This window comes from Neofelis nebulosa, chromosome 6, assembly GCF_028018385.1.
Source record: "Neofelis nebulosa isolate mNeoNeb1 chromosome 6, mNeoNeb1.pri, whole genome shotgun sequence".
In the NCBI taxonomy this organism is placed as follows: domain Eukaryota; kingdom Metazoa; phylum Chordata; class Mammalia; order Carnivora; family Felidae; genus Neofelis; species Neofelis nebulosa.
Genome location: NC_080787.1, coordinates 7,407,242 through 7,628,349, shown reverse-complemented (window position 1 = coordinate 7,628,349; position 221,108 = coordinate 7,407,242). Strand labels below are relative to the sequence as shown.

The window sequence follows — 221,108 nt, the reverse complement described above, 5'->3', positions numbered from 1 at the left end:
CTTCTTCCTTCCTCCTCCTCCTCCTCCTCCCCCCCTCCTCTTCTTTCTCCTTCTTCGTCTCTCTCTCTCTCTCTCTCTCTCTCTCTCTCTCTCTGGCTCCACCACATGAGAACACAAAGACAAGCTGACAGCTGCAACCCTGAAGAGGGCCCTCACCAGAGTGTGATCATTCTGGAAACCCGATCTTCCAATCTCCAGAACTGTGAGAAATAAATTTCTGTTGTTTATAAGCCACCAAGCCTATGGTATTTTTTGTTAAAGCAGCCCAGGGGCGTCTGAGTGGCTCAGTGGGTTAAGCATCCGACTTTGGCTCAGGTCATGAGCCCCCTGGTTTGTGGGTTCAAACCCCACGTTGGGCTCTGTGCTGAAAGCTCAGAGCCTGGAGCCTGCTTCAGATTCTGTGTCTCCCTATCTCTCTGCCCTCCACTGCTCATGCTCTGACTCTCTCTGTCTCTGAAAAATAAATGAACATTGAAAAAAAATTGTTTTTAAATAGCCCAAATGGACTACGATAAAAATCAACACTTAGGGAATAAAATAATAAAATAAAAATAATAGGGCCACCTGAAAATAGCTCTAAAATAAGTATGTTTGTATCTGCTTAAAGATGTGTGGCTTATTTCTGGAAGGAAATTTGTAATTCATTTGCCTCAAGGAAAAGCAACCAGGTGGCTACGGATGGGGTGGGAAGGAGGCCTCACTGAATATACTTTGTTTCTTTTGAATTTTGAACCATATGAACACATCAGCTATTCAAACAAATTTATATAGTAAAGAAATAAGAACACCCTTTTAAAAAGAACTATCAATTATTAAAAAAAGAAAAACAGAAACAAAATGGAAACTTGTGGATATAAGTAAGAACCCACTAGAAACCTGAAAATAAAATTTATGATCATTGAACAGTATCTGTGCAAGAAATAACGTTTGGCCGGTCACAGTTGGAAATAGGCAGATAACTCACAGAAAGCCACATGGAGACATACTGAGGTACAACGAATGTGAAAAAGAAGTTTGGAAAGATGGGGCTGTAATCAGAGTCCCCAGCATATGTCTATAACAATTCCAACCCCCACCCCCATACACTGAAGGCTAAATGTAATAACGTCCTACCAGACAACTGCCATCAGAACTGTCAAAAATAAAAGGAGAAAAATCTCAAAAAAAAAAAAAAAATCTCAAAAGCCATGAAGAAAAATGAGGGAAATATCTATTAAACACTGATTAGATTGTCAGTGGATGTTTGTCGGCAACACTACATGCCAAAAGACAATGGAGCATTTCGAAGGAATGAGGGGAAATAAACCATCAAGCTAAAATACATTACCTAGCTAAACTATCATTCCAAATTGCGGTCAAATAACATTTCTGATATGCAACCATTAAGAAGTCTTTACCACTGTCCCCCACCAATTCTTACCGAAGCCAGGGAAGGATGTATCTGAGAGCCAAAGAAAAGGTAAATCCAAAAGGAAATTGTGGAATAGACAAATACTAGCACAGAAACTGATTTTTCAAAATCTAAACCTTAGAAGTGGTCAGAGATTTGGTCAAAAATTAATATTAAAGGATAGTCCCTGTAGTGTTAATTATAACAGATAACATCTAGTAACAAAAATATTAATGGTAAGGATGTGATTAAGTCAATGTTGCATCTGTAATGTGGAATATTTTCATATTACACAGTGATGAGTATGTCCTAAGAAAAAACGAGATGCTTTCTTTGATGACCTTTAAGTCTGTTCTAGTCCTAATGCTATCGATCTAGTATGTTAACTGATTGATTGGAAACGTAAGACTTGATAATTAAGAATGTTTTTTAAACTTCTGACATCTGTTCCAAGCTTTGTAGCACTTCGCTTTTATTTAAATCTTTTTTAAAAATGAAATTTTTATGTAAAGATTTTATTTGGAAACCTAGACTCTTCAAAGAACTGTCTCAGTCTTTCATATATTTCATAATCATCTCAGAAAATGCCTTTATGGTTAAAAGTTTGTTCAGTGTTCATTCTGTTTTTTCCTGCCAGAAGAAGAGAGAAGGAAGAGAACACGTTTCCTCCAGAAAATGAGGGAACAATTAGGATTCCACAACTTTAAAAAATGTACAAAGATCATGGAGAATGTAAACAGGGGATTGCTAGAAATGGACTGGAATGAATTGGGAAATGTACCCAAAGCAGAAATCAGATTATTCAACCTTTTAGAGGCAGCATTTCAGTAACTTACAGACATTCTTTAGACAAAAGAGACAAATCTGTCCTGACTCTATTCCGGGATGTCGACTTTACCAGGAAACCCCCCCACCTCCACCTCTCTGTGGGGGCCTGAGACAGTGGGGCGGGCTGGCCTTCAAGAAAACAAAAGCATTTATGGCATTTCCTCTGCTGTGATTTCCCCCACCCCCTACTTTGTCATAAAAATCTGTCCATTATCTTCCTCTTACAATAGAATTAGAGCTTGCCTAATCGGCTTTCCTGGAATCTAATTATCTTTAAACACTTTCTCAACTTTTTTCCTGTGTGTGAAAATGAAGACGATATTGCAACAGTGGAAGTCATTTCCAGAAACGTCTAGCTGTACCCTGCATGCTTCCTTCCATAGCTGTATTCATTCACTTGTTAGAGCATGAAATACCCAACACCCCAGATTACAGTCAAAGGCCCGTGTTCTTCTCACACCCACCGTAAAAAGAGCGACAATGAATGGCCCACCTGCCCTCTTGTGCCCACCTAGTTCCAGGAAAACCTCACGGAGGTGAAAATACGCTCCTTCACTCCTCAGGTTGCTTCATCACTTGGAATCAACAGGATTGACGTCTGCTCTTTGACACGTTTTGCTAGATTGTAAGATTCCCTCCTCGACACTAGCCGCTTGGCTACGACGGTCTCCACGTGACTCTGTGACTCTTCTTTTGTGCCTCCTGTGCGCTTCCTTACACGTGGGGCACTTCTGTATTCAGCAAATCCCACACGCCAGCACTCTCTGGGTGATGAGCAGGCAGCAGCATCAGGGACACAAAGTTCTGCCCACCTCTACAGCTTCTACACTAGACTCTATGGCTTATTCCCTAGACTCCGGTGTGCATAATAAGGGTATTAGGGAGAGACAGAACCAAGACCATTTGGTTCACCTTGGAAAGGACCAGAGTCCCTGGGAAAGGAACATATCCGAAGGAGGAAGGAGAGGTGGAAGGCATGGACAGGAAGGAGGGGAGAGTCTGAAAAGAGGGAGGTGAGAACGGGGCAGCCACATGTGGGAGCTATACAGGGTGAGAGGCAGGGAAATAGGCCTTTGAGACTGCTGATTTTATTCATGGAATCCTCCTTTGCTGTTTAGTGAAATCATTTTTTTTTTTAATGTTTATTTTTGAGGGAGAGGGGAGAGAGAGAGAGAGAGAGAGAGAGAGACAGAATCAGAAGCAGGATCCAGGCTCTGAGTTGTCAGCACAGAGCCCTACGCGGAGGCTCGAACTCATGGACATGAGATCAGGACCTGATCTGAAGTCAGACGCTTAACCGATGGAGCCACCCAGACGACCCTCGGGATTATGTTTCTAACCGCAGACTTGATTCCAACCCATGTGGCAGGATTGATGACCCAATGAGCTGCCTTTCGGTGAGCACTCTAGCGCTGTAATCCTTTTTTGTTCTTGTTGAGAACTGTGCTTTCCCTTAAAGGAGTGGACGGGCTTTCTGAGACACAAGCCAGCGGGAAAGATCTGGGGACACGGATACATGTTGGTCCTCACATGAAGCAACACAAATGCCCGCCTCCCCTGGGGCTCCTGAGTTTGTTTCTTCGTTTCGGCAAATTAGAAAGGGAAGAAGAGTCTTGGGGATGAGGAGAAAGAATCTTTCTCAGTCACCTGATAGAAACAGAAATTGAGGGGCACCTGGGTGGCTCAGTCTGTTGAGCGTCTGACTTCCGCTCAAGTAGTGATCCGTGGTCTGGCTTACGCTCTTTACCCAGGATTTGGCCCAGGGGCTCTCCTTTCATATCACCAGGCCCCCTTAACCTGCACGGTGTCCCTGTCACTCCCCTTTGGCCTGGCCTGCTGCCAACCACAGCAGACATTAAGGGTTCTGCTGAATGTTGACCAGAGCTTGGGTTAAACAGAACTAGAAAATCCAACCTACTATTTTGTAAGGTAAAAAAAAAAAAAGTCAAGTACATTGAAAAATCTAATGTAATTCACACTGTTACTTCCCCCATTTGCCTTTATTAAGAGCGCATATTAAGCTCCCCCACTGGATGAAAAGGAGGGATTGGTTTCTCCTTTTCCTTCCCAATATCCTTGTGAGTATGTAGGTTACGTTGTTATACGCTCAGTATACTAACACAGTCCCAACATCCAGAGAGACTGTGTCGGGGCACCTGGGTGGCTCAGTCGGTTAAGCATCTGACTTCGACGCAGGTCATGATGTTGCAGTTTGTGAGTTCGAGCCCCGCATCAGGCTCCATGCTGACAAAAGAGCCTACTTGAGAATCTCTTTCTCTCTCTCTGCCCCTCTCCCATTTGTATACTCTCTCTCTCTAAAAATAAATAAACTTAAAAAAATAGACAGTAGCTCTTCCTCTAAAAGAGAAAGAGAGAGAGAGAAAGAGAAAGACTATGTCTTGGTCAGGAGGCCATAGCAAGTTATTGGTTGGGAAGGGGGGTGGTAGGTATGTAGTTAGTGACTCTCAATCAGACCCCAGCCCCCTCCTCTCTTCTTCCCAGGTCCCTCTGGTCTAGCTTCCCTCTTACTGTATTTCATGGCCTGACCCATCTCACACCTGGGTAACAGGATGTATGAGTTGAACGATCACTCCAATTAATCAGATGGGTATATTTTTAAGGGAGACAATTTTATGACATGCTTTTAATGTCCCAGTATTCGAAAGGAAAAGAGCTGGGTAAATATTTTCATTTAGTCCAATGGTCCTAAAGCACATGGAGAAATTAGAGTATGTCTGGAGAAATCCCTACCAGTTTTGACTCTTGCTAAGATAGAATTAGAAAGCGATTTTCTAGTTTCCGTCGCTTGCCAAAAAAAAAAAAAAAAAAAAAAAAAATTCTTTTTATGGAAGAAGAAAAAGCACTTGAGAATATGAAAACAGATCATTTAGATCTCTCTCTTTCTCCCTTTCTCTCTCGTATGGTTGCTTGCAGAATGATAAAATGTCGTTAGTAATGAAAACAATAGCTTGCAAGTTAGAAGGACTGCCAGAATCAACATCGTAGGAATGTTTCTTGGGATGCAAGAGTAAGCAGTATTTTCATTTTGTTCTTGAATTATAGGTATTATCGTTCACGACTCCTTGCTAGCCACTGTTGCCCCAAAGAAGATTCAAAAAGCTGAGAGTTGATTTTATGAACGAGAGTGCTTCGTGGGGCCTGTCATATGTCAACTCCAGTAAGAGGGCAAGTGCAGGACAAATGCCTCCAAAGTTTAAGATATGCTGGGGCATTCCGGGTCAGGAAGAACATGTGACAGGAAAAACAAAACAAAACAAAACAAAACACACACACACACACAGACCTATGCAAACAAGAAAGACGGACTGACCTCGGAATCAGGAAACGTGGTTAAATTCTTGAGCCCCCCACTCATGAGCTACGTGTACTCCTGTACATCTCATCTGAGCCCATGTCCTCGCTGATTAAATGGAAATTAAAACAGCAATAATCATACTTCACATGATCGGTGAGGAGATGGTGTGACAGACAGAGCAAATGCCACTGAATTATAAACTGTAGTGCTCGGTGTACATGTCAAGAAGGCAAGACAGCAGTATGGGAGGCGCAAGGTGGTGCTGGTTCACCACCCTCTTATGTAAGAAAGCTCAGAACAGTCCCCCATTCCCTTGTCCCGTCTCTGGATATGCTCCCATGCGGTTCCCCAGTGGCCCCTCCGGGTCTGTGTCACACATTCATGTTGACCATGAGTCTTGACCTCGTACCCTTGTAAGACCCTTGAGATTCCCTCTGCCTCACTTCTCTTTTGAGCCCTTTTCCTACGTGTGAACTTGAAAGAATAGTATTTCCACACGATGTGTGCACTCAGTCCAAGGACTCTAGGGGTGGCTCGGCCCTACAGTTGGCTAGAAGAGGCAGAAAACATCTAACCGTCCTGCCAAAGTAGAAACTGATTTTTAAACAACGGAGGTGACTATGATGAAGGTACAGTTATAATTGCTATTTTGCAAATTAGAAAATTGGGGCTCGGAGAATTCATCAAGTTGTCTGAGATCTCCCAGCTGGCAGGCGACAGAGCAGAATGCAAATTCGTTTGTGAAACGGGGATCATCTTGACCTTTTAAAGTATATTAGCCAGAATATTCTGCTTGTAAGACCAAAACCAGACTCCAACCAGCTTCCACAAAATCTATCTTGCACACAGAACTAGAAGTCAGAAAGGGAGATCTGGAGCCTGGGTGGGGTCAGGAGTTCAGCATCTCTATCTCTGTCTTCCATTCCTCCGTCAGAACCTTCCTACCTTGCAAAGAAGATGGCTCTTAGCATTTCCAGATTATTCACATCCTCACAACCAATTAACTGCAGGGCTAACTTTGTTGGTAGCTCCAACAGAAAAGCTCTAGGGAATATTTCGATGGGCCCAGTTTGGATTACATACCAATGCCCGAATCCAGCAAAGGGCATTTCAACTAGCAAGTTCCGGATCAGGGGTGGGCAAACTAGAACCGGGGGCCCAATCCAGCCCAGTGTGGGTCACATCTGGTCATGTTCATTTATTTATATTGACTGTGGTGGTTTCCACGCCACTAACGGTAGAGTTGAGTAGGCACTACAGAGGCGGTATGTCTTTGCAGAGCCAAGAATATGTTCCGTCTGGTTCTTTGCAGAAAAAGTTTGGCAAGCCCTGGTCTACATGATCCAATCGCCCGTGTTCTCAAGTTTGACCTTCCTAAATGACCCTGAATGTTTCACAACGGAGAATTTAATTATCAGAAAAAGGAAGAGGAATACCAGGCAGTGAAACACAGCAGGCGTCTTCTATGTGAGTTTTGTGATGGGTAGAGTCGCACGTGGTAAAAGTTCTAGAACATAACACTTGATTCAGGTAATGCTTTCCTCACACCTCTCTCACACACGCCTAATCTTTTATAAGGGAGGACCAGGCAGGCATTATAAATAGGACCTGAAATGTATCTGCAAGAAATGGAAAGCAAGAGAGCAAATTTTTGACAAATATGGAATCCCTATAAATAGTTCACCACACACCTTCTCTTCCGTACTGGCAACTGTTTCCAGTCAATTAAGGACGAAAGAAAGGTATCTGAGGAAAAAAGGAAGGGGAAAAATGTAAAGAAAATACTGCAAGAAAAGAAATCCCCAGGCCTCCCCTTTCCCCAGCCTGGGGGGCCCCAAAATTCTGGCTGGGCTATTCATTCATAGCAGAGTTAGCGTCTCAACACTACCTGCCCGGCTGAAGCATAGCTCCATGACTTCTGCTACTGGACTGAAGTCCCTATTGCTTTTGCAATTCTCAAAGCTGAGGAGAGAAACACCATTCAGGATCAATGCTCGGCGCAGGTGGGAAGTGAGTCAGCCCATCTTCAGGGCCCCAAGCCACCTTCTCTTTCCTTCTCCATGGAAATCCCTCTGAGGGGCCATCAGCTCCAGAAGCCCATTCTTCCCTCACATTCTCTACTCCTTGTTCTAAGACCTCATGGAAGGATCTGGTGCCTCTCATTTATGATGCTAGTATAAAACAGGGGGGCGGAACAGTCAGATGGGGTCAGAATGTACTGGGTTTCTCCTGGTTACAACCAAATTTGCCATGTACTTAAACCTTTTTCTTTTAAAGTTTATCTATTTATTTTGAGAGAGAGAGAGAGAGAAAGAGAGCATGTGTGCCCACGTGCACAAACAAGAACAGGAGAGGAGCAGAGAGAGAGGGAGAGAGAGAATCCCAAGTAGGTTCGATATAGCAGAGCCCGACTTGGGGTTCGATCTCATGACCATGAGATCGTGGCCTCATGACCCGAGCTGAAATCAAGAGTTGGCTGCTTAACTGACTGAGTCACCGAGGCGTCCCTGCTTTAATTTTTCTAAACTTCTTCTTGCAGACTAGAAACAATGAAAAGAACCAGTTTACAGGTTGTTGGGAAGTTTTAGTGAGATCGTGTTTAGAGGCCACCTCATTTCTTATTGCTGATAAGAGAGGCTTGGCTCTGGTTAAAGGTACTTCTTTTTTTTTTTTTTTTTTTTTTTTAAATTTTTTTTTTCAACGTTTTTTATTTATTTTTGGGACAGAGAGAGACAGAGCATGAACGGGGGAGGGGCAGAGAGAGAGGGAGACACAGAATCGGAAACAGGCTCCAGGCTCCGAGCCATCAGCCCAGAGCCCGACGCGGGGCTCGAACTCACGGACTGCGAGATCGTGACCTGGCTGAAGTCGGACGCTTAACCGACTGCGCCACCCAGGCGCCCCATAGGTACTTCTGACTTCCATGATCAATTGAAAGAATAATTTTGGAGAATTCTGGCCTTCCCGAGCCCTCCAGGGTGGGCAGTGGTATTCTCCACTTCATGACATGGCCAGTCTGGTCTGGGAGACTTGAGACGCTCAAACCCTCGATCATCCTGCTCTGTTGCACTGTCTTGAGATCAACCCTTTTAGCTTAAATAATGAGGCAGCCCTCCTTCTTCTATCCAGATGTAACAACTATTTTCTCCTACACATTGAGACCAAATGTCACCCCCCTAATTATCTGAGTGCAGACTGGAGAAGAATCGCGTGAGAACACTGTACATGTGAGAAGGGCGGGGGGTGGCGGGAGGAGGATGGTCTGTGTGGAAATCCTTGCTCGGCACACACTCTTTGCATCTTTTTTTATAGGCCTGTGCTGTTCTGAGTCAGCACCGATTACCACAGGCATGATTATAGGACTCTGCGGGCAAGCGTTAGCACGGCTGCCGATCTCGCTTTGCAGACTGATTATCTGAGAAGCGTCCTCAGCTGGTGCACCAGGATTACAGCATTTGAGCAACTACAAATGAAGGCAGTGCTGGAAAAGGCAGCACTTGTTCAGTCAAGAAGAGCTGTCAAAGAGGGCAGCCTGCAATTAGATCAAGCATGCTGTCACCAGGGGGCTGGCAGCCCGGTTCACACACGCTAGGGTTGCTGATGACCTTTAACAGATGTAGATTCTCAATAGAGAAACCCCTGGGTGCAGAGCAGACAAATGCACGAAGCTTTGCAGCCGGTTGCTTCATCTTTCCTCCTCTGCTCAGCTTGGCATCTCCTGGGCTTACAAAGGTCATTGTGAAGATCTCTCCGGGACTAGACCAGCCAGTCCCGCCTGTGATCTTGTGCTTGGGTATCCCTGGGGGCAACCCAACCCAAACCACTCACTTTTTCCAGCCCCTTGACCATTGTGTTGATATGTACCTTTTCACTTTCTTTGCAGAGAAGAAAAGAAAAAAATCCCAGCATCTCCCACCACCACCACCACCACCACCAAAATGAGATTATATCCATCAACCGTTCCCAACAAAGAAACGTCATCTCCAAATGTTTTGCCTTAAAGGGTACACAGGGTAGTCTTCCAAATGCAGAGGACTGCTTCTCATCTCTGAAGATCAGGGAACCCACCCGGGAGAGAGGTGTCTGCCTACATGACTGGACTATTTGATATATTCCAATGGTCCTCTCTGTCCCCATTTCCCAACCTGCCTGCTGGCCGCCAAAGAGCTTGTTCCTGTGCAAGCCTGACCTTCTATTAGAGGCATGCTCAGGCTCGCAGAAATGTCAAGTGACTCCCTACTGGCCTGGACTTTGATCTCCAGCAGATTTACAAACCCCTACAAGATCAGATCTGTAACGCTCAGGAAATGGAAAAGTTATAAGCAAGTGCTTCCTAATAGGGGTCCTCTGTTCCAGCCACACCCCACACTTTTTATGCCGCCTTCATTCCCCACACCCCTTTCCATGCATCAGAACACTCTTTACCTTCAAGCACAGCACAGCACCTCTTCCGGGGGGCAGTCCTAGACTATCCAGGTGAAAGGGGTCGCTTCCCCTCAGGAAGGGAGAAAAGCAGCCTATCAGAAAGAGCACTGGCTGAGAGTCACAACAGCTGGAACCAAACCCCAGCTTGGCTAGGAACTCACTCCGTTTTTCCAGAATCACCATAACCAAGTACCACAACCTGGGGGGGGGGTGCACAAATAGCAGAAATGTGTCGTGAGACAGTCCTGGAGGCTACAAGTCTGAAATCAAGGTATCAGAAGGGTTGGTTCCTTCTGAGCGCTGTGAGGGAGACTCTGTTCCAGGCCTCTCCCCCAGGTTCTGGGGGTCGGCTATCAATATCTGGTGTCTCTTGGCTAGAAGCATCACCCCAATTCCTGCCTTTGCCGTCACACAGCGTTTCCCGTGCGCATGTCTATGTCCATGTCCAAATTTTTCCTTTTCATAAGCACACCCGCCATGTTGGATTAGGGGCCCACCCTACTCCAGTCTGACCTCACCTTAACTAATTCCAGCTACAATGACCCTACTTCCAAATACAGTCACGTTCTGAGGTACTGAGGGACAGGACTTTGACATACGGATTTGGGGAAGACACAATTCGACTTGTAACAGGAGCCTTGGGTAAATCTCAGTATCTTCACCTGTGAAATGGAGATAGGACAGAAATAACTGCTCACAGGAGGTTTTGGAAGGACGAGTGCATACGACTACCCAGCCCTGTGGACGCACATGTTTGATTTCATCTGTTAACATGTCTATTTCCTGCTGTATTATTATGCTTCTTACAAGTGTATGTGAGTGGAAGCAGAGAGAAGAGGAAGGAGAAGGGAAGAAAAGACACAAACATAACTGATGGCTCCTCCCTGGGGACGGGGGGGGGGGGGGGGACACCAAAATGGCTCCCTTCAATCAGCCACCTACCCAGGCGAGGAGACAAGCTAAGCAAAGAACGCAGAGTCTAGTAGAGGAACCCAGTGCCCGAGGACCCAGAACAGAGAGAAAGTATTTGCTTGGCAAGTAGGAAGGGCAGACATCGCTCCCGATGAGGAGAGATCAGCTTTGGTAAATTCTTGCCCAGAATTTTGCAATAAAAAAAAAAAAAAATTGAAAGAAGCTATTTTAATTTCAGCACACATGTATAATTTTATCGCACTTATTTTTGTTCCGAATTACATATGGTTTAGGGAAGGAAGGCTCTTTCACAACCTTCTGAGGCTTAGTGCCTCCAAAGACCCTACAAGAGCTCTTGGAGAGCTTGGCACAAAAATATGAAATTGCATTAAAAGAACAAATGATCCTGAAGAGGGAGAAAGGGAAGAGTGGCTTCTAAATAAATAAATAAATAAGTGAATAAGTAAGTAAGTAAATAAATAAATAAATAAATAAATAAATAAATAAATGTGGAGGCACCGGGAGCTCTGATGAATTCATGCCAAAAAAGGATCTTCTAAAAGGCAGTAGGAGATAGATTTTGTGAGGACACAAAAGCATGTGAAAACAAACTAAAGCCCCACATAAGATGAGGCTGGAAAAATCCCATTTTAGGTCTTTTTTTGAGTTCTTATGAAGAGAAGAGGCGGAGTTCAGGTCAAAGGAGAGGGAGTTAAGGGGCCACAAGGGGATGGAGTTGCCAGCAGTGGGCCGAGGGTGGAAACCTCCCATCACCTCCCATCACTTAGCACACCTTTCTCCTTTTGGCCAAGGAGAATGGTTTGCAGAGCCAAAGAATCAGGATCACTATAATGAGGAGGAAAACGAAGGCAGCGAAGGGGGAGATGACGAGAACCCCAGATGCTCCTGTGGGGTTGTGCTTTCTCTCCCTCACCACACTCTATCTCTTCCTTCCCTTCCCATTCTACGTATCGCAAGAATATTCTGGACTCCTTTCTGCCCTTCCTCACCTCTCATGGACTCCTCAGCCCACTGTAAGTGGTCTTCTTACTCTTCTGTAAGAGACGACCTACGGTCAACAATGCTACCTATCTGATACACCCAACAGGTACATCTTGGCCTTCATCCCACGGAGACCTCTGTGGCATCTGATGTGTTGATCACTACCTGCTCCTGAAATTCTATTCCTTTGACTTTTAAGATACCAAGCTCTCTTGGTTCTCCTCTTATCTCTCTATATTCTTCACTTGCCCCTTAAGTCTTGGGGTCTGTAGGGTCCATTCTTTGCCCAGTGGCTTTCCCGGTGATCTCACCCACGGTCATGGACATGTGGTTGGTCTGACGCATCCATCCCATTTTAGAGTATTTGTCTACGTCAATCATGGCACGTCCGTCCCCTTTCAGGGATCAAACTGCCCCAAACTTAGTTCCATGAGAACGGGTATTTCATGAAAAGAAAGAAAATGAACTTCTTGGCCAAAAATTAAAAAATCTCACTTTTAGGGATCTATCCTAAGGGGGAGAAACGACATCAAAAGATATTTACTAGTAGGACTACCTATAACAGGGCAAATCTCCCCCAAACCTAGATTTTAGCCAGGTGAGACCCAGGTCAGACTTCTGAATGTACACAACCGTGAGACAGTAAATTCATGTTGCTTAAACCACTTCGTTTGTGGTAATTTACGAAGAAAGACGTAGAAAACAAAAACAACTTCTTTTTTCTTAAGGCTTCCAGGTGATGGAAATTTTATCTCGGCTGTCAGTTAAGGCTTTTCCCTTTGTGGGAAGATTCGTGTGATACACATGCTCTTGGCAGAGAGAAGTCTCGGGCCTGAAGGAAGCCAGCCTCTCGAAGAGCAAAAAGATGTCATTCAAGGAAGAGGGCATCCAGTTGGATGATGCCAGGGCCTGGCGCGTGATTTCTGTCCTCCAACCTTCCCTCGGGCTCTGCGCCCTCCCCACCCCCTTGCTCTCTGGCCGAGACAGATCCCGGGCAGCAGGCCCCGAGAGTGAGTCTGAACACCCTCTACACAGCACCCAATCCCCGGCAGTTTGGGCCGCCCTGGTTTAGAGCACAACCGGATACCAATTCACCAACTGTGTGCTTGGGGGCTGGGAGGAGGGGAGGGGGGCCAGGTCTGCCCCTCGAACCTTCCTCATCTCACTGGGGATTCTGAGTCACTTAAAAGAGACCTTCGCTAAACCCGAACCCTTTCAGCCTCCCATGGCTGATCCCCCCTGAGCTGGCTCCCCCTTTCTGCCACCATCTCACACCTCTGAACCCCAGGACTCCGCTGAGTGCATGGCCAGGACATCTGCAGGGCCATCACCTGCTTGTACACCCACCACACCACCGACACCACGGTGAACACGGTCCCCTCCAGTGAACCCCACGGGCGATGCTCGCTTATGCTCGGCAGAAACCATAGCGTCTTTCCTGGTGAGGATGAGAACAGATTCCCACCCACCCCCCACCCCCACCGGTGATGTGACAGGCCGGATTTCCTGCTCAAACGACTGCCTTTGGTCACAGCTTCTAGACAGAAAGCTCTGGGTTTGAAGCAACGCATGCCCACAGACGGAGGACTCTGGTCTCTTCTCTGATCCTGGGGCATTTTCTGTGCGGATACAGGGAAGCCCACGTCAGGGACCACGCAGGTACTGGGGCATCTCCCATGGCCCTCCCCTTCTGGATGCTTCTGTACCAAAGATGAAAAGCAGACTTTGTTTTGTCTTGTTTCACTCAGCCGGGTGAGGCTGGGCCCCACGCACACGCGGGAGGCGGGCTCTTCCCTCGGTCCTTTGCAGCGGGGGTGGGGGGGGCACAGAGCTTACTGTGGCGAGTCACTTGGGAGAACGAGCAAACAGAGGGTGCTCTCCAGGCCCACAACCATTTTCCACTGAATCTCATTTAAAGACACTCGCTTACCTGAGATGCTCTACATTTCCCCTTGGAGAAACGACCTTTGCTGTAGGGCTAATAGGCCAAATTCAAGGGCGCCCTTTCCCTGAGGACGTGGGAGGGGACAGACTCCATCTGTCCTCCCCACTGGCACACAGGGCACCCACACTCGTTGCTGCTGCCCCTCCCTGACAGCCACCAACTGGCTTCCTTGCCGTGGGCCCAAATGTCACACATGATTTTCAATGGTGCACGATTTATTTCGCAAGCTGCACAGAAGGACACCCATAATGTCAGCTACAATGGGGTTCCTCATTGTTTCATTACAAGTTTCCAGGGGTGCCTGGGTGACTCAGTTGGTTAAGTGTTCGACTTCAGCTCAGGTCAGGATCTTGCGGTTCATGAGATCGAGCCCCGCATCGGGCTCTGTGCTGACAGCTCGGAGCCTGGAGCCTGCTTTGGATTCTGTGTCTCCCTCTCTCTCTCTCTGCCCCCTCCTGCTTGCTCTCTCTCTCTCTCTCTCTCTCAAAAATAAACAAACATTTTAAAACATTAAAAAAAAAAAGTTTCCAGTAACCTTCTGATCTGATGGGAGAGGTCTAACTACAAATTTTATGCATACATTTCAGATAACATGGGGTGGATGTTCTCTGTTTAGACAAATGTGGGCCCCAAAGTAGCCGTTGGAACACTGAAAAGAAAAGCTTGCCAAGAGCTGAGCTCCTTCCCTGGCTGAAGAGGGAGCAGAGAGCAGAGAAGGCCAGCTCTGGGGCGTGAAACTCCTGCGTGGTTGGCCTTCCTTTACGATGCTTTTCCACATTCGCGTCTTAAGCAATGGGCATGAAGTGTTGACTACAGAATGCTCACAGGCTGGGTGATCAATAGCGTGAATCCACCTGCCTCCAGCTGGTACCCTGGAGCCTTAGTAAATCCTGTGGTCACTTCTGAGCATGGCCACAGGACTTCTGTCAGACACAGCCGCACAAGCGAAGGAGAGCGGATTACAAGGTACACTGGTAAGGTCCACGTGACCCTCACGAGAGAGTCTTCCTTCCATGCTCTAGATGAGGAAACAGAGGCTTCAGATATCAGGACCCTTTCCCCATGACCGAGCTGGAAAGAGATGGAGCCAGGACTCAAACCCAGAACTTCTGACTCAAGGGTTTTGCTCCCAGGCTCCATTGGCCAAAAACATCCCCAGACATCACTAAAGGTTCCGTGGGGGGACAGAATCGTCCCCGGTTGACAACCACCACGCTAGATGAAGAAAAGCATGAACACATCTGAAGCATGTGCTACGTGCCAGATGCTTTACTGATGTGGTCTAGGATTTGGCCTCCTTGCTCCCCTGTGAGGTAGGTATTATCGCTCGGGGCAAGGGAGGAGACGGCAGAACAGAGAGGCTGGATAGTAACTGGTTCGATTTAGAAGCAGCACAGCTGGGTTTGGAGGCAGGTCTGTCTGCTTTCCATGCTCATAGAAGCCAGAAATAGCAATTGAAAAAAGAGCCTGTACAGGCATCTTTGGGTGTTCTAGAATTGTTCCTTTTTATTTTATTTTTTTAAAGTAGGCTTCCTGCCCAGTGCAACACAGGGCTTGAACTCACGACCCTGAGATCAAGACCTGAGCTGAGATCAAGAGTCGGATGGGTAACCGATTGAGCCACCCACGCGCCCCCTACGATTGTTCATTTATTTATTTATTTTTTCTTTTTTTTCCAATATATGAAATTTATTGTCAAATTGGTTTCCATACAACACCCAGTGCTCATCCCAAAAGGTGCCCTCCTCACTACCCATCACCCACCCTCCACTCCCTCCCACCCCCCATCAACCCTTCATTTAATCACCATTCTTATTTTATATTTTTCCTAGTTCACAGAAAGGCTGAAGTCTGAATGGATATATGAGGCACGGATTTCCATTTTTCTCCCCAGGACTATTAAGTGTAGGATTCATAATTTCACTGTACATTTTCTTCAGTGCCATTTCAGAAACACATTCAAAGTTGGATATATTTTCACATGGAATGCCTGCTGGGCTCCCTCTGGTGTTGGCTAAGAGTACACTTGACTTTAAAAGGAGCTCACGTGTGACTACATTTCAAGTTAATGAGGAATACATTCCTCCTCCAGAGGCAGTTTCAAACATCCAGCTGGCTCTTCTTGACGACATTGTAAAATTGTTTTATTCGGATCTCACAAATATTCTATGAAGGGTCTAACATAACTTAAGTTTTATAGGGTTGGGAAACAACAAATCTGAATTTGCTGTTTCAATTAGTTTTTTTGAAGGACCCAAAGTGACATTTCACAAGATAGGACTCCGGCAAAACAGACATAGATCTACCTGTGTCTATCTGTATATATGGACGAATGAAAACATCCAGTCTCACCCTGATCAAAAGAAATGCAAATTAAAATAATGCGGTAGTGTTTTGCCTCACCAACTAAGTAAATCTTCACGTGAATAACACCAAATTCTGTGAGTGCCAAATAAAACGCATATTCTCACGCGTTGCTGATGCCTTTTTCAGGCAACCATCTGGAAGAATAATTGAATAACATGCAGAGAAAGCCATAAAGATCTTGCATGCATGCTCTCTGACCCACTCATCCTATATCTAGGAATGTTTAAGCAAATACTTCAGAAGGAGGAAAAAGCTCTTCGCCTGTGAATGTTCATTTCAGCACCGATTGTAATAATAAAATGTTGGGAGCAGCCTCGGTACTCAACAATGGAAGACGGTATATTTAAGTAAACTGTGGTAAATTATCCATTCCTGTACGGGAATGCTTAAGGTGGGCTTTAGAGCCAGAATGTCTGGGTTGAAATGCTGGCTCTGACACTAGCTCTGTGATCTTAAACAGGTTTATTCTTTTTTTAAAAAAATTTTTTAAATGTTTATTTATTTTAGAGAGAGAGAGAGACCGAAAGACTGAGCAGGGAAGGGGCAGAGAGAGGGGGAGACATAGAATCCAAGGCAGGCTCCAGGCTCTGAGTTGTCAGCACAGAGGCAGACGCGGGGATCGAACCCACGAACTGTGAGATCGTGACCTGAGCCGAAGTCAGACGCTCAACTGACTGAGCCACCCAGGCGCCCCCACGTTTATTCTTTTCCTCTGTGCCATGGGCATAATAATAGTACCTACCTATAGGATTACTGTGCAAATTAAACAATATCAAGTACGTAAATCACTTAGAACACTGTGTGCATGGTATGTGCTCAATAAAAGTCTTTCGATGAACTATTACGTACCTAGTGAAAACAATTAGAAAAGAAATCTAATGATACAATATTTTAAAAAATCATACTGAAATAGAAAATATTCTATATTCATAAAGGCCAGTGGAAAACATACAGAAATAAAAATAAATTTGTCAAAATGTTGAAGTCATGGGTGTCCTTCCCCCCTGAATGTTCTATATTGCTATTATCTTGTCACTAAAATACTAAATAATAAGCAGCTGGAATCCAGAACAAAAATCTATTTATAAATGCACTCAACCAGCCATTAATTGGTATCTTTTATGTTTCAGGCACTGTGACATGCTGAACAATTAAGACATGAAAAAAATTATAGCTGAGTAGAAGAGACAGGCATAAAAATTAAGCACTTCTACTGGAACATACTAAATGCTATCACTGGGATTCATTCAGGGTTCAACAAGGTCACCAAGGAGGAACATCCAAGTGGCCCCAGGATGGGGGACAAAGAAAGCTTCACAAATGATACAATGTGTGAGAATAATCTTGAGAGACTTATAGTAGCTAACTAAATGAAGAAGGGAAGGAAGATCCTTTCAGGGAGGGAACATAACTTAGAAAGACAAAAAGTGAATAAAAGCAAAATGCGTTCAAGGAGCCAAAGTAGACTGTTAAATAAGTGCGACGTGGGGGAGCGTGGTAGCAAAAGAGTCCGGTGAAGTCCAGGCAGGGCTACCTCTTCCAGCTAAGCTGTGGGATCTGAGCTCTGTCCTGAACACCTGGGGCGGGGGTGGGGGGGGTGGGGTGTGGGGAGGAGACAGTTGACAGATGTTGTTGGAGGAGGTCACAGAGAGGATGTGACTGCTGGTTGACCCTCAAACTGGACCCAGCAACTGGATGCTCCTTATCCACTCCCCTGTCCTTGGAATGCATGTCCCACCCACTGGGCCTGTACTGGGGGTCCCTTCAAGGACGCAGCCTTGAGGGAGCACCGTGTTGAGAAAATCTGGATGAGACACGTGACTGAACCCAGGTGTAGCCTCTAGTGAAACTCTTAAGATTCTGGTGGGAGGGTGTGCAGATCTACTTGTACTGCTGTTGCTCAAGACAAGCCTTGAGTACAAGTTCCTGTGCTTACTAAAGCTGCCCCCTACCAACCTAGAGGGGCCTGCCCCTGTCTTCAGTCTCTCCCTGCCCTCTGTGGACAGGGGCTAGTTTTTCATTTCACTCAGGGAACTCCCAAGGTTGTGAGCCGACAGCTGGTAGCCAACCGGGAGACCAAAGAAATGGGTCTTGGGGAAGAGGCATCTGAGGGGGAAACCCCAGGTTGGCCGCGAGGGGAGGGGTGGCCCCATGGGTCAGATGCCTGTGAACCGCCTCATGAATACGGGTGCCCCCTGAACATGCCAACCGGTCCAGCGCATTTGTGGGAGTAACAGCACACAGAGTATGGTGGCAAAGGAGGGAAACCAGTGGCTGCCACAGTGGGCGGGCCCCTCCTGGGAGAGTTTGATGGCCACCAATACCCAACGATAGGCCATAGCTCGACTCAGAAAGTTGGAAGAAGAGCCGAGGTTAGAGAAAGATGTGCAGTTGTCCAATGCTCTGCTGCCTGAGGGGCTGGCAGGCAAGGGGGAGAGCGGGATGGGAAGCTGGAGACCTTAGTGTACTCCAAGGAGGGCGTGAGCCACTGCAGATTGGGGTCGGGGCACTTACAAGCCTGGCTGGGATGCCAAGAGGTGGGATCCCTGGGGAAGTGAGGAGAGTGCAGAGGAGGATGTGTGGTGACTGACTGTGAAACCCAAGACGCACTGCCCTGTCTGACCCCAACACAAAGTGAAACAAAAGCACAGCAATAGCAACCCAGCCAGCGGGACAGCCCCCAGTTCAGGAAACAGTCATAACAGCAGAATATATTCCCACGGAGCTTTGTTTCTTTAAGGGGGGCTCCACGCCCAACATGGGGCTTGAACTCATGACCCTGACTGAGATCAAGAGTTACTTGTTCTGCCCCCTGAGCCAGCCAGGTGCCCTCTTCCCTCTTTTTTTTCCCACTGAGCTTATTGACATGGCCACTGAGTTCCAGCAGGAGGCCAGGGCAAGTGTCCCAGCATGGCTGGTGTGGCTAAGAGTCTTCGGGGGTGATGACATTCCCCTGACCGGGCAGAGGGCACAGAAGATGAGCCACACACCCTGCCCTCTGGCAGCGCCTGTGTGGAACTCAGGGGGTCAAAGTACTCAGTCCCGTGCACACTAGATTATTCCAGCCTGCAGGGAGGTTTGGCTCAATGAAGGGCATCTCCCTGGGCCCATGGGACCCTGGGACTCCGTAGAGGAGGGGCAGCAAATTCTCCAGGAGCTGGGAATGAGACAGGCCATTTATGCCCCTGTCTTTGAAGGGTCTGATCTGGCCACACTCACTCCAAGAACGACAGCCAAGATTCTCCACTCTGTCCTTGGCACCTGGTACAGGATGTGGACATCTGTGCTGAGCTCAGTCAGGGGACAAGACATTCATTATGCTGGGCAGTGCATTGCTGATCTGGGAGAAATGGACAGAGCCTGGGAAAGGGGTATTGGCTGTGGGAAAGCCCTGAGATGGAGGCGGAGCTTGAGAAGCCAAAAGGCCATTCCACTTAGCCATGAAGAATCTGGTGAAAGTAACCAGGAAGCAAATGTGGCTTGACTCCATTACTGCCAGAGCTCACCCCAAAAAGACAAACGGGGAACCCAATATTGTGTTGGTCAGCCTTCCAGAAGCCTTAAAACCTGAACGGCAACTCAGACCTGCCCCGTCTGCCCCTACCACCCCTAGCGCCTGGCCTGCTCCAACCCACAGAGGCCTTAGGCATACAGTCCTATTCAGGGTGAGTGCCTCCCGTGCCCTGGGTTTAGGATGCAGACCAAGTCGTCTCCAGGTCGGGCCCACTGGGGGCAATCAGAGTTCCCATGTTGAGATCACCATTCACTGGCCCCCAGAAATAAACCAAGAGTGACGCCTCTGGTGGGTTCTCCGATATTCTGAAGGCCTTAGAAGTTTCCTGGCTCCTCAGTGCCGCTGACGGTTATAGAGGGCAGACAGTTATGCTCAGGAGGGTCCTTTTGCCACTGAGAAGTGGGCATCCTCCCTCACAAGAATACCAGGTTTTCATCTCTCCAATACTAGAGGACAGATTGGGGATTGATAATCTACGAGGTCAACCTGAAAACCTCCATCTTTGAATTCTCCCTCTGGGTTAATCAAACCGGTGCTGAATGGAGATGACACCAGGAACCTTCGAGCCGCCACCCTCATGAAGAGGGTCCAGCTGTCAAACGATATAAATTGCCTGGGATGAGGGCTAAGGGAATCGGAGACACTGAGAACTGCATCGAATGGCTATTGTATGCCCTGCCCATAGCACTTTCAACAGCCCAGGAGAGCCAGTAAAAAAGCCAAATGGCTCATGGTGGATGATGGGGGCTACCGAGAATTGAACAAGGTGGTGCCCCCTGATCCGTGCGGCTGTGCCCAACATGGCCGCCATCTTAGGTACCTTGGCCATGGTCCTAGCAGTGTACCATGCTGAGCTGGACTGAGCAAATGTCTTTTTCAGGATATCCGTGGGCACTGAGTCACCAGCTGAAGTCCCCCTTCATGTGGGAGGGGCAACATGGACCTTTCAAGTGCTTCCCCAAGGCTACCTGCACAGCCCCACCATAAGTCATGGGACAGTAGCCCAAACCTACTCTCTGTTCTCTTTCCCCACATCCATAAGACAGGCCCATTGCATTGAAGACACACATGAAGACTTATTCTACTGCAGGACACCCCGCAGGCTTTGTTGGAGCATCTGTAAGGGAAAGGATGGGCGGTGAACTCACAGAAAATTCAAGGCCCAGGCATCGCTGTGCAGTTTCTGGGAGTCACATGGTAAGGTAAGCACATCGGGAAGCACAGTGTCCCAGGAGCTGTGACTGATAAGGTGCAAACCTATCTGACACCTAAGAAGGTAAAAGTGGGGCAAGCTTTTGTAGGGATTTGGGGGTTTGGGAGGACTTGTTGTCCCCACCTGGCACAGTGCCTCTGTCCCCAGTGAAGCTAGTGAATGCTACTGAAGCTTACTAAAGCCGTGGCAGCTCCCAAGCAGGGTTACCACTGGCATTAGCTGTGTCTGTGACTCCAGAAGGTACCGGTCAGTCACTCTGGCAGAAACAACAGGAGAACCCTTAGAATTTTGTTCTCAACTCTGGAAGGAGACAGAAAAAAGCCACCCGACAAGAAATGATGCCTCGCCTCACTATCTAAAAACAGAAATTTGTCCAGGCTAATAATTCTAACAGCAAAGTATTACCTTCACTTGCTCAGGTGACGGAGACTGCAACTATACTTCTGACCACACGGCCATCAGAGCAGTTACGACACCATGTCAGAAAAAACTGGAAAGTACAGACAGACCTCCTGAGGTGTCCACTCAGGATGCACTGTTTTTCCAAGATCATTCTCCCTCTCTAACGTTGATGAACAGTGAGTGGACCTGTGACTCAAAGTGGGCCCGACCCATTCCTCTGGGAATGTGGACCTCGGGGAGGAAGCTGGTCTCTCTCCAGGAAGCTGAGGCTGAAATCTGCAAAACCCAACAGATGTATCGGGGCCCTCTTCAGAGTGCTCTTGATCCAGGCCCCACGTGACAGTCTTCTGCATTCTGAGCGGTTGATGCGACTGAATACCATCCAATCAGAGTTGACCTGAAGTATCTCATTTACATGCATTTGCCTCTTGCTTTTACTCCAGTCAGAAATTGGGTTTACCAGACACCTCATTGGAATACGTGGCATTTTAATAAGCCCCAGGGCTTCACAACCTGCTACTCTCTATTCCTCAAGTAGTGGGAGGCTGCATCTTCTAGCTCTGAATCTTTCTCTTCTATCATATCCAAGAAAGGGCCCAAGAAACCACCATCAACACCAAAAGAAAAGGCAGGAAATACCAGAAGCTGTTCCAGACAGCCCTATTACACTTAAGGTCTACAAGGTAGATGGTCAAGCAGCTTCACCCAACACTGGCACCTCTATGGAAGCCCTGTGAATGAAGAACTTGTTTGTTAGTGACTTTAGAGCACAGCACTGGTGAGCCCACTCACCTGGCTGTTACCATGGGCTCTTGACAATCGTCTACAGGCACCCCCAGAGGCTACTGCCTGCTGATGCCTGGGGAGCTGGCCGAGCACACTGTGCGTCCTGTCACCAAGTACACCAGCTACAAGTGAGACAAGCGAGTTTTTTAGGAGGACATTAGCATCCCAAACCAGAGACTCTGTTCAGAGCCAGGTATAATATCATGTGAAGGGCTATATTTCATCTGTTGGTTTTTGGATTTAGAGCTCTTCCCTGGTGTTTTAGTAACTTTGAGTTTATTTTGTTTTGTTCTTTTCAATAAGCTTTCTAACTTGGGAATCATTTTAGATTTACAGAAAAGTTGTAAAGACAAGAGTTCCCGTACACACCTCTCCCAGTTTCTCCTAGCGTCCATATTTATGCCCTTGTCACAAGTAAGGAACTAACACTGGTACATCGCAGCGAATTGAACTCTAAACCTTGTTTGGATTTCAACAGGTTTTACCTATTGTTTTTTTTTCTCCTGTTCCAAAATCCGACCCCAAACATATGACATTAGTGGTAATGTCTCCTTAGCCACCTCTGGGCTGTGACAGTTTGTTGGAATTCTCTTGGTTTTGATGACTTTAATAATTTTGAGGATTCATAGTCAGATATTTTGGAGAATGTTCTTGAACTTGGATCTGTCTGATATTTTCCTCACGGTTAGATTGGGATTGTGGGATTGTCGGGAGGAAGACCAAAGAAGTGAAATTCACTTCTTTTAACATATTAAAGGCGCATGCTATTGACATGGCTAATCACTGATGATGTGGACATTGATCATCTGGCTCAGGAAGCGTCTGCTAGATTTCTCCACTGTGAAGTCACTTCCTTTCTTTCCTGCCTTTCCATACTCTGCACTTCCAGAAGGCTGGGGAATTAAGCTCCGTTTGATATCTATAGAAGTTATTAAGTATTTTTCTGTTTAGGAGATTTTTTCACATACCCTCATTTAGACAATCATTTATTTATACCATTATTCTTCCCCGATTTTATAATCTCACATTAAAAAAAAGTAATTGCTATGGTTTGGTTTTATTTTTTTGTTATTTTTTAAAATTTGAATTCAAGTTAGTTAACGTATAGTGCAGCATTGGTTTCAGGAACAGAATTTAGTGATTCATCACTTTCATATAACACCCAGTGCTCATCCTAACAGGTGACTTCAATGCCCATCGCCCACATAGCCCAGCCCCCACCCAACACCTCTCCCAACAGGCCTCTCCCTCAGACCGTGCTGCCTGCTCCCGGGGATTCCTCGCCACACTGTCACTGGGCACTGAGCCCCGAGACTTCAGATGCTGTGCTCCACTGATCATAAAAAGCTGGCGGTGTTGAAACCCTATCCTTTTCCCACCGGTGGTTTGGGGGAACAGATCTCTTGTGCAGTCCCTGCGAGTATTTTCACTCTTTTTTCTCTCCAGCTACTTTGGGGGGAGTGGTTTTCTTTCAAGATCCTGATGCACTGCCCTCTCCTCTGCCCTCTCCCTTGCCCTCCTTTTTCGCTCTGTCCAGTCTCTGCAAAAAAGGCTCCCTGCCCTCCACGGCACCTTGGCTTTTCTTTCCCCCAGTTCACCTCTCTGCACTGCGTACCTGCCTCTCTCGCTCTCAGATTCTGCAGATTGTAGTGTTAATGCCCAGATCAATCCTCTAGGTGTTCAAAATGGTTTGATGTTGATCTAGCTGTGCTCCAGGGACAGAACAAGCTCAGGGTCCCCTTACTACTATGCTATCTTAACTCCCCCTAACTGCTATGTTCTAAACATCATCTCATTTTGTTCAATGTACCTGTGCGATTTTTCAGTCTTTAAAATCTTTGTACCCTCCCCAATTGCACGTATTGATATTTTTGTACACAAATTCGACAGGATTCTTTCATAATCTGATTTTCCCTAATCAATATATTATGTACTTTATTCTCATTTTTCAACTTCTTAGAGTTTATACCTTCCTTCATAACTGCTTCTATACATATCTTATGTGTTGATCTCAAGTGTCTAGAAATGGCTTTTTATTTTTAAGAAAACCAATGAAAACTTTTTTCTTTTAGATAAGGTAGACTACTCAATATTTTGTAATTTGTATTTTGTAACTCTGCATTTGAGTCTAACTAAACGTTCATTTGCTTTCCAATTTCTGTTAGTGTTCACAAATCAACCAAAATTTTGTTTTTGTAGTTAAAATTTTGAAGAGCTTGATGAAAAATTTTTAGTAATTTCAAAGTTGATAGACCTTGTCACATTTTCTTCTTATGAGACTGACAGTCATCTCTCCATCACCCAGGGTACACCAAAGCTTTGTTTCAAGATCTACGCTGTTCTACATTTTAAGGAATGATTTTAGGTTGTTTTTTTGTTTGTTTGTTTTTTAATGTTTACTTTTGAGAGAGTGAAAGCAGGGGAGGGGCAGAGAGAGGCGGACAGAGGATCCCAAGCGGGCTCTGCACTGACAGGCTGACAGCAGGAAGTCTGATGTGAAACTTGAACTAATGAACCTCGAAATCATGACCTGAGCCGAAGTCAGATGGTCAACTGCCTGAGCCACACAGGTGCCCCTAAAATGTTTTTTTTTTTTTTTAATATTTGAGAGAGAACAGGAACGTGTGCATGCAAGCAGGGGAGGGGCAGAGGAAAAGAGAATCCCAAGCAGGCACCAAGCTGTCCCCACAGAGCCCAAGGCGGGGCTTGATCATGGGAGGTCATGATCTAAGCCCAAAGGAAGAGCCAGACTCATAGTGGACTGAGCCGCCCAGGTGCCCCTCTAGGGCTTTTTAGTAGGCATGTGTGAAGCCGCGGATATCAAATGCTCGAATGCCCCTTCACCAAACTTGAAGGTTAACATAACTTTTGCTCCAATATAAAGATTTCAAGATACTGAATATTAAAGACGTGCTGCCGGATTGCCACGTGGGAGCTGCAAGCTTACACCTCCTGCTTGTTCTTCCCCAACCACTTAAGAGTCCTTAACTCACTGTATTAGCATGAAACCCGCTTGTTTACATGAACACAGAAACCTAGTGGTGGTTATAATGCTTAACTAATTGGGAGTCAGCCCCTCCTCCCACGGACTCCAAGATGTGGGGACTCTCAACTCAGGTCAGCTTCCTGGGAAAGCTTCCGCTAAAACTCTCAAAGAACCGGTTCACAGAACCGAAAGACAGGTCTCAAAAGCCATAACCTTACTAAGACTCACCGTATAGGGATATAGGTACACGGCCGCCTATTCCTGGAGAAGCGCAGTTCTAACCTTTTCCATTTCATGCACAGCCTTCATCGACCATCTGAGTGGCTCTGAAAAGAGCCTTTGGTTTTTTTCTGCAAACGGTTCAGGTCACACTCGCCAGGGCTCACGGCTTGGAAATTATTTGTTCTGGACTTTGTGGCGGTGGCTCTCGGTCTTCTTGGGCAGCAGCACGGCCTGGATGTTGGGCAGGACGCCGCCCTGCGCGATGGTGACGCGGCCCAGCAGCTTGTTGAGCTCCTCGTCGTTGCGGATGGCCAGCTGCAGGTGGCGCGGGATGATGCGCGTCTTCTTGTTGTCGCGGGCCGCGTTGCCCGCCAGCTCCAGGATCTCGGCCGTCAGGTACTCCAGCACGGCCGCCAGGTACACCGGCGCGCCGGCCCCGACCCGCTCCGAGTAGTTGCCCTTGCGGAGCAGGCGGTGCACGCGCCCCACCGGGAACTGCAGCCCGGCCTTAAAAGACCTGGACTTGGCCTTGGCGCGAGCCTTGCCGCCCTGCTTCCCGCGCCCAGACATAGCTAGTCGGAGGAATGGCAGAAAAGCTGTTGTTGAAGAGACCGCTACTGAGCCTATTTATACCCTGCCGGGAGGTTGTGATTTGCTATCTGATTGGCTGATGGTCATCTATCCAATCGGAAGCCTCGCCAGAATCACCTCATTTACATTCACGCCACCACCCGATATCCAATCAGATGGTGTCTGCTCCGTACGTCATGTCAGCACTGTGCCTATAAATACCAGTCGGCCCAGCCCGGAACCTGTTGGTTTACTTGACGTGGGTTTGGAGCCGTTAGAGCTGTAACTGTAGAGCTGTAGCGCTAGAAAGCTGTACACCCGCCATGCCGGAGCTGACTTCCAAGGGCACAACCATTTCCAAGAAAGGCTTCAAGAAAGCTGTAACCAAAGTCCAAAAGAAGGAAGGCAAGAAGCGCAAGCGATGCCGCAAGGAGAGCTATTCCATTTACATCTACAAGGTGCTGAAGCAGGTGCACCCCGACACCGGCATCTCGTCCAAGGCCATGAGCATCATGAACTCCTTCGTCACTGATATCTTCGAGCGCATCGCGGGCGAGGCGTCGCGCCTGGCGCATTACAACAAGCGCTCGACCATCACGTCCCGGGAGATCCAGACGGCCGTGCGCCTGCTGCTGCCCGGGGAGCTGGCCAAGCACGCCGTGTCCGAGGGCACCAAGGCCGTCACCAAGTACACCAGCTCCAAGTAGACTCGCCAAGTAAGCGCCCTCTTACTCAACCCCAAAGGCTCTTTTCAGAGCCGCTAATCTCCTCTGAATTAGGGGTGTGCACTCCGCCTCGATTGAGCAGTTAGATACTAAACAACCCACTCGAAAACTAACTTAACTGAATCGCTTCCCTTTTTACCTTGTTTTTCTATACGTTATCACTTGTTCTGTTGTAGAGTTGATCATTAAATGGTGTTTGTGTCCTGGCTCCTCTGGCCTCTCTCAGAGGAGGCCAAGTATTAAAGTTGAATTTAACAACCTTAAAAAGAAAGGGCCAAATGACTTCCAGTAAACCTGTGGTCTGGCTCAAATCCTCAACTTATATCATTTTTATGATTTAAATTCATGTTTTTAAATATATAAATAGCATATAGGTATATATTTCTTTGCATGACATAAACTTTAGTACCACTTGACAAAAAAATCAACACGCAGGAAAATCCTATAAAATAAAGCGTCCCACACCTATGTGCACAGTGAAACTGCCTCGGTAGAGACCCTTGCATGCCTTAGTGGGGGGTCCTCAAGGAACAGACATGGAACATCTGTGCCCACGAAGTGAGGAGCAACAGTGTGTCTCATCAGGGATCCCAGTCGCCCCAGTAAGACTGGGAAACCGCAGACAGCACATAGCTCCCACATCCCCTGTCAACTGTGTGACCACTCTACAGGCTACCCTGCTTTACCCAAAGTCCCTCAGGATTATGTGGGCAAAAGGAAAGTAAGAATGTTAATAAACGCAGCTCTTTTCAGACCAAACCTGACTCAGCTTTCACCTCAGATTATGTTTTGGCAGCAAATAACAGGAAGCACCCAATGAACAAGTTGACGTAATGATGTCGCTGATCACAATGCCCAAAGGCACAGAAATTTCAGGAGTGGGATGATCAGAGCGCTGGCTCTGTCGCCCTGATCACCTCAGCTGTTTACACCCTGACTCAATCCTCATGCTGGTTCCGGGTCCAAGTGTTCATGCAGATGGGACGAAGTAAAGGCTAGAAGAGACACTCTATTTTACTGGGTCTCTGAGAGTAAGAAACACCTTCCCTGAGAACTTCATTGTCCCTTTTGTTTTTTTTAAGTTCATTTATTTTGAGAGAGAGAGGGAGGGAGACTGTGAGTGGGGGAGGGGCAGAGAAAGAGGGAAAGAGAGGGAATCCCAAGCAGGCTCCGTCCGCACTGTCAGCGCAGAGCCCAGAGTGGACCTTGAATCCATGAACTGTGAGATCGTGACCCGAGCCACAATCGAGAGTCAGATGCTTAGCCAACTGAGTGACCCAGGTATCCATATTTGTGATTTCTTTACCTTTTGCATTTATTATAATTTTACTGTAATGAAAAATTTAAAACCAGTTCCATTTTTCTTTTTCCCAATTATTTTCTTCTAGGCTTTCCATCATTTACCACTTCGCCTTCCACAGATTCATTTTATTGTGATTTCTCCTAGCTTCTTTAGGGGAGTGCTTCCTTCACAAAGACACTTCTCACAGTGCGTGGTTTTGATAGAAATGAATTTCAGTTTCCACAGTTCGCAACTTGATCTTAGCCAAAAGGCCGAGAAGCGATCAGTTTCCACAGTTCAGTTAAACACCACCAACTGCCCGACAACACAGTTCACATTTCAATAGTGAGTCACTGTCTAAATGACAAACTTCATTGCTGGATCTTCAGTTCACAAGTCACTGTACAAATAACAGATGTGCATTGTGATCTATCATGTGACTTATCCTGTCACTTATTGTAAAATGTGTTGTCCCTGGACAGTGCACATGTTACCCTGTCTGTGTACAAATAGAAAGCATGTATTTTTAGTTGCCGCTTTGTCTCCCAGTGATCATTGTGCCCGACAAAAAGTGATAATCAAAAGAGAGTTAGCCACCAAGATGAAAGTATAACAAAAAAATGGAAAGTAATAACCCTACCAGTGGAATTTGAGTGGAATATAAATGGCATTCTAGAAGAAAGAGCCGGCAGTAGGGCGGCTGGCGCCCTCACAATGGAGACTAGCAGAGGAACTCGGGGACGGCGAACTTGAGGACCTAAATTAGAAAGTGTTTGTGTCGAAAAGGATGAAGCCGTTCCAGAGAAAGTGACTGGCAAAACACTTCGTACGACAGGGATTCTCAAAGGGATTTCACAACATTGAAAATACAAAGAATAACATGTTGGAAGTTGATCCGGATTTAGAAAGAGACATGACGATTCAGCAAGGCACAGAAAAGACGCTCACTCTGTATCCTAAGTTACAGGACCAGAAAGCGGCGACCACTGTTCAACTTCTTTCAGTAAGTTTTTAGAAAAGAAATGACACTTTCTCATTGTTTTCATATTGTATTTTATTTTTTAAAATATTCTTTTTTTTTAATGTTTATCTTTGAGACAGAGAGAGAGTATGAATGGGGGAAGGGCAGTGACAGAGGGAGACAGAGCATCCCAAGCAAGCTCTGTGCTGTCGCAGAGCCCGATGCGGGCCTCGATCTCCCGAGTTGAGAGATCATGACCTGAACCGAAACCAAGAATTTCCAAGGAAACCAGGTGTTCCTTAATATTTTAAATTACAACTTCCTAAATATTTTTTTCACTTCCTTCCATAATTATAATAGAGAGTTAAGGGAGTTTTTAAATGTCTAGATAAAAATGTTCAAATATTATGGAAAAATCATGATTTTCCCCATTTCTTAAGATCGCCTTGTGTTGTCATTTTTAAGATTTCATACCACCTGAAGAACTGCCTGTATTTATGCTTTTTATTAATACAAGCATTGAAACTATCTTTTTTTCCTCTGAGCTATGGTTTACCTTATTCCCACAGGTGCTGGAAATATTCTGAATTTTCATTAACATGTGAGAGTGGCTGAGACATACACGTCATTTCTTCATTCTCCACCAGGAACTTGCAAACTGTTGTTATTAGCAAAGCAAAGCAGCTGGCCAAATGGTCTCTCCTTAGATCAGACTTGCAGACCAAAAGCAGGCCAAGAACCCAGCTTTAGGGAACTCAGTGGCACAGAGGAGGCTGGAATGGGTTTGTGACCTCTGAAGAGCAGCCATTTCAGACAGATAAGAGGAAAGCTTTAGTCTAAGACAATCCATGTGAAAGCAGAAAAAAAAATGGGTTTTTGTTGTTGTTTCAAAATGGATTTTAAAACGTGTGTTCTAAGAAAGGTGCTGTCTGCCTGTCGACGTCATCTCAATCCCTGAGTAACAGATTGGCAAGACAGAATTTTCTGAGGATGGGGCCGCCACTGAGCCGGGCTCTGCCTTCGATACAGGAGGGTTTGGTGTGGGACCTGGGGCAAGAGGATCCCTGACGTGTCCCCCCACTACCCCTACCCACCTCCCCCTGCACCTCTAGCTGTGGCCTGAAAGGATTCCCTGTCGGGATCTGCCCTGGAAGGGGGGGAGAACTCCCTGTCTCTAATTCTAGGCTGTAGTGCTGGTTGGTTACAGAGCAGAGAGCACAATGAGTGCCCGTAAGGGGAGGCCTGGGAAAAGGGCAGAGCACCTCGGTCCCCGGAGAAGCCCGGATGCTGTCCTTACCCTAAAGCCATCATAATGCCTCCCAGCCTGAACAGGAGAAAAACCTCCGTTGGTGCCACTCTCAAAGGAGAAACTTCCAGGGCACCGGGGCGGCTCCGTCAGTGAAGCATCTGACTCTTGAATTCAGATCAGGTCGTGATCTCACACTTCATGAGTTCGAGCCCCACATTGGGCTCTGTGCTAAAAGCACGGGGCCTGCTTGCGATTCTCTCTTTCCCTCTCTATTCCTCCCCCACTTGTGCTCCCTCTCTCTCTTGCAAAATAAATAATAAAAAAAAAAAAGGAGAAACTTGCCAGCCTTTTCCCAGACGGGACCTTGAGGGTATGCAGGGCCAGGGAAAGCCTCCCAGGGAGCGGGGCCAGTGTGAGCCAGACCAGCTGATGTCCTCACCCCAGCAGGCACCACCGCTCTCCCTCTAGTGGAGGGCCAGTCAGACCAAGTGGCTGCATTTTATTATTATTCTTTAGTTTTCCGAAAGGGTTTTAAAATTGTTTCCCTTTTCTCTATTCTGCAAACATTTGCTCAGTGAATGAAGGTGTGTGTGTCAGAGAACCAGACAGAACCTTACTCTGTGTTTCCCTTCTAGTACAGCGAGGTAGACAGAACATGCACGTTCTCAGTCAGTCGTGAATGAGGGAGATATAAATGCCCATAGAAGGCTTTGCGTGGTCTATAATTTAGTCTAAACTACTTTAGTCCAGCTTTTTAAAAAAAAGTTTATTTATTTTGAGAGAGAGAGAGAGCGCGCAGAGGAGGGGCAGAGAGAGCGAGGGAGAGAGAATCCCAAGCAGGCTCCATGCTGTCAGTACAGAGCCCGACCGATGCAGGGCTGGATCTCATGAATTGTGAGATCACGACCTGAGCCCAAATTAAGCCAGATGCTTAAATCAACCGACAGCCACGCGGGCACCCCTAAAAATACTTCAGTCCAGCTTTTTCTCAGGTGACCCAGAAGACAGTACACATCCAGGCTGAGCATGCCTACTCAAAGCTGCTGGCCATCTTTCAAAATAACAAGGTCCCGCTTGGAGAAACTGGCCAGGAGAAGCTCCATAAGGACATCAGGCTGGGCTTCCAGATGTCCCGGAGAGCCACTGAGCCCGCCTACATCGACAAGAACGTGTCCCTGCACCTGTCCCCCTGCCCAGGGATGGCCGGATCAGCGACATTGTCACGTAGGCAGACGGGCCAGTCCGGGTCCACGCTGAAGGTCAACACGCTCAAGGTCACCAGGCCCGCTGGCACCAAGAGCCAGTTCCAGAGGTTCTGAGACCCGATGCCTGCCCACTCCCCTAGACAAAAGAGAGTCATTTGCCCAGCCATCAGTCAGTCACGTCAGCCCAGGTAGCGTGATGCAAATTTTGAGCGAACCCACGTTAAGCCAAACCTTTGGGGCGGCTTGTTAATTTGTGATGTGTGATGGGTTCAGCCGCGTCCCGTAAAAGGACGTGTCCCGGTCCCGATTCCCGGTACCTTGTTTGTAAATGGGCTATAATTAAGATGTAATTAAAAGAATCACAAGAGGAGATCATCCTGGATTTAAGGTATCCTAACAAGAGACAGGCGAGGGACCTCACAGACACAGAGATGCAGGACGGGGGGCCACGGGAAACCTGAGGCGGCCAGAGACCGGAGCGAGGCGGCTGCAAGCCAAGGACACCCAAGATTGCCGGCCGCCACCAGCAGCCCGGGGAGAGACATGGGACACATCCTCCCTCAGAGCCTCCACAGAGAGCCAGCCCTGCCGGCCGTCTGATTTTGGACTTCTGGCTTTCAAAACAGTGAAAGAACAGATTTGTTGTTTTAAGCCACCCAGTTTGTGGTAACTTGTTGCAGCTGCCCTGGGGAAACCCGACAAACGGAGTTTCCTGATTTGGACTCGCCCTCCAGGAAAAGTTAGCTCTCATCTGACCCCCGATGTTCTTCAGCTCTTCGTCTCCAATCACGTTCCGGGGCGGACGGCACAAGTAATGGGAGAAATTCTGTTTCATTGATAAAAACGACGATGACGATGATGACGTGTGCTTCTGGAGTGCCTGGGTGGCTCAGTCAGTTAAGCGTCCGATTCTTGGTTTCGGCTCAGGTCGCGATCTCATGGTTTGGGGTTCAAGCCCTGCACTGGGTTCTGTGCTGGCAGCACAGAGCCTGCTTGGGATTCTGTCTCCCTCTCTCTCTGCCCCTCCCCCGCTTGCTCTCTACCCCTCTCTCTCTCAAAAATAAATAAGACAGGAGCTCCTGGGTGGCTCAGTCGGTTAAGCGTCTGACTTCGGCTCAGGTCATGACCTCACAGTTCATGAGTTTGAGCCCCGCATCGGGCTCTGTGCTGATGGCTCAGAGCCTGGAGCCTGCTTCCCGTTCTGTGTCTCCCTCTCTCTCTGCCCCTCCCCTGCTTGTGCTCTCTCTCTCTCAAAAAGAAACATTAACAAAGATTAAAAATAAATAAAATAAACATTAAAAAAAAGATGTATGTTTCTGGCAGACACATGTGCACGAACAGAATGGGGTACCTTAGTAACCCCAGTATCCTGTCACCAGAGAATCGGCATCCTTGAGGAAGGAATCTGTCTAACACTAAGGAAGATTCAGTCATCTGATCCCAAGTGGAATATGAGGGGAATTCTGCCATCTGATTTTTATGTCATCTGTCTCCTTTATGTGTAAGATGTTTGCTGGAACCCTTAAACAGGGGTTCTTAGTTTATTGCACTATGGATTTCCTTTGAAGTCTAATTGATCCTATATACATCTTCTTAGAAGAAATACCTAAGTACATATTTAACAACAAAAAAAAATAGTGCCAGATTGAAATAGTTTTCAAAATATTTTTAAAATGTTTGATACAGTGGTATTTGTGCTTCTTCATTCGCACTTCAAATAGCAAAATAACAATTACAGCATTTTGAGGTTCTCATGAGCATAAACAATGTCCTGAGAAATCTGTAACCGCGATTAAGTGCTGTGACTCCAGCTGTGAATTCCTTGTCAACGAAGCCACCAGTACGGCTAATCTGACTGCTCCGACTGCTCTTCGGTATTCATAATTGAAAGGAATGCTACATTTCAGGTAATGGTTAGTGAAAACGAAAAGTTTTCTCCTCTAAGACTACTTTGTCACTTGAGCAGAGAGTGGGTTTTAGGGAGACAAGATTAAGAGCACTGAGACTAGGGAGGGACAGTAATCCATGTGTGCCCTAGATGACGGGGTCTGGACAAACACGGTGGCGGTGGAGAGGGTGGAAAGTAATCACACGACAGAAACATACAAGAAGTAAAATCCACGAGGCTTGCAGATAGATTGAAGCAGAGGCTGAACAAAGGAACTAACCAGGAAAAATACCACATTTCTGGCTTGAACAACCGTGTGAATGGGGCGGCCCCATGGGTGCAACGAACCACGGAGATTGAAAACGCTCTGTCAGGGGACATTGCGAATCCTCGCGGGGAGAATTCAGAGGTGGCTGTGTGATAGCAGAGAAGTGATGCTGAGGAGTAAGCAGCTGAAGTTACTGGTTAGAATTCATGGAGAGCGTGGGACCGCAGAGATTGATTTGTGCGTCTGCCATAGGTGTTTAGAGCGAGGGGTACGGTTTAGGCTGCCTGGAGAGAGAGTTTAGTCTAGTGTCTACTAGCCACATGTAATTGAGCGCTTGAAATGTTGCAGGCCTGAACTAAGACATGTCGTAAGAGCAAAATGCACATGGGATTTCAAAACCCTAATTTTTTAATATGCAAATTATAATTTTTTTCTCTTTATTACATGTTGAAATTATACCCTTATTTTGAGATGGGGGGCAAGTGAGTGAGAAGCAGAGAGAGAGAAAGAGAGAGAGAGAGAGAGAGAGAGAGAAGCAGGGCTCACCCAAAGCGGGGCTTGATGTCACCCGATGTGGGACTCAAACTCGCGAACCGTAAGATCATGACCTGAGCCAAAGTCAGATGCTTAACCGACTGAGTCACTGAAATTATAATATTTTTGGTATATTAAACAAAATGTTTGACTAAAATTACTTTCACCTGTTTCTTTTTTGTACCTTGAATGCGGCTACTGGAAAGTTTAAAGCGACATATGTGGCCAGTATTTGTGGCTTGCATTATATTTCTACTGGACATTTTTGAAATTAACAACATAGGCTCTGCTAAAGACACTGGTAAGAGAATGAGAAGACAGACCACAGATGGAGAAAATATTTGAAAATCATGTATCTTCTAAAGGGCTTGTATCCAGAACATATTTTTCAAAACGCCTGAAACTCAAGAGTAAAGTAAACCCAATTAAAGAACAGGCAAAAGATTTGGACAGACAGTGCCCCAAAAAGATATACAGATGTCAGACAAGCATATCACAAGATCCTCAACATAACTGTCATTAGGGAAATACAAATTAAACAACGAGATATTATACACCTACTAGAGAGGCTAAAATCCAACACATGACATTACCAAATGCTGACAAGCGTATGGAACAAGAATTCTCGTTCACCCCTTGTGAGACTGCTCAAAGGCACAGTCACTATGGAAGACAATCGAAGAGTTCCTCACACAGCTAAACATCCAAGCCAGCAACTGTGCTCCTGGTGACATTTTCCCAACGGTCTGAAACTATGTCCACACAAACCTGCACACAAGTATTTACTTTTATTTATTTAACATTTATTTACTTTCGAGGGAGACAGACAGACAGACAGACAGATGGGGGGTGGGTAGAGAGAGGGAGACAGAGGATCTGAAGCAGGCTCTGAGCTGTCAGCACAGAGCCCGATGCGGGGCTCGAACTCACGGACTCTGAGATCATGACCTGCGTCAAAGTCAGACGCTTAACGGACTGAGCCACCCAGGGTGCCCCAAACCTGCACACAAGTATTTATAACAACTTTACTTACAAGGGCTAAAACGTGGAAGGAACCAATCCCTTGCCATAGGTAAATGGATAGACCAACTGTGGTATATCCATACAGCAGAGTTATTCACTGATAAAAAGTAACAAGATATTAACCCACAGAACAAAAATGGATGAATCTTAAATACATGCTGATAAAGGAAAACACCAGACGGAAAAATGATACCTTTCAACTCCAGAGTTGATAAGAATGTGGGAGCTGTGTGGATACCTGCTGTTTCATAAGGTATAATCAGTGCAGCTTGACCCCGACTGGAGATGATGTCCCTTTCCTATACAGTGTGGCACAGATGTCCCATCTGCTACCTCCCTGAAGGACCCCCAGCTAAGGCGTTCAGCGGCTGTCTCGCTATGTACAGAAGCATGTTGATACTTTTCTCCTATGAATTTTTACTACACATATTTAATCAAATGGTGCTAAAGTTTGGGTTTTTCTCTGCAAAAATGTATATGCATTAAATCTATTAAAAAAAATTTTTTTTTAACGTTTACTTATTTTTGAGACAGAGAGAGACAGAGCATGAACGGGAGAGGGTCAGAGAGAGGGAGACACAGAATCTGAAACAGGCTCCAGGCTCTGAGCTGTCAGCACAGAGCCCGACGCGGGGCTCGAACCCACGGACCGTGAGATCATGACCTGAGCCGAAGTCGGCCGCTTAACCGACTGAGCCACCCAGGCGCCCCAACATTACATCTATTTTTTAAAAGGGAGGAATAAAAATAGAAATTAACAGTCAAACTGGGGACTCCAGATAGACCACAGGTCTCTGGGAAGCAGTTATAATAATTTGATCCCTTCTTTTTAATGTCCATTTCTATGGCCTTTATCACTGATCCTTTTTTAAGTTTATTGATTTATTGATTTTTTAGTGATTGAGAAAGAGTGAGAGTTGGGGAGGGGTAAAGAGAGAGAATCCCAAGCAGGCTCTGCACTGTCAGCGAAATGCGAGATCATGACGTGAGCTAAAACCAACAGTCAGATGCTTAACCGACTGAACCACCCAGGTGGCCCATCACTGATTTTCTTTAAATGCTTGTGGGCTCTCTAAGAAGCATCCAGATGATTATGATCTTGTACCCAAAGTCACATGACTTGAATACTGGGCATCCTATTTTGATAAATACCATAGGACCCGAGTGGGGACGTCTCGGTATTTGAGTCCAGTAACAGCACAAATGCGAGTTTAATGATCCAATCACAAAACAAAGATGATCCTATTATAACTTGTAAGAAGTTATGCAAAAGAGAGTCAACTCAACTCACGTTATCTGTTTGCCAGGCTGATTGTGGTTAGCCTGACTATTGGGTAACAAATGTGAATTAGGTGTCGCAGCAAGATCTCCACACTCTTGTCAATCTGTTCAACAAATAGCCCAGTTTAGGGATGGCAATAAATGTTCAAGTGAAGTCAGATCAACAAACTGAGCTTTGGTCCTCAAGTATCAGCAGTCAATGGACAGGTAGCCTGATCCACAGGACATTTTTCACACACCAGCCAATGTGAAGTGGAAGCAAAACAGGTAATAACCTAATGCTCGGGTACTAGACTGTCCTGAGTTTTTCCACAGCTCCAGGCTCCTTGCCTGGTAATCTGAGAGGGTACTTAAAACTAAGACTCCTAGAGAAAGGCAAGCCATATTCCCATGGCCCTCCCGGCCCACGGAAGGACCTCTCCTCCAAGGACACAGGATTATTGCAACTTCTGCTCAAATGACTCCCCTTTCCAAATTGCTTCACCTAGATCTCAAGCCTCACTGAAAAGTGCAGATGTAGGATTATATAGATTATATATTTTAATACATAACATACATTATAAATATGTATAACATATACATTTAAAACTAAAAGACAGTCCATGCAACCACTCTAGTGAGAAGTTATTTCTCAAGCATTTTCTTCAAGCATGTTCTACGGTGAGCAAAGTAAACTTGGCAAGCAGTGAAATCAATTTGCTGGCAAAACCCGAAGTTTCTCTAGATGGAAGACCAACTCACATTAACTAAGCTTATACAGTCCCTTCAGAATTGTGGGTGGCTCTTAAAAGAGCCTTTGGATTATAAACCTTGCCTAGTGGCAGGAGTTCTACTTGGCGCTGGTGTACTTGGTGACGGCCTTGGTGCCCCCGGACACGGCGTGCTTGGCCAGCTCCCCGGGCAGCAGCAGGCGCACGGCCGTCTGGATCTCCCGGGACGTGATGGTCGAGTGCTTGTTGTAATGCGCCAGGCGCGACGCCTCGCCCGCGATGCGCTCGAAAATGTCACCGACGAAGGAGTTCATGGTGCTCATGGCCTTGGACGAGATGCCGGTGGCGGGGTGCACCTGCTTCAGCACCTTGTAGACATAAAAGGAATAGCTCTCCCTGCGGCATCGCCTGCGCTTTCCTTCCTTCTTCTGGGTTTGGGTTACAGCTTTCTTGAAGCCTTTCTTGGAAATGGCCGTGCCCTTGGAAATCAGCTCCGCCATGACTACTGAATAGCTCCAATCAGACTAATAGACTGGAGGGCGGCAAGGGTCGTATTTATAGGCACGGCGCTCAATGACGCATCGGGCAGCCAACATCTGATTGGATGATGGTCTATGAGGTGATTCCAGGAAGGTCCTCAGATTGGATCCCAGACGATCAGCCAATCAGATAGCAAATCACAACCCAAGTCAGAATATAAATAGGCCCTGTACCCGCCCTAACGGAAATTTTTTCCGTTAGAACCCGTTTACGCTTTGGTCGTGTCTGGGCGCGGGAAGCAGCGCGGCAAGGCTCGCGCCAAGGCCAAGACGCACTCGTCGCGGGCCGGGCTGCAGTTCCCGGTGGGCCGCGTGCACCGCCTGCTCCGCAAGGGCAACTACGCCGAGCGGGTCGGGGCCGGCGCGCCGGTGTACCTGGCGGCCGTGCTGGAGTACCTGACGGCCGAGATCCTGGAGCTGGCGGGCAACGCGGCCCGCGACAACAAGAAGACGCGCATCATCCCGCGCCACCTGCAGCTGGCCATCCGCAACGACGAGGAGCTCAACAAGCTGCTGGGCCGCGTCCTGCCCAACATCCAGGCCGTGCTGCTGCCCAAGAAGACCGAGAGCCACCGCCACAAAATCCAGAGCAAGCAATGTCTCACAAGCAGTAAAGCTAGCAAGGGACCTGCGCTTCCGGAGAATGGAGAAAAACAAACCCACAACTGAATCAAAAGGCTCTTTTCAGAGCTGTTCAGTTTCTGAGAAACCGCTTGGGCTTGGAGACCGCTGATTCAGCAACGAATAAGGATTTAATTGACCACAACTCTTTTTATACAGGACTCCGAAAACGATCTAGTCGATGGTGATCGTGGCCTCTGAAGCAGTTCACCTTAATGAGCAGTACACTTGGCAATGGAGCTGATGGACCTTGCCCTTCAGAGTCTTCAGAGCTGCTACTTAGCGGGCTGCTGGGGGCAGAAGTGCCATTTTCCAGGGGTGGGGGAACGGAGCCAACTTAGATGCAGGCTGTGGTGGCCACCCGACTCCCATGAAAAAGACTGACGGTGTGGAATCTTCCTGTAGGGTTTGTGTTTTAATGAGGGTAGAGTTAGACTACACGAAGATTAGGAGCAAATAGCGTGCCTGCAGGAGGTCAGCCAAGGAGCTAGCGAATCAATAGGCATCTATAGGCCTATTTTCTCAAGTGCCCACAGCAAGGGCTTTCCTTCCATTCCAAGAGCTCTAGGATTCTTCCATATCCTGAAGTCTGTAACCATGACCTGCTAATTAGCCAAAAGAGAAAAGGCACAAATATTTCACGCCTATCTGAAAAACAGTAAAAAGGGATAGGAGGTATATTTCTCAGGGTGTTCCATCTCAAAATGCCTGATACCATTTTGATGGTAAAAATCCTAGCAGCGATATTCGAGTCTGTAAGGTGACAAGGCAACTTTCTATCAATTATTTGAGAATACTAGGAACTGATTTCAAGAGGTTTACCCACTTGAAGCAAATATCTTTTTTCAAGTTTATTTTGAGAAAGTGTGTGCAGGTGTGGAGGAGGGGCAGAGTGTGAGGGGGGGTGGGGAGAGAATCCCAAGCAGGATAGGATCCACACTGTCCGCACAGAGCCCGATGCGGGGCTGGATCTCACAAACCATGAGATGGTGACCTGAGCTGAGATCAACAGTTGGACGCTTAAGCCACGGGCTGCCCAGGGGCCCGCAAATGTTTTCCTGATCCGTTAGTATTGCATACGAGCAAAAAAACCCACAAAACGTGAAAAAGGAAAGCAGCCAAATGCACAAGTCTTGTACAAAAATGAAATCATTAAAACTCTCCAAACACAACGCCAAACAAACAAAAGTCTGCACAGTACATGAGCTACAAAAATTCCTTGAACGTTCACAAAATTAAAAATTACATCTTTGTCTAAACCTATAGAATTGGAAGTGTCTCACAATTATAAAGACACATGAAATAAAACCTATGTTAACTTATTTAAAAATACTGATGAGATATAAGGATTTCTGGAAACATAAATTGCTTAAATTAATGTTGGAAATGAGTGAGAGCTAAGATACGTGGGGGGAAAAAACAGCTCACCAATGAGCTACCAGCCTCAAAGACAGGCTTCCGAGCATGTACCCTCTTAGACGTTTAAGGAAAAGACAAATCTACAGCGAATGAAATGGTTCCACGTTCTGAAAAAAGTCTGTGTTGAAGAGATATGATAACATCCAATGAAGGAAGCATGCTCCTTATACACCTCCGGTTCATGCAAACTGTGTTAGATGAGAAACTTTTGATGAATAAAATAAATAGGACATTTTTGGTGAATGTTGGCTGTCTCTCACTTATGAAGTCAGGAAGCCCAAGCAAGCACTTAGTCAAAGAAATGTAATATTCCACTGGAATCGGGCTGTGGAAAAATGGGGCATGGGGGGGATTAAAGACAAATGATACTGGGAAGGAACTAGGACAAAGAAGGCTTGATGCTGAAGCCCAGGAGTGGAAATAAGTATACCTGATCATCATCGAAGGGGGCGAACGAAGAGCACAGGGGTTAAATGAGCAATCGTGCTCAAAGGTTAGGAGACAGTCCAAAGAAGGGGAAGTGCCTCACCGCTACGAGTTAATGGGTTACACAAGCATGCAATCCAGGAATGACAGCATTGATAAAATTCAAATATGCACATTTCAATTCTTTTTACTACAACACACGTTAAGAAATACATTTCAGGGTTGCCTGGGTGGCTCAGTCGGTTAAGTGTCTGACTTCAGCTCAGGTCACGATCTCACAGTGCGTGGGTTCGAGGCCCACATCGGGCTCTGTGCTGACAGCTCCGAGCCTGGAGCCTGCTTTGGATTCTGTGTCTCCCTCTCTCTCTGCCCCTCCCTGGCTCATACTCTGTGTGTCTTTCTCTCTTTCAAAAATAAACATTAAAAATATTGTTTTAGTGAAAAAAAGAAATACATTTTATATTATGACCGAGGTCACACTGGGAAATACACATGCATACCAGTAACTACAAGGAAAGATTTCAGAAACAGCACGCCATTGTGGAAGGATTCTGAGATTGCTCTTCTCCATCATTCTGTTTTGTTCTACTGTTTCCTGGCATCTCCTACTTCATGAAGGGTTCACAACCTGCTGTGCAGAACACTGGGATGATGAAGAATGGCCAAAGCAGCCACGGCCTGCAGATTTTGCCAGTAAAGGAAGTGTACTCTCTGAGCCGCAATGAGTGGCAATGCTGCCTGAGCTGAGCCACTAAGAACGTTCCCTGAGACTTCCAGCCTGGAGTGTGAAGGGACGCATCCGGAGGGCTGCAGGGCAGTCTGAAGACTTTAGAAACTTGATCCAGAGATGCCAGTGGCCGAGTCTCTCTTGCTCTTAGAGAAATTTAACAAAATGAAGGTGACACCAGAAAAAAAAAATGTGTGGCTGCTGAAAGAGAATAGAGGATGTCTATGTTTCTGTGTCAGTCCCAGCAGCCTTGATTTCCATTCTGAGGGTAACCAGAGCAGAAGACCCTTAACGCCTCCCTCTCTGTAGTTAATCTATTTCAGTGATGGGTTTCTTTCACTTGCAAGCACATTCTTGTCTGGCAAATTCATGTGGTACAGCACAAATCCTATCTCCAGCACCATGGTCAATTAAATGCGTTTGGTCTTTAATCCTGGCCCCTCATCACAGTACTCTTTTGGGTGAAATGAAACGGCCTTTTTTACTTTAATGTGCATTTATTTATGTTTTTATTTTAATTTTTTTAATGTTTGTTCATTTTTGAGAGAAAGAGAGAGAGAGAGCAGGAGAGGGGCAGAGAGAGAGGGACACACAGAATCTGAAGCAGGCTCCAGGCTCTGAGCTGTCAGCACAGAGCCCGACGTGGGGCTTGAACTCACGGACTGCAACATCATGACCTGACCTGAAGTCGGACACTTAACCGACTGAGCCACCCAGGGGCGTATTTATTTTGAAGGGGGTGGGGGCAGAGAGAGAGGGAGAGTGAATCCCAAGCAGGCTCTGTGCTATGAGCACAAACCTCGAGATCATGACCTAAGCCAAAATCAAAAGTCAGAGACACTTAACCAACTGAGCCACCCAAGAGCCCCTGAAATGGCCTTGTTTTTCATCAAGGGTATCACTGAGAGATAACTGGCAAATAAGGGAGAAGAGGCAGAAAAAACAACATGAATGTTAGCTAAGGGAGGGAATTTTCCTCTTTCTTCCAATAGTATAAGGCAATTAAGAAAACTTAACGCCAACATGGGGTATGGCTGGCCGTCTGAGGCTATTTTTGGATCAACAGAACGTTGTGACTCTATTCTATGGGGTCATCAACCCAATCCTATCCTGTGCTGCTAGAATCCATATGAGGGCAGTGACATAAGCCGGTCTGTCACTTATAGTTTCTTCCCTTGCCCCACGAGTCCTCTGAAATCCTGATATTTACCAGAACCGGACCACGTTTAACTTTCTACTTAGTAGAAATAAAAGTGGCATATAATTTTCTTCCCATCTTAAACTACTGGATGTTCTTACACAGTGTGTTAATCAAGCAATAATATATGACCATCATGTAACAATGACCCCCCAAATAACACGATGCTGAAAATAAGAACAAACTTGTTGCATTCCCTGGAAAATAACAATATTGTTGGATCACTGACAGTTTCCCTTTAAAATCTGGCAGCAAAATTTGGGAATCCCCAAATGAATCTCCTCTCCCTTTATCACAGAGAAATTAAATATATAAATTAAATATATATATACATATATATTTATATATACATATGAACATATATATAAATTAAATAAGAGTCAAGTCATTTCATTCCTAACATCTTTCTTCTGATTCTCCTGAATCCCAGCCATTCACGTTCTGCTTGGATTCTAGGTTGGTACGTGTGTTCTTTCTGGGCAATCTAGGATCTCCTATCATCTTAAGGGCCCCAGAAGGGTCTCTAAGTTCAATAACAAGTGTCCTTATAAGAGACCAAAAAGAAGACACAGAAGAAGAGAAGATTATGTGAAAGATGAAGGCAGAGATGAAAACAATATGGTTTCAAACCAAGAAACGCCGAAGATTCCTGGAAGCCACCAGAAACCAGGAGGGAAGCACGGGACAAATTCTTTCTCTGAGCATAAAGGAACCAATTCTGCCAACACTTGATTTTGACTTCTTCCTGCCAGAACTAAAGAAGAATAATTTAGAACTAAAGAAGTCATAATTTGCTATGGCAGCCACAAGAAACTAATACCCTCTCTTAAGGGGATGATAAGACAAGCTATCGAGGCAAAGAAAATAGCTGTAAAACACACACATGGCAAGGCGCTAGCATCTAGGATATATAAAGAACTTCCGAAACTCTACCCTAAAAATTACCGAACAATCCAAATAGAACGTGGATGAAAAACATGACGGGACTTTTCACCAAAAAGGGTATACAGATGGCAAATAAACACATGAACTATCACTTGTCAGTATCCTATGTCATTAGGGAATTTCAAATTAAAACCGTAATGAGATATCACTATATACCTACTGGAATGACCAAAATCCAAAACACCGACACCATCAATTGTGGCCAGGGGTTGGAATGACAGAAATTCCCATTAATCGCCGGCTGTAGAGAAAAACTGCACAGCCACTTTGAAAGACACCGTTGCTTACAAAAGTAAATGTTAGCTTTCTGTTGGATCCAGCAAGATATACATCTATCTCCCAAATGTTGATAGCAGTTTTATTCACAATTCAATTCAATAGGTGGCTGGAGCAATAAAGTACGGTACATCCGTACAAGGAAGTATGATTCAATGATAAAACAAGAAATGAGCTATCAAGCCATGAAAAGGCAGTAGGGGGGCGCCTGGGTGGCGCAGTCGGTTAAGCGTCCGACTTCAGCCAGGTCACGATCTCGCGGTCCGTGAGTTCGAGCCCCGCGTCAGGCTCTGGGCGGATGGCTCGGAGCCTGGAGCCTGTTTCCGATTCTGTGTCTCCCTCTCTCTCTGCCCCTCCCCCGTTCATGCTCTGTCTCTCTCTGTCCAAAAATAAATAAAAAACGTTGAAAAAAAAAAAAAAAGGCAGTAGGAATCCTAAAAGCATATTGCTGAGTGAAAGGAGCCAGTCTGAACAGGCAACAGACTGCAGGAGTCTAAGAACATCCTGGAAAAGGCAAAACTATAAAAACAGTAAAAAGAGCTGTGGTTATCAGGCTTTGGCGGTGGGAGGGGGCAGGGACGAACAGACCGAACACGGGCAAGTTTTGGGACAAGGAAACCATCCTGCGTAATACTCTACAGCGGACATGTGACCTCACGCGTTTGTCAAAATCCATAGACACACAAACCTGCACGACAGAGAGTGAACCCCAATGTGAATTATGGACGTTAGTTAATGATAATATATCAATAGCGGTTCATTAATTGTAACAAATGCACCACACTAATGTAGAGGCAGAGGGGGTATACGAGATATATGCACTTTCTGCCCAATCTTTCTGTCAACCCGAAACTGTGTTTAAAAATAAAGCCTGTTTTTAAAAAATCAATTGCAAAAGATTACCCTCCTGTATAATTCAATTTATAGAAACATTCTTGCAATGACATAGTTAAAGAAACTGAGACTATATTAGTGGCCCAAGAGTTGAGAGGGAGTGTGGGTGGCAGAGAAGTGTCTGTGCTATAAAAAGGAAACATGAGAGATCCTTGCTGTGATGGAAGTGTTTTATATTTGACTATATCAATGTCAACATCGTGGTTGTGACATTGTACACTTTTGCAAGACGTACCTTTTGGGAAAACTGAGTAAACTGTACGTGGTATCTGTAATATTTTTTACAACTGCATGTGAACCTACAGTTATCTCAAAGTTTAATTTAAAAAAATTTGTAGGATGCCGTTAAAAGAAAGGGAAATCCAGCACGAAATGTTTATATCAGAAAAGGAGAAAGTTCAGGGTGCCTGGGCCAGACTCTCGATTTCGGCTCAGGTCGTGATCCCAGGGTCGTTGGATGGAGCCCCGTGTTGGCTCTGAGGTGAGTGTGGAGCCTGCTCGAGATTCTTTCTCTCCCTCTGCCCCTCCCCCATTTGCTCACGCATGTGTGTGCACGCTCTCTAAATTTTTTTTTTAATTTTTAAAAAAAGAAAAGGAGAAAGTTCTCAAACCATTACTACAAACTTCTACATTAAGATACGGAAAAAGCAAAATAAGTTCAGTGCAAAAAGAAAGATAAGAAGATAACTCGATGAGATTAAAAACAGAAAAACAACAGCAAAACTACTGAAACAAAATGTCTTTAAAAAGGGACAATATAGGGACACCTGGGTGGCTCCGACCTCGTGGTTCGTGCGTTTGAGCCCCGAGTCGGGCTCCGAGTTGACAGCTCAGAGCCTGGAGCCTGCTTCAGATTCTGTGTCTCCCTCTGTCTCTCTGCTCCTCCCCACTCATGCTCGGTCTCTGTTTCTCAAGAAAAATAAACGTTAAAAAAATACTTTTTTAAAAAATCAATACAGTTGAGAAGCTCTATCAAGACTGATGATAAAAGAGAGAAGGCACAATTTGAAAACACAAATTAGTGAATCTCAGAATTAAAACAGGGGATGTAACAGACCATTAAAATGATAAGGTAATATTACAAGCAATCACAAAGCCAGAAGAATTCATCCAAGATAAATTAGAAAAATTGAATATTTTTATATCTTTTAAAGAAACTGAAATAGTAACGAAAAACCTTCACCAAATAAAATCTGTAGACCCAGATGGTTTCACTAAAGAATTGTACCAAATGTTTAAAGAAGAAATAGCACTGATTTTACACAATCTCTTCCAGAAAATGAAAGAAAAAATACTTTCCAACTCCATTTATGATTCCAAAACTAGCCCAATACTAAAACAATACAAAAACAGTACAAAATAAAACTACAGACCAATATCCCTTATGAACACAGAAACAATAATAGCAAATCAAGTCCAACAATGTATATAGATCAGGAATGCAAGACAGGTTCAATATTCAAAATTCAGGTCATCTACCATATTAAGAGTATAAAGAAGAAAACTATGATCATAGTAATGAATGCAGAGAAAACATCTGACAAGTCACTATCCTTTCCTGATTAAAAACTCTCAACAGACTAGGAATAGCAGAGAACTTCCTGAGTCTGAAAAAGGACATCTACAAATATTCTACAGGTAATGTCATCCTAATGAAGAGAGACTCAGTGCTTCCCAGTAAGATCAGGAACAAGGCAAAGATGTTCACGATCACCATTAAATTCAACCCCTGGGGCACCTGGGTGGCTCAGTTGGTTAAGCATGCGGCTTCTACTCAGTTATGATCTCACAGTTCATGGGTTCAAGCCCCGCGTCGGGCCCTGTGCTGACAGCTCGGAGCCTGGAGCCTGCTTCGGATTCTGTGTCTCCCTCTTTCTCTGTCCCTCCCCTGCTCATGCTCTCTCTCTCTCTCTCTCTCAAAAATAAATAAACATTTAAAAAAAATTATAAATTCAACCCCTGAAGTCCTTCATAGTACAATGAAGCAAGAAAAAGAGATTAAAGGCTTATGGATTTGAAAGGAACAAATAAAACTCCCTCTATTTAAAGACGATGTGATTGTCTATGTGGAAAATCACAAAGAATTTACAAAAACAAAAAACAAACAAAAAAAACCCCCAAAATTCCTAAAACCAATAACTGAACCAGAATATCAAACAATTTTGAAAAGAAAGAATAAAGCGGGAGGAATCGCTTTCCCCAATTTCAAGACTTATTATATAATACAGTGATCAAGACTGTATAGTAATAGGAAGGGATAGATAAAACAGAACCCGCAAATAGTCCTACACGGGTAGGGCCAACTACCCTAACACGGGTAGTTTTTGACAATGATGAAAAAGAAATTTAAGGGAGGAAGTATACTCTTTTCAACAAAGACCAACAGGCAAACATATGAAACTCAGCCTAAGCCTCACGCCTTCTGCAAAAATTCACTTGAAACCGATGATGGTAGATTTAAAGGTAAAATGTAAAACTGTAAACCTTTTAGAAAAAAGAGAAAAATCTTTGGGATCTGGAACTATGCAAAAAGTTCTCACACACGAAACCAAAATCATCCAGAAGAGAAAACAATTGGTAGATGTCAGCAAAAGTAACGACATTTGTTTTGTGGAAAGTCCTGCAGAGAAGTTTAAAGAGAGAAGCTATGCGCATAAAGAAAATACCTGCAAACTATATACGTGACAAAAAGTTTGTATTTAGAATATATTAAGACTTTGTGGAGCTCTAGCTGGCTCAGTCCATAGAGCATGTGACTCTTGATCTCAGGGTAGTGAACTCAAGCTCCTCATTAGGTGTGGAGTCTATTTAAAAAAGAAAAAAAATTAGAGGATATGAACTTTTCCAAGCTCAATAGTAAAAAAATCCAAATTATCCCATTAAAAATGGGCAGAAGTCATGGAAATTAATAACCTTTAGCATTAATGACCATTAGGAAACTGCAAATTCAGATTATGATAAGATACCAATATATACCTATTAGGCAACTAAAATAAAAAATATTGACAACACTGAATGCTGGCATAAATGTGGAGAAATTCCGTGTCTCATATGCTGCCAGTGAGAAAATAAAATGCTATAGTCACTGGAAAATATCTTGGCAGTTTCTTAAAAAGCGAAGTGTATGTTTACCATACGATCCCACACTACACTACCAAGCATTCACCCCAGAGAAATGAAAACTTACATTTACACAAAGACCTAAAAGGTCCTTTAATAGGTGAATATTCAACGGGCTGTCGTTTATCCCTACCACGGAACGCTACTGAGCAACAAAAAGGAAAAGGCGACCTATACCTGCAAAAATCTGGGTACACCTCTGTGGAATTATACACAGTCAAAATAAAGCCAATCCTAAAAGATTACAGATGATATGATTTCATGTATATATCTCAAAATAAAATTATGGCGTATAAATCGGTGCTTATTGCCAGCTGGTGTCTTCGGTGGTCATCACACAGGAAACATCCATCTGATGAAAGAACTTCCAGGTCTGCAGAAAGCCTTCGCTTCTAGCGAAACTGCCTAACACGACCCTGGGGGAGCAGAGAGGCTCCCGCCTCCTGCCACTGCCCCATTCTCCAGGAGACTCGGCGCCCACTACCCTCGCTGACCTTTAGGGCAAAGCTGCTTTGGGGTCGGGCCCAACAAACAAAACTCCTGTTATGATGTCGACGGTGGCGGCCCTCGCATTCCTCATCGTCTTCCCTAGAGACTCACAAAAACCTCGCAGAGAATCACCCACAGGAACGCAAGTTGCTAAGAGCGCCGCATCACTTTTGGGGACTCAGTGGAAGGCGGGTATTTACAGTCCGCGTATTCAAATGAGGACTGAGACAACCAGGTCTGATTGGACAAACGATAACAACAGCATACACACGTAAACGCAGGGCTGCCCGTTCGACTCTCTGGTTGGATACACGCCTACCCGACCTTAGCCAATCAGAGCACCAAGCGCGCTCCATTTCCACACCCAAAGTTGCCTGAGGATCCTTCCCTCCGTTGAGCCTTAAGTGCCCTTATTTTTGTTTTCTCTGTTTTTGAAGGTGGGAAGCAGGTAGGCGAGGCTGACCGGAAGGAGGATGGAGCTGGCCCACGGGGTGACAGCTGAGAGGCCAACACCGACCTGCCTGACCTGGCAGCCACCGTGCAGCCCTGTCCACCGTCCAAGAACACCAAGGACCACCACTGCAGAGGCAGGTGTAGCTAAGTCTCCAGCCAGTAAAGCCCGGCGAGGAATATGCATTTCTGGGAAAAGGAGACAACAACAAACCAAACACCAAAGGCTCTTTCTCAGAGCCGTGCACCCAATTTCAGAGAAAGAGCTTGATTCCCGAGAATACACATTTCAATAAATCAGTCCACTTAATATGTTCGCTTGTAAATTAATTATTATATAATTATATAAATAATTATTAATAATAAATAATATATTTCCTGTAAATTAATCTAGGAGAATGGGTTTTACTCGAAACTTAAGACTGTTTGAATAGATTTTAATCCTGTTCTAACCCTTCTCATTACAAATATGCTCTAGGTACCCACTAAATTGATTTCAAGGCACAGCAGAACACCGCAATTTGAAAAATGCTGAGACAGGAGTGCCTGGGTGGCTCAGTTGGTTAAGCTTCCGATTCTGGATTTCCACTCAGGTCACGATCTCATGGTTTGGGAGTTGGAACCCTGCGTCTGGTTCTGTGCTGACTCGGGATTTCTCTCTCTCTCTCTCTCTCTCTCTCTCTCTCTCTCTCCCTGCCCCTCCCCTGCTCGTGTTCACACACTCTCTCTCAAAATAAATAAATAAACTTAAAAAAAAAAGATAAAAGAAAAATGCTGGGACAATCGGTGGCAAAAGAGTAGTGTCATTCTCCTACTCGCCCCAGACTTACCCCTGCATTCAAAAGCTTTAAGGTAAAGACAGTTGAAGCAGAAAGTGTTCATGCAGAGTCTGAAGCCGTGTGTGACATTCCTTAAGAGAGCGCTGGTATTAAGAAAAAAATAAAAGAAAATCTGCTTTTGCTTCGACTCCAAGCTAAGATTAGAATGCTGAGGTGGTTGAACCAAGAGGAAGGAAAATACAGAAAATTTAAGGGAAACTTTTATCTTCTAAAAGATGGAGGGTATGAGGAGAACCCAACAGCCACGCTCAAGGCTGGAACCCTGACACCAACTCCTTATAAGTAGGTTGCTTAATCTCTCTGCGAAGCAAGGATAATGGCAGGTCTATTGCAAGAATTAACAGCATAAAGTGTACGTAAAGTGCTTGGAACACTGACTGACATACGGAAGTGCTATATAAACGCTCTCCAGAAGAGCACCAGAAACGGATAAAACAGAAGTCCAGGAATCAGAAAGAATAAGGGCACAGTTTTACTTTCTGTAGACAACAGAGTAACAGAACTTTCTTGGAGAAAACTCAAGAGAGCCAGTGAAAAGCAAGATAATTTAGTGCAGCGGCAGGATACGAAATGAACACAAAAATCAATAGCAATATTTATAACTATTACCATTTAGAAGATAACAAAAAAGAAAAAGACCAAATTTTAAAAAAATGTTTATTTGGGGCGCCTGGGTGGCGCAGTCGGTTAAGCGTCCGACTTCAGCCAGGTCACGATCTCGCGGTCCGTGAGTTCGAGCCCCGCGTCAGGCTCTGGGCTGATGGCTCGGAGCCTGGAGCCTGTTTCCGGTTCTGTGTCTCCCTCTCTCTCTGCCCCTCCCCCGTTCATGCTATGTCTCTCTCTGTCCCAAAAATAAATAAAAAACGTTGAAAAACAAAATGTTTATTTACTTTTGAGAGAGAGAGAGGGCAGGGCAGGGGCAGAGAGAGAGGGGGACAGAGGATCCAAAGCAGGCTCTGTGCTGACAGCAGAAAGCCATGAACTGTGAGATCATGATCTGAGCCGAAGTTGGACGCCCAAGCGGCTGAGCCACCCAGGCACCCCAAGACCAAATTTTTAAAAGCCACAAAATAGTGCATATAAAATACTTAGGAGCAAATTTCATAAGAAATATATAGGCATACCTCGGAGACGTTTTGTGTGTCTGGTTCCACACCAGTGGGATAAAGCCAGTATCACAATAAAGCGAGTCAAATGAATGTTTTCGTTCCCCAGTGCATATAAACACTATGCTCACACCATACTGTGGTCTATTAAGCATGCAATGGCATTATGTCTAAAAAACAATGGATGTACCTTAATTTGAAAGCTTATTTCTTTTAACAAAGGCTAACCATCATCTGAGCTTCCAGGGAATTATAATCAATGATTGCAATCACCATAATAAATATAATAATACAGAAAATGTTTGAAGTATTGCAAAATTACCGAAACGTGACACAGAGGCACAAAGTGAGCAAATGCTGCTTTAGGAAAATGGCGCTGACAGATTTGCTCCGCGCAGGGTCGCCACAAACCTTCAGTTTGTAAAGATGTGTGCCTGTGAAGTGCAGTAAAGCAAAACACAATAAAATGATCTGTCTGCATGCAAAACCCACACGGGGAAAAAAACGGAAACACTCCTAAAAGACTCAAAAGTAGCTCTGAATAAATAAGAAGGCATCCCAGACTTGTGGATGGAGTGACGTTAACATCCTGACAAATTCAGCTTTTCCTGTTTAACTAGATGAAAGTTCACAGGGGGGAAACAGGGCAAATGGCCCTTAAATAGGAACACAGTTTCATTTACAATCAAAATAGAGGGCAAATTAAAACTATAGAGGTAAAAAAAAAATTATACAGGAAAAGCCATTCCTTGCCTCTCACGTGGTCAACAATCGTACAACACACGTAGGTGACGATGTTGGGGAGACACAGAAACACGGGCACATGTACACCTTGCTGGTGTCAGGGTAAAGCAATAGAACACCTATGGTGGGGACATTGAGTAAAATCTCACAAAGTAACATCTGCCTTAACCTTGGGCCCAGGAATTCTCACTTCTAAGAATGTACCCTGAAAATACAATTCCATGTATATGAGATAGCAAAAATGTACAAAGTTGTTCATATAGTTATTATAATTATATATGCTATAATGTGAAATATTATCACATAAAACATTGGAAATTATAATTATTAGGATTTTATATTATTATAATTATATGATATCAAATATTGGAAATAATGTGAATGTCCATCATAGGGGAAACGGTGAATAATCTCCAAGACAGACTCACACTAGAGCACCTGGAAAGCCACAAAAATGAATGAGAATCATCTTGAAACTGGGATACAAGCCCCCACCGACTCCACAATTTATACACATATGGCTCTTAGCTGCCTCTGACCAGAGTCTCATAGCCCTTAGTAACTGTTAAAAAATCCTGTAAAAGTGCCTCAGGGAAAACATAAAAGCTGCCTCCCCAAAAAGTCTAGGGGGATGCTGTTCTGCCGGAGATAACAAATCTAACGTGCCACGTTTGTAAGGAAAAAACAATAATAGTTTGCAGCCTGGTAACAGTCACAGGATGTAGAACGTCTGCCCTTGGACTCTAGGTATGGCGTCACTCCTGCAATCTGCTGGAAATGTTTCTCTCCAGGCCCCTAGATTGCAAGGACCCCCGAAGCAGAATGACTATCTCACTGCAGTCACACCAACATCAGAAAGGGAGACACCAGAATGGATAAGACGATGGAGAAAGGAAATATCTCAGCTGACCGTAATCCCTAATCAATCCGCATGATCCAAACCCCCTTACCCCTTACCCCGAATTTTCACCCTTTAAACCCAGCTGCTTGTATAAGCCATCGGGCAGTTCAGGACTTTTGAGTATTAGCTCCAGTTCTCCTGGATGGCACCATGTCAATAAACAGCCCATCTTTCTTCACTGCCATAGCTCAGTGTCTGCTTTTATTGGCTTGCTGTGCACCAGATGGATGAACTCTCATCTGGTTTGGATCCAGCCTTCACGTAATGATAGAGGAAAAACTCCTTGATACATTGTGAAGTGAAGAAGAAGAAAGAAAGAAGTTACAAAGGAAGGAAGAGAAAGAAAGAAAGAAAGAAAGAAAGAAAGAAAGAAAGAAAGAAAGAAAGAAAGAAAGAAAGAAAGAAAGAAAGAGAAACTGGGTACTGAGTGCTGCCCATGTGTAAAAAGGGGGGAAATGTGAGCCATGTTAATGGTTCAAGAAATCTGAGGGCAATTATAAGCAAATTCTGAAATTAAACTGAAATGAATAAAGCTAATTGTGTACCGTATTAGTAATATGGTCACACAGAGAATAGTAGGCTGCGTTCGGGTGCCTGGGTGGCTCAGTTAAGTGGCCAGCTCTTGATTTTGGCTCAGGTCACGATCTCAAGGTTCGTGAGATCGAGCCCCACGTCGGGTTCCGTGTGGACAGCCCAGAGCCTGCTTGGGATTCTGTCTCTCCCTCTCTCTGCCCCACCCCCCCCGCCCCGACTTACTCTCTCTCTGAAAATAAGTAAATAAACTTAAAAAGTAAATAAATACAGTAGGCTCCATGTCCAGTGCAGAGTCCAACGTGAGGCCTGAACTCACGACCCTGGGATCAAGACCTGAGCTATGATCAAGACTCCGAGACTCAACTGACTGAGCCCCCCAGGTGCCCCAAGAATACATTATTTCTAATGACTTCTGAATATAATTCTCTGATGATACATTCTTAGTCAGATGCCTTCTATTTCCGCCAGAAACTTAAACCAACAAACCCAGATTTTATAAACCATAGAAAAATACAGTAACTTCTATGGCATGCTATGAGCTAGCATTACCCTGATCAAAACGAGACAAACGTAGCACAGGAAAACTCGAAACCACGCTCAAATACTAGAGTACATGCAGAAGTCCCAAAACAGAATCATATAAAAATGAACCAAGTGCATTATTAAGGAAACATACACCAGGAAGTACACGGTGTAGCCTCGGAACGTCAGTATAGTTAAGGACTTAAAATGTCATCCACCCACTCATCAAACAAGGGTTACTGAGCATGCCCATGTGACAGACACTGCGCCTGGCCCTGGGAAATCAGTGGCAAACCAGACCACCTTTTAAGGAGCTTATGGATAGGGGAGTGAACAGATAAACGAAGCAGATAATTTCACGTAATTGTTAGGTCTTAAAAAAGCTTTTGCTGCAGCAGACATATGTACAGAAGTCTATGAGAGCTACTGGGTTGACTTCTCCAAGGAGCAGACTATGAGAGCTGGGGCTGGATGAGGGAGTCACTAAATGCCATGCAGAGAAAAGGCCAAGGTCCAGTGAGGGAGACAGAGGAGCCCCACCCAAGGCACGGAGGGGTCACCTTTGCGGCCTAATCCCTACAACTTGTCACCGCAGAGCCTGTGTTGTGCTACCCGGGAGGCCCAATCGTTACATTTCTGGAGATTCTCCAAGCTTGTTGTCCAGCAGCACCATTATTAAAAAATTAAATTACATAAAGTTGCAATTAAGTAAATTAAATTTACAACAGATGGAGATCCTCACCACTTCCCGATTATTTGCCAACATTGACTATCGTCTGTGCCCCTGAGGCTATTTTCACCAACCGCATGTGAATGACAGAGGGCCATTTAACGGCATGATGCTGCGCACAACTTCCCAACTCTGATTTCAGAGATGGGCCGGTAGCTAGAAATCAGCCCGGTAGGATTTTTACACTGTGGAAATCAACGAGTGCTGTAAATCAGGACTTTACTTATTGTTTTGTTGACTCTTCAAATTTAAGGTTTTGTTGATCATCTAGAACATCGTGTAGAAAATGTGGATTAAATGTAAAAGTGGGATACATCTGTAGCCACTGCATCAGCCACGTATCCGTAGACACGGGTAAATAACCCAAAGTATTTGACAAATATTCTTCCAGTATCTGATTGCGCAAGGTAGTCGCTCACGTCATTGCCATCTGAGCAATATTCCGACACCCATTTGTCTGATTCGGTGAAATTTTAAAAAAAGAAATAAAAGAAAATAACCAACATTTAGGCCAGCTCTAAACTCATTGGTCAGTGGTGTGTGTGACTTCTTGTCATGGAAATGGATAGCAACCAAGCAGTTAAGCAGTTACTTGTAGTTTGATTTTGTGACACTGCTGTTGGCAATAAAATTATAACAATGGCTATAATTTTATAAAAATTATAAAAATTGCTATTTTGCAAGAAATAGCAATTCATTTGAAGTTTTAGGTCTAACCTGAATTTCCAAGCAGCGTTTTAACTTAAAATTTATTTCTACAACTATATAAAGAAATATTTAACACAAATTTTTACATCAACCTTCAAGCAGTATCATGTTTTATTCACCATTTGTACATATATACGTACGTACATATATGTGTGCTTATTTTTCTCTCAGAGTCAGTCATTAAACATTTACCAGGACATCTCTGTCTCTAAACTAGGAAACTGAGTAAAGGAAACCTCATTTAAAAATGGAGTCAAGAGACCAGAAAGGAGCGGAAGAAACCTACTTTACTATTCCCGCGGGAGGAAGGCAGACTTTCTTCTCGCCCAGCAACAAGCTCAGCCAGTAAGAAAATGCCACAACTCAGCCAATGAGAAACTGTCACCACCCTGAACCCTCACTTTCCTCCATTGGGCTTTCCTTTAAAGCAGCCCCTCCCGACTTCCTCCTTTTCTCTACACAGTAATACTCCTCTCCTTTGATCTCTGGACTTGCCTATGGTTTGCCACAGCTTGTGTGTCCCAAATTGCAAATCCTCTGCTATTCCCAAATAAACCCATTTTTCTGGTAAAATTACTGGCTGTTTTTACTTTTCATGTTGACAAAACCATACATCTGAGAGAGGCCCCTGAGTATACATGCACAGAGGACAGGCAGAAGCAAAAAAAAAACAAAAACAAAACACCTTTTAACACTCACTTGTTCTTTGTCTTCAAATCCTAACATGTTTCCTGAGGGGAAGAGGGATTATGGGAAGAACTTCTTTTCCCTGTACTAGAGAAGACAGAGAGGAAACAAAACCTACCCGTTATTCCCATTATAGACTTCCCTAACTTGAAGGCTTTCTCCCAGGCTCCAGATCCTTGTATCTCAGACTGATGGAGTATCAATCATCTAAGTAGCCAAAACAGATGATATGGCCTCTTTTCAGAGAGGACTGACTTGGTGCTCACAATACTCTGATCGTGCAGCTGAAACCTCTTAAAGACCAAAATGCACGGGCCCCAAGGGGGCATTTATTAGTTTTTCTCCTTAGAGATCTTCCTTTACTTGAAAAACCTTCTCCCACACTCCTTCCAGTTAACGAGTCCTCAGAGGCTTCCTAGAAACAGTGCTATTGCACAAGATGGCTTCGGAAGTGCTAAAATACTTGCCTGGAAATAAAAATCGCGTGTTTGAGTTTAAGACAGAGGTGGGGGCTCACAAGCTTATTTTGCAACCCTAATAATAAGTGGAATTAATCGTAATCAACTTGGAGAACTCAGACGTTTATGACATCACTTGTAATGGTTTGCCACAGCTTGTGTGTCCCAAATTGTAAATGATAAATTCAGCAAAAAGATGCATCGTGTCTTACCAAGGAACTGTGTGATTCAGAGCCACTATAAACAAGGAAGACATTAATTAATCACAGCCCTTATTTTGGAAACTTAGTTGTTTTGAAAACACTTTGGTTTCTGATGATCTTTAAGCGGCGTATCTTCCGCTGGAGACCTTGAGGACTGCCTCCTAGGGTTCCTTCCCAGAACACAAGGATGATTCCGTACTGGTACGTCCATAAAGGTGATTCGCCAAATTAGACAGTCAACCCTGCTACAGTACCACATTCGTAACAATGGTTACTAAAAAATAAGTTTGAAGATGCTCGCTGTAGGTACTGTAAAGTTAAAAATCCTTAGTAAACTGAGGACAATGGGATACATTCCAAAAACTGTTGTGTGAACAATAACGACAACAACAACAAAGCCCAGCATCATATGTTCAATAGTGCACTGATAGTTTTATCGTCATTAGTGTCAAAAGCCTGCAAGAAACAGTCCTTGTCACCACCATATGTCTTGTTGTGGACTATTAGACAAAACCACCAGGCATAGCATTTAACCATGGTCAACTCTAAGACAGTATCATCCTTTCCCATGACTTCATTGCTTACCTGGTATGGTGGCCAGCTTCCAAGATGGTGGCACTCCTTTGGCAATCAGGTCGTAATAGACAATGATGCCTGTTTCAGTCACAAAGCGTCAGAACATAGCAGCTGACTGATTCCCAGCAAGAGACTGCCCATAAAAGGAGATATTTTCATTTATCACCATTTTTATTGATAAATTCACAGTCCTCTAAAAACAATCTTTGATGTGAAGGACAAGGGTCTCCCCAAGCAGTTCACTGAGAACATCACCAAAGAGGGAGTCCTGATGCCCATGGCTACAGAGGATGCGCGTAGGAGGTGAGCCACTTACCATCTCCTATAGGCGGGCAGAGCAGCTGACCCAGCAGGGTCTTGGGCAGCACTGTCAGGGCATCTGTGGAGCTATCCTAGGGTAACGGAGTGAAGTCCAGGTGTTCCGCCACCATGACAACAATGTAGTGCTTGAGAAAGAAAAATAAATATGTAGCTAGTAATGGCTGGGCGGGCAGACCTTATTTTAGGGCATTTCTTTCAACGATGTAAGGAGCTGGGCTTACATGGTGATGGGATTAGCGGCAATGGAAGGAGGCACGTAAACTTTCAGCCTGAGGTTTTCAGGCATGAGTTTCAGCTCAAGTGCCCGATGGCGGACGACCCCAAGGACACGGCAATATCCCCTCACCTCCAAGCCGTGTAATTTCTCCAAGTATCTTCTAGTCAGGAGTGTCCTTCCAAGAAACAGTATATGCTAACCTGGGGAAATGTATAATAGGGGACTTATAACACCAAACCAAAAGATTTCCTTTCAATTCATCACCAAAACTATTGAGAACCTAGACCTGGTCCTTATTCCCGTTTTATTCATCATTCTTCTCCATAAAAATGAATTTCGTTCTGGCCCATGGCTCTTGAGACAGCGGTCAAACGAGTTATATGACTGATTTGCTCTGGGTAAATATTAGAATGTAACAACTTTGTCTTGTAATTTCGATATATTGGTCATCAATTTTCACATCTTGGAGACACGCTTGTATTTAAATGGCCTTAGATTTGTGTAGGTAAAATGTACTTTCTTCCCATCGAGAAAATGAACATAAAAGATTAGTGATTTGAAGAGAAGCCAAAGCACAGACAAAGCAAGACCCCACAAGTGGTTAACAGGTGTAATGGAATCAGAGGTACTGTGTAGTGTGGTCACGCTTGGTCCTACGGCTCACGTGGATGTAAAATCACATTCATGTAATATACGCCACATGACTGATACTTTTCCTTAATGAGGTTTCATCTTTTGTGCTTTCAAAGAGAATCCATTGTATTAAAAATTTGAAATTGCCCTTACTTAAAATAAACTCACATGACAGCAGTTTCTCTGACATAATCTCACTTGAGAGGGGAGTGACTAGGGAGCAGAGTAGTAGGGGCAGGACTGATATGTAAGATGGGCAGGTGCAAGGACTTCCCAATTCTTCTCTTAGAGCTAACATTTGAGGAACCTCCATACCGTTTTTGCACCAGTCTGCATTCCCACTGAGAGTACAAGAGTTAAAAGTAGAACTACCCTACGATCCAGCAATGGCACTACTAGGTATTTACCCAAAAAATACAAAATACTAATTCGAAGGGATACATGTACCCTGATGTTTACAGCACCATTACCTACAACAGCCAAATTATGGAAATGGCCCATGTGTCCATCAACTCATGAATGGATCAAGAAGATGTAACATAGGGGTGCCCGGGTGGCACAATCAATGAAGTGCCTGACTTCGGCTCAGGTCACGATCTCACGGTGTGTGAGTTTGAGCCCCGAGTCAGGTTCTGCACTGACAGTGGGGAGCCTGCTTGGGATGCTCTCTTTCTCCCTCTCTTTCCCCCCTCCCCAACTCATGCTTTCTCTCTCTCTCAAAATAAACAAACTTAAAGAAGATGTGGCATATATATACAATGGAATACTACTCAACCATAAAAAAGAATGAAATCTTGCCGTTTGCAACAATGCGGATGGGGCTAGAGAGAAATATATCAGAGAAAGACAAATACTGTATGATCTCACTCATATGTGGAATTTCAGCAACAAAACAAACAAGCATAGGGACACAAAGAGAAAGGAGAACCAAGAACTACACTCCAGAGAACAAACTGATGGGCACCAGAGGGGCGGTGGGAGGGGCACAGGGGAGACAGGTGATGGGGATTAAGGACAGCATTTGTGGGGACTGGGTGCTGTATGTATGTAAGTGTTGAATCACTAAATTGGACACCCGAAACCAATCTTCCAGGTACATTAACTAGAATTTAAATGAAAACTTAAACAACAAAGAACTAACATTTGGTGGAAAGATATTCATACATTTGGGGGTGGTTTTACTTTAACAAATTATTTCTGAAAATATGTGTTCATCTTTTTCACATCAGTGCTACAGTTCCTCAGAATAGCCTTCTTCTCTTCACAAGTCATTTTACATCTTAAGTCACACACAAATACATTATTTATTCCACTGCCTTCCAATCCAATGTCCTAAAGCCCACTGCTCAAGGAAGGGGAGCTGTAGTTTTCAATACAAAGCACTTTAATACTGACTTGATGGTAATTAGTCTGTTTTTTCCAGAAAACAAACTGGATATATATGTATAATGCACATAATTTACATGGAAATTTCAAATAGGAGTAGACCGCAAAAATTATAGTCCAATAGCACCATGATCAAATATTCCCTTCCCAACCCTCTCATTCACTTTTCATGTTACTTTATTAACTAGTTACTATTAAATTTTAAAAACATAAATTTAAGAAAACATAAATTTTAACATAGATTTTGCTTTCATATTAAATAACATTTGTGCTAAAAAAAAAAAAAAAATCCCAAGACCCAAAACAGTGTTAAAATCAAAATTTGCTCAAAGGGCATATGTACCTACTTATTACTTATTTTACCTGAAGAAAACAGTGCTTAGTAAAACAAGACTAACAGTATTCTTAACATGAGCCAAATATATCTCAACCTAAAGTCCAATATCATGTTTGATGATGAAATATCGTACTGTTTCCAGGAGTGTATGTGTGTGTGTATGTGTGTGTGTATGTGTGTGTGTGCGTGTGTGTGTGTGTGTGTGTGTGTGTGTGTGTGTACTAGCTATGGGTGTTTTTTTTTCCCCTCCTCAAAAAGGCAGAAAAGTTCTGGAAAATATGGAGAGAAAGTTGAATCACAGATAAATTACACAAAAAAATATGTTTCATTTTTATTTAAGTAGAAAATATACGAGTATGGTCAAACCTAATAAAGAACAAGCTCAAAAGTGATCAGTATTGATCAATGTATTTCCTACATTAAAGGTTAGATGTCACCTCTGGGAGAACATTAAATAATGAGCATGTCAGGCCAAACTATGATCCAAATGGCTCCATATTCAGTAATAGGCACAAAGCCAAGTCTATGGTTCTATCAGTCATCAATCAGGAGAGACAAACCACACAGCGAACTGAGTGAGGAAAGCTTAGTAGGAAGAATCATGAAGTCAAAGAACTGCAGACAGGAGGAGGTGGCTGGACGGAAGTAAGAAAACTCTAAGTGACAGGAAGAGCAGAGGTTAGGGGCAGCTGCTGCTCCCCCCCACCACCCCCCCGCCCTCCCGCTGAACAGGCACCAAGGACAGAGACCCAGACCTTACTAGCAGGGTGGGCTGGGAGTTGCAGACGGCTGTGCCCTGGAGGGAGCCAAGTTCAGGTGTCGTGGCGCTGCAGAGGTGGCCCTGGAGCCTGTGGTGGGCACCCACATCCAGCAAGCAAATGCTTTTCTTCCAACAACGTCCCTCTAGGGCCATCTGAGGACACTTCAGTGCCAGCTGACAAAGGCCTAATATTCAGTAAAGGCCAAGTCCATTTCCCGGGAGCAGGCCAAAGGGGATATTTTTGCTAAAACACAGGGCACAGCTGGCCCCTCTGAGGAAGTGTGGAGAAGCCCCAGGACATTCCTGACATCACCTCCAGGCTCTCTCTCTCCAAGCCTTGCCCGGAAGGACCCGAGGAGGTGCCCCCGGGCCGTTGTTACCTTCCTGCCCTTTCCCTCAAGTTGCTCAGAACCGAACATTAACTCAAGTAGGTTTACTTCCCAGGCCATTCTACAAAGAAGAAATAGAAGCAAGCTCTAACACCCGTCCCGCCAGAAACTAAGCTCCTTTCCTCCGTCCATCCAAATCCCCACCATTACTCCGTTGGCCAGGTGAGCAGCCAGATGGAAAAGGAAGGACGCCAGCAATAAGAGGGCTGCAACGTAGTTTCTTTCTGATTATATTCATCAGCTCAATTGAGTATGCCCGTACCCCTCAATTATTGTTTACCGACATAAAACTTCAGGTCCCACTAAAGAGTGTCTTCTCCTAATTGGTGTCGCACAGAGCCAGGACCTGCACAGTAGGCCACAGCTGCTCTGGGGGCCAAACTCGAAAACATAAATCTGTTCATCTGCTCAGACAAAAAGCTTTTCTCTCTTGGCCCATATTCTAGATGGTCACAACAAAACAAACAAACAAAAAACCCCAAAATACTTCCCAATAAAATTAATAACCACAGGCTCTATATCCTTTAGTTTTCGATTCACATATATGCTATTTACATAGTACAAGAAGACCAAGGTCATAAAATGTACATACAAGTGGCCTTGCTATTTAGCAGAAGCAAACAGGAAGTCTGCCTGTGGTCAAAAAGAAATAAACATTAAAAAGCTTTTTTAAGGAAAAAGAAAGTACCCATATTAAGAAAACAGAAATGTGGGCAAAAGGCAGCGGGGGCAAATAAAACTCCATAAAGGTGAATTTAGTACCAGATTAGACACTGCTCAATTCTTGAACTGTAAGGAACGGCTTAAACAAACAGAATTTTGTTTTTTCCAGCTTCTAGGCGGCCCCAAACCGGTAGACTAGTTCCATGAAGCCAGAAGGAAACGGGCTTTTTCGATTTTTCCGTTCTACTTATGTGTGCACAGATATCTGCTGCCTTTCTTGGAGGAAGGATTGTACCTCTCTGCCACACGCTGTCCATCCGGTTCACGGGACTTGCCTTGATCAATGCAGTCGAGGCAGAAATAACATTTAATTTCTAGCTGTCAACTTTTCCCGCATACTCTCTCCTTCCTCTGCCGTGAGACTGGCAGTATTTCCCATGGGGAGCTGCCCATCAGCCTGGCATGAAGATAATGGGGCCAGGGGCTGCTGGCAGTCTACACGTGCTACACGTGCAACGTGAAAAGGAAATAAAACACCCCAGATGGAGGTTCCACTTGGCCCACCGCGGCTTAACCACGCTCCCTATCAATGCAGAAATTAGTGCACAGCAGAGGGTGTTACCACACAGTGAAAGCAAAACAAAGCCAAGCCTACACAATTTTTGCCATTGGCTCCAGGGATGGGACGGGGACAAAAAGAGACTGTTATTACGGTTTGAAAGGACAGGTGTCCCTAATATGCACAATGCTTTCCCTACGATAACTTACAGCTAATTCCCCTATCGACCTTACTAGTTTTGGTGAAGTTTTTGGCAAAATCAATGTACATCGTGTGATGTGCTACTGACTACGTTTGAAAAAGTGCTACCAAAAGTGGGGGGCGGGGAGACAGAATCAAAAGTAATTGGCTGGTTTACAAACAGGAATGAAAGGAATTGAGAGAAACTAAAAATTCTAGGCTTCCTGAATGGAAAGAAGCGACTTCTTCCCAACACCAACAGTTAAAGGGAAAATCGAGAAATGATTTCAACAAGAAAGCTCTTTTTAGGCTCAGTCGTGGGCAAATACCAGATCAAGGTGCGACCACCTCACTGTTACAACCGTCTCTCAATGGTCTGCGATAATGTCCTGTGAAACACTTTAGTTAACGAAATGGCTCAAGAAAATGAAATTAAAGTGATGCGCTTTCCTACTGAAGCCTGATAGGCTCACCGTATCCAAAATCAAGAGGTAAGAAGGGTAGGGAAGGAGGAGAGACTGAGAATGAAATCTCAAGAGGAGAGGTGGGTGTGGCTACTGATACCTGTAAGCAAACAGATAAGAAGGTGATGAACATCCTGAGTCGTGTAATACCGGAGAGCTACCAATCTGAATAAAAGAGGCTACAGGAGGCTGTGACTCATCAAAGGTTCAAAGGTCACTTGGGGTCCTCCCACTTTTTGTACCATCAGAGGTCGGCCAAGAAATCTGCTTAGTTTGCAAGGACTCTTCAAATGTGGCCAAAGCGGATGGCAGAGAGGGAAGATGCCCCCAGAGGGTGGAGCCCTGAGCCTTGAAGAAAGTTCTGAGGGCACTGCCGTACTCACCATGGGGTGCAGGACCCCCTTTGGAGACTCCTGTCCGTCTCCTGTGTGATTTCAGATTTCAGTAGCACCTACTGTGTGTTTCCCTATTAGCAGTTGCCTTGTCTGTGTTCTAGCTTCACACACTGGGTGTGTGTAGGGAAGACATCTTGTTAATACATGGGTTTCTGGAACAAGAGAGGTCACGTTCCGACTGATGAGATAATGCCATGAAAACACTGACCGTCACGCCTGGTGCTCTGGTTCACTGGGACTTGAGAGCTGGCTATCAAGCTGGCTATGTTTTGTGTGCAGAAAGGAGCATTAACGGAAGACAGTTTAACAGAAGCCTAGACCGTGTTAAACTGTATTAGTGTTCAAACATTCCCTGGAGGGACGCCTGGGTGGCTCAGGTGGTTGAATGTCTGACTCTTCAATTCAGCTCAGGTCATGATCCTGCAGTCCTGAGATCGAGTCCCATATGGAGCCCATGTTCAGTGTGGAGCCTGCTTGGGATTCTCCCTCTCTTTCTCTCAATCTCGAAAGAAAGAAAGAAAGAAACAAGAAAGAAAGAAAGAAAGAAAGAAAGAAAGAAAGAAAGAAAGAAAGAAAGGAAGGAAGGAAGGAAGGAAGGAAGGAAGGAAGGAAGGAAGGAAGGAAGGAAGGAAGGAAGGAAGAAAGAAAGAAAGAAAGAAAGAAAGAAAGAAAGAAAGAAAGAAAGAAAGAAAGACAAATTTCCCTGGCCCTCCTTTGGGACAAGTTATACTTCTCTATCTCCGTTCTGTCGGTTTTGGCCATAGGACTTGTTTTGCCCCAAGAAATTTGAGTGGAATTGACATCTAGGCAAAACTTTTAATCCAGCACCCTGGTCACCATGATTTCTCTTTTGGTTCTGCCGTGAGACCATCCATGTTCCAGACAACGCCTCATTCATCAGATGGGTCCTAGAGTTATGGTAACATGATGCACAGCTACAGCCAACACACAATGGACATGAATTGCAAACATCACATCAGCCTTTGTTGTTAAAAGCAGCTGAGATTTGGGGGTCATTTCATACCTCATTCTAATCCAGCTTGTGGTCTTCCCATAGGGCTACACCTCCAGAGCTCACATCTACAGCCAAGACAGGAAAAGAAGGGGAAAAAAAAGATGAGGCACAGGCCTACTTTTTTTAACCCATCAATGACCAGAAATGTGTATTTCCAAGGAAAGCACAAAGAGGAGGATTTTGTTTTTATAGCCATTAACAGTAGAGAGGAAAGCTAGGACACAGAAATTAGAAACTTACTTGTAAGTAGTAATCTTTCTTTCTTTTTCCTTCTTTCTTTTCTTTTCTTTCTTTCTTTCTTTCTTTCTTTCTTTCTTTCTTTCTTTCAAAATTTATTTATTTTGAGAAAGAGAAGGGGGAGGGGCAGAGAGGGAGAGAGAGAGAATCCCATACTGACAGTGCGGAGCCAGACATGGGGCTTGAACTCAGGACCTGTGAGATCATGACCTGAGCTGAAATCAAGAGGTGGAGGCATAACCAGCTGAGCCACCCAGGCGCCCCTAAGTAGTAATTTTTGTAATTTATTAGAAGTAAAAGTAATTTAAGTAAAATTCTATGCTCAAATCTAGTCTTCTCCAACCCTCGTGCTATCATTCACTTTCCAGAGTTCTCAACCAACTTTTCCATGCATCCTGCCCATATCACAGAAATACATTCATGGGTTTTGAACCTACTTCTTTAGATTTGTGTTTGGAGTTGTTTTCTCCAAACTTTTTTTTTTCTTTTAATAATCTTTTGGGATTACTATCCAAACATCACATTAGAGGTTTCTTAGAAGAAATATTTTCAAGTGTTTTATGTTTTCAATAACATCATAAAACATGTGAAATCAACTTGGGGATTTGGGCATTTTGGAAGGAGGAACTGTAACGCAAAGGCCCTGAGGCAGGAAAGAGCTCCATGGGGAGGGCAAAGGGAGAGTGGATGGAGCGGAGGTCAGCAAGTGACCCGATAAGTGACACCTGCAAGAGACTGAATTTGGCCCAATTTGTCTTAATTGCACGGAGAAAACTCTGGAAAACTTTAAACCAGTAAGCAGTGTTATCGTATTTACATTTCCAACATCATGCCTGCTGCGTGGAGATGCACTAAAAGAGAGGAGAAGCTGTGGGCCAGGCAAGAGTCTGTTCTACTTACTCGGAAGACAGGTGATTGCATGAGAGATGGAGGAAACGACTAGTGATGGTATTTGGAAAGGTCTGAAGGTACAGCCGATGGAACATGCTGGTGGAGTGAATGCTCACTACCGAGGGGAAGAGCAGACTAATTAAGAAAGACTCTGAGGTTTGGGGCAAGATTAGGTGGGAAAATGGTAATGCCCCCCCCCCCAGGGTAGGGGGAGATGGAGAGGGTTCCGGAGTCGTTCTTGTGGTCATGTTAAGACCGAGGCACCTCCTGGATACTCAAGTAGAGATGAAGGCAGCTGAAGAGGTCAAGTTCTGAGCGGAGGGAAGAGGTCAGAGGAAGGGCATGTAAGAAAGGAGACCGGGCTCATCTCGGGAGTGAGCCTGAACACAGAAGAAATTCAAGGACGCCAGCCTGGGCACACCAACAGGGGAGGTTAGAGAAAACATGAGAACCTGCTAAAAAGATTCAGGAGCAGCAACCAATGAGGCACAAGGAAAATCAGGTCCGGCTCACAGGTGACAATCAAGTGAAACAATCCAGGCGAGAAGCAGGTGAGGAAAGCTGTCGGGCTTCTCAGACAAAACCTAGGAACTGGCCACTGGATCTGCCAGCATGGAAGTCACTGATGGCTTCGCCAAGGGCTTTCTCCTCTCAAGTGGGCTCGAGAATGAACTGGACACAAGGGAACAGAACACAGGTCTGGGCGCAGCTTCTGAGATGTTCTGCTACCAAAGGGAGCAGAATCACAGGCGGTTAATTTTCACAGAAAGCCCAGTGGTCTCTGCGCCAACAGCTATAATCATAAAGCCACAAGGCATTTGAGTCAACCGCGGCGGATACTACTGTCGAAAGCATCGTTCTGACAAACGGTCCTGGTGGAGACAGGGCTCAAAGGGGACGGGGACACACCCCATCCTGCTGAAGAACAGAATGAACACCCCTGGAAACAGGGGGCATGGGGTGTCAGGACCCCACAGAGAAGGAACGCGGATTCTGATGGGAAGATTGGGGAAGACAGAAGGGACCTTGCTGGCTGTGAAGCATGAGGACGATTTAAGGAGTCTGGTCTACTTGTCAATTGACCAATTAAAGTTAAAGATTAAACCACTGACCCAGTAAAATCTTCCCACCGGGGAGCTTACAGCCTAACGGTTTTGAGGTAATCATTTACCACATCGGGATTTAAGGCACTGGAGAAAATGCTGAAAAACTTGGAGGCATTTTTTGGAAAGAAATGAGGACCTTGCACTCTCTCAGGTTAGTCTTCAGTCTTTCCCCTCAACATTCTGCTTTTGAGGGGACGGGGGTGGGTCTTTTTCTCATTTGCTATTTTGGGGTAGAGGCTGTGGGGTAGTGAAGAGAACTCCTCTTTCCTAAGATAATCCTGCAAAGTGACAGAGAACATCACCTTTTCCTAGTAGAAGCAAGAGCTCCAGAACCCCAGGGAATAAAGCTTTAGGGAACAAAATCATCCAAAACAATAGCTGCAGAAAGAGGAGCGCCTGGGGGCTCAGTCGGTTAAGCGTCTGACTCGAGCTCAGGTCATGATCTCGCGGTTTGTGGGTTCAAGCCCCGCGTCGGGCTCTGTGCTGACAGCTGGGAGCCTGGAGCCTGCTTGGGGTTCTGTGTCTCCCTTTCTCTCTGCCCCTCTCCCGCTCAGTCTCTTTCTCGCCTTCAAAAATAAATAAACATTAAAAAAAATTAAGTAGCTGCAGAAAGAGAGAGAGAGAGAGTCTGAACTATCTGAAGCACATGGAGGTGAACCAGCAACTTTAAACTATGCTTTAAGGGTGACTATTACCCAAATACTGGGACTAGACTGGATACCCGCAGCTTAAGAGTCATCTACTGGGCTGATTTTTGTGCAATGCATTAATAATAATAATAATAATAAAGCACTGATCACATCTATGGTGAGGTAAAAATGCGAAAGCTGAATTCTGAAAAGGAAGATTTTATCAGGGCCAGAAGATCAAATTAATCAAAACAGACAAGACGCCTCCAATGAATTTATGCAGGGGGAGAAGTAAAACAAAATGGAATCCATGACGTTGGGAAGTAGTTACTGGGTGAAGATTTGGGGGCAGGGGACTCTGATTTGGGAGCTGTGAATAGGAGTCCCAAGCTGCTTCGTGTACGGAGAAACTGTTCAGTGCTGAGGCCAGGTATAAAAACATGTGAGTTTCTAGCAGCTGAGCTGGGGACCTGAAGGAGGAGTCTCACTCCCCAGGGAGCTCACGAAGAAGACAGGGGTTCGTGCAAAGGGAAGAGACACAGAATCAGAGCTGGCCGGGGAAATGGCCAACGGAGAGAAGAATGACATGTTCAGCATTCTTTGGGGTTGTTCCTCATCTACTTAGTCTGATTAAATAGGGAAGAGGGATGACCTTCAAGTTTATATCTTACCCGGGTCCCCGGGCCCAAGCTACAGATTCACAGACGCGGTGCCTGCCAGGCCATCTTCTCTTCTCGGTCTAAAGGCATCTGGAACCCAACAGTCCAAAATGAAACTCTTATTTTCCTTCTGGAAACCGGCTTCCTTCCCGCTCGCTGCTCCCTTTCCCATCTCTACGGAGCACAACGCCACTCCCTCATTTGTTCAAGCCATACATCTAGAAATTTCCAACGATCGGCCCCATTCTCTCCTCCCCTCCCCACCTCGTCAGCAATTCTTGTTGGCTTTAACTCCAAAACAGGCCCACAAGCAGCCTCACCCAGACATCAATGCTCACACAGGCTACCACCACCTCTGCCCAAGCTCCCGGTCTTGTCCCTTAGAGACCATGCATCACTCAGCAGCCAAGTGAATCCCGTCCCCTTCCTCAACTTGCAGGACCCCATGTGGCATGGTCCCCACCCACCAGTTAGGTCTCCCTTGCCACATGAACCTGCTCGCTCCCTCTGCACCAGACCTGGACGAACCTGCCGCTTCCTTGCCTGGAACGCTCTTGCTCAGGGCTACTTTCTTCTCACCCCTCCCACTGCAGCGCACATGGAACTTTCCATACAACCTGGTAAAGCACTTGCCCTCTTCTTGCTAGTTACCCAGTGGCTGTCACTGAGACCCTCAGCTTCTTCATAGCAAATGCCATTCTCGGGTTTTTCTTTTTTTTTTTTTTTTGAAAGTTTGTTTCTTTTGAGAGAGAAAGAGGGCATAAGCAGGGGAGGGACACAGAGGGAGAGAGAGGGAATCCCAAGCAGGCTCTGCACTGTCATCCCGGAGCCCGACTCGGGGCTCGAACCCACGAACTGCGAGATCATGACCTGCGCTGAAGACAAGTGTCGGACACTCGACCGACTGGGCCCCCCAGGTGCCCCAAGGTTTTTCTTCTCCGGGGCACCTCTCCTGGCGGCCCAGCTGGAGTTGACAAGGCAGTCCAAGCTGGCAGGACGAGGGCAGGACACATCTGATGGAGGGCAAGGGATGCCGCCGGGGACGACGCGGGAGGCACCACTGTCGGTTATCAGAAAACCTGGCAAGTGCCTCCGTCCTAGCAAGTACAGACAGGGGGCATCTCATGAGAACGAAGCCCTTTGGCCACAAATGCAAGAGAAAGGTCTAAGGACGCATAACATTCCATTCGCCGGTTCAACAAACATTTGCCAAATCAATGAAGGAACTAGCAGTCAGTGACCTCTCAGGAGAGTCCTCACAGGGGCTGACCGTTGGGAAAAAGCGTTAGTCTGAAAGCCTTGGATCCCTGTGACAGATGCTATCCTTGCAGCTCAACCCACTGCCCTACAGGTGGGCCGACACGATACAGAAATTACGTCTACAGCAACGCATCCCTTCGTTTGACGGGACTGCTCCCAGGGCCACCAGAGCCACGCACAGTACAAAGTCCGCTGGCTGTCTTCAGCTTTCATATAATCACATGTTATAACTAAGAGGTCCGGTCTGATGGGAAGCAGAGGCCTCCAAACTTTATCTCACAGTACAGCATCTTCCTACGCAGATAAAGGGGGCTAAGCGTCCACTTGTCGTGCTGAGCACCGAGTCAGGTAGAGAACTTTCGGGTGGTTCTATTGGACGCCCCGAACGAACATGACGCTGTGTTAACTACGCTTTTAAACACCAGATCTTCTCCCTGTCTCTAGCTTGGACCTTGGCGGGGGGGGGGGGGGGGGGGCGGTCATATGGTTTGGCTTCTCGTTCCCTTTCTCGGGCAGCTCCTTGCCTCACCCCGCTGAGGCTTCTGATCTTTCCAGGGCTGGTGGTTAGGGAGCCAGGGAGGCGGCTGGTAAGAGGCAGGAAGCGATTTGGGACGGGGACTCTCATGGCCTGGCACTGGTGTTCTCGGGGCTTGGGAGGGCGGTCGATGCGGAGTCCTTCAGAGAGCTCCCCACTGGGGACACCCTTACCACGCCTCTGTCAGCTGCTGGGCCTCCTGCAGCCCATCCGCCTCTTCTGGGGTCACGTGGCTCCTCTAGACAGTTCTCTTGCGCAGGATTTACTGTCGACCGGAGCCCTCCCGAGTCGTCCACATCTGGCTCAGAAGGAGCCTGCCGCTCTCTGCCTGGGGCTCTTTACACCTGCTGCCGGGACAGCTTCGGGTACCCGACAGCTCGGCTGGCAGGGGCCCTTGCTCTGCTCTGCGCAGCCTCCTGCCCTTGGATTGAGGCAGATGTCGCTCACCAGCCCCTTCTCTCTCTCACTCGCAGGCGCACAGCCAAACCTCCAGCGGACACAGGTCAAGGTCTCTGGACAGCCCCCTGGCAGGCAGCTTCTATCATCTGACACAAAGGGCAGGGCAGCGCCCGCCTCCCGCAACCCCCTCTCTCACGGAGGCAGGGTGAATGAGTGACAGACCAAACCAGCAGCTTTCTCTCAAGAAACTCTATCTCAGCTTCTACATCTCAGCAGTTTGGGCCCTTGAAGTGCCCTCCAAGTGGGCTCAACAGCCTCCTTCTCGGTCCCAGATGCTGGTCTCCTACCACTTGGGAATGGAGGCCACACTCATTGTGGTGTTCTCAAAATAGTCTGGGTTCAGTCGAATTGAGTACAAGTCCCATTTTTTAATTAATTAATTAATGAAAGTTTATTCTGAGAGAGAGAGAGAGAGAGAGAGAGAGAACGAGTGAGGGAGGGGCAGGGAGGGGGACAGAGGACCCTAAGTGGGCTCTGTGCTGACAAGCCTGATGCGGGGCTCGAACCCACGAGCCATGAGATCGTGACCTGACCCGAAGTCGGACACTTAACTGACTGAGCCACCCGGGTGCCCCGAGTAAGAGTCCCACCTTAACATCCAGGCATGCACACACACAACACACACACATACACACTCGTGTGGGCAAATCCGTGCACAATCTGTGAAGGGATCCGTCAGGATGAAAGATTCCCAAGCTCCAGACACTGTGACCAGCTCTTATGACAGTTGTGCTGTTGCTGCCGTTTTAGATATATTTTTGAATCACAGTAGTCATTCATAAATATAGCATTGTTGTAGTTCATTCAAACACCACAGATCCAGTTGAGTTCCCTGGTTCCCTTTCCAAGGGAAGGACCACGCTTACCGTATTATTGTAGCTTAATTTTAAAACCAGAGCTCAGGACAACGTAGATGACAGCTGTCACTGTCTCCGTGTTTTCTGTTCACAGTTTTCTGCTCCCTTACAAACACACAAACTACACAATGTAATGTTACATTTATGTGCGCTTTCCTTGTTTTATTTCCATGGTACTTCTTGCTCTGTAAGTTGCTTTCTCCTTGTTTTTTTCAAGTTTCTATTTTAATTCCAGTTAGTTAACATGCAGTGTCACACTAGTTGCAAATGTACAATGTAGTGATTCGACAATTCTGCATCCAGTGCTCATCTCGACGGGTGCCCTCTTTAATCCCCATCACCTGTTTCCCCCATCCCCCCCCCCCCACCTCCCCTCTGGTGACCATCAGTGTGTTCTCTACAGTTAAGTCTGTTCCTTGATCGGTCTCTCTCTCATTCCCTATCATTTTTGCCCCTCTGCCTGGTTATTTTGTTTCTTCGGTTCCACCTATGAGTGAGATCGTATGGGATTTGTCGTTCTCTGACTCATTTCGCTTAGCATTATACTCTCTAGCTCCATCCACATCATTGCAAATGGCAAGACTGCATTCGTTTTATGGCCCAGTGATAGTCCACCGTATGCGTATATCACTTCTTCTTTATCCATTCATCCATCGATGGACACCTGGGCTGCTTCCATATCTTGGCTACTGTATATAAGGCTGCAATAAACATCGGGGTGCATGTATCCCTTGGAATTTACAACTTGCTTTTTTCACTTAATGTGTCTTTTCTTTTTCTTTTTCTTTTTTTAAGTTTATTTATTCTGAGAGAGAGAGAGAGAGAGAGACAGAGAGAGAGAGAATCCCACGGAGACTCCACACTGTCAGAGCACAGCTCGATGCAGGGCTCGAACTCACGAACTCATGAGATCGTGACCTGAGCTGAAATCAAGAGTCGGATGCTTAACCAGTCGGATGCTTAAGCCACCCAGGCGCTCCTTAATATGCCTTTTCAATCTTTATATACTTACGTGGAGAGATTTTATTAATTCTTTTCGATGACTGTATGGTATTCCAAAAAATATGTGCTTTACTTAATTACTTAAATATTAATGACCTTTAATTAGCTGCTAATTTTTCACTTCTCCAAATATTGCTACAAAGACGGTCTTGGGACATACTTTCGTGTGGCTGTGCGTAGTACTCTCTGGTAGACGCCAGGAAGCACCAATATCAAGTGGAAAGATGCACTGATTCCCACAAACAATAGCTTATCTCCCCACACTGTTGCCTAAACTCAGCGATAAGTCTTTTAAATATTTATGGAAGCAAATGGGTAAGAAATAACAAGATCTGGTTCTTCTAATGTCCATATCTTTGACAGTAAGGCAGGGTGTATTTTCCCATATCGTTCGTCATCTGTTTATGTATTGTCCTGGTAGTTAACACGCTCTTCACCCACTTTCTGATACTCTGTCTTTTTTTTTTTATGATCTTGAAGTTTAAAAAACCCCACTCTCTTATCTGATATCATACCGTAATTAATTTCTACCCTCTCATCCCCGCTAATGACCTCTTACGGCATCTATCGCTATGGATAGTTTCATGCTTTTTTGCATCCCACGGGATCCTTATGATTAGATGCAGGTGTAGCTGGGTGTAGCTTTAACTTCATTTCTCGGGCTTCAGACTCATTGTGATTCCTGAATCTGAGGAATATTGTTTCATCCGTTCTGGAAAAGCCTTGATCATTATTTGTTAAAGTGCTGCCTCTCCTCAAGTCTCTTCCTTTTCTTCTCCTAGAAGTCTCATTCGACATATTCTGGACCTTTTCATTCTCTTCTCCAGGCCCCCTAATGTTGCTATCATACCTCATGATCTCCCTGAGCTTTATTCTGTATCATTCACGAAGCTCTACCTTTTATTTCACTCATTCAGTCTTTTAGATACGTCTAGTCACTTAGTTTCCTATTTTAATGCCTAAGTTTGCCGTTCAGATTTCAAGCAGTGTCTTTCTTAAATCTGCCTGTTCTGTTGGGTGTCTTCTATGTTTTAGAGACTATCCTGTATTTCTTCACTTGTTTTAAGCACGCTTATATAATGCGTTTATCAGTGTATTTTGCCCTTGGAAGATCTCGGCAATTTGATCTGGTCATGTGTTGAGTCCGAGGGTTTGCTTTGGATGGTTGCTTCTGTGACTGTTTATAATTTTGAATCTCCATATTAAGTGGAGCTTCACCTTCAGTAATTCCATGTGATCTGTGTTGAGGACATCAGCCTGGGCCCAGTTCTTAGAGGAGTTGTTCAGCTGAGAAAGAGTTCTCAGGCAATGAAAACTGCGTAAATTCCAACCCCCAACTCTCCATGATACAGTTGTGAATTTTCAGAATTTCCAGGAGAGGCTCTTTATTTTCAAACCAGAGCTCAGGACAGCATAAAGTTGTCATTGGCTTGCTGTTGCAAGGGACAGAGCCTCTTTAACTCAGTTTTGAACTCCTTCAAGGGCTGTAATAGGATCTCCACTACAATCGCCTTCCTGGCAAGAAGATAGAGGTCTAAGGCTCTATCCCTCATCCCCAGGGACCTCAAGATCCCGCGTCACGGAAGCTGATGCTGGCTCCTCACCCCAGTCCCAGGGTCACTGAAGAGTTAGCTCATACTGCAAACTTTTCATTACATCCATGGGGATATCTCTTGCTATCTTTGGAGCTATGTCTTTAAAAAGATGTTTGCCATATTTCGTCTGGTATCTCTAGATGTTTGTAATAGACAGTTTTTTGGGTAATTTAATCCACTGGAATCTTCTAGATGAAATTTCAAAGACTGTCAAGTTTTAACATCCGGTTGATTCCTATATCCATTGAGAGACACGGGAACACAGAACTGGAAAGAATGTTATGACCCATTAAGGCAACCCATACCGGACCCTTCATTTTTGAGACGCAGAGACTAACACCAGGGTAACTGTGACCTTTCCAAGGCCACACATTTGCCTACTGATAGAGTCTGGACAACACATCAGGTCTCCTGAACCCTGGTCTAGCACCTTTCCCACCAAATATTTCCTCCTCCTTCTTAGAATTGGGGCACTGTCACGTGTGATGTTGGACATGTGTCACCCTGTATTTGCTTTCGTGTTCTTTTATTTCAGGAGGTGAACACCAGTCCTGGGAGAAGACAACCAAAATGTCTACCAGAGCAGAAGCTGAGGCAATGGGACATATTTCCAGTGATGGCAATTTCAATATGGCTCAAATGCAAACCTCCAGGAAAGGTAAGTTCACGTACTTGGATCTGTGTCACCTTGACTTCCCTGTTGGTGATACACAGCGTCTTCTTGCTACCACCAATTGCCAAGGACTCCAGATAGCTATAAAGCATTTTTTACTGAGAATTATTTCACTTCTTACAAGAAACCTTGAAGGTACATAGGACAGGTAGGTATCAAGACATGATTTACAGATAAATAAAAATTCAGAACAGATGCTAAGTAGAAAACATGGAGACGAGTCTTGGTTTTTCCGATTCTAAACTGAGGAGCATCCCACTAGATCTCTCTGCCCATAGAGATCCACACCTGCCTCAAAGAGAGAAGGCTTTTCCTTTCCACCGTATCCGAGAAGTCGCTTTCCGTCTTCCATGTTGTCTAAAGCACGACCAAGAGCTTCTCACTCAGAAGAACTGTTGAACACCTTATTTTACTCTAAATTTCTAATGACTCAAGACCTGTGTGATTCATTAATTTTCTTACGGATATAAGCTTTTCATAAGATAATGTCTTTGAGGGAGTGCCTGGGTGGCTCAGTGGGTTAAGCTCTATGCTTGATCTCGGCTCAGGTCACGATCTCATGGTCTGTGAGTTCGAGCCCCACCTCGGGCTCTGCACTGATGGCAAAGAGCCTGCTTGGGACTCTGTCTCTTCCTCTTTCTGCCCCTCCCCACGTGTGTACACACACTCTCTCTCTCTTGCTCTCAAAATACATAAATAAACTTAAAAAGAAGACAATGTTTTTGAAAAGTAAAGCACTAACCAAGATGGGATGCTTCACAATACTCAACATTTCGGCCAGGGTATCTGCTGGGAAGTGGGCATATCTGAAGGACAAGAGGATTCTCTGCATCTTACCCATCGAAGAAGAAATCAGGCCAGGTGCCTTCTCATACCCCATCTACAGTTAACTATGAGCCACTTGACCTGGAACGAATACTATTCCATTGCCTTAGCTTCCTCATCTGCAAAATGGGAGAGCTCGACTCTTGCATCCCTAAGACCTCATCCACTTCTAAACACTTAAGAGTCTAGAGGACAATACCCTCAGCCAAATTCTCCTATCCTAACTCTCTCTCGCCAACATCAGAAACATAAAGAACTTGTGTATAAACATTTCCCACGTTTGCAATCCTGATTTTGCCATTTATGAGCTGTGTGACCTTAGGGAAGTCACTTGAACTTTGTGTGTTTCCGTTTCCTTATCTGTAAAGACAAAATAATAGTGTGTACCTCACATCACAATTTAACGAGGATTAAATTAGTTATAATGTGTAACCCATTTAGAACAATGCCTGGCACACAGTCAACACTATATAAACTTTATACAGAGTTGATGATCATCAGCTCTCACACAGTGTTCCTGGCTCAGCCCACTTTTTGGCAGTGGTGACACTCATAGCCGACCTTCCTGGTTTCTTCTCCAGTCTCCTAGGACATCCGCCCTACCATTTTGCTTAGTTCCTCTGCTGAGGACTAATAATAACGCATCACTCTGATGACCATGTGCAGCCCTGAGTGGGTGATTTTCAAGGGGACACCCAAACGCCACAGGCAGAAATCCCACGTCTACCGTCAACGACCCTCATACGCGGGCCTGTAGCTGCCTCATGGCATCATGGCTTCTCACCGTCCACCCTTCCAAACCCTGCCAGAACGCCCTCCTTGTTGGAATCCTGTTTGCTTGGTAGATTGAGGGCTGCCATTTTCAGGTATCTGTCTCTCTGTTACTGTGGAGAACTTGGCAAGGCAATGATGGCAGTGAGAATCTTCACAAACGGCGTCAGGCGTAGCTTCCTTCCTCCCCATCGAGAGCCCACGTGGAAAGAGCCCCAGCCCATGGAAAGAATGTCACTCAAAGGCCAGTCTACAATCACATCCCTTTCTGCAAGTCACAGAAATAAACAAGCACACGACTTGAGAAAGTATCTCCATCTAGGTTAAAACTAGGGAACTGTTCCGGGGTGCCCGGGTGGCTCAGCCAGGGTGCCTGGGTGCCTGGGTGGCTCAGACGTCTAACGTCAGCTCACGTCATGATCTCACAGTGCTGACGGCTCAGAGCCTGGAGCCTGCTTCAGATTCTGTGTCTCCCTCTCTCTCTGCCCTTCTCTCTCTCTCTCTCTCTCTCTGAAAAATAAGTAAGCATTAAAAACAAATTTAAAAAAAACCCCACAAAACTAGGGAACTGTTCCTACCACACGCTACAAAGGCTAAGACTTGTAGATTGCTTTAATACATTCTAGATGATATTGAGAGAGGATGTCAAGAGCTGACCAAACTCTCGTCCTTGGAGCATGGTACAGTGACACAGAAAGACAGGGGGACACTGAAGCCTTGGCTCATGCTTCCTAGCTCTGAACGGCAGTGTCTAGAGGCCAGAAGACCACCAGCAGCAGGGCGAGTCTGCAGCGCTGGGATATGGGGTGAAGCTCCCATGGGCCCCATCCTGATGTCTACCCCTCCGCAGCTCACCCATCTTTCTAAACACTGGCATCTTAGCATCTAGAGCCAGTACAACAGACCGAGGGAAAACATGCGTGATGGCAGAAATTAACTGGGACATTTGGGAGACTTGTCCTCAAAATCTACCAGGTCTTCGCAAAATTAAAATGGAAGAGTCGTGGGGCACCTGGGGGGCTCAGTCGGTTAGGTGTTTGACTTCGGCTCAGGTCATGATCTCACGGTTCATGGGTTCGAGCCCCGTGTTGGGCTCTGTGCTGACAGCTGGGCGCCTGGAGCCTGCTTCGGATTCTGCCTCCCTCTTGCTCTGCTCCTCCCCGTCTCTGCTTTCTCCCTCTCTCTCAAATATAAATAAACATTAAAAAAAAATGTTTTTAATGGAAGAGGAGTTACTTCCCTTGAACTGGTGAAAGAATTGCAAGATGCCATCCTCCCACTCACACACGCACTGTTACCATCACGTGACAACGGGGCCTCAGACCACAAAGGTGGCCCATTGCAAAGGTTTCAACACACGGGCACGAAATCACAAATGATTGACCCTTATGGCCCAAGACTGCAGAGACGAAGCACAAGGGACCCATGTGAATACTTTAGCACAGAAAGGAATAAAAAGAAATGTACCAGATAAAAGAGCGATCGTCACATAATGAGTGCATGCTGTGAGCCAGACACTGTTCCGAGCACTTTATACGGATTAATTCACTGAATCCTTGCAACAACGCTTCAAGGAAGGTGTTACCAGCATCGTCACCATTGTACAGGAGCCAGAATTCAAGCACAGAGGAAGTAAGATTTAATTCATCAAGGCACAAAGAGGCGTCATCTGGATTTCAACCCCAGCGGTCTGATTGCTAACCATTATATCACACTGCTGTGCTGATTTTATCTGGGGACACTGAGGACTGTTTTCATTCCTAATTTCAGTTCTCAAGAATAAGAAGAAGCTTAGACAGTAGGAAGCAAATCAACAGAAGAATGTGAAGGAAGAACCCCACGTAGATGTGAAAGGAAACTGGAGAGGAAAATACATTACTTCAGAGTTAAAAAGGAATTAGCTGCAGCAAGGAAAGAAATCATCAGTACAGAAAATCGAATCAGTGACACAGAGCCAAGGCTTAAAAAAGTCACGGAGGACGCAGAGGGGTAGCAAGTCAAGTGGATCAAAAAATGATCGGCAGGAAGAAGGGAAGACAATGAAGATTGTCTAAGAAGAGATGAAAGCAACTTCATTACGCATCCAGTTCACGGAGTCTACAACTTCAAGGACAGTACATGGAAAAACAGAACAGACAACTCAAATGTAGAAAAAGTGAACGCAAATCATGAAGGAAATCGCGATGAAATCTACGTACAAGAGCTGATCCTTTGAGAGCAGATGCCATTTGATGCAGTGAAACAATTCATAACTCAGATCGATCAGGCAGAGAGATTCAACATAACTGATGGTGGGGACAAAGGAGATGAGGCATTTAAAATACATAAGGTGTTAGTTACAGGGAAAGCAGATAATATCCATGCTTTCTATGAAAATAGAATTTATCAATTTGCATTAAGAAAACTCGTTCATGTCAAAAAACCACGTAAGAAGTGAAGCAAGTTGTTGAAAAGTTAACCCTTTTAAAACAAAGTAGATCTTGGTGGTTTCGCTAGAAAAATTCGGTGAGATTTTATGGAACAGGAAATGTCTATGTATCCAGGGCTGAAGAAATAACAAATATTTACGTAGATGCTACACCTTCAGTGTAGTTCCTCACTGCTTTAGTGTGGACTGTGCGTGTGACTTCTTCCAGAGGACAGTCTGGAAAGGGAGAACACAGGGGTAACTTCCCAGTGGAGAAACCTGACACTACCTCAAACCAGGTGATTCAAGGCTAATATCAGCAGTGATAAGCCATGTTGATAGTACGGACCCTCCATGCGTGACGAGAGTGGCAGCCTTCCTCTCAAACACGCATCGCCTTAGTCCAGTCATGAAAACATACCAGACAAATCCCAGTCGAGGGACGTTCTATACACTATCTGACCACTGCTCTTCAAGATCCTGAAGGTCATCAGAAAAGAAAGTCTGAGAAACTGTCATAGCCATACGTATGCCGAGGACATGTGATGATTAAATGTACTATGCTATCCTGAATGCAATTCTGGAACAGAACACAGACATCAGGTAAAAACCAAGAAGTCTGAATAAAGTGTAGACTTCAGCTAATAACAACACATCACAGTAGGTCCATCAAGTGTGACAAATGCACCAGAGCAATAGAAGATGTTTGTAACAGGAGCCCCGGGGTGACTCAGTTGAGCACTGACTCTTGATTTCGGCTCAGGTCATGATCTCAGGGTCATGGGATTGAGCCCCACGTCAGGCTTTGCGCTCAGCATGGAGCCTGCTTAAGATTTTTTTCTCTCTCTCTCTCAAAAAAAGAAAAAAGTTCGCAAAAGAGGAAAATGGGTGTGAGGTGTACAGAAATTCAGTAATTTTGTTAAGTCTAAAACTGTTCTAAAATAAAAAGTATATTAAGACAAAACAAAATGGCTATGTACCTAAAATACTTCAGGTCACAGGTTGAGATGGAAAGCCTAAAACTAACTTTCTTTACAAAACTAGCATGTCAAAAATTACACCCCCGCAATTATTCACAATAACATTCACCCAAATTCAATTATATACGCTAGCGTAAAATTCTAGCCAAAATATTTGCAAAATAAGTCACGTGCTTTCATTAAGACATCCTATTAGGAAGAGATCAATTCAAGAAAGTAAGGAGAGCCAAATGCTATTAATAAATAATTATAATGAACTTACATAAACTCAATTCTCACTCAGGACCTTGAGGTAGGTTCTATCATTAACCCCATTTTACAGGTGGAATACTGAGGCTACAGATAGTTCAGGAACTTGCCCGGGAGCACACAGCTGTTACTAGAGCAGATCTGGGTATCCTGACTGTATGATTCAAATACATTTCATAAAACTCATGCAGTCACATAGAAGTAATAAGAAACGGGACCAGGATAGCTTCATGCAATGAAAGGACAAGTCCCACCAGCCTACTTAACAGTGTGACGTGTGAAACGTTCCCCAGAAATCCAGATAGGACAGGAGTGGCCGCTCTGCTTCTATTTAACAGTTTAGAAACTGCCAGTGAATAGATTACCCAAGAGAATGAAATAAATGGTAAACATGACAACCATAATCACCTATTTCTTTTCTATTATTGTACTTAACACGTACATAGGATTGGTTTTCTGCTCTCAACTCAAAGGAAGAAAATGTGAGAATGATAGGGAAAAGAAAGGACTGCTCTGGAAACAATAAAAAGTACGTTAAGAAACCTGGGTGGGACGTAAACTGAAGAGAGCTGTAAAATCTCACCCTGGGCCAGAGAAAAAGACTTGAATCCCCAGGGAGCCATCGCTACGTTGACTAGGAGCAGACATGTTATACGAGTGGCCATCCCTCTCAACCTGATCTGCCCTATCTGTATGATGTTCTCAAAATGCCAACGTCAATTCCTGTGGATGGGGGAGGGGAGAGTCTCAACTAAATGCCCCCTGAGTTACACCTGGTGATCTGTCTGTCCACCCCTGGAACCCGCCAGGAGGATCCCCACACAGCAGGAGATGGGGCTGGCCATCTGGAGCGTGTTTGCCAGGAGCCAGGAAAGGGGGCACCCACGTGCCTTGAGGACAGGGTCACATATTGTATCTCTGGGATTTCTCTACAGGGCCAGCCGATGGATCCTTCTAGCTGCTGCCAAACTAATGCATCTGGACTCAACCCCAGGGACAGCCCCAGGGCCCCCATGGATCACTGGCACGCTGTACTCGAGCCTCGATTATAGTTTCGAGATGAAGTTACATGCTTTTGACATCCGACCTAGGCTACCTTTCAAATTTCGTCTCCTCCCTTCCCCTAACCTGTTAATCAGCCAAGTTCCCTGGTAACAGGGTGGGGCACTTGGGAGTCATTTCCAAAAACTCCTGCTCTTACTATCTGTATCCCATCAACCACGGCTTCTAGCCAGTTCTTTGTCCAATCTCACTTCTTCTTCTTAAGTGTTTATTTTTGAGAGAGAGAGAGAGAGAGAGAGAGAGAGAGAGAGAGGCAGGAGTGGGGGACAGAGGATCTGAAGTAGGCTCCGTGCTGATAGCACAGAGCCCTATGAGGGGCTCGAACTCATGAACCGTGAGATCATCATCTGAGCCAAAGTCGGATGCTCAACTGACTGAGCTCCCCAGGCGCCCCCCAATCCCACTTCTTTCCAGCCTCTCTCATGAGCTCATCCCAGAGCCGTCTGGAAAACTTTCCTAACACTTGCTCTGGCCAGTTCCACACCTTCTTCAAGTCTCCGCTCAAGTAATGGTTCTGTGGAGGTTCATGACCCCCTCGCCCCCCGGGAGGCGGGGAGGGACAGGTGTCCACCAGACACCTACAGAGAAACCGCTGCTCTCGCTCTGTTTCTGCCTCACAGACAGACTGCAATCTTCTCCCCTTTCCCGACTTAGGAAAGGGGGGAGAAAAGCACCCCAATGATAAGACTTTCTGTGCCCCCCACCTCAGGCTTTTGTTCAGTCCGACATGGGCTGGCCCTCATCGTGCATCTCTGCAATTTTTCGATTTTCACCCAACAAATGAACCTGAGCATAGCCATCCCAGCTATGGTGAACAACACGGCCCTGGCTGGCCCATCCAACACCTCCACAGAGAGGCCTCCCACCGCCCCCCAGGACAGCTGGAGTGAAACTCTAAAAGAATTTAAGCCAGTGGTAAGTTTAATGAGACTCTGCACCGTTCGACCTAAAGGGTTATTTATTTATTAAGCACCTACTATGTTCGACGAAGTGTATTGCACACAAACAGACTGTACTGCTACGCAGATTATATCTCTACTTGTGTCTAACACTGCAACCAGGGACTAAGCATGCAGGATATCATTCTACTCGTTAGCGGACACACGTTTTTCCCCTACAAGGACGAAAACCACCACACACACAATTAAGTTCCACAGATTTATGTTACTTTTGCTTTCTTCCTTCGCAGATTTTAAAAATCACCTTGCCTAGCATGCTTTTTCTTTGTAGCCTTTCTCTCTTTAAGGGATCGCTTACGTCTTGGTTGGTCATTAACTGTGTAACCAGGGAAACTGTGTAAAGGCCAAGAGTACCTTGGGCATATGCTTGGGTTTTCCTAATGAATTTGGCAGACTGGAGGCACTGGAGAGAGGTGGCCAAAGATAAACAGTGAGATTCTCTTTGTCACCCAGGCCCCTACGTATGACTGGAGTCCTGACATGCAGGGGATCATTCTCAGCTCTCTCAACTATGGCTCCTTCTTGGCTCCAATCCCTATTGGCTACATGTCTGGAATATATGGAGCGAAGTACTTGGTTGGTGTTGGTCTGTTTCTTTCCTCGGTCTTGACCTTCTTCATCCCACTGGCAGCTGATGCTGGAGTGGCCTTCCTCGTTGTCATTCGGATAGTTCAAGGCATAGCCCAGGTACCAAGATGCTTTCTAAGTAAGTATAAGTGGAATACGGATAGGTTCCCAAATGACCTCAGATAGCCAAGAATGGGACTTTTTTTTTTTTCCAGGGTATGGTATTAACAAGTCAGTATACAATTTGGGTCAAGTGGGCTCCCCCACTGGAAAAGAGTCAGCTCATCAACATTGCCATATCAGGTAATGGATGCCTTAAATTCTCAGCTCATATGCACTAAGAGTACTCTGCAATGACCTATGAACAGAAGCCAAGACTTTATACTCCAACTACCCTGTCTCCTTGCTCTCAAGCACTACTACCCTGCAGTATCTTTTTTCAAATCATAACTGGTTGCCAACTGTGTACCAACCTCGGTTGTAAGTGCTTTGCACGTGTAAATGTCATTTTAGCCTTGGAACAATCTTACAATTCAGCTGTACGTCATTATTTCCATTTCACACAGAAGGGAATCTGAGACACAAATAGACTAGTCCAACATCCAACTTGTCCAACATCACACAGCTCCTGAGTGAAGGAGCGGGATTGGAACCAAGGTAGTCTGGATCGCCGCTCATAACTTTAATCGCTGTGCAACTCAGCTCTGGGAAGGGGTCAGTCTGGAGGAAGCACACAGAGTCCCAAGCCTGACTCACACTCAGAACATCCTCACATCTTCTGTTCAGGGCAACTGCTGGGATCCTTCATCATTTTCCTCATCGGTGGTTTCCTCTGCCAGACCATAGGGTGGCCTTATATCTTCTATATCTTTGGTGAGTGGGGGCTTTTCATATCTTGGGATTTTGTATCACGACAGAGAATGCTGGGCATGATTTTCGTGATGTGAGTCATCTATGGTTAACCAAATCCTGATAGATAGTTATTTGTATAACTAAAGTGGATAATGCTCACAGATAATCACGTTATGAATCTCGCAAAATGACATTTAAATCTCAGTAGGCTGAATGTGGAGCTAGAAAAACCAATGACTTTACAGGCATCATAACAGTCCATCCTGCTTCTAGACCGAACCCACAAAGAACCCCAGAGAGGTTTCTATTATAAGATGTTGAAAATGTTATCTTGGTGGGATTATGTTTTTAGTTACGTTTATTTAATTCATCTTTTAAAATTCTTCTACTATCACAACCAGAAAATTATGAGACTGTGACCTAACCACAAAATGCCAATTGGCGTAGAGAATCAACCAGTAGAATCTGCAGGACAGGGCAGACCATGTGAGGCTCAAGAGTGGCTGTACTGCCCTCAGAGAAGCTGCAGAAGCTTCCAAAGACACACACGGACGATTCCAGAAGCAATATTCTACTACTTCAAAATACTGCCTTCCCTCTCGCCCTGGTTGGGATCTGCTGGGCTGCTCTGAGCTAATGCTTGTGTTTGGCTTTTTAAAGCGTTCTCTGAAACCCCACCTGTGAACCGTGTGATTCTTGTAAGACCACTGAGCCCCAAGGGTACTTCCGTTCGAGGAGAAGACTCTTAGATCAAGGGTGCCTGTACCATCAGGTCCATATATTCGCTAGAAAAAAAAACAGTGTGTGAAGATTGGTTACGATAGCTTGTCAACCTCCAAAGGCTTTGTCACGGACACTTCAAAGGGCAGGTTACAAAAATGACTCAAGCAATGAGAGGCTAACTCTGCTAAAGGTTTTCAGAAATAGTAAGCAGTACCTACAAAGCAGGAACTCAGTACAGTATTTGTGGACTTCCTCCGTCCTCGATGTATGACAGCGGTCGTTTTTGTATCTGCTTCTCCCTACTTGGTTTCAAGTTCCTTGATGGCAAAATTGTACCTTTGTACTTACTCTTCTATTCTCAAAACCAAGCAGAATGCCCGTATGGTATTTCTACACTCTATGGTAACTCCTCACAGTGCCTTTGTGGAAAAATGTGTAAAAGACAAGCTAGCAAGTAAAAAGAGCCATCGAGACTTTAAGACCCTAAAAGAGAAAATGTTAAGATCAATTTTATTTCCACTCAACACTCATCAGACCGGGTTGTCCAATGGCGTCATCATGTATGTGTAAGTGGTGGGGACGCACCCTCCACCAACGACAGGGCCACACAGGAGGGTGTGGATGCAGGGAGGAGTGGAATCTTGGGGACAGTCATTCTGTCAACCGCAGCAATCCTCTCAGTGTGGTGTCAAACTGAAACAACTCGCAACAAGGGCTAACCGGACCCTCTTTCTAGGTGGAATTGGCTGTGCCTGTTCTTTTCTCTGGTTTCCTCTTTATTATGACGACCCCATAAATCATCCATTTATCAGCACTGGTGAGAAGGAATACATCGTGCGTTCACTGGCTCAGCAGGTGCACTGATGAACTTCTCTGCCATTTTCCTGGGTCCGTCTGGGTGGCTCACGGGTGGGGAGGGCATCAGCACAAAGCTCTTGTCTTCTGCTGGCAGGGTATTGAGAGATGCTTTCTTCCAGGACTCTTCACCAGCCTGGTCTCTGCCCATTAAGGCTATGGTCAGATCCCTACCACTTTGGGCCATTTTAATCTTTCATTTCACTGAATTCTGGAGCTTTTATATTTTTATGGACTACACACCAACATACTTCAGCACCATACTTCAAGCTAACCTCAGAGATGTAAGTACAGAGAAAGCCCATTCTGTTCTTCTGTTTAAATGCTTCGTTACGTAAATCTCTGTCCCGCTCACGGCCACAACATCCGAGGAAGTGGGCCCGGGACTTTTGTGTAGGAAACGCAACCTTGTTCACTTGAATTCTGATTCATCTCACTGTGACCTACGGCTTTTTGGGGAAGGCTGGTATGGTTCTAAGTAAGCTTGACGTTCACAGGATGTCGTAATTCCTAAGGGACCTATGTCCCTTATGTTATGTTCAAAACGATCAACATTTGCAAGCAAGGCACCCTGCTGGCAGCACAAACAATAAAGGGGTAACAAAACAAGTTCTGCCTCGGAGAAGAAGGCTCGACAGGGAGGCTTAACAACAAATGCTGAAGACGAGGGATTATTAACAGGACATAAAGTTCCAAATAAGCCTTCTGCCAGAAACTTGCAGGTAACGTTCTTTAACAAATGTTTTTTATTCAAGTGTGACACATAAACAGAAAAGTGCACACATGTGTCCAGCTCTCTGTTCACAAAATGAACAGATGGTGAGATAGTCTTGCAGGAGCCTTTCAATTCCTATAACATGGAGGCCTTTTTTTAAAAAATGTTTTTATTTTTGAGAGACAGAGAGAGACAGAGCGCGAGCAGGGGAGAGGCAGAGAGAGAGGGAGACACAGAATCTGAATCAGGCTCCAGGCTCTGAGCTGTCAGCACAGAGTCCTATGCAGGGCTCGAACTCACAAACTGCAACATGGTGACCTGAGCCGACGTTGGACGCTTAACTGACTGAGCCACCCAGGCGCCCCTGAAATACATTTTTTTTAAGTTTACTTATTTATTTGGAGAGAGAGAGTGTGCATGTGCACAAGTGGGGGAGGAGCAGAAAGGGGGGGGGAACAGAGAGAGAGAGAGAGAGAGAGAGAGAGAGAGAGAGACTCCCAAGCAGGTTCCACACTGTCAGCACAGAGCCCGATACGGGGCTCGAACTCATGAACTGGGAGATCATGGCCTGATCCGAAGTCGGACCCTTAACCGACTGAGCCACCCAGGTGCCCTGCATAAACATTTATAGCTATTGTCAAATTGCCCCCACAGGACACTGGTAATATTTGCAAGTACCTGATCACCTACAGCATCACCATTGATCACGTCAAAAAAAACTGTTGGATTTTTGCTAGTTTGATCCATGAAAAATGGCATGCTGACAGCTTTTTGTTTTTGTTTTACTCTGAGGTCAGATACCTTTTAATAGGTTCAGGAGTCACTTATTTTTCCATCCCTGTAAACTGTTCCTATCCTTTGCCTATTTTTCTATTGGGTTTTGTTCTTTTTAAAACCTATTTCCAGGTGACCTTTACACATAAAGAGAACATTAATTTTTTTTTTTTTTCAAATTGAACTACATGCATGTTTTTCCTCAGGCACTGGAATTGGGTTGGCTCAGTCCAGTAACATGAAATTTGTATTAAAGACGATAATGTATATAAAGAAAAGCTAAGACATTAAAAAAATTAAAAAAAAAAGGGAAGCGCCTGGGTGGCTCAGTTGGTTAAGCATCCAACTTCGGCTTGGGTCATGATTTCGCAGTTCGTGGGTTCGAGCCCCATGTCGGGCTCTGTGCCGACAGCTCGGAGCCCAGAGCCTGCTTCAGATTCTGTGTCTCCCTCTCTCTCTGCCCCTCTCCTGTTCCCACTCTGTCTCCTCCTCTCTCTCAAAAATAAACAGACATTTAAAAAAAGAAAAAAGAAAAAAGAAAAAGAAAAGCTACAGAGGTGGACAAGCCACCTCGTCAATCTGTGTCGCGGTGTGGGAAGTGAGGCACGCTGCTCACTTCTCTCTGGTCCTCAGAGTGGGATCCTCACATCCCTGTTGTTGGTGGCTGCCTTTGTCTGCACTATCTTCGGAGGTCTATTGGCAGATTTCCTTCTCTCCAGAAGACTCCTCCAACTCCTGAGCATCAGGAAACTGTTCACCGCCACAGGTAAGGACGAAGGGGACGGGGATGGATGCGGGAGGCTTGGGACAGTTGCTTACTTCTCTCCGTGCCTGTCCCGCTGCAGGGGTTCTCGTCCCATCTGCAGCCCTCGTGTCCCTGCACTGGACCAGATCCAGCCTGAGCGCCACCATGGCCTTGCTGGCACTGTCTTTCACCACCACCACTTTCTGCCAAGTAGGCGCTTTTGTTAACTTCTTGGACATCGCTCCTCGGTAGGAACCCCTCGGCCTCATCCTCCCAGAAGCTCAGTTCAGGCCCAACGGCCCTAAACTCGCTCTGACGCACCAGTGACATGCCAGCAATACATGTGACAGCTCACAGGAGATGTTAGTGACAGCCCTACATGCAAATAATTCCTGGAAGGGACCCAAGGCTAGTCAGCCCCTGGGAACTTAGTTTTCCAAGGGGAGAACAGGGGGAGGCAGTGGCCACACTCACCGCTCAACCAGGGGTGGAGGTGGGGGGGGGGACTCACACCAAGCTCTCTGTCAGGAAATGCTACAGTCACACAGGGGTGGATCCCCGGAGGGCCCGTAAGGCTCACATAAAGCTTTAATAGAGATCAAGCTTGAATAAAGGGATAGCAAGCGAAACACGGGCCTCTCCTAGAGGTGGTTTGGAAGATGGCTGGGACTTCCACCTGTAGCTCCCGGGACCCTTTCCCGGTCACAACACACGCCAGTTTTAGACACCTAACCACCATGACACAAGGGAGAGGCTTTGGTCTCGCCCAGTGAGGCATCTTTTTTACCCCAAGACAGGGCCGCAGGATCAGGTTCCTGAGAGACTGAGAGAACACACAAACGTGGTGCAAACCATCTATCCGGACGTTTTGCATCCACCATGTTGACCGGTTCGTACAGCTTGCCCTGGGGAGTCTCAGACCCTCACACGGGCTTCTACTGATCACCAGTCAGCACGTTTCACTCAGCTTGGACCAAGGGTCAGCCCCAGGCATCCCCAGAGATGAGCACAGGGTTGCAGCAAGTAAGCAGAGATTAACGGTTTGCTTACGCTGGAACATTCTTTTCCGTCTCAGGTACACTGGCTTTCTCAAAGGACTATCACAAATCTTTGCTCACGCATCGGGAGCCATTTCTTCCACTCTTGCTGGATTTATAATGAGTCAGGTGAGGTCAAACGCTCTGGTGAAAATATGCGGAAGAGAAACCCGTAGAGGTCACTCAGCAGAAGTCAGGCTGAAGACATTTTTGTCCCCTCCTCAACGTGGCTCGACTTAAAGCTCTAGAGTCCTGAGCCCCCTCGTGATCTAACCCCCTCGTGATCTAACCCTAGGCTCAGCTCATGCTGGGCAATTACCACGTTGAGGGTGTGGAGTGATGAAGAATGCTCAGTTTTGGGAGTTTAGGCTTTAAGAATCCTTAGAAGATGAGCCTTTCATGCTCATCATCAAAATTTCTAGCAATATTCACGGCACCGCTTGCCACGTATACAGCGGCCAACCGTTCTGGTGTGCCTGTGATTGAGGGGCTTCCCTTCCAGTCGCTGACCAACAGCGGTTTTTAATATGGATATTCTCAAACTGAATTTGTTTCCCTTGTTATGCCTTCATGCATTCATCCATTCATTAATTCAACATTAGCACATGCTGCGCACTGTTTCAGGGAATAAAGCAAACAGAAGTCCCTGCTCTGGTGAAGCTTATGTTGTGGCCGACAAAAAACTAATGATATAAGTAAAACATACAGCCTATGGAACAGTGGCCAAGTGCTCAGAGAAGAATAACACAGGAGAGGAGAACAGGGCACATCAGAAGGCGCAGGATTGCAGTTTTCAAAAGGGTGGTTGTGGAAGGACTCACTGGAAAGTAACATTTAAGTAAAGACCAGAAGCAGACAAGGGAGCCAAATGGCTATCTGGGGGGAGGAATGTTCCAGCAGAGGGAGAGGCCAGGGCACAGGAAATGACCTGTGTCTTCCAGGACAGACCAGGAAGCCCACAGAGGCGGGGGTGGGGGTAGGGAGGAGGACGCGTGCCAGAGCCTTCCTGACTCGGAGGGCCAAGGGCTAGGAGACCGCTGACAATTTGTTGCCTCCTGCTTCCAGGATTCCGAGTTTGGCTGGAGAAATGTCTTCTTGATTTCAGCTTCCGTGAACATATCAGGCCTGGTCTTCTACCTGATCTTCGGGCAAGCAGAGGTCCAGGACTGGGCCACAGAGCAGACACTCACTCATTTCTGAGCAAACCGGACGCCCGAGATCCTAATGCTCAGCCATTCATTGTTTGCCCTCGTGGGCGTTCCCTCTTAAGCACCTGCTTGACTGGTTAGCCATTCAATTTGAACTGACTTTGTTTCCAGTAATTTCTCAGAGACCTCGGCTGTGTAGGACTGAAGGTTCCACTCGTGGATCGTTCAGGGGCTGGTAGGGAAAGGCTCGTTATTTAACTGTGAGCTCCTGAAAGCATTGGTGTATCTGCATTTCTAGCGTTCTGCACTCTTTCCTCCATTATTGTGACATAAGAAAAAATATGTAATCGCGGAGGTGCCTGTGTGGCTCAGTCGGTTGAACGTCCGACTTCGGCCCAGGTCACGATCTCGCACTTCATGAGCTCGAGCCCCACGTCAGGCTCCGTGCTGACAGCTCAGAGCCTGGAGCCTGCTTGGGATTCGGTGTCTCCCTCTCTCTCTGCCCCTCCCCAGCTCATGCTCACACTCTGTCTCTGGCAAAAATAAATAAATTAAAAAAAATTTTTTTTTAAATACGTATTTTGTCTCTGCCCCCGCTCTCTGGCACACAGCTCCAGAATTTCAGATTAGTAATTCCTCCAGTGATAGACGTGATAGGAGGACCTGTTGTCATAGTATCTGGACCCAGTCCCTGGTTCCCAAAAGAGCTTCTAAGACCCTTGGACTCTGTGGAGTGATGAGGGTGTCTCTGGTCTCGCAACGGGATGGCTGGGGGCTGGGGGCGCCGGGGAGCTTCAGGATGGGGCTGGTCTCCAGAGACACTAAGGCACCATGGAAGGCTAGAACTTTCAGCTCCAGCATCCTGCTTCTGGGGAGGGGAGAGGGCCTGGAGATCGAGTTATTCGTCAGCTGCCAATCATTTCATCAATCATGCCTGCGCAATAAACCCTCTATGGACACCTTAAACGACGGGGTTCCGAGAGCACCTGCCCTGGTGAGCGTCCGGAGGCCCTGGAGAAGTGGGGCGCCTGGCACGGGCACGGGAGCTCTGCGCCCCTGCCCGCGCTGCTCGCCCTCAGCAGCTTCTCCATTTAGCCGTTCCTGGGTTGTGTCCTGTCTAAGAAACCAGTAAGAGTAAGTGAGCTGTTTTCCCGAGTTCTGTGAATCATTCTAGCCAGTTTTCAAACCTGAGGAGGGGGTCACGGGAACCCACGACCTCGTAGCTCGGTCAAACAGAAGCGTGGGTACCGCGGGCACCCACTACCTTAACTGGTGTCTGAGGTGGGCTAATGCCACTGACTAATGCCTGGTCGTCAGGCCCCCAGGTGTGTTTCTGCATGTGAGCTGTGTATAAACACGCCCTAACCAGGCGCCCCCCCACCCACCCCGCCCAGTCCACATTTTATCCAAGCATTTTTCTCTCATCTACCTATCTGCATTTTTCTCTCATCTATCTATCCGCATTTTATCCAAGCGAGGGGAAATGCCAGGTGAGGACAGGTGTTTCACCAGAGGCTGAGTGCGAATATGACATCTCTCGCCAAAATGTCACTGCTTTCAGTAAACACAGTCCATTGGAAGGAAGAAGGGTATCCCTTAGTTCTCTTTTCTGGGATCTATATTTGGCCCGATTTATGGTAACTAACTCTGTAACAGGGTGTGTGACGTCACATCAAAGACTGGGGTAGGCGGCCATGTGTAACAGATGTAAAATTCCCAAGTGAAGGAGTAAGAGTACCTCACAGAGGTCGTTCAGGGTGTGATTAAACCCCAGTCGTGTGGGGAGGCGCCAAGATGGCAGAACAGCACGGAAGTTTTTTGTGTGTCTCGCGTCCATGAAATGCAGCCAGAGCAACACTAGACCATCCTGCACACCTAGAAAACCGATCTGAGGATTAACACAACAATCTGTACAACCTGAACCACAGAATTCAGCAGGTACACGGTGCGGAGAGGTGAACGTGGGGGGAGAGAAGCCACGGAGGGCAGGGAGCCGCTTTTGCATGCAGAGAGAGGACAGAGACGGGGGGGGGGGTAGAATACGGGAAAAGCCCCCCTCCCCAAAAGCAGCCGGAGAGAAGTGGAAAATTGGAAATGGCCGCAGGGACTACACTAAAAAGGGAGAAAGGAGAGGGTTTAAATTCCATTAAGACTGTAAACAAGGGGAGCGTGAAGGCTGCAACTCCGCAGCTCCATACCTGGCAGTGCTCTGGTGGGAAGGCTCTGTTCCCCAGGAACAGAGTGGGGTCCGTGAGGTTCTCGGGCCACGTGGGGAAAAGCGGTTCCACTGCTGGAAGGACATTTGGTAGAGACTGTTGAAGCCACCTGGTCCCAGCAGACCCGGAAGGCGGCCACGTTTGCTGGTGCTGACGCAAGGTCATTAAGGGTGAAGCCTGGTGCCAGATGTGTGTTGTGGTTTCCCATAATCCCTGAAACGCTGATGTTACACTACCTTGCGGACTTTTTCTGGGATGGGCTGGCACCTGGCCGCAGTCTCGGGGCACCGGCAACAGCAGGGTCCAGTGGGCGTTCCTGGGTGCAGCCAACGTTGGACCACTGCTCATTCGGCCATTGCTCGGTGAGACCCTCCCGCAGAGGGGTGGAGCGCGCCAAAGCCGCAGTCCTTCGGAAGTAAGGGGCCGGGGAAAACAGCCACATCTGAGACAAAACTCGGGAGAGAGGTGCTGCCCGGGGCCTGGTCACGGAGAGTGAAAAAGCGGGGAGTGGACGAGAGCTGAGGACAGAGGACGGGTGCGCGATTGCTGATCCGGGAGAACAGACAGGGTGGCTGGGCGGCGCCATTTTGACCGCCCCCGCGCATGCGCATACGCACAAGCACCTACCAGTGCCGCACCAATCCATCCCGGTAGGCTAGCAGCGCCATCTAGTGGAGAGTGGAGCAATTACACTGAGCCCTGCCCAACTGGGCCAACCTCGCTCTTCAAGAACACAAGTCTCACCGCCTACTTAGTTTATGGACTATAAAGCGCCTCATAGTTTGACTTTTAGAGAAACACAAAGTAATTTCAGTCGTATTTCAGTCTGTTAGCTGATCCATCTATTCAATTTTCTTTCTTTCTTTCTTTCTTTCTTCCTTTCTTTCTTTCTTTCATTCTTTCTTTTTTTCCCCTTTTTTCTCTCATCTATCAAGCCACTTTCAATACCCAGACCAAAACACACCTAGGATCTAGCGTCATTTATTAGATTTTGTGTGTGTGTGTGTGTGTTTAATTTTTTTATTTGAATATTTTTTAATTTTAATTTTTTTAATTTTAATTTTTTCTACCTCATTAATTCCTTTTCTCCCCTTCAAAATGACGAAACAAAGGAATTCACCCCCAAAGAAAGAGCAGGAAGAAACGACAGCCAGGGACTTAACCAATACAGATACAAGCAAGATGTCTGAACCAGAATTTAGAATCACTATAATAAGAATACTAGCTGGAGCCAAAAATAGATTAGAATCCCTTTCTGTGGAGATAAAAGAAGTCAAAGCTAGTCAGGATGAAATCAAAAATGCTATAACTGAGCTGCAATCACAGATTGAGGCAAGGATAGACAAGGCAGGACAGAGAATCAGCGATATACAGGACAAACTTATAGACAATAATGAAGCAGAAAAAAAGAGGGAGATTAGGGCAAAAGAGCACGAGTTAAGAATTAGAGAAATCAGTGACTCATTAAAAAGGCACAACAGCAGAATCACAGGGGTCCCAGAAGAGAAAGAGAGAGAAATAGAAATAGAAGGATTATGTGGGCAAATCATAGTGGAAAACTTTCCTAACTTGGGGAAAGACACAGACATCAAAATCCAGGAAGCACAGAGGAGCCCATTAGATTCAACAAAAACCGACCATCAACAAGGCGTATCATAGTCAAATTCACAAAATACTCGGGCAAGGAGAGAATCATGAAAGCAGCAAGGGAAAAAAAGTCCCTAACCTACAAGGGAGGACAGATCAGGTTTGCAGCAGACCTACCCACAGAAACTTGGCAGGCCAGAAAGGAGTGGCGGGATATATTCAGTGTGCTGAATCAGAAAACTATGCAGCCAAGAATTCTTTAGCCAGCAAGGCTGTCATTCAAAATAGAAGGAGAGATAAAAAGTTTCCCAGACAAACAAAAACTAAAGGAGTTTGTGGCCACTAAACCAGCCCAGCAAGATTTTTAAGGGGGACTTTCTGAGGGGAGAAATGATGAAAAAAAAATATATATATATATGTGTGAATATATATATATATATATTCATATATATGTATGTACATATATATTATATATATATATGAATATATATATATATATTCATACACACACACACACACCAAAAGCAACAAAAGATTACCAAGGACCAGAGAACACCACCAGAAACTCCAACTCTATAAGCATCATAATGGCAATAAATTCGTATCTTTCAGTACTCATTCTGAATGTCAATGGACTCAATGCTCCAATCAAAAGACATAGGGTAACAGAATGGATAAGAAAACAAGTTCGATCTATATGCTGTTTACAAGAGACCCATTTAGACCTAAAGACACCTTCAGATTGAAAATAAGGGGATGGAGAACCATCTATCATGCTAATGGTCAACAAAAGCAAGTCAGAGTAGCCATACTTATATCAGACAACCTAGACTTTAAAATAAAGATTGTATCAAGGGATAGAAGGGCATTATATCATAATCAAGGGGTCTACAGACTAAGAAGGCCTAACAATTGTAAACATTTATTTGCCAAATGCGGCAGCACCCAAATATATAAATCAATTAACCACAAACATAAAGAAACTCATCAATAGTAATATCATAATAGTAGGAGACTTCAACACCCCACTCACAGCAATGGACCGATCATCTAATCAAAAATCAATAAGGAAACAATGGCCTTGAATGACACACTGGACCGGACGGACTTAACAGATATATTCAGAACATTTCATCCCAAAGCAGCAGAATATACATTCTTCTCCAGGGCACATGGAACGTTCTCCAGAATAGATCATATACTGGGACACAAATCAGCCCTCAGCAAGACAAAAAGATTGAGATCATACCGTGTATATTTTCAGACCACAATGCTATGAAACTCAAAATCAACCACAAGAAAAAATTTCAAAAGGTAACAAATACTTAGTGACTAAAGAACATCCTACTAAAGAATGAATAGGCCAATGAAGAAGTTAAAGAGGAAATTAAAAAGTATATGGAAGCCAATGAAAATGATAACACCACAAACCCAAACCTCTGGGATGCAGCAAAGGTGGTCATAAGAGGAAAGTATATAGCAATCCAGGCCTTCCTAAAGAAGAAAGAAAGATCTCAGATACCCAACCTAACCTTACGCCTAAGGAGCTGGAAAAAGGACAGCAAATAAAACCCAAAACCAGCAGAAGACCGGAAACAATCAAGATCAGAGCAGAAATTGATGCTATCTAAAAACAACCACGACAAAAAAAACAGTAGAACAAATCAATGAAACCAGAAGCTGGTTCTTTGAAAGAATTAACAAAATTGATAAACCATTAGCCAGTTTGATCAAAAAGAAAAAGGAAAGGACCCAAATAATTAAAATCAAGAATCAAAGAGGAGAGATCACAACCAACACAGCAGAAATAAAAACACTAATAAGAGAATATTATGAGCAATTATATGCCAATAAAATGGGCAATCTGGAAGAAATGGACAAATTCCTAGAAACATATACACTACCAAAACTGAAACAGGAAGAAATAGAAAATTGGGACAGACCCATAACCAGTAAGGAAATCGAATTAATAATAAAAAATCTCCCAAAAAACAAGAGTCCAGGGCCAGCTGGCTTTTCAGGGTAATTCTATCAAACATTTAAGGAAGAGTTAACACCTATTCTCTTGAAGCTGTTCCAAAAAATAGAAATGGAAGGAAAACTTCCAAACTCTTTCTATGAAGCCAGCATTACCCTGATTCCAAATCCAGAGACCCCACTAAAAAGGAGAACTATAGACCAATTTCCCTGATAAACACGGATGTAAAAATCCTCAACAAGATATTAGCCAACCGGATCCAACGATACATTCAAAAAGTTATTCACCACCACCAAGTGGGATTTATTCCTGGGATGCAGGGCTGGTTCAATATCCAGAAAACAATTAACGTGATTCATCACATCAGTAAAAGAAAGGACAAGAACCACATGATCCTCTCAATAGATGCAGAGAAAGCATCTGACAAAATACAACATCCTTTCTTGATAAAAACCCTCAAGAAAGTAGGGACAGAAGGATCATACCTCGAGATCATAAAAGCCATATATAAACGACCCAACCCTAACATCATCCTCAATGGGGAAAAACTGAGAGCTTTCCCCCTAAGGTCAGGAACAAGACAGGGATGTCCACTCTCGCTGCTGTTATTCAACATAGTATTGGCAGTCTTAGCCTCAGCAATCAGACAACACAAAGAAATAAAAGGCATCCAAATTGGCCAGGAGGAGGTCAAACTTTCACTCTTCACAGATGACATGATACTCTATATGGAAAACCCAAAAGATGCCACCAAAAAACTGCTAGAATTGATTCATGAATTCAGCAAGGTTGCAGGATATAAAATCAATGCACAGAAATCGGCTGCATTCCTATACACCAACAATGAAGCCACAGAAAGAGAAATCAAGTAACCGATCCTATTTACAATTGCACCAAAAACCATAAAATACCTAGGAATAAATCTAATCAAAGAGGTGAAAAATCCATACACTGAAAACTATAGAAAGCTTATGAAAGAAATGGAAGAAGACACACAAAAAAATGGAAATAGATTCCATGCTCCTGGATAGGAAGAACAAATACTGTTAAAATGTCGATACTACCCAAAGCAATCTACATATTCACCGCAATCCCTATCAAAGTAACACCATCATTCTTCAAAGAGCTGGAACAAACAATCCTAAAATTTGTATGGAACCAGAAAAGACCCCGAATAGCCAAAGCGATCTTGAAAAAGAAAACCAAAGCAGGAGGCATCACAATCCCAGACTTCAAGCTCTACTACAAAGCTGTCCTCATCAAGACAGTATGGTACTGGCACAAGAATAGACACTCAGATCAATGGTACAGAATAGAGAACCCAGAAATGGACCCAAAAGTGTATGGCCAACTAATCTTTGACAAAGCAGGAAAGAATATCCAATGGAATAAAGACAGTCTCTTCAGCAAGTGGTGCTGGGAAAACTGGACGGCAACATGCAGAAAAATGAACCTGGACCACTTTCTTACACCAGACACAAAAACAAACTCAAAATGGAGGAAAGACCTCAATGGAAGACAGGAAGCCATCAAAATCCTCGAGGAGAAAGCAGGCAAAAAACTCTTTGATCTTGGCCACAGCAACTTCTTAGTCAACAACGTCTCCGGAGGCAAGGGAAACAAAAGCAAAAATGAACAAATGGGATGACATCAAACCAAAAAGCTTTTGCACAGTGAGGGAAACCACCAACTTTTGTTGGAAAAGGCAACCTCCTGAATAGAAATATTCATAAATGATGTACTGATAAGAAATTAACACCGAAAATACATAAAGAATGCCTACAATTCATTAAAAAAAAAAAAAAAACTAACGATTCAAACTAAAAAATAGGCGGGGGGGGGGGGGGGTGTGTGTGTGTGCCTGGGTGGCTAAGTCAGTGGAGCGGCCGACTTCGACTCAGGTCATGATCTCACGGGTGTGTGAGTTCGAGCCCTGCATCGGGCTCTGTGCTGACAGCTCAGAGCCTGGAGTCTGCTTCCAATTCTGTGTCTCCTTCTCTCTCTGCGCCCCTCAACCCTGCCCCCGCTCACACTCTGTCTCTCTCTCAAAAATAAACATTAAAAAATTTTTTTTTCAAGTAGGCAGAGGACCTGAATAGACATTTCTCCAAAGCAGACATCCAGATGGCCAACTGACACATGAAAAAACGCTCATCATCACTATCATCAGGGACATTCGAGTCAAAACTGCAATGAGGTATATCACTCACACCTGTCAGAATGGCTCTTATCCAAAAGCTAAGAGATAACAAGCACTGGCAAGAATGTGGATGGAAAAAAAGAAAACCTCTCATGCACTGTGGGTGGGAATATAAATGGGTGCAGTCACTACGGAGACTAGTACAGAGATCCCTCAAAAAATTAAAAATAGAACTATCACAGAATTCAGCAATTCCACATCGAGGTATTTATCTGAAGAAAATGAAGACACTAATTCAAAAGGACACATGCACACCTATGTTCGTCACAGCATTATTTCCAATAAACAACATACGGAAGCTACCTAAATGTCCGTCGATAGATGAATGAAAAGAGAAGACGCACCGTATTTATCCAACAGAATATTACTCAGCTGTAAAAAAAGAATGAAATCTTGTCATTTGCAGCCACACGGATGGAGCCCGACGCTAAATGGGATAAGTCAGAGCAAGACAAATACCGTAAGGTTGCACTTCTTTGCGAATAAAACACAAAACAAAACAACCAACAAAACAGAAGCAGGTTCACAGATACAGAGGACAAACAGGATGGTTGCCAGAGGGAACGGGAGTGAAGAGATGGACCAAACAAGTAAACGAAACTAAGAGATCCGCTCTTCCAGTTAAATAAGACACACGGATGTAACATAGGACAACCAGGAATATGGTCAGTGATCACTGTAACAACTTTGTATGGTGCCGGGTGGTAAATACAAATACTACGGTGACCACTTTGTAATGTGCATAAATACTGAATCACTCCGGGTTTTTTTGGAGCCCCTCTTTTATACCTAAAACTGATACAACATTGTATGTCAATTATTCTTCAGTTAAAAAATGAAATAGGGGCGCCTGGGTGGCTCAGTCGGTTGAACGTCCGACTTCAGCTCAGGTCACTCCATGGGTTCGAGCCCCACGTCGGGCTCTGTGCTGACAGCTTGGAGCCTGGAGCCTGCTTCGGATTCCGTGTCTCCCCCTCTCTCTCTCTCTGCCCCTCCCCTCCTCATACTCTCTGTCTCTCAAAAATTAACAGAAATAAAATAAAACATTTAAAAATTTTTTAACAGTTAAATAAAAATAAGCAAACAACTTATTACAGTAAAACTAGAGTTTATGCATTTAAAGTCATAAAGAATAACGGAATACTAACAAGAGGGGAGAAAAAAGAGAAAAGATATCAAAAGGGAGGAAGGAAAAATATCATTTGCAAATGATACGATTATCTACCTAGAAACCAGAGAATCAACTTACAAACCATCCTAGCAAGGTATCTCGGCCACAGTTACGCTTCTCAGTTTAAAAAAATGAATCTATTCAAACAATATCTCCCCTATATCCCAGCCCAAACTTGTAAGAAAATATAAGAAGTAAAAATCCCCTTCAGGAAATATAAGTTAAATTTGATAAGAAATGCATAGGAAATACGTAAAGCAAACTGTAGCACTGGGCTGAAGAAAAAGTGAACCTTCCTTTGGCATTGGCGGGTGGGAGGGGGTAGGGGGGTAGGGGGGTAGGGGGGTAGGGGGCGGGGGGGTGGGGAGTAGTCTTACTACCTTCTCTTAAGGGAGATCATGCTATTACAGCCATCTTAATTTCTCCCAAATAGATTTAGTGCAATCTCATGCAATTAGATTGCAATTTGGTGCAACTTAAGTACTGCGGTTCAGTCTTTATTAAAATGGCCCAATGATTATAAACTTTCCTGGAATTAAAAGCAGCCGAGGCTACATATTATCATCCTCAAAAATAAAAATGGTAACAGTTGTTTGATCAGCCTGATAGTTACATCTATTAAAAATTTAGACCAACCACTATATTAATAACAGGTCCTTGTAACAATAGATATTAAACTATGTATTAAGCCCAGAAACACATATAAACATATCGAAGTTTATTTTACCAAAAGTTGGTATTTTAAATCAGAAGAAACAAATGTGAAGTATCCCCCCCCCAAAAAAATGTTGGCAGAACTCAAATCACTTGGAAAACAAGTCTGAATCCCGACTTAAGCTGCGCGATAAACATCGGTGCATGAAGTAAAGACAATAAAGAAACAATGAACTTTTAGGAAGGAAACGTCTATGCTGTATGCGGTCGGTTTCTCTCTTTCTCTCCTTTCCCCTCCGTGTGAGCTCGATGATGGCAAGGTCAAAGACTGCCCTAACTGGTTGAGACAGCCCATTTGTAAAGCCTGCAAGGACCTCAGAGTAACGCACAGTCGTGACGAATCACAGTATCGCATTCTTGAAACTAATATAACCTGTATGTTAACTGCACTGGAATTAAAATTAAAAAATAACAAAAATGAATGAAAACTAAAACTAACACAAAAAGCTCTCAGGAGATTGACGTCTGCTGATGGTCGGTCTTGGTATCCTGGTGAGAGTGTCAGAGGGGGACAGGCCGGTGCAGTGACCGCCCACAGGTGCACCGGCTAGGGGAAACTTTTCTGTCACCCATGTGGCTTCACTCTGACATTCTTCATTCTGCAGGGCCATACGCGTCCACTTGTCTTTACACACCCAAACACATTCACCTAAAGCCACCCGTTCAATAAAACCCCTTTATATCAACAAAACAGAACATACAACAAGTTTACAGATTTTAGGACCACATAATTATGGCATCTAATTTACAAAGCCTCTAAGCCAAGTTTTCTATTGTTGCACAAACCACTGACTGGCCTTACTGGTTAGGCTCACTGGAAGTCCTGATGGCATTATATACAGTTCTGTGTGGTCTTTACTGATTTCCCGCCCCACCTCACCCTCAAACAAAGGCAACTACAACCAACGTACAAAAAGACAAAAAACTAGGGAACTACCTCATGCCAGAACCATCAAGGGCTGTTTGCTAAATTAGTGACCAGGAGGACCCAAAGAATAGGTGACATTGGAGTCAACTCACAGCTCCCTGCCAGACACCTGGGCTCCGCTCCTTCCTCGGAAAGGGCAGGAGAGGAAACCGCCTCCGCCCAGGGCGCCGGATCCTTCCAGCAGCAGGAAGTGGGCGGAGCAAGTGCACCCGGGAACCGGAGGCGATCTTGCAATTCCTGGGGCCAGGCCCTCGGTGCGCCAAGGCTCCGCGCCCGAGGGGAGACGCGTGACCGTGACTGCCCTCTGACATCTTCCCCCAGCTGCTTCGCTCGAGATGGAAAATTGACATGGACCAACTTTGCAACAATGTGTCAGTGTGACTGAGCCGAGCAAATACTGCGGATTCTGCAGACCAGCTGAGCGCTGCCTCGTGGCCCAGGGCCCCGAGGATGCAGGGTGTTGAAGAAGCCTTGCTTCCTCCTCCCAGAGCCGCAAAACTGAGAGCAGGGCCAAAGAGGACGCTTCTGGGACCCCGCCACCGGTGCTGGGGTCCCCGCGCTGGCTGTCACCTGGCCTTGGGTGTGCAAGGTGGATTTGAAGCTCCCAGCCCTCCGGCACCCGCCCAGCGGAAGCTGCAGAGGCCGAAGAGGTAAACAGGTTCCACCTCTGCTGTGTTTGGGGAGTGACACCCTCAGGCAGGCGCCGTCCGTCCGGGCAGGAGAAAAGTTACTAGAAAAGTCCGAGGGGTGAGATATTTTGGAGGGGAAAAGAAGGCAGCAAAAGCGAGGATTGCCTGCTAGTGAAAAATGGACACTTTTTCCGAGAAGGTTTAATCAGAGCGTGTAAGCACAATCAGCATTTGAAATATTCCCTGTACCTTCGGAATTATTAGCGGGGGCAAGGAAGCAAGAGGAGGAGGAGGAGGACAGAGATAAGGGGGACATGGTTTTAGGGGAGTATAAAACACAGTATAAAATACAAACATGAAGTGTATTTGTCATGATAACAAAGGCTGTTGGGTTAAACTCACCCCTACGAAGGAGACAGTGCTCAGCATGGGGAAAGTATTTGTAAGAAACACAGATTAAGTGAAATGGCTCAGAAAGGTAGAAACCAAAGGCGAGGGCACTGCATTCCAGAGAATCTGAAGCAAGCACACACACAAGAAATGTGAGAGGGCAGTCATTTTAGACAGTTTTAGAAAAACAAAGTTAGCCTTTCCAGGGGGGACACACTTACCGAATCTTTTTTGATATTGTAATATGACATCAGGATATTCAATAAAAACTGCTTGGAGGGGAGCCTGGGTGGCTTAGTCGGTTAAGCGTCTGACTCTTGACCTCAGCTCAGGTCATGATGTGAGGATTTGTGAGTTCGAGCCCGGTGTTGGGCTCTGTGCACTGACAGCCCGGAGCCTGGTTGGGATCCTCTCTCTCTCTCTCTTCCTGTCCCTTTCTCTATCTCTCTCAAAATAAGTAAACATTAAAAAAATTTTTTTAAACTGCTTGGACATAAATGGAAATTAAAAGAGATAATAATGGAAAACTTCAATATACCTTGTAGATTTTAATAGGTCAACTATGTAGAAACAAGTAAGATTTTTGGGTCTGGATATGATTACTGCCATAGCTATGCCCAGCTCCATATCTTGGAAATAGAGGATAAACCTTTGCTAATACCTATGGAGTATTTCCCAGCTTTCTTATGTGCTTATTCATAAGGACAACCTCAGTAGTTTCTCTATTAAAATATTTGTATGAGCTCCCATGTTTTTAGCTTCTGGTTGTGTTTCATTCACTTACACAAAATTAACTAACGAAGACATGTTTAATTCCAGATCCAGAGTTTTGCCATTTCTAATCAGCAACCTTGCATATACATGCATCTTGATGAATTTTTGTGATGCGCCGTTATGGGAACTCTTACCACCGGCAATACTGAGTCAATTGAATTTTTTTTAATGTTTGTTTATTTTTGAGAGAGAGAGAGACAGAGCATGAGCAGGGGAGGGGCAGAGAGGGAGGGAGTCACAGAATCCGAAGCGGGCTCCAGGCTGCGAGCTGTCAGCACAGAGCCCGACTTAGAGCTCGAACCCATAGACCGCGAGACCATGACTGGAGGTGAAGTCGGATGCTTAACCCACTGAGCCACCCAGGCGCCCCTATTGAATTTTTGATTGGTACCTACTAAATTTCCCTCCAACCATCATTTGGACCATTTCTTTCAATAAATTCCCTAACCAGTTATTATTATCGCTTAACGGGAAGAAATTTATTTCTGTATTAATTGATCAGGAAAGTTCCAGGGTGTGTTAACTGTTTCTGTAGCTTCCCAGTCAACCCACTTTGATTTTCAAGGTAAGCAATCATGTCATTTACACATAACGTGAATTTCACCCTTTCCCAGGGTTGATTCCTTTATTTTGCTCTGGACTCCTTCCCCTTAAGTGAAAACCTCACTGCTTATTGCACAGACGAAATGCCAACCCACGTACTGACCCGCCACGTGGCTGCCCATAAATCCCACCTTCTCTGGGCTACTTCGGATTAACTCTAGGTTACGTCCAAGGCCCACGCCTGCGGTATGCTTGGGTTTCATCCTCTCTGGGTGACTCAAATACTCTCATTCTGTGTGTGCGCCTCTCTCCCACGGTGAAACCGCATGACTGAATAATGCCATCAGCTTAGGTATTCCTACTGCACCTAAGTCTAAGACAGACAAACAATCCACGTTCCCCCACAGGGACTGTGTCATTTATCTGCTCCCTTTTACAGTGCTGTTTGTTCTTGCTGTCTCCATTTCCTCCGCTCACATTCCCTCCTTCCTCACCCCCACTCCCCCTTCTCTCCCTCCGTCCCCCTCCCTGTCCCCTTCCTTCCTTCCTTCCTTCCTTCCTTCCTTCCTCCCTCCCTCCCTCCCTCCCTCCCTCCCTCCCTTCCTTCCTTCCTTCCTTCCAAAACACAGGTAGAGAAAACTGCCTGAAACAAACATGTAATTCCGTGAACGCTCTTTTAATCACCACTGTGGACATAAAAGTAGAATATTGCCAGAACCTCATAAGTTTTCCATGTGGTCTGTCCTAATCACATCTTCCTCCCCTTAAAAGTAGTAACTATCCTGACATTTAGAACAATGTCTTCTCTGCGTGTCTTTACGGATTGGCCACCCTCCACCCTGATAGTGTTGCCAGTTTTTAAAAATGTAATGCTTTTAAAGTCACTTTTGACCTAGACGCTCCCCCTCCTGTCCCCTTTCTTTTTCTTTGTAATTTGTCTGTTAAAAAATCTATTAAGGCCTTTGACTGTAAAATTCCCACAGTTTAGATTTGCTGACGATGTCCTTAGGATTTTGATCCGCGCATTCTGCACTCTCTAGTCTCTGTCTTTCTTGCAAAACAGCAGCTGCTATCTACAGGCTTGACTGTACTCAGCTGATGTTCTTAGTAAGACCCTGGTGACGTGTGTTCTTGGGTCAGGATGTACACGGTGTGTCTGTATCTCTCTTTGTGATGTTAACCGCTGTCGGGGCAAAAACAAAACAAAAAAACAGATCCCTTTATTCACTAGAGTTTGTTCAGTAAAGATATCCTACATATACCAATGCTTATTTATGCATTAGGGGAAATAGTTCTATAAAGACACACGTCTACTCTTTACTTACCTCTGACAGAGTTTAAAGAAGAAAGGCACAGTATCAGATTCTCTTTTGAACTTGAATGTGCCCTTAGTCTCCATCATTCATTCTAGTCAGGGTCACCTTTAAGGTACCTCTTGCCAATTCCAGACCTTATGTAATTTGACCTCTGGGTAACATTTCCCTCCCGGGGTGATACGACATTCTCCAGCTGCGCTCCCTGCTGGACCCGGGGCCCTGCCCAGTCCCCCCTTGGAAGCCTCCCCTTCTCTTCCTCACCCTTAAGGTTAGACAGTTCCAGCCCCACTGGTTCCCCAGAATCTCAGAGCGACCTCTTCTGGGCTGCGTGCTGTCCCCACCTGAACATGGCCCTCTTCTTCCCCCAAACCCAAACTTGTACCCCGCCCAGCACCCCAGTCTGCTCAGGGGGTACCCTCAACCCTGCCCTCTCCTGCACCCCCACTTTCAAAATCGGACCTCAAGCCGATCACTTCTTACCTTCAGAGGCGTGTTTGTTCTGGTCTGTCTTTATCCCAGTCCTGAATTTCTGCTTTCCCAAATACGAGACAGAAAAGTAGGCTTGTCACATTAACGCCTGCCGTCAGGAAGAAGATTTTAAACCAGCCAGATTCCGGATTCTGAGGATTTTAGTGCAAAGTAATTATAAATTAGTGGGCTTGAGGTGCTTTTTAACACTTCCAATATCATATTAAAATCAGTACAGGTTCAGCACAAATCACTTTACAGACATGGAAAAACACACTCATAAGGAGCAAAAAAAATTTGTCAGTTCACTCTACAAAGATAATGACCATTTATCTTTCTCCTTTTTTGATTTTTGTCTATGTGCATATAATTTTTCATATATCAAAATGGCATTATGATGTACATAGTGCCCAAGCCAAGAATGCATATGTTTTTATTTAGAAATATGAACGCGTTTTAAAAAAAAGAAATATGAACGTTTGCATATCAAGAAATATTCGACCTTTACTGACTTATTAGTAATCCAGAGTTTAGATTTATAAAATGTGTAAAACATCCCTTATTTCCTTATATTTAAGTGGTTTTTCACTTTTTGCTGCTACAAATTGGAGCACTTTTGAACAAAATTTATCAAATACCTTTTCCTTATTCCTAACTCATTTTCTCTTTGAGCCTCTAATGTGATCAGTTTCATTAATAGATCTTATAATATTCAGCCACTTTAACTTTCATAGAAAATGGCTTACTTAATCATGGTGTCATAGGCATATATTTTAATATGCTGATGGACTCTATGCACAGGTAATTTATTTCATTTTTGCATCTATATTCAAAGATGGCATTGAATTTTAATTATGTTTGAGATCTGTTTTACCATTTTGCCTTTTAACTTTTGTATCAGCTTAAAATTAAATTTTATGTAGTTGAATGTATAATGCATCGTGATTGGGTTTAAATGTCTGGTGTCATGCTTTCGAAGGATGTCCAACCAGAAATTTATATAATTACTAAGTCCTATTTTACATTAGTATCTTTATTGTTCTTTCCTTCCTTTACATCTTTCATCATCTAGAATAAATTTTGGGGTCAGGTGTGAGAACAGAGTATAATTGTATTTTTCTACAAGGGGGTTTGCCACTATGTATTTTTTGTTTTTTTAAAATAAGTCCATGCCCTCGGTTTGAAATGAAACTTCATCATCCAGAATGTATTTTTTTCGCAACTTGACCAAATCATCATCGGTTTTATTTAAAATATAATTTAGAAAATATATATAATATATATACATAATATATATTATTATATATATTATATATATATTATGTATATATATTATATATATTATATATTATGTATATATTGTTTGTGTATATATATATATATATATATATATATAAAATTTAGGAGTAGACCTTGAGAAACTAAAAAAACATGTTTCCAGACTAGACATTAAATATATTTAATTATACTGATCTCTCTAATTTAAACATGCCACGCTTGGCAGGTCATTGGCAAAGTCAAGAAAAGGAGCGAGACCTGCCCAGAAATTCAATGACAAATAATACAGTTTGCAGTGATTTGAAGTTAATACAATTCATTGTGATTTGGAATTGAAGTCCAGCATGGAAACTTGACTGTGCCTCTTTCTTCGTGTATTTTCACTGATACTGCTTCTAGGTGTGCAGTTTTCTTCATAGGGGACTTTGCACAAATTTCATTTTTCCCCCATAGGTATTTTGTGTATGGGTTGATAAACTGCTCTTTAGATTTTTCCGCAGTATGTGAACTGACTTTGATTCTTTCTCCCCAGGGGGACACTCTGTTCTCTGTACATCATGTTATTTTGTTCTTCTGCATTTACATTGTATATACCTGTAACTTACTTTTCTTGAGCAACTGGGTTTGCTAGCATTTCGCTGCAGGATAAGAGAGCAAACACGCGTTTGTTTTTCCTGATTTCAAAGGGTGCGCGGGTAATGAGACTAAGAGCTGTTATGGGTTGAGTATATGAGCGTCTGAATGAGACTAAGAGCTGTTACGGGTTGAGTATCCGAGCGTCTGACACTTCCATGCATGATCGGATTCAGTAAACCCGTAAAAACCCATGACGTTTCTATGTCATTTTGGCCATTTATAGCTGGAGACACCAAGAATTAGAGGGAAAATGTTTCTGGGTCACGTAGCTTAGAAGTAGCTATTCTGAATAAGATAGTTTTGCCAGAGAAATACACACTCTAAACAGCTAAGAGGCTGACCCTCAATTGTTTCCACTATTATTGCCTAAAAGAAAACTTTTTTCCTGATAATAGAGCAATGCCATCTTTCTTTGGTTAATGTTTGCTTCATTCTTTTTTTATGCCATCCTTACAACTTTCAATATTTCTATCTATTCTAGGCAGGTATCTTATATATAAATGGCCTAAGAATGGATTGAGTTTTTAATCCAGTCTTAAAACCTTTGTCCTTTAACCACAGAAGTTAGTGCGTCTATATTTATTGTGACCACTGGCATATTTGCATTTATTGCTACAATTTCTGTGTTTTCAATCTTTCCTATATATTAACCATATTCTTACTCATCTCCCCCCCACACACATATCATTTCTTCTTTCAAATCGAGGGGGTTCTGCCTTTTTTTTTTTTCCGCATCGCATTTTTCTCCTCTACCCTGGTTTGAAAGTTTCACATTCTGCCTATTTTTAATGGTTACCCATATAGCAAAAAAAAATTGTAATATTAATCCCTATATTTTAAAAAATCAGAAGGACCAGGAGGAAGGGAAACAGGGAGTTGTTCAGTGAGGAAAAAGTTTCAGTCATGCAAGATAACAAAGTTCTAAAGATCTATTGTACGACAATGTACACATACTTAACAATACTCTTAATATTGTAACGTACACTTAAAAATTAAGAGGACAAATTTATGTCTTTTACTACAATAAATTTTTTTTAAAAAAAGTCAGAGAAGAATCCTATAGCCTCTGAATAAAAACTGATTCATGAAAAAAAATTAGCTCTTTAGTTTCTCATCAGTGTCTCCCAGATTATTTTTTCTTATACTCTAGCTCTGTCTTGTTTTTCCTTATAACTGTACATGTTGTGTTATTAACAGTATTTTATAAAGTCAGTGTTTTTAAAAATTATGTTTATGTTACTTTCCTTTTGAAAGAGAGAGAGGGAGAAAATGAGTGGGGGAGGGGCAGAGAGAGAGAGGGAGACACAGAATCCGAAGCAGACTCCAGGCTCTGAGCTGTCAGCACGGAGCCTGATGCAGGGCTCGAACCCACAACGGTGAGATCATGACCTGAGCTGAAGTCGGACAGTTAACCGATTGAGCCACCTAGGTGCCCTTGTAAAGTCAGTATTTTAAAAAAATTTCTCCATTACCGTCTTGCATATTTTGGGGTGTATTCTAATTCCAAAACAATTCCTTTTGTTAGTAGTGTGAATGATGCCATATATATATAAAATGCCCACTAGGTAACATTTCCGGTATTTATAAACGCTGCTATTTAAGTATGTTGATTTCGTTTTGAGCAAACTTCCTGAACTCCATTCTTACTTTCTTCCATTTTCTATTTTTTATTGCTCGTGTTGGTTTTCTGAAGCCTTATTTTATTCTTTCTGATTCTTAAATCTGTATTTTTCTTTCCTTTTAAAACAGTGTCTAGAAATTCCAGTCCAGTGTTAAAAAGTTGATAAGGAATGTAGGTATGAGCATCCTTTTCTCATTTCTCACCTTCAGGAGTATGCATCTTATTTTTTATTCAACTTTTTAATTTCCTTATTGTTTCTTTTATAAACTGTCAGCTGCCATCATGTACAAAGCTTTGTGAGGTTACGTTACTGATGAAACATCATCACTTAACATCATCTAATGCAAATAATTGCTTTTACCACCTTTTCCAAATGCAAATACCTGCTTTGAAACACTTTCAGTTCTTCTTTTTTTTTTTTTTGGGGGGGGGGAATGAAATGTCTAGCTTTATATTTTTTTTGGAATTTTTTTTTAAATTTAAATTCCAGCAGTTAACATACAGTGCTATATTCCTTTCAGGAGTACGATACAGTGATTCAACATATCCATACGTTACCTGGTGAGAAGTCACCCCCACCCCGTGACCATCCGTGAGTTCTCCATAGTTGAGAATCTGTTTCTTGGTTTGCCTCTTTCCCTCTCTTTTTTCCCCTTTGCTCATTTGTTTTATTTCTTAAATTCCACATGTGAGTGAAGTCATATGGGATTTGTCTTTCTTTGACTGATTTCACATCGCGTAATACTCTCTATCTCTGTCCACATCAGAAATGCATCTTAAATTTCTTCATCCGGTAAAAATAATCTATAGTATTTTGGTGTAAAAAATTTCCACATTGGGGCGCCTGGGTGGCTCAGTCGGTTGAGCGTCCGACTTCGGCTTAGGTCAAGATCTTGCAGTTTGCGAGTTCGAGCCCCACGTCGGGCTCTGTGCTGACAGCTCAAAACCTGAAGCCTGCTTCGGATTCTGTGTCTCCCTCTCTCTCTGTCCCTTTCCTGCTCATGCTCTGTCTCTCTCTGTCTCTCAAAAATGAATAAACATTAAAAAAAAAAAAGTTGAAAAAAATTTCCACATTAAAGAAGTTCCTTTCTTATTTTACTAATCGGATGCAAAAAAAAAAAACCTCGTACGAATTTTGGAATTTTATGTGCCAATTGAGATAATCATAGAAGTTTTTTTTTTTCTACGTTGATCTAATGCGATGAATTACACTGGTAAATACACTTACATTAAACTATCTTTGCTTTACTGAAATAAAATCCACTTGGTCATGAGGTATTGTTTTTTAGTATACTCTTAGCTTTGGTTGACTAATAATTTCTTTAGGACTTTTGCATCTCTGTTCATGAGTTAAATAGGCCTAAATATTTCTTCCGTTGCTATCATCTGGTTCTGGAATCAAAATTATACAAGACTTATAAGTGCTTTCAGAATTCTTTTTCTTAATTTCCGGCATCAGTAGTTGACAATAGGAATAAACTATCCAATATTAGGTAGCACACAGCTGGTAAGCCACCTCGGCCTGAGTTCAGGTTCAAGATGTTTGAACACTACTTCAGGTTTTCCATTTTGATTGGTCCATCCATGGTCTTTATCTTTCGTGAGCCAATTTGGGTAAATTATATATTTTTAGAAATGATTTTGTTCATCCAGGTTTCCCCACTTTTCAGCCTGGGGTTGTTCTGAATATTCTTGGCTTTTAATCTACATTGTCCCTGAAAACATTTCCCTTTTCTCATTGGGAAATGAGTATTTTATTTGAATCTTGTCTCTTGTATCCTGCTCCAGAAAGTTTATCGGATTAATCTTTTCACGTTACCAATTTTAAGTTTTATATATCTTCTCTACGGTTTTATTAACTGTAGAATTTACTTATTTGCCCCCTTATTAGTTTAGTCCTTATCTTTTGGGTTCGCTCTGTTGTTTTTCTCCCCCCCCCCCCCAAGTTCTGGAGTGGAATGCTCAGTTTATTTATTTTTGGTTGTTTTTCTGGTGTTTTCTTTTATAAATTAGGTGAAGTTGTAAATTACCCTTAATGGCCCATATACTTCCAAATGTACCAAGTTCACCGTCATTCAGTTTAAGTATTACTTGATTCTTTTTTTGATGTTCTCTTAAACCCAATAATTATTTACTGTTATGTTGTTCAGTTTTATAAACGTACGTGATCTTCTTAGAAATCCTGTCAGTATTGATTTTGGGTGTTATCGCACTTTGGTTTTCTATAGAATACTGGTCCTCTGGAATCTAATTTACCATCTTTTCTCAGTGGAAGAACTGAGTCAAATCACTGAGCTTGCCAATATAGGCGATTGACGATCTAAGACATTTCTTATTTTCGAAACATATGCGGCTTTTTCTACGTGTCTTTTCTCTTTCATTTCTGTCATAAATGAACTGTGATTGGAGGACACATTTTGTGTAATCACAGTCCTGTTTACAATTGCTAGGATTTACATCATGGCACAGTATGTGGTCAGATTTTGTTAACGTTCCGGGACACCTTGAAAGGAATGAGGATTCTGTGGTTGTTGAGTGGGGCATTACTCTGTACGTATCAGTTAGGCCAAGTGTGTCAATTGTGTTGCTCAACCAGAAAAATTATTGTTGCTGCAATAATTAACCTCCTGCTCTGCCCTTCTGGTCACCACAGATCTGATTGACTCACCTTACCCCACACAGAACACATTAATCAAGGCCGAGCACTCATTCGATCACTTCAGGACCCGATCAGAGGGCGTTCAAGTGCACAGCGAGAGGTAGCCCTCGGGATACCCGCCTCACCTCCATAAACCAGCTGCTGCTGTCTGTCTCCCAATCTGGCTTCCAGAAAGGAAGGATTTATGATGGCTGTTGGATGGCCGTGCTACCACAGGATACGGCACGATGGAGCTTCCGGCCTTTTAAGTTACCTTTACTAACAGAATTGGCCCAAATTACTCTCTCATTACTGGAATCAGAAGCCTCACCAATTCTCTTGTTATTGTTAGCTGCATGTAATCCGAAATTTTTTGTTTCATTTTTTATATTTTTGGTTACCAAAGGTTAGATTTGGTTCTTTGTCGGATGCTATGCTTCTTATTTATATTTTCGATCCTCTCTTTTGCTTCTTTAAATACATACATAGGGGCGCCTGGGTCAAGCGTCCGACTTCAGCTCAGGTCATGATCTCGCGGTTCGTGAGTTCGAGCCTCGAGTCGGGCTCTGTGCTGACAGCTCGGAGCCTGGAGCCTGCTTCGGGTTCTGTGCCTGCCTCTCTCTCTGCCCCTCCCCTGCTCGTGCTCTGTGTCTCTTTCTCTCTCTCTTTCGAAAATAAACATTTAAAAACATTTTTTAAATATATACATAGATTTCAAATACCTTTAAAGATATATTCCAAATTTTTTTTATTCTCTCACATGACCCCTTGTTTCTTCACATGTCTGGTGACTCTTGGTTGATTGTGAAATCACATTCCCTAAACTTCCCTGCACGAGAAAATCCTGGAGTATGAATTTAGGCTGAGTTTCTCCAGAGAAATTTCACTAGTTTCTACCAGGCATCTGTGGCCTCCTCGAAATTTCAATTCTTGGCTTATGGTACTTGAAACCAGTCGAGTTTGAATCTGGGCCCCCAAACCTTGTGAAAATTGGTGTATTGATTCAGGTATTCAGAAGGTCTTTATTCTGTTTTTCCTTTCCCTCCGAGCAGGGGCTGAGACAGACCAGTTCCCCCACTGGACGGAGACAGCTTTGGCTGTCTCTGGAGCCACGTTTCCTCTGAGCCTTCGGAAACCAGCAGAGAAGTCAGCTCACCTGACAAGCTTTTGGAGGTGCACTCAGCATGTCTGAGCGAGGTAAACCCAAAAACAGACCGAGTGGGCTCTGTGCTGGGGCGGGGGGCAGCCTGGGCTCCTGGAGCTCTGCCTTTCCACGGGGGCCACCTCTGTCATCAGGGAGTTTCCACGCGTATAGTGATTTCTCCTGCCTTCCCGATACCTTACGTACGTGGAGCGTGACGGTGGAGGGCTCCCCTCTTTGGGAAATCTGGCCATGGCAGACGCAGACCATCTCTCCTTGGCGCAGGTCATCAGGACCACGTAGAGGAATTGCCTGGATCCTGCTACACCACAGCTCATGGGCTTTCCCCCAAAGACACCAAGTTTGTATATGACCTTCACGGGGCTAGCGGTGTGAAGGGGCAGTCCTTTGTGATTACAGTTTTATGCCGGCATGTCTGTCCCGACTTTTTTTTTTTTTTTTTTTTTGAGTGATTTTGGGATGTTATCTCTTGTTCCTGGTTTGTCCATCACAGCTGAAGAGGAAGGTCACCCAGGGCGGCCCGTGGCTTCAGCGGGCGTTTATGTCCTAGGATCAAGCTCTTCCTTCGTGTTCGATCTCTGAAAATTTCTCTTGCGTCTTTTTCAAGATCAGCTCGGCACGTAGAATGATTGTTTAAGCTTGATAGGGCATTTTAGTGTTCTTAAGAGAAGGGTTTCGGGGCGCCTGGGTGGCGCAGTCGGTTAAGCGTCCGACTTCAGCCAGGTCACGATCTCGCGGTCCGTGAGTTCGAGCCCCGCATCAGGCTCTGGGCTGATGGCTCGGAGCCTGGAGCCTGTTTCCGATTCTGTGTCTCCCTCTCTCTCTGCCCCTGCCCCGTTCATGCTTTGTCTCTCTCTGTCCCAAAAATAAATAAAAAACGTTGAAAAAAAAATTTAAAAAAAAAAAAAAAAAAAAAGAGAAGGGTTTCAAGTAACCCTGCCCACAACACTTGTAGAAACACAAGTCAGCCTTTCTAGAAGTGTTTCTTCTGGTCTTTCATTCTAATTTGCTCCTGATTTTCAGTTCCTTTTCTAGCAAAACTGTATCTTGTTACTTATATCACCATTCACCCAGCCAAATTCCTGTTTTGATCAGGCCACACACCCATTATTAAAAATCACAGAGATCCTGGGCACGTGGCTGGCTTAGTCGGTTAAGAGTCAGACTTTGGCTCAGCTCATGATCTCAAGGTCTTGTGGGTTTGAGCCCCGCATCCGGCTCTGCATTGAGAGCTCAGAGCCTGGAGCCGGCTTTGGATTCTGGGTCTCCCTCTCTCTCTGCCCCTCCCCACTTGTGTGTGCTCTCTCTCTCTCAAATATTTTTTTTTTTTTAAATCACAGAGGTCCAATTCTGTCCCCCTGACCAACGACGAAAATGTTCCCAGCACAACTAATTGACATCCAGTGAGAAAGAAATTGTATTATCTGTAGGTTTGGAGGGATGCCTGATCTCACCAGGTTTGATGTGACAGAATATCTCATTACTCACCTCTGGCAGATGTCACCTCTACAATTGTTTGTATATACATTACCTTCTTTCTGTACAATTAATATGAGAAAGGTAACCGCCCATGTCTGAATGCTCCTTACCTCATTCAGGATCATTCCACACAGAATGGAAGAAATTAGTCCTCCTATCATTCCAATTACATTTGTAACTCCCTTAAGAAATCCGTAATAACTGTGCAAAAAAGAACGACAAAACACAGATGTAAAGTCGTATAAACACTACAGGAAAAGCCAGCCTAATGAAATGAGGTTTAAGAGAGCTAACTGTTTATTTCTTGAATTTTTCATTCCTCCTCCTCAAATTCCATTAAAATGTCAAAAAAGTATGCCGATATAATTAACTTTCTTGTTACAGCACAAAGTCAGAAAAGTTGGCTTTTTAAGAGATTGAGAAAATGAGACCATAGTAGAGTGACAGCCAGCAGGATTAGGAAATCTGTAAATACAGTTGAGAAATTCGGAAAGTGATGTTTATTGGTAATAGAAACCGGTTTAGGGTTAATACAGAATGGAAGGACTCTATTCACCTGGCCTGTTGCCACAGTCCCAGATCCTGGCCCCAGCGACTGCTCCAGTCCTCAGACAAGGAGGGCAGAAGCTAGTTTCCAAACAACAGTGCTTGGCCAGTCCTGGGTACCCAGACCCAGCTCTGCAGCAAGTAAACTACAAACTCAGGGAAGCCACAGAGAATGATCAATACACTAGGGCTCAAATCCATCAAGCCACAGAGCACAAGGAAGTGCCTTTCAGAGAGCGGAATCAGTGTCTTTCCGAGAAATGAGTTCTCTCCAGGATGGGGAGTCTTTGCCTTTCCTGCCTAACAGCTTTCACCATTAGAGGTTCTGTGTGTTCTTCCTTTTTCTGAGAGTGAGGGTTTTCTGTTTGTTTTGTTCTGTCCATTTGATTTTGTGTCCCTGGGTCTATTTTATTCCTCCTCTGCCTTCACATGTGGGAGGCTGTGTGTAGTTGGTCTCTTAGTTTCTGTGTCTTAAGAGAGGCATCACCTAGGGACCCAGAGTCCCTGCAGGCAGCTGTAGGCAGTCACTGGGTGCAAATTTGATTTGCTTTTTCGGGGGAGCTAGAGGGTGTGTCCTAATGTGTAAAGAAGAACATTTATGATCGTGAGCAGCCACAGGTGCAGATCGGGGCAGAGACCTCCAACTGTCCCCGGAAGGTAGAGTTCCCTTTTTCATTTTAGCGGTAGGACCCCTAAGGTCTTTGTGGGAATTGGGCCACTGATGACTTTTGTGGGCCTTTGTCACATTTGCCTTCATGAGCCCCTCTCCCCATAATGATATTAAAAATTATATTTTATGACTGTGTGTGTGTGTGTGTGTGTGTGTTGAAGAACTTTTCAGTGTCATCTAATTGTCAGATTTACTGACATGAAGTTGTCCATAATATTATTTCCTTTTTATATGCTGTGACTTACCATAATGCACACTTTGATGTTACTCATTTGACCGTTTTTCTCTTTATTTTTCTTAATCAGCTTCGTTATTTTACTAATTTTATTAATTCCCAAAGAACCAACCTGTGACATTGTCGATTTTATGTTACGACTTTTTCCTCCTAATCTTCATAATTTGGGGGGAGGGTTAAATTTGCTCCTTTTTTCCTGGCTACTTGAGATCAAAACATGATTATTGATTTGAAGACTTAACTGTCTTTCGATGTATATGTTTAAAGCTATACATGTCTCTCTGGGCATGATTTTAAAACCATCCCACATACTTTGAAATGTCCTATTTCATTATAATTTAGTGAAAGTATTTTCTAATTCCAACTGTGATTTCTTCTTTAAGACATTAATTTGAAAGCAATAGGTTATGTGTCATTTACTTTTGATGGCAACCTTAATTCACTGTGATCTAAGAATATACAGTAAAACCTTGGTATGTGAGCATAATTCATTCCGGAAACATCCTTGTAATCGAAAGCACGTGTATATCAGAGTGAATTTCAAGAACCGTTCGCTCAGTTGTGATCAGGTGACATTTGGCCTCACGTACAACTCGTATTGCAAGACGTCGCTCGTTTATCAAGTTAAAATTTATTAGAAACGTTTGCTTGTCCTGCAGAACACTCACAGGACAAGTTACTCGCAGTCCAAGGTGTTACTCTTCTGAATGATTTCAATCGTTTTAAATTAATTGCAGCTCACTTTATGACCCAGCATATTGTCAGTTTCAGTAACTGTCCTGTAGGCAACTGAAAATAATTGGGATCCTCTCCTCGAGCACAGTGTCATGTTCCATATTCGTCAATTAGGTCAAGCCCGTCACATTTTGTTCTTGTCATTCTAGTCGTCCACGTCCTTACTAACTTCGTGTCTCCCTCATATTTTGTACAAGCTGTTCAAAGAGGTTATGAAAATTTCTCCCTCCGTGGTACATTTGTCTAGCTCTTTGAGTCCTCTCAGTTTGTACTGAATATAAATTAAGGCTGTATTCTTGGATTCAGAGGTATAATTCTGATATTTTTCTCTTCACCATTGTGAACTAACACTTTATTTCTAGTAGTGTTCCACTTTTTCCGATACTAGCATAGTTGTTTCAATCTTCTTTTGGTTAATATTTGCCTGGGATACCTCTCTATAGCCTTTAATTGCATCCGTGCTATGTCCTCATGTTTATTTCATGTTTTATTTATAGCAGGCTACAGTGTCCTTTATCATTGAGCTGGACAGTCTTGATACTCACTTGGAATATTTCATCCATATTGGTCTAATACAATAACTGATATACTTATGACTGTCTTTATCTGTTCACTATTTTCTTTTTGACCTCCGCTTTCACATTCCCCTTTTTCTTCTAGATTCATCGGTTTTATTTTTTCCATCTATGACAGTATTTCACTGTTGTTTTCAAGCACTGAAGATACATAGCATGTCCTTTTCACTTTAGTATGAATTATACTTGTACTTTTTCTCTACAACACTGGAAGCTTAGAACATTTTTAAGATTTTAATATTTTAACATTTCTGTGCATCTCCCTCTTTGCATTGTTGCATCCTGTATTTTAATTCCTTAATGCAGTTTGGTTTGATGTGCATTTCAACTCACAAGGTATTCTCTACTGTTTTGCAAATCAGTGGTCTCTATAATTACACACATATTTACCCCCTTATCACTCCTGAGTCGTCCTAGCACAATCAGGTTTCAATAGGGATAATTTCTTTTTACCTGAAAATTTTCTTTCGGTATCTCTTTTAGTGAACATCCACTGGTGACAATTTCTCTGTCTGAAAACATTTTTATTTTGCTTTGACTTTCGAAGAGTGTTTTCACTAGGTATAAAATTCTAGGCTGACATTTATTTCTTTTAGCACTTTATAGAGCTCATCTCATTACCTCTGGATTTCATGGTTTCTGTTGAAACCAGAGGTCAGGCTTAATATTGTGCTACTTGAAAGTAACATGCCTTTTCTCTCTAGTTCCTTTTAAGATTTTTTTTCTTTGTCTTTGGTTTTTGGCATTCTTAATGTGTATATTATAATTTACATGTCACATGGTTGAAATTCACAGAGCTTTGTGCATGTGTGGTTTACCATCTTTCATTACTTTAATATTACTTGGGGCTGTTTTCTCATAAAATATGGCTTATGTCCCATTTTATTTCTCCTTTCCTTCTGAGACTCAAGTACAGATTTGTTAGCCTTTTTACTTCATTCCACATTTCTGTTTATTCTCTTTTTTTTTTTCCCTGTATATTTCAGTTTGGATATTTCCTATGATACACCTTCCTATATACCAATCCTGTCTTCTCTTTGTGGCTAATTTGTCATTAAACCTATCTACTGGGGCGCCTGGGTGGCTCAGTCCGTTGGGCGGCCAACTACAGTTCAGGTCATGATCTCGCAGTCTGAGAGTTCAAGCCCCACATCGGGCTCTGTCCTGAGAGCTCAGAGCCTGGAGCCTGCTTCCGATTCTGTGTCTCCCTCTCTCTGCCCCTTCCCTGCTTGCTCTCTGCCTCTCTCTGCCTCCCAGAAATAATAAAAAAAAACAATAAAAAATTAAAAAAAAACCCTATTAAGATTTTAATTGCAGACATTTTATTCTTCAGCTCTCAAACTTCCATTTGATTGTTTGTATAGATTCCATTGCTGGTCAAATTCTTTATGTTTTCATCTCTTTTCTTCAGCTTTCCCCCCCTGGTTTCTTGGTATATTCATCACAGCTATTGCGAAGTTCTTCTCACCTGATAACTTTAATATCTCTATCAGTGGTAGGACTATTTCTGATGCATTTATGGTTACTGATCACATGGCCCTATCCCTTGTCATGCCTAGTAATTTTTTATTAAATGCTGGACATTGTGAATAAGAGCTGTAGGGACTCCAAGAATATGTCATACTTTTCAAGAAAAGATTCACTGTTCTCTGTACTAGATTTGGAGAGGAGGGAATAGATCGCTAATCTAATTAGGGAATGAACTAAGATGAGGCTAGGTTCCACTGTTGGCAAGAGTCAGTTTACCTCTAGAACCCCCCTAGGTATTGCACTCCATGTTGTTACATGGAGAGTTCAGTATATTTGGCCGGGGCCCTCCAGGCTTTGGTAGATCTTGTCTCCTTTGTACAGATAGTATAGGAAATTCTGCCACTTGCCCGGTCGAACTTCAGAATTCAACAAATATCTCAAGGAGAGAAAGTGACTTTATGCTCAAATTCTCTTAATTTCCAATGTTGTCGCTCCAGCCCGTGCACCTGGAAGCTTGGCTAATCTCTCTATTCAGAGAAGCAGCCTCCTCCCAGGTCCAAACCTGGATTATTAGCCATTTTACAATTGGCACATGACCCCAAGAAAAAAGTGGCAGGAACTGTCCGCTCACCTCAGAGGTGCTGTCCTCTTGTGTTTTTGGTCTTATTGGCCTCTGCTGCAGCCTGATGTCTTTTAATGACTGTTTTTGGTATGTCTTTTAAAGACTTTTTTTTCAAGTAATCTCTACACCCTATATGGGGCTTGAACCTACAACCCCAAGATCAAGACAGGCGTCCCTACTTTTGGTACTTTATTTGGCCTTTTCAAAGGTTTCCCACCTGGAATGTCAGTCATCCACAGCTGCTGAATCCTGTGTGGAAGTTGAACAGTTTTCTCAAATTTTGCTTTGCAGCTGTACAATGTTGGGTGCATAGAAACTTAGAAACTTATATCTTCTAGTGAATTGAAATAATCATTAAAAATTCTTATTTCTAGTAATGCATCTTGACTTAAAGTCTACTTTGGCTGATCTGTTTTCCTTGATTTTGCTTTTAACCTATTATATTTGGTTTTTGTTTTTATTTTAATCCAGATTAAGTTAATTTGGAACATATAGTCCTTTTATATTTTATGTTTTTTTTGATACATTTGACTTAAAATGATCATCATTCTTTATCCCACCAATTTTATGTTTCTTTTTAAACTTTACTCTTTACTTCTTTTTCATTGTTTTTTAAAAATATTTTCTTTACATCATTATTTTCTTCAGTAGTTACCCTAGAGATTAAAATACATATTCTTGACTTATTTTAGTCTAATATAAATGAATAGTCTTGCAAATTCCCATTAATTAAAACATCTTAGAACACGTATTCACATATTCATTTGTGCCTTTTTATCTTTTGTGCTGTTCATTGTGGTGCATTTTAATTTACATATTTTTATACCCTAATGGTATTGTCTTTTGTGAATTCAATAATTATTAGATTTATTTTATTTTTTCCTCTCTCTCTCTCTTTCTTCATTCCATATTTCTATGCTTCATCTGTGATTATTTTTCTTCTGTCCAAAGAATTCCCATTTAATAAGTTTTCATTGGGTGTCTGTTGCTGGTGAATTCTCATAATTTGCCTGAAAATATTTTTATATTGCCTTAATTCTTGAAGGAATTGTTGCTGAAGATAGATTTCTAGTTAACAGTGATTTTAGTTTATTTAATTATTTTTTTTACCTATTTGAGATTCGTTTCTAGCTTTCATCGTTCCTGTTCACTCTTATTATTTCTTCTTTGAAAGCAACGTGCCTTTTGCACTTGGCTGTTTTTAAGAGATCTCTGTTTCTCCCTCCCCACCTTTCTGGTTTTGGTAATCTTACTCTGACAAGTGTAGGAGCGGTTTTCTTTATATTTGTCCTGTTATCTCTTCGGTAACTAGGACATCTTTGACGACTGTGTTCTCCTCCCAGATTCAGAAGTCTTTAGCATGTTGTTACCGGGGAAAGGATGTGACCTATTTGTACTAAGAGAGGTGATTTCATTCCATAGTTGAAGAAATAAACAGAATCTTCGGTGTCAATATCCTGAATGCCTTGACAATTCCTCTGAAAACCATGATCTATCCATACGATGGAGCAGACGGTTCTTTTGATCTGAGAGTGGCAAGGGGAGAACGTGTGATGCTCTAATCCTCGTGCCATTCAATCCTCAAACAGTAGCTATTTGATATGAGGAATGAAAACAACCTGGAGGTTGCTGTAACGCAGGATAATCTTCTGGACAACCGTCTGCTCTAAATTTGCTCATTCCTCAGCTGCAACAGTCTGGGGTAAAAAGCATTTTGGAAATATAAATAGCCACTGAAGTAGACTTTCAATTTTATCCGTGTTATATTTTGGCGTACTATGATTTAGTAGAGCCCAAATAATATTCCAATACCTGAACTACAGTTGAGACCCACACGGAGGGGGTGCACAATCCATCCAGTCAAAAATAATTAAAAGTGGGGGCTCCTGGGTGGCTCGGTCAGTTAAGCGTTGGACTTCAGCCCAGGTCATGATCTCACAGTTTGTGAGTTCGAGCCCCCGGTCGGGCTCTGTGCTGACAGCTCAAAGCTTGGAGCCTGCTTTGCATTCTGTGGCTCCCTCTCTCTCTGTCCTTCCCCTGCTTACTCTCTCTCTCTCTCTCTCTCTCTCTCTCTGTCTTTCAAAACTAAACAAACATTTTAAAAAATTATTTGAAAAATAATAATTAAAAGTAATTCAAATCTTTTTTGGAGCCTTCTTTTAAGAATGTCAAGGCAATGACAGTTTCTTCTTAACGCATCACAGAACATCTTTCTAATTCTCTGGGCTTTTCTACTCTTGGTACCCACCATAAGCAATAGCGGCCACTACATTCTTAGGTTCTCTGTCTCACTCAATCCTAGTTTCCAAACAGTACTCTCACAAAACCACGTGTGTGTTTCTGCTTCCTTCCAGAACTTTCTTCCCCACCACCTCTGTTCTACTCCAACCTATATAATCCCTGTACTACTCTTCAGTTCTAACAAAGACCAAATTTCCCCGAGAGGACAATTCGGAACTGTATCTGCTTAGAGAACTCTCTCTAATAGGCAAGAGAAGTATATGATTAGGAACATTCTGCTTTAAGTAAGTTTGGTCTCCATCCCATTAGTAAAAGGCGATTAAGCCCTACCCATTGATACGGTTGAGCTATAATGCACGTATGCCCTAAAGACCGAGGACAACCTAGCTTAAGAGACTGAGAATTGTTTCTAGTTTGTGTATTAGGATATTTATTCTCCCCGACTCTACAAAATTAGCTGGCCGACCTGGAGTTTGGGTCCGTTGGGACAGTGCAACTCAGGCCAAGTGCTGTGTTACCCCAGCCCCTGCTGGTTGAGATATTTCAGGTCCTACTGAGCAGATGCTAGCAACTGGCACTGTTGAGGGAGTGACTACAGCTGGTCCACTTTGGAAGCAGATGTAGGTAGGTATGCACCCTCCGTCCTTATTGCTGCGTTACTTAACATAAATTCCTTACCCTGCTCTTTTGTTTCCTCGCCCACACTCATGTGGACAACATGATCTCATTCACACTGCGGCATGATGGGCACGTGAAAAATACTCAAGAAATGCTACTATTTGTAATTTCCTTTCTCCTTCTTTTCGTTTTTTTTTTTTTTTATGTTTATTTGTTTTTGAGAGAGAGAGAGCACAAGTGGGAGAGGGGCAGAGAGAGGGAGACACAGAATCCGAAGCAGGCTCCAGGCTCTGAGCTGTCAGCACAGACCCCGATGTGGGGCTCGAACCCATGAACCGTGAGATCATGACCCGAGCCGAAATCGGACGCTTGACCGACTGAGCCACCCAGGCGCCCCTCCTTTCTCATCCTTGACCTCAAAGTGCATAAGGCTCATTTGACATGGTGCTTTCTATATCAAATAATCCTTACACGTTTTTCTACAACTCCAGGTGATCAGAACACCTGTGGGCATTTTTAAGGAGGGCCTTGGAACTGAATGAAACAAATGGATACATGTCCTCATCACTCTGACGCTCACCTTGTGTAGATATGATGGACGAGGTTCTTTGTAAGAGTTGACAAGTGGATTATTTTTTGTTGATTTTGCATCTCTAGCCCCACGGCCCCTGCGTTACTAAACTTCAGAGAATCGTGTTCATAGTGGATCTAAGTTCCCCAGGGACTACTAGCCCCGCAAAGTACGATGTAGACAGCGCCCCCTGGAACTGTGCAAATGGCAGAACTGCTGCCATCAGTCACACTTAGTGTATCTTCAACAAGGGCTGAACTGGGGACCCTGGGTGGCTCAATCAGTGACGTGTCTGACTTCGGCTCGGGTCATGATCTCACGGTTTGTGAGGTCAGGCCCCATGTCAGACTCTGTGCTGACAGCTTGGAGCCTGGAGCCTGCTTCACACTCTCTCTCTCTCTCTCTCTCTCTCTCAAAAATACATAAACATTAAAAAAATTTTAAATAAAAAATTTAAGTTAAACTAAATTCAATTAAAAGGCGGAACAGTAAAGAGAGCAAAAAGATCTTGCTAGACGGATCTGGATTCAAATCCTAAGTAAGATCCCAAACCAGTGATGAGGTCTTAGACGGACAAGTATCTGACCCTCAGTTTCCTTGGTTGTTAAATAAGTATGTTTACTGACTGGGGGGTTGTCACGAAGATTCATGATATATAAACGTGCATACAGTAACGACGACAGCAGAGCAACTAACCTTTACGCAGTGTTCGCTGTGTGCCCGGCGCTCTTCTGTGTATTTGACCTGTTAACGTATTTAATCCTCTAATAACCCTATGAGGTCAACATTCTCTTATTACCCCCGTTTTGTAGATGTGAAGCAGGCACAGAGAAGGTAAGCAGGTAGCTTGAGCCGCGTGTTCACGCTTTTATCGAAACCGAACCTTCCGACTTTAGAACCTGTGCTCTGAATCACTGGGCTACACTTCATACACATAAGAGTTGCACACATTAATATATCATTAGGCACATAATTATCACTTAGAGGAGATTTCTGAACTATACTGATGCTTCTTTGGGAAGCATTTTGGCCTGCCGGCCATGAACTCACAACACGGTGGAAATCTTAAAGCGCCCTGGAGAGCTTGGATACAAGAAAGAGATGTTTCCCACCGTACCTGGGAGCAATATCCAAGCCATTTATAAGTAGTCCGGCCATGCAAAAGCTTCCTGTGGAACCAGTAAGTATCAGGAAAACGATGGTGCTGGAGAAGCTGAAACTCAAGTGAATCAGGCACAGACCGAAGAAGGGAGGCAGGAAAAGTCCTGGGGAGCCATCCAGACAACACAATTAGGGGCGTCCCGAAGATGGGGTGAAGTAACTCAAAGTGCTCGAATGTCCTGGCTGTTCCTTACCTAGTGTGCTGAAGAGCTTCCGGATGGTATTGAGGCGGAGAATATTCCTGGACAGGAAGAAGTCTGCAGCGTGACCTGCCAGGATACCAAAGCTCCAGGCAAACAAATAGGGGAGGGCTGACAGCAGCCCATTCTGAGAAAGAAATGTCATCAGAAGGATGAGTCCGGAAGCCAGAGCCATCCCTACACTGAAGTTCAGTACTGAACATCTGTATTGCCCTAGGAGACACCATCAACATACAACCACAGAATTCTGACTTGGGGCCACACCACCCAAAAGAAAGAGGAAAATAGCCTTGAGGTCAGACATAGTTGTCACGGGGTGTCTTGGTCAGATGAGTGTCCGACCCTTAATTTTGGCTCAGGTCACGATCCCAGGGTTGTGCAGTCGAGCCCCACATCGGGTTCTGCGCTGAGTGTGGATTGCTTGGGGTTCTCACTCTCCCTCTGCCCCTCTCCCCTCTCCCCTCTCCCTGCTTGCATGCTCGCACTCTCTCTCACTCCAGTAAATAAATAAATCAAAAACGGTTGTCACAGTATGTCTAGTTTTCTATTGGTAGTGTCACGGGAACTGAAAGTTCTGGATAACAGAGATGAAGACTACACTTGGGAATGGGGACAGCTGGCTCAGGGGAGAAAGAGTGATGACAACAATTACAAACATTTATCTGGTGCTTACTCTGGATCGCTGCTATTAATTCTTTCAACCCCTCCATGGTCTCGTGGAGGGCAAAATTGAATCAGAAAGAGCTTAAATGACCTCACTGTCACGTTGGCCCCTAGGCTGGGTTCCTGGAGGTTCACTGCAGAATGCCACTTTGGGCATTCCATTTCTACGGGAGTCTTTTCTGATTACCATGGCATCAGACATAAGGTTCCAGGCATCAGTGATTCTCCAAGTCAGACAAGCAAGGAGAGCGCCCGTCATTTCAAAGAAAGACCTGAGTCGTGGGTTCTCAGCCCGGGACTCATTGCCTTGTTCCGAGAGATAGGATGGGTGTGACTGGGCACGGTGGAGGGGAGGATGAGTCCCTGTAGGGAACGATGGTGTTGAGCCTTGAGTACTAGGGCAGGGCAATAATACAGTGAATGGCGGGGAAAGGCACTACGGGAACAGGACTGTGTTTTGCAGAGGCCAGACACGGTGCCTACACCTTTTGTTCCGGGAAATGGTGACATAAAAAGTGGAAACAGTGAGTCTCCAGGTGCAGAGCATCAGCTAGACAGTGTAGAGAGGCCAAGAGCTAGGACTAGAGTCGTGAGAAGTTTCATAAAGTTAAAAGGAGAGGAAAGGTGTCCTTACCTCTTTTACATTCACATGAAGGTTGGAGTCGACAAACGTCGGAGTGTAGAAAAGCATGATGTTGTTTGTCCAGTGGAAAGCAAAAGAACCGAAAACAATGGCCCAGAGTGGGAGAGACTTAATCATAGCCTTGATCGGCAGAGACCGTGTTCTTGAGCTGCTCTGGGAAAAAACAGCAACAACAACAAAACGTTGACTGTCAGCCCATTAGGAGAAGCTGGAACGTGGTTTCTTTGGGCACAGAATCTGGGAGCTGCCAGCGTGGAGCGTCCGTGTCCTACCTGCTGCTGGTTGAGGGATGACAAGATGTAGTTCTTCTCACTGACGCTTATACACGGGTGGGTCTTGGGGTCGTCATAGAACAGAAGGAACCAGAGAAGACTCACGCCACAGCCACAGGCGCCTCTCAAAGCAGAACAGGTTAGAATTGAAATTGCTTCGTCCGTAGTAAGTGCCCTTCCCACCTTGACGTGTCTCGTCATCGGTCCGAGAACCCGAACCTCCTCTTTCTTCTTTGCGACTTTACAGCAAGGCTTGCATTTTGGGCAGTCCTCTCTGTATCCGAGGCTGCCTCTGCCTCCAGAATGAATTTTGTGGAAAGGGCGGCAAGCCCTCTGGCCCTCGAGCCTCTGTCTCCCTCCACTCATGAGAGTGGACCTCCCTGCTCCTAGACAGACCCTCATCTCTAGATCCCCAATGTGTCCCACCGTGAGAAGACGGCACAGCCGAGACCTCAAAGGGCTTGACCATCACCTAGCTTTGGGAGCTTCAGTCTTGGCCATGCTCCTAAGATACAGCCCTGGCCTGAGGGATTATACAAGTCCTCCATGAGTTTGCCAAAGGATTTGTCGTTTTTGAGTGTTTTGTACTAATGACCCTTTAGAAATCCTGTTAGGACAGGGGGTGCAGTGCTCGTCAGTGAATCTTCCAGAAATGCATTCATTCATTCGAAAAGTAGTGATGAAATGCTCATTCTGTACCAGTCACTATTCTAGGCGCTGGGGGTACAGCAGTGGATAGACCAGACAGATATTTCTGTCTTCGTGGAGTTTCTTTTCTAGTGGATGAGAAGGAGATCATGAAAAGTAAGAAGGTAAAAGGTGTTAAATGTCAGTGGTAAGAGCTGTGGAGAGAAGTTGTGGGGGAGGAGGTGAGGAGTGTCAGGCTCCGTGGAGGCTGGGATGTGGATGTGGGGCCAGGCGGAGGGAGCAGAGAGTGCCAGAGCCCTAGGTTATGAGGCCAGTGTGACTGGAGAGGAAGCAAGGGCCGGGGCGAGGCGGTGGGGGGTGGGAGGGTCCTGGTGGCTCCGTCGGTTGAGCGTCCGACTTCGGCTCCGGTCATGACCTCGCGGTTCGGGAGTTCGAGCCCTGCGTCAGGCTCTGTGCTGATGGCTCGGAGCCTGAAGCCTGCTTCCGATTCTGTGTCTCCCCCTCTCTCTGCCCCTGCCTTGCTCGCGCTCTGCCTCTCTCTCTCTCTCAAAAACAAATAAGCATTAAAAAAAAATTTTTTTTAAGCATATTGACAACATACAACTCCCACCTCACTCTGTGGCCTGAGGACCTAATCCCAAGGTGACGCGTAAGTGGAGAGAAGCCCCCTAAGACATGGGCAATACGTACATTTCTGTGTGACAGTTTAGCCCTCAGAAAAGTCCTGTGGTACTGTCAGGGAATACTGATGTGCAGAAAGGTCAGCTTGCTCGCTCCGAGACGCGTGGTTAGTAAGCGGTCACCGACACTTAGCATGAATCACGTTTTTAGGGAGGGAATACGGTCCTAGAGGAGGAGCCTGGGGCAGAGCTTTGAAGAAAGCCAGGAGTTCGTGGCAAGGAGAAGAGGAAAAGTCTGCAGAAGACTGAGCAGGAATGGCCAGAAGAATGAAGTCTGGTCAGGGGGTCAGGCAGACCCTCCCCCCCGCCGCTGCCCCCGGTATTGTTGGATGTGATTGAGAGTTCAGGTTCAGGACCGAAGAACCTCCACTTGATTTGTGGGCATGGAGGCTTGGCCAGCTCTAACATTTGTGAGGCCCGGGGCAAGACACAGGAACATTTAAAAGTCGCAAATAAAGCTACTGATTTGTACTACACTGGAATATAATATGTCTTCTCGTCCTGTGTTGACCCCGCTAACTTCAGAATGGCCTGGAGAGAGACTTCTGCTTTCTGATCTGGCACGTAAGGAACTTGGAAGAGTCATCCTTCCCATCCTCGTGACCAGAAAAGTGTTGAGCAGACTAAAAATCAACAAGTCGTCTTCGATCCCGCAGAGAGTTGAGGTCATAGGGCAAGCTGTGGCTCCCCCAAATTGGAGAGACGGACAGGTGGACACAGAGAATGACGGCTCCCCGGAAGAGAGGACTGGAAGCGTAAAACTGCACGGAACCAGTACCAGGGCAGGAGGAAATTAATGAAGGCTGACCTCTTACCCTCCATGAGATTCATGATTTTTAAAGCCATTAACTTTATATAAATTATTACATTATAGTCAGGTTGTTTTTTTTTTAATTTTTTCAGTTCTGAATAATGACTGGGATTTTTTTTTTTTAATTTTTTCAGTTCTAAATAATGACTGGGATTTTACAGAAAGAGACTCACCAAAAATATAGAAGACCGCGGGCCAGCCCAGGGATTGGCAGATGAATCCAGTCACAAGCAGAACAATGAAGGGCCCCAGCAGAACCCCTAATCAGAAAGCACAAAGAGCGCCCCTAAGGAGCAGACATCTGAACCTAGAGATAATGTAGCGTCAGGGTAGCAATGAACGATTTCCGGTGAAATACATTTGTAGAGCAAAACACCGGGCAGAAGAAACGAATAAAATATTTGCTTTCCCCCCTCTCTCTCTCCCTTTTTCTGTTGTTTGAGATAAAGAAGCCTCTCCTTTCTAGACAGTTTCCGCATCTTTAAGGGGGCCTGCTGGAACAGATGGTTCCCAAAGCCCCAGACAGTTCAAAACACACGTCTTTTATAGCTCTAGGAAGAACACAGCACAGTGAGGTAGCAGTGACACTCACACCTTCGAGGCCCTAGGTCATTACCTGATAGACTCAGGGAGGTGAGTCGGCCTCGTTCCAAGGGTGGAGCCCACTTGACCCATATTGCGTGCTGAGCTATTAATGCTGACCCCTGAAATCAGAAGGATTAGGACATCTGATCTCTGATGCTTCCTGTGAATTTCAGCCCCGTTCACTTGTTGCGTTATCTTAGTACCTGGGAAACTCCCTGGGCCGCCCGACATGCGATGATCCAAGCTTCTCCACCTTCAGCGGCCATCGGCAGGATCAGGCTAAACAGGGAGCTGAGGAATAGTGCCGAGCCGATCATTTTCTTGATGGAGTATTTTTCAGACAAGTATCCAACAGGAATTTGGATGATGAGTATGCCATAGAAGATGGAACTGAAGATGATGCCCTGGGTTTTAGGACTCCATTTGTACACGGGGTTCTGGGGGGGAAAAGAGAGAGAGAGAGTCGCATGGAGCCACTCTGCATCCTGGTGAGTTACTGTGATAGTCAGGGATGCGGGGACACTGGTCTGCAGGCTTCCTTGGGGTCAAGGAGCTCCCCTCTGCTTCATTTACCATCATGGGACCTTTGCTGCTCCTTTATAACATCATTTCCTGTGGGTACTGACATTTCACACTGGTATCTTCAAGGCTAATGGCGAGTCCTTGCACCGTCTCTACCCCCAGTACGGTGTAGACGTTTAATACTTATTCCTGGAACATTGCTACTCTGCGTGTCAAGTCTTCTGTGGAATACTACACTTGCCGCCATCATTAATTGCCTGTTGCCTTCTGTCTTCCTCCGACTCCTCCGTTAAGTTACCCTCGTTCCCCAGACAGACATTTCCCCACATACGTACTACAGTGATCGATCAAAACGTGAAGAGAAGGTATCAGGCCGAACCGTGAAAATCATTGGATGAGACAGTGAAGGAAGAGGGCCAATTCTCTTTTGGTGCTTGGTTCTCTCCTTTTCTAAAATGTTCTGTCTCGTGTTTCCAAAATCCTCCCCTGAGATCTGTCAACTCACTTGTATTCCACGCTCTACTGCCTGAGCACAGCCTCCTGTCACCGGGCCACCTCTGCTCTGAGCTCCTGTGTCTACTGTTGCCTGTAAATATAATTGCCTCCCTAGTTTTTAGCTGCATTTTGTAATTTCAGGTTACAACTCAGATCTGCTCTGTGGAAACAATTTTCTGGTGAGTTTTCATCTTTTGGATGTGTTTGGAAAATACATGCTGTATTTTCTCTCTCTCTCTCTCTCTCTCTCTCTCTCTCTCTCTCTCTCCCTCCCTCCCTCTCTCTCTCTCTCTCTCTCTCTCTCTCTCTCTCTCTCTCGCTCTTCCATCTAGTTCCTTTGTATGGCTACGAAGAGAATTCCTTTTGTGTGATTCCGATGTGAAGGAGATCAGTTTCCCTGGATCTTCTAAAGAGGCTCTTTTTTTTACGTGTGTGGCCCCTGCGAATAGCCATTTCTCTAGAATATGGGGTTCTCGATATTTAAACCAAAGCAATGGAATACTACAAATGTTTCAGGATATCGTTCAAGGAAAAATTGGATAAAAAGATTTTAACAGATTTCTGAGGGACAAACGATGCAATAAACTGCATACTTAATCTTTGACATAAAATGTACAACTTGACACGTGTAATTACGTGCACGCTCACAAAACCGTCACCACAGTCAAGGAAATGTACGTGTTCCTCACCTCCAAAAGTTTCCTTACTTCTTTTTGTAATTCCTCTTTCCTGCTGTTCTCCCATCACTGATCTTCTTTGCCTGTCACTACGTCATCGTTTTTATTTTCTGGAGGTTTTCTGTAAATTCGCCATACTTATTTTGAGTTTCATCCATTTATTTTTAGCATTCATTTATGATTAGTGCTAAGCAGTACCCTGTTTTAGGACTGTACTATAGTGTGTGCATTCATTCATCTGTTGAACCTTTTTATTGTTTCCAGTTTGGGGCTGTTACAAATAAAGCGACTGTGAGCATTTACGTACAAGTCTCTGTACGGACGTGTGTTTTCATTTCTCTTCAGTAAATACCTGGCATGGAATGGGGGGATCATACGGTAGGTCACTGAAGTGACTGTACCATTTTACGTCCTCCCCAGTGATGTTAGAGGCTTCGGTGTGTAGTCATAAACCTTTATGGATTTAATTTGCTTGTCCCTAATGACTGATGATGTGGGACATCTTTTTGTGAGTATTTTCCATCCTTCCCTGTATCTTCCTTGGCGAAAAGACTGTTTACATTTTTCCCATTTTTTTATTGGGCTTTTGTTTCATTTTTATCGAGTTTTGATAGAATTCCTTTATTAGACAGGATTTGCAAACATTTATCCCTGTCTCAGGTCTCTTTATTCTCTCAACAGCTCTTTGGAATGGAATGGAATGGAGTCCAATTTTATGTATTTTCTTTTGTGGATCAGGAAAAAAATCAGGAGTTTATATCTGTGTGAGTTGGTTTCTGAACTCTCTATTTTATTTCATTGACTTTTTTGTGAGCTATACCACACTGTTTTGATTACTATAACTTTATGACAAGTCTTAAAACCAAGTAAGTGGTATTCGTCCTACAAATACTGACTTTTCAACAAACATCCAAAGACAATTCACAAATGGTGGTAGAACAATTGTATATCTGTATGTAAAAAAAGAATCTTCAACCCAACATACATAAAAATTAAGTCTAAATGAAGTCTAAATGTTTAAATGTAAAGCCTGAAATTATACAACTTCTAGAAGAAAACATAGCAAGAAGAGTGTTTTTTTGCCTCGGGCTATGCAAAGATTTCTTAGGTAGAAAAACGAAAGCATTACCCACAAAAGAAATTTTAATAGAAGTTCTTTCTGCAGAAGGAAATGAAATCGCTCAGGAACATGGATCTGTATTAAAAAAGGAAGTGCATCCGAAAAGAATAAATGAAGGGATAAAATGTTTTATTTTGGAGGTCCCTGCGTGGCTCAGTCAGTTGAGGGTCCCGACTCCTCATTTTGGCTCAGGTCATGATCCCAGGGTTGTGGGATTGAGTCCCGCCCCGCATCGGGCTCTGTGCTGAGTGTGGAGCCTGCTTAGAATTCTCTCTCTCTCCCTCTGCCTCTCTCTCTCTCTCTCTCTCTCTCTCTCTCTCTCTAAAAGTAAATAAAAAGAATATTTCACTTTGAATTATTCTAAAAGATAACTACTTGTTTAAAGCAGTAATGTAATCATGTATTTATAATGTGGATACTGAAATGAATAACAGCACTTTCCCAAGAGACGGGAGAGCAAAATTAGGAATAATGTGTTATAAAGTACCTGCAGTGCACATGAAGCAGTTTGGTATTATTTGACGGTGGATTTAAATTTTTTTTAACATTTATTTATTACTGAGAGACAGAGAGAGACAGAGCATGAGCTGGGGCAGGGGGCAGAGAGAGGGGGGAGACACAGAATCCAAAGCAGGCTCCAGGCTCTGAGCTGTCGACACAGAGCCCGATGCGGGGCTCGAACTCCCAGACTGTGAGATCATGACCTGAGCTAAAGTCAGATGCTTAACCGATGGAGCCACCCAGACACCCCGATTTGATGGTGGATTTAGATGATTAAAAAATGTATATTGTAAATGCTGGGGCAACTACTAAATCAGGTGTGTTTTGGGGGCTGCCTGGGTGGCTCAGTCGGTTAAGCATCTGACTCTTCATTTTGACTCAGGTCATGACCTCACACACAGTTCAAGAGTTTGAGCCCCATGTCAGGCTCTCACTGACATTCTAGAGCCTGCTTGGGATTCTCTCTCTTCCTCTGTCTCTGGCCCTCCCCTGTTCGCTCTCGCTCAAAATAAATAAATAAAAAATGAAATGAAACAGGTGTTTTTTAAAGTCTAAATGATACATGAAAAGAAGAAATAAAATTGAATCACTTAAATAATTAAACCCAGAGAAGGCAAAAAAGAGAATTCAAAAAAAGGAAGCAGAGAAGAGATGTAACAAATAGAAAACAGTTACCAATTTTATATTTGTCTCTTTCTCCTTTCAGTTCTAACAGTTTTCACCTTCTGTATTTTGCTGCTCTGTTGTTAGGGACATGCATGTTCAGGATTATTGTATCTTTTTGGAGACTTGACTCCTTTATCATTAGGTAATACCCCTTTATCTCTGATAATCTTCCTTGCTATAAATTCTGCTTTGTCTGAAATTAATATGGCTACTTAGGTTTTCTTTTGATTAGTGTTTTCATGGCTGCATCACATCTTTCTTTATCCCTTTACTTTTAATCTATCTGAGTCTTTGTATTTAAGAAGAGTTTCTTGTAGATTCCATGTCTAATGACCTTTATTTCTTATCCATATCTGATCATTTCTGTCTTTTAACTGGTATATATGGACCATTCATATTTAAAATGATTATTGATATGGTTGGATTAAAACCTACCTTTTTTTTTTGTTAACATTTCTCGTATGGCCAGCCTGTTGGCAATAAATTACCTCAGTTTTTATTTGCCTGAAATAGTCTTCATTCTTTCACTTTGGGGGTAATTTCATTGGATATAGAATTCCATTTTGGCAGATTCTTTTTCTTTCAACACTGCAAAGATTTTTTCCCCTTCTCTTCTTGTTTGAATGGTTTCTGATAAGTCTTCTAAATTCGTCTCCTTGTTCTTCTGTCGGTAAGATACTTTTCTCTCTGGCTTCATTCAGGATGTTCTCTGTGTCCTGGTTTTCTGCAACTTAAGTATGTCCAGTCGGTTTTTCTTGTTGTTAATTATTTGCCTTTTTGGTATTTATCCTGTTTGGTGTTCTCTGAGCTTCTTGGACTTGTGATTCGGTGCCTGCCAGTAACTTTGGAAAGTTCTCCGCCATGAGTTTGTCAAGTATTATTTCTTGGGATTCTTTCTCTCTAACCCCTCTCCCACTCAGGTGTGCTCTCTCCCTCTCTCTCAAAATTAATAAATAATATCATATATTGAAAAAAAATTAATAAATAATAAAAACATTAAAAAAACCAAATGTTACTTTTGCCACTCTCTCTTTTCTTTTTCTCTTTCTTTCTTTCTTTCTTTCTTTCTTTCTTTCTTTCTTTCCTTTCTTTCTGTTTTGCTTGGCCAAACATCTCAATTCTAGACACCCTAATGCTTGGTTTTTATCCTTCTTCACAGGGAAGGATTCACACAACAAAGCCCTTCACAAATATCGAGGAATGCTGTAATCATGGGACATGTTTAGTTAGGTCATTATTAGCAAGGTGGTTGAAGCCTTAGACTTCTTCTTCTGATTATTAGTGTCCCATCAATTATGATAACATGCAATCTCTACGCCACCTAATTAGAAAGACAGGATTTGCAATTTAGGACTACAGACAGTATTTTTCATATACCTTCATGACATCCAGGCTCTCCTCTGTGGAGGCGTTGGGCACACCGTGTGGGTCCGAGCTGTTCACCATGACCACCATTGTGAGGCTCAGACACATGCGCTGTGACATTATGATACTGTTACAGACGTGCAAGAGGAGAGACAATCCGTAGCGGAAGGAGCAAACACTTGGAACTAAGAAGTAAAACAGAAAGTGTCCATTGTTAACACAGCTGAGGTAAAAGCAGACAGTGACTTTAGGAAGGGCACTCGGAAACTTGGAGCCATTCTAATATTATTTATTATATATTTTATATTTTATATATAATATATACTTATATATTATATACATACTGTATATAGGTAATCGCACAGTTCGTGGGTTCGAGCCTCACCTTGGGCTCTGTGCTGACAGCTCAGAGCCTGGAGCCTGCTCGCGATGCTGTGTCCCCCTCCCTCCCTGCCCCTCCCCCCCTCATGCTCTGCCTTTCGGCCTCTCAAAAATGAATAAACGTTTAAAAAATTTTGTTTAAAAAGAAAGGAATTAGACTTTTAAAGGTCGATACTGTATCCAGCCAGCTAGCCAAAAGTCACTGTTGTTTCTAAAAATACATCTGCTGTTTGGGGTAGGTTTTCTACGTGGGGAATACGCAAACAGTGATGATTTCGTTGGTTCTTTGGCGATCCTCGTGTCTTTAATTTCCTATTCTCCTTGGATCAGAACCGCCGGTGAATTGTTGGCCGCACTTAGCATCCCTGGTTTTCATACCATGGTTCCTGATTTACACGGAGTAGCTCTGATGTTTGTACATTTCAGACAACGCTTGTCGAAGGCTCTTGTCGAAGGCTTTGTTGTGGATGTGCTCTCCTAAGTGTGTTTTCTCTTGCTGTGTAAAAAAAAGTCTGCAAACCTAATGGCCTAAAACGACACCCATTTGTTAAGACAGTTCTGCAGTTGAGAAGTTTTAGCATAGAGTTAGCATAGTACACTTAAGTTTTCTGCTCATGATCTCAAAGGCTAAAATCAAGGGATCAGCCAGGCTAAGTTCTCAGCTGAAGGTTCTAAGCAAGGATCTATTTCCATTCTCGCTCAGGTTATGGTAAAGATTCAGTTGTCTGTGGATACGGTACTGAGGTGGCCGTCTCCCTGCTGGCTGTCGGCTGGGAGATGCTTACAGTTCCAAGCGGCTGTTCCTGTGACTTGTCATGTGGTTTCCTGCAGCTCTGAAACCAGCCCGAAAGAATCTGGCTTAATGTTGAACCCTCTCACACTTGGACTCTCCCTAGCTGCTTGGTCTCTGACCTCTAGACCCAAGTCGAAGGGCTGGGTGATTTCCTGGATGATTTCCCTATTTTAAGATCAGCTCATTTGGGACCATGTTTAAATCTGCTAAATCCCTTCAGGCGGCACCTAGCTTAGTGTTTGCTTAAATAACTTGCGGGAGGTGCACACACACCGGGGGCCAGAATCTTAGGGGTAGTCCTAGATGGCTAGCCACCACAGTCCACCCTCTGGTCCTTAAAAGTTCATGTTCATCCCCCACGCAAAACACATTCACCCCCTTCCACGGTTCCTTAAAAGTCTCAGCTTATCATACAATATCAGCCCACGTCCATTGCCTCCTCCAGATCTCATTAGCTCAAAGTCACAGACCTCATCGAAATGATCTTAAACCCATGTGAAGGAGGTTCCTAGAAATAACCCCCGCTAGGGCACGGTATTTCTGTATCTGCGGACTTACGAAGGGGGAGACAAGTTACGTGTCCCCAGTACTCCGGCCACACATGCTGCGGCACCCTGGACGCTTGCTGCGGCTCTCCCAGTTCCAGAAGGGGGAGAGAGGGTAAAAGGGCATTGTTGATTCTGAAGTGTTTTGAAGTTCAGCTAAACAAATGTTGGATTTGCTGCTAAGTGGAAAAAGAAAAAAAAAGGCAGTAATGCCTGGAAAATTCGTTTCCTGCACGGCTCTCCCTTTGTAAACAGATAAAAATAGTAGGCAAAATATATTTAAAATAAAATATGTCCTTAAAAGTATGGATGATCTGCCAGGAAAAATGAAATACTCAGGCCGAGGGTTCTGTGAAGAACGACTCCTCAAGGCATAAACTGATCTTTGAAGGCAGATTTTTTTCTCTGAAAGCATTTGATCTCAGTGTCTTTTGTTTGTTTTTGTTTCTGTTTTGCCTCCCAGGGCTTGGGGACAACAGGAATCAAATACCAATCCCCAGGCAATGGGAGGGGTCTGGTAAGAGACCTTCTTCTCAGATACTCAGATGCCAGACACCTCCTGGCTCAGTGAAGGGTGAGCACACCGACACACAGCCTTGCCAGGGGCACTGCTGAAACTTTCGCCCTGTGCAGACAGGCCCTGGAGCGCAGCAGAGGGAAGAAAACCATTCACAGTCATCAGCCAGTCCTTCCAATGGCTTGTAGCCTAAAACTGACTGTCCAGGGGCCATCAGAAAAATGTCTCCAGCCGCACATGGATGCACACACCCTGAGAATGGCTTGCTCCAAAGCTTTCTAAACCTCATCTTTAAAATCAAAAGGAAAGGGGCACCTGGGTGGCTCAGTCTCAGGTTAAGGGTCCGACTTCGGCTCAGGTCATGATCTCACGGTCATGATCTCTAAGTTCAAGCCCTGCGTCAGGCTCAGTGCTGACAGCTCGGAGCCTGGAGCCTACAACGGAGTCTGTCTCTCTCTCTCTCTCTCTCTCTCTCTGCCCCTCCCCTAATCGCATTCTGTCTGTCTGTCTGTCTGTCTGTCTGTCTGTCTCTCTCTCACTCGAAAATAAACATTAAAAAACATTTTTAAAGAAAATCAAAAAGGAAAACGAATGGACCTGGAAAACTAATAGGAACACTGGGGGAAAAAATCCCTGGAAGAGAGAAAAAAGCTTCCAGAGAGCCAGGGGGAGCAGGCCTCATGTGCAGAGGAGGGTTCGTGTCACGATCGTCGAGGGGCCTACTTCAGTTTATCCACTTACTCCAGGAAGAACGTGAGGAACACACCGCAAGAGCCTGACAGGAAGGAAACGTTAAGCAGAAGGGCGGAATCAATGATAGATGCGTGTGAGCTTATGTGGTTTATGTGCTTTTATGTTTAGGCGTTTTATACACTCCTATGTAAATTTGAGTATCGATAAAGCGGACAATAGAAAAATGACCAAAATCACAAAAAAGCAAAAATAATACAAGAAGAAATGTGAGATGTAACAGACCCCTCATCTTTACATAAATTATTCCTTGCCCCCCCCCCCCCACTCTTCCGGGATTCTGTTCCCTATGACACGCACGCAATTCTAAGACCATGGTGCTACTTTCTTCTCGTCCTTTCCCTGCCCGACTCAGAATAAACAGTTTTCAGTAAATATCCACGTGTTGACGTCCAAGGATGCGGTGACTCAGGACCATTCATCCTGTCTTCGCTTCCATCCGTGTCTTTCTCCTTGAGACAGGGCAAAGGTAGTTGACCTCTTTCTGGTACCCTCCACCACGTGATTAAGTGGACGAGTGTGTAAGAATTGAAATAATACGAATTGTTTTTATTTAGGTTTTTCTTTTTTTTTTTTTTTAAGTTTTTCATTTATTTTGAAAGAGAGAGAGAGAGGCAGAGAGAGAGGGAGAGAGAATCCCAAGCAGGCCCCGCCCTGTGAGTGCTCAGAGCCTGACACGGGGCTCAAACTCACGAACCCGTGAGATCATGACCCAAGCCGAAATGAAGAGTCAGATGCGTCATCGACTGAGCCACCCAGGTGGCCCTAGGGTCTTCCTAATGGAAAACTTATAGCAGGACGAAGGTTTTCACCTCTTTTCCCGGACATTCCTAAGGCCCTTTATGTGTTTTCATGGAAAAACGTGCTCACCCAGAATCTGTGATGTCATGTAAGAAGGAGAAAGCGTAACCAGTGAGACAGAATAATTTCTACCTTTCCTAGGAGAGAACTGGTTATCCATCTGCATGAATGGGATTCCGCTTTCTTCTTTTCTTGCTGCCGGGTTTGGTCTCCACTGCAAGAGCAAAACACTTTGGTGCCAGCGTAACAGGGAAGAACTGACTAAACACCACCCAGTACTACCTTCTGATTGAAAACACGCATCACAGGGAAACGCTGCATACACCCGCAGCCACTCACCTCAATCACGTGTTTCCTCTGACGCTGCACTTGGACGCTTTGTGGGTTGATTAAAAATATACAACCCCCCTGGAAACTATTTTTAAAAAGAATAAAAACCCTGCTAACCCATGATTCTATGTGCCGTGAAAATATCCCTCAAAAGTGAACCAACCGAGCAAAAACTGAGGGAATTCGCTGATGGTAGACCTACCCTGCAAGGAATGTTAAAAGACATTTTATGATTGTATTTGTAGAACAAAAAATTAAAGATGGTTTTCAGGCAGGGAGAGATTGCTAAAGGGCAGAAACTCGAATGTACCAAAAAAGAACGTCCGAAAAGGAGTAAGTAAAGGTAAGATAAATTATTTTTTCTTCTAGCTTAATAGAGCTGGAAGAGAACTCTCTGTGGGTTAATTTCTCCTTCTCACAGGCAGGCGGATCATTCCGCACAGGACTTTCCCCTTGGACAGACCGGCCGCTGCTGCTCTGTCTGCCCTTAACCGTCCGCAGACGCTGGTCCTGGGCTCGTCTACAACTTTGACGTTCGGCCCCATCCCCTTAGATGACCGGATGCTTGAAAGACAAATTCCTGAGGTTGGATTTGCAAAGTATTTTTGAGTAAACAGCTGGTCCACCAGCATTATCATTTGTCGAACTGTCTGCTTGGCTGCTGTTTATTTCAAAATACACACACGCACAGACACACCCACGTGCCACACGCATCCTGTACAAGCACACACGTGCTCTGCGCCCACTTACGAACGCATCTCAACCCACACATACAAACTCCAGCACAGACATCGCAAACATACTTCTGCATACTTTCCACCGTACACACCACAGACACCCCCACACCACTCACACAACGCCACGCAATGCACAACACGTGGCTTCTCTTTCCTTGTCTGTCCACACAACTGCTCTCCTCCCCTTAATCCCTAGAAATAGGTTATTTTTACTTTCCCTTGGGAAAAATCTGTGGAAATAGATCTTGCCCCCAAATTTCCCCAGCTTGCTAAATTGATAGGATCTTTAACGGAGAAGCCCCCCCCCCACCCCCTCAACCATCACTCTGGGGAACTGTTAATTGCGTTTAGTGAGTAGCAATATAAGAGTGAAACTGACCTGATTCAGGACAGAAAAGCAATTCCTTCTTCCCTTGGATGACTTTGAACTTTTCAAAAGTACTGAATTTCTGGATTTACCGATTTTAGCCCCACTAATCCTTCACCAAATCCTCATGACGACCTCGTTATGTCAAAGTTAAAAGCTTAATCTTTAACTTTCACCTTTCCTTGAGTCTTCAGGGGAGGAGTATGACTGTTAGAATCTTCCAGTGGACTAGAAACGTCCTGGAAATCCGCCATCAAATTCATGACCGTAGTAGACAGCATCGCTAGTCTCCTGCCAGGAGGGAGAGAACCAGCCTGGTAGTCAGTGCTCGTAGGACAGATGTTTTCTATTGAGGATGGATCTGGATTCACAGTACCACTCCTACAGGAATGCTGTGGCTTTTTATGCCCCATAAATGCCCCGTTAGCTTTTTGCCAGCCTGCCTGCCTTTTTCCCTTTTTTTCCCCTTCTCTCTGTCTTGCTTCCCTTCCCTTCCCTCCCCTCCCCTCCCCGCTCTTCCCCTCCCCTCCCCTCCCCTCCCTTTTGCAAAGGCCACATCTGTCTGACATTCAGGCTACTCAGAGAGAGATGCATTTTATTAAAGTATATCCTGCAAAGGGAGTGATTTCCCCATGGCTTCTGCAATGAGCAAATTCTCCTGGTTCCGCCAGCTCTCCGTAGGTATACCCGAGAGTGCTTTTACCTTGGAGTTCTGTGAAGGCAACCTACTGATCAGATAGGAACATCTGAGCCCTTAAATCGGGGATTTTGGACGATAGTTTCTTACATACATAAGATTATTTTTTTTAAAAGATGTGTGAGAATGCTTATAAAGTGCCTAATACATGTTTGGCACTTAGCAGACACTACAGATTGAATCAGTTATTTTCTCTCTAAAGAAATGCTGAAGACTTTTTTTTATGATGATTTATCTTTGAGAGAGAGAGAGAGACAGAGCTTGAGCCGGGAAGGGGCAGAGAGAGGGAGACACAAAATCCGAAGCAGACTTCAGGCTCTGAGCTGTCAGCACCGAATTTGACACAGGGCTTAAACCATGAACCGTGGGATCACGACCTGAGCCGAAGTTGGACGCTTGACCAACTGAGCCACCCCGGCGCCCCGGGAAGTGACAAAAACTGTAACTTGCTTGCCCAGGAGACTTTGCTGTCGTATACATTCAGCTGGATTTTTTTTCCTTGTGAGAATTCCAGATTCTGGTTTGTACGGTTTGAGGGCAAGGCCGGTGGTTTCTGGCATTTTCTGACCATTTAGTGGTTAAAAGCCCCAGATCACCAGTTGTTCAATGTCCATGTTTTAAGTAAACAACGTTCCCACTTTAGTATCAACGTCCCTGCTTCCAGTTACTGATTACCCGGAGGGAAGTATCCTTCTGTGTGTTGGCTCCAAAGCTTTCTGTTGCTCTGTGATACATACGCTTTCAAATCACTGCTGCGTTCTACATTTGGATTCTGTGCTTTTCTTATTAAGGTTTTAGATGTAACATTATATTGGAATTTTCAAACGTGCAAGAAAAGCAGAACAGTCTAATATAACCACGTGCCCATTAATCAGTAATTATCAACGTGTGGCCACTGGAGATACACATATAGACATATCTCCAATGTTTGTTTTCTGTAGCATTTTAATATTTATTTGTTTTTGAGACAGAGACAGACAGGGCATGAAGGGGGAGGGTCAGAGAGAGAGGGAGACACAGAATCGGAAGCGGGCTCCAGGCTCTGAGCCGTCGGCACAGAGCCCGACGCGGGGCTCGAACCCACGGACCGCGAGATTGTGACCTGAGCCGAAGTCGGACACTCAACCGACTGAGCCACGCAGGCGCCCCTGTTTTCTGGAGTATTTTAAAGTAAACCTCAGATATTATGTTATTTCTCCCATAAAAAGTACAGCATGGATATATAACTCATTAGTGCTTTAAAAAAAAAAAAAAAACCATAACTAGCATGCTGATAAGCGCTTCTAAAAAAACGGTAATCCCTTAATACCATCCGAGAGCTAGTCGTTATGAAAATGTTCCCAGTTGCTTCAGAGTTGTCCTTTTACACTCAATTTATTTAAATGAGGCTCCAAACAAGATCTCCCTGTGGCACTTAAGTGTTACGACTCTCACCTCTCCTTAATTTTGTGACCGTTCCTTCCTTCACTTTATATTTGCTGTTACTTAAAAACAACAACAACAGTCGTAACAAAACAAGGCCATTTGCAGAGTGACTTTCATAACTGATTTGGCTAATTCCTTTTAGTGTCGTTTGATAAATTTCTTTATCCCTTAGAGCCCGAAAACTGCTCGCATATGGAGAGGCTTGCTTAGATCCAGGACAAGAAGAACTCATGGGGTGCCGGAGACTTCCACGGTGGCGGCCTGTCTCACTTTGAGTGACATAAGATTGCTCAGTGGGTTCAGATATTCTCAGCTTGATTGGAAGTTCTCAGCCTATGGCCTTTGCCCGTTGTTGGTAAATGCTGAATCAGTAAAAGATCTGTTATTTTATTGCAAGTTGCAAAATGGTGATCTTTCGAATTCTATCATGCCTTCTTTAGGTAGGAGCTGGAATTTTCTACAAAACAAGAAATTTGCCTAGTCTAATATTTGGCTACCCTGAAGTACAGATTTCATAGGAAAGTCAAGATACTTTATAAAGTTGTAGAGTAATAATTTAGTGCCTTAGCAAAGCTAACCAAGGAAAATTATGACCTCTGGGTTTTCTTGGATGTGTTTCAATCTGCTGAGTCCCTATTTTTTGATGCTTAAATGGTCTCTTCTTTGGCCAGTAGGAAGCTATTCAGGCCGGTCTCTATTGTCCTTAAGACCTGACCTCGTTGTCTGGGATAGCGTCCTTGTTTTCTAACACACACACACACACACACACACACACACACACACACGTACATTCCAAGCTCCTCTAGCATATTTCCTGTTCTCAGACCTGGGCTTTCTCATGGAATGCAGGTTCCTTTCAGTAGGAAAAAGCATCCAGAGACCACACTCTAAGCATTGAGTATTCATTGCTCCTAGGTCCCATGGCTTCTAGGCCTTTTCAGTGGAAGAACTTCAAAAGTTGTTGTTTTTGTTTTTTCAGTTACAAACTCTGTGTGTTATTTCCAATTCAAATGAAATGTTTGAGGGATTTTTTAGAACCTCTGATTTGACGCTCTTGACTTTTTCTCTTACATTGAACATCTTGATTCCTAATAAATATAATTACTTTTTTGTTTTATTGTAATGTACCTGTATACTTGTTCAGTGCCTACCCTGAAGGCTCAACAAAGGCATGGCACAGCCTCAGAACCTCTGGGGCTTCAGTACAATAGTCCTGTCCCTTTAGTACTCATGGTGACAACATGAAGAGCTTGTCATTAGCACGGGACATCCTTATTAGAAGGACATGTTTTGACAAAGACAGACATGTGCAGAGGGAAGAAGATACGAAGATGCAGGGAGAAGGCCATCTTCAAGCTGAGGAATTCTGGAGGCTACCAGGAGAGAGAGTCACGGGACCGATTCTCCCTCAACGCGTGGACAGAATGGACTTCGCTGACATATTCAGACTTCTCTATCTGTGAGACAAGAAATTATGGCTTTTCAGCCACCCAGTTGGTGGCACTTCATAATGGCGGCCCCAGGAAACGAATCCACATGCCCACTTGATTATCTCATTATCACCACTAACGTGTCCCAAAGTCAATTCGTTATCTTCCCTCTAAAAAGGATTCCTCTTCTTGCAGTCTCCGGCCAGGTGTTCGGACCCTGTCTGTGCAGTCTCTCAGGTTAGAGACCCCGACTCCTTAGTGTCTCTCTTCTCCACCCCAGCTCTTCCCACCCTGGTTCAGTCCTCATCACTGCTATGCGGACCACACCGCAGACAGTCATTTAATAGACTTCCCGGTTCTGGAATTGGGCCAGAGTGTTCTATCCAGAGAGAAAATCTGTGCCTGTCACTCTTGCTTTGTGGGATACCCCTCAAGCTCCCTAACGTGGCAAACATGACCTTTATGCACTGGTCATACCCCCCTCTCTAAGCTCCTCTTCTGTTCTTTCCCAACTGATCATGCATGATTCCTTTCAGAATCCATCCTGTTGTTTTTTGTGGTTTTTTTAGGTTTATTTACTTTGAGAGAGAGAAAGCAAGCACACAAGAACATGGGTGGGGCAGGGGCAGAGAGAGAGGGAGTCAGAGAATCCCAAGCAGGCTCCATGCTGTCAGCACAAAGCCCGATGGGGGCTCGATCTGACGAACCGTGAGCTCATGACCTGAGCCAAAATCAGTCGTCGGGCCCTCCACTGACTGAGTCACCCAGGCACCCCAGAATCCATCCTGTTTCTTGTTCCCATGCTTTTGTACAAGTGGGGCTCCAATGTGGAGAATCTTACCATAAAACTCCCTATTTAGCTCAGGAATTCCTTGCAGAAGGAATTCCCTCCTCCCCCACCATGCTTTTCCACATGGGATCGTAACCATTCACGTAGTCTCCCCTAACGGACGGTATGTTCCTCTGCCACGTGCCTAAGACCATGCCCTGGCAGCCATTATGTCTGTCCTCCACACTGGACTGGAGAATCGTGACTCTCCGACCTCAAGGACCTAGATTCGAGACTGGAGCAAGATCTCAGTAATTGTTTTTGGATTTATTCAGATTTGACCTCTATCTTCTTGCCGTGGCTTTTCATTCAGAACTGTGACCATCACATCCCCTCTGTATGAAATGACTTGCTGGCTGTACTGTCTACACAGTGAAGATCACCACGGGGAGCAAGCAACTGAGAAAATGGCCCTGGCCCCTCTGCACATGCTCTAACCCACTGATACCTATAAATTACCATTTTACAAACATGTTGGTCCATTTCATGCTGTGAACTTTATATATGATGGAACCACTGACTTGGCTGGTTCCCGGAAGGAAAACATGCAGACTCACACCAGGTAGGTAATTTGAAGACGGTGTTAAAAGAGACAGTTTACACAGGATTGGGAATGGAGTGAAGGCAAAAAAAAAAAAAAAAAAAAAAAAGCCTGAAGGCACAGGAGAAGAGAGAAGCAACCAGAATGTGTGGAAGTCCTGCCAGTCAGGTGATCTGAACAGTAGGGGAAGCGTCAGCCACCGGCAGACCCCACAGGAGGGACCGTAGAGACAGAGATACTCCCTGTCCTCACTCTTCAGCCTGCATTGAAAATCCAGCAGAGGCCAGTGGACTCGGGAGTATGGATACAAAACAGGTCAGCTTGCCGGGGCCTAAGCCGGGCGAAGAGTGGAACACACAAAGGCAGGGGCGTGTGGACCGTATCCGATCTAACAAATACAAATTAATACTCCCTTTTACAAATAGGAAAAACTATTGTCCTAGTGAGGTTATGTCCTCAGATTCAGAGCCTCAAAACACCGATTCCTGTTTTGAGATCCAGAAACTGTGAGTCTGGCCAGTTAGCTCTGATACAACAGTTCTTCTAAATCCACCGGGAATTCCATGAAGATGACAACTTTGTTCGTGGCTATCACTTTATTTGAATTTTCACTCATTGGATATTTTCCCCCAGAGGAAATCTTAGCAACATAAAGAACCGATCTCAGATGTGAAAAGAATGGCAGCAAACAAGGTTCTCTCCCCTGGTCTTCTCATCACTGAAGGCTTCTCCTTTGTGAAGAGAGGTGCCCAGTGACTTTCCATCCTACCGAGGTGAGATAACTAAGGAAGAAAAAGGACGTCGAATTAAAAATTTCAATAGTGTTCCTCTAGTTAAATGCATAGATGAAACCACTGTCCTTTACCTTCATAAACGAGTGAGTTTCCTGTCCTTAGCCCAGTCTTGGACAACTGCATCTCCAAATAAAAGGTAGAAGATCAATCCTGATAGGTTAATGGCAAACAACAACAGAAAGACATTCCTCCATCCGAATTCGGGACCCTGAGGACACAAAACCTCCAGTAAAGTTTCCTCCTTCATCCTTTTTTTGCTACGAGCCCATATTTATAGTTTAGAAGACCATATTTGCTAATGGCTCTCCACGTAGACGTTCATTTCCTGCAAGAGGCTTGATGGTTGGAAAGAAAGAATTTCAGAGTGCATTTAGAATATTCCTAATAAATGGGATTTGGGGACCTTTACAATTAACCTACAGAACTGCGCTTGTCACTATTTATCGAAGTGCCATGTGTTTTCTCTTGTGTGCAAATCATGACACGCCAAGTACGCTAAGAGTGTTTTCTTCTTGCGTTGCTGTGGTGTGGGGGAAACACTGTAGGCTCTGGAGCTAGACAGGTCTAAGAAGGAAGAATTCTGACTCTGCATCCTCTCAGTGGAAAGACTTGTTCTATCAGATTTTCAGCTTTATCATTAGGAAGTGAGGATCACAATATACCATTCTCATAATGGGCATGGGCATCAATAATTAAATGCGATTACTGCGTATGAAATACCCACAATCATGTCTGCGTGTACGAGACACGTCAGCACATCTGCTTTTACTATCTCTGCTTTGGGATGGTTATGCAAATGAAAATTTCACCGCGTTGCCAAAGACGTGGCAAGTTGCATCGGGGCATGGAATTTACCATCTCACGACATCGGTACGGCTGTGTGATTTCAGTTTCAAAGACTGAATGTTGCCAGAGGATCAGCACTTCTTTGGCTTCAGAACAAGGAAAGACTGAGGTCACGAAAGGAATTGTTCTACATTTTTCTCTGCCAGGTTGACCTCATGACAAAGTTACCCACAGTTTGCTTTTATTTTCTACGACGCGAGCACATGCTTTAGGGACGCTACTAACTTTACGAATGGATTTGGCAGAACATTTTCAGAGTCCTTGACCCGAACACTCTACCTGACTGAGGAGAAACCCGCTGATGGTGGGTGCCAGGATAGCTGCTGTGTATCCGAATTCCCTTGAGGCTCCCATGAGAAAACTGGAATGCCTGTGGGTGACAGGAATGTTCCAGGCTAGATCCAGAGATGCTTCACGGTATCCTTCAGCCTTGCTCGTGTAATTACATCAGAAAGGACTTGCACTGTGTATGTTCAGTGAGAGGCACTGAGACAAATCAATAACCCCCCTCTCCCCACATCCCTGAAAAAAATGGCCACAGGTCCATCTGTGGTCCTTGCCTGTGATTTATTCTGTCCCAAAGTTTGGGGCTCCCAGAAAGCTTCGGGCTAAGTCTTTTTCAGAATAGGTGAAATATAAGAGTGGAGATGACCATCCTACCTCGGAGCAATGTCTAAGGCGTTGATATAGATCCCTGACTGACAGAAGGGGGTTAACCCACATGAGACTACAAGGAGGGTCATTGTGGTGACGTAGTCAGGGGTGAGGTAGGACAGAGCCACGAGGAGCACTGAAGAGGGGAAATTTCCTAGGAATGAGGAACAGACAAATTAAACAATGAGATACACCTTTGGCTGTTGTATTTATATGTTTTGTGAATCATCTGACCCTCAAGCCCTGTTCTTACCAAGAAATGTGGCAATTTTCCTCACGGTAACGAGCCTAAAATTCTTGGTCAGGAGGAAATCTGCCAGTTGGCCTCCCAGGATACCAGTGACCCAGGAAATGATAAAAGGAAAGGCAGACAGGAACCCATTCTGAGGGGGAAAAGACGTGAGTAAATCATCATAATAGGGGTGGTGAGCCCACACCTTTTTTTGAGAAACCACTGATAATCATACTGACAACCCCGAAGACAACCCTGAGAGCGGGGGAGGAGCAGAGAGAGAGAGAGAGAGACAGAGGATCCAAAGCAGGTTCTGGGCTCCGTGCTGACAGGCTGACAGCAGACAGCCAGATGCGGGGCTCGAACTCACCCAGCTGTGAGATCATGACCTGAGCTGAAGTCAGATGCTCAACCGACTAAGACACCCAGGCGCCCCTAAGGCCATTCTTTCTTTCTCATTTCTTTTTTTTTTTTTAATGCTTATTTTATTTTTAAGAGAGAGAGAGAGAGCATAGCATGGCCAGGGCGGGGGGCAGAGAGAGAGGGAGACACAGAATCCGAAGCAGGCTCCAGGCTCCGAGCCATCAGCACAGAGCCCGAGGGGGGACTTGAACCCACCAACGGCAAGATCATGACCTGAGCTGAAGTCAGATGCTCAACCGACGAAGCCACTCAGGCGCCCCTGAAATCCTACTTTCTTAACAACATCAGGAGCCTTTTCAGTCATGTCCTTAGAGAAGCTACCAGCGTGAGTGTTAAATATTAGATCATTTCGTGGTAGGTAGTAGAGGATACGCTTTCCTGGATGGAACCATTTGTGAAGACGAAGTGATTGGTGAGTCATGCGCGCTGGGGAAAGGCCCAGAGGGAAAGGCACTCACGTCTCTGATATTAATGTTGAACACCGAGCTGATGTAAGTTGGCATGTATACAATCAGTATGGTGATCAGCCACTGATGGCTGAAACTGCACAGACAAATGGCATACAGGGGTAGAGACCTGAGCATGGCCTTGAACGGAAGAGGCTGCTTATGAGGGCTGACCTGGAAACAAGCGTACTGGTTAGGACGGTAAGATCTGGGCCGGGCCCACGCGTGAGCTTCGTCACCCCCTCGAAATGCAGAGGCCGACGCGAGCTCTCTGCAGATGGTCGCAGCCCTTACGTGTACCTGTTGGGCCAAGGAAGATACGATATACTCCCTTTCTGTGACGCTTATCCATGGGTGAGAGACGGGGTCATCATACAGCAGAACAAACCAGAGAAGGCAGTAGACGAAGCCAATGCCTCCTGTAAGCAGATTTTAAAATTGGTTACCATGCCGGTTTCTGCTTTCTGTGGAAATTTCTTTTCTGTTGGCACATTTTCGAGCGCAAGTCCTGGGACAAGCCCTTGCTCATAATATCCCCTTTGCAAGTCTCAAAAAAAAAAAAAAAAAAAAAAAAAAAAAAAAGAGCGCACGAATATCACAACTTTCTAGAACCCTCTTTTTGTTGGTTTTTTTTTTTTGTTACATCTCTTGATTATTCATATGTATGGAAATCACAGACCCTAGGACTTGGTTTTCTCAACCTTTTTAATATTATCAAAGGAAAGCTGTCCCTTTCAGCGCTTTCGACGGTAAACGTGTAGGTTTTCGCATTAAGCAACCCTCCAAGTTCTCCACGGACGCCAGCTTGGCTCACCTTTGACGCTAACTACTGGTAGTTGGCACAGACACTGCAGGGGGAGGGCTCAGTCCCACAAGGCTGCCCCCCACTTCAGATGCCAGTCACAAGCAGTGGGTCCCCGGGTTACGCACGCTTCTGACTTGACTGCAAAGTGGGGGTTCCTACAACCCCCTCTCAGTTTTGATAATTTGCTGGAACATCTCACCAAAGTCAAGGAAGCATTTACTTACATTTACTTAAGTCTGCCAGTTTGTTACAAAGGATATTGTACAGGCTGCAGATGAACAGCCAGACAAACAGGTACACAGGGCAAGGTCTGGAAGGGGTTCTGAGCACAGGAGCCCCTGTGGAGCTGGGATACGCCACCCTCCCAGCACATGGAGGTGTTCACCGATCTGGAAGATCCCACGGTTCAGGGATCTTTAGGGAGGTGACATCACGTAGGCATAATAGATTATTAACTCATCCTGCAGCCTCCTTCCCTCCTGGAGGATGGAGGCTGAAACTTCCAAGCTTCTAATCGGGGTTTGTTCTTTCTGGTGCCCAGCCCTCATCGTGAAGCTGTCTCGGGTCCACCAAGAGCTGTCTCGTTAGGACAAAAGATGTTCATAACACTCAGGCAATTACAAGGGTTTTAGGAGCTCTGGGTCGGAACCTGGGGACAGAGACCACATCCACATTTCTTAACTGTGTCACAATGAGCCATTGTAACAGGTGTTCAGAGGTTCTCTCATCCTTAATTGCATTCCCCTCATGACGAAAGATGTTGAGCACCTTTCCATGTGTTTACTTTCCCTCTCTGAAGCGTCTTTGCCACTGCTAAACCATTTTTTGTTCTGTTTTCTTATAATTGAGTGTTGAGAATTATTTACACATTCTGGATAAAAGTCTTTATTACATACGTGTTTTGCAAGTATTTTTTCCCTGTCTTTATTATCCTAATAACGGCTCGTAAAGACAAGTTTTTACTCTGATGAAATCCAGCCTATCAGTTTGTGATTTTACAGATCAAGCCTTTGGTGTCACGTCTAAGAAATCTTTGCCTAACTAGAGAGCAAGGGTTTTCTCATAGGCTTTCTTCTGGAAGGATAGTAACTTCAGATTTTAAAATTAGGTCCAGGATTTATTTTGAGTTTGTTTTTGTGTAGGGTATAAGACTGGACCAAAGTATCCAGTTTTTGAGCGACATCTTGTTGAAAAGCCTATTCCTTTGTCCATTGGATTCCCTTTGCATCTTTGTCAAAAATCAACTTACCTTTTATGTGTGAGACTGTTTGGGACTGTGCTCCGCTGATTTATTTTCTGCCAATATGCCAACACTGCCGTGTCCCGATGGCGTAATCTTCTGTGTCTTAACATCGGGCAGTGTGAGTCCTCCAACTTTGTAACTCATTTGCAAAATTATTTGGCTCTTCTAGAATCCTGTTATTTTCATGAGAAAGTTTTCAGGGCATCGGTCTTTCCCACCTTTTGTTGGATTTATTCCTACGTTACGTACTTGCCCATGCTATTGAAAACGGTACTGCTATTTTTAATTTAAATTTCTTAGTCTCTCAACTTCGGTGTGGCGAAAAATGTCCTTATTTTGTCCGTTTTTGACATTTTTCCCCCCAGAATTCTATGTTGACGGTTTGTTTCTTTGTTTGTTTTCCTTGCGGGACGTGAAAACTTTTATTTCACTGCCTTCCTCCTTGCGTTGCTTCCGACAGGAAGGCTACCCTCTTCACTGTCTCTGTTCTGTGTGTGATATGTATTTAGATTTCACTGCTTTTAAAATTTTCATCTTTATCACTGGCTTTCAGCCATCTGGTTACCTATAACTTGGTGTCGTTTTCTTCATGTTGCCTGTGCTTGAGACCCATTGTTCTTGGGTCTGTGAGCGTGTAGTTTTCATTGACTTTGGCCACCCTTCACCCATTATTCTAACCTCGGTGCCAGTTCTGCGTCCGTTTTGATTGATCTTTTTACTCTTCTTCTTACAGGTTGTGTTTTCCTGCTTTTATGTTGCCACGCCTGGTAATCTGCGATGGGAACCAGACATCGTGGATGGCACCGAGGTGGGTGCTGAGTGTCTTTGTCTTCCTCTACCAGATTTTTGAGCTTTTTGTCTGCGCTACAGTTAGCTTGCAGAGAAATAGTTCGATCTTTTTAGGTCTTGCGTCGTCATTTGTCAAAGGGCCCCCCAGCGCTTCCTCTGGAGCCGCTGGAGAAAGAAGGCGGTGGGCATTCTACCCAACTGCCTCTGAATTGTCAATGTTTTCAGTCTGTCTTGTGGAAACAGACTCTGTCTCCGATTCTTTGCAAGTCCTCGATTCTGTTCTTTAATCTTTTCCAGTGATTTTCCCCACCACGGGCTCAGATGATGTCTTCACGCACGTGCCCCACAAATAACCGGGTTTCCTCTGTATGCCGTTGCCTTTATTGGGTGCTCTTTCCTGCCTCACACTCTCCCGGCTTTTAGATTTATCTCCTCAGTTCTGTTTCTGCTGAGTTCCCTCTTCTTGTGCCCTGCCCTAGACCTCCAGGTTGTGGTCCCTCCTCGCCTTCGCCTTGTTGATGTTTAGTGTTTTCTCTCCTTTTGGAAACTTGCACCCAACCCAGGCCCCTGTCCTGATGCACTTGATGGGAGAGAAAACCCACAGTGGTGGCTTGCTCTCTGTGCGTCTTTCTTTCATCTGTCCCAAACCACTGCTCTGCAAGCCTGTCACCTGCAGCCGGAACCAGGGACAGGGGGAGGTGGGGGGGGGGGGTTGCGCATGCCCAACCACTGCGTGCTAATGATGCTTTATGGCAGATAGATAGCATCGCAGACTGATCCTTGGACACTTGCCCTGAATATGAAACCCTGGAATGGGGAGAGAGCTGCTTACCAAAGATATAGAAGACAAAAGGCCACCCGAGGGTTTGGCTGATGATGCCACCCAGGAGGATGATGGTGAAGGTTCCCAGCATCATTCCTGCAAAGAGACAGAGTAACCTGTGGGGCTGTGGACCGCCACTGGATAGACACCGACAGAATGACGGATGATATGTTAACGTGGTGTCACCAACCATAACCAGACTAGCATATCAGAATACGTGAACTTCAGATTTATCACTTAGTTCTCCTGAGGGCCCATTTTTCTGGCAGTTCCCTAATAGCATTGCAGACAACAGCCGTGCTTCTTCCTCCCGTGTTATTTTAATTTTTAATTACACAAGTCATGTGACATATGCTTATTGAGAAAATAAATTATCACGAAGCAGAGTCCCGCGACGTGCCACCCCCGTCCGTTCCCACTCTTGTCTCTAATGTTAACCATTACCTGTTATGTGATATATCGTTGCATAGCTTTCCTCCCTGCAAACATATATAATATGTATCTACACACACACTTACCTCTTTGTAAAGGCATTTAAGCGACATGCAGGCAGAAAGCTAGATTTGTCTGTTACGGTGCTAATAACACTTTTGATTTCCCTGGCTTCACAGAGCATTCTCATACATAGTAGGGCACCCTTCCTTCCAACAACTTTTCCAAAACTAGGCTATTATGTGTTTTTATTTTCCAGATTAACATCAACTTGTCAAATTACAGATGCGTGAGTTTTTATTTATTTGTTTGTTCCTTTTATTTATTATCTATTTATTTAGTTTTTAATTTAATTTTTCTTATTTTTTAAGGTTTATTTATTTTCGAGAGAGAGATAGGATTCATAAGCCATGTTCATTAACGATAAGTAATTCACTAAGAATGACATGTTTGTCTTGGAATGTAGATAGAAAAAGGTGGAAAGAGCAGCAGACACATAATACTAAGTAGGCAATAATTATAAACACAAGACTCTAGCTATTCACGGGCATATTCAATCGGAGATGTGCGGGAACCAGAGAAAAGTGTGCGAGCAGGAAACGAGAGGGAGGGAGCAGCTACTTCTGCAAGGTCACTATCTTCCTTCCGAGATTTTAAACTTTTCTTCCATGCTTTCCATGGAAGGCCGTCTCCCTTCATTTAGGTATCCAGACCACTCATTGCAGTTAAAAATATTAGCGATTATACTCTTCATTACCAACGACTATTCTTATAGCAGTCTGGTTTTTTTAATTACTTTTTTTAAATTTTTAATTGAAGCATGGTTGATATTAGTGTCAGGTGTACCACATAGTGATTTGAAAATTACACACATTACAAAATGCCACAGTAAGCATAGTTACCGTCTATCCCCATACTAAATTATTACAACATTATCGAGTATGTTCCCTAGGCCGTACTTTTCATTCCCTTGACTTATTTATTTTATACCTGGAAGTTTGTATCTCTTAATCTCCCTCCCCTATTTGGCCTATCTCCCACCCCCACCCAACCTCTGGAAACCACTGGTTGGTTCTCTATATTTATGAGTCTGTTTCTCTTTCCTGTTGTTATTGTTATTTGGTGGTGCTTTTAGATGCCACGTATAAGTGAGACTGCACGATACTGTCTTTCTCTGTCTGACTTACATGACTTAGAGAAACAGCCTTTTTGGGTTCATTCATGTTGTTGCAAATGGCAAGGTTTCATTCTTTTTGGTGACCAAATAATATTCCATTATGTAAACACACCATATCTTCTTCATCCATCCATCTATTGGTGGACATCTGGGCTGCTTTCCTATCTTGGCTATTGTAAACGATGCTGCAGTAAACCCAGGACTGCATATGTCTTTTGCACTGGTGTTTTCATTTCCCTTGGGTAAATACTCAGATGTGCAGTTATTGGGTGGTTTGGTACTTTTATTTTTAGCTTTTTGAGGAAGCTCTCTCCTGTTTTCCACGGTCGCTGCACCAATTTCCATTCCTACAAATAGGACACAGAGATTCTCTTTTCTCCACATCCTCACCAACCCTTATTATTTCTTGTCTTTTGGATGCTCGCCGTTCTGATGGTTTTTTCTTTTTAAATAAATGTTATGATACATAGTCCCTTAGATCTCTCCCGTGGTATTGGTTAATCATGTAAAAGTTTCTTTTAATTTCTTCTTCATTTGGATTTGTTCTCACGGTTTTTGAGTTTGGTCTCTCTCTTTTGTGCTCTTGTTTTCTTTAAAATGTTTGAGGTTTTGTGAGGGGAGGGGGTCAATCTCAATCCTTGAGAAGCCCCATTAGTCAGCTGCGATGACGGATGTGAGTTTCCTCATAGTCCAAATTAGTGGACTATTCCCCTATCAGTGGATATGAGCTCTGGTGACAGAAAATACTTCTCCAGGGTTGTAAAGGGCTCTAGAAGGTCCAGAGGGGGGTGAGATCAGTCAGCGTGTGTGTGTGTATGTGTGTCTTGTTTTCTGGGCTTGAAGAGTCCCTGACTCCCTCGTGATCCGTAAGTTAGCTGGGGAGTTACCCCAGTTTTCTTATCCAGAAACTACTTCATCAATCTCCTGGTTGTTAGCCCTATTCTTTCTGTTTTTCATTCTTCCCCAATATTTTTAGAATATTCATTCCAGATATACTGTCCAGGCAAATCATGATCAGAAAGCAGTTCTCAGAACAACTGAGAACTCTGCCAAAGAAGATTAAGTTAGATCTGTACCTCATACATAGAATACCAATATAGACTCTCAGTGTATTAGAAATTTAGGTATGAAAAGGAAATCAGGCAAGTTCAAGGAAAAACGTGGGTGGATGCTTTTGTAACTTGTCCATCTATGACTCAAAATCCAGAAGCCATAAAAGAAAAGGATGATCAATTTAAATATGCAACAATATATTTTTTACACATAGGAAAAGTCATTATAAGCAAAGCCGTGTTATAAATGACAACTTGGGGAAAAATAACAGAAAGCGGGGCACCTGGGTGGTTCAGTCAATTGAGCATCCGGACTTGGGCTCAGGTCACGATCTCAGGGTTCATGAGCTCGAGCCTCGCGTCGGGCTCTGTGTCGACAGCTTGGAGCCTGGAGCCTGCTTCGGATTCTGTGTCTCCCTCCCTCTCTGCCCCTCCCCCACTCACACTTTGTCTCTCTCTCTGTCTCTCTCTCTCTCTCTCTCTCCGAAAAATAAACATTTAAAAAATTAAAAAAAAAAAATAACTAAAAGTCATGGCACAAAGGACCCATCTCCTTAATTTATAAATATTTGGTCACCACTGAGGAAAAAAGAAAAACACATTCAACAGAGAAATTCTCACGTATCCCAGAGTTAGAATGTTGGATTGAGTGGACTCATTTCGGTTATGTGTTTCTACCTGATAGAGCGAGGGTGCAGAGGCGGCTTCGTTCACATGGAGGACCCCATCTCTCCCAAAGCGCGTGCTGGCCCCCAAATATCGAGCCCTGAAGTCAAAACAGTTAGAGCTGTTGGTATGTGGTGCCATGTAGAAATTCATATCCATTTCATATTCGCAAACTGTCTGGATACCTGGGCTAGGCCCTGGACTATTCGAGTTGCAATGAGGAAGGCTAGCCCCAGGTCAGCCGCCAGCGGGGTGAAGATAACGAGAAGGGAGGACACAACCAAAGAAACGCCAACCACACGCTTTGTTCCTATTCTTCCAGCCAGGTATCCGCTGGGAGCCGTTGTCAGCATCATGCCATAGTTGACAGAACCAAAAATGATGCCTTGGATTTGAGGGCTCCAGTCATACACAGGGGCCTTGAAGAAACAGAGAATGCTGTAGTAAGCCGTTTACAGGAAGGTTCTTACATTACTGAAGACACCTCTTTATATCTCTCACTTGCTTTCAAATCACTATTTTGCCAAGTAAAACTTCTCTTAAGTGTTAATTTATTTTGAGAGAGAGAGAGAGAGCACGAGCAGGGGTGGGGCAGAGAGAGAGGGAGAGAGAGAGAGAGAGAGAGAGAATCCCAAACAGCCTCTGTGTTGTCAACGTGGGGCCCAATGCAGAGCTCGAACTCGCGAACCGTGAGATCATGAGCTGAGCCAAAATCTCAGGAATCGGACGCTTAACTGACTGAGCCACCCGGGTGCCCCCCCCCCCAAATAAAACTTTTTAACATATAAGCTCTAAACAAACAGCACAAACAAGGACACAGCTTAAATCTCGTATTGCTTACCTCTGCTGGAAGACTGTTTGGTGCATCATTTGAGCCACCAAGTGCGTCAAGAGGCAAACTCTCGGTGGAGCCATTAAACTGGGACTGATGGCTTGTGCCGTTGACCATGGCCACCATGCTGATGTTGATGGCAGCATACTGTGCCGTCAGTATAAAATTGCAGAAATGTGCGATAAAGGCTATTCCATAGCGAGTGGAGCGGAAGCTTAGAACTGGAAATATCATAACATGACATTAGTGCTTTCCTTATTAAGCCATCATTTGCTTCTCACAAGTTATACCACGGGAAGGTACCACAGACCATCACCTAGTGAGTTAAATGGCTTTGCTATTGGCTGTAGGAAAGATACAAAAGGAGGCAATCACTGAGTTGAACTGAAGGTTGTTTTCATACCATGACTGTATAGAGACTGACTTGCTCTGAGGCATCTATCCTTCCTATGGTTTTGTCTCTCCCGTTCTTGGGTTATTGTATTCTATAGTTGATGAAATTACTCGGAAGTAAATACCTATGTGGCAAAATATACATTTTATATACATATAAGGAAGTATATGTATATGTACCTACTTAAGTCACATAATTTAACCAACTAAATTTAATTAAATTACACAATTTATATTGTATGTCCTATATTACACATTATATATAGAAAATGTAATTTTTTAAACTCTGAGGGAATTGTTCGTTGGGGTAGATGATTGTTCTCCACATGCGTCCAGTCATTGAGGACAAGCTTTCATTTAAAGTTTAAAATCAAGCCCCTAGGGGCGCCTGGGTGGCTCAGTCGGTTAAGCATCCGACTTCGGCTCAGGTCACGATCTCGCGGTCCGCGGGTTCAAGCCCTGCGTCGGGCTCTGGGCTGATGGCTCGGAGCCTGGAGCCTGCTTCCGATTCTGTGTTTCCCTCTCTCTCTGCCCCTCCCCCGTTCATGCTGTGTCTCTCTCTGTCTGAAAAATAAATAAACGTTAAAAAAAAAATTTTTTTTAATAATAAAAAAATAAAATAAAATCAAGCCCCTAGAAAGATTTTCTCATTAGAGAAATTGACAACTACAAACTATGAAAAAATATAGCGAAAAAAATAGCAGAAAGAGAAATGAGCACAGCATTCAAGGCTGTTTTTGTATTTCTGGGGAAGATGGCTGTTGCCGGGAAGAGGCTATTGCAATAATGCAGAAGAGAAGTGAGGAACATTGGATTGTGGTGGGAGCAGCAGAAGCGGGAAAATGTAATCGGATCCCAAATGGACCCGCGGGGTGGGGGAAAGGCACACTAAATCAAACTTTAGGTTTTATAGACCAGTGGGGGAGGGGCACCAGAGAGGTTCTTGTCTAGGAACTAAAAGAGTAGAGTTGAGGTTCACTGAGGAAGGGAGTTGTGTGGCCAGAGCAGGGGTTTGGGGAGTGTGGGGATCAACAACTTATTGTTGGACCAACAGAGCTCCCTTTTAGGCACTCTGAGTGTTGAGAATGTTGTTGGATACACAACTCTAGAGTTTAGAAGAGAGGTAGGAGTTGAGGTATAATACTGGGAGTTAATAATCTACACATGATACCTGAAGCCATGATATTTGGGAAGTGAGAACACAGAGAGAAGAGAACCAAGGACTGACCCTGGGGGTTCCAATGTTTAGAAAGGCCAAATGAATGGGGAGAGACCAACAAAGGAAACTGAAAAGGGATGATCAGTAGGTTTTGGAAGAAAACTCGGAGAGTGTGGTGTCCTGAAAGCCCAGGAGAAAAGGGCTTCAGGGAGGAGGGAGTCAGCAGGTGCGTCAGATGGCTCCGATAGGTCATGGAACATAATGACTGAGAATTAATTCACTAAATCCTCTGAAGCCGCTACCACGGCTGTCCTCATTTTATGGATGAGAAGGACATAGATACAGAGAGACCCGCTATGTGTCTGGTGTCTATGCTGTTAACCATTGTTGGGCAAGTATATGATGGCTTTTATTTTGTCCTAGATGACCCCATGAGAATACCTTTGCTGTAAGTCAAGTGCACTTATCTGTGGGGTTTACATGGTGTGGGATAAGAGGTCCCTGTGTGTCTTCAAGAAGTCCTCAAAACTTCAAGGAAGGAGGTACCTTGAGATAACAAAAGAGTCTTCCCCCACAAGGACATACTGTTTTCTCATTTAGTGAATGGGGTGGGGGAGGCAGAATTTGGGGAAAAAAAACTGTAAAACATACCCAAATTAGAGTGAGAAGCTCAAATACAATATTTTTGTGAAAGTTTTCCTTCCTGATTCAAAGCTGCGTGGTGACTTCTCATGTCAATCAAGTCAACTAATAATTTGTGAGTTCTTGTGTTCTCTGATTTCTCCACATGGCCTGGGATCTTAGAGACCAAAGGCTACTGAAAAACAGTATCAGCAAACCAAGAGACTAATGGCTCACAAATGAGTGGGTTGAACATCGGTCTCGTTAGGTTGCTGAAAGATTAAGTAGAGGATGTGTTTAAAAGGCTAAGCCTGATGCTTGCTTGCTAATAAGTATTTCCTACAATCTACTACATGTGTCCTTAAAGATTGTTTCTGTCCTATGTCCATAATGGATGAATCATTCCAGCCATATCCACTCTAATAGATTGGTGCCAGCGTCATGCTGGCTGTGAAATATTTTCAAGGATTACCCTTAGCTACATGAGAGTGTGTGAGTTTGTATGTATGTGTGAGTGTGTGCAAATTAATAAATATCTTATAGGCATAGTATTTAACCGCTGGAAGAGAGCACTGACACTATGAAATCATCGACTTTTGAAACTTGAAGGTTCTATATGGAAGAATTCGATACTACTCTAATCAGAGTCCAGGAGACTTGTTTTTTAACATGATGTGACAAACAGAGCCTAGGGTGACTCCAATGATTCCCACCTCATGAGTTCACAAATGTGTCTAATCCCCTCCACTTGAATGGGGGCAAGACTTGTGAGCTGCTTCTAGCCAGCAAGCGAAGGGATGCACTCTCATGATTTTAATTATAAGACTCCAAACTGAAGCTGGATACTTTACTCATGGGCTTGATAAAGGACGCCAAGAGTTGGAGAAGCCCACACGGTAAGGAACTATGGGCTACCTCTAGGACAAGACAGTGGCCTCTAGCCAAAATCCTGCCCAAACCAGGACCTTCAGCTGTACGGTTGTAAGGGGATGAATTCTCCCAACAACCTGAATGATCTTGGAAGTGGGATCTTCCCCAGTCTAGCCTCCAGATGAGAACACAACCTGGACAACTGCTCAATTGCAGCCTTGTGAGATGTAGAGAAGAACCAACTAAACCAAGGCATGTCTTAGCCCCTGACCCACAGAAGTTGTGACATCGTAAATGTGTGTCATTTTAGGCCATTAAGTTTGTGGTAATATGTTTGCAGGGATAGAAAATAAATACGGTTGGCATCAAATAATAAAGATGCGTTATATATATTAACAGACTACATGAAAGGTTTTTTTGGAGGAGAGGGCACACATTGAAAGATGTTTGCATTACACAGCATTGAAATTTGTTACAAGGCTAAAATAAGACACCAATAAAAAGAGAAAATCTAAGGAACAATCGAAAAACATCCAAAAAAATCATACAGTGAGTAAAGGACATTACGGCAATTCATGGAGGAGAGCTAAATTATACATGTGATTCTGAGCTAGCTGGTTAGATATATGGAAAAATAAAGTTGGAACAATATCTCATATTTTAAATCAAAATAAAGTCAAGGTATAATACTGTAGCAGTGTGTTTTGTCAAATTAAAGCTGCCATTGATTTTAAGATGTGTCATTTTTTGTTCCACTAAAAATCAATTGATAAGCTAATGAAAAAATCAAACTTAATAGATTCTGAATCTATCAAACTGAATGCCTGAGCTCTCCCTCCCAAGCTTGGTCCACCCACATTCTTTCCCAACTCAGATGATGGAAATTCTATCCTTCCAGACACTTGATTTCTTTCTTTTGCACCTTAGATCCAGTCTGTCTGGAACATACTATTGTCTTTACATTGAAAATGGGTACAGAATCCAACCACTTCTCACCAGAGCCATTGCTGTCTCTTGGTTTAGAGCTGTTTCCAGAGGATTCTGGCTACCAACACCTCTTGCTTGGATATTTGCAATAGCCTTTAACTTGATTTCCTGCTTCCAATCTATTTTATGTTTTTTTTAAATGTTAATTTAGTTGAGAGAGAGAGAGAGAGAGAGAGCGCAACTGGGGGAGGGGCAGAGAGAGAGGGAGACACCGAATCCGAAGCAGGCTCCAGGCTCTGAGCTGTCAGCACAGAGCCTGACACGGGGCTTGAACTCATGAACCACGAGATCATGACCTGAGCCAAAGTTGGACACTCAACCGACTGAGCCACCCAGGTGCCCCTCCAATCTATTTACAGTATAGCAAATGAACTGTTATAGTCATGCCACAAATTAGATCACCCCCTCTTCCACTTAAAATCCTCCATGTGGCTTCACTTTAGTTCAGATTGAATACTAAGGTCTCTATGGTGGCCAGTGGAAAGGAAATATTTACGGCCTTTGCATCAAAATTTTCATTTCTTAGGAATACACACTGAAGAAATAATAATTCCAACTTCGGACAAGTGCTATGTTAAAGAATGTTTGCATATGTATAATATATGTAAAGATAGCTTAGTAGCAAAACAAAACTCTAACTTAAATTTCCAACCGCAAGAGGATTTTTCAGGTAAATAATGCTCTATTGGACATCCTGAAACACTAATACGCATCCTTAAGAATAGTTGTGAGTATTATAAAGCAATATGGAAAAGTATGTGTGGTCAAATTAAAAGTTTTCTTACTATACCTAATTAAGCCATACAATTATGTTTACAATATTCCATGCAGCGACAAGAATACACAATAGTGGGTGTATACAAATTTGGCAGCACTATCAAAAACTGTAAATGCACATGGACAAAGATTAAAAGGTAATCCTCAGAAATGCAAGATTTTTTTCGAACAGTGATATTTATTTCCTTCATATATTTGAAAAGCACACATTAATATTACCTGATTTTTAAAAAGAATTCAACAACTTATATGAATTCATTTGTTTGTCTTATGACAGTGCACGTAAAGAATCCACTACCAAATCCTAAACCCAAGGAGTCAGGTTTGAGTTTACCTTTCTTGGGAACGAGACTCTCATCCACTCGTGTATCTTGGGAGTATTTAGTCTTCCCTGCTGTGGGACTCAATTCCGTCATGGTGGCCATCATGTTCTTTCCCCAGATGTTTTTCACCTATCGGGGCAATATGCAATCCACAGGTGTCAGCCAAGAGAGACTCCTCTGATACGCATAAACAGTGGTCACCAAACAATTTAAAGCTAGGCCATTTCATGTGGGTGGGGTCCTGGGAGGATCATTATTCCCTCCAGGCCTCCTACAACCGGTGCACCATGCCTAACGGGAGGAACTGTTTATTATTAGGATCTAGAGTGGTCCCTGTGTGCCAGAGTAAGAGTGCTGGCTTTGGATCTGGGCATTTCCAAGTTCAAATCCAGGCTCATGATTTACCTAATGTGCCAAGTGTCACCAGGAGCAGATTTGTGTGTTTCCGTTTCTTATCTGTTGTTAGTAAGAATAGCCACCACCACCACAGCAGCAGCACCTTCATCAAGGATCACAAGGGTTCAATAGACTGCGCAGGTCTGGCACTCAACGAGTGGTTGTCACATAGTCTACTGTCGTCGTTGTCGGAGCCACCACAGACGTGGGTCACTTCAGAACTGTGCTCCTCTGGAATCTTCTACTGCACCCGAAAACCTGCTTTCTAGTGCCCCCATGATTCCCGAACTGCTTCCCCATTTGACCCCCTGTGAGGGTTCCTGTATGTATGTCACTAATACTTGGGGACCATATTTGCATGTGATGATACAATTTTAATCCCGTATTATTTATGGCCACAGATGATAATGTATCTGTGAAGTTCTGGAAATAACTAACATGGGGATCTGGGCACTAATAGTTGTTTGGGGTCCCTACAATTTGGACCCACGACCGCCTCAGATGCACCATGTTTCTATTAGAAGCAGGATCTGCTTGGCTTCAAGTTATATATCCTGTTGTTTAATTAACAGGTAGTTGGGATTGTGAGGTTGGTTTTAACTGACCCATAGCATGAAAAACTAAAACCATGTCTATAATCTGGCAGGGAAAATGGAGGTAAAATTGGATGATCAAAATGTAATTCCTTAGCAGTTGGGTCTGAGATCAGAAACAAGGCCCACATGTTTGAATATACTCATTTTAGCAGCCACAGATGAAAGCTTAAGACGCTGAGCCCTCTCAACTTTTGATGTTGGATCATGTTCTTAGTTTCCCCTTCCTTAGACTCTTTCATGAGGGCCATGCGACATCTGACCGTTGTCTCACCAAGAAATACAATAATTTCTGGATGGGAGGGCGGTTGGCTTTTTGTAGAAGCACCTTACATGGCAGTCCCAAACAAAACAAAACAAAACAAACAAACACACACGCACAAAAAAACAACATGACAACCAAACAGGCATCATCAGAAATGTTAAGCTATATAGGCAAAAATTACATAAATAGATGAAGGCAGAACCGGAATTGAGATAGGAAAACCCGAGAACACAAGATGGCTCCGTCAGAGAGGAGGGTACGGGGTAAGACCGTGGGGTATTGGAGTCAGGTCACGTGGGCCGGCAAAAGCAGACTGCTACATTTCTAGGAATTTTGCAAGCTGGTTGTTGAAAACAGCCATTATTGGCAATTAAGTTGTATAAATTTGGAATGAAAGAAAATATAGTTTAAAAAGGTGGATCTTTGCAGCCCATGACTCCATAATTATGTCACTGAGTTTTACTCTTGGGTATGCTCTTGGACTCGTTCATGTGTCCCGCATCTAGATGGTGGGAATACTATATAAAAACGTGGTGGTGCATATTTCTTCCTAACTCTGAATTCAGTGATGTCATGTTGGTGGCTTGAAACTGGCCACAACTGGAGTATTCACGTGGAGAAACAAAAAAGACGAATGGTACAAATTTGGGCTTGATTTGTTGGTTTCCTGGACTTAAGAAATTTATTAAATAATATTACGTTAGACATGCGGGGGTGCCTCAGTCAGGTAAGCGTCCAACTCTTGACTTTGGCTCAGGTCACGATCTCCCGGTTCCTGAGTCCGAGCTCCATGTTGAGCCCTGCGCTGACAGCACAGAGCCTGCTTGGGATTCTCTCTCGCTCTCCCCCTCTGCCCTTCTCCCTGGCTAGCACTTTCTCTCTCTCTCTCTCTCTCTCAAAAAAATAAAAAATAAAAAATAAATAAAGGGGGAAGAGAAGGAGGTATGGCGTTGTATGGAATTCTCCCTTTAAAAAATGTATAAAGATATTAGTGTCAGAAATTTTATGTTAACTCTCACGTGGTATTGTGAATTTTAGTACCATGAAGTTAATTTGGAAAATGTATGCATTTTGCAGATGGTAATGTAGAATCAAACAGTTCCGATCCCTGCAACTATATAAAAAGCTAAATAATAATGAAAATTTTTGGACTATTGTGCTTCAGAGTGTGGAAGCTGAAAATGGTTTCGGTCTGGTGAATATAATCTGTATGAGAGAGAAGTAATTCAACAGTAGATCAGGTATGACATTTAATGACAACAAATATATTGGGAAGAATTGGCAGATTGAGATTCAATTTCATTTGTCAAACTGTGGTTGGATTTCAGCCATAGGTTGCTACCAACACAGCGTTTAGCAAAAATACATGAAAGTTTTACACCTTAGATACACAAAATGTCTATTTGTTTACTACACCTCAATAAACCTGGAGACAAAGGACAGTACTACATGATAATCAACTGACTATACAGAACTTATAATAACAGTATTGTGTATTATTATCCGTAAACCGTGTGCCTCAGATTCTATCGATAAAATTTAAAAAAAATTAGTTTATTTATTTATTTTGAGAGAGAGTGAGTGAGTGTGAGTGAGGGAGGGGCAGAAGGAGGGAGAGAGAGAATCCCAAGCAGCCTCCATGCTGTTAGCACCGAGCCCAACATGGGGCTCGATCCTGCAAACCATGAGATCATAACCTGAGCCAAAATCAAGAGTTGGATGCTTAACGAACTGAGTCACCTAGGCGCCCCGATAAAATTTATAATATACCCATGTGTGTTTGCATATGTGTTTTTCCCACCCTGGAAAGCCAGTTGGGAAATACCAGCGCACCACCAGGGTAAGGAAACCCGTCACCCATCTTCCCCTTGGGCCTCTGCACTTCGTGCAACCATTTACTATGAACCCACATTTTTTATTTTGCCCTCGGCATTTAAAATTTTTCCTAGAGGGATTTATATCATTTGACACCCTGTTTCAGGAATTCCAGAGAGCCGGTTATAGGGAAGTCTCCCCTGCACCACCACCCCCCACCACCCCCCAGGAACAAAGGCCCCGTTTCCCTGCTGAACGAACACATGTGGAGTCTGGTGCCTGGGATCCGTGTTCATTCTTAGTTTACGTCCCAGCACAAGGCACTCAGACCAAACTCCTCTACAAACATAAGTATGTCGGGAGATTCATTAGGCCCTCCCACTTCCCACAGACGTGGTGGTTCTCACGGAAAAGAATAAAGAGGGATTCCATCCTACACAAGTCCCAGGATTAAATTCCAAGTGTTATTTATTTCCACTGACCTGTGGCTGCTGGCCCAATTCTACGAACCAAGTATCCTTCTGTGTGGCTTGTTGGCTTCTCCAGGACTGATGCTGTCTGATCCGTGTGATATACTGAGCATCCTTTTGCTTTATGAACAATCAGTTTGTTGCCTACCTGGACCGTGTTCTTCAAACCACCTGGACTTAAAGTCTTGCAGTCTCCTTTTCGTGGCTTCTTTCAACTGTATGCTACGCCATTTTCGGGGACACCAGGAGAACCGTGAGCTTGAGTCTCAGGGACTGAAATTCGTCCGTGACATCCTAGCTGGCCAAACTTTGCACATGGTGCCATAATCATTCCACAGACAAGCAACAGCATATAGTGATTATAGAGTGATCTCGAACTTAAGGCTATTTTACTCTTTGCTTTTATGCCTGGACTGCCTAACAGCTGGCCCTGAGGACGGAGAGCAACATCCTGTCCCCTGGGTTTGAGGCCACATTCCACTGGATGAAAACACTATGGCGTGCCACGTTCCTGGTTTCCCACAACTTGACCTATTCTTGAAGGTGTGTGTCTGGGACCTTTGTATCATGGCAAGATGGAGTTCTTGAACTCTCCAGCTCTGAGTCTATGTCTCCAGGATGGCATCCCCGGTGAAACTTCTCTATTCCACGGAAGATCTTTTTGTCCATTTTCAAGTCACTTTCAAGACTCCTAAACGGGAGTACTATCTCAGTATTTATTAACAGTGTTCTCAGGGTATCAGCTTTCTTGGAAGCAGACGCTTAAATAATAACCTGGGTAAAGTCACCTCAGGTCCTTTCAGTTCTCTATTATCTCTATTCTAGACAGCCAGACATGCCTTGTTCTGGAAACCTCAATGCCCAATCCCATGTCTATGATAGCACCGTATCTATGATATGGTAATTTTTCACAAACAGCTACCTTGATTTTCCAGTATTGGTCCAGAACACTGTGCTGGTCGCCTGGGTCAGAGACTGTATATGGCATCCTGAGATGTTTCTGCTTCCAGGCAGTGCTCCCAAGGAATCACACTGAAGGTCAACTTCCGGCAGACCATTAGGTTTCAAGCCAGGGGTGTCCCGCTAACGTCTGTGAGGTCACAAGTGCCATCAAAAAGTTGCAGCTCCGGGGCGCCTGGGTGGCGCAGTCGGTTAAGCGTCCGACTTCAGCCAGGTCACGATCTCGCGGTCCGTGAGTTCGAGCCCCGCGTCAGGCTCTGGGCCGACGGCTCGGAGCCTGGAGCCTGTTTCCGATTCTGTGTCTCCCTCTCTCTCTGCCCCTCCCCCGTTCATGCTCTGTCTCTCTCTGTCCCAAAAATAAATAAAAAATGTTGAAAAAAAAAAAATTAAAAAAAAAAAAAAAAAGTTGCAGCTCCTATGTTCCCGCCTTGAGACTCTCTCTGATATCTTTCACCTGCCCTCAGCCCCGCCTACCAACCGCTGTTGACCCCAGTGCCCTTCCATCACCCCCATCTCCACAATTCCTCTTCTCTCCTCAGCCATCTTGGTTTGGTTACATTTTCATCATCTCGTGAGTCATAACTCAGCTCGGCATTCTTCTAGATGCTGCCTTGGACGAGAGCTGCCCCCAGCCTTATCTTATGTCACAGCCCTGGCCCCTCTTTGGTCCGGGAAGGAAACCAAGGGGATAAACCTGATTACAAGAGGCTGGGGTCCTTCAGCACGCCAGGAATAGCCTGTTGCCACTATGAATCCGTCCAAGAGAAAAGCCCAGTACAGACGTCTTGGTTGCAGCGAATCTTCGTGTAAGGGATGGAGAGGTGGTGGCCCGTTGCTTCTTATCGGAAATATTTCTTGGACGCTACCCTCCATCTGTTCCTCGCGTCCTGCCAGCTGTCGGTATAATGGAAGTCATGCCAGCCTCTGCTCCTAACTACTGTACCGACCAGCTTACATCAACCCTAGGTGGAGATTTTGACACTCTTCGACCAGGACACCCAGTTGGTAAATAAAAGAGCTGATACTTGGTTCACAGGCCCCTGAATTTAACCCCCCAAATTCGGCTTCTACACCCCTCACTAGAGTGCCTGTTTCTTGAAAATGCCATCCACAGTTGACATTTTATGCGCGTTTATGGACGATCAGGCACAAGACTTCAGCTCCCTGCTTGTACCCCGCTTCCCTCTGCCTTGTTAAGACAGGGTTTTGCATCTGACTTCGACTCAGGTCATGATCTCACAGTCCATGGATTCGAGCCCCGCGTCGGGCTCTGTGCTGACAGCTCAGAGCCTGGAGCCTGCTATAGATTCTGTGCCTGCCCCTCTCTCTGTTCCTCCCCCACTCATGCTCTGTCTCTTAAAAATAAATAAACGTTAAAAAAAAGAAAGAAAGTAGGGGTTTCTACATCTTCCCTCACCTTATTTTTAAATCAATATGAGAAAACCTGGGACTCTGGGAGCATATAAAAATGGTCAGTCTTTACACAGAAAGGACCCTTAGAGTTTCATATGAATCAGTAGGACAAGTGACTCACCAACTTAGTGTCCGAGGGATGACTTAGACAGAACTGGCTACTCCTTAGTGCTCTCTCCCTTCACTCCCAGCAGAAGGCTGAGGCTTCTTTGCTACCCTGGGACTCGAATTGCTAATCATTAACGAGATTCATCCAACAAGATTTATACAAAAAGTGGAATCTTTTTTTTTTCTCCCTTGTGTTTTTTTCCCTGTGAATTTTTGTTAATTTTTTTCTTTGAAATATGTGAATTATATAATGTTACAGATCAGCTTGACCTTCCCTGTTGGTTTTCCTTGTCCTTTCTCTTTTGACACCCCATAATAACAAAACCATTTCACATAAATTCAGTGAAGTTTCTCCATACTGTTTTAACTACACGTAGGTGGGTTCCTAAACTATATAAAGCAATGCTTTGTCTGCAACTTAAGTTTGTATACCTGCTGCCATGCAGTGTGGACTATTCCATAACTCACTTTGGACAATAAGCAACGTGGATTGGGAAGAGCCACAAGGGCACAGTCGAGGTCATCACCTTTCAGTTTCTTTTGCTTGGCTCATTTTCGACGATACCCCTACGTGGCTGAAAACCTCCTCACTTGTCTGTAGTTCCTCGTCCTCAGCTCAAAGAGGAGGCGAAGGGGTCACCCCCAGCTTCCTGCAGATGGTTCGTTTCCAGCTCCCCCCATGCTCAGTGCCTACACAGCAGACCCCTTTTCCCATGACAGCGTTCCAGCCCGTCTCCAGCCGCGGAAAATTAAACCTGTGCTTGGGAGCCTCCTTGCTTCAGATCCTACTCATCGCCTTGACTTTGAGTTCCTTCTTGGTTTATGGCCCCAGAGATCTCCTTCTGATTTGGAGCGTGGCTCTTTGTATCTATTTGAACTGTCCTGGGTGGGGGAGTAAACCACCCGCTTGCACCTTGGAAGAGTGGGAGCCGGCAGAGCGCATCCTTGAGCTCAAGAATTCAGAAGGAGCCCGGCCTCGGAGATTCAGAGCTCCTGTTTACCTAGCATTCATTATGTGTCTTCTCACCCTTCTTTTAGGCAACTTGTATGGTATTCTTAAAAGATAAGAAGAGAAAAGAAAAGCGGATTTGTCCCTTTGCACTTGGGGGATTTAAGCATGGACGCTCAAAGTTCATGATGCAGGAAGGGGGGATGTGAATTTCAACTTTCTGTGCAACAGACTTTTCCCTGAGTCAGTTTCGGAAGACTCTGGACTCTGGACCCCGCGATAAATGAGTAGCAACTTCCGAATTCAACTATCATGTGAAATGTCACTAACCCTGAATCATTATCCAAGCCAGAGAATCCAGCCTTTGGTTTTGCAATTTAACTTTTAACTTCATTTTAAGGTTCCCGAGCACCGGTCGCCCTTCTGTTCCACCAATTTGACTGCGAAGGAAGAGCCTCATGTTGTTGTGTGGGAAAAAAAATTCAACATTGCAAACGTCTATAATGAATTTTTGGAAACTTGACTACAGGTTGAAATATTTCCTTGACTCAGATTGTAATGTCCACCAGTATGAAATTTACGTTTTCCTTTTGAAAAATGTTGATGTTTAAATCACTTTGTTTTAGTCCTGAGAATTAGTGCACATTTCTCCTTGGATGTGCGTCCAAGTTATCCTCAGAGTGGTTTCCCTAAGACGGTACACAACTGTCATTAATAATGAGCCACACGACGAGGCAGCAGGATGCCGGCTCTGATTCTGGGTGCTGTTTCAGAGGACTTCAGTGCACTGTCCTATCGTGATCACAGACAGCCTGTTGTTTCCAGTCTAGAAGGCCAAGGTGGCCTCGGCAGAGGAAATCCCTCTCATGTGCACTCTGCCCCCTAGTATCTGGCAGTGACTCGGGAGATCCAGGGACAACTGTCAAACAAACACATCAGATGAGTCTAACTCCCGAGACGAAAGACTTGACTAAATGGTAACCGTCATTCTCTGGAGCTTGGCAGCTTTTTCAAACACCCTTTAAACCGTGAACCCCCATGTTGGCCTGTTACACCCGCTTAGAACCTTTAGTCTTCGTTGTGGTTCTGGCGAAGCCTTTTTTTCTCCAAGTCACATTCCTCTTTTGCCTCACTGTCTCTGTAGCATATGGGGCCAATCCGGTCATCAAGCTCATAGTGGAACCTCACCTGTATTATTCTGCCTTCTGTCAGAATTCCAATCCATATTCCAACATAACTCTCCATAGAACTTGCTAGCTAAATGTGTTTGCGGATAAAGACGGTGGTTATCTCTTCATTTCCAATCCTTTGTTTTTAATTATTTACTAAAAAAAATTTTTAGTGTTTATTTGGGGTGGGGGGAGGGGCAGAGAGAGAGGGAGACAGAGAATCCGAAGCAGGCTCCAGGCTGTGAGCTGTCAGCACAGAGCCTGACACGGGGCTCCAACTCACAAACTGTGAGATCGTGACCTGAGCCGAAGTCAGACACTCAACTGGGTCACCCAGGCGCCCCCCCCCCCCCCGACCCCGGTCTTCCTTTCCAATTCTTCTTCTACTCCATCTCTCACCCCCTTTTCAGTGACTCCCTTGGATGGGGTCACTGATTGAACACCAAGGGTGTGCTGGGCACTGTCCTGAACGCTTTCCATACAACATTTTTACTGCCTGCTCACGGCAAAACTCTATGGAGACAACTGTTACTACTATGCCCATTTGACAGAGAAGTTAAGCAATTTGTTAGTAAGATGTGGAGTTGGGCATCCAATCACCCAGGGAATCTGGGAAAATTGATCATTTCTAAGAAAGCTTTGCTTTTCATACATCTGATTCGTGTTGTAAGAGTGTTGCAACATTCTGGGATGGCGGGTGACATAGTAAAAAGGGTATAGTTGTCATGACGTATAGAATTGTTGAGTCACTGTACTGTACACCTGAAATCAATATGTAACTCTGCATGTTAACTATAGTGGACTTTTTAAAAAATTAATAACAAAAGAATCTTATTCCCCAAACACTTCTGTTGTTATTCAGTTATCTCATTTAAAGATTCGTACTAATACTCTCTCTTTTGGGGAGGGGCAGTAGGTTTTCCATTAACTTTGGTGCTCTGTCTTTAAGGATGTTGAAATGTACTTGTTTAGTGATTTTTGTCGGTGGGATTGAGCTACCAAATGCAAGAGTGTATTTCCACGACCTAAGTGTGAATTACTACTTAGGTGTGGGTTAACAGTTTCCTGATTCTTGGGGACTGTCTTGAGAGAGGAGAGTAGAGATCAGATGTGCCGCTGGGCCTGGGGTGTGAGACACTGACATTTTGAATCTGATCTGAAACATTTTTTTTTTTTAATTTTTTTTTTTGTTTTTTCAACGTTTATTTATTTTTGGGACAGAGAGACAGAGCATGAACGGGGGAGGGACAGAGAGAGAGGGAGACACAGAATCGGAAACAGGCTCCAGGCTCCGAGCCATCAGCCCAGAGCCTGACGCGGGGCTCGAACTCACGGACCGTGAGATCGTGACCTGGCTGAAGTCGGACGCTTAACCGACTGCGCCACCCAGGCGCCCCTTTTTTTTTAATTTTAGAGAAAAAGAGAGAGCGTGAGCAGGGGAGAGGGACAGAGGGAGGGAGAGAAAGGATCCTAAGTAAGCTCCGGGCTCAACACGGGGCTCGATCCCACAACCCTGAGATCACGATCTGTGCTGAAATCAAGAGTCAGATGCTCCACCGACTGAGTCACCCAGGCACCCCTGAAACATTTTGTTTATTAGCCCTCAGTGCCCATGTCGATCATTTACAAGTGTAGCTAGATTTCAAATCCTGGAGAACAATGCATAGTTTCTTTCTATTCTCTTTTTCTTTTGTTCCTTTGCCCTGCCTTGATGAAGATGAGGAATGTGCCTCAAGCTTGACTTGGCTTCTCTGAGGTTCGAAAATGTACATGAAAGCTTTCAATTTGATTCAATCCCTTTTGATCTTTCCCTCTCCCCCTCTGCGCTCAGAGTCTCCTTTCTTTCTCAGTGCTGATTCAGGTCAAGGAGCAAGATCATGGAACTCAATTACTGCTACAAAAGAGGATTAGGGGCCAAACTCATTTATGGGCCGTAGCAGGGCAAGGTTAATTTTGGATTATACTCAGTCACTTGCGGTTTCTATTTGTCAGACACGTGCTTAGAGATGACAGGGAGCCTGGGGCCCCTGGGGGCTCAGTCTGTTGAACATCCCCTGCTCATGCTCTGTCTCCAAAATAAATAAACATTAAAATAAACATTAAAAAATTTTTTTGGAAAAGACAACATCAACAGCAAAATAGGAAAAAATAGAATGGAGTACGTCAGAGTGCATCCTACTTAGGAAGAGTAAAGATTGTTTTGTGACATTTTGATTCTGAAACGTATACAGATGTATGTAATGAACATGTATACGAGCATTGCCTTGCAGTGTAAAACTGTGTACTTACTGGAGGTCAAAAGGGTTGAAATTTTCTTTCTAGTACACACATTTTATAAGTTTTTATTTCTATTAATAATGCCTCTGCTTTGCTAAATCTCCCAGATTTAATACTTTTGTTTGGCATTTCAAGAAGGGCAGACTGGACTAGATCTTGAAAGTTCTCATTAGAAGAAACAAAGAATTTTTGTAACTTTGTATGAGGACAGATAACCAGATGTATTGTGATGATCACTTCACAATTCACACAAATATTGAACAATTACGTTGTACACCTGAAACTAATATGTCAAGTATACTTTAATTTTAAAAAACCCTGTGGACTCATTAAAATTCAATTTATTCATATAAAAATAATAAAATAAAAGTTTTAGAACCCAAAAAAGGCCAGCCTAAAAAATTATTACTTAACCATGTACATACCTCATTTTATTGCACTTCACAGATCCTGTATTTTTTTTAAATGTTTATTTATTTTTGAGATAGAGACAGATCGTGAGTGGGGAGGGGCAGAGAGAGAGGGAGACACAGAATCGGAAACAGGCTCCGGGCTCTGAGCCGTCAGCACAGAGCCCGACGCGGGGCTCGAACTCACGAATCGCGAGATCATGACCTGAGCCGAAGTCGGACGCTCAACCGATTGAGCCACCCAGGTGCCCCTACCCTTGGTCTTCTTGAGTAGCAGCATGGCCTCGATGTTGGGCAGGATGCCGCCCTGTGTGATGGTGACGCGGCCCAGGGGTGATTAACATATATATATATATATATATATATATATATATATATATACACACACACACATGTATATCTTGGTCTTTCTTTCCTTAAGCAGCACATGATCTCCTATACACCATAGATATATATAGTTGGTGACTCAGCCAAGCAAAGAAGGAACACTTTTCCATGGTTTTCCATTGCAGTTCATCCTATCTGACGTGTTTCTACGATTTCATCTGAATACAGAGTCTAAAGATAAGACTCCCTTTGTCACCTGTAAATACTTTTCCTCTTTTCACGGCAGTCGAACTGATTTGGAATGTGCGAACTGGTTTGGAAAAGGAGCCTAAGAAAACCATGTGTCATATGCATCTCTGTATTATTTGAAGATCCTCATTTTCTCTACAGAAGACTGGAACACAAATGGTATGTAGATGCATGAATCATAAGGTATGTTACGTATTCATAGTGGTTGATCAGTAGATCGTGTGTTGGTTAAGGATACGAGGAACCAGAGATACCTAACGTTCGTGAGGCCTGGAACAGACATCACACATCTGGGCCCCAAATATTCACGATACCCTAAATAGAAGTATGTCCTGCCCTTCGAAAGTTCACATCATTGTGTCCCTTCCCGTTTACAAAAGACCTGCCTTAGCACCCGTTTTGGCTAACTGAAAAAAATCCAAAGAGGATTTTCACTTTCGTGGAAAAAAAAAAAAAAGTGAGATGTGAGAACAGCGTTTAGTGTTTGCTTTCCAGCCGGCCGCTAGGAGGCGCTAGAGAGGCCTCGCTGAGTTCCTGCTCCAGGAACCACGCTGCATCTCAAGACGGAGCCGCCCTAGCTTTGAACTGGGGTCTGTGAGCCTTTGTGCTTTAACCTCAACTTAGTCGCACATCTGTTAGCAGGATGTGTCCGAAAGCGTCCGAGAGGCCTAAGCGAGGTTATTTTGGGGGGTCTGGAGAAGCTAAACATTTTTTCCGTATAAATGAATGGTCATCGCTTCTTCACTTTATGCCATCTCGACTTATGAAAGGTTTGATAGGAGAGTAGGGGCAACGGGTATACGGGAAACACTGAAGATTCAGGTTATGCTTCACGTGTGTGATCCCTCAGTATTGGTGAGTCCTTGGTTCGGCCACTCACTGGGGGAACCCATTCTGGCACCAGGTGTCCTCTACAGGCTCTTTGGAGAGCCATGGCCACGGCCAAGTGTGCTTGCCCCTGTGTCTTTCCCCTGGAGCAAGTGTGTGCTATCTATTCACATGACATCTTCCATCTGCGGGCTCCCTGGTTGGAATCTCAACTCTGATCCTTCTAACCACTTGCTTCTGGCCGTGGGTTCCACTTGTGCAAATCTAGTATCTTAATTTGGTCTGGGAGACTATCTGTTCTGTGGGTGGTCCGCTTCCTTGTATCCAGCTGGGAAGCTCCCTGCGTCAGGACAGTTTCCCACGAGCCACCTCGGTTAAGATCAAGAAGGATGAGGGAAGCAGAAGTTAGCTGCGAGGAGAAGTAAACTGTAAGACGTTGCAGGATGTGGAAGGAGGTACCCTAGGATCTTGTCCAGGGCCATAGGCATCGTCAGTTCCTTTTGCGATGGGTCTTTGAGTGGATCACCCAGTGCATCACCACAGGTGACTGCCGTTGCCCCCAGGCCTTTCAAAAGTTCCTTTCGTCAGAGGAGCACCCGGGTGGCTCAGTCGGTGAAGCATCGGACTTTGGCTCCGGTCACATTCTCACTGTTCGTGGGTTCGAGTCCTGTGTTCGGGGCTTGGAGCCTGGAGCCTGCTTGAGATTCTGTGTCTCCCTCGATCTCTCTACCCCTCCCCCGCTTGCACTCTCTCTCTCTCTCTCTCTCTCTCTCTCTCTCTCTCTCAAGAATGAAGACTTTTTTTTAAAGTTCTTTTCATCAGAACATGCATATCATAAACCAAAGACATTGTTTACAGCCATCTTAGTTTTTAAGATTAAAGTTTTACTTAATGCCTTTTCCGCTAATAACTCACGGGTTATGATTGACCCAGTCAGCTAATAAATTAACACAATCTGCTCCCAGCTTTAACACTTTTCTTTAGGAGCACACAGTTCTGCTTGGGTTTTTTTTTGTTCCCAAGGTTGCACAGTAAGTACTATGCGTTCACGCTCCAATGTACCACTTAGGACATGATAGTCTCCATCCTTTACCTTGTGATTAGAGGCTTTAAATTTTATTTCATGCCATGTTTACAGCTTTTCTTCCTGCTTAAATGCCATCTTCGTCACGTTCTCAGCATTGTACGGTACCTTGGCTTAAGCTGTTTCCTAAGGTGCCGGTCCAGCTCTAAATTTTTCAGAATTTTCCAAACTACTGAGGTTTTCAATCAGTCCTGGAGACGCTGGCCCTTGGTCCAGGTCATTCACTTCCCCTAGCAAATAGTTCTTGCTCAGTCTAGGGGTGGCCCAGTCTCTACCAACGGTTGACTATCGGTAGGTAGATACATGATCTGAACTAGGCCAACGTCATTCCTCGTGGACTTCAATCAAGGAAATCAATTCAAAGTGCTCTTGGTAGAGGCCACACTCGGCTGCCAGGGTATAACTTTCTGGTTGCCTTTTGCTTTTTGAATGGTTCATGCCAAGTGTGAATACTATCCAATCACAGTGAACTTCAAGCAGCTCATTTGCATGTAGTCATTCTTTACTTCTCATCCAGTCAGAGATTGGGTGGCACCAATACCTCATTTGAATACAGCAACTATAAATAGGTCCCTCTTGGTACCAACTGTCATTCTCTTCACTCATAGTAGTGAAGGCTGGATTTATGATGCCTGGCTCTTCTTTAAAGGATTTTGCTATTTCTATAAATGCCTCCCAGAGGGATTTTTCGCTACCTCTAAAAAGGACTCTAAGAAAAGTTTCACCTCCAAAACTCAGAAGATTTGCAGGAGAGATGTTCCAGAGACCACGTGCCTGGAAGTCAGGATTTGTACCCCATTCTCTCCCGTTGCCTCTCACCTCTCTCTTCCTCCCTCCCACCTTGTCTTCCTCTCTTTCCTTTCCCTTCCCCCTTCTTTCTTTCTCCCCCACAACCCCAGGCTCTCGTTTCCACTGCCTTCTTACACGTCACTTTCCTTCTCTTAGCCTCCAAGAGGGAAAACCCCTTTGCCTGGCCGTCTGGAACCTTACCCTACTATCTTCACCATGAGACAGGAAAGGTGTTCTGTCCAGGCTCCAGGTCAGAGAGTCTCGTGAAGGACTTCTGTTGGCCCAGCTCTGGTTGCGTCCCCAACTCTCGGACCTGATACCAGGGCTGGGCCATTAGGTAGAGCTCTTACATTAGCCAAGTCTGTCTGATACGTGCCTGTGGTCACCTGGAGGGTTCTGGCTAGCTGTTACCATAGATCCAGAGTAGTGTAAAGCACTAATCTTGACACACCAGGGAAATCGATTTGCATGGCTACGAACAACCTTCTTTTATGTGTATATATTTTTAATACATATTATATATAAATATATAATATAAAAAATATATCCTATAAAATGTATATATGTTTTTTTCTTGAGAAAGACCTAACCAAGAATCGACCTTGATAAAAATGATAGGTAAGAAGACTTGTACTCAAATAGAATGTTTGTATTTATGAGGGAGAGAGAAAGCGAATCTCAAGGAGGGTCCATGCCCTGCACTGAGCCCCATTAGGAGCTCGATCCCACGGCTGTGAGATCATGACCTCGGCTGAAATCAAAAGCTGAACGCTTAACTAACTGAGCCACCCAGGCGCCCCTATGAAAAATGAAATATAATAGGATAGACCAAGGCATTATTCAATGGAATTGAAAATCTGAGAGTATATCTCATGTAATAAAGGTAATTGTTTTATAAATAGATTTGTTTCAGTTCGTCCTCCATTCTGCTAATATGCGTGGTGCTGTCTCACTGTGGTTTCCATTTCCATTTCTCTACTGTCCACCGAAGTTGACCACCTTTTATATCTTTAGCCACTTAGAATTTCTCTTTCGTGAAGTCGCCGTTCAAGACATCGGCCCATTTTTCTATTGGGTTGTCTGCCATTTCTCATTCTTTTCTCCCCTGTATTTAATTTGCCCATCCATTATGCGACTCTCTTCTTTTTCTCTTCTTTTTGTTTTCTACAAACTCCCCTCCCTCTCTATATTGTAAATGCCCAGAGGCCAGAGCCGGAGTGTTCTCATCTTTGCATCGTGCTAAAACACCTGCGCAGAAATACCTGTTGTTCTGCATTAGGAGCTTCTCTTCATCCGTTAAGGTGGCCCAAGGTTGGGCCCCTGCGCTTCTACGGGGCTTTTAAAGATGGTGGGATTTTCTTCTCTAGAACAGTTGCAGCAAAACCAGAGCCAGCTAGGTGTGTGAGAGTCCAGCTCTCACAGCCTACAGCATGTGTTTTACGTGGCAGGAACCAGAATCAATTCCTGTTGGAGGCACTGATGACTATTCGAGAGTCCTGGGAAAACAGGAAGAAGTTCAAACGATCTTTTTCAACCCCCAGAAAGAAACTTCTTTGGTACGTGAGATCGGTCTACACTCTCTTCCTTGTTATAGCTTCAGGATTCTTCTCCTTACAAATCATCATTTCATTTGAAAGCACCTCTGTGGTCTCCCTTCAGTTCTCGTTAACATGCTCCAGGCTAGGTCCTTGTACCTTCTGGAAGTGCCCGTCTTGCCTCCACGTGAGCTTTTCAATTCTGTCTTGAGTTCTAGTTAACCTCATTCATTTAATCCGTGCCTGGTCATTTCTTGGTCGTGAATCCCCTGGAATCTAGCTAAGATAAGTAGATCTCTGTTTTGCCTGATGCGAATAATCCTAATCTAAATAATTTGAAAACGGTCTATTCAATTTTAGCATGTGAATTTTAATAGAATTTAACCACATAAATAAACACCCATGTTTCGTACAATGTATACAAACCATAAAAAAGTTAATTCTGTGGATTACAGCCTGAAATTTCTGTCCCATGCTGAGCTCTATAACACATGACCATCGCTGCTAGCCGGTCTTCTCTGTGTCCATCATCACCCCCACGAAGGTACTTATCAGTGACTATTTTCACACAGATTTTTATTCATCCAGTATTTCCCAAAGAGGAAACTTCAAAGGCAACAGGGATTGACGTTTCAAGTGTGTCCAGCAGTTGTCAACCCTGGCTGCATGTTAGAAACCCTGCAGCGTGTCTAACAACCAGGGGCACCTGGGCTCCCCCACAGACCAGTTCATTCAGTGTCTCTGCGGGTGGACCCCTCATCCGTGTGTTTTAGAAACTCCCCAGGGAGACCCAACAGGAAGCCAGAGGAGAAACGCTGAGGCTATGGCCAAGAATATGAAGGAAGAAGGACAATATGGAAAACGTGTCGCAAAGTTAATGGTCGGCATCATAAGTGTGCAACTCACTATCCTCAGAGGCGGGTCATGGTCTTCTCTTTGGCCCAGTCCTGGATTTCTGCTTGTCCAAATGTGATGTAAAAAAACATGCCAAACATGTTGACGGCCGCAGATAGGAAAAAGACACTCCTCCATCCAGACACAGAATCCTGGAGGCAGAGAATGTAGAACGATCAGCCTCGGGTTTCCTTCTCCACCCGTTCTCGAAACCTTCCATTTCGAGTATTGCAACATTGATCTCAGAGTATCTAGGGAATGCTATGCAATAGCCAAGAAGGTTTTGTGAAATTTTTGGGGGGACAGAATGACACCACAACGAACATTGGGTACTGGATTAAGAGGGATTTTTCTTTAAATCAAAATAAGTTAACCTACACTAATGTCTTTCTAGAAATGTGGATCTCAACCTTCATGAAAACATCACATTCCTCATTGAAAGTTATGCTTCAAGTGACTTTTTTTTTTTTAAGAAAACATTTATTTTTGAGAAAGAGAGAGAGAGAGAACAAGGTGGAGAGGGACAGAGAGGGAGGAGGCCAGAGGATCCGAAACAGCACACAGCCCGATGTGGGGCTCAAACCTGTGAACCATGAGACCGTGACCCGAGCCGAAGTCCGACGCTCAACCGACTAGCCAACCAGGTGCCCTTAAAGTGACGTGTTTAAGACCTCACCCTTGCGTTCTCTCTGTTTAGTTTTGGTCTTAGCTGTTGACATCAGTGTCACCAGCCCCACTTGGGTGGACATCTCAACACGACGTGAGTTGTATTTGGCTGGGATGATCCTTCTCATAGTTTGTAGTTCATTTCTGGCATTATAGTCACGGCGGACTCCTAGCTATTTGGTCAAACATTAACCTGGAAACTAGATCACATGGAGACGTATTAAAAATGAAACGAGGGAGGGGCGCCTGGGTGGCGCAGTCGGTTAAGCGTCCGACTTCAGCCAGGTCACGATCTCGCGGTCCGTGAGTTCGAGCCCCGCGTCAGGCTCTGGGCTGATGGCTCGGAGCCTGGAGCCTGTTTCCGATTCTGTGTCTCCCTCTCTTTCTGCCCCTCCCCCGTTCATGCTCTGCCTCTCTCTGTCCCAAAAATAAATAAATAAAAAATTAAAAAAAAAAAAAAAAATGAAACGAGGGAGAGACGCCTGGGTGGCTCGGTCGATTCAGCGTCCGACTCTTGATTTCAGCTCAGGCCGTGATCCCAGGGTTGTGGGATCGAGCCCTGTGTCCCACTCCACACCAAATGTGGAGGCTGCTTAAGATTCCCTCTGTCTCCCTCTGCCCCCTCCCCCACCATATTCTTTCTCTTTCTCTAAAAAAAAAAAAGAGAGAGAGAGAGAAAAGAAATGAAAAAAGAAAGAAAGAAAACTTTTTTGTAAGCTGACTCTTGTCATCCTGCCACCGCAGGCTGGCTCCGCTTTTCTCTGGGGGCCTCCTAGCCCTCGCTTCCCACTGAGCCAGCCTCACGGCCCATGACCACAGCCATGACCTCTTCACCATGACTTCGCTTCTCTTTTTTTACAGTGGCCTTGGGACACTTGGTGTTTCCGTTTTGTAATTTTTTTCTAATTAGAATTAGTCTGAACAGACTTCATAATCTTTGTCTCCTGCCCCTCTGTCTTCACCCCTTACCATCCCTTGACGCGTGCCATTCCCTCGGGTCAGAACCAACAACTGCCTCATGCTTTTGCTCCGGGAGGCCACCTGGGCTCTGTTCTCTCCACCTCTGCCCATTCTCATCAAGGTAACATCCAGTCATTTGTAGAGGGTCAGCTTATACTGTTCTTTCCCTGGGACACCCGACCTAACAAGACTGTCTTTCCGAGTCCCCTGTGAGTAGAGTGGTTGTGTTGACACCCGTGCTTGTTGTCTCGGTCAGACCGTACAGTCGTGGAGGGCAGGGGCCCCGCCGTGGCGCCCCAGCACCTCAAGCGGTACCTGCTCCTTGCAGACTTCAATAAACTGGCCAACCTGGCTGATGAGGAATCCGGTGGCTGTGGAAGAGATGATCCCTGCGATGAGCCCGAAGCCCCTGGAGATTCCCATGAGGAAACTTGCGTACCTGTGGGGTGAACATTTCACAGATGGCTTCCTTTTTATTTTCTGTTGAATTTCATCTAGTTAATTAATGTATTTATTTTGGAAGGAGAGCCAGAGAGAGAGGAGGGGAGACGGAAAGAGAGAGAGGGAGAATCCCAAGCAGGCTCCACACTGTCAGGGCAGAACCCGACACGGGGCTCGAACCCATGACCCTGGGATCATGACCTGAGCTGAGATCAAGAGTTGGACGCTCAGCCGACTGAGCCACTGGCGCGCCCCAGCAGATGATTCTATATAGAAAGCTGTCTAAGGCTTTTCGGCAACTCAGCTTTAAGGCAGTTCGGTTATTACAGCAAAGTCATTTTGCTTAATGCTGTGTTTTGTTCACCTAGAGACATTCAGGGCAATGTCTGTTTGCCAACCCTGAAATCATCTCTCTGCCAGGTCAACAACCAGGGATGACCTCAGTCTCCCCGGAGACCAGGATTCACCCCGATCCACATCCCAAGGCTGCTCCGCACGGCAGGCAGTTCGTGCAGTGCCCAGGACAACAGAATCTGGATAAAATGCCTGAATCCAAATCCTGGCTCTGCCTTTGTGTGACCCTAGGCATGTCACTTAACCTTCTTGTGCCTTCCGTCTTCTCCAGTTTAAAGTGAGGGCAGGTGCACCTGGGTGGCTCAGTCAGTTAAGCGTGTGACTCTTGATTTCAGCTCAGGTCATGATCTCATAGTTCACGAGTTCAAGCCCGGTGTCAGGCTCCGCGCTGACGGCACGGAGCCTGCTTGGGATTCTCTCTCTCCCTCTCTCTCTGCCCCTCCCATGATCGTGCCCTTGGTCTCTCTCTCAAAATGACTAAATAAACTTTAAAAAAAAATCATGATTTAGGGTGAGGACAACAATAGGGCCTACCCCATGCAGTTGTGAGATCACATGTGTCGATATATGTCTATCGAGTAGGGCGTGGCTCATGGCAAACGCATACAGTTGAGGGAGCTAATATTATCAACTCTGAAAGCTTTTCCAGAACACATGTGTGTGGGCCCTTTCCCAGGGCACGCGGTTTAGTCTCAGGTGGGGAGGCTTGGGAAGCTTTTCATCTGAATGATTACTGGCCAAGATCGGCAACTGTTGCTCTAAAATGCCTTAGGTCGTGGCCACGTAGTGACATTTCCAGTTAGCTGTCATCATTTATCATTCTATCGTCTTGCGCATGTCGTAACGGGAAGGAGTTGCAAGAGGAGGACTGAGGCCTAGCACCTCTGGAAGACTGTGCACGAGGGGAACAAACAGGTGTAAGTTTCTACCTGGGGGCGACATCTAAGGTGTTGATGATGAACCCCGAGTCGCACAGATTGCTGGTCCCAGGAATGAGTATCAGCAAAATAATGGTTGTCACGTAACTGGAAGCCACGAAGGGCAGGGCCACGGCACACAGAGACGGAAGGAGGAGCCCTGGACAATGAAGTCACAGCATCAGGAACCCTCGCAGACCACATGTGGGAAAGAGGATCAGTTAACCAAGCCCTTGCCCCGGTCCTTACCTAGGGATGAAAAGAGTTTTCGGACAGTGATTAGTCTGAGAAGATTCCTGGACAGAAGGAAGTCTGCCAGCTGGCCTCCTAGAATCGTGCAGCTTGAAGCAGCAATGAAGGGGAGGGATGACAGAACCCCGCTCTGAGGGAAGGAAACGTGTTCCGTGAGTGTGGACGGGCATAGAGCACCAGGGAGGTTCAGGCAGGCGGGCGCCGTGAGCCCACCCCCCAGACGTTCGAGTCGTTTTCAGGGAATTAGTGTCCTTTTCCACAGGGGAAGAACGCTGTCTCAGGGAAGAGGGCCACTCACGCTGCATTACACTGGTGTCCGGAGAAAAGTAACATTAATCTCTAAGGGAAACGGAGGAATCAGCCCGTGTGGCCGTGTCGCACAGATCTGCCAGTCGCGGTCGTGTAAACCAAGGCACATCATCTTACGTCCACGTGTCCCCGTGTCCGTACAATGGCAGTCATCACAATGCCTCTCTCAAGGTCATCGTGGAGGTTGTATGAGGGGTTACGTGCAAGGGCAGGATGCCACGGGCAGCACAGAGCCGTTTCTCCTCATTGCCGTTACCATTTCCCCAGAAGGACCGGAAGTATACTCACGTCTCTGATGTTAACGTGGAGCACGGAGCTGATGTAGGTCGGGAGGTATGTTATGATTATGGTGCATAACCAGAAATGGCTGAAAAACCCCGTGAAAATGGCCCAAAGCGGTAGGCATCTGGCCATAGCTTTTATGGGGACAGATCGTCTAGGAGAACTGGACTGAAAGGAAATATCTCGTTAACGTGGGGTTGGAACAGCCCCGAGGGGACCTCTCCTGTGAGCCCCACCGCCGCCCTAGGTACCTCTGCACGGGCCACAGGTAGGAGGGGTGCACTGTACCTGGTGAGCCAGTGAGGCCACGATGTGCTCCTTTTCCCGGACGCTTATGCATGGGTGATGCGTGGGGTCATCATAAATCACTGTGAACCACAGGAGACAGCAGACGCAGCCAATGCTACCTGGGAAGCCGGGACCCAGTTATTTTCAAGTAGATTTGTATGCTGGGGGAAGGGGGTGTCCTCCGAAATGGCACGCCCCTCCCTCAAAACACGCTTATCAGTTCATGCTTATTCCACCAAAGGACCTAAACTTTCCTTATGTCAATTCTTCTAAAAAAAATTCTTCTAAAAAAAAAAAAAGGGGCGCCTGGGTGGCGCAGTCGGTTAAGCGTCCGACTTCAGCCAGGTCACGATCTCGCGGTCTGTGAGTTCGAGCCCCGCGTCGGGCTCTGGGCTGATGGCTCGGAGCCTGGAGCCTGTTTCCGATTCTGTGTCTCCCTCTTTCTCTGCCCCTCCCCCGTTCATGCTCTGTCTCTCTCTGTCCCAAAAATAAATAAAAAAACGTTGAAAAAAAAAAATTTAAAAAAAAAAAATAAATAAATAAAATAAAAAAAAAAAAAAAAAAAAGGCTCTCCAATCTCCACCTGTCAAACTGCCATCTGTCAATGTCAGAGCCGTCTGGAGAGAACACGGGCAGGATCGGACCACTGCGCAGCTGGTTAATTACTCTTAGGGCCCCAGTAGTTATAGTGTTTCTTATTACACACATTATTGTCTTACTTTGGAAGATGTGAATAGTCAGGATTGAAGAAGACAGGAATCGTACATACATGAAACCACCTGCCAGAAAATCGGTGGGGCGAGGCCAAGTTTCTGGCATATTTGCAAAAGACGGTGTTATTTGTATTCAAACAATGCATCCGTTAGGTTAGGGATTTCCGGAAGAAATATTCCTTGACGGTACGTGATTAACACGTGCGGACCGAAATGACCCGGGATTAGCATCATTAGTGAGGAAGCCTTGCAAGCCAGAACCGTATTGGATGGCATCCTTTGGTCAGAACAAGAGAACAGGCCTGTGTCTCGTGGCTGAGATGGGTCACTGGAAGAAGGTCCGATGTTAAAAGTCTCTGGGGGCTAATGTTCTTTAAATTCCCTCTAATGACGGGATCCGTCCATTCTTTTATTGATCGAGCAAGAAGCCAGGCGCTATGATAGTACCAAAGTGATAAAAAAAAAAAAAAAAATTATAGAATAGATTCCTTGCCTCACAATTTCACAGTCTCGTGGGGCGGGAGGGGGGGCAAACAGATAAGTGTGTGCCAGCATAGCTTAGCTTAGAGAGGGAATTATCAGTGAGCACCACAGAGGGCAGGAAGACGGCATCCGACAGGATAAGGCTTGGAGGTCTCCCTAGGGGGGTGCGAGTAAACCGAGCTTTGCAAGATCTGCCTGGCAGAGAATAAATAGGTCAAAGCATCTTTGCAGTAATAACAACTGTAATAAAACACGAAGACGCATTTCAAGTGCGTGTCACCAACTCTCGGTGACACTGACGTGTCAACCACGGGGCAGCTAGAGCCGGCATTTCGGACGTGGTGGTGGCGAGTCTGCAGGAGATGCCAGGGGTGGGAGCGGAAGGCCGTGCTCCCCATTCCTCCGAGGCCAGCCCCGCGTGGAGTGTCATCTCCTAGACTGGGGTAAAGGAGCCACCGGTCCTCAACGGCCTTCGTCACCTTCTGTTCCATCGAGGGCCCGTTCTCTCTTGTGGGCACGGGGGACAGAGAACGTGGGCATCACGCTGAACGGCTGGGACACGGGGCGCTCGGGACAGAAGGGAAAGGGACTCACCAAAGATGTAGAAGATAAACGGCCAGCCCAAGGCCTGGGAGATTAGTCCCCCCACGCAGAGGATGATGAAGGACCCAAACGCTGCCCCTGAGGAGAAGAGGGAGAAGAAACACTTACGACAAGACTGAGTGTTCTCCCTGGACGTTGTCCCGGCAGCGAGGAGGCCGACTCAGAATGACTGCGTGAGGACAGCCTCTCTTCCCGCTCACGGATCCCCCCCGGGACAGCCACGCGGAGTAATTGGGATGGATCAACAATACTGATGCGCCTCCTGACACTGCAGCGAGCGCCTCTGCCCCCCGTTAGGGTGCATGTCGTCGGCAGCAAAGTCCTGGAGTCCCGTCATCGGCTGCTCTGGCCACCCGCTGGCGGTTCGCATGTGGACAATTCACACGATCTCGCGCACGGGTTAATTCCCTCTTTGGTAACATGGGAGCTTACAACATACTTAATGGTCAGACAGTTGTGAAGATTAGCCCAGAACAGCAAAGAGCTCAGAATCACTTGGGCTCTTCAGACTCTCCTTTCCAGGCTGATGTCTGTCTCTCCTTACCGCTGTGAAATCTGCTCGTCTTAATTCCCGCCTGTGTGTCTTTGCTGAAATGGTGTTTCAGCGCCATTAGGTAAGTATTATATAAATTCACTTGATTGTCTTACATTTATGCAGACCCAAGTTCCAAACGTTTTCCCACAGTGCGTTTCTGACTACCCCAGCTCACAGCCGCTTCTAAGCCCCAGTGGCTTTCCAGCACCGAGGTAGCTCTCTCTTACAGAGGCTATGTAACCGTCTCACATTGTTCAATCTCTCGGTGGCACTTTCTCCTGCCCCCCCCCCCCCTCCCCAGACATCCCAGGTAGAGAAGGAAAGACGCGTTTGGGTGAGGCTGATTCCAAAGCTCTAATGCACGTGTATATCCTTACCTGACCCTGCAATGGTGGTGAGTTTGCTTCGTTCGAGTGGGGGAGCCCACTTTGCCCAGATGGTAAACTGACCTGTCCAGGCCATGCCCTGAAATGAACATCATTAAGACCTTCGGTCTTAGTACAGTTCAGGTACCTGTGTCCCGCTCCGAACGAGAAAGTATCTGGATACCTGGGCCATGCCCTGGATCATCCGAATCACAATAACCAAAATCACTCCGAAGTCAGCAGCCAGTGGTGTAAAGAGGGTGAGGAGGGAGGAGATCAGCAAACCAGCACCAAGCATCTGTTTTGCTCCAAATATCCCTGCCAAATATCCACTTGGGATCAGAGTCACTACTATCCCATAGCTGATGGAGCTAAAGATGATACCCTGAGTCTCTGGGCTCCATTCATATACAGAGGCCTGGGGGGCAGAAAAAAAGAAAATGCTTCGCTAAGAAGTTCTTTTATGAGAATCTACTTTATTTTTTTATTAAAAAAATTTTTTTTAATCTTCATTTATTTTTGAAAGAGAGACAGAGTGTGAGTGGGGAAGGGGCAGAGAGAGAAGGAGACACTGAATCCGAAGCAGGCTCCAGGCTCCGAGCTGTCAGCACAGAGCCCGACGCGGGGCTGGAACCCACGAACGGTGAGATCATGATCTGAGCTGAAGTCCGAAGCTCGACCGACTGAGCCACCCAGGTGCCCTGCAGAAACCGACTTTAAAACCAGTGCTGCTTGGGTTGGTGGGATCCTGGTAGAAAAATCTACTTATCTGTATTTGTTACCTAGCAAATATTCCACCTCTTCCAAACGTACAACCAATTATACCCCTAATTTGCTCCTTTCAGAGGAAGAGTAAAAACAAAGGAAATGAAGGAAAGAGATAAAGAAATGATTACGTGGTAAGAAGAGGTGCATGAAAAACAGCCATTGAGAGAGATTTCACCTGAGAAAGAGTTTCCTTTAACTGTGTGCTTCCGGGAAAAGTTCGGTGACATGTTGACTTCTATTTCAAAAATATTAGGAAAGCACAACTTCCCTGAATTCTCATCAAAATCTGTCCTTAAAATCAAGTTGAGGAATTATGGTCTGCCCTGGCAGAGATGACTTCCTGAAACACGCACTGCACGTTAATGAGATCACATTCTTCTTATGAGGTAAGCCAATAAATAATTTTTGGCAGCCTACTAGGCTTGTGGCATCATGCTATAAATTGAAGAGACAAAGAGAAATTTGAGAAGAGACAAAAACAATTTGCAAAGGTCCCAGGAAGGAAGCAATACTTGGACCACCCTTTGAAGGATGATTATGATTTGTACAAAGAGAAATAGGAAAATTCATTTTTGTTGAAGAGCGAAAGTAAACTTGTAGCATTTGGAGTGAAACCAAATGCTGAGAAAGTAACCAGGACTCTGAGCTGCTCAGAACAAGGACCTTCCCTGGGCCACTGACAGCAGATCTGAGTGTGCTGAGAAGTGGGACCAGATTTTTGGAGGAGCCCAGCACGTCGAGAGAGAGGGAGAGAAAGAGTATGAGCAGGGGACAGGGACAGAAGGAGAGAGAGAATCTTAAGCAGGCTTCACACCCGACGTGGGGCTCAATGCAGGGCTCAGTCTTACCACCGTGAGATCATGACCTGAGCAGAGATCAAAAGTCAGACATTTAACCAACTGAGCCACCCAGGCGCCCCGAAGCTCTCTTGTATTCTTGAGCACAAGAATGTGAATGTGTAGAATGAATGATGGAAAAAAGACTGGAGGCAGAGAGGTCATTATAAATAAGCTGGGTCCAAGGTAACACAATCATGAAATACAAAGGTGACATCAGAAATCTACAGTAAGGGGCGCCTGGGTGGCTCAGTCGGTTAAGCCTCTGACTTCGGCTCAGGTCGTGATCTCACAGTTCGTGGGTTCGAGCCCCACATCAGGCGCTGTGCTGTCAGCTGGAGTCTGGAGCCCGCTTCGGCTTCTGTGACTCCCTCTCTCTCTACCCCTCCCCTACTCGAGCTCTGTCTCTCTCCCTCTCAAGAGTAAATAAACATTAAAAAAAAACAACCCTGCAGTAATTGATAGTTTAAAGGAAAAAATTTAACCATAGGGTATAATCCTGATTCTTCTACAATCCTGTGATAAAGATTTTATTTAACTCATCGACGAAGAAGGAATTGGTAAACTGTTACAGCTGGCCCAAAGAGAACTCAGAGACCCATAAGCAGGAAGTAATGCTGATATACTTACCCCTGTGTTAAATTCCTTGATGGATGTGCTGGGGTCGCTGAGGGTTTCTGCCAGAGGTCCTTCTGCGGAGGCGTTGGATAGACCATGCGGCTGAGAGCTGTTCACCATGGCAATGATCGCAATGCTCAGACTCACACGCTGGGTTATCATGGTGAAGTTTGAGAAGTGCATGATGAGAGCCAGTCCATAGCGTAACGAACAGAAACCTGGAGCTAGGAGGCAATACGGAAGGATGCACTGAGCATCCTGACCGAGGCCGCCGTCTTTCTGTTTCTCCCACGACTACACCTGGAAAACAACAGGGCCCTCGCTCCGCCCCACAGCCTTCTCTCGCCGAAATAACCATGACTACGGTGCTCCTTGGCCATATTCTTAAATTGACTTCAAGACAATGAATCTGGGCTCTTAAAGTCAAGCAAAGCAAATATGACCTTTTTCCAGAGGTGTGGGAAGCAGATGGTAACTATAGGAAAGTCTAAGGGAGGGCGCTTATGTCATATTGTCCCCAGTAAAGTGAGTGGGGGAGGGGGGGAGATGGGGGGGGGCGGGGACAAACCGGTCCCCCAGCTGCAAGTCAGAGGTCCTGTCCGTTTTGCATATTCATTTCATTTACCGTAAAGCATATTCATTTCATTTACCGTAAAGCTGGGAGCTTTATACTTACCACGGAGCTGCCTTTGAAAGAAGCTGACGGAACACCCAAGGATTCACTTTTAAATATCTGAGATAGTGTGTGTGGAAACGAGCACCCCCCCCCCCGACTCCTGAATGTGACGCTCACTTGGAAACACCTTTGTCATGTCACTAGACCCTGCCTCCACGTATGCCCAGCTTTCAGGAACTAACACAGTGGGGCTCCTGGGTGGCTCAGTCAGTTAAGTGCCCGAATTGAGCTCAGGTCATGATCTCATAGTTTGTGGGTTCGAGCCCCGTGTTGGGCTCCGTGCTGACAGCTCAGAACCTGGAGCCTGCTTCGGATTCTGTGTCTCCCTCTCTCTCTGCCCCTCCCCTGCTCACACTCTGTCCCTCTCTCAAAAATAAATAAACATTTAAAAAAAAGAAAGAACTAACTAACTAAGAGCCACTTTCACTGAGTTTGGAGGTGATATGGAAATGGGCTAGTATTCAATATGTTACAAGAGCAACACATTCTTTAAAAGTCCCCACAAAACGCAACAAGGGGCCAACGTTGCAAGGGTTCCCAAGCGAATGATGGATTCAATCTCTTCTGTAGATTTGGAGAAATGGAACTAAAGACAACCAAGAAGAGGGCCTGTGAACAACCAGATAAAAATGTAAGGAAAGAAATCATTTGTAATGGCCAAACAGCCTCAGTGATAGGACTGTTTGCCTGTGAAGGACTTCTTTCCATGCCACTGGAGGATTCCAAAGCCGCTTGGCAATCACATCATGGCAGGAATTCATGCACAAGTTGTTTAAAATGACTTTTTCAAAACTTATTCCGTCCCTTACGTCCCAGGATCTGTTGGGCATTTGTCTTGATTTCTAAGAGGTAACTCAGTGGGGCTCCCTAAAAAAAAGCAACAGGTAACAGGACGAGGGGCCAGAGCTGGTCCAATGTTGTTCAGAGACTCTTTATAATGGGTGACATGACAAAAAGGAAAGAAAGAAAGAAAGAAAGAAAGAAAGAAAGAAAGAAAGAAAGAAAGAAAGAAAGAAAGAAAGAAAGAAAGAAAGAAAAGAAAGAAAAAGAAAACAGGAAGAGAAAGAGAGGAAAAAGAGCCGTGGAGATAAGCTTCCAGCCTTCCAGTAAGTAGTCTTGATGGGGAGGATTTACCTTTCTTGGGCGAAGGCTTCTTGTCCATTTGGCTCCTCTGGAGGCAGTGGCAGGCTCTGTGGTGGACTTTCCCTCTGCCCCGAATCTCTTTCACCACGACTGGTTTTGATCTACGGAGTGAACAACAATCCGAAACACGGCACACAGATAACTGTCTCATGTTAACGTGGTCCTCTCTCAGCACCAGTAAAAGTTTTGATCCAACATGGCTATATGATTGACATTTTGAGCATGCTTCTTGATTTTTACGCTAATGGAAAACTCAGTTTTTACAAGGAAATCCAGCTGTAAGCACCAGCTATGTGACTTAGAGCCTCGTCATTTAAATTCTCCAACCATTCATTCTTATAAGAGTAAGCCTCTTTCTGGAGTGTGCCACAAGAATTAAATGAGAAAATTGCAAACCACAGAGAACCAAAGGCGAGGCGTGTTGCAGCTTAAGGTGGGTCAGAGGACAGGAAAGTCAAATAAAGCTCAGGAGCTGGGGAGAAAGTTCCAGAATAGCCCTTTCTCTCCTTATGATCATGTTGCCATCCCTTCTGTACAACCAGAACGATGCTGTATTGTGGCTTCTCTGAATAGGAAGGGGGACATTGCATAACACTTAACGTGTATTACCTTTGAGGCTCTAAAATGTTTATCGTTGCCTTTGCTACACACAATTTGGACACTTTCTTGGGCTGAAAAGTTCTTCAAACCGTGTGTAAAATCACACTGAGCGAGGCTTTCTACTACAATTCCAAATATGTCCAGTTATTTTGACAGGAAAAGAGAATTCGTGATCCCCAAATTTGATACTCATATAGCAATCAAACTCTCTCGGTGGATACATACATTGATTTCCTTTAGGAACAATCCTCATCCCAAGATCACTGTCAATATGGCAGCCATTCCTAAACTTTACAAATACTGGATCATGCTTATATTTCATCGCTCAAAACTTTGCATTCTTTCTGCACACAAATTGAACAAGACTTATCTGCACCCTCAGGGATGTTCATAACCTATGACTTTAGGATAGAGGCTCATAAGGAATGAGAAGATGAGGAATTTTGTCCCCCCATAATTCGCGCCCGTGTTGACAGCTGCACGTCCACACAAAGAGAGGCAGGTTCACATAAGCTCCAGCAGTGGCTAATTCTGGGTTATGGAACACGGTGGTCACATTATTCTAAAGGATTTTCCATATCTGCTAAGTGCTTTTGCTGTTTGTTTGTTTTGCTTTTTTACAACTTGTAGACACTCGTGTTATACCGAGAAGCCGCTAGTTTGAAAGATCGATGATTGGGCCTTCGGTAATACAGACAGCACAGTCTTCTGCTCGCCAAGTGTCTCCTGAATTCTAAGAATAAGATCTGCCCATCTAAGTTTTGAAATTTTCTTTTTTGTTTACCTGGACCTAGATGGATGCCCAGTTGCTAAACAAGAGAAGGTCAGCACCAGGAATCATGTTGGCTTTCGTCCTGCAGTGGAGGGCTTACGAGCCTTGCAAACATCTGGCTGAGATCAGGAGCCCGGGTCAGTGCGTTTCACTCAGATCCTAGCTGAAGCAAAATGGAATGGACGCCTCGTTTACCCAGAGTTTGGACCACTTTCTGTCTGATTTCCCCTGTTATGTAAGATCCCAAGACTTGCCTGAAGGCAACTTTTTCACCGTACGTGCAACCAAGAGTCGTCACACCCCAGCTACAGATTCCCCACCAACCGCTCTGATAAGTCCTGCAGGCCCCGAGCCCTAGAGCTGAAAGACGCTCCGAGATCTTCTGCCCAACTGTTCACCGTGCTGCTGAAAAAACTGCTGTGCGGGAAGTCCGAGAAGTGGACACAGGCCACGTAGGTCACAGAGCCAGCACCGGGTCTCCTGACGCCCAGCCTGCTGCTGCCTCTGTCTGCTAGAGCCACTTCCCCTATATGCTCGTATTTTAAGCACAGCCTAGAATGCAGTAGGGTAGCCTCTTTCGGGAGGGTTCCACAGGGGAAGTTACATGGCTTTGCTTTTTTTAGTCATTTCTTCAAGAAGGACATTTGATGGTGAAAATACTTTCCAGTCGAGCTTCGAATAGTTAAAAGAATAAAAATGACCGCCTTTTCTTGCTGTTTTTGTTAGTGGAATCCTGCCACAAACCTTCCTTTCCCTTGTATCTGTTGCCACCCCGCCTTAGCTTACATTGACTTCACGGGCTGTTTTGAATTTTGTCTCAATAGCTGACTTCAGTTGTGAACCTCCTGTGTCCTTTGCACGAGACAGAGAAATCGGGCAGACCTCCCAAACCACTGTAGCCTAGGGGCTCTCGGGACGTAGTAATGGAAACGATTTTCCTAAAGTAATCGCAGGAGCCCGTGAAACGACGGGATCTGTGCCTTGTCACGATCGATAGGCGCTCAGAGACAGTGGTTTGAGTCTGGGTCCAATTGTAAGCATGGTTGAGGACCCTCCATTCCACAGTGACACTTCTAAAACCTCGTGAGTCAGAGAGGCAAAACTTTAAGTAGATATAGGAAGATGGAGAAGAAATGAAACGAAAGTCTATCTTTTAAAAATAATTTCATGAGGGGCGCTTGGGTGGCTCAGCTGGTTAAGCGACCGACTTCGGCTCAGGTCATGATCTCGCAGTCTGTGAGTTCGAGCCCCGCGTCGGGCTCTGGGCTGATGGCTCAGAGCCTGGAGCCTGCTTCCGATTCTATGTCTCTCCCTCTCTCTACACCTCCCCTGCTCACGCTCTGTGTCTCTCTGTCTCTCAATAATAACCGTTAAAAATAATTGAAAAAAAAATAATTTCATGATACAATATTGAGTTGTATTTGATATAAAATTAACAACGTAGACAATATGGTTTAGGGCTAAGCAAAAGAATCGTTTTTTCCTCTTGGTCTCAGCCTGGAACTCACTGTCTCATTATAGTGGTCTTTCGATTGCTTAGATTTCCCCTAATCCCCAGCCTGTCTTGCATCATCTCTGTTAGTCCAATCCCCCAGTTTGCTCAGAGTAAATGTTACATGTGGCTGAAAGAGCATGAACCTGTGGTTCAAAGGGTATCCAGGGACTATGCCTGCCATTCACAAGCTGAGCTTTTTCACTTCAGCTTTTTCACCATTTTCAAAATCTTTCAGCTTTTTCACAATTTCATACACTAGGGGAGCTTTAGTCGAATACGAAATAGAAACAAACAGGAAATATGGGGATAACATTACTTCACAGGACTATTGTGAGTGGAAGAAAAGGTCTGAGGCCTGCCTTCTGATTGTAAAATGTACGTTGTAAACTGTTATTGATATTAACTACAGCAATAATAATAAACGGGCATCAGAATGGCACTCGGGACCTCTCAGGTGAATCAGTCCCAATTTATGCATTTCTGGAGAAGTGCTTCTGATTCATCATTAAACTGGTTTTAAACATTTCCTTTGGAAAGTGGGTTCTTCCAGGGGCGCCTGGGTGGTGCAGCCAGTTGAGTGTCCAACTCCTGGTTTTGACTCAGGTCATGATCCCAGGGTTGTGGGATTGAGTCCCGCATTGGGCTCCCTGATGAGCCTGAAGCCTCCTTGGGATTGATTCTCTCTCTCTCCCTGTGCCCCTCTCTCCCCCACTTGCACTCTCTCTCTCTCTCTCTCTCTCTCAAATAAAGAAAACATTTAAGTGGGTTCTTCTACTAGAATCCACGAGATGGGAGAATAAGGGATGCATCTTGCTAGAACATCAGAGAACATCAGAGAACAAGAAGCAATTTCTTCCATGTTAGTAAGACTGAGGCCCCTTTGTGTCACCTGCCCCTACCTTTCTGAAAAATCGGTAGGGCTGAAGTAAAACTGGTTATTCCAGTAGGTAATTTATGTCATGCGGTCATTTCACTTATGGATTTAATCGCGAAAAAAAAGAAAGAAAGAAAAAGAAAAACCGTATCAAGCACCAAGAGTGGGTGATCCTAGAAAGCAGAGTAACGCTCAAATCAAGCACAGTTGGGTCAGTGCCTCGGGGGACTCACGGCTTGGCTCGCCAGGAGACGCGCAAGATTCCCCTTGACCCTTTCCTCCAAGTGACAAACTCAGGCTTGCCTTCCAGGGCAACCGTGCTTTGGACTAGGGACCTTCTCTGGCAGGTTGGGAGAAGGGACCTTCTTCAGTCTTCGCCAAGAGCTTCCCATCGGAGCACCTGTGGGTGCTCATCATGGTCTCTCTGAGCATCTTCCCTGAGCTCTGAGGGCAAGGAGCCAGGTGAGCTCCACAAGCATGTACGTTCTCTTGCTTTTATCTTATTCACAACTTCCTATTCGCCTTTCTTTGAGACATCATTTCAAATATACGTGGCAATCTGAAAAGACTCATCAGTCAGTCCCCAAATCCAAGCCTTGTTAGTTCTGATCCAGCATTTTATCCCACAGTGAAACCCACCCAGCTCCTCAAGGTGCCACAGTTAATACAGAATCCCCAGAGAAGGGACCACTGTCCAGTGTCCATGGACATCGGTGGCCTCTCAAGCCGTGCTCTAGAGTATCGATTGAATCGATTGCACGTTTTAGAAAGTCTCTTCTTCATTTTGAAGCCAGAAACCGTTCCCAGACGGGAATCCTTAGGCCGCTTTCATGGTGTTCCTCTGACTTCCCCTCAAAGTGCTCCCTCCCTTTAATGGATCTCTGATTGATTAGTAATTATCCTCAGACCCAAAAAGAAGAAAAGCACTTACCTTTGCCATTAAACCAGTATTTTAAGCCCTAGACTACAAGGCTACTTGAAGAAGTTTCTGTCCCTTCCTCCCTTTCAAATAATTCCACAGAGTTTCACAAGGATAAATAATTAGCCACGTGGCAGTCAGACAGCATCAGGTTTGGCCCCACATTCTCAGAGCAGAGAGCCTGGGTTTGACTCTGCTGCTTAATTTTTAACTTCATTTTCAAGTCCCCACTGATAGAATGAGTGTCTCGAAAGGTGACATCATGTTTTTCTGCTCAGAACTGTGCATGCAACCAAAAAAAGTCAACGAGCATTTTTCCTGAAAGGAAGGGGCCATGGTGTGGAGGAAACAGCAAAGCTCTTAGGATCGGAGAAATGACGTCAACCCCACCTTCACTTCCTGGTGTTTTCTGTGGCCTTGGACAAGTCACCCGCCTTCTGTGAATTGGTTTCTACATCAGTAAAGCAAGGTTCTAATACTGAACTCGTGGGGGGATTGCACAAATTAAATGAAATATTTATGCTGACCGATAGTAGGTCCTCAATAAACGAGACGTTCCCAGGGGTTCTGGTAAGTCAGCTAGACTTTCCTTAAGCTTTTGGTGCCCACATGCTAATAAATGTGGACGTTGGCTACTCCGATATCTACTCATGAAGCGACCCTGTGTTGGGGAACGTCATCAAAAACGTGTGACCACCGGCTGACCCATGAGCTAGACCTGGGCTCTCAGAGCCTCCTCGCCCTCTCCTCTGTCCTAGGAATGTGGGTCCTGCTTGTCCTTCCTGCTTCCAGAGCCTGCTCCAAGGACATGGCCTTGAGATGGTGATGTGGTGTTGAGAACACCCAGTTGGGGCCTCGTTATAAACTTCTAAGATTTGGAGGTGGGTGCAGAGATCCATTCATTTTGCTGCCACCCACGACAAGTGTCGTATGCACATTTCCTTTGCTATTATTAAAACCCGTCACCTACCAACCTGGAGTGGACTGCCTCTTTCTTCAGTCTCTCCCTGCCCTCTGAGTCCAGGAGCCAGTTTCTGATTACGCTCGGGATGTCCCCAAGAGCGGTGCAAACCAATACCCTGAACCCTTCCTTCCTGCTTCTTCTCTGAACCTTTTGTACTCCAGGCTCTGCTCGACTCCTGATTCTTGGATTGTGTCTCAGTTGTGAGTCGTAGTTTTTGGTCTGTGGTTGCTACCGACACTTCCAGTTTGACTCTTGGCCCTTATAAATGAAGTGAGGGCCCGCCCTCTCTCGCTTCATTAGCTTCAAACTGCCGTGGTTGAGTTTCCTGTCAGGTCTGACTCCCCAGACTCTCCCAGAGAGCCAACTGGACTCAGCCCCTTAGTTTAACTCCTTGGTTCCTTTGTATTGGTTCCCTGTTGCTGCTGTAACAAATTAACACAAACTTCGTAACTTAAGACAACACATATTTATTCTCCCAGTTCTGGAGGTCAAAAGTCTAAAATGGGTTACACTGGACCAAAAACCAAGGGGTCTCCCAGGGCACATTCTCCCTGGAGGCTTTAGGGGAGAATCCATTTCCTTACCTTTTCCAGCTTCTAGAAGTCACCAGCTTTCCTTGGCTCACAGCCCCTTCCTGCATCTTTAAAGGCAGCAGCAAAACATCTTTAGATCTTTCTCTCGAAGCCTGACCCTCCTGCCTCCCTCTTTATAAGGACGATTGCAATCATATTGGACTCACTTGAAAACTCCAGGACAGTCTTCCCACCTCAAAATCCTTAATCACGTATGTCATGTGCCCTTTGCCACACGAAATCACATATTGACAGGCTCTGGGGATTAGGATGTGAAAGTCTTTAAGTGGCATTATTGAGTCTGCTTTTAAGGCATGGAGGGGGAGCCAGAAGAATTGAGATAATAGTTCCTTTCTTCCTTTAATGAAAATCCTGGTTCTTGACTTATTGCAAAGTCATCAGGTACCTGATAAGCCAAAAAAATGGTTAAAAAGAAGACAAATTCGGGCTTTTTTTTTTTTTTTTTTTGCTTAGTCTGCCCAGAAGAAGAAAAATTTCTTTTTTTTTTTTTAATGTTTATTTATTTTTGAGAGAGAGAGAAAGACAGAGCATGAGCGGGAAAGGGGCAGAGAGAGAGGGAGACACAGAATCTGAAGCAGGCTCCGGGCTCTGAGCTATCAGCACAGAGCCCGATGCGGGGCTTGAACTCATGAACCGCGAGATCATGACCTGAGCCGAAGTCGGATGCTCAACCGACGAGTCACCCAGGCGCCCCTAAGGTCTGATAATTTCTAATTTGCTCAAAGGCACAGCATGACTTAGCAGTAACCCTAGCAGAGGAAGTAGCCAAGAGCGGATTCCCCAAAAAGGAGTAAATATACTAAGGAAAAATGGCCCACAGTCCAATGCCACAAGTAAGGTTTAAACTGTATTCTTCAAACTGCATATTTTGTTTAAACAGTGTAATCCTATAGTGGAGTTTTGCAAACTCTCCGAAGGGATCCGTGTATTTTGAAAACTGCTGTATTCACAGCTCTTGGCATAGTCTTTGGCCTATAGTATGTGTTCATTAAACATTAATTTATTACATGGATGAATTCTTGAGTCATGCTCACCATCAGGAGTCAGGATTTCTGTATACTAATAGAGTATATTCTCTATAGTAATAGAGCAGAAAAGATCAGAGGCCCTTAGAAAGTTAGGTCTCTCTGGTCTGGTATTAACAGCTGTTTCCATTCAGAGCAGTTTAATTCCACACTCTTTCTTTCTTTTTCTTTTTCTTTTCTTTTTTTTCTTCTTGGGGAATTTATTCTGTTCCAAATGTGGTGCTTGCTTCTGAGAACACCAGTTTGTTTAAGACCTGACCCATGACTGCACAGAGTTCGGAGTCCGCTGAGTGAGACGACTCCCAGACAGACAGCTGGGATGACAAGTCTTGAAAACAAATAATACACGCGTGCACGGGGACACCAGGAAGAGCAGATCAGGACCCCGCCTTATCTGCTTCCAGGAGGAGGCACGGCTGTAGTCAGTCTTCACAGGTGGTGTGGGTGAGTCAGTGACCAAAGGCAAAGACCTTCCAGAAAGAGCAAAGGCACAGAGGCGCAGTGTGGACGATCGCAATTGTTCAACACCACCAGGAATTACGGTGCAAAGCAGGAAGGGGATTTGGAAACTGGCCGCAAACGCGGGAAAGATTTTTTTCTGTTCATCAGTTGCTTTCCCCGGTAGTAGAAATAACCAGCCAGGAATGGAGATAGAAAGTTTTTAAGGTTTTCTAGCCACAAAAACTGCAAAATTTTTAAGAATCACTCGAATGAGAAACGTGTGGCTCAAAGGAAGAAAACAATAACATTTTATTAAGGACATAAAACACAACCTGACTAGGTAGAACTCTGGACTACATTGTTGGGTGGGAGCACTTAATATCATAAAAGTGTTGATCCTCTCGGAATTCACAAACACATTCAGTGAAAATGCAACTCAAAAAAAGAAAGCCAGAGGGGCAAACTGGAAATAACCTAAGAGTTCATCGATGGGAGACTGACCGAACAGATTGCAAGACATCTTTATATTTAAAAAATGAGCAACACTTTAAAAGAATGAGTGGTATCTGTACCATTTGACTTGGACGCTTTTTATTTTTTTCTTTAATATTTATTTAAAAAAATTTTTTTTCAATGTTTATTTATTTTTGAGAGACAGAGAAACAGTGTGAGTAGGGAAGGGGCAGAGAGAGGGAGACACAGAATTCAAAGCAAGCTCCAGGCTCTGAGCTGTCAGCACAGAGCCCGATGCGAGGCTTGAACCCGTGAACCATGAGATCATGACCTGGGCCGAAGTCGGACGCCCAACTGACTGAGCCACCCGGCACCCCTATATTTATTTATTTTTGAAGGAGAGAGAGAGAGAGAGACAAAATACGAGCGGGAGAGGGGCAGAGAGAGAGGGAGACACAGAATCTGAAGCAGGCTCCAGGTTCTGAGCTGTCAGCACAGAGCCCGACGTGGGGCTCGACCCCACGAGCCATGAGATCATGACCTAAACCGAAGTCGGACACTTAACCGACTGAGCCACCCAGGAGCCCCTGACTTGGATGCTTTTTATAATGTTGTATAATTTAAGCGAGTAAAACAGATGCAGATTACATAGAAAGGGACCCCATATTTTTCTAAATATTTACCCAAGAAAACAGGATATCAATATATCTTAGTGTGAGATTCTGTGAGTCAGACCTGGCTGTTAACTTTGGTTATCTGGTTTGGGTAACTAATGAGACGGTTAAAACAAAACAAACAAACACACAGACAAAAAAACTATGAAACTAAACAAAAAGGTGACGACAGAAAATGAGCGTTTATAACCTATGCCTGTGGAATTATGCATGTGTGTACGTGTGTGAATACACATAAGCATGTATTTGTCTATGTGTGTATACGCATGTCCAGGCATATATGTCTACGTGTACAGGTATACACACACGTATATGTTGAGAGAGAGCTAGAGAGTCAGAAACAGCAAAATATCAAAGATAAGTGGCTCTGTGGGGAGAAATAAGTCTGACCTTCTCACTTAGGTTTTTTTTATATTGTTTAAAGTTTTGTAGAAAGAGCGTTTATTTATTCTGGAATCAGAAAAAGAAAAAGCCCGCTTTGATTTTAGAGAAACCTGTAGCACCCAGATCACACACTCCACGTCAGGGACTGGTAGGAAATTTGGGGCAGAAGTCAGCAAGACTGGGTCACAGCGGCCTTTATGTAACACTCAGGAGCGTGAACTTCACCTTGCAGCCCCTGTGGGAGACAGCTACGCACAGCAGTGTACTGAGGCCACAGGGAAAACACGGAACGTTTTTCTGAAGTGCCAGTTTTATGCAATACTTTGGGGAACATGTTTTTATTTGTTTTAAACAAATTGAGTCACTTGTAAAACTTGCGTGAATTCTGAAAGGAAAAATATGGACTTGGGGCACCTGGGTGGCTCAGTCGGTTCGGCGTCTGACTTCGGCTCAGGTCGTGATCTCTCTGTCTGTGGGTCCGAGCCCCACGTCGGGCTCTGTGCTGACAGCTGGGAGCCTGGAGCCTGCTTCGGATTCTGTCTCCCTCTCTCTCTGCCCCTCCCCTACTCATGCTCTGTCTCTCTCTTGCTCTCTCAAGAAGAAATAAATGTTAAAAAAAGAAAGGAAGGAAGGAAGAGAAAGAAAGAAAAAGAAAGAAAGAAAGAAAGAAAGAAAGAAAGAAAGAAAGAAAGAAAGAAAAAGAAAGAAAGAGACAGAGAAAGAGAGAGAAAGAGAAAGAAAGAAAGAAAGAAGAAAGAAAGAAAGAAAGAAAGAAAGAAAAAGAAAGAAAGAGACAGAGAAAGAGAGAGAAAGAGAAAGAAAGAAAGAAAGAAAGAAAGAAAGAAAGAAAGAAAGAAAGAAAGAAAGAAAGAAAGAAAGAAAGAAAGAAAGAAAGAAAGAAAGAAAGAAAGAAAGAAAAGAAAGAGAAAGAAAGAAAGAAAGAAAGAAAGAAATATAGACTTGAAAAAAGAATTCCTCCAGGCTTTCTTGTGTTACACACCCAGATTCACTCTGTGGTTAGATATCGTCTAGTGGAAAAAATTAAAAGTGGGAAGCAAAACATTTTAAGCAGGTGTGGGGTGTGATCAGGTTTATACTTCTAGGAAGTTTAGCCTGGTGGTTATGCCTGATGGATGAGAGTGAGTCCGTCCCTAACTGAAAAGTACTACTAGGTAAGAAGCTCAAGGTGGGAGTCACAGAATTAAACCGACTTCGCTTTCCAAGAGGGAGACAGAGGGTGGCAGAGAAGGGCTGAACCACAGGAGGAGCTTCCCGAATCATTCCACATGACTTCTCTAAGTGAACGCCCTAGAACTTGAAATCTGGCTGCAGTGGGACACCTGGGTGGCTCAGTCACTTGCGCATCTGACTCCGGCTCGGGTCATGATCTCGGGGTTCCTGAGTTGGAGCCCCACATCGGGCTCACTGCTGTCAGCGTAGAACCCGCTTCGGATCCTCTCTCCACCTCTCTCCCTGCCCCTCCCCGACTTGTGCTTTCCGTCAAAGATATATAAAACATTAAAAAAAAAAAATCTGGCTGCAAAATGACACCGCGGTCGAAAGAAGATAAATAGGCTTCCAGATCAAGGTCCCCAAGGATTCGAGCGGGCACTCGCATTCACCTCTCGTTCACAAAGAAGATTTTCCAAGGGGTTCTCCAAGTGAGTAAACACGGATTATCTCTATGAGGCCACTGGCCTTCGGATGGGGCCTTCAGCTTGGAGGTGTTGTGCGCCCTCTGGAAAAGGCAACGATTGAGTTTATCTCCCGACCCCGCGGTGAAAAGGAGGCTATGGACCTCTTGCTCACCTTCTCCCTGGGCCTGCAGCGTAATCACAGCCTTCAAGGCCTCAGGTCCCAAACGGCAAGAAGAGGCAAAGAGAGACCAAGCCTCGCGCACCAACAGCAGCTTTTGCTAGAATTTTAAGAGAAAGAGAGACCCTTAAAAGCTACCATGGAAAGCTGGCGTATTGTCTGTGGAAGGAGCAACTTCTTATGCAAACAGCAGATAGGACAATGGAGAAACACAACAATAAAGTCGAATGCAGCAAAGGACTGGCATAAATCACCTCTGTTTGCCCTGCTCCGACTTGCAGAGTACTTGTGATTTGAGAAACCAGTGTCCTTGATTCCAAAAACTTCTCGCCTAGTACCTCCAAACACTTCTGCTCTGATCAACCGACCTATTACGGGTATACAGAAACTCTCGTCTATCCTTGACCTTGAACTGCATTTTCCCATACTGTACACGTTCCTCTTCGTCTTTCTGGTCTGTTCTGCATTCTGAGCTAACTCCTCAAAATGTTCTTCCACTGCCCTAAGGCGGCACGTCCGAAATTTCACGGGCATATGCGTTACCTTGATGAGGAATTTGTGAAAATTGACGAAATGCTTGCAAGTGTCGAGTCTCTCAGTGGGTCTGGGGTGGGCCTGAGGTTTTGTATTTCTGTGAAGCTTCCAGAATGATGCTGATCCTGATGCTGTCGGCCTGTTGCTCCTTTGTGTGGAGCTGCTCTTATGCGCTCTCCCACTAAATTTGCCTGTAATTCATTCCAGGGACAACAGGTAGTCTAAGCTTTATTTCAGCAATAAGTCTTCTTCTTTCGAGGCCTGTATTTTTTCTAGTATTTTTAAAGTTTTGAAGCAGTGGATTTTTCTTATTTCACTTTGACCTATTTCAGTTTCATAATTTCCTCGTGTTTTTAAGCAGAAGTTAATGTTGCATTTGTTTCAAGCATCCTAAACATAGTTATCTTCGTCTGGCTTTAAAATTATTTGCATCTAGGGGCGCCTGGGTGGCTCAGTCGGTTGAGCGTCCGACTTCGGCTCACGATCTCACGGTCCGTGAGTTCAAGCCCCGTGTCGGGCTGTGTGCTGACAGCTCGGAGCCTGGAGCCTGCTTCGGATTCTGTGTCTCCCTCTCTCTCTGCCCCTGTCCCGCTCATGCTCTGTCTCTGTCTCTCAAAAAAATGAATAAATGTTAAAAAAAAAATTCAAAATTATTTGCATCCAGAGGAACGTCACATGCCATTTTTTGAGTCTGATCGCCGTCTTGTAGCTTTATGTAACTTCATCAATTTTGACATTTTGGTGTGCAAAACAACTTTCATAGTTTTCACTTGTCTGTCTCTGACTCTCTCTCCTCTTCCTTGTGTGTTTTCCTCAGGTCTTACCTTACACTGTCTGGGACTTTTTCTGTGTGGCCTTCACCTGCGTCTTAAGGGTCGCATTCTAGAACGATGCCACGTCTTACCCTAGCATCCCAGGCCTCCTGCCCTGTGATCGTATTCTGGCCATCGGAAATCTGGTCTCTGATCCTGTAGGCAGCTTGGCTGACATACTAGCCGTCAACCACAGCCTGCATTCGCCTGCCTACCTCCCCAGGACTCCATCTTGCCGAGCCCTGGACGTATCAGGCCACGGCTCGGTCTACAGCCCGCTTCACACTGTGATAGACTCTCTGAGATGCCTCCGCGATCCCGGTCTCCTCGTGTCCACGTCTGTGCTCATGTCCTTAAGTACGGATGTGACCTGTGATTTGCTTCTAACCAATGGAGTATGGCAAAGGTGATGGGATGTCACCTCACAATCGTATCGCAGTAAGCCTCTGTCTTATTAACAGGTTTGCATTCTCTGTCTCTCCCTCGCTGGCTCCGAGGAAGCACGGGCTGTATGAGGGAAACCCCCATCTGGGAAGAAACTGCAGGCAGCCTCTGCCAGGGAATGTAAACTTTCCCTTCTGCGGCTGTAAGGAATTGGATTTTGCTAATAATCTGTGCTGGAAGTGGCTACTTCCCCAGTCATGCTTTTGATGAGACCTCAGATTCGGTCAGCTTCTAGACTGCTGTCAGGTGAGACCCGGGAGCAGAGAACCCACCTAGGCCATGCCTCAGCTTCTGATTCACAGATGCCGGGTAAAAATAAATATGCTTTGCTTTAAGCCCATAGGGCAATTTTGAAAAGCGCTAACGTTTGGATCATCGGAGCCTCGGAAGTACAGGAGAAATAGCACGGAGTGGAAAACAAAATATTTGAACCAATATTGGCTGAAAACATCTCAAATACAGGAAAGGCATGAATGTACAGGTGCAAGGTCATCGGAAGACTGCCAACAGGATAAAACCGAAAAAAGAAATCCATGCCCAGACACAGGCTGGTCTGGAAGATCTCTTGCAGAAAGAGAAGAACAAAAATAAACAAGCAAGCAAAAGAAACAGATAAACAAGCCATCACAACACAAAGCCATTGGGATAGAGAGAGGTGTAGACCAGACCAGGGGAGTGATAATGAGAGTTGATGTTTAGAGGAATGTGTGTGTGAGAGACAGAGACAGAGACAGAGACAGAGAGACAGAGCCCTAGCCCAGAAGGAAGAACCACACAGCCTGTCTCCTCCTTAGGATCCCTTCATCTTTCTTGTAGCCTAGAAGGCACAGAGTCCCTACTGAGCCTGGCCTCTGGTGATGCAGGTCAAAGGTCAAGGGGACTTGTGGCTTTTAAAATCTTTTTATTTTGAAATAATTTCAAACTTAGAGAAAGATTGCAAGATAAATACAAAGAATCCTCCTATACCCTTTACCTAGATCACCAGTTGTTAATATCAGGCCACATTTGCTTTGTCTCCATCCAATACATCTAGTTAGAGATCTGTGTCTCTCTCTATATATAATTGCATGGCGATGAGTTCTTAAAGGGTACAGGCTAGGTGTTTTGTAGATGGGTTGAACTTTTAAACCTCACTGCCAAGTGCCCTTGGGGTCCAAAGATATCTTGGCAACAGAGTTGAAAACAGGTGGAAGGTCCTAGAACCGGAGAAATGGATGAACAAGCCAGGCGTATTCATTTTCCACCTTCCCCCAGCACCTCGGCTCAGTGGTGGTTGTGAAATTACCCCCCATGTAAACATCCCGTAAAGGAAAGATGCAGAGAGAGGGGAGGAAAGAGGTATGAGTTCTGCCAGATGTGCCTCACTCTGTCGGTCTCAGATTTATTTGAGGCCAGTCTTCCTCATGGACTCCATGCTCTTGGTCCTGGGACTTCACTGTATTCACATATTATGGAATATTTTTTTTTCAATGTTTTTTATTTATTTTTGGGACAGAGAGAGACAGAGCATGAACGGGGGAGGGGCAGAGAGAGAGGGAGACGCAGAATCGGAAACAGGCTCCAGGCTCCGAGCCATCAGCCCAGAGGCCGACGCGGGGCTCGAACTCACAGACCGCGAGATCGTGACCTGGCTGAAGTCGGACGCTTAACCGACTGCGCCACCCAGGCGCCCCTCTTATGGAATATTTTTAATGACTCTTGACCTTTTCACATGCAGTGTTTCCGTAATTTCTGGCCCCCTTCTTCCCATGGTGAACTTTCACTTCTCCTTCAGACTGTGGCTCAGAGGTTATCAACTCTGCAGAAGGATCCAGATCCTGCCAAAACCTGCATGCTTCGTCGTTTCTTCTCTTGGCTTCAACGCTTTTTATTACCTTGTTATAGCGTGTTGGATATAATTTTTTTTTTACATATTTTAGCTTTCTGGAAACGTTTATAGGAAATAAATGATCTCTAATATAAGTGATATATCCCCAGGGTCCAGGCTGCTGTCTGCCACAGCCAAGCTGTTCAATAAATGTTTATTGTGTGAAGAAATAAATGCACTAAAAGTGACTGGATACAATTGTCATTGTTAGCCATTTAAAAATCATCCATAAGAACCAGATTAAATTTACAGTCGGTTTTTAATATTGATCAAAGGAGTGGTTCTGCTTTCTTAAAGGCAAAGCCATATGGACCTAAGACACCAAAAACGCAAGACTGCCATCTACTGATCAACATGTAAGCAAAGACACACTGAGATGCAGTGGAAAATACATGTTAGTTTCAATAATGGCTCCTTACCTAGGTTACAGGAAATGGGAAGGAAAGATGGAAACAAAATTAAGAGATGTTGCTATGATATTTTCCTGGAAAATATTTTCTTCTAATAATTCATGCAAAATATAATGATAATTTTATTTTTTTGTAATCATAATTTTAATTTTTTTTTATGTTTATTTATTTTTGAAAGACAGAGACAGAGCACAAGCAGGGGTGGGGTGGAGAGTGGCGGGGGAGGGGGACACAGAATCTGAAGCGGGCTCCAGGCTCTGAGCTGTCAGCACAGAGCCCGACTCAGGGCCCGAACTCACGAACCGTGAGATCATGACCTGAGCCGAAGTCGGATACTCAACCGACTGAGCCACCCAGGCGCCCCTCTGGCACCCATCTTTTTGTCCCATCTGGTTTTGTTCCCTTTCCTCATTTTTACTTTCTATTGGACAACTTGAATATTTTTTATGATTCTGTTTTATTTCTTTTTGTGGCTTGTTAACCATAATTCTTTGTTTTGTTATTTTAGTGGTTGCTTTAGAGTGTAGAGTGTACATCATTAAATCACAGGTCGTCTTTTTTAAAAATATTTTTACTGTTTATTTATTTTGAGAGAGAGAGGGAGAGAGAGAAAGAGAGAGAAAGAGTTCATGTGGGTAAGAGCAGGAGAGGGGCAGAGAGAGACAGAATCCCAAGCAGGCTCTGCACCATCAGCACAGTGCCCAGCACGGGGCTTGAGTTCATAAACTTCACGATCATGATCTGAGCTCAGATCAAGAGTTGGATGCTTAACCGACTGAGCCCCCCGGGGGGCCCCAACCACAGTTTATCTTATAGAATAAGAACGTTAAATAGTATATTTGCATTACCCTTGCCCTGTTAACCTGCCTGCTACCTTCCACATACACACACATGCACATATCGCACAGCACGCGCACACACACACACACACACACACAATCACACTGACACACACCATGTATCACACACCATCGCATGCCCCATAACACGTGTCACACACGCACGAGTACCACACATGCGTGCATACAGACGTATGGCACACAAGACAGGCCCTGTCAGCGCGTTGTTGCTTTGGCCTTGCTGTTATTTGTGTTAGCGGCAGTTTGTTTTCGTTTTGGCATCCTCTGAGAGGACCAGCTTGGGAAGAGCTCTGCCTGGGTCCACAGTCACGTCCACGGCGGTGAAAGTCATGGGGATCTGCAAGGACCCACCATGGGGCCAGGGGTTCAGGACCTCAGCCCTCAGCCCCGTCCGTGTGCCGGTTACTTCGGGGGCAGATACGTCCCGCCCTGGGCGCGGGGCCCGCCACCACCAGACGCGCCGTCGGGGCCCGAAGAGCCACTGAATGGCAAATGGGCGGGAATGTCTGTGAAGGGCCCAGAGGACACAGAGAGACTCCCGTCCGGGAAGGGAAGAGAGGAGCCCGTTTCACGGTTTGGGACCCGCGGGGCCGCGGCTGGGCGAGCTCTGTGTCCCCGAGGGCGTCTCCTACTGCGGAGAAGGGCGGCGTCGGAATCCCGTCCGGGGGCGCGGAGGAGGAAAATGGGACACCGAGCGGGACGGAGACGCAGGGGGCTTGCTTGGCCGACGCCGTGACCGCGAGAGACGCCGCTGCTGTCGCCACCCCTCCCCGCCGCGCCCCTCGCCAGTTACAGAACCGTGCGCGGCCCCAAACCGGCACAAACGTCGGCCCCGAAGGCTGGTGAATCCCGAAGCCGGTGGTGGCAAACGTGGGCCGATCTGAGTCAGTCTGGGAACGGACGCTCCGCGGGCTTCCCGAGCTGAGATGCTCCGGTGCTAAGGTCACAAAATAGTTGACGGGCTTATTAATCTGCCCCGCCTTTTTATGGCTGTGACAGAGGTATTCTGTGCTAAGATCCGGGCGATACTCCCCACCTCCCGGGACCCCCGCGGCCCTCCTCTTCCTCCTCTCGGGACCCCTGCGGTCCTTCTCCTCCTGCTTCCGGGACCCCGCGGACATCCTTCTCCTCCTCCTCCCCCGGGGACCCCGCGCGGCACTCCTCCTCTTTCCCCTCCTCCTCTCCCTCCTCCTCCTCCCGGGACTCCGCGGCCCTCCTCCTCCTCCACTTCCTCCCGAGACCCCGCGGCTCTCCTCCTCCTCCTTCCCCTCCTCCTCCTCTTCCTCCCGGGACCCCGCGTCCCTCCTCCTCCTCCCCCCCCTCCTCCTGGGACTCCGCCGCCCTCTTCCCCCTCTCCCTCCTCCTCCCGGGACTCGCGGGCGCCGCCCCAGACCTCCTTCCGGGACCTCCGGGCCCGCCTCCCACAGCAGTTTCGTTTCAGAGCCCGCGGTCGGCGAAACCGGGCGTCGGGAGGCGGCGGCGGCGGCGGCCCGGGCTGGGCGGGCGTCCGCGGCGGGGGAAGCAGGTGGGACAGGGCGTCGGCGCGGGGGCCTGGGATGCGCGCGCGCGTGTGAGTGTGAGCGAGCGTGCGAGTGAGCGCGGGGGGGGGGGGGGCGCGTGCTGCCGACGCATCGCGCGAACCCTGCACACGGTCGGCACCGCTTTCCGGCTCCCGCCCGTGGTCTCCCGGGTCTGCGGGCGGTGGCGTCGGGGGGCGGGCCCGGGGAGGGGAGCGCCTTCCCCCGTGCGGGCGGGCCCCGCGTGTGCCGGCGGAGAGCACCCCATCCCCACCCCTGCCGGGGCGCCGAGGTCCCCAGAGGAATTCCTCGGTGACTACGAGAGACGGTCCCGGCACCTTGAGCGGCACCCCCGTTTTCGGTTGTGTTACTGTCAAAAGAAAGGCCGCTCTCGGGGCGTCCCCGCCGCTCTGCCCCCCGCAGACGCGCGGAAGCGGGAAGTGGGGCACGGAGCGAGGTCCCCAGCCGCGCCGCGGTGGGCGCGGGGTCGCCCCCTCTGCTCCTGGTCACGCCTCCCCGTCCGGTGTCCTCCTCCCCCCCACCCCCTGTCTGCTTCCCGCCTCCCCCTACACCCCGCTTCTGCGGAGCCCCTGCGCTCCAGTCACCCCGAGACGCAGGCCCCGGCCTGGAGAAGACACAGCCCGCTCCCTAATTCTGCAGGAGCTCTGCCCCCCACGACAACCCCTCTCCCAGCTCCTTCTAGTTCTTTTCCCTCAGGCTGAGAGGACTCCGGAAAGGACACATCGGTTCTTCTCCTTGTCTTGTTTACTTTCATTATCGGTCCTGGTTGGGGCTCCCTGAGACTCTATTAACCCGCTGTCTTTTGTTCCTTGTGGGACTGAGTGCGGTGGGGTGGGGCGAGGGAGGGGGAGTGGCAGCGGGGTAGGGTAGAGTCACATTGGATGACCTCCATGGAATCCCTCATAGACCACCCAGTTACCTCGGTGTTCCTACCAGTCCCAAAGAAATAGTTCTGGGAATAGTGACTCTGGATGTTTCCTAGAGCAGGAAAGAGTATCACGCTCCCTCCCTGACTTCTCTCTTGCTGCAGGAAACCTTCCTTGTCCTCTGTCAGTGTTTGCTGGAAGGAAACTTTCTGCAGTGACAGAGTGTTGCCTATGTGCTCTTGTGTAGCCACCAGTCACCGCAGCTGTTAAACGACTGAAATGTGGCTGGCCTGCTTGAGAAGCTGAATTTTTAAGTTTTATTTAATTTTCACGAATGTAAATGTAAGCGGCCACACGTGATAGTCACTCCTGTTTGGCACAACATAGCAACATTTGCTTGAAAAATTCTTAATGTTTATTTATTTTAAAAAGAAAATTTTTTAATGTTTATTTTTGAGAGACAGAGACAGAGTGCATGCTGGGGAGGGGCAGAGAGAGAGGGAGACACAGAATCAGAAGCAGGCTCCAGGCTCCGAGCTGTCAGCACAGAGCCCGACGCGGGGCTCGAACCCATGAACCCCGAGATCATGACCTGGGCCGAAGTCGGACGCCTAACCGACTGAGCCACCCAGGCGCCCCTAACGTTTATTTACTTTTGAGAGACAGAGCGCAAGTGGGACAGAGGCAGAGAGAGAGGGAGACGCAGGATCCCAAGCAGGCTCCGGGCCCAGAGCTGTCAGCACAGAGCCCGCCACGAGGCTCGAACCCATGAACCGTGAGCCGAAGTCGGTTGCTTGACCCGCCGAGCCACCCAGGTGCCCCCAACGCAGCTACATTTTACGTATCATCTAAATTCCAATCCGTTTCTTCTCTCGAGAGAGAAGACCCCGAGGCGCGTGGAGGCCAGCGCAGGGCACCGCGCCGAGGCTCGGGCGACGTGTACTTCCATCCCTGTGGATTTTCATCTCTGCCTCTCGATCCGGTATTGGAGCCTGTCAGGCAGAGCCATGGCCTCCCCCATAGTCACCAAGAAGATGAAGGAGGAAGTCACCTGCGCCATCTGCCTGCTCCTGATGGCGGAGCCCGTGAGCATCAGCTGTGGGCACAGCTACTGCAGACAGTGCATCAGCGACTTCCTGAAGAACCTACACCAGGAGGAGCCGTCGCTCGATGTGTTTTCCTGTCCCCACTGCCGGGCTCCGTTTCGGATGGCCAGCGTCCGGCCCAACAAGCACCTGGGAAATCTCATCGAAGCCATCAAGGAGATGGACCAGGAAATGTCGTGTGAGGAACACGGAGAGTTCCTCCACCTGTTCTGCGAAGACGAAGGCCAGCTCATCTGCTGGCGCTGTGAGCGGTCACCGCAGCACAAAGGGCACGACACAGCTGTCATCGAGGACGTGTGCCAAAGCTACAAGGTAAGCGCGTGGACCGGAGGGGCTTTGGCGAGTACCGCTCCCATGCTGCCCCCCGGGCCTGAGGTTTCGAGGCCTGTAACCCGAGAAAATGACCCTGAACTACAGCTGTCATCACGTCATCAGGTCCTGTCTTTCGTGGTGTGAAAAATGGTCTATTATGGGTCCTCATTGAGTCAAGTCCTGACTGTCCATCTTGACCTCCAGCGGGAAGGCCACCCTCTTGTCCCTCTCCATTCTTGCTGTGAGGCGCTTGTCCGTGCTCCAGAACGCAACGCGCTCGAACCCAGCCCTGCGTGGTTTATTGCCTCACCCCGTGTGTGTCATTTTAGCAACCACAGTGGGCGAGACTGTGATACACTCCACACACAGGAAACAAAGATGTGTCCTACACCTTTCGGGTGTCCTACAGTCTAGTAGGGAAGACACATCAGCAAAAGAGATTGCTCGGAGTGACCTGGCTTGGGTGGTGGGGGTGGGCACCGAGTGGGAGCGGCGTCTGACGAGCCTTCTGAGAAGTGACTCCTGAAGGACAGGTGACAATTAACCGTAGACAGAGGCCTGGAGAAAAGAGAGGGCAGGGCGTTCCAGAGAGAGGGGACCGTATGTGCAGAGGCACAGCGGGGCGTGGGATGGAGGGAAAGGCGGGTGATGGGCTGGGAAAGGAGGGTCTGGGCCCGGAACCGCAGCTTCAGCTCAGAGTCTAAATCCTAGCCCAGAGCAGTACTGGTCACTGGGTGGGGGGGGGCTTTTATTTGCAAATCGGAGGATCAGGCTGACTTTGAAAAGGATGTCTGGCCACCGATAAAGTAAAAATAGCAAGGGATAAAATTCAGATTATTCCCATAAGGAGGGGGAAATGGGACAGTTTCAAGCAAGATTTGGGAAGGGGAGCTGAAGGATTTGGAAATGATTGTTCACGGAGGCTGAGGTGGACGGAGAGGTTTGGGGCAGCGCCTACGTTTCTCACTCCGAAGCAGTAGAGGCAGGCTGGCCTTTGCCACAGGGAGCGAAGGAGGGGCACAGACCTGGCACCTTATTCTCTCTCTGTCCTGCTTAGATTAGAGCAAGATTGTTGTCCCCAGTGTGGTGCTCGTGGTTCCCTCCCCCATGAGGTGGAGGTGGGTTTGGAGTAAGACACTGGGTCCCCTGGGTAGAAAGGGCAATTTCGTCTTTTCCTGACAAGCTTCATAGAGCCCTTTCCTGAGAACACTCGAGAATTAACGAGTATACTTACTGCATTTACAGAGGGCAGAGGCTGACTCTTGTAGCATTAGCCACAGCTAGCAATTTGGGGCAGCTTAAAATTGTTTTCCATGAAAATGTGAGAAACTATTTTGAAAAATAGCCCAAAAGCTTGATATCGATACTAAATCATTTCAGACTGGCTTCGTGGATTATCACTCTTCAAAAGATACCAGCACTACCCTCCTCCATTAGCTGTCTCCATGAACTTGAGCTGGCATCCTGGTCTTTCCTTCCCGACTTAGCACAGCACACACAAAGTTCCCTGTGCATCAGACATTCTGGCATTGGTTGTGTTTGGTTCAGCCCATTCTTTTATGAAATCTACCTTGAAAAATTTTTTTAATGTTTATTTATTTTTGGGAGAGTCAGAGACAGAATGCGAGTGGAGCAGGGGCAGAGAGAGAGAGAGAGAGAGACACAGAATCCGAAGCGGGCTCCAGGCTCTGAGCCGTCAACACGGAGCCCGGCGCGGGGCTTGAACTCCCGGACCGCGAGATCATGACCTGAGCGGAAGTCGGGCGCCCAACCGACTGAGCCACCCAGGCGCCCCGGTATCCAGTGTTATTCTAATAGTCTGGGAGGCCTGGGGTTCCTCTTACGTGCCTAAAGAAGAGTTGTCACATTAAATAGACTTTATTCACCCCATTTTCCCTTCAGGAAAGGCTCCGGAATGCCCAGACGAACTTGAAGCAGCTGGAAGAGGAGTGTACGAAACAGAAGGTGCTCGCAAGAAAGCAAATAAGCGAATGGAATGTAAGAATTTGGGTTCATTGGTCTCAAGCTATTTTCTACCCTAGAGCAAAGGCGCGGCAGGGGATGGGTACAACAGGATGATCATTTATTTTCCCTAAACCAGACCAAATAAAACCCGATAAAACCCAGAGAAGAAACCGTTACATGCTTCGATGCCCGTGGTGGTCTGCATCTGTGAGAATTTATCTCCAATCCCTTCAACTTTCCAATAGTCATTGGCTGGAATGCCTGCGTGGGTGAGAGCCCTCCTTGCCTGCGTTTCAAATTTGAAACGCCTCGCGGTACCTTCCTGGTTTGAAGGCCTCAACTTGATTACGCTGAAACGTTGACCACAGAGCAGAGTGTGTTCGCTCATAGGTTCAGAGGCCAGTCTTTGTGAACACCGAGAAAACAGTCACTCCGGGTTGACCTCCTTGGCTGACTGGCTGCCCACGATCAGAGATGCATTCCTGTATGGAAATATTTATGTAATCCATCAACACACGGCCGAACCCCTCAGGCTGGCCGACCGCTTTGCCTCTCTCGGGGGTCTTTTCCGATCTCTGCCCTGCTCCTTTGGGTGCGGATGCTAAACCCGCAGAGGACACTCTCCCTTCCCTCATTTCTGGGATCTTGGGCCGCGGGGAGGATCTTGATTATAACTAATACGTACAGTGGGGCACCTGGGCGGGGCAGTCGGTTAAGCGTCGGTCTCGTGATTTCAGCTCAGCTCCCGGTTTCACGGTCGTGAGATCGAGCCCTGCGTTGGGCTCCGCACTGGTGCATGGAGTCTGCTTGAGATTCTCTCTCTCTCTCTCTCTCTCTCTCTCTCTCTCTCTCTCTCCCTCTCTCCCTCTCCCTCTGCCCCTCCCCTGCTTGTGCATTCTGTCTCAAGAAGAAAAAAAAACAAAAACAAAAAACACTAATATATACGGAAAACACACCCAGGACACTTTTAGCACGACATCTCAGTCATCCAAACACTGCTTGAATTGGGAAAGCACTGGTGGAAACTACAGTTCTGTGTCTCCCAAAATGAAAGCCTGGTCCCACAAGATGTGTCATCTGGCTTCTGTCAGTCTACACATAACTATGATAAAATCCTTCCACCCCGACCTCCCCCTGCTGGTAGCACTGACCTTCCCTGCTGGCCTGTTGTCTCAGAGTCACGTCTCCACGATGTACATCGCGAGCTTTTGCTTTGGGCCGTTCCCTCAGGCCCAGAAATACCTCTTTACATCCCAAATAAAAACTGGGGTTCCCCCCTCCCCCCGTAAACCTTTAAAGCGTTTGGCTTCAGCCCTAGTTCCATGATCAAATTATCTGGCGCTCCCGCCCCTCCTTCCTCCTGCATTTGGCCGAAGGAGGGAATCAATCGGGTGACTGTATAGAATTGTGACAACTCTCCCACATCTGAGAACAGCCTACAGCGGAAATTTGTGGCAGTCATCCAGCTCCAGTGACTCCTGGGAAAAGGATGTCACAGTAGCTGTGAAAACTTTTCTTCCGCGTGTATGTTAAAGTATACATAACACAGAATTTACTGTTTTAATCCTTCGCAAGTGTACAATTCCGTGGCACTAAGTATTTTCTCGTTATTGTGCAACCATCACCACCACCTATCGGTGGGAACCACTGGCGGGAACCCCTCTCCGGAACCTTTTCATCAGCCCAAACTGAAACTCCGTGCCCACTAAACGCTCAACTCCCCATTCCTTTCTCCTCTCAGCTCTTGGTAACCACTCTCCCACTTTCTGTCTCTATGAATTTGACGAGTCTATGTACCTCATGTGAGTGGAATCCTACAACATTTGTCCTTTTGTGTCTGGCTTATGTCACTTAGCATCACGCCTTTAAGGTTCACCCGTGTTGTAGCGTGTGTCCGAATTTCGTCCCTCGTCGAGGCTCGGTAGCATGCCGTTGCCCATCCGCCACTTGTCATCGCTTCACCCGCTGACGGGCATTTGGCTTGTTTCCGCCTTCTGAGCTTACTTTCTTGACTCTAGGAGAAGATAGAGAGTCAGAAACAAAAAATCCAGTCTGACTTCAAGAATCTTCAGAGCTTTTTGCATGAAGAGGAGAAGTCTTACCTGTGGAGACTGGAGAAAGAGAACCAGCAGACTCTACAGAGACTGATGGATAACGAGGCCACTCTGAAACAGAAGAGCCAAGAACTCAAGAGTCACATCCTGGAGCTAGAGAAGAGATGTCAAAGCTCAGCCCAGAAGTTGCTGCAGGTGGGGCCATGCGCTTGTGGAAAGCCACCCTCGACCTGTTAAGAGAAGAAGGGTGGGGCACCTGGGTGGCTCAGTTGGTTGAGCGTCCGACTTCGGCTCAGGTCATGATCTCACAGTTTGTGGGTTCGAGCCCCGTGTCGGGCTCTGTGCTGACCGCTCAGAGCCTGGAGCCTGCTTCGGATTCTGTGCCTCCTTCTCTGTCTGCCCCTCCCCCGCTCACGCTTTGTCTCACTCTGTTTCTCAAAAGTAAATTAATGTAAAAAAAAATTAAAAAAAAAAAAAAGAGAGAAGAAAGGTGAGGGAGCGTGGGAAGATTGGCAAGTTGCCTGTCTCACTCAAAAGTGGCACATCGATGAGGGGAATTTAAAGGAATGTTTAGATACACCTCGGTATCTACAGGGTGGCCTTCACTAGTCTATAGGGTACCTTTATGCGAATCAGAAAACTAGACCCCCACTGGGTGGACGTGGTGGGGTCCTTGGCCGAACAGGATCATGGGGTAACTTTTGCCACCATCCGCCTCTGTCCCATGTGCACAGAACCCTGACTGTCAAACTGCCTCCTGAAATGCTCCGCCGGGAGACTGGCGGATGTTCAAGTGGGGCAGCCAGCGAGAGTGACAGTTTTCCCTGATTTGTTCATAGAGCCCCCCACGGCCCTTATGGGGCCTCCTTTCAGCTGAATGAAAGACCCAGCCCAGTAAGGTCAACTATGCCAGGAACTGTTCGTTCCAGTTTCCGCTAATGGAACCAGAGGTTCTCCCGCTGTAAGTGGGAGACTGTACGTGACCTGCCGTATCACTGTGTGATAACTGCCCCCACCGTCTTCGTGGCCCATTTGCAGGGGGCTGTGCGTGGATTCGCCGCGAAGGACCCTCTGTGGCAGCTGGTCTTTAATATGGGCTCGCTCTGAAAGAAACGAGGTCGAGGCAAGAAGGAAGTCTTGCCAGCGGGCATGTGGGCAAAGCTTCTGGCCTCTTGTGTCAGCATCCCACAGGCTGTGACTGCAGACCCCACAGCTTTCCACAGATCTCAGCAAGGCAGAGAACAGACTCAGAGGCTGACCAACGTCCTGTCATGCCGAACATCGCAGGAGGCTGGGGTGGGGATGATTCTATCTAGTGTCCGTCAATATCTGAGGCTGGGGTCACTCTCTTTGCTTCTTTGGAAGGAGCATTTCCGGAGAGCAGCCCGTGTGCCAGTCCTCACGAAATACTCAGGTTCTCACACTCCCTTTTTGTCTTTGTTTCTCCGTAGGATGTGAAAGAGACTTTGCGCAGGTAAGTCCTATATGAATGCGGGAGGGGAGGGCCTGGGTAGATCGAGCTGAATGGAATGTGTCACTGAAGAGACCCTTGGCCTCTCCTTGTTCTAGGAGTTCGGCTGTGAAGCTGGAAACACCAGAGGCCCATTCTTTGGAAGTTCATACTGAGTGCAGTGTTTCTGAGCTTTATTTTGATATGAAGAAAATGTTAAGGAGCTATCAAGGTATGTGAAGAATCCCGAAATGCTATGGGTGGAAGGGACCTGAGGTGGTGATCACATTCGCCACCTGTCCCCGGGCAGGCTCCTAGCCAGAGAGGTCATTTAGTGACGTTTAGTGGTACTTCAGCGGAGGCATAGCATATTGGTTATCTGTACAGACCCTTCAGATTCCTGCTCTCCCGTATATTAGCTGAGTCATCCCAGGCAAACAACTTCCTCGGTTTCCCCAGCTGAAAAATGAGGATGGGAAGAATTTCCACTTCCTTGGGTTGTTCATGAACCGTAAATATGTCCACGTGTGTAACGTGCTTAGCGCAGTGCCTGGGACATAGTGTGTGTGGTTAATATTTTACTCAACTCTCAGAACGATGTAAGAAAGATAAGTAAGTATTACGGACTTTGGCTCAAATGACTTTAGGACCGCGGCCCGGATAACACAGACGGTAAGTGCTAGAACCATGATGGAAACCAAATTTTACCAAATCCAAAGCCAGAGCTTTTTGCTCTGTTGTTTCTCTCCCTCAGTGCTTTCTGTGTTTCCACTACTCTTATTTATAATTACGAAATTTAAAAAGCTCTGAAAACTGAAAGTGTTCTAAAACTTGTTTGGCCACAAAATCGGAGCTAACCTAAAATGATTCGACGGCTGTATAATCTCTACCGGTAAACAAATGTAGCAGCTTAAAACACCACACACATATTATCTCACAGTTTTCGTTGGTCACAAAGCTGGGCACAGCTTAGTTGGTCTTTTGGTTAGGATCTCACAAGGCTGCAAATGAAGGTGTTGCCCAGGCTGGGTTCTCATGGAGACCAGCTAGACTGGGGAAGAATCCCCATCTAAGCTCACTCAGGTTGTTGGCAGAATTCATTGTTTTACGATCGTAGGGCTTAGGGCCCTGGCTTTTTGGGGGCTGTTGGCTGGAGACTGCCCTCGGCTTCTAGAAGGCACCCCTCAACCTCTTGCACATGGGCCTCTTAACATGGCCGATTTTCTTAGTAGCGTAGAGTTTATCATTAGTTCTCCCAATTTTTAAATTTCTGTATTCATTCCAATTTTGCCTTCTCTCTTATTTTCTCTTTTGATAAGTCTTTTTAGAGGTATGCTTGTTGTATTAGTCTTTTCATGAGAGCTACTTTTGGCTTTTCCTTCTCCATCGCATTATTTTCATTTCATTGGTTTATTGTTTATTTGCCTTTTTTTTTTTTTAATATTTTTTTTAACGTTTATTTATTTTTGAGACAGAGAGAGACAAAGCATGAACGGGGGAGGGGCAGAGAGAGAGGGAGACACAGAATCAGAAGCAGGCTCCAGGCTCCGAGCCATCAGCCCAGAGCCCGACGCGGGGCTCGAACCCACGGACCGCGAGATCGTGACCTGAGCTGAAGTCGGACGCTTAACCGACTGAGCCACCCAGGCGCCCCTGTTTATTAGCTTTTTTTTAAAAAGAAATTCTTTTTGGGTTTCTCTGTTCTTTTTCTAATTTAAGTTGGATAGTTAGCTTCTTAATTTCCAGCTTTTTTCTTTTTCTAAAATAAACACTTAAAGGCTATAAAATTTTCCTGAAAATTCCACCTTAACTCCACCGTATAATTTTTTATATGTAGCATTCTATTATTGTTCAAGTCCAAATGTCATCATATTATGATTTAGCAACATTTACATTTCCTATTATTTAGAATATTTTTTTAACTTAAAATTAAAAAAATTTTTTTTAACATTTTAAATTTATTTTTGCGAGACAGAGAGAGCATGAGCAGGGCAGGGGCAGAGAGAGAGGGAGACACAGAATCCGAAGGAGGCTCCAGGCTCTGAGCTGTCAGCACAGAGCCAGAGGCGGGGCTCAAACCCACAGACCACGAAATCATGACCTGAGCCGAAGTCAGACACTTAATCGGCTGAGCCACCCAGGTGCCCCAAGAATATTTTTTTTAATGTTTATTGATTTTGAGAGTGAGAGAGAGCACGGGGAAGGGGCAGAGAGAGGGGGAAAGAGGGGAGAATTGCAAGCAGGCTCCATGCTGTCAGCACAGAGCACGACCTGGTGCTCGAACTCAAGAACGGTGAGATCGTGACCTGAGCTGAGATCAAGAGTAGGATGCTTCACCGACTGAGCCACCCAGACGCCCCTAGAATGTTTTTTATTATCTTTATGTTATTGGTTTCTAACCTGATTGTACTGAGGTCAGAGAATATGGTCTGTGCAATATAGATTCACTGGAATGTGTTCAGACTTACTTTCTGACTAGTCTTTACTCCGTACATCTTCTATCTATACCTGAGAAAAGTGCGTAGTCTCCGTTTATTAATTGCCGAGCTTTACATATATTTATTAGGCTGGGCTTGTTGGGTTGTTCAGATCTTTCATATCTTCCCTTTTTTTGCCTGCCTGATCCATCAGTTATAGAAAAAAGGGTGTTAAAATACCGCGTGATGATTGTAGACTTGTCTGTTTCTCCCTGCAATTCTGTAATTTTTGCTGTCCTGGTTCGTTCTGGTCCTTGACTTCTCCGAGTGACTAAGACGGTGGTGATGCAGATGATAATGTTTCCATTACTAACCACTTATTGGGCACCTACCCATATTCCAGGAACTTTACCGAGCATTAAGCATACGTAAACTCATTCAGCTCCCCCACAATTCTTTGTGACAGAGATGACAATTTCTCGTTCATAATGTAACAAAATTGAGTCCCGGAGCATCACTTGCCTAAGCTCTCGCCACTAGGAAGAGAGGTGCTTGGGTTCCAGCACAGGCTGCTTTAACTTAAATTAAACTGTGCTCTCACAACAAAAAATGTGCCTTTCTTTCTTTCTCTCTTTTTCTTTTTCTTTCTCTCTCTCCTTCCTTCCTCCATTCCTTCCTTCCTTCCTTCCTTCCTCCCATTTTTCTTCCTTCCTCTCTTCCTCTCTCCCTCCCTCCCTTCCTCCCTCCCTCCTTTCCTGCCTTCCTTCCTTCTTTATTGACTTACTTACTTAGTTACCTTTTTTTTTTTTTTTTTCCAGTCAACGTGACTCTGGATCCAGACACAGCCCATCATGAGCTAATTCTGTCTGAAGATCGGAGACAAGTGACTCGTGGATGCTTCCAGGAGAATCTAGGCAATTCCTCTAGGAGATTCACTGTCTTACCCAGTATCCTGGGCTGTGAAGGCTTCACCTCAGGAAGACAGTACTTTGAAGTAGATGTAGGAGAAGGAACTGGCTGGGATTTAGGAGTTTGTTTGGAAAATGTGCATAGGGACATTGGCGTGATACAGTGCCCTCAGTCTGGATTCTGGGCCATCAGACTATGTGTAAAGAAAGGCTACGTAGCGCTCACCTCTCCCCTAACCTCCCTTTATCTGAGGGAGCAGCCCCTGGTTGTGGGGGTTTTTCTGGACTGCGATGTCGGGGTTGTATCCTTTTACAACATGACCGCTGGCTCCCACATCTTTACCTTCCCGAGGGCCTCCTTCTCTGATACTCTCCGGCCCTATTTCCGGGTTTATCAACATTCTCCTTTGTTCCTGCCTCCCCCAGACAAGTAAGGAAAGTAGCAAAACCGTCTGGTTTAGCTAACGTAGAAAATATCATGGAAATCCCTTGAGGGCAGAAATTTGGTCTGTTCTTTTCACTGCTGTTGCACTTAGAACCCTGCTGCACTTGTGGCTACTTAATAAACCTGCTTTGAGGGGCGCCTGGGTGGCGCAGTCGGTTAAGCGTCCGACTTCAGCCAGGTCACGATCTCACGGTCCGTGAGTTCGAGCCCCGCGTCAGGCTCTGGGCTGATGGCTCGGAGCCTGGAGCCTGTTTCCGATTCTGTGTCTCCCTCTCTCACTGCCCCTCCCCCGTTCATGCTCTGTCTCTGTCTGTCCCAAAAATAAATAAAAAATGTTGAAAAAAAAAAAATTAAAAAAAAAAAAAAAAATAAACCTGCTTTGAATGAATGGATGGAAACTGCAGAAATCCACAGATGGTCAGCCTGAGCTCGAGGAAAGCAAGAGAATAGCAATGATCATGCATTGTCTTCTGCAGCCCCTCCTTGGGTTCAGAGCCTGGATTGACAGGAGTCTCTGGGTGACCCACAGGGTGACCCAGGGCTCAGGGGGTCTGCGTTCTCCCGGTTTGTCGGATGCCGTATGAACTCATGGGTGGGGAGTGAGGGAAAGCTGCAGTTGTGTCTGCCAGCTGCAAGAAAGAGCAGGAAAATCAAAATAGCAGTGACGCTTCTAACCGCTGACCTCGGATTAATCATCTGAGCCCTAGGCCCGGATGATGGGGCGAGTGCGGATGCCCACCAGGCCTAGCGAGCTCTGTCTGGGCAATAACAAGTGAAGTGTGAAAAGAAGAATGAAACGTGGTCTACGACGAGATGTTCCGAATGGAAAGGAGAGAAAGAATGAAAACGAATTTTTTGGGGGGACTCAGTGCACCACCTAGAAAGCCGTCTTCCTTCGTCTTATCCCTTCTCTAAAAGTCAATGGTTCCTTTGTTAAGATGCTGTAAGCCCCAGTGCCAGTCACACCTTTGAGTTCTTCGTCTCCGAGTGCTCCCATGTGTCTAGGGAAAACTCCATTTCTCCTCTACCCTCCCACCCCTACCTACTGTGGCTGGATAGTTCACTTCTCACGACAGGTGCAATGTCCTACTGTTCATTTCAATTCTGACCAGTAACGAAAGTTCAAGCAGACCCCCATCGGTTGAAGGCTCAGTCCCGCAAGACTGTCCCCAGCCTCGGAGCCTGCTTGGGATTTTCTCTCTCCCTCTCTTTCTCTGCCCTCCCCTGTTCACACTGTCTCTGTCTCTCTCAAAATAAATAAATAAACTTAAAAAAAAAAAAAAAGATACATAGGATGGGGTCCAAAAACGTTCCTAGTACAGGAACTTCTGTCCTTAATGGAGTTGGGGGTATGTCACCCAGCACGTGGACATGTTCATAACCCAGAAGCTCTCCAAACCCTGTACCTTTGGGATTTTTATGGAGGTTCCATCACAAAGGCACGATCAGCTGTTACCCGATTACCAGTCCCCCCTCCCTTCCTTTCCAGAGGGTGGGGGGGAGGGGGGTAGGTGGGATGACGCTGGAAGTTCTAAACCATGGCTTGGTCTTTCTGGTGACCTGCCCCCGTCCTGGAGCTATCCAGCAGCCACCCAAAGCTGCTTCATTAGAACAAGAGATGCTCCTATCACTCAGCAAGTTCCAAAGGATTTAGGAGCCCTGTGCCAGGAACTGGGGGCAGTGACCAATACATATATTTTCTATGATCTCACGACACGTTAATAACTTCTCTTTGTGTCCTATCTGTCTTTTCTTAGTCTAATTTACGGGACCCTAGTTGGAGAACGTAAGATAGGAAGAGGAAAGAGATCCCCCTCCCCCCAAGGAACCCCAGTCGTATGTGTTCTCTGGCCCCATCGTCTGAGTGCATGGACCTACTTCTGGAGCCTCAGACCCACGGTATATTTGAGAGACCACACCTTTGCGCAGGATAAGTCACTAAGTCGTCTCTACCTCTAGGTGTCCTGCAGTCCCGTCTTATCCATAAGTGTAGTCTTTCCCAGCGTAATAGAGTACTCTGCTTGGAGAAGTCTATACCGTGAAACACTTTGCTGAATAGGAAAGAACGATGATAAACATTCAACTAAGACCTTTTTTTAAATTAACAAAACAAACCTTTGGAAGCCATAAGGGTAATAGAGATAAAATGAGAAACTGATTCAGGTGCAGGCAAGTTCCAGAAAGAAAACAAAGTTCTCGTCCTTAAGGGGAAAAATGCTACCATACTGGATAAATCACTGACTATTCGAATGCAGAGTTTTAAAAAAGAAAACAGGAAGTAAAATGGAATCAAGAGAGCATATGCAGGAAATCCTAGCTTTGAGAGTAATTTGAAGAATTGCGTGCAAATAAACTTGAACATTTTGAGAAATTACTTTTTAAAAGAAATCGAATGACCTAACTGATTCAAGAAGGGGAATGAAAATCGAAACAGACTAATACATGCAAATGACATTCAGGAAGTTACAGAATCCCAATTAAATACACGGAAACAAAACAGATAAAGAGCAGATGATTTTATGGCTACTTTTTTCCCCCCCCAAAGGAATAGCAACGCATTGCTATTGGGAGATTAGGTTAAGTTCTGTTGACTAGACAACCCAAAATGATAGTGGCTGAAAGAGGTTCATGTCTCTCCCATACAAAAACAGTCCAGATGTAGAAGTCCAGGAAATCCAGAAAGTCCGGGGCCGGTATGGAAACTCCACAGATTTGCCAGGTTCCTGTTAGCAGCCCTTCCCCCACAGCTGGGATCTAAGCCGGCTAGAGCTCCAGCCATCTCACTTGCATTCCAAGCTGTAGGACGGAGAAGGGACCATGGAAGTAAAGGGCATGCATGCGACAGCTGTTTTTGACGTAGCTTCCTAAAACCTACCGTACAACTTTCTGCTTGCGTTGTCTCAGCCAGAACTTAGTCTAAGACCTCACTCACCTGGGGAACTGAGAAATAGCCTCGTTCTTCAAGGCGGCTGGCTAACATTCCGAGATTCTCACGTCAAGGAAGTAAGGGAGATTAGACATTGAGGTAGATGACAACAGTCACCACATGCAGATATTAAACTGTTCTAGTTAGTGGATTTAAAAAAAAAAAAAGCCTACAAACTCATTGACGTAAAAACTTGACAAAGATACTCCCACAGCCACCAAGGAAATGAAATCTGATAACTGTCTCGGACAGCTATAACAAAATACAATCGGCTGGGTGACTTAAACGAAAAACATTTATTTTTCACACTTCTGGAGGCTGAGAAATCCAAGATCAAGAAGCTGGGCTGATTGGGTTCCAGGTGAGAACCCTCTTCCTTGTTTGCACTGCACAAACCAGACTCACGCTGTGCTTTTGTACCTGGAAAGAGATGACACGCAGGACCGGTGGGCTGTCACGATTGTAAAAGACTAAGTCAAGGCCATTCACTGAATGTGTGTCAATTTCTGCCTCCAGCCACCCCCAGACTTGGTTGCTTAAAACCGCTACCAATGATTACACTTACAATACACTTAACCTCCAGGGGCTGGAGGTTCTTGTAGTCAGGGCTGCAGGTGGCTGAACCCGGTCCTGCCTTCTCCTGTGTCTGTAACACCTGAAGAGTCAGCGGGCCCTGCCTGGTCCGGGATGGGCTCACCCATGAGTCTGGAGGTTGGCAGGCTATTGCCTGGAGTCCCTCCTCCTCTTGGCAGATAAGCTCAGCCTCTTTCATGTGGTTGCTCAGGTTATGAGAGAACCAAGAGGGGACCAGGTTGCAATGCACCTGGCTCTTTTCAAGCATCTGCTTCGGTGACATTTGTGAAATCACTTGGCCAAGCCCAGATCCAAGGGAGAGACAAATACATTCCACCTCTTGACGGGAGAAGCTTCGACGTTATGAATGCAAAAGCAGACAAACACATGGGATGAGATACATTTGGGGCAAATTTTGCAATCTAGCATAAGAAACTTGTGGCTTAAAGTCTCAACAACTAGGGGTGCCTGGGTGGCTCCATCGGCTAAGCGTCCGACTTCAGCTCAGGTCATGATCTCAGGGTTCCTGGGTTCGAGCCCCGTGTCAAGCTCTCTGCTGACAGCTCAGAGCCTGGAACCTGCTACAGATTCTGTGTCTCCCTCTTTCTCTGCCTCTCCCCCACTCACACTCTGTCTCTCTCTCAAAAAAAAAAAAGAAGTGTCAACATTGAAACTAAGGGAGGGAGGGAGGGAGATTCAGACACCCTGAGTCCTTGGCGTGTGGCAGATTCAGGCCTAGCTTCTCCCTGGAGACCAGGTCTATTAGAACTCTCCGCAACATCAGTAATTGCACTCTCTCTGCCCACAGACAGCCTCGGACCCTGGGCCTCTGTGTCACCTGATCCTCACCCCCCACCTCTCTTAGCCCCGCACCTCATGCCCACCTGTATGGCCAGCCTGCTTCTCCCAACTCCCAGGGAAGGAAAGACTTATCAGGCAGCTGGACTTAGACAAGCGGGAAACTCCAAAGACCTTTCATCCCAATTCCCTTCTTCCTGGGAGTAAGGGAGACAAGAAAGTGTTGTTTAGGAAGGTGTTTGATGAGCATGTTAACGAGCATGTGGTCAAGAGAATCAGTCAGGCTGCTTGAATTTACCCTGAGCGTCTCTGGACAAGTGAAAAGGGTCCCTCCCGTGCTAATCTAGGAGTCAGGCGTCTCTTCACTGCAGTGCACAGGCAGGGCTCTCAGTCCTCAGAGCTCATTCCGGCATGTCTGGAGGCGGGGGTTCCGGAGACAACGGCCAAGAAAGAATTCTTGAGACATTTTTGGTGCAAAAAGGTGATTTTATTATAGCACAGGGACAGGACCTGGGGACAGAAAAGAGCTGCCCTAGGATTGTGAGGAGTGACTGATTACATAAGATTTTCTTTCCCATGGAGGTGGGGGTCCCAGGGAAGTGAGTCTACAGGTTTCTGGGGATGGCGTTTTTCTTGTAAATTACTAAGACAGTTGCAAACTGATGAAGAGTCATGTCCCGTGTCCCGCATGACTGTGATCTCTAACAGTTAACCATTTGTTTTTCCCTTCCTTTTGTTTTTGGGCATCAGGGGCGCCTGAGGAATGTCACACAGATCCCACTGCAGAGGAGGCGGTGTAGGGTGTTAGCTTGTGCTCTGCCTTCCTTTCCCTTTTGCTCCCTCATCAACTCTCCTTCCCACCTGCCTTGCGTCTCAGCCTGTGTCTCTTTTCTCCAATCTGAGGACGGGACTGATTTTTCTTTGACATCTTGGTGCCAATCCTAAATGCCTGCTTTAGTTTACTGGACACCCTGGGTCCATAAAATATATCAAGTGAAGTTTAAAAATAGAAAATTCCACCCTCTATGGGACAGATCTATGTCTGATTTTATTTACAAGAGGATACGTGAGGCCACCATTTTGGGTCTCCCTTTCCTGGAGAGTAATACCGGGCCATAATCCCAGGCTGTCGTGAGAAGTGCTCAGGTACAGAACACCAGCTATGTAACACAACAGATTGGGTTTTTCTGTTAATTTAACAATTGCAAAGCACTTTCCTATACATGACCTGATGAAGAGGAATTCTTGGACCGCCATCATGTAATCTTTGCGGGACCCTGGGTAATTCAACCCCTTCTCTGGGCCTCCATCACTCCAGAAAAAGTCCTAATTCAGTTGTAGAGACGACAAAGAAAAGCATTCACTACTGTGGGGGACTCGGCCCAGATCGGTGGTTCTCAAAGCCTGCAGCCCACGGTGTGATCTGGAGAGCTTTTACCCAACACACCTAAGCCGGCCTGCCCCGGGCAAATCACAAAGGGATGTGAGCCCGGGGAGCCCAGGCCCAGGGTTGACATCTTTTAAAATTTTTTTCAACGTTTTTTATTTATTTTTGGGACAGAGAGAGACAGAGCATGAACGGGGGAGGGGCAGAGAGAGAGGGAGACACAGAATCACATCTTGAGCTGCTATAGTGACACTGAGGGGCCTCTCCCCCGGAGGGATCATTTCTTTGGTCTTACCCAGGTCCCCCCCACCCCAGGAGCCACAGGGATGGTGGAGCACCCCCTTCTCTCCTGAGGCCTGTCCTGGGGGAGTTCAAGGTCCCACCCGCCATCACCCCTTCCCCTCGAGCCTGTCGTGTGCGCCACCCGCCGGGCGGGCAGGCGCCCGAGTGCGGCCCGCAGGACCAGCCCCTCCACGCCGGCGCTCCTCGGCGCAGACTCCACCGCCGTCCGGAGCTCGCGAGACCGGATTCCGAGTCCGCGGCCGCGGCGCCGCGTCCGTCCCTCCGAGCCCTGCCCCGCCTCCGGCCGCCGGAGCCCCGCCCCCCGCGCCGGCCCCGCCCCCTTCAGCCGCCCGCCGGCACCTCCTACCGCCTCGCGGCGCCCTGGGAATCTCCCGGCCGCTCCCGGTTTTCCTCGTTTCCTTCAATGGGCGAGCGCTCCCGCAAAGGAGCTGATCCTGGGGGAGTCTTCAGGGGATGCAGATGGAGACCCCGGGTCTGAGGCGGGCAGAGCGGAAAGAAGCGAGGCGAGTAAAGAGACCCCCGCAGGGTGGGGTGGGCCGGGAACCACCGACCCCTCCTAGCCTTGTCCTGGGGGGGACGCAGCCCCCGGGCTTTCCGGAGAAAGCCTGCCAACGGAACAGTACAAAACTACCTGCGCACCCAACTCCCAGATCTTTAAAAGTTAACATCTGACTGTGTTTGCTTCGGATTGTGTTTAGAGAAATAACAGGTGACAGGCTTTTATTAAAAATATGAAAAGGGACTTTACGAAATATTAGATGCAGCGTGACATCATTTAAATGAAGTTTTAAGGACAGGCAAAACCGCCTTAAGTGCTGTCTTGCTGCGCCCACCTTGTGCATCTAACCTTTTGTCACTCGCTCTTTCCCC

General features: G+C 45.3%; 9 protein-coding genes and 2 long non-coding RNA genes across 22 annotated transcripts; 5 read left to right on the top strand and 6 right to left on the bottom strand.

Moving 5' to 3' along the window:
- Positions 1-25,403: 25,403 nt before the first annotated feature.
- LOC131513666 (histone H2A type 1-H-like) lies at positions 25,404-25,889 on the bottom strand. Its single transcript, XM_058732813.1, has one exon. The coding sequence runs from the start codon at positions 25,876-25,878 to the stop codon at positions 25,483-25,485; it is 396 nt and encodes a 131-aa protein (XP_058588796.1). The 5' UTR covers positions 25,879-25,889; the 3' UTR covers positions 25,404-25,482.
- Positions 25,890-26,135: 246 nt separating this feature from the next.
- Positions 26,136-26,640, top strand: LOC131513667 (histone H2B type 1-A). The gene has a single exon (XM_058732814.1). It carries the CDS (start codon positions 26,202-26,204, stop codon positions 26,583-26,585), a length of 384 nt encoding a protein of 127 aa, XP_058588797.1. The 5' UTR covers positions 26,136-26,201; the 3' UTR covers positions 26,586-26,640.
- A 10,266-nt stretch (positions 26,641-36,906) lies between these two features.
- On the bottom strand, positions 36,907-37,663 carry LOC131513405 (histone H2B type 1-A-like). Its single transcript, XM_058732592.1, has one exon. It carries the CDS (start codon positions 37,502-37,504, stop codon positions 37,124-37,126), a length of 381 nt encoding a protein of 126 aa, XP_058588575.1. The 5' UTR covers positions 37,505-37,663; the 3' UTR covers positions 36,907-37,123.
- LOC131515238 (histone H2A-beta, sperm-like) lies at positions 37,578-39,041 on the top strand. The gene is made up of 3 exons (XM_058735982.1): positions 37,578-37,582; positions 37,634-37,692; positions 37,746-39,041. The coding sequence occupies exons 1-3, from the start codon at positions 37,578-37,580 to the stop codon at positions 38,210-38,212; spliced, it is 531 nt and encodes a 176-aa protein (XP_058591965.1). The 3' UTR covers positions 38,213-39,041.
- Positions 39,042-65,717: 26,676 nt separating this feature from the next.
- On the top strand, positions 65,718-88,573 carry SLC17A4 (solute carrier family 17 member 4). Of its 3 annotated transcripts, none has more exons than XM_058732792.1 (12): positions 65,718-65,820; positions 73,201-73,323; positions 80,342-80,547; positions 81,045-81,278; positions 81,374-81,461; positions 81,945-82,031; positions 83,470-83,588; positions 83,711-83,872; positions 85,711-85,843; positions 85,923-86,032; positions 86,898-86,988; positions 87,925-88,573. In XM_058732792.1, exons 2-12 carry the CDS (start codon positions 73,236-73,238, stop codon positions 88,146-88,148), a joined length of 1,542 nt encoding a protein of 513 aa, XP_058588775.1. In that variant the 5' UTR covers positions 65,718-65,820; positions 73,201-73,235; the 3' UTR covers positions 88,149-88,573. The 3 variants fall into 3 exon arrangements, with proteins under 3 accessions (XP_058588775.1, XP_058588776.1, XP_058588777.1); XM_058732793.1 differs by having other exon boundaries at positions 85,923-86,070; XM_058732794.1 differs by lacking the exon at positions 80,342-80,547.
- A 10,432-nt stretch (positions 88,574-99,005) lies between these two features.
- Positions 99,006-198,945, top strand: LOC131513662 (uncharacterized). Its single transcript, XR_009262701.1, has 5 exons — positions 99,006-99,451; positions 110,147-110,291; positions 147,347-147,421; positions 168,953-169,074; positions 197,615-198,945. It is a non-coding gene; the product is annotated as an uncharacterized LOC131513662 (long non-coding RNA).
- Positions 101,795-136,699, bottom strand: SLC17A1 (solute carrier family 17 member 1). The gene is made up of 13 exons (XM_058732791.1): positions 136,261-136,699; positions 134,947-135,028; positions 131,040-131,212; positions 125,885-126,118; positions 125,713-125,800; positions 125,270-125,356; positions 122,958-123,079; positions 122,677-122,838; positions 121,374-121,506; positions 121,136-121,283; positions 111,846-111,936; positions 102,934-103,073; positions 101,795-102,320 (listed from the first exon to the last, which is right to left on the bottom strand). Exons 2-12 carry the CDS (start codon positions 134,978-134,980, stop codon positions 102,936-102,938), a joined length of 1,410 nt encoding a protein of 469 aa, XP_058588774.1. The 5' UTR covers positions 134,981-135,028; positions 136,261-136,699; the 3' UTR covers positions 101,795-102,320; positions 102,934-102,935.
- On the bottom strand, positions 141,748-164,642 carry SLC17A3 (solute carrier family 17 member 3). 4 transcript variants are annotated; one of them, XM_058732784.1, is made up of 13 exons: positions 163,967-164,642; positions 157,526-157,643; positions 152,394-152,605; positions 151,738-151,971; positions 151,565-151,652; positions 148,235-148,321; positions 144,866-144,984; positions 144,578-144,739; positions 143,718-143,847; positions 143,471-143,618; positions 143,090-143,180; positions 142,036-142,172; positions 141,748-141,952 (listed from the first exon to the last, which is right to left on the bottom strand). In XM_058732784.1, the coding sequence occupies exons 2-12, from the start codon at positions 157,617-157,619 to the stop codon at positions 142,038-142,040; spliced, it is 1,500 nt and encodes a 499-aa protein (XP_058588767.1). In that variant the 5' UTR covers positions 157,620-157,643; positions 163,967-164,642; the 3' UTR covers positions 141,748-141,952; positions 142,036-142,037. The 4 variants fall into 4 exon arrangements, with proteins under 4 accessions (XP_058588767.1, XP_058588766.1, XP_058588768.1 ...); XM_058732783.1 differs by lacking the exon at positions 163,967-164,642 and adding an exon at positions 163,548-163,663; XM_058732785.1 differs by lacking the exons at positions 144,578-144,739; positions 163,967-164,642 and adding an exon at positions 163,548-163,663.
- SLC17A2 (solute carrier family 17 member 2) lies at positions 173,501-190,081 on the bottom strand. Of its 3 annotated transcripts, none has more exons than XM_058732787.1 (13): positions 189,927-190,081; positions 186,639-186,789; positions 185,246-185,355; positions 183,448-183,659; positions 181,398-181,631; positions 181,226-181,313; positions 180,305-180,391; positions 178,515-178,633; positions 178,233-178,394; positions 177,633-177,765; positions 177,396-177,543; positions 176,020-176,110; positions 173,501-174,197 (listed from the first exon to the last, which is right to left on the bottom strand). In XM_058732787.1, the coding sequence occupies exons 3-13, from the start codon at positions 185,271-185,273 to the stop codon at positions 174,063-174,065; spliced, it is 1,437 nt and encodes a 478-aa protein (XP_058588770.1). In that variant the 5' UTR covers positions 185,274-185,355; positions 186,639-186,789; positions 189,927-190,081; the 3' UTR covers positions 173,501-174,062. The 3 variants fall into 3 exon arrangements, with proteins under 3 accessions (XP_058588770.1, XP_058588771.1, XP_058588772.1); XM_058732788.1 differs by having other exon boundaries at positions 186,639-186,785; XM_058732789.1 differs by lacking the exon at positions 181,398-181,631.
- A 3,135-nt stretch (positions 198,946-202,080) lies between the features above and the next one.
- TRIM38 (tripartite motif containing 38) lies at positions 202,081-214,374 on the top strand. 3 transcript variants are annotated; one of them, XM_058732782.1, is made up of 8 exons: positions 202,081-202,191; positions 202,632-202,715; positions 204,472-205,012; positions 206,915-207,010; positions 208,996-209,226; positions 210,483-210,505; positions 210,601-210,713; positions 213,717-214,374. In XM_058732782.1, the coding sequence occupies exons 3-8, from the start codon at positions 204,602-204,604 to the stop codon at positions 214,238-214,240; spliced, it is 1,398 nt and encodes a 465-aa protein (XP_058588765.1). In that variant the 5' UTR covers positions 202,081-202,191; positions 202,632-202,715; positions 204,472-204,601; the 3' UTR covers positions 214,241-214,374. The 3 variants fall into 3 exon arrangements, with proteins under 3 accessions (XP_058588765.1, XP_058588764.1, XP_058588762.1); XM_058732779.1 differs by lacking the exon at positions 202,081-202,191 and having other exon boundaries at positions 202,543-202,715; XM_058732781.1 differs by lacking the exons at positions 202,081-202,191; positions 208,996-209,226 and having other exon boundaries at positions 202,542-202,715.
- A 1,955-nt stretch (positions 214,375-216,329) lies between these two features.
- LOC131513661 (uncharacterized) lies at positions 216,330-220,062 on the bottom strand. 3 transcript variants are annotated; one of them, XR_009262699.1, is made up of 4 exons: positions 219,777-220,062; positions 218,847-219,058; positions 218,635-218,745; positions 217,455-217,597 (listed from the first exon to the last, which is right to left on the bottom strand). It is a non-coding gene; the product is annotated as an uncharacterized LOC131513661 (long non-coding RNA). The 3 variants fall into 3 exon arrangements; XR_009262700.1 differs by lacking the exons at positions 217,455-217,597; positions 219,777-220,062 and adding an exon at positions 216,330-217,047 and having other exon boundaries at positions 218,847-219,763; XR_009262698.1 differs by lacking the exon at positions 219,777-220,062 and having other exon boundaries at positions 218,847-219,763.
- Positions 220,063-221,108: the final 1,046 nt, after the last annotated feature.

What these genes read in the sequence shown, in the direction of transcription:
- LOC131513667 (XM_058732814.1), top strand. Translation starts at nt 26,202, where the DNA reads ATGCCGGAGCTGACTTCCAAGGGCACAACCATTTCCAAGAAAGGCTTC.
- LOC131515238 (XM_058735982.1), top strand. An exon ending in GATAGCAAATCACAACCCAA is followed by an intron (nt 37,693 to 37,745) that starts GTCAGAATATAA and finishes TTTTTCCGTTAG; the next exon opens with AACCCGTTTACGCTTTGGTC.
- SLC17A4 (XM_058732792.1), top strand. Translation starts at nt 73,236, where the DNA reads ATGTCTACCAGAGCAGAAGCTGAGGCAATGGGACATATTTCCAGTGAT. An exon ending in TAGTTCAAGGCATAGCCCAG is followed by an intron (nt 81,279 to 81,373) that starts GTACCAAGATGC and finishes TTTTTTTTCCAG; the next exon opens with GGTATGGTATTAACAAGTCA. An exon ending in TTATATCTTCTATATCTTTG is followed by an intron (nt 82,032 to 83,469) that starts GTGAGTGGGGGC and finishes CCCTCTTTCTAG; the next exon opens with GTGGAATTGGCTGTGCCTGT.
- SLC17A3 (XM_058732784.1), bottom strand. Translation starts at nt 157,619, where the DNA reads ATGATGGCCACCATGACGGAATTGAGTCCCACAGCAGGGAAGACTAAA. An exon ending in TTTTGTCTTCTATATCTTTG is followed by an intron (nt 144,985 to 148,234) that starts GTAAGCAGCTCT and finishes ATCTGCTTACAG; the next exon opens with GAGGCATTGGCTTCGTCTAC. An exon ending in TATCTTCCTTGGCCCAACAG is followed by an intron (nt 144,740 to 144,865) that starts GTACACGTAAGG and finishes GCTTGTTTCCAG; the next exon opens with GTCAGCCCTCATAAGCAGCC.
- LOC131513666 (XM_058732813.1), bottom strand. Translation starts at nt 25,878, where the DNA reads ATGTCTGGGCGCGGGAAGCAGGGCGGCAAGGCTCGCGCCAAGGCCAAG.
- SLC17A1 (XM_058732791.1), bottom strand. Translation starts at nt 134,980, where the DNA reads ATGCAGATGGATAACCAGTTCTCTCCTAGGAAAG. An exon ending in TTCATGTGAATGTAAAAGAG is followed by an intron (nt 121,507 to 122,676) that starts GTAAGGACACCT and finishes TTTCTTTCTCAG; the next exon opens with AATGGGCTGCTGTCAGCCCT. An exon ending in GTGGAATGATCCTGAATGAG is followed by an intron (nt 103,074 to 111,845) that starts GTAAGGAGCATT and finishes TAAAATCCTCAG; the next exon opens with AATCCGGAATCTGGCTGGTT.
- TRIM38 (XM_058732782.1), top strand. Translation starts at nt 204,602, where the DNA reads ATGGCCTCCCCCATAGTCACCAAGAAGATGAAGGAGGAAGTCACCTGC. An exon ending in AGCAAATAAGCGAATGGAAT is followed by an intron (nt 207,011 to 208,995) that starts GTAAGAATTTGG and finishes TCTTGACTCTAG; the next exon opens with GAGAAGATAGAGAGTCAGAA. An exon ending in AATGTTAAGGAGCTATCAAG is followed by an intron (nt 210,714 to 213,716) that starts GTATGTGAAGAA and finishes TTTTTTTTCCAG; the next exon opens with TCAACGTGACTCTGGATCCA.
- SLC17A2 (XM_058732787.1), bottom strand. Translation starts at nt 185,273, where the DNA reads ATGGACAAGAAGCCTTCGCCCAAGAAAG. An exon ending in TGGCCTCACTGGCTCACCAG is followed by an intron (nt 178,395 to 178,514) that starts GTACAGTGCACC and finishes ATTTCCTTTCAG; the next exon opens with TCCAGTTCTCCTAGACGATC. An exon ending in CCGGATTCCTCATCAGCCAG is followed by an intron (nt 174,198 to 176,019) that starts GTTGGCCAGTTT and finishes CTCTGCCTCCAG; the next exon opens with GATTCTGTGTCTGGATGGAG.
- LOC131513405 (XM_058732592.1), bottom strand. Translation starts at nt 37,504, where the DNA reads ATGGCGGAGCTGATTTCCAAGGGCACGGCCATTTCCAAGAAAGGCTTC.